Source organism: Mchenga conophoros, linkage group LG22 (assembly GCF_057382185.1).
Source record: "Mchenga conophoros isolate Kocher_MC1m ecotype Shallow Benthic linkage group LG22, M_conophoros_male_GT1.1, whole genome shotgun sequence".
NCBI classification, from domain to species: Eukaryota; Metazoa; Chordata; class Actinopteri; order Cichliformes; family Cichlidae; genus Mchenga; species Mchenga conophoros.
Window position 1 is genome coordinate 10,400,522 of NC_140546.1, and position 287,609 is coordinate 10,688,130.

Sequence of the window (287,609 nt, forward strand, 5' to 3'; positions counted from 1 at the left end):
CTTATGATGTTAAAAAAAACAAAACTTGATGCCTACATAACTTTCCATTATTCTCACCATACCAATGGGACAATTCCTTTAAAAACTATAAAAAGTTAGAGCAGAAATGGACTGAAAAAATTGTGGTACAGTAGAAAACATCTTTTATTGTTAGAAATATCAGCTGGGTCATAAACTACCTCACTGGGTTACTTGAAGGTTAAACATTTCACAGCTGCCCAGCAAATACAGTGGAAAAACTGGACTGTACAGTTTCTGGAGAAATTGCTGTTGCATTGTTGCTACGCACAGAGATCCTTGCTTTGTCTCCTGTAGGTTGAGGTTAAAGTTTGGTAGGGTGTATGTACCCAATAAAATGGCACATACACCCTACCTAAAATGGCTAAAATGGTGTACCTAAAACGTGGCCAGGTACACAAGTGTGCCTAATAAAGTGGCCACGCACAGGTGTACCCAATTAAGTGGCTGACTCCGTTTTTACGCACACGGTGTACCTAATAAAGTGACCACAGGTGTAACTAATAAAGGGGACAGCCATTTAATTAGGCACATAAGTGTACCAAATAAAGCGGTCACAGATGTGCCTAATTAAGTGGCCAGCCACCTTTTCAGGCACACAGGTGTACGTAGTAAAACGGTCAGCATCTTTACAGAGCTCCAGGATGTCACAGCATCGATACCTGACCCACAAAATCACAAACAGCCAGGGACACTAACAGAAAAATAAATAGTAGCTTTATGTGGTAGGACTCGACTTAAGCGGTCAAAGAAGTGCAGGAGACTGATGCTGTCCAGTGTAGCAAGTGATTTATTCACCATTCTGTGGCCCAACAATATTTACAAAGAAACAAATAAGAAACTCAACTCTATAATTAACTCAATTCAAATAAACATAACTGAACTTAAATCAACGGAAATTAAGGTCAAACTGCACACAGCTACACTGACCTGAACCTTTCTTCCAAAACACCTGAGTTCGTCTGCTTAAATAGTCCCCTTAATCAAACACTTTCTCCTCTGGACTATTCCATTCAGTAGGTAGGTGAGATGAACATGATTATATTCATCCTCTACTTTCTCCTCTTGACTGGCAACATAAACTCTGGTGTAATCAATACATATCACAACATTAAATCTATTTCTTTATAAACCCTTTAAAATCAACTTTATTAAATTATAAGAATTCTTCCCCTCCTGCACTTGGTCCCTTCCTGTGACCTCAGATGAACCCAGAAGGTATAAAGCAGGAAGTAGAACTACATTTCCTCCTTTTGCTTCTGGAAGACAGGTAGGTAAAGGTAAGTTCAAACAATACAAATTAACAGTTGAAAGAAATAACATGTTAACTTAACAAACTTGTATGAATTGATTTAAACCAAGATGTTATATTATATAATCTGTAAAAGTGCAGAACATAAACAAACCCGGGATAGTAGATGTTTGCCTATTGCAGATTACATGTGAAATATGGTTAAATCAAAACAAGAATGTTAACTAAGAATGTAGACAAATGGTCTTCTCACCCACTTTGTCACACTTTAAATCAGTTCCTGTGTGAAAATGAAGGTTTAGTTTAAAAATTCTGAAATTTTACATCATATTGGTCTTTGATTAAAAAAAAAAAAAAGGACTTTATTTAGAAATTTGACACACACACACTTAGTCCTTGTCAGGGCCTACGACTGTTGTCTGTTGTCCTTCTGTGTTTGTTTGTGAATGACAGTATTTTCAGTGTATTTTGGAACAAGCAGCATTGTGCTGCAAGTAGTTAACGTATGACATCATGAAAATGTTTGTCCAAGCGGCTTATTTTACTCAATCATTGTCAGTTTTACAGCCTTCTTGCTGACAAAGTCATCGCATATGGCTCGCCATAGCACACTGAAGTAAGGTGGTTCAGCTCAGGAGGCATGCCAGAGAGTTTCTTTGATTTATGACTGTAGTGTTTCTTCACAGTGACAGCGCACTGACTCAGTGTGGAAATATTGTTCTTTACTTTTAAGGTTTTTGTTTTGTAAATGACAGATTTGTTAAATGTTAAAGTTTTCAGATCACACTTGCACGTCTTTAAACTAAAAGAAGGGGAAAATTGGAGGTGTTTTGTAGGTAATTATGCAATGTTTTTACCCACGAGCGAGAATGAGTTTTAAAAGTATATTTTGGGAATGTAGTCAAGCTCATTAATAGGGCGGGATTTCTAAATTACCCACATTATCTAAGAGGTGCAATGTTGAAAGCCACAGGCAGCAGCCGCAGTTTGTAACTCATGAGTGTGTGGAGCCAGCTGCTTCCTTTGATTTACTTTTCATTGAAACCAACAGGATCATAACAATTTTTCTAGTTGAAAATATCTCTCCTGTGAGGGGCTTCAGGGTGGCAGTCTGTTTAGCCCTCCACCACTGGCACTGTGCTCTATAATATCTCTAAAAGAATTGCACTCACTCAGGCTCTGTTTCCTCATATAATCACACAAAGGGATTTTTCTAGAAAATGATCGTAAATCACAGGCTGGATCAATACAGCAAGCCCAGGCTGCACTAGCCTGATAACACAATCAATAGGGGTATTTGGATTTTAATTAATACATGACGGCACCTCAGCCCTGAAACAGTGAAATATGACCCCAAACCCTTTTGAAATACACCCTTCAGAGCATCACATACAACCCTGATATCTGCTACAACTCATCAGTTGTCGATGTGATCTGGTACCTGAGGAGCTGAAGGAACAGAGGGCTGTGGGAAAGAGGGGATGGGGGTGAAAATACAAGTGGACACACAGGATTTGAAAAAGAAGCATGTAAAACAAAAGAAGTCAAGATAGTAGAGACAGGATTCAGGCCAAGTGATTCTTTTAAATGCTAACCATAGCATGACAGTAGATAAATAGGGTAATATGAAGGTAATTACATTACTAATGGCATTTCCCATAGGTTTGCATAGTGTTAGTCTTGTATAGTCTTTGTATAGTCTTTGTATAGTCTGACATTTTTGTCTTTTAGACAAAATCTGTGAAATAGCAGGTACAATGTTCATCACGTTTGCCATCTTAGTATATCTTTAACTAGGTGCCAGACCAGGGGAGGCAACCTTTCTGATGGCGAGTGCCATTTAAAATTTTCTCAGAAGTCAGTGTGCCATATTATGTGCCATATTAGCAATAAATTTAATAATGCTCTATATGAACAATTACACAATATATAGAACCACTTTATAGAATCATATTTGTTTGCAGATGTTGGCAGCTATCAGTGAATAGTTATCAGCTATTTTGAAACAAAAAAAAAGACCAGCTGTCAGCTACTTAGAAACAGATCCTGGTGTTATTTGTCTCTCAGAAACAGTTCATAACTTCCCTTCAACTCATTCCTGTCACCTAAAAGGTAAACCTGTTTCTCCATCACCTGTTCAGCTCTGATGATCCAGTAAGGACATCTCCTGGTTTCATCGTCATGTTTCCCTCTCACCAGATAACCAAACCATATCATGACCAGCAGCTTTTTTGCAGCTGTGGCTTCAGCAAACATCAGCTGATACTAGAAATTAATATTAAATAAATTCTAACAACAGCTGATCAAGCTTAAACGTGCTGCTGTTGTTTAGCGCGACATCCGGCGGTTTCTTCTTTCTGGTGCAAAGTGGGCGATAAACAAACGAGAGAGAAAAGCCGATCAGCTGATCATTGATCAGTTTCATGATTGAAGTAGCAACAGGAGAGAGAGGTGAGAGAATGAGAGGAGAAGAGGCAGCTGTGCAGCGTAACGACAGAATAACTTCAGCTTTGTTTCTTTTTCCATCCTAGACAAACTGCGTCCCCTCTCAGCTCAACACGAAACGCATGATATTTTCTCTGAATGCGGGACGACTCCATCTTTTTACGGGACGGTTGGCAACTCTACTAACTAACCTTATGAATAAAATAAAGTTCACTATCAGTAACATCAAAGCACCCAACCAGCTGTATAGAAACTCCATCATGCTAGCTAGCACACAGTACGAGTTATTGTAACTGACTGTAAAAAGTCAGCACAATGAAAATAAACTCCACCTAAACTTGGTTTATATCTGACCCAGATAGACTGCAGGTCATAACTTCTTACCTGAAGTTCAGTTAGCCTGATACTCGGACCGGTGCTGCCTCGGGGCTGTCCTCCTCCTGCCTCCCCTTCCCTCATCCACCTGCTGGCCTCCACCACTTGCTAATTTTACTGAATCTGAGGAAGCACCGCCACAGCCACCACCAAACAACTTGAGTTATTTTTACACACCGACCAGCATCTGGCTAATCCACCACCTTTCATTGTTCATACCATTACAAAAAAAAAAAAATAAAAAAAAAAAATCATCGGGCCACTGAGCAAATGCCCGATGGCCAGTCCAGCTATGGTCGTGCCATCAGTTAACCCTTCGCGTGCCAAGTGTGGCACGCGTGCCTAGGGTTGCCGACCCCTGTGCTAGACTAAAGGTTGAGCAGAGTATGGAGTTCATCTCTGGTAGATATTTGTTCGTAAACCAAAGTAAACATTTTTTTGACAATGATGATGATGAGGAATTAATTTTTACAATTGATCCCACTTTTTCCAAATGTATGAAAATATGCAATTCTTAGACCTCACCAGGAAATCGTCAGTAATGGTCGAAAGTGGATGAAACCACAGCTGCTCACATTGGAGATCTTTTGTATCATCTAACTCAACTATCTTTCACCTTTATAATCCAGAATATGGAAACGATTGTTGTACACAGAAGGAATTTGTTTCCTAGACATAAACTATATATAAAAGATGGGCTTACAGTAGCTAATTTGACATAACCCATTAGTTTTTATTTTGCATTTTGAATACTCAGCGTTAAGCTTCACCCACACTGGAAGCAACGCGGCGACAGGAGACCACATAAAGTGAATGACATTCAGCAACTTCAAGCAACTACGGATGAAAAAAACTGCACGCGATGGGGAAGTGGGCGGGACCTGAGATAACATTTTCTCAACCTCCCATCCAACAACTAAAGTGACTGCAAATCAGAGCGAAGGATACCACTGACTGACATATGACCTGGCAGCAAATAGATTAGCGGGTTACCAAGGCAACTGGAGCCTTGAATGTCTGCGAGCAAGCAGCCGTCAGCTTCAAAGTGATGCGCAACAAGCGAATTGCGTCCAGTGTTCAACAGCATTTGGCTATATCTCCCTGTGTTGGAATACCCTCGATTCAAATAGCCATGCCTCTTACTCTGTTATCCCAATAAATTGACCCAATGACTATAAATATTAGTTTGTACCTGTAAACATGCTCGTTTTAAGCTGTAAACTTGGGAATCTATGGAAGCTGACTAAAGTTTTAAGGGGTCGCAAAAGGAAGTGCAGAAAATAAAATTCATTTCTGATTATTTTATTCCCTTATTTGTCACTGGAAATTTTTAATTTGTAAATCGTGGCACAATGTAGAGCAACTTAAAGCAGGATATCCTCCAGCCTGTGTTTCCCTGTGGCAGGCCTGATGTACCTCAATTTCTCAGTCATTCGTGAAGTTGGTTTTCTTGGTGCAAAGACAGTGACTCCAGATTGCTGAGGCCACAGTGGTTGTAGCCATCTTTTATATACAGTCTGAGTTTTTAACTTGACTAATATACAACCGATTTTTAAAAACCCAAATCATGCTTTTCCTGAAGTATGTCATTGCATAAATGAACTAAACAGAAAATAAAAGTATTAATGTCAAATTACACAAAAACTATTCTTGGCCCCCATAAACAGAAATTCTACTGAAATATATACAATCATAGATTTATTCCATTAAAATGAATGGTTTACATTGTACTCATGTAACATAATTACATGAAAAATTAACACGTACTCAAAAAACTTAAAGTAACCATTTGTGTATTTTAAATACTTTTGTGTATTTTAAAGTGAAGTCACAGTGGAGTCATTAGCAGTTAGCATGTTCTGGCGTTTATATTCACCTAATTAAACATTTGCCAATCACAAATACTGATTAAACCTAATGGTGACAAGTGAGAAGCTAGCATGCGTATTTACTTTAGATTATGACGCTCAGTTCAGAATTTTATGGCAATCGCCTCAATAGTTCTTGAGATTTTTCAGTTTTTCAGTAAAACTGAATAAAGTCAGACATTCATGTTCCTCTGGGGTCCTCCATGAACGTCTGTGCAAAAGCTTTTTTCAATCCATCCAGTAAATGCTGAGAAATAGTCTTATGGAATGACTAGCCAACACCACCATCTCTAACTGCTAGTTCTGCTTTAAAACAAGAGGCCCGATGACTCCACACGGTCACGTCCCTTAAGAGAAACCAGCAATCGTCAAAGCTGAGATGGAGACTCAGACCCAGACAGTCTCCCCTGCAATAGCCAAAACCTTCACTCAGCAGTTATTGTGGTTGAATGGGATCTGGTTCTTCATCCCAAAACACAAAGCAAACGGAGAATAGACCAAAAAGAAATCAAAAGCGAACAAAGAGGGATTGAACGGAGAGCGCAGAGTGACAGACAGCACCAAGGCAGGGCTGTTAGGTTATGTAGACTGAGGGCTGAGTGTCGGGGAAATTTCTGATCGCTTTAATTCACTACACCTAACTTGGCTCGGCTCTTTCCCCCCTTTCTGCTTTTATCTAACACTGTGTTTCTGTATTGATTTTTTTTCTTTATCTTCAAGGCTGGATAAGAGGACACAGAAGTGCGGGAGTGAGAGTGAATGGAGAACTTTCCTGAAGATTGCTGCTATTCTCCGGCTTATTGCCTCCTGTCCTTCATGGTTTCACATGACGTCCCGGGTGTCAGGATCGCCTTCAAGCTGGAAATGAGGAAAGTGATGATACCAGTGGGCTGGGATCAGAAAAGAGGAAATTGGCTAAGGTAGAAAAAAAATGACAAAATAAAGTTAAAGTGCAGAATGACATAAAATAGGTGTAAATATTTGTAAACTTTTGCTGTATGAGGAAACTCAAAGGGTGCACCCATTTAGAGGAGGATGAGAGAAACAGGGACACAGAATAAAACATCCCCTCAGCTGCTGTTTTCTTACACATAAAAGCTTCATAATTATGTGTTTGGGGCTTTGTTGACATGAAAACCTACATGAAAAGCACCTAACGGCAAAAAAGCTGCAGATTTCAGGAAAAAAAGGAAATCATTCCTTCTTAAAACTTGCATGCAGATTAGAACAAAGGAGGCAATAAAACAGAAGCTAATTACAACCTTCATGCACATAAAATCTAAGGCAGGTAAAAGGAAGACTCAGAGTACAATATGCCTTTCCTTTCCTTGTGTGTTTCCTTAAACACACTGCCCTGTCGTAGGACAGAAAATCTTTTGTGGAATAAATAATTTCTTCGGTGAATTAAAGCTACAAGTGTTTGAATTGAAAGTGAAGAGAAAGGCAAAACCCCTGGGTAATAGATTTCTTAAAAGAAAGAAGAGGAGGACTTAAACGTACCAGCAGGATGCCCTTTTCTTATCTCTGAAACAATTAAGCAACACAGTTGTTTAGAATAAGAATAGATTGTTTCAGATTCAGGTCTTTTCCCAGCTGAGTAACAAAGCAGGCTACCTACAGCTAAGCCTTTTGTTTCACCGAGCATCAGCAGAAATAGATTTTCACATCAGCTCTCTTACAAATAATCCAGTTAGCTCTCTCTTAATCTGAAAAACAAGTAAAGCTGGCCCTGCCCTCACCCCGCTTATTATTCTCCAGCTGAGTTCGAATTTCAGCTCTTGCAGCAATGACGAGTGTGCGGACTCAAATATGGATAAAATAATGCCGAGTAAACTGTAGAAAGTCAGCGACGCCTTTTTCTTTTCACTAAAATGAGGTCAAATGCATTATCCCCTGATGATTTACATTTTTAAACTTGTCCTGGTTACAAAAGAGGCCGACAAGTTAAAGACTGTACATCTAAATTAACTTAAAAAAAACATATTCAAAAACTTTTTGAACTATTTTGCTTCCATAACGTATCTTCTTGCACTAATGGAAAGAATATGTCCAAAATACACATTCCAGTTTCAGAAGTCAGTGTACGTCTAATGAGACTATGCTTCGTTTGCATATCTATACATACACTTTTATAAACTTGGCCCTATAACACAATACAAAAGATCATTCTCATAATGTAAGCAATTCCCTAAACAAGTGTCAGGGTCATCTCTGTTCGAACAGTATTGGAAAAACAATGGAATTTAATAACACACATTAACAGAAGCTTTCTTAAAATGCATTAGTCTCATATTTGGAGCCAGAAATCCTCATTTAAGTAACTCCTAACTCTCCATTTTTCTTCTTGTTTAGGATTTTACACGAGCGTTTGATATATATCACTCCAAACCTGTTTTATAGAAAGATTTAATCCTTAAAACATTACTACTGTAGGACGAATGATGACTGGAAACAAATCAAAATGGAATCAGTTCCGACCTTTTGCTTTAATGCAAAAATGAAAAATGAAGACTTTGCTTTAGTCAGTATTTACAACTGTGTTTTGACAAATATGCAAATAAGCATTAAATTAAAAACATTTGCATTCTAACAAATATGCTAATTTTCAATATGCAGCAATAAAACTTTCAGAAAACCTACAAAATTTAAACTTAGCGTCAAATATTCAGCTGAGGAGGTTTGTTGGAATTTTAACCTGTAGTGTTTCTGCTAAATGTTGTTTAAGAAAAATCCCAAAATCCCTAAAAATATATAAACGGGAAATTCTGAAGATTTTGAAGACACATTCTAATGAGCGCTTTAAAAACCTAAAAATCCCCCCAAGTACTCGTCTGTTTCCTTTTTTCCCGTAGTCTCGGCTCGGTACTTTTACCGAACAGCTACAAGTTACCCAAAGATAGATACAGATAACATACAACCATATGATTAGTTTGTAAAAGTGCGACACACTTGAGAAGTACATGATTTATCTCCGACTTCTTCATCTGCTTTAATATCAGTAACAAAACTGCATTATAAAGGAAGTATTTCAGTATTAGTATCATAACAGTTTTGACTTAAGCTCACTTTCTTAATAAAGCTTTTAATCTAACACTTCTAGACATAATGGAGTACTTTCAGATCGCCGTATCACCTCCTTTTCTGATGTTAAAGATCTAAATACTTGTTCCACTGCTAGCAGAAAAACATACTGAAACAGTAAGAGGAGCCCTGCAGGCGACTTTCACACATTAAAGCAACATATGTGAAGATTTTCTAAGCCTCCTCCTTCAGCGTGTCTCTCAGTGGGAGGCAGACAGTGGACAGAATAATTATTAGGAAACTCAACGTAAAGCACACCAGGAGAAACTCATGACTGTCCTCATAACTTAGACCAATAAATGCTCGTAGCCACAGCCTAAATCTTGCCATGCCACATCATCATTAGAGCACAAAACTGGACAAAAAAAGAAAAAAGAAAAACAGTTTCACATGCACTATTATATCAGCGTCAGAGGACTGCGTCACTGCTCTGAACTGTAATTCCCGTATAAACTAAAATAAATCATTTGACTTCTGTGTAATCGTAAATTAAAAGGTCTGGCTTACTCGTGTCCGTGAAAAGTTGCAGATCCTTGTGAAATGTGAAGGAAAACCTCACAAAGATCCTGCAAGCAAATAAAGGTGTTGTCTCCCACCAAGTCAAACAGTAAAGCTCCTCAGCTCTCTGCACACAATGAAAAGGAGATGAGGAAAAAGAGAAAACTAAACGAAAAGGGCCCAGGCTGATTTTTATGTGAATGTTGACTAAGAATGGTCTCCATCTGTGCAAACCAACTCAAACAGTTACTTCCTGTGAGTCACAGTCTGAAGCCTGGAGCAAATCACTGATATTTATCATGCAAGATGGCACACATTCCCAGGGTTATACTTTCTGCTGCTGGTCTCACAGTCAGGCTCTGGCCTGCTGAGAGAGGCTACTTTTCAATCATGTGAGGAGCTGGTTTTTAAAGTTGCAGGTAAGATTGTCTTTATTGATCAAAGGTAGACTGAACTTCTGTGACTTACTTCAGACGTTGTAGGGAACCGTTTTGGGTCTTAAGTATTGCGTAGCACCCGATTAGCAAAAAAGTTCCTGAACTCAGCTCAAGATGCTCGACCAGTAATGCTTTAGCGGCTGTTAGATGCCGTCGTATATAGAAATCAGGCAAGTTAATCAATTTTGTGGCGAGGAGCCAAAAATTGGGAAAATCCACAAATATCAACACATTGTTCACTTTTGAAGTCAAGCTTGTGCTACACCTGTTAGCAACATGCTAATGAAAGGAAGTAAGTATAAATATGAGCTATGCACACTAAAATTTCTCAATGATTTTTGGACATATCGTTTGCTGTATACTTATCATGATATTTAGCAGGTTGCACACATGGAGGAGCAGGTTTTGATGGCCATCCAATGATAACAAAACTGAACTGAAGTGATTTTTAGCTAATGTGAATCTGTACTGGATAGTCCTTCTTTGCAATTACAATAATATTATATGATATTAATATTCATTAGTATACCCCCTGCACAGATTTTGTAGACACACTGCGTAAAACAATATTTGTGCCCACTATTCACATTTTAATTGTGGAAATTTAGAACCCAGTAAAAACTTTCCACGAGTCTTTTCTTATGAGAAACACAAAATGCTTCCTTTGTTTCCCAAAGTAGCACTTTATGACGTTCTTCTGCAGTTATTATCGTCCTTAATTCTACCCAAACATACTCAAGAGGTAGCACTGAGGGTACAGCAGATATAAGCAAAAGGTAGCTGCCCTCCACTGATGTGAACTTTTTAGATTCCAAGGTTATTCTTTTGTCTTAGTTCCTTTAAAACTGTCTCGGTATGAAAACCACAGTTGAGCTCAAACATAAGGTCGATGGGAAACTTGTGATTTGTTTGCATTATTTTTGGTTTCCTCTGTTAAAGCTCTGACTTGCTCTTGTTTTGTTGCATTTCGGCACGTTTCATGTAAACCGCTCCATGCTGGGATTTTTCAGAGTTGCTGTCACCCTCAGTCGTCGACCAAACTCCCCCCAACTTTAATGATGCAATAAAAGGCAGGACATAAGTTACGGATAATTGCAAAAGTCATGCTCCGTGGGGCTGGTGTGGTTTATTTGATTAACCTATAGTGACAGGTCAGATGCTGGGAATATGTTTTTCAGGCACATGATCATGGGTCATTTATGACCTCCTGCTGAAGGATAATCAATCGCTGGACAGACAGACAGCCAGGCAGCTGACAAAGTCTGTCATTAGGGTGATGTTTGTGTTATGTCTGCTCCTGAGGCAAAGTAACGGGCAATATCAAGACGCTGCAGAGGCTCGTTGACACTTTCTGACGGGGATGGTGTTTATAGAGAAAAGGAAAGGGAGAAAGAGAGTCGAATTTTCTCACAACAGTGGTATTTAAACCCCATAAATGCTTCTGTTTCTATACATGCCACACACCCTTTTTCCTCTCACAGCAAAACCATGTCGCAAAATGGCAGCATGTGCGTCAAACAGCCTTTTCAAAGAGAGAGGCAAGGGGAGGGGACAACAGGAGGAGTGGGGAAAGAGAAAAACAAATGTCATGCAATGCAAACAGTAAAGAGAGCCCAGTCTTTACAACAGTTTTACAGCACATCCTGGGCCGAGCTTCAGCAGCTGCCTGCAGACAAACCTTCCCTGCTCGCTGCAGCCTCTGCAGCTCTCTGCTGTCCTCCCAACAGCAACTCTTTTAGAGCTCCTAGTGGCTGTAAGCAGATGCAATTTTGCATTTCCGGTAGTCTAGACATAACCGAGGCAGAGTGGCAGCACAGCTCATTTTGTCCAATGTGCAATAAAAGTTTTACAACAAATTTAAAAAAAGAAAAAAAAAGAAACAAAAAAGATTAATTACTAAGTTTATGTAAGAGAAGAATGTTGGTTAATTAAATAGTCACAGCAGGTAAAATACACAGAGTGTCTTTACACTTTAGATTACAGACTATATTTAAAGAGAACATGGTAAAAATCTATAAAAAAAATTGTAATCATTCTTTCAAAAAAATACTAAATACATTTAAAAAAAAATGTAAAGATAAAATCAATTTAAAAAAAAAAAAACCTTTAAAATTCTCAATAAAAAATCCCCTTAAGTCTTTAATTTAAAATGAAAATAATTTTAAATAAGACTAGAAAAATTACTTTCTGCAAAACTAAATCAAACAAAACAACAGAACCCCTCCATCCCAAAATATCCTGTCCATCAAAATTATAAACACAAATATCCAACGATACAAAAAAAGGAAACATGCAAGTCCTCAGCAAGGTAAATGCTAATATATTGTACTGTGTGAATCCCAGTAAGTGGACCTCTATTTTGATTTTGTCACACACGTTCTGAGCAGTCAAAGTTTAATGTGCGCACGATTTTATTCTTTCCAACTCTTCTTGTTTTTCAACATAATCCACAATTTACAATCCTTGAAGAGGCAATAATGCATTTTCCAGGCTTGTTTGTGGACAGTGAACGTGTCACGTCTTTGACATGCAGCCTGTGTAAATTATCCCTTTGCTGCCGAGACACCCTGGTCTGTTCTGCTGTGCAGCCAAACGAGAACGAATCAAAGAGCTTTCGCAGAGATGATCATTGATTTAATCACATCATCGACTGCAGCCACTTCAGGGCCAAAGTAGCTAATCCATAACCAGCCAAACAGATTTACGCCAACGCCTGCAATCATAGCTAAATGGGGATCAGAAGGTGTCACGCAGCATATCAGCTTCTATCACACCTCAGATGTGTTATGAAGTGTCTCAGTATTGATCAGGAATAACAACGACACGTCCATCGACCACGTAAGACATAACTGTATCGACATGAGAATTAGAGGGATAATTGTTCCTCTGTCATCTAACTCCAGCATGACTGCGCTTCCCTTTCTGTGTGTGAGCTGCAGTAACAAGAGTGACATTAAGACTTTGTTAAAGGACCAAAACTGAAACGATGCTGCTTTAAAAATCCTGCAAGAAAAGGACATAAAATGAACAAAACAGACAGAAATTATGACAGGAAAACCTGATTTGTATCATTTAGATTGTATAAGGAGGCTTTACTGCTCTAACCACTTTGTATATAGTTTTATAGTTTAAAATGGGAATAATGGTACCTCTGGGGGTACACCGTAGTACTACAGCAAGTGTTTTCCTTTCATTTTTCCTTTTTTGTTTAAGTCAATAAAAACATTTTCAGTCATGGATAATTTCCAAAATAATTAAAATACAACAACCCGGTGCAGTGAAAATGAACTGCATGGCAAAATCTGACATATATCCAGGATATTTAATGTTCACTGTCACGTTTTAATAAAATAAAAAGAAATGCAATTTTGATAAACTTTTTATTCCTGATTGTAATAAGGCTGTAAGCTTTCAACTGCTGTAAAGCCTCATCCCAACACATAACGCACTCATGTTAACTGCAAGTTTCTGATCTTTAAGGCAAAAAAAAAAAAAAAACATCAAAAAAGATTAAATTTAGCAGCAATACAAGTGAAAACGAAATATTCACAGAACAGCGATCCACATATTCAGACTGGAGCACTGATACAGATCGTGCCTGGAAACAGGAGTTTGATCACTGCACAGTCACAAAGATCCCCAGTGAGGCACAAGCCCATGCTTCACATTTAATTTTAAATGCATCTTATCATAAATAGTCAGATCTTAGTTTCAGAAATTAGCGATGGATTATGAAACTTTGAACTTCAGCACTGAAGCCTTTTCCAGCAATATGTTTGTTGTTAACAGATCAGACATTGACGCCTCAGTCCTGCGCTGCAGACGCTTTTCTGCACCGAAAATGTTTTGTTCTGGGGGAGGCACTTGGCTGAAAAGCATCTGAGAACTGCTGTTTTTTTTCTTTGCTTTCATCACAGGGGTCTAATTCTTCAAAGGGGTCATAAGATTGTCTGATAACAGAGATTAAAAGAAGTTACATATGCATTAGTTTTATTTTACTCGGCTCTGCTTTATTTCTTGTGAAAAACTTGATAGGTTTTAGCACTTTTGGCTTTTTCAGCAAAGTTTAAAGGGCAAGTGTCCCTTCAGCGTTGCTATTAACGATTCGGGAAGAGTTTGAGAGGCAAATAAGTGTGTGTGGGGGGGTTTCTGACAATTTGCCATGCTTGTTGTGTGTTTTCTAATTTACGCTCTTGGTTTAAAGATTAATTGTAGTCTTTAAATAAATGTAGTGTAATAAAAAAGTGCAATATTTGCCTTTAAACTGTTGCAAAGCACAAGAAAAGAAGTATCTTTAATTACTGACATGCAGTATTACCTCCGAGCACCACCGTGCTGCTTCCCCAAATCTCATTCTGAGTGTAAAGTGCCAAATATTATTGCTCTCGTTTAATTTCAAATGCTCGCTACTCATTAGTTTCTCAGGACGCCGCACAAAGCAAAATCAGGGAGAAAGAGCGTTTGAAGAGAAAGAATGCTACTTCCTTTTTATCTGATATCTGGTTCAGAAAAGACTTCTTTCGTTCCCCCTCTTGGGTGAAAATACAGCCCTGGGAAAGCTTTGGGTTATTATTGGATGTCCACTCTAAAAGTATTTCCAAACAATCCAATGTTGTGCTCTAATAGAAATCTATGAATGCTTCTCAGGGCCAGAGGACAAAGCTACAGCCGGCCTGTACATCTGTGAGTTTAGAAACAAAGCTTTGTTTGTGAGCCTCAATCACTTGTGCTCATGAAAGCAGACACTTACTTGAAAAACTTTCTTTTTCTTTCAGGGGAGGTGGGGGGGAGAACACTCTAAACCTACATCCTGGTATAAATTTGCAAAACGCAATACAGGCCTGATTGTGTGTGGAGCAGACGCAGGATGCATACAAATAGAATCCCTTCTGAAATGTCCTCTTCCTTGCATGGCTCAGTGGCTAATGTACAATAAATCAACAAAAGGGGGCTTTAATACCAGCAACGGGCAGGTCCAGGGTACTGTTATTTTATCTTTTTACAGTATTTAATTGGAAGTTTTCCCTGAAACATTACACCGCGCTTTCAAATGACTTTGCTCAAATCTAAGAGGAGATTGATAAGAATTTGTCTCCCTCCCTCAGCCCCTCTCCCTCCTCTCTTAAGTTTTTTTTCTTTCTATCCCTTTGCCTTTCAGGAGAGAGCAAGTTTTTGCCGAAGGGAGACTAAAGTTACAAGTGTGTGGCATTTCGTGGAGGGAGAATGAAATTGGAGGCTTGGAGGGACGGATAAGGACAGGCTGGGAAAAAGGGAAGTTGGCAGTGGTAGCGGGTCAACAGCGCGCCTCAGAGCCTTACCCACTGCACCAGGTGTCCACTTAATTCAAATGATACTATTATTCATAGACAGAGGAAGAGTATTGAAACGACCCCCCCTCCAAATCATTTGCAACTGAATACAGATATAATCCTGGAAATATAAGTCTCCATTAAGGCTATCCCATTTAGCAAACAAGGATCCCATTGTGCAACATGTTGTGTGTATAAATCACCATCTGAGAGAGAGAGAAAGAGAAAAAAAAAAAAGGGACGAGGGGGAAAGTAAAACATTTAGTCCAAGACGAGATTTGAGAATGTCAACTAGTCACGCATGACAGCTCGGAGTGTGTTTAACTTTCTGATTTTAGGGTGGCCCTTTCAGTCCCTAATTTATCTCTTGTTTTATACGTTTTCAGAAGCTAGTAGGTAATCTCAGCTTTCTATTAACAGCAAGGAAATTGACAATAAAATGAATAATATATAAACTTGTATCACATGAATTCAACAGGTTCTCTGACTTCTTGCGTTGTAAAACAGATCCGATTACAGCGTTTCGGCACTCGTCGACGCCTTTGGGATGGAACCGTCGCACTCCAAAATATCAATCCTCCATCTCCTCCTGCATCTCATTTCTATATTGTTATCAACACACTTTGAGAAAAAAAAAGCATCCCGTAAAGACGGCTCAAAGAGGTCACACGTGTTGGTTTTGCATTAAAAGCTTCTTAAAGCGCTGTAATAGAGCAGGAAAACCATGTTTTGACCCGTTTCACTCATAGCTGCGCTCCTTCAATATGCAGCTGTTGTTAATTAAATATAATTATTAAACAGATGTCCAAGCTTCATTTTTGTCATTTTTTTAAACTTAATGTGACTTTGTGCAAACATTGAAACTTCCTATTTTTTTCTTTTCTTTTTTTAAATCAACCAGGATGTACTCAGAAATTTGCTACCTTTACTCCGGGCTTCGGGATTAAAATGTCACACAATTAAAATATCATTTGTCCACCGACTTGTCAAATGGGCTTTAAAAATCCCCGCGGGCCAAAGTGTCAGAGTTTGTGCAAACACAAACAGGCCACGAAATTATACAAAAAAATACACATATATACTCGACTTACAGAATATTCTACAATCACTGTGCAATTACACCCGCGTATTTCCTTTCTGGTTCCAAATCCTGCAAGTCCTGCATGCCGACACTGTATTACAGTTATTACAGTTTCCTTTTATTTTATGACATTAGACAGCTACGTGGACTCTTTGTCCTGGGGTCCTTAAAGACTTTTCCAGTTGAATTTCTTTATATTTTAGTGCTAAATTGCATACTGTGGGTTTCTATTAAAATTGCTTTCTTTATATAATTAGATTGTGTACTTATGGAAGAATTTGGTGTTAGGAAAAAATGGTAAATCACTTTTCTCCAGGATCAGATGCAAAGATAAATGCATTGCTGTTGACCTACTTCTGTCTAAAGCAACTTTTTCCTAATTTATGGAAAATGTTGCTTTTTGTGTCATTTTATTTTAACTATTCATTAATCTTCTTCAGAAACTGACCACGTTATTTGGCTTTGCACCCTTGCTCTTGTACATCCACTGTGAGGGTTAAAAAGGTGATAAAAGCAACTTAATGAAAAATAATCACAGAAAAATTGCTTACCCCTGCCCCCAAACCCACTTTACTCTGCCTAAGAAGAGTAATTAATTTCAATTCAGTAGACAAACAAAAAAAGCCCCCACGATCCACTCCACTTTCCTCTTTTCTTTTTTTTGAAATGTTGTTCAGTACAGTACTGACACGAGGAGTTCGCCTCCCACTCAGTGGATCAATCTAATCCTTCAGAGAAACGTGTGATGGACTGGTGCAATCATCCCAGACAATGGCCCCACAGAAGTCTATTCCCTTTGCCCACAAACTCAAAGGTGAAAAGAGAACAATATCGAGCTCCTGATAAACTTTCTTTTCTGATTTCAGGGGCCACAGAAAAAAAGGTTTCACTGATCCAGTTCAATCCGTAACTCAGATGTGAAAATATCCGGTCTTATTTTGACATCTTAAATAAACATACAGACACGCTGGCAGACGACCAGCGTTCGTCCTTGTGGTTTCTCTCAAACGTCTCCTTTACTAAAACTTGAGCTCTGCTTCTAATGACTTGAAATATAACTTCAATTACGCTTGTTTTGATTTGTCGACCTTTGAGCAGTTTTTGCAGGCTTGACTGGAGACTCATACGAGCGAGCTGATCCTCTGGTTTTACTCTTGATTGTATTTTTCTTTTTCTGCAAACAGTGGTGACGTGGCCAGCGTGTACCCTGCCTCTCAGCCTATGAGAGCAGAGATAGGCTCTGGTAGGACTGACCGACAACCACCAGAATACCTCTCACTTTAAGCAATGTGAAAGTGTTTAAACTCTTGAGCTAGCATTCCCAAATACAATATAATACAATATAATGTGTGTGCAGTCAAAAGTCTATTATTTATTAATTATATGGCAAACATCTTGAGATTTAATGGGTGTATGCAAAAATAAATGTGTGAATAAAAGTAGTAATGATATAACATGCATATAAATAACACAATAACATAAACAGGGATACGTATAAGGACTCTCCCACCATTCCACCCCACACTTACTAAGTCTGTTGCATCTGTTTACTCAAACTGAATAAGAAATATATGAAATAAATAGGCCATGAAACATTATGGCTAACACTGAGTCCACTTATATGCTAAAAAAAAAAGGTAAACAAGAAGGTTTTCTACTCAGAATGATCCCCCTGGGTGTGACAAAATCAGTCCACACGCACAAAGACGTCAAGTCCTTCCAGCACAGTCCCCATACAGTTAGAAAAGCTATGAATTGAACAGTTTAAGAAGCTAATTCTTCACAGCTGAAGACTCTCTTGTAGTTTGTCATCAGTTTACAGCCATTCCTCTTGTCTGTCTCTGTGTGGCACTTTTTTATTTTAGAGTTTGGATCATTCAGTAAAACAAAAAGTGACTTTTAATGTCTCTTTCTCTTTTTTCTTTAAATTGATACAACATTAATTAACCAGAGTTTTCACTAACAGATGACTAACCACAAATTATGTGTTTAAATCAGTTGCTGCCAAATTTGTGCTTCTGTGTGTGTGTCTCTATTTTTGAAGTATTTTTAAATACCTTTAAATGTTTAGGTTTTGAATCAAGAAATTGAAACACGTGAGCGTGAAGAAGAAGAAGGTAAATTTCAAATAAGCAGCTGACTGATTTCATTAAAAAATAAAGGGAGAAAAAAGATTGATTGACCTTAAAGCTAAAGGTAATGATGATCAGCCCTTATGCATTTAAGGTGCAATCTTGCTTTGACACTTTCACAGCAAAAACATCAAATTTGGTATAAATTTCAAATGAATATATGGATCCAAAAACTCTTATTTTGAAAATCTCACTTTAACCATTCCTCACTGTAGTGTGTTGTAATTTTTTACAAGTGTTATCTTAAACTGTTATATCCATTGTGATAAAAAAAAGTGTAATATATAAGTAATATGAACGAGAAACAGTGAACTATTAAATGAAAGCTTTGCTTTGTAAAACTTTCTACACATTAAAGTTTTTTGTTACAAATAAAGATTTTAATCACTCCTCCATAAAGACTTTAATCACTCCTCCACCTCAGCTCAGGTTGTGCCCATTTTTTTTAAATTTGCATTTTATAGCAAAATTGGGGCCATTTCTGATTAACATGAAAATGCTTGTCATATGTGAACCATATCTTTACATCCATATGCGTCCTTATAAATTTCTCATTTATTTTAGTCTTTTCATTATCAGGTTTCTCGACCTCTCTGCGTCTCTGTCTCCGTCGCTCTGTCTCGAAGCTGAAGTTCCCATGACCCGTCACAATACAGTGATGATGTATTCAAGCAGTGATGTATGAAATTCGGGCAAATAAAAACCTTTGTCCTCCCACACTGGCTAATTATTTGACAGATTGGAGCCCTGTTGTGTGTGGATACTGTGAAGGAGCCCTCCGTCGCCCATCCCCCACCCAATAAAGAGGCCACTTGCAGAAAAAAATTCCTCTATAGCCTCCCTTTTCTATTCTTTGTTAGAAGATTACATTTTTTCACCACATTTTGGAATGACAAAATGGGGGAGAACTGTGGGTTTTTTGGACCCTGTGGGGACCCTGTGTGCTCAGGCAGTGACAGAGGGGGCCAGGACAGCAGTCAGTGGCCGTTTAAAAAGATTTTCTCAAGCAGAAATATTTAATCTTCTCAGGGAAAATAAAGCAGAGAAAAAACAGAGGACAAAAAGAAGCTAATCATCCACAGGTCTCCCCTCCCCTCCACCTCTTCCCCCACTCCCTCCCTCCCCAGTTATCTGTAAAAAACAAAAAGGGGAAAAAAAGAGAGAAAAAGATTATGTAAGAATGACAGAATAAATCTGCATGTATAATTATGGCGAGTTCCCACATTTGTGTTCTGTTTCGCTGTTTATGAGACAGCTTTTCTGTCAGTTTTACACTGACATGAATTCAGAGAAAACACTCGAGATTAAACTGCCAAGAAAACAATTAATGTATAAAAAGTTTCGTCCGTGTGAAAATAAATAATCATATACACATTAAAACTCCTCGTCCTTGCTCGTTGTGCTGTATTGGTTGCTTTAACCTGACATTTTTCCTCATCTTTTCTCCACAGCGACTACTTTCTGGGCAGAATCCTGTAACTGGCTAATTAGGAAAGCTGGAAACGTCCCATTACTCCCTTAACTGAGATCTGTTGTTACATTTGTATGTGGAGAAGAAGCATAATTATATGCACACGTGCATATCACGTGCAGGTGCAAGACTATTGTAAAGAGCAACTGGTGAGAGGCTCAACACCTGCACTCGGATGCCATGCTACAAATTTAAAGAGGCATTTAAATAGACTTTTTAATATCAGGTCTGCATTCGTCTGTGTGTTTTGACCTTAAAAGATTTAGTGAAATGAGAAAATGTAAATAACTTGGGGGTGAAATTCATTATTATTTGCATATGTATGCTTTTTTGTAAAGTCTGTTCTTTCTGAAAAATGAAACCAATGAATGAACAGTATCCCTCGAAGAGCCACGTGAGGTAAGCTGGAGTCACTGCCCCAGGTTACAGTGGCTCTATGGATAATTTTCCCATCAGTAACAACTCAGCGGGCAAATTAGGTCAAGCGTTTAAGTCACATGAGCGTTCAAAGCTACGCTTAACGAAGGGCTTGTCTACTTTAAGGGACAGGTGGGTGCATTTTATATTGTTCAGCGTATATTTGTTCAGTTTGTCTTTTTTGTTTCAAGCCTCGTTTTGTCACCCAAAGTAACCAAGATATAGGTACCCTTTGCTAGCCAAGCTAGCTATTCAGTGCTAGCATTAGCTTATTACTGCTCCCAGTTTTACTCTTGCTCAGATGTTTGAGAAGTTCAACAAAAAGCTAAACTGAAGATTTAAATTAAAGATAAATTCAAGGAAGCGGTGACTTTTTACCGCTGACTTTGAATATGATGTAGCTTAGCATGTGCTTATTTTATCTGAAGATATTGCTAAAAGCAAAAATGTTCTGCTAAAGCAAAAATACATGTTTTAACATCCATGATAGACTCATGCGAATACTTTAATGTAGGTTTTCAAATGTTAATATAAAAATCAGAGCAAGTATTGTTGTTTAATTTGCTGTTTGAGCTTTTTTCATAATAGCAAATCAAAATCTTTGTAATCTATTTACTAAGTACTCCAAAGTACTCTCTTGTGCTTTTTGTTTCACTGCAGAGGTCACTGTAGTTTTATTACCTAAAGTACATGTATTACAGTGTTAGTCATTTCAGTTGTTTTGCGCTGTGATTCAGATGTTGTTGAGGCAGAACACAATCATACATCATGCCTTCTCTGACTAATATCACAAGCTCGAGATTTGGACACAACCTTGATGTTGTGATACTGGAGTTTATCCTCTCGGCATCTGGCTGCGAGGTAGAGGGGACCGAGAGAAAGCATCTGTGGGGTCTCGTCCTCACCCCCCTTCCCAGAGACGAGCCGAGCACACTTGGCGCTGGCCCAGTGATGAGGTGGTTGGAGTATTAACTCCAACTTCCCCAAAGTGGAAGGTTAAAACCCTTTCACAGTGTCCTCCCTCCCTCCCACTGCAGCAGCAGCACAGAGCATATGGTCAACAACAAAATTTCTGCTCCTTTAAAAATGGAAATACTGAAAACGTTCCTTTTGAAGCAAACTCGGTGGATCTAAAGCTGCTTTAAGAAGTGATTAAAGGATCCGTTACCGGGCTGTAGCGATTTATCATGCACATATTGTCCCAATTAGCACGATTATGGTGATGGCGCAGGGTGCTTGACCTTCTAGCACCATCCTCATTTGTATCATGTCAACTCAAAAACAGCTCCTAAATCACTGCTCCTCACTCCCTGAACAAATTACCTCGCACTATTTAAATCTGCAATCCCAAAGACACCGAAAAGAGACATATTTAGGAGTGAACTTTCCGAAAAGTGATTTTTACCCTGCTACAGAGTAAGTATTGGATAATATGGGGGAGTATTAAGTAAGAAGAAAAATTACTTTGGGTCCTTTAAAATAGCAGCTTTTTTAAGGAAAAAAAATAAAGTATTATAAAGTTTTCCAGTTTATGTAGAATACTTTATGAGATGTGACAATTTTTTTAAAGCAAGTGAAACCTTTTTAATCATAAAAGTACAAGAAAAAGTTTTAAATAAATAGAATATTGAGTACTTTGAAAATGCCTGGAAACATGTGTAGATACAAATTAATAAAACATCCACACATATATTAAGTACAACATGGACACAAAGTAGCAGGAAATTTGAAAATAGATACAAAGTTAATACAGAGAAATTAGAAATTTTATACAAAGTATTTACAAAATGAAGATTAAAGTATCAAATAAATACCAAATCAATAGTAAAGGGCTAAAAGACAATATGATGTATGTCATACACAAAGTAGAACAACTATAAGGTGCATGCACATTAGGAAGTAGATTTAAACTAGAATTAAAAAAGTACATACAGGGTATCTACTTTACCCTGCATATGCTATATATATATATATATATATATATATATATATATATATATATAAAAAAACACCCAGCACGCCCCTGCGGGCGGTTTATCCTTCAAGCTCGGGTCCTCTACCAGAGGCCTGGGAGCTTGAGGGTCCTGCGCAGTATCTTAGCTGTTCCCAGGACTGCGCTCTTCTGGACAGAGATCTCCGATGTTGTTCCCGGGATCTGCTGGAGCCACTCGCCTAGCTTGGGAGTCACCGCACCTAGTGCTCCGATTACCACGGGGACCACCGTTACCTTCACCCTCCACATCCTCTCGAGCTCTTCTCTGAGCCCTTGGTATTTCTCCAGCTTCTCGTGTTCCTTCTTCCTGATATTGCTGTCATTCGGAACCGCAACATCGATCACTACGGCCGTCTTCTTCTGTTTGTCTACCACCACTATGTCCGGTTGGTTAGCCAACACCATTTTGTCCGTCTGTATCTGGAAGTCCCACAGGATCTTAGCTCGGTCATTCTCCACCACCCTTGGGGGCATCTCCCATTTTGACCTCGGGACTTCCAGGTTATACTCGGCACAGATGTTCCTGTACACTATGCCGGCCACTTGGTTATGGCGTTCCATGTATGCCTTGCCTGCTAGCATCTTGCACCCTGCTGTTATGTGCTGGATTGTCTCATCTTTACACAGCCTGCACCTGGGGTCTTGCCTGGTGTGATAGATATCGCCCCCCTGACCTGGCGTCCTGACTCCTCCTTGCCGTAGCATTTGTGTTGTACCTCGTCAATCTCTAGCTGTGAGAGCAGTCCCTTCTTTCGAATGTTGGAACACTGAGCTACTAGTTGTTTCGCCGTCATTGTGGATGTTGGGTATCGAAGAATCCATAGGTCCCTCATCCTATTCATGTAGCCCCTTCCACCGGGGTTACTTGCGTAGTAGCATTCCAACAACGCCCTGTTTTCGTCTCTTGCCTTCTTGTTCCAGTAGCCCACTTTTCGTCAGGGTGCCCTGGTTCCTCAACACCTGACGCGGACCTTGTTGATCCGGGCGACGTCCGAGCCGGCATGCCTTCATATTTATCTGTCTCGCTCTAGCCTTAGGACCCTTACTGGATACAGATGCCCCAGGCAGGAATCGAACTTGCGATCCTCTGTTCCAAAGGCGTGTAGTCTAACCACTACGCTATCCAGCTGCTTTTTATATATATATATATATATATATATATATGAACTGAGTTGAGTTGTTACAGGAAAAAACAAATGACATTTCCAATTTGCGACATTATTTTTTGATGATAAAACAAGTTTAATATCCTCTGTGTGAACAGTAAGTGTGTACAGTACTCTATGTGTTGCTCTGCCCACGCCGTTGTCTGCAGGTGGAGAGCGAGAAGCAGGGACAATGACGCTCTTCAGGCCTGCCCGTGTATTGAGTTGAATCTCTGGATGCTTTGTTTTGGCTCATGGCTGATGTGTCAGCTCGTATGTCTGTGTCACACCACTGGCCAAGGCAACCTCCCAACTGGGTTTTTGGGTGTACGTGTGTTGGTAACAGAGAGTATGGAGAAGCACAGATTCAGGAGGGGTGGAGTCGGGGGGGTCAGTCTTCGAAGGGACCACATGGAAATGAGACCCATTCATCCCTCCACCCCGTAACCCCCCCAATTGGCATATGGCATGGCATTGTCCTTGGCCGCTGAGCCAGAAGTGATGCAATTTGTTGGCATGTCCTGTCATTTCACAAACTACCCATCCCATTGAGGCCTCCAGAAAACAACAACAGAAGACATGGAAGGGCAGCCAACAGCTTCGTTTCCACTGATGCCCTGCCAAACTCAGTCAAGAGGGAAATGAAAAATAACTTGAGTTCAAACACTCAAACATTTACCAATATTAATTTAGGCTTTCATATCGGAATGAACAAAAAATTCAAATGCTGCTGGAAATGAGATGTTTGGAGAAGCTTTGGTATTTGTTACAACAGTAAAGCCATGAAAGCAGGCATTACAGTTACACTTGAATTAAAAAGTACTGAAAATGTCAAAGTACCGGTTAGAAGTTTTAGTTTAAAACAAGTTGAAGAAATTAAATATAGATGTGCTTAAGTGCAGAAAGTCGTTATAGGTTTGGTTGAAGTTCACTGAAGGTGTTGAAGTGTCATAAGAATTCCAGGTGACTGAAGTGGAAGTCATTTTAAGAGCCATTGAAAGTGTGTAAACTAAAAGAAGCTGTTAGTATAAGTGTTGACTGGGATGTAAGGACAAGTAATGAATGTCTACAAGTCAAAGATATGAATGGAAAAATGTATTAGACTATGTAGAATTTTATTTCAATGTATTTTGAATTTACAGATATTCAAAGGTCAAAACCTGACAATTGAAAGGGTTTGAGGTGACAGGTGAAGGCAGTTAAAATGCATCAGAAGTTTCAGCTGTCAGAAACAGTGATTAATATACTAATATACTGCTGGTTTTCCAGTTGAAATATCAGAAATACTTGAAAACTGTTGTGGTTAAAGTATAAAGACTGAAGTATCAGATTAAATAAAAGGGCTGAAAGTGTAAGATTACTGTAAGCAGAAATTCAGAACCTGAGAGGAGTTGAAAGGTCACATAAATTGCAGGGGACGAATTCAGCTTGAATGATCAGCTGACACTGAAGGCCTGAAATAACCAAGTGGGAGTTTCTTGCATAAACTCAAAGGTTAAAGTTCAGCTTCAGGCCATCGAGTTCATGTTGCTATAATAATGATACTGAGCATTTACTTTTGGATATCACAGTAGCACTCAGACGAGTTTAAGGATACGTTCAGAGCTGAAATGTCTGTAGAGGAAAAATAGGTGGATAGGTTCTAAGCTTTTTAAAACATTTACAGTAAATAATTATTTGTTTTTTATTTGGTTTTGTTGTTAGTACACAAAACATCTAGAAGCTGCATTTTATTAAAATAGCTGTAATCGGGCTTTAAAATTACTTAGTGCCTTCTTTTAAATCTCTTTAAGGGATCACTTTTTCTTAAAATAAACAAATGCAAGTCATCCTTAGAGCTCCAGCTGAGCATTGGATGTAGCTTCTTCTTTATAAAGCACGTTGTAACTTTTTCTTTTTTTAATATATGAATTTCAATAACACTGCCATCTTATTGCAAAAAAAAGGGAGAAAAAAATTAAGTAATATTAAGGTGAGATTATGGGATGCTTTTATGGGAAAGTTTTTTTCCTTTTTCCTTTGAGCCTATGCTTGACCCCAAGCTGTCTAATGTTTAATTAACTCTCGCAGACTTGACGAAGGGAGGAGGCAAAATCTTCAAAGAATATGACCAGTGCTTTGTGAAACATTAAATCCAGCTCCAGATCCTTTTGTGCAGAGTTTGCTCATAGTTGACCTCACCTTCTGTTGGGATATCCTGTTGAAAGACGCGGCCGGCTTGGACCGCCCAAACAAAGAGGATTTCCCTCCAGGGGAACTCTGAGCCATCAGTGGGAGATGGTGCTGCTGCCGATGCTCTTGTCATCTGTCTGATCTGTTACTTATAAAGACCCAGGCCTGTAAAGGATCAGCAAAAAGATCTGTTGTTGTTTTTCTGTGATGTGTTTGCTTGCAAATCTGTCAGACTCTTATTGTCGCTGCTGTAATGACACAGATCCTCCCGTTTATTAACTCACATTCGAGTTTGTTGTATTCTGGCAGTAACTGTTTACAGAGTGAAAACATTTCATTTGGATGTTAAAGTCTTTAATCACAAATGGCTTCGTTTCTGATAACCAGTAGATTTTCTTCTTCTGAGCTGGGGGTGAATCTCTGTCTGCTGCCTCTACTGGTGACAAATCCGTCTCACTGGCGGCAGATTTAATCTTGTCGGTGGCAACTGCACAACTGCCCTTCATCTCAGTATCCTGGATCATCTCAGATGTGCAGTGCATTCTTTTCTGTTTATGAGATGTTGGAGCAGGTCCCTGAAAACAGCAGTATGCATTGTTAGAATATTCACTGACAGATGTTCAACAGTAGTAAAATATGCTTTGCAATCGCCAAGACTACAATTATACTGGTGATTTGCTTTGACACTTGTTTGACAAATTGCTGCTGCCTTCAAAGGAGACAGTGAAAATAAATGTGTTACGCTGAACAAAGGAGAAAACTATTCAACTGGAATTGCTGCAATTAACTTTTAACCAGGATATCCTCTCAGTTTAATATCCAGTTTTCGAGGTAGTTTCATCATCATGGCTTTATTCTCTCTGTTAGAATTTAATTCAGTTGTACAGTGTAAAATCTGTAATGCTTGCCAACTTGTCGCCTCAAAAGAAGATTAAATATACAGGAAATCAACTTCAGGGAGGCAATTTTTTTATTTTGAGTTTGCAAAATTTATGAAAGATAAAGTCACGTAACTCCACAGTAAAGGAGCTGCACTTAATTTGAAATGTAATTGAATTTATGCACCCTTAGATACAAGCATTTTTCAGATAATTTGTAAGTGTGCAATATGCCCCACATACCACACATTGAACAACACTTTATACAACTATATACAATCTTATCCCAGTTATAATTAAAATAAAATGTAGGAAAATCGCGTTGAATGTACATACAGGGAGTGCAGAATTATTAGGCAAATTGTATTTTTGAGGAATAATTTTATTATTGAACAACAACCATGTTCTCAATGAACCCAAAAAACTCATTAATATCAAAGCTGAATGTTTTTGGAAGTAGTTTTTAGTTTGTTTTTAGTTTTAGCTATTTTAGGGGGATATCTGTGTGTGCAGGTGACTATTACTGTGCATAATTATTAGGCAACTTAACAAAAAACAAATATATACCCATTTCAATTATTTATTTTTACCAGTGAAACCAATATAACATCTCCACATTCACAAATATACATTTCTGACATTCAAAAACAAATCAGCGACCAATATAGCCACCTTTCTTTGCAAGGACACTCAAAAGCCTGCCATCCATGGATTCTGTCAGTGTTTTGATCTGTTCACCATCAACATTGGGTGCAGCAGCAACCACAGCCTCCCAGACACTGTTCAGAGAGGTGTACTGTTTTCCCGCCTTGTAAATCTCACATTTGATGATGGACCACAGGTTCTCAATGGGGTTCAGATCAGGTGAACAAGGAGGCCATGTCATTAGTTTTTCTTCTTTTATACCCTTTCTTGCCAGCCACGCTGTGGAGTACTTGGACGCGTGTGATGGAGCATTGTCCTGCATGAAAATCATGTTTTTCTTGAAGGATGCAGACTTCTTCCTGTACCACTGCTTGAAGAAGGTGTCTTCCAGAAACTGGCAGTAGGACTGGGAGTTGAGCTTGACTCCATCCTCAACCCGAAAAGGCCCCACAAGCTCATCTTTGATGATACCAGCCCAAACCAGTACTCCACCTCCACCTTGCTGGCATCTGAGTCGGACTGGAGCTCTCTGCCCTTTACCAATCCAGCCACGGGCCCATCCATCTGGCCCATCAAGACTCACTCTCATTTCATCAGTCCATAAAACCTTAGAAAAACCAGTCTTGAGATATTTCTTGGCCCAGTCTTGACGTTTCAGCTTGTGTGTCTTGTTCAGTGGTGGTCGTCTTTCAGCCTTTCTTACCGTGGCCATGTCTCTGAGTATTGCACACCTTGTGCTTTTGGGCACTCCAGTGATGTTGCAGCTCTGAAATATGGCCAAACTGGTGGCAAGTGGCATCTTGGCAGCTGCACGCTTGACTTTTCTCAGTTCATGGGCAGTTATTTTGCACCTTGGTTTTTCCACACGCTTCTTGCGACCCTGTTGACTATTTTGAATGAAACGCTTGATTGTTCGATGATCACGCTTCAGAAGCTTTGCAATTTTGAGACTGCTGCATCCCTCTGCAAGATATCTCACTATTTTTGACTTTTCTGAGCCTGTCAAGTCCTTCTTTTGACCCATTTTGCCAATGGAAAGGAAGTTGCCTAATAATTATGCACACCTGATATAGGGTGTTGATGTCATTAGACCACACCCCTTCTCATTACAGAGATGCACATCACCTAATATGCTTAATTGGTAGTAGGCTTTCGAGCCTATACATCTCTGACAGTAAGACAACATGCATGAAGAGGATGATGTGGACAAAATACTCATTTGCCTAATAATTCTGCACTCCCTGTACAGGGCGTAGTTTGTTTTTAGAAAGTGAAGAGATCTGAGGCGTAACAAGAACACTTTATAACATTTAAACATCAACACTTTATACAACCTTACACGATTACACGAGTTTAGCAAATTTTATGATAAATTAGGAAAATATCACTTTGAATAGCCTGGATTTTTTCATGAAAAAGTCCATAGTAGTGGTTTTTAGCGGAACGAGATACAAATCCCACTGTGATGACCTGTTGTGAAATTCTTCTATCACAGAATTCGACACATTTCTGTGCCCAATACACTGCAAACTGACATCCCCCCCCCCCCAAGATTTTAATAAGAAAGCTTCATACAACCTTAGATGGTCATGTTGTAAAATAAATTAAGAAACTACCACTGTTAGATTTTTTTTTCTCTCCAAAAGATTAGAGGTATCAGTTTATGGCACATTTTTTGTCACTTGTGTAGTGCATGCTTACCCAAATTAATAACAGAATAGTTCATAATATTAAATCAATCCAAATGGATAATTGGATAGAAGTTTGTAGCTTAGGCGTCATCCATCATTTCAGCTGACCAAATAAATAATTCAAAGGTCAAAGAGGCAGAGGGGGGAGGTTTCTTCCCCTCCGATCGTCCAATCGTCAGATTACCGCTGGGTGAAGTTGAGGTGACAGTGTCCCAGCTGGAGATGAATGGTGAGGAGGTGTTCAGGATAAACCAGGAGAGCTGTTCTCCTGACAGCTGGGTCACAGCATGGCTAACAGCTTGTCATTTTTAAGGGTCAGCAGATTTGTATGAGATCCTTCCTTTTCTTTCCTTTCTTTTGTCCCTTCCTGATTCTTCTTTGAATTCCTGTTTCCTGCATTCCTGCCTTTTTTTTCCGAAAACAAATTCCATTATCTTTGTGTTCATTCAGTTTACTTTCATTCTTACTCCAGTTTCATCCTTATTTGATGCTAAACTGCATTGTATTAATTGTTTCCTTTCCTTTCTTGTTTTTACTTCCACTTTCTTGTTCCCTAACTATTACTGTACAGTGCTGTAACTATGTCCAGCTGTGCCCTGGTCTTTCTAATGCTTGTTTCCTTTCCTTTCCTTCCTTTTCTTTTCCTTTCCTTTCCTTTCCTTTCCTTTCCTTTCCTTTCCTTTTGTTCCTAAACTATTAGTGATTAGTACTGTAAGTGTGTCCAGCTGTGTCCCTGGCTTTCTCTTATCCATCCTCTTTCTTCTTTTTTAAAAATTCTTTCCTTTTCCATTCCTTTGATATGCCCTCCCTGCTTTCTCTTTCCGTTGCACTTCACATTAATTTTGAGCTAAATGCATGCCAAATATATGGCTAATCTACTCTCTTTTTTAAACTTGAAAATGCATATTACATTATACCCTTCATTGCTCCCAGTTACTTGGATTTAACAAAATAATTTAAGCTAAGAGACAAAAATAAAATATCACTTCATGTTCCTGCTTACTGTAAAGACTTGTTCTTTTTTGGTCTTTTCTTTATAGTCTGCCGCTTGTCCTTCTTCATTAATTAGGAAATGTGTTGGCATCACAGGAAAAGAGTTGAGTAATGCTGATGATGTCATTGATAAAACCCACCGCTTACAAATCACAACAAAATCATAAATCATCTCACAGATGTCTCCTTCATTCGATTAACACAGTGTCCATATGGTTCGCTGTAGTATATCAATCAGCAGAAGATGCCAGCCGCTCGCTGGCCTCTCCTCAGCCGAGGCAGGTCTTAATGGAGAACACGTAGTAATACATAAAGCTTCTCAGGTTTTACAGTTTTCAAATGTTTGTTGATACCGTTGTAGCCGAGCTGTACCGTGTAGCCTGAGCTGTTAGTTTCCCCATGCAGACTGTCATCTTTTATTGGTGTCAAAGTGTGTGCCAGTTTTTCAACACTTCTTCTATTTTATTTTTATGAGAATCCAATTTGCAGACACAGCCATTTGCATTTCCCATAAAGTGAAGCTCTTAGCGACTGCTCAAAGCCTGATCTTTCAGGACTCTGAAGGTAGCACGAGTTTATGATAATTTCACACACAATAAGGCTGCTGCTGTGAGCTTTGTAACGCTAGCAGGCCTCAGTGCTCCCTCTCTGCATATCAAAAACAAAACCGTTTATGCACCGCAACAGAACTCATCTCATCTCTCATCTGAAGACTCATCCGACCATTATAGTTTTGAAAAAGATCTCAGAAATGATGCAGACAATAATGAAGGGATTTCAGGCTGCAGATATGAGCTCGGTGCACTAATTATCACATTGTTGCAAATGTATTCCAGCGTGTTTCAAGTTCACTCTATTGATTTCAGCGTTGTTCTCTCTTAATAACATTTCTTTTATGTCTGTCAGACCTCATGCATTAGTCTGTGGGTCTCATTTACATTCAGGCCCAAAGCTCCACAAATGACACTATAAAACCTTTGAAGTAAGTGAATATGATTTATTCATTTTAGCTTCTTTTTAGCTGACCTTTTTTTTCTAACCTGTCAGTGCTAATAAATTGAAGAGCATCGTTTTTAGGGGAAATTTGGCCAATGAGCCTCATCTCATACTGCAAGTACCTGGAAGAAAGAAGGTGGCAAAGACAAAGACACAAACAAAGAAAAGCAGATTATGGAGCTACTGGATGGTCACGACATCACGCCTTTCACTTCGCTATTGGTGTGGTCAAAAGAAATCCTGAAAGTGATATTACTGCAATATTTATTGAAATCTATTAAAGCAATCGGTTAAATGAATCAGTATCGTGTTTTGTGTGCTGTTGTTTTCTGCAAATTCGTTGAACTCCTTACACTGAGGTCCTGCACTCTTTCTTGGTTACTGCTGAAAGATTTATCAATATTATTATTAAATTTCATTCTTTCATAAGTTCATAATCGCAGCATTTCCACATTCTCATTTTGCCATAGTCATGACAAAAGCCAATCAGGATTGGCCTGACTAATTAACACCATGCATACATGCGTATCAGTAGGCAACGGACGGCACTTCTATTGAGTTTATACTATTAACAAATCAAAAACAGAGGTACCACTTCTTAGGCATTTAGATGAGATGACATAAACAAGTCAATAAATACAAAGAAATGTAAATTGCCACAGTTCATCAGCGAACATACACAGCGACAGTTATCCAGTAAACTACACACTTGGGGCTAAAAGACAAAGAGACCAGTAGGACTACTGAGTGCAATCAATAACTAATAAAAGTAACCTTCAATATATACAGTACTAACTTAACAGGTCAAATAAAAATAAGCTTTTGTGACTATATGAGCTCTCTTATACTCACACCCCACGATTTCAGGTTAAAGTCTGGACTTTGACTGGTCCTTTGCAACAAATGGTTTGCAGGGGACCATGGTCAACTCAATGACTGCAAGATTCCCAGGTCCTGTGACTGCAGAACAAGGCCAAATCATGAACCCTCCACCACCATGTTTGACAGCTGGTATGGAGCGTTTGTGCTGATATGCTGGGTTTAGTTCTCTCCAAAAATGCCTCTGTGCATTATGACCAACACCTCGACTTTGGCTTTGTTTGTCAAGAAGACATTGTTCCAGATGGAATTTTACGAACTTAAAATATGCTGCCGTGTTCTTTGTATGGAGAAGAGGTTCGCTCCTTTGTGCAGGAACTTCAACATTGAAATTCTAACTGTAAACCCACTGTAAGCCTGTAGAGTCTCAGATGCAACTTGTGGGTTTTTTGACCTTGCTCTGCCTTTAGGGTGCAGAAGGTTGCATCCACTCCTAAGAATATTGTTGCATTGACACACTCCTGAACTGCCAAACCTTCTGGTTTACTAGAGGTGCTGATGACCACTTAATCAAGTGCATTTGATTAGCACATCGGGCTGTTACTTAGCCTTTGATCCCTATGGAAGCAGTAAGGGTGTGCTTATAGTCCTGTCGGAACTTTTTTAGGCCACATGACTGTATAACCACTATATTGCCAAAAGTATTCGCTCATCCAATCATTGAATTCAGGTGTTCCAGTCACTTCCATGGTCCCAGGTGTATAAAATCAAGGTATGCAGACTGCTTCTACAAACATTTGTAACTTTCTGGGGCTCAGTGAATTCCAGAGTGGTAAGTGATGGGATGCCACCTGTGCAACAGTATTGTGTATTCATTATTAACTCACTATTGATATTTATATCTTAAATATAGCTGATAATAAGCTGCTACTGTGTCGCTAGTGCTAAAATTGATGGAAATCACATTTATGTATGTAAGAAAGCAGCAGGGAGATAAGAGACATGAAAAGTAAGCAAATAATTTGAAATGCTTTAAACTGTCAGCTATTGCAAATACAGGAAATACTACTTGTGTATCTTGTATTTGTTAATCTGTAATCTTTGAACTGATAGAACTTTTTTTCAGCCCAATTTCAATTTACAGAAAAATTCACATATTTCAAATAATGGCTTATCTGTGTTGTGAGAAGTATTTTTTTTAACCGTAGTGTAATTTTTAACTGTAGCTTATAGTTTACTTTTTTTTTTACCTTTAATTTGTGAACTCCTGTAGTAAGATTGACCATGTTAGGACCATGTTAGGACCCATTACCATTATTTCGGATTGTGATACAGGAAAACAGGAAGTAAACAGACCAAACCACCAACCATACAATGACATGCATTTCATTTAAAAGTTTTGGCAGAGGAAATTTAAGTAGATCATAGAGTATTGTGATAAACTATTTGCCCACTTCTTGATTTCTTATTATTTTCATATTTGTTAAACTTAAATGTTTGAAATCATCTTGTTCACATCATTGTGGAGGAATTTTTGCCTCTCTTCTTTCCAGAATTCTTTATTTCAAGCATGAACGGCTGTTTAACAGTTGATTGGGAGCAAAGACTCGTCCACAGATTGACTAGGCCACTCCAAAACGTAAGCTAAGGGTGCTTGAGTTTCAGGCCATGAACTGTTCCCTGGACTTTGAGAGCAGAATTCATGATTCCATCATGAACTTAAACTGTCCAGGTCCTGAAGCAGCAAAGCAGCCTCAGACCATCACACTACCACCACCATGCTTGACTGTTGGGATGATGTTCTTTGTAAGAAATGCTTTGTTAGTTTACAGCAGATGTAAAGAGACTCAAACCTCCAAAAATTTTAACCGTTTTGTTCTTTTTGGCCCTGATTTTCTTCCCCATGGATGCTATTTTTTGCCCCGTCTCTTTCTTGTTGATAAATCATGAATTCTGACCTAAACTTTTGACCTCATGGATGAGTTGTTGACGCGCTCTTGGAATAATTTTGGCAGATTGGTCACCCCTGGGAAGGCTCACCACTGTTCCAAATTTACTCCATTGGTGGATAATGGCTCTCACTGTGGTTCACTGGAGTCCCAAAGCCTTAGAAATGGCTTTGTAATCCTTTCCCAACTAACAGTTATCAATGATGTTGCTTCTTAGCTGTTTCTTCAGATCGTGCCATTATGAGATCTTTCATCCTCTTTTGTCAGGCAGGTTCTATTTAAGTGATTTCTTGAATCAGCGCTTCTGGTTAATCACAATCATAGGGAATGTTTGGTTTGAACAAATTAATAAATAAAATCATCATTTGAAAAATGTTTTTTTTTATTCATTTGGTTATCCTTGTCTAATATTAAAGTTTCACAATCTGAAATAGTTACGTATGACAAATGTATAACTAAGAAATCTTGAAGGGGGCTCATGTACAATTATACATTCATTTATACCTTTTTCCTGCTGTTTCATTTGGTTTGCACATCAGCAGAAAGAGAATTCACTTTCCATCTGAATTCACTGGTGGATCCTCACTCATTTTGGATTGAATAGCTCATATATATGCCTCATTGTCAATTGAGTGTTGTCTGGTGGGTACTTGAAAATGCATTAACCTACAAACCTGGGGGAATAAGCCAGAGAGGTTCCATGTAAAACCAGTGAACCCATTAAAAGGGCTGATCAGAGCGTTCTCTTTATGAGTGTCTCCACTTCATCCTAATGTAGCTTTTAGATGATGCTAATAGATCACAGGCCGTTGTGATCAGACAAGGTAATGGACCTTTGTCACAGCTTGCTGAGTATGGCTTCAGGCAAAACACGCACATACACACAGACACACATAGACATGCACACACGTATGCACGTGCACTGACAGACGCACAAACACATCTGCATACAAAGGGAACAGACACATGCATAAACACGGGCATGCAAGTACAAACACACTCCCATCCTCACTCACACACACAGTAGAACAATGACCCTAATTAATAACGATTAGTCCTCTCTTAAACACACTCACAAAATGTGCAAATGGAACAATAAATATAGCTCTTAAACATGGCTTTTACAAGTGAGCTGAAACAATCTCCACTAATCATTAGCAAACATCGCCCCAATTTGTCATTATTACTCTGTGATGCGTGGAAAGGCAGATAAACCGGGGTTCAGGTCTGGCACAGAGCGCGGCTCGTCAAAGTTTAGAGTGAGAATCAAACAGCTCTGAAAGTGCAAATACAAACTCTGATCAGACAGAGAGGAAATTTAGTTTAGTGGTGGAGTTTTAAGTACTGCTCGTAGGGTAGAATTACATACATTTGAACTTTCTCTTTTATGTTTTATACCTCTACCCCACTACATGTCCAGGTACTGTGGAGTTTTACATGTATCTGACAGCTAAAGGTTCAGTTACTTTGTAGCCTTTTAGATTAAGATTTTAAAGAAAAAAATTATATATGAATATCATCTTGCAATCAAATACTTGATGTTTCAACCGCTTGAAGCACATCTGTTTTGGTTAACATTTATAGTATATTAATTTCATTATCATCTTAGTTGAAATTACAGGTCCACTTTGCAGACTCAAAATAGGCACTTTAACTCTGTGATGTCTAAGTCATGGCCTACAATCATAATGACCACCTAACCCTAACCTTGACCCAAACTCTGTATTTGGAGAAAAACCGAACGGGACTGTTTCGTTTAAATAATGTGAGCTGATGAAGATTTTATTAATAATTCATAAAATTATTATTTATTGGCACATTTTTTATTTTGTCAAAATTACATTAAGTGAAAGTCAACTGTTGCAAATAACAGCAACTATAACCCAAAGCCTGAAGTGAGTTCTGGTTAGTTCACCTCTCATTCCACACCAGCATATATTTATTTTTTGTAATTTTAAGACATGTAGCCTTTAGATCTAAAGACATAACTGACATTACTTGAGGCACTGTATCCAAAGTGTCCTTTGATGTGTGTTCTGCACTGGATTATGAGTCACAGTGATTGGTCACTCCCGATGAGCAGGATTACTGTTGATAAAGATAAAATGTTTTAACCCAAACCACAACCTTTTCTTAAGCTTAAGCTTAATTTGTTTTTGTTGCCTAAACCTAACAAAGTACTTTTGATTAACATAATATAACCAAGTGGTTTTCAGGTTGTTGGGTTTTTTTTTCAAAACATTGACCAGACAGACAACAAAAGGTTTGAATTTTTATACACGGGTCTATTTTGAAGCTGCAGTAGGATGAAATCAGGAAAAGGCAAAAGAAGTTCAGCTGTTCTTAGCCCCTCCCACCAGACGATTCGAACACAGACGTTATAAAAGATGGACGTAGCTTTGGATCTGAAAATTGAAACCAACACAGAAATGCCTTGGCCAGCAGGGGGCGACTCCCTCTGTGACATCCAGTACACTTTCCTGATGAGTTTATATCAGCTGAGTCACTTCTTTCAGGTGATACTCAATTAAGCATGAAGTTGATTTTGTGAACTATGGTCAGGACTTCATTAACCACGTGGCGATGTCACATTAACTATGTCCATCTTTATATACAGTCTATGGATTCAAATCTTTTCTCCCATTGTCCATTCAATAAATTACACCAGTGGTCAGAAAGGAATAAATGCAGGAGGGTAGTTAATTTTTAGACCACTTCAATTATAATATGCTGAAAGGCTATTATGAGTTTATTTTGTCAAAAATATGTTGTCAGCACCAGACTCGAGCATATAATTCTGCAAAAAATGGCTTCAGCATTCCTGCAGGCCACTGCTCCTCATTCTCCTGCTCTCTTCCTAGTGAAGACAATAATATCAAAAAAGAATGAGATTATGATTGTGAAAGAATGAGAATAAATTGTGCTGCAGTTTGGTTTTGTTTGTTAGAAAAATTTAAAATGTCATGACCGCAGTCAGTTAATTAAGTGGGTGATATTGCCCTTTGGGTTGACAGTATACTAAATATAAAGGGATAATGGGACTTTTTGGGAGGCATTTAAATCCTCCGTTCATTTATTTCTAAATGTAGTGTCATCCCTGCTTGTTCCAAATGTCTCTTTTGAGACTGCTTTACATGTTTGTTTTTTTTATGAAATGCTAAATGGTTTTCAGCCTTCAGGCCTCTTCTGATCTTTCATAAATGACACAACCTAAACAAAGAAAAGTCTTCTTTGGACCCCACACTCCACATTATGAAACCAAAGACAGAGCATCAAATTCAGTTTCAATTCAGCTCAATTTTATTTATACAGCGCCAGCTCACAACAAGGCGCTTTATATTGCAAGGTAGACCCTACAATAACACTGCTGAAGGTATTAGTTAAAGAAGTAGAGGGTTAAATTGGATCAACATGACTTTCAGGTCAAGCAGTTTTTTTTATAAATGTATTAATTGATCACATTTAGGTTTTTAGACTTTTGGTTGGACAAAACAAGCAACTTGCAGACATCACGTGTTGCCAATTTTTCTAAACTCAGTATATAAATAACCAGTATATTTGTTATTTAAAGTTGTAGTTGTATAAGGGCTGATCTGGTTTTAATGAATGAATGAATTGGATTCATTCATTCATTTATTGTTTCATTGTTTTTAAATAATGAAAATGTGTTTTATCTAAATATAACTGAATGTGCTTGTCTTTCCCCTCAGTATCATTTCCTCCATCAGTGACCCGTCCATCAGAGCATCACTTCTGACAAACAGCTTATTGTTTCAGTCCAGAGAGAGCAGAGATAGTGGTGATAGTGGTTAATAGAGGACATAAAAAATAATGATTAGCCTACTATGTAAATGGCAATTAAAGGACACTAAGTGCTGCAGGCGCTGTCCTTGCATTACGAGGCTGGTTTTGATAGGAACACACACAGCTGCTGAGAGCCGCTGGCCTCTGACACTCATTTGTCAAAATGAGACGGGGGTCGGGGGGGATCTGGCACTATGCGTTAAATCAATTAAGCATAATGGAAAAAAGTGATCAGAGCGATTAGTCCACTCCCTCTGAACCATATGGATAAAAATGCTTTAATGTGTATGGGAAGTGCAAATAGAAGTGAACAACTAAACGAGAATCACTGGAGCTAAACACGTTTTGCTTTCTTACCCAAAAACGAAACATTTGAGCCCATTTCATCAAAATCAAATCATGAATGCCAGAAATGGTGACCAAACTGCTGTGGTGTGCTGCTGAAAATGAGCATCATTAGTTTTACTTTAACTCAAAGAGCTCTCAGTCTAATTGAAGGGGTGGGGGTCTGCGCGAAGGTGCTGCTCTGATGAAGAAGGCGAAGGGGCGAAGGAGCACAAAGGCAGAAGAATCAACTGCATCAAACAGCAACAGATGCACAGAGAGGTGGTGCAAATCCTCACTGATTTATCTCTTCAAACACCGAGTGCAAACACAGCACAGGGAAACTCCAAATGATTTGCATGCATAGAAGTGCACTGCCACCTAGTGAGAGTTTATATGCAAAACAACTGAAATGAGGAGAAATAAGAATAGCATTCATAATTCAGTAATAACTACGATAATAACAAAAACATTTCTCTGTTTGGCAATAAAGTGACTAGTGAAGGTGATAAAAAAGAATAGAAAAAAAGGAACCTTGTCCAACTGGCTTTTAGAAATAAGCTCGTAGTGTGTTGTGGACTTAAAGATCAGGCAGCAGTGATTTTATTGGATAGTCAAAAGTTGCACTTGCAACTAGAAATACAACAAAGTTTTTCAGCTTAAATGCAAAGTGCAAAGCTGTAACTCTGCCTCTCTGACGCTTTCAGTAGTAGCCTGGGAACAATCTACCAGCACTTTACTTGTTGCTACCCTTTCAGTCGGGCCCACTAAAAGAAGATTTTAGTTCTATATACAGTCTTTTATTTTTGGTGGTGTCACTATGTTCCGAGACCTTAATGCCCCTTCACTGCACTTCCATGTGTTTTTAAAGGAAATGGCACAGAGGGGACTAAAGACGAATCAGAATGTTTAATCTGAAATAACATTAGTGAAGCAAGCTTTTATTGGTTAATTGATCATTTTGAGCATATGCATACATATGCACAAAATAGAGCATATATACAGGAAGGAAAATACTATTCTCTAGTACTCCCACCTCTTCACGTATTTGTAACTCAGTCATGTAGCTCTGCAGCTAGTTTCTGCGTATGTTTAATATAAATCACAATTTTCGGGCTCATGTGCAACTCTGTGTCCTATTTGAGATTAGTTATTTAAGTAGTGGTGTTGGCTATGCAAGGATTTAAACATAACACTGTGTGTAGGAGACTTGTTTTGCAAAGAGAAAAGTACCTTTTTCTTCAGTAAAAGTTACAATCCTACTTAAGCAGCTTAATAGTGCACGTAACGTGTATTCAAAAATATTTTTAAAGTACCCAAAGTTGATGTACTTGATGTGGAATGAAACTTTTGAGAATCATATACATTTTATTACAGGGTTGCAAAGCAGCTTGCAGTTGGCCCTGCAAGCTGGGTAAAGAAGCATGAATATATCTTCCCTTCAATGAGATTGTGTGGACGACACCTGCTGACCTGCTGAGGTTGTGGAGAATCCTGAACCTCAAAGCTGAATTAACACTACACTCAGAAAAATTATGGTTCTTAAATGGTTCTTCAGATGTCTTCATGGTTCTTTAAAGAACCATCATACGTCAAAGAACCTTTTTATTTTGTGGATGGTTCTTCAGCTATTACAAATGGTTCTTTAAAGAACAAAAGGTTCTTTATCCTTAGCAATCTAAGTTTGATGGTGTAAATGGCATAAATATTTATTCACTATAATGAGGCTGTGAATTATACTGTGTGTTTTCTTTGTGTGCATGTGTGTGCGAAGGGGAAGGGCGGGATACCTGGCAATTACCCTTTAAGAGAAGATGGTAGGAAACTGAATATTCAAATAAAAGTTAGAAATATTTGCAAACAATAGACACAATACACACATTCAAATACTGTACTTTAGTTTTAAATTTTAATAAAGCATTACTATTTTCTACTCCAAGGCATTACTTTTGAGATTATTATATATTTTTGAAAATATAGCATAATGATAATACTAGTTATTGTAAACTTTACAAACCACCCAGCAGTATGTAAAGTCAAATTATAAAATACAAGTAAATAACAATTGCAGAACAGAATGTCAGTGTAATGAACACACTTCGTTTTGACAAAGCGCACTGCTTAGGTAAATGATCTGAGTAGTTGTTCATCACTGAGCAATTTGTTAATATGTGTTTCGAGCCAAATAAATGACAGGGAGAGAGAGAGTGACGTCAGAACACGTCATACTATAATCTCCCGGGAGCGGACGGAGGGGGTCAGTCGTTGGGATGCGCATGCGCAGACAGAGTGTGCGAGCGGCGGGCCTTGACCTTCGGGAAAAAAAACTCACGGACGGTGACAGCGAAACGGATAACAGTCTTCAGTACCTGCTGGACGTTGAAGCTGTGGATTCTGGGACTGTTAGAAAAGGTAAAACATTTTCATTAAAACCTTATTACGGTTTTATTTTTGTTACTCGTCATTGTAGCTTGCTGTTAATGTTGTGCTAACAGTAGCGATTAGCTAGATACGTTAGCCGTTGAGGTCAACGCAATTTAGTATCCAACGGTTTTCCTAACAAAACCACTGTTATAATTAAGTGAAGCTGCTCCCAGCTAATTTGAACCTTTGGCTTCTAAAATATGTGGTTCAATTGCGTGCTGCGTACATAACCTAATGTCAGCTAGACCGAAATTAAAATGTAATATATTGTTAAAGTCACTAAAATGGCGCCTGAAGCCTGTTGTGACGTGAGCTCTGTGTCTGCTCTAGAAACTCTTGAAATTCTGTAGATCTGAGCCGTACATTAAATACTCACATGAACCTGTACTTTGAATTCTGTATGAGCTGTATAAAATACAGCTATGCATAAGTGTTTTGAATGAATAATTAGATTAGATGACTCTTTGTCTAATCGAATTATATAGAAATGAATAGAAATGTGACATGAGAAGGTGTGTCTTTGACTGTTCCTGCATAACTTAGTTTCGGACTAGTTGACAAGTTATGCTCCGGTCATTTGATGTTTCCAAGGTAGATGTTCTTTTGTAATATAGTTAATTTTTTTGTATATTTCATTTATCCACCATCATACATCATACATACAAGCTAAGAAGAGGTCGTTATACTAACAAGAGGTATCAACGCTGGGCCAAAGTTCAGCACATGGTTAAAGTTTGTAATCCAGCCAGGGTGTAAATATCACTCAGCAGCCAGAGCTGAAGCAGGTAGCATCAACACATAAATCTACTCTACCCGGCTTAAATCACAAGAGCACCTCTGACCAAAAAGCTGTAGATTTTTCTTGTTTGCACAAATTAATCCAGATTCACATTAATTGTGTTCACAGCTCCAACAAAATGAGGAAGAGGAGGGGGAGAAACACAATTAGGTTGAATTACAATTGGATGGAAGGCGAGGACAAGGAGAAGGAAGCTTAGGATGAGGAGGAAGAAAAGCAGCAGGAGCGTCTTTAGGGATCCCTATGATGTCATTGAGGTTGGTTTCATTAATATGGTCCTCTCACAAAGAACGATGACTTGTTTTAGTTCACCTACTTCCTGTATTAAATAGTGATGTGCAAAATGTTGTGAAAAACCATGGAGCAGGTACGTATAGTGCATCTGCAGGTAAATGAACATCAAATCTCTAAGACAGACTGAAATTTGTATATTTATCACCCTTATGATAAAACCCATGTCAGCCATTGGTTTATGGACTTTGTATTTTGAAGCCTCAACATTTGCATTATTACTGTTGCTATGTTGGGACCATATTAGGATGAGGGATCAGAATCTGGAGTCATGCACACTATTGTTTCATTTAGTGTGTATCCATAAGATTCGTACAGCAGATCCAAGTTGTGCCTTGAAAACAGGAAAGTCGTCTGCATAGAGGAGAACTGTAATAGCAGGCTTGTAAAAAGTGAGGCTTTGTGCTCTCGTTTTACTTCTGTCACCCTGTTTTGATGCAGATTTCACTTGAAATCAGGCAAGAACTGGACTTATTTTTTTATGTGTTCTTGTGAATTGATTGTGTATCGCATATGTTTGATTTGACTTTCTGCAAGACAACAGTCGTCCGCTGGCCAAAAAAGTTTTCCAAATACCTCCACGTGATCAAGCCTGGATTTAGAAAAGAATAGCAAAAAAATCTGCACCTCCTGCTTCAGATGCAATTTGTGTTTCTGTGTTCAGAGGCAGCGGCGAGAGGGGAGACCTCGGCTCATCCAGCTGGAGAGCCTGACCAGGAGGAGTGGAACATTAACTCAGCTCTTCCAGGGCACCCTGCAGACTCGGCTGCTGGCATCGGCGAGGGATGACGTGAACGCCAAACTGGAGTCCATCACAGGTCAACTGCAGGTATGCGAGTCAGACCTTCTGAGGAGGGTTTCACTTTTCTCTTCTTTATAATTGACTCTTTTCTCTCTCTTTCAGCTCCTTGTCTCAGAGTGGGAGGGATTTGAAGCACAAAGGGAGGAACTTGTCATTTGGTTGGCTGATATGGATGTGAGGTTGACCAGCTGACAGGAAACACCAGTGAAAAACTGAAACAACTGCAGGTGTGGGCTTGTTTTGATATGACACATACAGGGAGTGCAGAATTATTAGGCAAGTTGTATTTTTGAGGAATAATTTTATTATTGAACAACAACCATGTTCTCAATGAACCCAAAAAACTCATTAATATCAAAGCTGAATGTTTTTGGAAGTAGTTTTTAGTTTGTTTTTAGTTTTAGCTATTTTAGGGGGATATCTGTGTGTGCAGGTGACTATTACTGTGCATAATTATTAGGCAACTTAACAAAAAACAAATATATACCCATTTCAATTATTTATTTTTACCAGCGAAACCAATATAACATCTCCACATTCACAAATATACATTTCTGGCATTCAAAAACAAAACAGAAACAAATCAGCGACCAATATAGCCACCTTTCTTTGCAAGGACACTCAAAAGCCTGCCATCCATGGATTCTGTCAGTGTTTTGATCTGTTCACCATCAACATTGCGTGCAGCAGCAACCACAGCCTCCCAGACACTGTTCAGAGAGGAGTACTGTTTTCCCTCCTTGTAAATCTCACATTTGATGATGGACCACAGGTTCTCAATGGGGTTCAGATCAGGTGAACAAGGAGGCCATGTCATTAGTTTTTCTTCTTTTATACCCTGTCTTGCCAGCCACGCTGTGGAGTACTTGGACGCGTGTGATGGAGCATTGTCCTGCATGGAAATCATGTTTTTCTTGAAGGATGCAGACTTCTTCCTGTACCACTGCTTGAAGAAGGTGTCTTCCAGAAACTGGCAGTAGGACTGGGAGTTGAGCTTGACTCCATCCTCAACCCGAAAAGGCCCCACAAGCTCATCTTTGATGATACCAGCCCAAACCAGTACTCCACCTCCACCTTGCTGGCGTCTGAATCGGACTGGAGCTCTCTGCCCTTTACCAATCCAGCCACGGGCCCATCCATCTGGCCCATCAAGACTCACTCTCATTTCATCAGTCCATAAAACCTTAGAAAAACCAGTCTTGAGATATTTCTTGGCCCAGTCTTGACGTTTCAGCTTGTGTGTCTTGTTCAGTGGTGGTCGTCTTTCAGCCTTTCTTACCTTGGCCATGTCTCTGAGTATTGCACACCTTGTGCTTTTGGGCACTCCAGTGATGTTGCAGCTCTGAAATATGGCCAAACTGGTGGCAAGTGGCATCTTGGCAGCTGCACGCTTGACTTTTCTCAGTTCATGGGCAGTTATTTTGCGCCTTGGTTTTTCCACACGCTTCTTACGACCCTGTTGACTATTTTGAATAAAACGCTTGATTGTTCGATAATCACGCTTCAGAAGCTTTGCAATTTTGAGACTGCTGCATCCCTCTGCAAGATATCTCACTATTTTTGACTTTTCTGAGCCTGTCAAGTCCTTCTTTTGACCCATTTTGCCAAAGGAAAGGACGTTGCCTAATAATTATGCACACCAGATATAGAGTGTTGATGTCATTAGACCACACCCCTTCTGATTACAGCGATGCACATTACCTAATATGCTTAATTGGTAGTAGGCTCTCGAGCCTATACAGCTTGGAGTAAGACAACATGCATGAAGAGGATGATGTGGACAAAATACTCATTTGCCTAATAATTCTGCACTCCCTGTATTTGATATGAAACATACGTCAGAGACATTATCCTAAACTGGACTAACAAAGGACCATGAGTACAACATGAAAAGTACACTACATAGCGTAAGGCTGAAGTTCATTGATCATTTTAATCATAAACTTGTTGTTGAAATATTTTTACTGAACATGCAAACATCTGCTGATGAAAATGTGTTGATTTATTGGTCTGTTATGAAGCTATTGCTATTTCTAATGTGTTTTATCACTTTCTGATGTTTTATTAATTAAACAATACATGTATTGTTGTGTTATCTGTAGCTATAGTATTTATATATATATATATATTTATTTATAGTATAGCAAATATATTTAATTATTACTGTTTAAAACACTAATATGTGACATGTATTAGTAGTGATGTTGTGCTGAGGGTTAAAATGCCTTTTTGTCTTTTGGTAACTACAAAATGACAATAAACCATTAATATATGTCTATGCTGTGCTCGTATTTATTTTACCCTACTCAAATTCAATTTATGATGCATTTTATTTTGAAAGATTTAAAATGTTTTTTTAAAGAACCACTCAAAAAAGGTTCTTTAAAATGGTTCTTTTAAAGAACCATTTGAAGGACCTTTTTAAAAATGGTTCTTTAAAGAACCATTTTTAAAATGGTTCTTTTAAAGAACCATTTGAAGGACCTTTTTAAAAATGGTTCTTTAAAGAACCATTTTTAAAAAGGTTCTTTGAAAAACCATTAAAGGTGCCCCAAAGAACCATTTCTTGATGGTTCTTTGGGGCACCTTTAAAGGTTCTTCAATGAACCACTGAAAGAAATGGTTCTTCAAAGAACCATTGTTTGAAAGGTTCTTCAAAGAACCATTGTTTGAAAGGTTCTTTGTGGCACCAAAAAAGGTTCTTCTATGGCATCAGTCTAAAGAACCACTTTTGGTTCCAGTTGGCACCTTTATTTTTCTGAGTGTATGCTCAGTTTTACACAGCTTTTCCTTCTGTTCATGAAGGGAAACATAGAGTTCTGTTACTCTGTTACATTTTTGACACTTCAGCTTTCATAAATGTGCACATTAAGATTCGGTCAGTTTGAAACTATAGTAAACAGTTGATACCTGGAGCCCCCTGTACTAGCACCACTTTTGAAGGTTTCCAAGCATGACATATTCAATGGAGAGGCCACCGACTAGTACCATGACTGAAATTGATGTATTTACTTTGAATCTATTTTTTGTGTAATCAAATTTAGTTGAGAATTTTTAAAGTGGATTTGATAAAATCGGTGTCACTGAGTCACAGTTTTAAGGCTATTATTTACTTTCTGATTCATAATTTTGATTGGGTAAAACTCAAACTGTCTGTATTCAATTAGATTATTCAATTTGGACTCTGGACTGTTTAAAATGTCTCCTATCCGCAGAGCCGGAGATTATTCAGTTTAGCTTTTCAGGTGAAATTTGGGGATGTTTGGAAGCGTCACAGTAGTCTGATGGATTTAAAGTGATTATTGCTTATTGCTGCTTAAGGCTTTAAACAGACGTATGCTTATGAGACTTCATCACCATATTTCAAAATCAATTCATTTGATTCTCCGAAGGCTCAGAATATCTCAGACTTCAAAAATAGAAACCAGGAAGTGTGTATATGCAGCAATATGGGGGAAAACGGGGATGTACTGCAATAATGATTTTGTTTCATCAGTATAAAACAGAACAGCGTGTTTTTGTTTTCCTGTCTTGGATCCTTACAATCATTCTTCTCTATAATCTGTCTCATATCAACTCCAGCGTAATCAGTAGAAGTGTTTTGTTGTACAGAAACACTGAGTTGATCTAGATTTGGGACAATGTGCCACAGATTCACAAAGGAAAGAGTTTATTAGAGCTCCTCTCTGATGACGTCCTTGTGGACAGGAGCAGCAATCAGGACCTGAAGTCACACTTCATTTTATTTTTCAGCACCGATGAGATCTCAGCTGTTATCTGATGAAACTGAACAACCATTACTAAGCGAATAAAGCCCTTTTGAGTGCCCCCTAACAGAAATCCAGCAGGCCCCTCTCTTTGTCCGCAGTTTTGAATTCATTGGCCCCCTCTCAACAAGATGATAGGAATAATCTCGCCGAGTGAGATTGACAGTTCATTTCAGAAATCAATATTTACAATTTACTTCTTTCAAAGTTCATTCTGGGAGAGGGCTCCATATTATCCACCTCCCAAATAAGCTGATCATATCTCCGCTGGCCCTGGAATGAGTTTCCTCCCCAAAATGTGTAGGTTTTTTTCCCCACCTCTCCTCTTCTCTCCCTCTCAGAAATCAATGTCTGCGTTTGTGCGCTTTAATCTGGCCTCTGATGACAGTAAATCTTTATCTGTTTCTGGGCGAGCAGCAGTGAGCGGCTGACACCATTTCCCATCAGAACAAAGAGCCAGGCCTGTGTGGACTCTGGGAGATACATGGGGCTCTAATGTGACTGGACATGTTTCAGCAGGGCCATTAATCAGAGAGGGTGACAGCCAGGCCTGCCGCGGTCGTCTTCAACCCGGAGCGCCGCATCTTTTCATCGGCCAAAGTGGGAAAACTGAAAAGTCCAGGACAGGTAGATAGAGATCAAACTTCAGGTCTGCCACAGCACTGGATGAGATATTTATATCCTAAAAACTGCTTTCACGAGAAGTTTTTACTCAAATAAACATTTCAGCACCAGATCATAAGACCTTTCAGCAGTGGGGTATTCAATAACAAGGGCAAGCTCTCAGTCTCTTACTCTTAAGGGTTTGAAATACAGCATGCCTGTGTTTTTGCAAGGTGATATTGGTTAATTCAGAGTAATGTAGTTCACAGCTCTGCTGAAAAACATCCACATGCATCTCTACAACACTTCTACACATCATAAAATTAATGTAGAAAGCTACTGGGAGATCAATATAAAAGGAGAGCATCAAATACTAAAAGAAAAACAATTATTTAATACCATGCATTGTGCAATGACTATGTGAAAAGCTCATATTTAATCCTATAATATACAACAAGTGGCAGCTGCCATAGCAACTCTGCGACACTGCATGACAGGTTAACATCTGCAAATGAACCTTTTCCTTAAAAGTAGAATTCACCATCTATGCTTAGCCTTTTAGCATCTGCTGATGAGCATTAAACATAAATACCCAAGAAAATCACAACCGATGTGCAGTTCTTTGGGCAATAGTATTGGTTAAAATGTGTTATAAACACTGGAATACTCAGAGCTACAAACACATAGGCGTTTTAACAAAATGTGGGATATTGGCAGTACATGTCAGTATGACTACGATTTAACATCTTGAGAGTAGCTGCACACCAAATCATACCCAGCTTTTCCCCAGAGATGTGTCTACTCCAGGACTTCAGCGTGCAAGAAGAGGAGTCAGAATGCAGCTTTAAGGCACATTGGTGTTGCTGTCCCCATCTTTTATATACAGTCTATAAACTTAACCACTATACCCACTGTTAGCTTTGGTGTTTTCTGATCTATAGAGTTTATTTTTCCATAGGTACTTACACAGGTTTGCTAATCATTCATCAAGACACATTAAGGCTCTTTTGTACACTGATTAATGTTCTCTCTGGAGCATAATCTTATACAATAAAATGTATCAGTGAGATAAAACAGGACCAAAATCCAGAATTTGAAGCTAACAGGAGTAAAAAATAATAACGATAATTTTAAAAATCCACAAAAACATTTTTTTTTTAAAAGCAGGGAAATGATCACAAATTTTTAAGCTGGAGCCTAAAACCCTCTGGTGAAATCGTGAAATGATTCATATCCTCCTCTGTATTAAAACACCACCTACAGCAGTGAAAGAGCAGACTAAGGCAATATTTATTATTCGGGAGAATTATGACTCCAACTGCGACCCGTACTAAACAAGGCTGTAATGGCCCACCGCCCCATTCACCTGCTCCATGGAGGATTATTTGGAGGTAATCTATTGTTAAACAGCTTTTAGAGTGATGGATGAAAATGCCTGCGACCTATAGACGATCAATTCATATCTAATTAGCCCATATTATTTATGACACATTCAATAGGCTGGGTGGGAGTCTCAGGGGAGGGATAGAGGAGTCAGCTGCCACAGAGGGGAAATGACAAATGGGAGAAGCTTCAGGAAACAGAACTGATTAGCATACACGATCTAGAAATGAATTTCCAACCAGCAGAGAAATTAAAGTTAATTTAGATGGAGGAGAAAGGAGAAAATACAAGTACCCACCAAAATAATCTGATTGATTGAAATTCTTAAATTATTATTTGTTATCCCAAATTTTTTAAATTTGCTCTTTAACAATCCAGAAATATAAACTTTAAACAGTTTAAACATTTAAACTTCTTTTGCAGAAGATGCAAATTAAACAGAGCAGAGAAAGAGAGGCTTGAATATCAACACCTGTGTAAGCCTGACCTCTGCTGTTCAACTGAGGTTAAAACAGCTTTTTAATTAACATCAGGAAAATCGGTTTTCTTACATTTTCCTTTACTAACGTGTCCTTTCATCCTCATATTTTTTAGACCTCAGATGCAGTCATTTTCTTCAGGGCATCAGACTGATATATATATTTTTTTTTTCTTCACATAACTGAGGGACCTGCAGTTAAACCAGCTCTTCATCATCCTCCCTCACTGTGACGTTGCGCCTTTAACTCAGTTTCCAGCTAATGGAAAATAAGATGAGCATCATTTGAGCATATTACATAACATAGTCCATTATGAAAAAAATGATTAAAGTGAAATGAGTCATCAGACAGGATGCTTTGGGTCTGCATACTTTATGTTCTAGGTTATCTTCAGGAATAACACCACAGTAAAGAATATCAAATCATGAAAGAAGGAATAAAATTGATCATTTCGTGTTCGTATTTATGAGAATTACATGGGTAAGTCGCAGTCAGGTGCTGCTAATCAAGTGCTTGATTGAAGATCAGCAAGTGTGACCACCACTAAAAAAGCAGAAGTGTTTGCACTTTGCTGGTCTGAAGCATTCAGCATTAACACAGTCCCGCAATTTAGGTCCAACAAATTCAAGCCAAGGTCAGACCCGCCAATGCTCCGAGATACTGTAAAAAACAAACAAAGTTCATGACAGCACAGTTAGAAAAAGACTGAACCAAAAGTGACTCAGAGTGGAGATCAATTACAGTAAAAGTACCTCAAAATTATAGGAATCAAAAGAATCAAATAGGAAACCTTTTGGTTACCAAGTAAATGTGTTAACGACACCGTGGAGCCACAAAACTGTACAAAAGTAAATGATGTACTAAATACTGATAGCAATGGTTTTTTTTAAAATTTGTAATTATAAAAAGTAATTTTGTATTTATTATTGATCAACCTGCGGTCTGGAGTGTGGGGCCTCCCTGCTGCTGCGGAGTCGGGGCGGTCTGCCTCCCCCCACCGCAGGGAAAAGGGTAACACCACCTGGGTCTGGGTGCAGTTCCCCCCTCCAGGGGCAAGGGTACCTAGACCCGGTTCGTAGAGTACGCTTGGGGAGTGTGATCGTGTGTACAGCGTCTCTTTATGTCTGTCTCCACGTTGGTTGAGTGTGGAGTAAGTGCATATGAGAGCATGAGGGTGGGAATGGATGTTTGTATCTGTGTGTGCCTGTATGTCTGTGTCTATATGTCAGGTTGGGTATCAGACGCCACCTCTCTGGGGACATCTCAGGCCCGCCAAGGTTTGGAGGCCTATCTCCCCCCCCACCACCACTTCCCCTGCCAGTGGCGGACTCCCTCAGACATCGGTGCGTTGGTGGTTCTTTATGTCTGGGGGTGGGCGTCCAGGTACACACCGGCTCACTCCTTGGCGGCCGCTTATCGGGGCCTGGAGCCTGGGGCTCGCTCGGGCCACTTCGGAGGTGGGGTGCCCCCGGCCTCTCGGCCTGGGGCTCGGTCACTCAGGCACAGTTGGCTGCCGGCGGAGCTCACGGGCGCGTCACTGCAACTCCCCCTGGCTTCTGCTCCGCGGCTGCTGAGTGAGCCCTCATCTGGGACTCTCCTCAGCTCTTTCTGGGACAGTGGCGCGGCTGCCCCTCTGTTGGTCTTCCTTGGTCTCTTGTGTTCTGGGGGCCTCTGGATGTCTGGAGTTTTGATCTCCTCCATACCTGCTTCATGCCCTGGAGGACGGGGCAGCGGCTCCCCACACCCTCTAGCAGATCATTACATGAACCAACCTTTTAAAAAAACAAGCGCGTCCATGCTCACAGGTGTACACACGGGTGATCACACCCACAAACTACACCCTTTTTGGCTCCTACCTCAAAGCACACTGTGTTCTGTTGATCTTATGTGCTGCACAATAATGTTTAACATTTAGTATTTACTGTCATATTCCCATATATCATTGTGATGTTGTTTATTCTATTACTCTTGTTCTCTTCTGCTTGTTTTCTTTTTTCTTTCTCAACAGGTGATCCAGGTGATCGATATATGCATTTTTTTCTCTTTTTTTTCTCTTTTTTTTCTTTTTTTCTGCCCATTCTGTTGGTTTTTGTCTTTTGCCCTTCTCCCCCGTCCCTCTTCTCAGCTGTTTCTCTTTCCCTCTTTCTTTTTCCCCTTCTTTCCCCAAGTCAAGTCTGTCCCGTATTCAACAAGTGAAAATAAAATACACAATAAAAGGTGAATCAAATGGACCATTATGGCAAGGCTGGGATGGTCAATTTGGTAAAGTAAATCCGTTGGGCATCTTTCTTTGCCTTTAGACAACAATTCTGATGGCAAAAGAGCCAAACGGGACAGGGAAAAAAAAAATTATTGATCAACCTTATAAAGTGAATGTTTCATTCAGTTGTTTATGGGAGCAGTCGACCACATGATGTTTTTATGAAATGAAATGAAACTGTGTGCATTGTTTGTATTTGTGTGCAAATGCTTTTTATCTCTTTTCTAAGACAGCACTTGAGTCTGCACTGCCCCAGTTTTCAGTGTAATAATGCCTGCAGAGGGCAGACAATACTGCAGAAAGGAGCATGCACAGTTACCTGTTTGCAAAAGTTAATCAAATTCAGCCCAGGGGATAAACAGGAAACAGCATGCAATCTGTGCAATAAAGAAGCCAGGTAAGCAGGCTCAGTGCTGCTCTGGTTATATCAGAGCAAAGTCATAACATCAAACATGTTTCATGCACACATGAGCTATTAAAAAGAGTTTATTGGTTTGTAACATAAATTATTCATGTCTTTGTACAACTTGAACACACATACTGTACACTTACACATTTTGGTTTTAGACATTTCTTTGCTTGCAGTTGGTGCACATAGTTTCCGCACATTCAGTGAAAACGCTTCACACAAAGACACTGCCTTTAAGTTCCCTCTAAACAAAAACAGACTACACAACAGGTAGACAACACACACACACACACACACACACACTGGATAATCCATTCAAAACACACAGGAAGCCACAGATTACAGAGAAACTTAAGGTCTGTGGCAGCTCAGGTGAGACTATATTTAACCTTCACCTTTGATCTTTGAGAGCAGAACGGTTATCTACAATGTGATTTAAATGATGCATTATTGCAATTGCAGTGGCTGTAGCTCAGGCGGTAGAGCAGGTCACCTACTCACCAGAAGGTCGGTGGTTCAATTCCAGTTTCAGTCTACATGCCACATATCCTTCGGCAAGATATTAACCCCATGTTGCCCTCCGATGCATCCATCAGAGTGTGAATGCGAAGTGATTGGGTGAATGCATGAGTTGTATAAAGCACTTTGGGTGCTCAGTGAGAGTAGAAAAGCGCTATACAAGAACCAGTCCATTTACCGTTATCACTTACGCGCATATATCTCTGGTATAGACTGTACAGTATGTACATTCCATTAGGCAGACAGAGTTAAATTGTAAACTAATCATCTAAAGCTGGGCAAAATAACAATTATCACTGGATCTTCCAGCAATATCTAGAAGCTTCTGTCCAACACCTTTTGACTGATCCTGGTAAATATTCACCAGGCAGCCATCTCTGGGGCTGAAAATTAAGCCAATAGGAAGTGCCAAAAACGTAGTTCCTAAATTTGTGGGTGTATCAAAAAGCATCGTTTCATGGTGCTTTAATCTTTGTTCACCAGTAACAATCGAAACACACACTGATAGAAAGAGGAGATTTGTGAGTTTCACACAGTTGCCAGTAGACATCATAACAACAGCAGTGGCTGCAGTGACATCCTCACAAGCGTACGGAACAAGTTTGACTATCAGGACACTTTGGGCACTTGTGAACATTGTAGGTTTGGTATGTAAAACTTTATATTCAACCATGCAAGTTTCTATATCCATTACTTAAAAAAAATATAGCCTTTTGAAATTGAATGATTATTTTAGATACACCCTGTATTATTGATGCTAAGTCCAGAAGTGATTCAGTCCCCATAAACTCCCATGTTCAAAATGTTCAGTGGTAGTAAAGAAAACAAAAGGTTAAAGAGTGGTATGAAATATAGCTTTGATCTCGATAATGTAATGAGAATCTTATTTTATAACTCAGCACATTTAACTTGAATTAAAGCACTTTTAATTATGCAAATAACCAGTCAGAGAAACCCATGCTGCTGTTGTGTTGAGTGAAGTTTTAGTATTATATTTGTATTTTGGTTAATTAGTACCAATTAGCAATAATCATTCTCTGTGCAAATCACCAGTGCATTGATGCTAATCTTGCTAGCGTTACCTGATAACTTCACTCTTCACCATCCTGTACAAACGTATACTCACTTCTGGCATCATAGACACTGACAGTCACGATACTTACAACAAGTCTTCAAAATGAGATTTCACAAATCAGTGGGTGACATTTAGTCATGTTCATATTTTATATACAGACTATATATATTACACAGATTTTTTTTCCTCCTCTTGTAATCTGTTTGAGCAGGAAATGGGTTGATATTTCCTGACATTTAAAATTGTTACTTCTTGTGTATACATGAGATATGCAAATGTGCCACATTGAGGAATGAAGGCCCAAATCAAACATGCTCTTTAAAGTCTTTCAAAATACAAATATCAGTCGATATATGAAACTCTGGATTTGGTTAAACTTTCATATCAGTAGTTTCAGCCTTTAAAAAAATCCATTATCCGGCAGGCTGTACTCAGGATGCACCGCCAGTGTCATCAAAGCATTTTACTGATCTGAGAGTCGTGACCTTTATAAGACACGCTGATATTAGTAGAAGGTGCCGTCTCCATTCTGCTGCGGGGGTCTCTGTTTTCATTCAGAGGACACTCACTGGGCGCCCGGCACCAGAAAACCTGCTTATACGAGTTCCTGAAGTTCTCAGACAGGAAGGCATAGATGATGGGATTAACGGAGGAGTTGCTGTAGGCCAAGCAGTGAGCCACCATCCTGAACACGAAGGAGGCCTGGTTCAGAGGGAAGGAGCCAAACTCCACCCACAGGTGGACGATGTGATGAGGCAGCCAGGACAGACAGAAGACAACAACCACCACGAGGACAGTCTGAGCAGTCTGTGGAAAAGAGATGATCACAGGTCACGTGTCACATAAGGGTATGAACACGTTTCCAAAAAAGTTGGAACATGTGTAAAATGTAAATAAAATATATTTATTAGACATTTAAACCCTGTACTTATTTAAAAGTTTACAAGTGCAACCAATCAAAAGTGCCATTGCTTTTGAAAAACATCTGTTCATTTTAAACTTCATCCTAATCACCTCTTCTTCTAACAACACTCTGTAGAGTTTATATGCTTTACTATATATTGTCAGGTCTTTACTGCAGGCACTTTAAAACCCTAACTCTTATACTCAGAAGAAATTCTGTTGGAATATTCCCAAAACACAGTTTGGCATTTTTTCGCTGAAATAAGGCTTCAGGATGGAAGCTGTTGTCCTAGCGTTGTGTATCATTTAGCAATAATGGTGCCTTCATAGATGTTATCCATGCCATGTGAACTATCAGGAATGCTGTCTTTGAACTCTGACAAGCTGTTTGGTCTCTCTCCTCGTGATGTCCAAAAACTATTTTAAATTTTTATTGGTCAAACCACAAGAAAGTTTTCTAGTTTGCCTCACTGCACATTATGGTGGACCAATACTGCCAAAATCAAACATAAATAAACAAATAACTTAATAAAAATATGTCTTTAAATGCATCAGACAGCAAAGCATCTTTCACCTGCTCCCCTATTCTGGTCATTACAGCAGATGGATCCACACGCTTGATTCTCTTCCTGATGCAATGCTTGCACGGGTTTGCCACTTCTCACAGTCTCAAATTAAGGATCTTTTGCATGTTAGGTGAATGTGGTGACCACTATGGAGCCACCCATTAATTGCATGAGATATAATACCAAATTAAACACAGGCACTGACTAATCTATCAGCTGTGAGACATATCGAGACTTCAGACATATATTTTTTTCTTTATTTTTTCTTTTATATCTTTATTCAATCGTTTTTTTTAAATTTTACATTTTATTGCTAAATTCTTTGGTAGTTCCAGTCTTCCACACATGTTTGTTTCACCAAAAGTGTTGCTGAGCCAATGCAGTAAATTGAATATTTGTGTCAGTTTTTTACTGCAGTGTCATCTAAAGACCAAAAGATTTCTGAATAAATGCAGAAAATTTGCACATTGTTTTATTTAGATTTTATACATTTACTTTTTTTGGAAGCAAGGTGGTATAAATGATTGGAAAAAAATTGTTAGTGGATAGCTCAGTGCCGAGTTTTGAGCCAAATGCAATAAAATGACACTTCACAGCATCACCAGAACCCCACTGGGTAATTTAATCTAGATTTTTATGCTGACATATAAGTGCTGTAAATGGAGTTCAAGAGTGCAGGCATTTTTATCTGCACCTAATGAGCACATTAACCTCTCAGCCAGCGAACTGTTCAATCACGACTCCTAATTTAGTGAGAAATCAGAAGCAAAAGAAAATTGCTTCCACCAACCTTCTTTTTGGAGAGCTCGGATTTTTTTGAGACATTCTTGAGCTTTTTGTGCAGATGATTTAAAACCTGAAAACACAAAACGCACATGTGAATGTTTTCAAGGAGCAGCCAAATTATTTCACGTTTATTTATTTTCAGAAAGACATCTGGGCAGATGTTGAAGGACGACTTAAACCTTTTTTACAAACCAATCCATTGTTGTTAAAATAAATATTTTTTACACTATAAAAGAGAGAAATACGATCTGAATAACAAGTTAACGCATTAATTTCTTCAACACTTTGAAAATTCGTTATTACACTGTATATTCATGGTCACATGTTGACTCTGGTTCGTGCGCGCTCACCTTTGCATAGCACACAGATATCAAAGTGAGAGGCAGAAGGTATCCAACCACAAAGGTGCACATCACGTAGACTTTCCTCTGGTGTTCCGGCCAGACCTCCCAGCAGAAGGTGTTGTTGTTCTCCCTCTCCACGATGCTCTGGTAGTGCGCAACGGGAGCTGCCATGACCACGGACAGTGTCCAGATCAGCACCACTCCGAGCATGGCATGCCTCTCCACCCGGATCGAGGAGGATTTTCTAGCGTGGACGATGGCCACGTAACGGTCCACGGACATTGCTGACAGAGTGAAAATACTGACCAGCATAGACACGGTGAAGAAATAGTGGATAAACTTGCAAATGAACGCTCCGAGCACCCACGTAGGCAGCATGTAGATGGTGGACTGGAAAGGGACGCAGAAGAGGAGGTAGGACAGGTCAGCCACGCTCAGGTTGAGGATGAATATGTTGGTTGTGCTCCTCGGTTGTCCGGGTTTACTGCGCGCCAGCACGGTTATGACCAGTGTGTTCCCAAGCACACCAAGAATGAAAATGAGTCCAAATATTAGAAGAGAAATAAAGTTATCTACTCCCATTTCCAGGATGATTTTAGCTGGCAGCCTCATGGTGTTGGTGGCGAAAGGCTGACTTCGGTTTTCCACCTGTAGCTCCATGATTTTCCAGCAGTGAAGAAAAGTTACATGTTTTTACGAAGGATGGATAACCTCTATGAGGCTCAAGCTGAAGATAGATTTCCTCTAGAGTAAAGACAGGACAGAGCTCATGTATTTGCAGGTTGACCCCCTCCCCACCTGCCTGCCTTCCCGAGAAACGTCACCATACTGTACGCACCAATACCTTTTCACTTTTCAGCGGCATATAGCCAGTGAACCAGAACTAAAAAGAAACCAGGTGACTGCTTTAAGAATTCACGTTAACAAGCCACATCCAGAAGTATTCAGTACCACTTTATTAAACCAGGAAAATCCAAAAATAACACATGCTGGCACATGGAATATGCTATATGAGAGGAAATAGATCATATACATGCATACATAAGTACTTTATTTGTAAATATGGCATGTATTATCTCCCCCAGAAGCTCACTTCAAGCAAAAATAAATGGATTTAGGTATTTTCAGGGACAGATAGCATGACAATTTATTATGCTGCTCTGAGACTTTTTAAGTCTTTTCATAGATTCCTTATTCCTTTTTTCTTTATACTTTTATGAAGTGTCCATTGACAGAAGATAACTCATGTTACAATGTAATAGAAACAGTCAAAAGTAAAAAACAAAATAAAACAGAGGTTTAATTAAATATTTTTGTCATTATCATTTGTAAAATCTTAATAAAGTATCTGATTTGTAATCCTTGCTTATAAGCAGTTGGTATGACTTCAAAAAGGAGATGAATAGTTTATCTATGTTAGCGTGTACTATTTGTAACAGTTTCAGAACATTTACCAAACAGCTTTTTATAGGGATGCAGGATCTGACTTGTCTTTCTTGGAGCTTTACCAGTGCAATGAAGGACATACTGTAGTTAGCTAGCATAGACTGTATGTAAAAGATGGACATATGTGCTGTGACATCATCAATCCACGAATGACACAGCCTCAATATAAGGGGTTTGTTTAGTTTTGTATTTTATTTGTTTTTTCTGGGGCTTGTTTTGTTTTGTTTTGATAGTATCGTTTTGTTTTTTCATAGCCAGAAGTGATTTTGGTGAATAAGATGTCACCTCAGCTTTGATAGCTACCTCATGCATCCATAAACTATACAGGTGTAATGCAAAGTCATGGTGCAAAATTTAAGAATAGAAATCTGACTGTTCCAAACAGCAAGCCATGTTATTTTTCAGATAATCCCATAAACAGTAATCCAGAAAGCACAAACATGGGAAACATGGTAAAAAGGTCCCTTGATGGCAAATGAAGCCTAGCAGAAAGCTATCAGCTGCAGCACAACTGTTAAGTAAAGCTGCACATTAAGATCTACCAGTTAACAAATGGTTGATTTATTTGACCATCTACTAGCAAATAATTGTTGTTGTGAAAGGTAAAGCTATCCAAACTGTTTGTTCTAAGCATGTTTTTTAAAGCACTGAACTTTAGGATTTTACCACTGGAACCAATGGAGATCAGCTCACTTTTGCCATTAGCTATGAAGGCTGTTGGGACATTAATTTAAGCAAGCTGAACACTGTGATAATAAAATGCTCAAAATGTCCAATAGCCAATAACAACCCAACAATGAACAGGACACATATACTCCCAGTGACAGTCCCAAGCCTGGATAAATGGAATCATAAAGAAGATTTCCATAATGGATTGGTAGATGTCAAGGTTAACGACTGGCTCCAGTGCTGCTGGCCAACAGGATGTTGGTACTGTTGGTTGAAGATAATGGAAAATGAAAGGGGGAAGGCATGTTAGGAGGCAGCGAGAGAGAAAAGAAATGCAGGAGTGTGTGGGTGAGAGTGGGGACTTTTTGACCTTATTTTTGTTTTTAAGAAAAATGAGAGCCACATATGAGGATATTCGTTTAAAATTTTGATAGAACAGTAGCAGTATAATGTCCTCGTAAATGGATATTAGGCCCTTGTAGAGCAAAATTGAGTATTTTGGTCTAAATAACCAAAAATGTGATGTCCACATATGTGGACGCCAGGTACTAGGAGGTTAATTTCATCTGTGACGCCATCATAAAGTTGTCAAGATATTGTCAACAATACATAAAATAATCATCATCACTGTATCAAAAGCAGAACACCACGAGAATGTGCACACTGTACGGTGAGACTGACCACCAGAAGAAAAAAAGATCCTCAAATTAATGAAAATTCAACAAATCACTAGTTGGTTTAAGTTTTTTGTTGTTGTTGTTTTTAAATGATGAATAAAAATGTGGAAAAAAAAAACACCGAAAAGAGCACAGACTGCGCTAGAAAAAGGGTTTTCATTGATCGTCGACTGTCTTCACTTATTGATCTACTCTGAGCAGGTCTCCAAGCAGCTTATTATCATTATACAAGCATGTGAGTATCAGCCAAATCTGCTTAGAGGGATACCATCTGGATATGACGACAGAGATGATGCACATGCTATGTAACCTGAGAACAGAGGCTGATGATATCTTATCCTCAGTTGATTGACTGAGGCTGTTATTGTTTACATGTTTGGTTCATTTACTGGTGTTATGTTGCTAAAACACAGAAACTTTACTCCTTTAGTCTCAAACATCTCAGGATTGTTATCGTTGATGGCAGCGATACTGATGTTAATGATGGCGGCAGATGATGAAGATGAAGACAAATGTTTGTGACCAATTCTCCCACTTAGCATTTTCTCACCATCAGTGGTAGTCATTATGTTTTTTTTTATTAAGGGGTTTTATTATACTTTTGGGAGCATGGCAGATGTTTTGTAATTGGTTGCTCAGCTCGTGTCCTGAAGCAGCCCCAAGTTTCCATGGTGACTCCTTACTCCAGCGACTGAGATGTTATCCCTTTCTCTGCTGGGAAAAAGAAAGTGATACTGAAGCCTCGGAAAAGCTGTAAAATGCAAAGCGTGTTGTTACATTCTTCAGTTCATCTCCTGTCAACCTGCAAAGCAAGTCCAGTTTAGATGTCTACTATATCTAAATTGTTTTTACTTTATAAAAATACCAATGGATTTATATAGCACTTTTTAAGGCACCCAAAGCGCTTTACAATGCCACTACTCATTCACACACTGGTGGAGGCAGTGTGTGAATGCACAGCTGCCCTGGGGCAGACTGACAGAAGCGAGGCTGCCATATCGCACCATCGGCCCCTCTGGCCAACACCAGTAGGCGGTAGGGTAAAGTGTCTTGCCCAAGGACACAACGACCAGGACAGAGAGCCCGGGGATCGAACCGGCGACCTTCCAGATTCAGATGCGCTTCCCAACCACCTGAGCCACAGTCACCCAAAAAATACTGTGCATTTAAAACTAAATAAAGTCTTTTAACAATGTTTATAGTTAATGTTTTGTTTTGTTTGTTTTATTAACCTAACCATACAAATAAATCAGGAGAAATAAAAGTTATTATAACATATTTACTTATTAAATTAGATAGTCCAATAAAAGAAAGACAAACATTTACATCATAAGTCTGGGGTCTAATTTTTAAATGAACCGTTCATTCATCTACCTGCTGCCAATTTAGAATCACCAACTAATCTAACATTGATCTAACTCCCAAAGTCATTGGGTTTTGGAAGGAATTTTCTCTATATTAAAAAAAATACAAAGAACTTCCTTTTTCTAAGTGTTTACAAAAACCTCTTTTTAAAACTTCCAGTTGATACCAATAACAAATACTTTTTATTAGTGTTTTCAGTATTGGTAAATTAAGTAAAAATTTAAAGTAGCTGTTTTAACCCTCTGTGATCTAAATTATCACCAGTGAGAAGCTCAACTCTAACTCCAACCATAGGTAATCAGATTACATCATCATCACCTTTATTTACAAAGCACTTTAAAACACCCACAGCTGACACAAAGTGCTGTACATTGGAAGTATATAATAAAAAGATTACATAATGTTTGTACTTATTAAACTCTTCTTCCCAGTCTTTGTAGTCTTGAAACAAAAAATCAATATAATTGATATGCATTATAAACTATCCACATTTTCTTCTAAACATTTGCTTTTTGGCCTTCAAGAAGATAGTTTTTTAGATTTTAAATCCCACATGTGGGAAACTTTGTGGTCCTTTGCATTCAACCCATTCACTCAGTGAAGCGGTGGGCAGCTACCAATCCAGTGTCCAGGGAGCAGTGTGTAGAGACGGTACCTTTCTCAAGGGAACCTCAGGGTAGCCGTTTGGTGGATTCAAACCCCCAACCTTCCGATCATGAGGCGACCATTCTACCTACCTCTGTTTAGGGTTGTCATCAAGAGGGTTAGGGTTAAAATGCCTTTTGTCCAGGGAGAAGACTAACTGAGGGGCTGCACCGAGTACCAGTAAAATTTCTATAAGTTGTATTTTTTAAACTGCGAATGTTTCAAAGCTTCCAGCCCAATCCAAGAACAGAAATACAGTGGTGAAAACTGACCATAATAGGTTCCCTTTAAAGAGGTATTTCATAATGACCCTTAGAGGTAAACACCATTAATATGGTGATGTGATATACCCACTGCTGCACTTTCAATCATCAGCCAAACAGATCCAGAAATCAGCAAAGCCATGACCGTGGCCCTGAGGTGTAAGTCATTGTAGACCTCAGAGGGGTCATAACACATGTGTTCCAAGCACAAAAAGTAACTCTGATTGAGACTTAAACACCACAACAACAAGTCAAGTCAAATTTACTTGTAAGCACATTTATAAACAACACAAAATAATTAAAAAAAAATTGAAAAAAGAAAACATAAAACATGCAAACATGAATAAAGTAGAACTGTTCAAAAGTAACTAAAAGAAAAACTCAGTCTGTTTTAAAAACAAAAAAAAATGTTTTTCAAACTGATTTTAAAAACTGTTCTAATGTTGGGGAGGTCCTGATGTGAAGGAGAAGTTGTTTCAGTCAGTGCAAAAATGCGACCTCCTCTGTTTGTTTGTTTTTTCAAGATAGCTAGCGTTTGTTCAGTAGATCGCAGGGATCGAATGGGAGTGTGCAAAATTCAAAGATCAGAGAGGTAAGAAGATGTGACCACTACAAAACAGCAAGAGAATTTCTTTTAATTACAGTTGGATGGATGTTATAGTTCAGAACAACACATAATCATATTTCCCAAGATGATCAGTCCTCCAAGTGTTACATGGATTGTTTAGGGCAGTGCGGTGAAAAGGAACTGGCACTGTTGCCATAGAGCAAGATGGTTCAAACCCATCAGGGGGCGTTACAGTGTCAAGCTTACATATTCTCCAAGTGCTTAAGAGGCTTTTCTCCAGGTGCTCCAGCTTCTTCCCTCAGATAATATAGCTTGTCTGGTTAACTGATTAATCTTAACTGGCTATAGCTGTGAATGTGAGTGTCTCTCTCTCTGTGTCAGACTCAGTTGACACCCAGCATATTTTCCTTAATGAATAATTATTTGAATAAATAAACATTTGATTTCATATATTTCGGTTGCATTTTGCTCAAAATTATTGCTTTGTGTTTATTGGAGGTGGATTTTTTTGTGTAATGTCTCATATATCCTCAGCTATATTTGAAATAAATTTGTTTTCTTTGAAGTACTGTGACACTAATTTGTGACATTGTGTGAAATCTGTAAAGAAGGGACGTCACAAACAAACCATGTGAGCCTTTGTTTCAGTGCAGGAGTAATGGAGTCCTAAAGGGCACAATCATTAAGGTGTGATGCATGAAGTCCTACTTTCAGCATCTGCCGCAGCTTTATCTCACAGCGATACCATGATCTTATACAACATCGTCTCCCCTCCCACCTCTGTGATTTTCTTTACCAACCTTGTTAGAGACATAAGGAGATAAGCTGCTTTCGACTCTGCTGCTTGCCCTCTCAGGTGGTTAGCCCTTTACCTCAGCTTGGAGTCAGACCTGTTGTTTCCATGACACTGAGCCATGAGAGGAGACCACAGCAACAGCACATCCATTTATACCAATAATTTGAAACAAGCTTACTTCTCCTGCTAACTAGTTGGGAGCCTCAGGTTGTCATTTTGGTGATTTACTTTTCAAAGACCACAGTGTTTGTTGGGTTTTGTTTTGCCTTCATTTTCTTTTCTGGATAATGATAGGTCTTTCTGAGTCCCTGAAGATGCAGAGGATGATGATGTCAAAATGCTAGCCTTCCTCCTCAAACTAACATCAATTTTCAGTAAGATAAGACTGTTTTTTTCTCAGGGAATAAAATAAAAACTCAGCTTTTTTTCTTCAGTACTGATTTTTTCTTCTTCTTGTGGAATGACTAAATAAAGCATCCTCTTATAGAGAAAACTAAACATCCCTCAGATAATGTAGCGCTCAGTTGTGGATACGTGAGAGTACATGTTATCTCCTGTCACATCCGTTTTGTTTTTATTATCTAGTTTCATGCTGTTGTGCATGTGTGCAAATAAAAAACCCTACATAAAGATGATTATGAGCGTAATAAAAAAGACATTAGGTAGTAGAGCTTTAAAGTCTTCAATCAAAGCTTGAGGTCATTCTTTTTAGGTGATGACTATGTCAGCGGATGGTCTGAATGTGTCATATTCTTTTGGATGTCAGAGGTTGAGCATGTATGGGATGGTGAGCTCTAGCTGAATAAATTGAAAAAAGGAGATGTGAGCTATTTTCAAGGCTTTAACAGCAAAAACAAAACAAAACAATCTAAATAGTGGTTTTATATCATGGAAGATGCAACATGTTTTTGTCTCAGTGCAGTTTTGTCAGAAGCCGCCTACATCTCACAATTAAGGGTTTCTTTGACCACGGTCTTTGCAACAAAATGAGGTGCTGAATGAAAACTGCTGAAAACAGTCCTGTTTTAAAGATCCACATTGTCCACATTAAGAGGCTTACATGGTGGTGGTAATAAGGTCCCTAGAATACATCGGGCGAGTGTGTTTGACCTCGATTTTCACTCCTGAATTGGTTCACAGGTTTTTTAATTTCCCTTGCTGGTTACAGTATATTTACCCAACACATGCATCACATAATACAACATAACAGTTGGCCCTTATAATGATCATAATTTACAAAATGAACTACATTTTTATTGGAATGAGTGAATGAGCCCATAAATGCATCAGGAAAGTGTTTACAAAGGCAACTTTCTGTCGGATTTTTATAAGGCCAAAGGTTTTTGCAGTCACAGGTATTGCCCCCTGGTGGGTATTAAAAGGCACTTTTGAGTTTTCAAAACAGTCACAAAAATCATCTGTGCAGCTGTTTTTCTATATGTTATAATACAGCTCCGTATCAATGCGTCCACAGCAAAAAGTCGTGAGTCAGTCACATGCTAAAGCCTCAGTCATGCAGGCGTAAGACCAGAACCACAGTAATTAGATGCTAGAGACAATACTCTGACTGGATGGAAAGTGGCTCGCTGTTGCGAAGAAGTATACAGGACTACACCAAAAACCTCCTTGCCAGTGCATTGGTTTCAAATTTGTGTGGTTGCCCGTAGCTTGTAAAGATGTCAAATCATGACAAAACACTGGCCAACTACTTGCTAAGGGGCAGTGAAACTGTGAAAAATGCAGCATAAACTGGGAACAGAGACCGTTCACCTTCAAAGTAAAAATCGTGCCTTTTGAAATGTCTTGGTTTCAGTGGCAAGGCTCAACTACTACCTTGAAGGTGAACATTCTCAAGAAGATCAAGAAGATGACAAGTGTTTACTGACAAATCAGTGTCTTCCATGCAAACTAAAGATGACAACAATCTGCGAATGATGAGAGCAGGTTTTCAGTGCAGCGACCTCTTTGACTAATTTCATTTAGTGCCAGCCAGCAGCCTCCAGCAACCAATTCAATTGAATTTCATTTATAAAGCGCCAAATCACAACAACAATCACCTCAAGGTGTTTTATATTTTAAGGAAGAACCTACAATAATACACACAGAGGAAAAAAACACCAATCACATGAACACCTATGAGCAAGCACTTTGGCAACAGTGGGAAGGAAAAACTCTTTTTTAAAAGGAAGAAACCTCCGGCAGAACCAGGCTCAGGAAGGGACGGCCATTTGCCTGAAGAACTGAAGAACTGAAGCTTCTCAGATGAGAGGTGAAAGATCTTCAAGCAACAGATGCTTTTCTTTCCAAGGTCCTTAGACTAAAAATCTGATGATGCATGTATAAATTCTTCTGCTGCAAAAAGCAGATTTACCACTGATCGTCTTAAGCAAGGCTCACATACAATGAACTGTTTTTTGCAAAGACTTTTACAAAGTAGCCAATTAATTGATGGTATCTAATTGCTCAGCAGCATATTTTTAAAACCTAATAATGAAAAAAATCCCTGCAGACACCGGCGTCCAGTGCATTTCACAAAACATCTTAATGTACTATACCATCCTAGTTCTGATAAAACAGCATTTGGCACCCTGATCTGGACTCTGTTTTTTCAGTGGTTTACCTTATCCAACCTCATTATTCAGGAAGGAGTGATGAGTACTAAATTTTATATTAGCGATAAAGCAGAATGCAGTGTGGTAGGCTGATATGAGAAAGATATTCTTTAATTCTTTTTTTTTCTTTTTCTTGAGCCTCTGAGAAGGGTCATAGTAAATCTTACCATTTAATTAAATTAACACATTCTGACACTTAAGTAAAGCAAAATAAATATTCATCAGAGTCACAGTTCCTCACACCAGCAGCAGAGGGAGTGATCGAGGTTTGCCTCAGCAATCATGAGTGCCACTGTCAAGTGCAAAGTCAAACAGTCCTGTTGATTTATCTGGAGCCAGAGGAAATGTCTTTTTTAAGCCCTTGTTGGCTCAGATTATTTTGCATCCAGTGTCAGGAACCTGTGCAAATTTAATCACGATCACAGAAACACACCAAGACCCACGTGAGAACCGCTCAGCATGACCACAGCGTGCTGCTTCTGGTCATTGAGATGCACTGCTGGAGTAAACACAGATCAAAGTTGAGCATGCTCATTTCCATAGTGTTTACTGTACATGCAGCACACAGCAGGAAACAACAAGAAGTGTTAAGATAAACTATTAATTGCTGCTGGGAACATGCTGTTTTAAGATCGTGCCATCTGAAGTTACTAGTTCTAAATTTCAAATATGGCTTCAGATGGATGATAAACATGAAGACTTGCAGGTGTGAAGGCACGACTTGTTCTTTAATATGGCTGAGGGTATGGTACTTTGGGAGTTAGATCAGACATAACATGTCTCTTATGTCTGATGTGCACTTGAGCTGTAGGTTTGACCAAATGTCTGAACCACACTTTTCAAATTGGACTTTCATCTGCACAGCACTGTCACAAACAAGTACTGAAGTGAATGAAACAAAGGAAATTCAAAAGTAAATGCATGAAAGTCACAACACCAAAAGAACTTGTATCAGACAAAAGAAAACAAACAAGACACATCTCCAGGGAAGATAAAGCAAAATAAGAGGCACATAGAACTTTTCTTTCAGCTATTGGTAGCTACAAGTTGGAGATGCTGGAACAAGCAGCAGGAGTTCTGCTGTTAAAGGAGGCTGCGAAGATGAAGAGGGAGAAGGATAACAGTTGAAAGTAAAACATGAGGGAAAGCAGCATGGGGATTCACTGAAGGGAGAGAAACCTTCAGAATTGAGAGGTTTCAAAAGTGGTATTAGGTTCACATTATTCCTGCTTGGTTTCAGGAAACAAAACCTTCCCGCAGTCTTTTCAAAAGTAACGACAGGGTTGTGTGTTTTTACTGGCAGTGAATCCAAAACAAAGCAAGTAAAAAATAAAAGAGAAGAGATGCATTCAAATGTGGTGTTGAATCTGTGTTTACTCTGAATTAGGATTCCAGGTAATGCTGAACACAGTAAACAGTTACCCATGTAAGAACCAGAAATGAACAACTTGCTATATTTCAGCATTCAGGAATTCATGGCTGCAGCTGAAGGAAGGATTCCTGCAAAGTCTGTTTGTTCTCTATAGTCTAAAGAGATCCATGTGAATGGTGATTTTAAAGGTGCGAATGGTTGCCTGTCTCTGTGTTAGCCCTGTGACAGACTGCTGAATTGTCCAAGATGACTTTATCAGCTGGGTTTCTTCTCTTCTGTGGCTCAAGCTACAGCTGAGGGTAAGAAAAAGGAGATTTTTCCTGTCTTATTTCTAAACCATGATATTTTTAAATCTATTCACTGAACACCTGAATATGTTTTAGTAAAACCATAAGTCCGTGACAGATGTTAGGATCCTGCAGATGCAGTTTGCATGTTGTTTTGAAATGAATGGAAACAGCAGGCAGCTGGCCCACTTGAGCCATCGCAGGCACAATGAGTGAAATCTGTAAAATCTTTTTTGGCACGGAAGTGGAAAATATTGCCACAGTATTATTATGATAACAACATGGCTGCGCTTCTTTCAGGCCCTGCCAATCTCATGAATGCGTTAAATGGGACAAAAGCAGACCAGTGATAGATTGATCAATTCTGTTGATTACATCAGAAAGATAAAACTGAGAAATGTATTACACAGTTTGCAGTTCGTCCACTCCTGTGAAGTGTCTTGTTGTTTTCAGTGACCTTCGCTGCCTACCAACATGTTTCTGTCACACTCCCACAGAGTGGAGTAAACTGGAATACATCGCTGATGTGTACACAAATGTCAGAGTTTCTTTTATGTGATCAGCATGCAGCACTGAGAGACAGACTCACTGTTTTCATAATGAATGCAAAGATGGAGATTTACTGAAAACCAGCCGAATGGTCACCTGCTCTCTGTGGGGGAAACTAGGTGCATAACAGGCCGTCTTTACCCAGCACAGATGTTTTTAACACATCAGTGGCTCCAATAAATACAAAGCAGTGTGCATGAACTTTATCTGTGTGTGGGGTAAGGCAGAAGGAAGAGAGATGAAATATTGTAAGGCAACACGTAGCAATATTTAAACAAATTTTAGGTGACATAAACATGAAACATTTACTGGGAAAACAGTATCACCAAAAAATAAATAAAGAAATTAAGTGATTATATTTCAATGGCTGCAAAAACAGGGGCTGGCTGTGATATTTAAGACAGAAAACCTGCAAAAGAAACATTTCCAACACAGACTTCTCTTCTGTTTCTACTTTGTCTCTGGTTGCAAAAATCCCCTTCGTGTGCAGCTAGCGGCGGTGGCTCAAAAATATCCTCCAGCCTTCGGTTTGAAACAAGAGAGCACGATATTGTTGAGTCGCTAAACAAATGATCGCTTTATGCTGGAGCCCTGCGCTGTGGCTCCTGCCAAATGTTGATGGAATCATTGGCTTTCAACCACCAAGACATTTGCATTGAGTTGTTTACCAGCCAAAAGGATTGCTGCAAGGACGCACTGCGATGGGGGGGGGAGCATATCTTACAGCTGATCCAATTAGCTCAAACAATAGAAATGTTCAAAGACAGAAAAGAGACAAACTGCCTCAGAAAAATCAGCAAATCATTATTCCTTTAGTGATAATTGACTTAAAGGACTAAATCTTGAATTATGAAACACTAGATGTAAAATGAAACACAATTATATTTACTTTAAAGTGTTTTTTCTTTCTTTTTCAGCCAAGTGTCTGCTAAATGGAGACATCAGCTGCCGAGCCTCAAAGCTATGGTGTCATCTATGTGCATCTACAGGGAAGCCACTCGATACGAAGAGGTCATCTAGGGTGACGAAGAGACGCAGCAGCACAAAGGCTTTTCACTCTCGGGGCTTATTAGTGGATCACAGTTTAAATGAGACAGAGTAACATCTCCTTTCTTCCTTTTTCTACCACAGCTATTGTCTTCCTCAGATTAAAGAGAAATGAAAAGAAAGTAATTTCAGACAAATTTAAATCTTCAAAGACTTATTTGAGGACAGAAATTGTCTGTGAACAAAACATAGATCCATCTCATTTCTAGGATGTCTAATTCTGCCGTTCTGTCAAAGCAGCTGGCATCAGGCAAGACGTGCTTTACAGCAAACATAAGTACCGTGACACAACAGTTTATAGCAACACTAAGGCGGGTCTGTCACTTCCAATTCAATATAAACACTCTTTAAGGAGCGCTTGGGGTTTCATTTAAAGACAGTTCTTAAATGGTGATTTCATTTATTAAGGGAAATATTTATCCAAACCTACCTGACCCTGTGTAAAAAAGTAATTTCAGACCTCTGCAGGAAGTTTGTACACAAGAAGGGACTTAAACTTAAACAGCTTATTTAAGGTCATTCCAAAGGGTTTCAATAAGATTTAAGTTTTGACTTTGACTTGGCCACTCCAAAACCTTACTGTTTTGGGCCAGTGAGGCCTGCAGTTCTTTAGATGTTTCTCTGGTTCCTTTTGTGACCTCCTGGATGAGTCACTGGTGCGCTCTTGAAGTAATTTCGGTATATCGGCCACCCCAGTGAAGGTTCGTTACTGTTTTCTCTATTTGTGGATAATGGCTCTGACTGTGATTTACTGGAGTCGCAAAGCCTTAGAAATGGCTTTGTAATCCTTTCCCAACTGATAGATGTCGGTGACTTTGTTCCCCAGCTGTTTCTTTAATTTATATCATCATGTGTTGCTTTTTGAGATCTTTTAGCCTGCTTCAGTTTTATCAGACAATTTCTATTTAAGTGATTTCTTGATCCAACAAGTCTGCCAGTAAACAGGTGAACTTAGCTTCCCAAAAAATGAGATTAATCCAGTTAATTCATGATTTAACAATAGTGCTAATTACTTTTTCACACAGTCACACCCACAGTAACCCACAATCACATACAGACTCAATACTAAGACCAAGTCCTTTGCATTACTTCCAAAAACTTTGCTCTAAATGTGTGCCTTTCTCATGTTTGTATATATTCATCTAGTCTGTATATATCTATTCTATTCTATTCTATTTACAAAAACATACTAGACCTTAGGGGATATTAGTACCTAGGTTGGCTTTGACCTCAACCATCAATGTTAGTGTCCAGGGTCAAAGCTGACCTTGAGAAACAATTTCACAAAACTATATCAGGTACTCTGTCACATGAAAGGGCACGGAGAGACGACACATTTTATTTTTTATATGTTACAATGATGCCAGGGTTTTGCACAATTACACTGTATTTGTATATCTTAAAGTCTGAAGTTTTAAAAACTTATTAAAGCCAAAGGCTTCAGCCCATTCTGCTCCAATCATATGGTTAAAGATAATAAAATGTGTAATTTTAGTATGTAATCTTTGAAGGACATAGGTCAAAGGTCAAACATCAGTGTGTTGCTATAAAAGCAGGCTGATGACAGCGTGTTGTAATAAAGACATCATAAAACATCAAAGTTTTATATAGCACTTGCCCTTCGGGAAGCGTTGCCCTCTCTGAGTGTTTATATGTGCCTCCACCTGCTTTACTGCCTCTTAATGCAGACATTTTCTGCTCTTCAAAACAATTCAATTCAATTCAATTTTATTTATATAGCGCCAAATCACATCAACGGTCTATTGCAGCCTACGTCTATTGCAGCATAACTAAGGGAGGATTCAGGGTCACCTGGTCCAGCCCTAACTATATGCTTTAGCAAAAAGGAAAGTTTTAAGCCTAATCTTAAAAGTAGAGATAGTGTCTGTCTCCTGAATTCAAACTGGAAGCTGGTTCCACAGAAGAGGGCCCTGAAAACTGAAGGCTCTCCCTCCCATTCTACTTTTAAATACTCTAGGAACAACAAGTAGACCTGCAGTGCGAGAGCGAAGTGCTCTAATAAGGTGATATGGTACTACAAGGTCATTAAGATAAGATGGGGCCTGGTTATTTAAGACCTTGTATGTGAGGAGCAGGATTTTGAATTCCATTCTGGATTTAACAGGAAGCCAATGAAGGGAAGCCAAAACAGGAGAAATATGCTCTCTCTTTCTAGTCCCTGTCAGCACTCTTGCTGCAGCATTTTGGATTAACTGAAGGCTTTTCAGGGAGTTTTTAGGGCATCCTGATAATAATGAATTACAGTAGTCCAGCCTGGAAGTAATAAATGCATGAACTAGTTTTTCAGCATCACTCTGAGACAGGATATTTCTAATTTTAGAGATGTTGCGCAAATGGAAGAAAGCAGTCTTACATATTTGTTTAATATGTGCGTTGAAGGACATGTCTTGGTCAAAAATGACTCCAAGGTTCCTCACAGCGTTACTGGAGGCCAAGGTAATGCCATCCAGAGTAAGAATCTGCTTAGATGCCATATTTCTACGATTTTGAGGGTCGAGTAAAATAACCTCAGTTTTATCTGAATTAAGAAGCAGAAAGTTAGTGGCCATCCAGGTCTTTATGTCTTTAAGACATTCCTGCAGTTTAACTTATTGGTGTGTGTTATCTGGCTTCATAGATAGATAGAGCTGGGTGTCATCTGCATAGCAGTGAAAATGTATGCTATGACTTCTAATGATGCTGCCTAGGGGAAGCATGTATAATGTAAACAGAATTGGTCCTAGCATTGAACCCTGTGGAACTCCATAATTAACCTCAGTGTGTGAAGAGGACTCAACATTTACATGAATAAATTGGAGTCTATTAGATAGATATGATACAAACCACTGCAGCACAGTAACTGTAATACCTACAGCATGTTCTAATCGCTCTAATAGGATATTATGGTCAACAGTATCGAACGCTGCACTAAGGTCTAGCAGGACAAGCACAGAGATGAATTCATAAAAAGATCATTTGTAACCTTCACTAAAGCTGTTTCTGTGCTGTGATGAGCTCTGAAACCTGACTGAAACTCTTCAAATAAACCATTCCTCTGCAGATGATCTATTAGCTGTTTGACAACTACTCTTTCAAGGATTTTTGATATGAAAGGAAGGTTGGAGATTGGCCTATAATTAGCTAAGACTGCTGGGTCTAGAGATGGCTTTTTGAGTAAAGGTTTAACTACAGCCAGCTTGAAGGCCTGTGGTACATAGCCTATTATTAGAGATAGGTTGATCATATTTAAGGTTGAAGCATTAATTAATGGCAGGACTTCTTTGAGCAGTTTTGTAGGAATGGGGTCTAAAAGACATGTTTATGGTTTGGAGGAAGTAATTATTGAAGTTAACTCAGAAAGATCAATTGGAGAAAAAGTGTCTAAATGAACATCAATGGTACTAAAAGTAGCTGTAGATAATATTACATCTGTGATATGATTATTGGTAATTTGTTTCTCTAATGATAAAAATTTTATTTGTGAAGAAGTTCATGAAGTCATTACTAGTTAACGTTAAAGGGATGGTTGGCTCAACAGTACTCTGACCTTTTGTCAGCCTGGCTACAGCGCTGAAGAGAAACCTGGGGTTGTTCTTATTTTCTTCAATCAGTGATGAATAGTAAGATGTTCTGGCTTTGCGGAGGGCTTTCTTATAAAGCAACAAACTATTTCTCCAGGCTAAATGATGATCTTCTAAATTTGTGAAACGGCATTTCGTCTCTTACGAGTCATCTGCTTTAGCTCGTCCACAGAAGGACTGGTAGCTCCCCTTACGATAAGGGTTCAGATCGTGCGAACAGGTGTGAAATGTGTGTGTTTAGTTAGTTTGTTTGTTTGCTTGTTTTAATCAATTTTAAATCATGCTTTTTATTTGTTTTTGTTTCTAATGTCTCTGTAAAGCACTTTGAATCACCTTGTTGTTGAATTGTGCTATACAAATAAATTTGCCTTGCCTTGCCTTGCCTTGCTTTAGGCTACGTGTTTGAGAATTATACCACAGAGTCAGGTACTTCTGATTTGAGGCCTTAGTTTTCACCGGAGCTACAGTATCCAGAGTCGTAGGTAGTGAGGAGGTAAAATTATTAACAAGATGATCAACCTCTGTTGGAGTAGCGTTCAGGTAGCTTGTCTGCTCTATGTTGGTACAGGGCATTGACGACGATAGCAGTGGTTGGATTAAATTCTTAAACTTAGTTACAGCACTTTCAGAAAGACATCTACTGTGATAAAGTAGATGTCTAAGTAGATGTCTAAAACAAGACTGTTATCTCTCAGTTTCAATTTCCAAGGCAACCATCACAACATATAAATATTTATAAGCAATGCAGTGGCATCTTAAAAATGTCAGGATTTGATGCTCTGAGATGAGAATGCATTTATCAAATAAAAATCTTTTGTTTTGTTAATACTGCTTCTTTTTTTTTTTAAACTGTGTGTTTATTGAGTTTTAAACTTTACACTGACACCAAAATTAAACAAACAAACAAACAAATAACCAAAACAACAACAACAACAAACAAAACAACAACAACAATAACATAGCAGAATGAAACAAAACAGACAAAACAAAACAAAGAGACAGGCAACCCGGCTTATGAATACAAAGAAATAAGTGGAAAATCCAGACATTTTGATTGTGAGATACGATTAACAATACATATATGTAAAATAGCAGTGATCTGCTTGCATTATACCAAGGCCCGTGAGAAAATAGCAGAAATATCCAAACCGACATACGCCATAAATGGGTCCCATATTTTATGAAACTTTTTGTCCCTATTATGTAGCTTGCATGTTAGGAAATCTAGTGACACATATTCCAATACTGTCCAATGCCATTGAGTCTTAGATGGGGCCGTGTCCGTGATCCAGTTCAAGAGGACACAAATACTGCCTCTTTTATTAGTGATTGGTTTGATGCTTTTTAAGACTTCAAGAAAATCATATTGCTGACCCCTCTTTTCCCAGTATAATGTACAAGCATAAATGGAAATTAATCACGATCTTATACTGAACCCAATGAACACATCAGCCATACAACAGACCAAGCAACAAAAAAGCACATGGCATTAATAATAGCAGCTTTCTAATAGCATGTTCTTTTAACTAGCATGCTTTCCGAATCACCAGTAAATATCGTTTGTAGTTATAGTTTCCTCACAACATAAACACTTTCCAGGATAAGTTAAATTTTACACTGGTCTCACATTAAACCAGTCTAAAGAAATAATAACGCTTTTCCTTACACGAGCCTCAATGTCCTGGGCTATTTCGTCCTGCTGTTGTTTTTCTTCTGTCCTTACTAAACTGGCCTCCTGTGTCATTTATTCCTACTGCCGATACGCTCTGCACTCTACTGCAGAAGACTCACCTGCACTCACAGAAAGCTAGACAAGGTGCAGCATGATGGTTGTTTCTTCCTCTCCCTCTCCTCACCACCACTAGCATTGGTCTGATTTTACTGTTAATTTGTCATTTTCTTTATTAGTTAACAGTTAACAGCTATCCTGTTTTATTTTGGTTCTGTTTCAATATTTATTAATAATAATATTAAGGCGAGAAGCCTGATCCAGTGGCTCAATGTGTGGGTGGCTCTTTTGTTCTGTTTATTTTTTCAGGAATCCCATCTTTGGATTTGATATTTGTAATTAATTATATTTCCATTATTAAGATTTTCTTGAGTTGTAGCAATGATGAGGCACATTTAATATCTTGGTTAACTTTGAGTCACAGATTTAGACCATCACATTTTTAATTTCACACATCTAGCGTCCATCACCCCAGAAATTGCTGCCCTCAGAATAAGAGGGTTAGTGTCACACTTCAAATACTTTAATACAAATATGGGCTTTTGACATGTTCAGAAGGCGCATCAGCAGCAATAAACATGCCAGATTGTTTCTTTTCTTTAAAAAAAAGACAAACTTCAAGACTAAAACATACAGTGAGCCATTGCTACTGCACAAGGACAAATATACTTGACAAAATTGCAAAAAGTGAACAGAAAACCTGCAAAAATACGGGAGAAAAAAAGTCAGTCTACTTAAAAAATGAGGGGAAACGGTGATGATGGTGTATTTTGTCCACCAGTCTTCAGGCAACTATTTTGCTGAGTACCTTTATAAATCAAAACCCGTTTTTCCAAAATAATATGGTTTCAAGTGTGGTTTCTAATGACTGGGATCTCTGATGTGCCCTCCACTGGAATCTACCTGCAACAACCAATGTACAAAGCAAGCATAAACAGTGTTTATGACCCTGTGATTTGTCTTTTTATGTCTTGAAGAGACTCACAAACAGCAGGATCCCTCTCTGGGTGGCAGGGTTGGTCTTTTCATTAAACTGTGCCAGAAAATAACCAAAATTCAATTTAAGCTCATCTTTACCAAATTATAACTCAAGTGACCTCAAGCCTTTAAAATGGTGACAATGTCAGACTAATTCTGGGAACCTCTCAGGCTGACTCCCGCATCTGCAAGGTTGCAAAAGTCATAAAAACAGTTTTAATTTAATAATGTAAAACAAGGCAGACTTTTTCATGCGTTCTTCTACAGTACATGTGATGGAACAGAGGCCGTCTTTCTTCCTCTCTCCAGTAGCAGATAGATATTTGGCTGCTCGCTCTGAGTGGGTGACTTGGTTTAGATCAGCATTCCTGCTGGGGTTCAAGGATATCTCCCGTGTTTGTGTCCCACAGCTCTCTTCCATGGCTGCTATTGTTTGTCCTCGCTCCGTCCTCAGCCATCCATTCCCAGGAACAAATCCAAGACTCTTCTGGACACGAGAGCACAAGCAGTGTGGTCAGCCCACTCTCTGCATTCCTGCACCCTACCTCTGACAGGCCTGTGGGTGCTGCACTGATATCGTTTTTTGCAGGACAAACAACACAGTGTACAGCTCAGAGTGGACAAACACGTCTCCCATGTCCCCATTTTAGATTCTCTGTACAGGAAACTGGGCAGCCATGTTGCCCGGGCAGTGGTATGTGATATCAGGGCACGTTCACCCACTTATTCGAGATTTCTCAGCGGATGAGTTCAGATAAAGGCCTCACATTTCTACGTTTTTACGAGTCTAGAGATTTCCTGAGTCACCGTTTTAAGTGAATGAGCAACATTTAGAGCTGCAAGAGTTCAAAAGTTTCCACTAGCTTTTATATCAGGAGGAAAACCTGTATGTAAGCGATGAGTGATATTAATGAAAGACATCACATTTTCAACTAATGCGTCATTTTGGATTAGCAAATGTACAAAGCAAGCAACTTCCCAAAAAGTAGTGACTGTTCAGCCAAAATTTAGCTTACATCTGCAGGTTACATTTTACCATGACTAACAGAGTTGACTCAGGGTGACTCACATTAGCCACAAATCCATCTTACACTGGCCAGATGTCAGGTTTATCATGACATTTGATCCACACAACATTTGTGAGAGGCTCAACTGAGCTGTGAGTGCCCAAAACAGCCAACTTTAGCCCTAAATATGGTGGCAGTCTAATCAGATTTATGGATTAAACTGATATCAACAAATAATCTCTCCTCTTTGCACCTTCTGCACATATGTGGCTTAAATTTAAAGTTTGTACTTTAAAAAGGAAAAAAGGATGTACTACACTTACTGAATACATACTGAAAAAAGCCATTTTAACTTTTTCCGTTATTATTCTGACAATCTGTAAACCAAACGGTTTGAGGAGTAAGTGGGTGTATTTAGGATTTCCATTCTTACCGACATCACCAAGACCAAGGAGTAGAAAAATCTTTCTGAAACTGAGAGTTCAGAGCCGTCTGAGCTTTGAGCTCACAGGCTATACTTGTCTACACGCTGATCCCATTATTTTAAATTCGGCCATGCTTAATCTGAGGTATGCATCATTGTAACAATTTATATGTAACAGAAAATGTAAGAAGAAATCATAACAAGTTCACTTTAGAGTTGTGCGATTAGTCGTAAATGATTTTGAAGTTTTGTTTGACAACTGGTGTTTTATTGGACAGTTAGCTGCAAGGGGCTATTCAGCTAGCTTTGCATAATCAACAATAGCAACATCTGCTTTACATTTATTTGTAAATTAATGGCTGACTTGTATTTTGTCCACCTACTGATATTGCCAGATATATGTCATTGTGTGCTACATGTGCTACATGCTAAAACCAAGAACCAGGCTGCTGAAGAACTGTCATTTACACTGATCAATGTAACTAACTGCCTGCCAAATTCATGTTTGCATCTTAATTTCAGCTAAACTGTGTTTTTTTTTTCACGGTCCTGAAATAGTGATTCAGATGTAATTAGTAATAGGGACAAGACTGTCAGTTACTATCATCATCAGTCAGTATCAGGTGATAAATATAAATATTTAGGTATAATAATAGATCCAGAATTTACATTTTTTTTAAAAGTTGTGAATAGTCAAATTTGGTTTGGGAAATTTTAGGCTTGTTGGGAACAATTTAACGACTGAGGCCTCAAAACTTTTCTCTCTTATGACCTTTTGTCTCATTAGTTGGACACAGACAAATGAAACCACATCACAATGAATCGAAAGAATCTGTAAGCAAGCCATGAAAACCTAAAAACCTAAAAACAACCTGCCTGGGACTGCAGATCAAAATTAGCTAGTAGCTAAATCTGACAGATTTACATCATCAATTTAAGGGCTTTATTTTTTGGTTGATTTATTGAGCCATTCACTTTCAACAAAAGTAACAAAATATGACAGTATATGCATCTGCAAACCCTCCAAGAATAGTTCACTTTGTACTCAAAGACCAGCATAACATTTCATTATACCTACAGGTTGACAGGCAGCAATGTTCCCTTCTGCATCTAAAGGTCAAGTCATCATCAAGTGGGCTCCAGACTCTGGATGCCATTGTCAACCTTGTTTTTGCACCATGCTCATCATCGTTATTTGCCAGTTTAGCATTAGTTGGAATGCAACTCGAACTCCACTTGAGACGAGGCTCAGTGAGTTCGGAGCAATAAACATGATTCAAACCCAAAGGTAAACAATTAAAAATGAAACTCACATTCTAAAAAAAAAGGGGGGGAAAAACAATAATGAAGTTTGAAATGTATCTTTCATTTTTTCAAACTTTGGTTTGATTTGAATAAAAAACTTTCAATGGTCACTGACAAGATCCATGTCACATATGATGCAATCAACAAGATCCAAACCTGAACATTCATGTCAGAGTTAAATTATTATTGTTAAATAAACTTTAATTTTCAGATATATAAGATATGCAAAATATAGTCAAATTTCAAGTGTTGGTATTTAACTTTCATGCTTACTTTCAATTCTCTTTATTTCAATGTGTTTATTTTAGTTTTATAAGCTGAAAGACCCCAGAAACAGCTACCTAGGATGTAGCTAATATAGGGTCAATAAAAGAATAAAAATGTTCAAATACAACAAACTCAGCAAGTCATAAATCTTGCTGGAATAGTTACAAATGTGTTACTTGCTAAAGAAAATGTTACTTAATTTGATTTTCTGTCTACGCTTTCCCTTCACCCCAAAACCAGTTTCGACCAGTGGTTGCCTCTCCGTGATCCTGACTCTGCTGGAGGTTTGTTCCTGTCAAAAGGGAGTTCTTCCTCCCAACGTTTGCCAAGTGTTGCTCATAGGGGATTGTCAGATTTCTCAAGTTCTTTCTTATATATACATGATAACCGTCAGTCTGCTGCAAAACAGGGACTGAGATGAAAGATAAATAAATAGAAATACTGCTGTAAGGCTGAAACTTTCATGATTAGATTTTTTGAATTTGGGTGAAAGCAGGAAAAGAAAACAAGCCCTAACATCCCAGACTGAAACTGTCTGCAGACATTCAGCCTCTGATGTCAGCAGGAAAGAGAAATGAGTCCCAAAACAAATTATCCTGTAATGATTCACAACAATATGACAGCACGAGTGAGGAGAAACAGTTCAGAGCTTGTTTGTTTCAAAATTATATGCCCATCAAGCAGAACAAAATTTTTTTTAATCTTATTTCCACGTTTAGCACACCGCGTACACATATTACTTAAAAGTAAAACCAAAAAGTGCGCAAGCCAGGCAGCTCACAACAGTCAACACTAAATAGACCATTATGTACCACAAATATATATTTGTGGTACATAATATTTAGAGTTTAGTCAATAAGTAAAATATAAATACTAAAAACGTGTTAACTAAAATTTGTGATCACATGATAAAGAAAAGCTAAAAATAAGACTGTTGGTGGAAACTGAGAAGCCAGCAGGATCTCTTCATTATCAGGCCACATGACAGCTCACCCACTCATCAAGCTCGGCCATTCATTCAACATCCAAGTTATTTAGAGGCCTGCCTCTGCAACCCACTGGATATGCAACTGGCTTGGTTTGTCATTGGTATCCACAGATGCACTATGTACATGTCTTTTTATCTGTGATTACCATAATAGAGGTTTTTATTGAAATATACAAATGTTTGTTGTGTGCAAGTGATCTGCAGATGGTGGTTTTGATTAGATTGTAGATGATTGAAAAGGCAGGAACCAATAGCCTATAGATCTCAGCTGCTGAGGTGAATGTGTGATTTACCTGCATGCGTGTATCAGCCAATGGGGCTCCCAAGGTTGGCACATGAATTACTCTGAAAATTAGTTCAGAGTTTAAAAATGGGTGGCATGGTGTTGCAGCGGTTAGATGGCTCTGGGTTTGAACCTGCTTCTTTGTGAAGTTTGCATGTTTGCATACCAGTTTCCTCCCACAGTGGTATGTTAGACATGCATGTCATTGGTGGTTCAATCATTAGCCATATGTGTGTGTTATTTGCATCTCTGGCTTAGTATCTGAATCTGAATTGGATACAAAGTTTAGAAAATGTTCAGAAGCTTGAAAGAATGTCTTACTATTTATATTAAAACACTAAAACATTGTTATTAAAAATATGGAGACTGTTCCTATAAAACTTCCACTTCAGTAACGTGGCCAAAACCCCCACTTTTCACTTGCTTTATGTTGTGCGATATGAACACATATGAATTTAAGCCATGTTTTTCCAGTTTAACCTGTTTGTTTGAAATAAGAAACAATCAACAACAAAAAGACATCTGTTGCAAAATATTAATATTCTGATGCTGCATGGGTGTTTTCTAACACAGCTCGCTGCTCAACAGATCGTGCTTTGTCTGCCGACCGCCGCAGCCGCTCTGGGTGAAACAACACATGCAGGACTCCTTGTAATGTTGTTAAGTGGTACAATGAGAAAATAAATTTACACTCTACACTGCTAAACAGCCATGGATCGTTCTGTGAAACACTGACGGCTAACAAAAATATTCACTCCAAGGTCTTCAGGAGCAAATGCAGTTTGCTCAATCATCAATAAGCTGCAGATGCTTTCAAGGCAGCTACCTTTTATTTATTTTTTTGCAGATTTAAACTTGGTGCATTTGTACTTTTATTGGCATTAAAGCATAAAGCTGCAGTTTTCAAGTCCATGGCACAGATCTTGTTCTCCTGTTAGTCATAAACTGAAATAACTGGAGCTCTTCAATGGCTTTGGCTTAAAGACACCGAAACGGAGCAAATGCAATGTGCAAAGTCACCTCAAGTTTATTTTATTACTGTGCAGACAGATAATTGGCCTGTGTTCACAGGTTTTTGTCTCTTTCACACCATAGTCTTTCCTTTTCTTAATCTGGTGACTGTACATCCAATTCAAACACAATGCATGAAGAAGATATATGGGGCCGATGCAACAATGGCCCCACAGTGCTTCGGGCTGCTTTGCATCAGGGTGTGAGTTCAGACTCAGAGATAACCCTTGTTGTCCCTGCGGCCGGGGTGAGGCAGATGGGGAGAGGAACAATGGCCGGGCCCATGCGGAGGGCGGCAGTGACTGACACAGCCACTGAAGCTCCAAAGAATGCCTGGAGCTGAGCCAGAACCATGGACATCACCAATGCAAACCCCCCCACCCTCACCAACCTGACCCTCAGTATGTCCCATGGTGCCCTTGGGCCAAGGGGATGACACCTTCAAAGACAGCCCCTGAGCGTCAGATGGGCTGCAAACCACCCTGAAGGAGCAGCAGAGACGGGTTTTGGCACTGTGAGCTTTGGAATAGCTTGGAAGAGGACTACTGAGTAAACAGAGAGGTCAACGCCACCAACAGCAGCAGCAGCTAGCATGGCTACAGCGAGCACCTCAGGGCAGAGCGCTTTCGGGCTCGGGAGGAAAAAGAAGAACCCCGGTCTGATGGATCAGATTAGCAAATTCTTTGGAGGAAACAAAAAGAAGAGGAGCAAGGTGAGCATCCATCCATTTAAAAGGACAGTTTCATCCTCAGCTTAACCCAGTTTTAAACTTTTACTTAGTTAATTAGATACTTTGTGCCAAGCTGTGGTCTGTAAGCCAATTCATGCATATATTAATTTTTACATATAAATAATAATGTGGTTACAATAATAATGCAATTAATATGATTAATAACTTGTGTTTTTATCTTAAAAAGTGAAATATTAAAAAGAAATGTCCTCATAAACTAAAGTGAGACTTTGTGGATGATTAGAGGTTAGGGGAGGTGATAATTCACTTCTGCAGTTTATATTATGACAGTTTGCTTTTAAATATTTAAGCAATTTTGAATTTTCTTGAGCAGAGTTGAGATTTCTTTGGTTTTACTGCTTGTACTTCACATTCACCTGCAGACCTTATCTGTTAATTAAAATCCACTTATTTAAGCGTCAGTGTCCTAAAGCACTGAGGTTGTTTTGTATGTCAGACACCATCTCTGTGATGTTTCACTGAGTACTGCACTATGTAAAAGCTCACACTCAAAATTACTGTATGTACTGTGGGCTGTGGATTTTTTTTTGCCTCCCATCTTCAGCTTTTAAAAAAAAAAAATATATATATATTTTTTTGGAGGGTATGAGTAACTCAAAAATCCATCCAGTTGCTTTGGTAGCTTTGCCCCGATGCACTGTTTTATTTTGTTTTTCTTGTTATCTTGCAAAATGCTGCAAAGAATCTAATATAAAGGCTCTAATACAGTCCCATTGAGATCTTGTGAAGGAAAAAACAGGCCTCAATGTGGATGCATGTAAATTTAGTCAGTAATATCTGTCTGACCATGAGCTGCAGCAGATAGAAAACATCAGACAAAACCCCTTTCAGATTTCAAGATTCAACAGTATGTGATGGGAGGGGCCCTTCTGCTGCTTTCAAACTGCTTTCATCTGCTATCTGAGGCTGTTATTCTGAGTAGGCAGAGCGCAAGGACGCCAGATCTCAGAGATTTCTTGAATTTTATTGTTTGTGTGTTTCACTCTTGTATTTCAGCCTTTCTGTGACTCATTTGCAAGACAGACAGAAAACAACAGAAAGCAAAAAGATGCGTGCCTGCACATATCTCGCTTCTTTATTCGGACTTCTTTGTATTCATTAAATATAAGACCAAGTAAAAAAAAATACAATAACTGTCATAGAGGCAGAAACCTTCCTCTGATTGGCTTCCCACATAAACAGAGGCTTACAGCAATATGTAGGGGTTGCTTCTGATCTCACAGCTCGCCTTAGATGACCATCAGGGATACATCTCCTCTCATTGTCTTCATTGCTTTTGCCTTTAAAACTTTAAAGTCTTTAATTCCCAGAACACTCAATTTTTTTCTAAAAGGAGTGTTTATTGAACCCTTGAACCTTGAACATTTACAAAATCATTAAAAATTGATTTGCATATATGAGGTTTAATCTGTATCATCAGTCTTAAAAACATCATCTTGATAATTTCCTCTCTGTCACTGAGATCTGACAACAATTAGGAAATATCAAAGCTATAATTCTGCAGCTGCATGGTGCTGACTTTCATCAGAGAAAGTGAGCTCATCCCAATCTGTTCTATCATGAAGACACTGCAGAAAAATGAATGTTTCATACAGTCAGGTGAACATGTGTTAAACAAATATATGCAGTTACTTGACCTCTGCTTATCTTCTCAGGGGTCTTTCCGGGGTCATCTGGCCGCCTCACCCCAGCAGTCCTCTTCCCGCCGTCGGACTAATGAAAATGCTGTTGTGCATTTCTTCAGGAGCTTTGTAAGTTCCACTTGCACGCACACGTTATTCATGCCATTCCATACATGTTTTACTTACCTTTATAAAAGCTATTTTTTGTTGCTGGGTCACGCTAACCCCGCCGAGCGTCATTCAGTTAAATTTGTTTGATGTAATCCCCTGAAATTGCCAAAAACTGCATAACTCATAATGCGGAAAAAACAAATTTCCTCCAGTATTTTCTTTGGCTTTAACTCTTGGCATCAACAGTGTGGCAATGTTTGTTTGTTTGTTTTTAAAAACAGCTGGTTAAATTGTTTTTCCTCGCCTATCTCAGTGATTAGCGCGCGCATGACTCCTTCATTTGCATATTGTTAAAAAAGATTTTGGGGAAATTTCAATCAGCAGCTCAGCACTTTTTGTTTATTTCATATCTGAGTTTGTTGCTCTGTTTTTGTTTTGGTTTTTTTTGCTCTGAACAATCAGTCACTCTCTTGTTGTTGTTGTTGCTGTTGTTGTTGCTTGGTGTTCCTCAGGTTTCCTCTCCTCGTCCTAAATCCAGGGTGAGTCCCACTTTACCCATATCTGTTTTTAATTATTCCAAAGGTTTAACCACAGGATGAAGATAAAGTGTTTTTGCAGCAATCAAAGGTTAAAATAATCACTCTTTATCATTTCAGGTTTAAATTCAATTTTGTTGATGAAGTGCCAAAACAAAGTCAAAACAATCACCTCACCTTTTTATAGTTAAATAGAGATCCAATCATTTTAAAGAGGAAAGCCTAACAGTCAGATGAACCCCTGTGAGCAAGCGCTTGGCATCAGTGGGAAGAAAGAACTGCCATTTAACAGGAAGAGGACTCCAGCAGAGCCAGGCTCAGGGAGGAGCAGCCATATGCTGCAGTCTTTAGGGGGGTGAAGTGAAGGAGAAGAAAGAGAAGGGATCAATATAGAGACAAAGACATTATATAGTAAGATAAACTGAATGTTACAAAAGCCCCTCAGTTCATTCCTCTGTCTTAAGCTGTTTAAGCTCATTTCCCTCTAAGGCCACACCTTTTTTTTTTTAATCAAAACCTCTTCTGATTGGTTGTCACTTAGATAGGAAGCTACATTCATGTTTTATGCTAACCTCAAAAGGGGAAGTACCTAAAACTTGCATTCTATCCGAAGACCACAAGATGGCGACAGTTGTAGAAGCAAAAACGATTCAGGTCCTATACAAGTTTATATGAAAACTCCCTTTTTGACCTCTGCAAACACTTTCCTCCTGAGTCTATGGACTCAGTCACTTATTTTGGGTAATATTTAATCCAAAATTGAGTTTATTTCAGAAATCTTGTTAATACTATCTTAAAAAGTGGAGATACAAAACCGCAAGCTAAAATTAGCCAATTTAGCAGATTTTACTGTTGGATATTACATCAAGAATTTTGCACTTTGCAGGCATCGATTATGCTTACTGTCAGTCTGCTAGGGTCTGCTCAGGCCTGAGAGATACAAATTTTAGTGTTAGATAATGAAGGTCTATGAGGACATCTACAGTCCTGACTTTATTTTTATTTTTTAACGTAATTCATTTTTTGTGTCTTGAATGCACCAACTGCACATGCACCCAGACTTCAAAGAAGTAAAACTGAAATCAATACTCAACTGTTGCCGATATAAATACACTCTGCTATAAAAGCAGCAGAATCAAAGTTCTTTATTTAGAGAAGCCTAAAAATGAGATTTGGATATTTGACCTAAAATCTGTCTCAGTGGTTACTTTACTGATACTGTCATGACTGCAAATTTCCCACCACAATTTCTGCTAATTGCATCTCACATCTTATTGTGGAAATTCACTTTACTCATTTTCAGCATTTTGCTGAAGGTGCCTTCATGTAATGGTTACAAAATCACTGGAGAGCCATGAAGTGTCCTGTGGATCTAAATGTGCACTGTGGGTCTTTCACCCATAAACAAATGGATGAAACAGAGTTCACCTGTGTTCACAGAGATTATCTAAATGTCCTACAAAGGAAAAAGCTGATATAATCACAGACAGCACTATAAGCCATAAATAAGAAAATATCAGATAATAAGATCATAATAGATAGAGACCTCTGCATCACCAGCGAGATTTTCTTTAACCGTAACCCACTTATTGTTTTTCTTTTTCAAACTGCCAGCAATAAACTGCACAAAAATGATATTTAATGTATTTTTTAATATTTGTCAGAAGGGTTCATAAACACGGTTTGGGCTTTGAAGGGTTAATGAAAGCTAAAATGTAATGTGTACCTAATTTCACACATCACCATGGTTGCTATCCTGGTGTTATCATGGTAACATAAACTAAAGCTGAGGTTGATTTTAGTGAGACAAATAGATAATTGGTTATAACTGAGCAAACCAAGACTGTGACCTGATGATGGTGCCATTATGTAATATTAAGGTTATAGTTCATACGTTTATTGAATGAATATCTGGGAAAAAAATATCATAGCAAGTCATCTTATTTATGCTGATGTTTACTAGATTATTAGTAATCCTCTGTGTGGGGATCTATCTGTATTCTTATATTTGTCTTATTATTGCAAAGCAATTTCTTTATAAGGGTCACATATTCCTCTAAAATGCAGATTCCCACTCTGGTACTGGATAAATACATTATCAAGGATCATGAGATAACTGGACAGGAAACGAAACCTTTTCTCTTTTTTTTATATGTGCATCCATTTTCAGTTTCTTCGTGTTTTTTTTTAGGAACCTTTACCGAAACATTTTTAAAAGCTAGATCATAGCAGTGGAGATCATGGAGGGACTGGATAAAATCAGAGTTTTCACATCGACTTGTCTGCTACCACAAAGCTAATCTGAGACCAGTGCAGGTGGCATCATAATCTTACTGTTGCTCATCTCACCATGTCGTTATCTGTTTCTTTTTCATGTCCAGTGGAGAGACGTCTTGGGTTTGGTACGTCACTCGATCCATCTCAAATTATACAAAAGCCCCACTGCTGACTGCGCCGCTCTGTGCGTCTGCAATCATCCCATTTAAATCTGTCTGTCAACCTCTTCTTTGCAACATGTCCTTTGTCTGCAGTGCACCTGTTTCCTAACCTACTTTGTGTTTCACTGCTTTCCTCCCTGAAGAGAAATACATTTTATACCGGAGCGCGATGAATCAAGTCGCATTCACGTCCTGATTCACCAGCATTCACACACAAGGCCTGAAAGGCACAGTTACAGCAGATCAGCCTGGATGAATGCCACAGAAAATCGATTTCATTCATTGACTTGCTGCTTGGAAATTATTGATACAGTTATTGACTTATTGATAAGTTCATTACACTTCAATTTCCCTCCCTTCTTTGCTTCAATCCAGAGCGACTCACTGCTTCTGGATGACTTTGAAATCGCTCAACTATTTATGAACCACAGCCGGTAAACGCTTTTTTCTTAGGACCTCTCCCCCCCCTCTCCTCTTTCACACCTCTAGTTCTCTGTAACACCTTCATCAACTTCTCCAGAGATGACTCACCGATCCATCTGTTCTGGTCTGCCACCTCCTTTGTGTCTTCTTATCTGTCCAGCCACTGTGGACAACTCTTTGTGTGTCATTTGATCAGCCACTTACACCCTTTGTGTCAGTGTCTCTTCTCATGGACCCCATCTTCTCCTTGTCATCCATCTTCTTTCCCCTAAAGGTTACTGTTAGGTGAAATCTGGTCCAGTCACACATTCATATTTCTCTCCTTTCATGTCTACTCACAATAACAGATCAAAGACAACTTTCTTCTTTGCTGTTGCAGAGAAACCACATACCTGCACTTTGTTATTTTGCACACCAATTCACTTTAAATATCAAAGAAGGAAATTCAACTCATAGCCAAACACAATGAAAGCACAAACCCAAATACCAAGGAGTCCATCCTAATGCATTTAAAGAGGATGGAGATCATTAAAAAGAAGGTTTGCAGTCATATTACGGGTGGTTATGTGTTTTTTGTGCAGCAACAGCAAAAACGGCGCCCTTTGTAACAAAATGTTAAGTAGTTTTTTTGTGTGTTTGGCATTTTGTTGAAGTAGGTTGATATCTCTGATTGTCTGGGGGAAAATATCTTTAATCTCATGGAGAGGAAAAGGCCGTCCATGTAAAATGAATTGCTTAAAGGTTATGCAGTGAGGCAATGCTGGATTCTGGAGCTGGTTCCAGTTCTCCACCTGTGCTTATAAGGCATCTTTTTCTAGGCCACGTCACCGCGTGCCGAGAGCACAAAGTCACCAGTCAGAAGGCGCAGAGACCAAAGCACGCTGTCCAGACTCTTCAACCTGGTGAGCTCGCAGAACGTTTGCCTCTTTGCGTTACCCAGAATTCCCCCTTTCTGCCTGTAAACCTGGATTTCACGATCACTGCTTCCTGTTTGTGTTTGCTCAAATGCAACAGTGATGTTCTCGTCAGAGATCAGTGAGTAGGATGTAAATACGATCATTTCATCATCATGCTTTTACTGCAGCCTGTCATCATAATAAACTAACAAGCTTTAGAGCCACATTTTCACTTTTACATGTAAGCCCAAATTCATCCAATGCCATCTACCTCGATGTTTTTGAGGCTTTATTTTCAGTGTGGATCAGCGCCACTAAATGCAACGTTTTTTTTGACAATCACCTCGTTCATGAACTTTCAACACTGTTTTAACCAAATATCTTCCCAGATTGCTCTTATCTGTGGCTGCGGCAGGAAAACTAATGTTTTTCTCAACCTCCTCATGTCCACTTCTTCTTCTCTCCAGGGAGAAGGCAAGTCCCGTGCACCCTCTAAACGCTGGAGCACCATCTTCTAAGCTCTCCACTGAGGACCAAACCGCAGATCCGACACTGACGAGACCAAAAGAAGAGACAGATACGCCTGCGGCAGACTCACGACCTCAAGAGATGTTAACAAACTAACACGATCCTCCTTTATCTTTAGACAGAGACACAACATTAGTGTAAAAATCCTCTTTTTATTTTTAATCCTACTTCTGAGGAATTATTTAGCTGTTTGTAAGAGGTTCAGTCATGCTTTTAGTAAAGTCTCCTACCATAAAAATCATTGTTTGATGGTGCTAGTGTCTGCTGTCTGAGGTTTGTTCATGGCAGGTGTTTGTTTCTTCTATGTCTGCTGTCGTCTGCATTTTGTACACGATTGATGCTTTATGGATCTCGCTGCTTCCTAGAAACACACAGCTCACACGACACACAAGCCAAACAAACTTTCACATGTGAAATCGTGACAGAGGGTGGTCCCGTTTCTGCTTGAGCATGTCACAAAGCCACACGTTTGTAAAATGCAACTGGAAACCTATAGAAGTAGTGGACTCTAATATTGTTTTTAACACCACTGCATAAGTTTTCTTTGCCTCAGTGTAATTAATCACCATGTATGATATTGATGCTTCCCAACTCTATCAAAACAAGATAAAAATGCCCTTTCGAATGCACTGTTTCACACCTGAGAAATGTGCTAAAACTATTCTGTTGTCTCTTCTGTAGCTTTTGCCTCATTTAGTGATTTTCTTTATCTGTTCTGTCGTCATTTAAGTTTTATGGTGATTTGTGTTTTTCCAGAGGATGGCTGACATGTTTTATAGCTGATGGTTAATTTGCAAGTGGTTCAAAAGGTTTAAGGATGAAGCAGCAAGTTGGCACGAGGAGCACAGTACTGTAGGACAGGATGTTGGATTCATGTGTTCTGACAAATATTTTGTGATTTATTTTTTTTTTGTTTGTAATAAATTACACTGCCACTCTTATTTCTACTTGATGTTTGTATGTTCACTTTAACTGAATGGTCAAAAGCACTGTAAAGATGAGATGGCTAATGTGTGGTGGTGCTACGGGAATAGGAACTGATACTTAAATAAGTGTTGTGTTTCCTCTTAATGTAAATTTCCTGTTTGTAATGTACAGCCTAACTTGCAATAAACACCTTTACTTTTTTCACATTTAAGAGTTATTAAATGTTTTAAAATCAGATCATTCCCTTGTCTTTGCTGCATTTTAATTGTTATGATTTACCAAACATATGATTCAAATGAGCTCTGAGCAAAAAATGTGACAACGAATGTGCACGCTAGCGTTCCTGCTGAACGTTAACCAGATAATAACACTTTCACGTCTGTGGTAAGGGGACAGTCTGCTAGGCTTAAAATGCCTGAAAACAAGTGGACACAACTAGTCGAATGCATAGACTGTATGTAAAAGATGGACTTTAGTCATAAAGATCAAGCCAGAAGTCCTTAAAACTGTTTTTTCTTTTCCTTTTAATAAGGTTTGATTTCATAGAAAGTGATGAGAAAATGGTTTTTAGATTATTTTGAACTCAGTTAAAAACTTTCCCGATGAGCTTCTTCTCAGTCAGTAGTTTCAAATATATGTGAAATATAGTCTCTGCTAGAGTTTAGGAGGAGGATAAAACACAAGACGCTTTAGAGCAGGGGTGTTCAACTCCAGGCCTCGAGGGCCGGTGTCCTGCAAGTTTTAGATGTATCCTTAGTGCAACACAGCTGATTTCAATGGCTAAATTACCTCCTGAAGTTGTCTTGAAGCTCTCCAGAGGCCTATAATGAACTAATCATTTGATTCAGGTGTGATGACCCAGGGTGAGATCTAAAACCTGCAGGACACCGGCCCTTGAGGCCTGGAGTTCCCCACCCCTGCTTTAAGGCATGTTTACCTTATGCATGATAAGTCGCTGGTGTATGAGAGTATCTGCTGTTTATTGGTGTCTCAGTCAGACCGAGCTCTCACTCCTCATGAAGTTAGGAACAGCAACAAATTCTCAGAACAGGGCCTCACATTAGGACTATAATAACCATATGTTTTATTGTTTTATTATTTGCTTCGAGCCCTGTGTACAGGAGCTGCATGCAAAAGGATCTTTTGTTAAAAGGCTTGGCGTAATAAGCAAATGCTTCAGCCAATACCTTTTGATTAGCCTTGTCTCATGCTTTCTTGCTTTGTGGTAGATCTTTGTTCTGTCTTCACTGAGATATTTAAATGCTAATCAATCAAATCAAATCAAATCATATGATGATGTCACGGTGGTTACGTTCTTGAAGAAAAACATAACCACCTATATACAGTCTATATTCTTAAGTTTGAACAGACCATAAAAATAGCTGCACTTCTAAAGCTTTATGCCTTTTTCCATTTAAGTAATGCAAAAAACAGTATAAAATATTGTATAGTGTCATGTTTCGCTGTGTGGCAGGCAGGATGAGGACCCAAATCCAGGACTTGGCACACGGAAAAGTAAAATTAAAACGGCAGCTCTATTTCCCGGAAAAACTCTACACTGAATACAAGAAAACGAAACCAGAAACATAAAACCTAGGGAAGTACACTACAACAGAGAACTTGGAGAATACTAGGAGCGCCGAAGACTCACACACAGCACTTAGCACTGACAGTATGACGTGACAACAAACAGGGGAAGACTGAGGGCTAAAATACACAGGCAGGATAACGAGACGACGGGGAACAGGTGGAAACACAGCTGGAACTAATCAGACATAAAGAGACAAGGGGACGCAAAACTAGATACACTGACATGAGACAAGGACTATCAAAATAAAACACAAAGCATGAGACATAAGCAATTTGACACAGAGACGTGGAAAATGACAGGCTCAGAACAGAAATGACTGTTTTAGTACCATTGGCATGCTTGCTGCTGCATTCGCTGTAAGTTATCGTGCCTCACATCACACATATTAAATTAATCATTAGTTTAATGTAAACAAACAACACAATAGTTCACACAGACACACTACACAAAGATAATGTACACAAAGTGTCCCTAATAATAATGTAGAAAATGAGCTGTTCATTGGTTCCGTTCCAATTTATCATGCTTACTTCCTATTTTGTTTCTATTTTGTCCTTGAGCACATGAATGTATGAAATATAGTGTGCTCTGTATGTGTATGTGTTGTATGTGTGTTGATGCTGAGGTACATTTGCAAGTATGCATAGAGGCATTGTGCAATTGTGAAATACCTTATGTTAAACTATTCATTTGTACAAAGGGCAGGCTTATAAGATTTCTTCTTGCACCGCTTCCCGTTATTATGAAGTTATATATTCTAACGTCTTAAATAAACTCAAATAAATAAAGAAATATAAATTTCTAGTACTATGAAAGAAAAAGAAAATTACATTTCTGCTCATTTAAGCTCATTTAAGGTAAGTAATAGCCTTCTACTGGAAGATTTGTAACCATACTTCATAAATTTTCAATATTTTACCCATTAAGAGTCTTTGTTGAATTGCCAAATTGTTTTAAAAAATTACAAAATTTGACCCTGTTACCTTCTTGCAGCTTAGAAGGCTTATAGTTTGACCTAGCAGCTCAAAAACTGAGAGGAAAAAAATGTAAACTGATAAGCCCCTGTTGTAACTCAGCGATGATCCATGCCATAAAAAGCTCCCAAACACTGCTGAAATATTCTCTCGAGGCCAGTCGTCTACGTCAGACGATAATCCCAATATCAAAGTCTTTTGCAGAGTGAAAAAAACAAGATCTCAACTACATCAAGCAGGACACTCTGTCCTACATTTAATTAAACACTAAACAAGGATGAGTCATCCTCGTTAGACTCCCTTGTCAATACTGAGAAGTGGGAAAAACAGTGTTTCTCATCATTAGAAATAACGGTGAGATAGAACTTTTCATGGACTACTGCCTCTAAAAGCAGAATAATCACTGAGCTGCTTATTCTCTGAATAATTCAACAATTGGCTCAGAGGTCTATAATCCATGTTACGTCACGCACATTTGAGCACTCATATAAAGAGCAAACTGTACACTCAGCCAGTTCATCTTCACAGTTAATCCAGCCATACAAGTGTCTAATGTGACAAAACATTACTATAAAATGATTTTTAACTGTACTGCAGTAACATTTCTCTCTAAGCTATAGGGCTCTGCAAGCCAAAAATGTGTATTTTCTGTGTTATGTCATTTCTTTCTTTGATGGTCAGGACCTCATGTTTGCTATTTCTATAGACTATCCCTTCTGAAAACACCCAAATATATTAATCAGCAGTCCCATTCACTGGCATCTCTAGATCATGTTATCACAGATAGTGTAGTTTTTGACTAGAATGGCTTGATGCAGTGTTGAGCTACAGAGACCTCTTGTGCCCCGTCATTGTGCTGCAAGGCAGCATTCTAAATGTGTTCTAATGGGGCAAATACTATATCCAAAAGCAGCACCTGTTTACTGAAATTTGAATTTCAGAATTTCTCCACTATAAAAAAAGCAATATGTTCTTATGCACACAACTCAGCAGGTGACTAAGAGCCAACAAACAGTTATTGAGACTGTTATGAGAATGACCATAAATGACCCAGGTTTTAAGATGAGCCTAAAGCTCGATTTAGACTTCTGCAGGAAAGCTGCATCCTAACTTACGTCGTAATCAGAAACTCCTTTTAGCCGTCCACCACATTTCCATGCCATTGAAGTCGAGGCAGCCTGCATCAGCCCGATGTGTAGTTATATTTTTCAGGAGGTGCACATCAGGCTACATGGAAGGTTACAGTGAAGGGTTAACATTGTAGATTTCCCAATGAAGCATTATTCATGCATTAGTCTTCTACAATTAGCTACAATGAAAAACTAGTGTTCAATAAACTTGTAGCATTGTTAAAAAAAAAAACATTCTAGTATGTTTCAGATCAGCCTCAGTGTTCTAGAATGTTTCTAAAATGTTTCTAAAGTGTTCTAGAATGACCATCAATGTTTAGAATGTTGCACACTGTTGTTCTAGAATGATCACCAATATACACAGCACTTCAGCATTGTTTAAAACATACATTCTAGAACAGGGGTGTCCAACTCCGGGCCTCAAGGCCTCAAGTTCGACACCTGTGTTCTAGAATGTGCCGTGCTCTAGTAAGTTTAGAATCAGTCTCAGAGTTCTAGAATGTTTCACATTAGCATCTGTGTTCTAGAATGGCCATGAATGCTTAAAAATCAACTTCTGCATTCTGGAATGTTGCACACCGTTGTTCTAGAATGGCCACCACTATCTACACACTAGTGCTCTACGACAATCTCAGCATTGTTTAAAACATGAATTCCAGATTGTTTCAAATCAGCCTAAGGGTTCTAAAATTATCTGCAATGTTTCTTTAAACCTCAGTGTTTTATGTCCTCCAAAAACACACAGCAGTGTGGAATGTTGCTTAAAAATCTTTTAATATTGACCAGTGGGAAAATGCCGCATATACAGTACTTTTCAAATACTTTTAGATAAGAGGCTATTCATCTAAAAACATTTCTAACTCCTCAAAAATGTAAGATTTGTTTATGTTGGTCAAATTTCCACTAGGAAGGGATTTTTCTTAACCGATGAAAGAAACTGCAAGAATTTAGTTGTGGATTTATTGGTGTTTACTGCATTCTTTCGTTTTAGAAAAGTACCAAACAGTCGACTGGTCACTCCTAAAATAATGTCTCCCTCTGGTGTTCACTTTGTTTTTTTTAAGTCTAATCATAGCTTCCTTCACTTACATCAACATCTAAGGACCTCATACTGATAGCAAAAATAAATGGTTCCCAAATACAACAGAAGAAATTAACAAAATCGACTCCAGTCACCGGAATTACTTTTTTTTTTTAAGTCAACTGCCTTTCCCAGTTATATATTGCTTTTGTTGAACCACTTGAATTTAAACTGATAGTCTCCACCTCAATCATATCTTAATAGCTTGATTTAAAATCCACTGTGTTAGCCTAAAATGGAAAAATTATAAATCAGTGTTCACACCCTGCAAGCCTAAATGTAACTGGTAGAGCTCGTCTCACAGGGAAGACGATCACACTTATCTACTAGAAACCCAAAGTCACCTGTTTCAACCTGGAAAAGATGCTAAACTTCATATAAATCTAACAAGCTATTCGGGAGCCCAGTGTTAGCCTCTCAGGTGCCAATACACTGACTGGCTTTGTCAGCAACTGCTAGATAAAGCTGTAATCTCATCACCATTGATTTTAAGTTTCTTTCTTGAGAAGTCATTTAACAAAATATTTAAAAATGGCCTCAGTGCTCTAAAATAACACACAATATTAAAATGAGCCTCAGTGACATGTTTTAAAATGATCACAGATCACCAAAACCAGGAAACAAAACTACTTTTATTACCATGATTTTTTTTTCTTCACATAAGTGACATCAGCATGGCACGGGAAAAAAGCATTTTTATCCTTGTGTTAAAGGTCAATGGCAAATAATTTATGTGCAAAATGCGAGAAATACATTCACAACACTGCTTGGTAGAGTTTTAAGCATCACTAAACAAAAACTGAGCCTATGTGACGCTGCAAAATGAAAAAGGATCACTTGAAATTAGAATTTTTTTTTTCTCATGTTTTTCAAAATAACCATGGCCTGTAAATAATGCACATGTAATGGACAAAACTGAAGCAGTGGCTCAAAGATTTGTTGCGTTATACATTTCCATCTTTTAAAGGGTTTATGTACATACAGCAGAAAGCTGACAAATCCTTTGGGATCACCAACACTTTAACTGATTACTAATTATCTGATCAAACTCGGAAAATATCAGTTTTACTTTTCATGTCTTTATTGAACACATTGAGTAATCCCACAGTGTTTATTCTAAAACGGTAAGTAAACTATTGAATTTATTTAGTTGGACAAACATTAACAGCATTGAGGCCAATAATATTTCCTGTTTTACTGCATCTTCCCAAACTCTTCTAAGCATCAGATTTAGAACTGCCGCTATAAACGTATTTACTCTCTCAATGCCTGCAAAGCATCCAGTTGGTGGATGGTAAGACTGACTTTTGTCTCAACTGTGCTCAGAAAATTATTACAGAACTGTTTTGGAACATCCATCTGGTCTTTTGCAAACTTATTTACTTAGCAAAATCCTTCCATTAACACTATTTGTTATTCAAAAGTTTTCTGTATATCTTTTAATTATTTTAGTAAGTGTAGATATATTGTTTGCAGATATATTGTGGTCTCTGTGGCCTTTGGAAAAAAAGAGTAGTGCCTGTCCTATATTTCCACTTTATATAAATTTCAGAAAAGGCTTTGTAAGTAATCAGACTGTGTACACATTTGTTTATAGGGATAAGTGCCTCTACATCCCACAAGTCAAATCTCATTGCCTTAATTGGAACACCTGACTCCAAGCAGCTTTTCTGAGAACTCATTAGCACAAAGGTTCGCTTATTCTTTCCATCCAGCACTGAGTGATTGCTCAATGTTTCATAAATAAAAGAATGAAAAGTATAACTGCTTGTGTTCTTCGTTTATTCAGATTGTGTGAAGATCGGATGACATTTCATGGCAATTTAAGCAAAATCCTTCTTCAAACTTTACAGTAAGTGCTTTAAATCACCGTTTTCCACATAAACGTTTAATTTCAGGTAAAGCTCTCGCTGGCCTCCTCTTTAAAAACGTGACTGCCAGGGTCCAAGTTTTGCGTCTGGGTTCTTAGCTCAGCAACTATCCCAGAAACACTACCCAAAAGCCCACCCATCCCATCCTCTATCTCCTTATGAAAATCCACTTCCTCAACTTTCACCTGTCCTCCAGTGGGGAGAAAGGCTTCCCCTTCATCAAATCCATAACTGTAGCCATCATCCATATCTGCTGCTGCGCTTGCACTGTTGCTGTTCGCCGAGGAGCTGGAAGCAAGTCTCTCACATCGGGCCTGATGTCTCAGGAAGCTGTCTCTCCAAATGACTTTCTTCCCACAGAGGCTGCATTCATAGGGCCGCAGCCCTCCGTGGGTTTTAAGGTGCTTAGTGAGATGGTGCTTCATTTTGAAGGACTTTGTGCAAACAGGACACCCAAAGGGCCGTAAATTGAGGTGCTGCATCTTCACATGCCGGTCACGCATACTCTTCAGGGTGTAGGCTTTCCCACAGTGGCAGAAGTGTACTTTGCCCGTGTAGGGCGCAGCAGCGAGGGACACTGAGGATGATGAAGATGGGGTTGGAGGTGAAGGGGGCGGTGGAAATGCAGCAGAAGATGAGGACAAATGGCGACTGGAGGTAGGGGTCAAAGAGCCACCCTGCCAATTCACCTCCGCGCCCGCCACTGTAAAGTCAGGAGACACGGGGACCAAAGGCCGCTGGGAAACCTGTCCTGTGCCATCTTCAATCTCATCGTAAGTGCCTCTCCTATAGGTCGCTTCTGTGAAACATTCAAAATCTACATCCTCCTCTTCATCATCCTCATCTTTACTGCAGCTGCCGCCCTCTCCTTCCTGAGGCCTCTGCTCTTGCTGAGACCAGGCACCTGTTTGCCACTGAAGCCTCGCTGAGGACGGGCAGGAAGGGTCTGGAACTGCGTCACCTGTTTGGCAACCATGAAGACTGGGCAGGTCTGTGGCTGGATCGCTTCCTACCAAATCTCTTTGCTTCATCACGTCTGCACTCTGCTTCCCTGCAACATGTCCAGCTTCGTCATTTTCATTTGAAACTGAGTGAAAGTCTGCTGAAGACAAGAAGGAACAAAAGCACAGTTTATTAAATTCACTGGGAAAATGCACAAAGAGAAAGAATATATGACCCAGCTATCTGGTCAGATTCAACATTATTTATATTTATATCCACTGCTGACGTAAATCAGAATTTCACTAAATTGAAACCAATAAATAAAATATTTAAATTCTTGTATTTATTTTATAATATATAAACATATTAACTTTCAGTAACATTTACAGTAAATGTCAGGGCACTGCTGTCAGTCCAAATCATCCCCACAAAAGCTGCAAATTTCTTTATATTTGGAAAAAAACTGCTGTTCAAGAAAAGTAAAAATCCTAATAACAAATAGTGTCTAAAAAGGATTCTTTAATGCTGTTCATATTTGTCCATCTTACCACAGTGTCCCATTTGTGCAAAGCCTTCCTTCTTCCCCGTCTCTTCTCCTACTCCTTCATCCGCCTCAATCTCTCTTCTCTCACTCCTCCTCTTATCCTGCGTCTCATCACCATCCCCACTCTCTCTATTCTTATCGAGTGGTCGATCAGAGGTCTGTGGTGCCCCCCGCTGTTGAAATCTGACTTTCTGCTTTAAAGCCTCAGCACCCAAAAACCCCCCATGGTGCCGGGCATTGTGTCCAGGTCCGTCATGAGTAAAGTGACTCGTCTTAGCATTGCACGATACCCATGTCTCCTCGCAGCTGGTGTAATCAGTCTCCACATAGCCAGGAAGGCTGTCCAGCTGTGAATCAGCCAAGTGCTGGGCTGACGAGGGTCGAGGGCGTCCCCATCTTGAGAACTGCTGTGGGCGTCTCCATGTAGCCAAAGGAGGCAGTGAATCTGGCTTCTTCTCCCTCCTCCTTCCCTCCCTTTCTGCATACAGGCACTCCGTGCTGCTCGGGGACTGCTGGCGAGATGCAGAGCCGGGGTGAGCTGCGGCGGCAGCCTCCCCAGAGGCGCCCTCTGCTAAGGACCGAGGCCTCTTCAGGATCTCGGTGCATTTGTCCACGATGTGCCACATCTGGAGGAAACTGGCCACGGTGACATAGTTGACGATATCGTCATGCACGATGCTCAGCTGGCCAGTGTACGCAGAACTCAGGACGCTCTCAAAGGCAACTGGGTCCATGACTGAGGGCAGGGAGACAGTTGTAACATTTTTCAGTAACACCTGTGAAGAGACAGAAACAAAGACACACTTTGACATCTGGACTAAAATATACACATAAACAGGTTTTCTGCCAGTGTTTTACAAACCCAGTGCCTTTACAAAAACAAACTGTTGCTCAGTTTGTTATCCATTTTAAACATAGAAAAACAGCTAAAGAAACTATAAGGGAGGCTTAAGACACCTGCTTTTTATACAAAAGCTAGGTTTCCGCTAACTGGAGTCACTGATGTGGACATTTCCACCATGTTTGTGCTGTTTGATGAAATTATCTGAGCTACTGTGAGGTACAGACTACCCAAGGATTTTCTGCTTCAGTTTTGGCGAGTGAAATTCAAGTATTTTATCATAACCATCAGCTTATGTTACTACGTATTAATTAGCAGGTATCTTTTTCAGTGGATTGCACTCCAACAGTTAATAATACAGCTTTTAAACATGTTTGCCAGCTGTGGCCAAAATGTAAATATTAAAGCTCAAAATGTGGAGTAGAAAACATGTGGGTGATATGCTCATAAAGGCTGTGAAGTGGTGTCTCTCCCTTCGTCTCTTGTCACCCACTCTACATGCAGAGATGATTTTAGGTATTCTAATAGTGCTATATTACTGGAGTGCAACATCAGACAGTAAACCCCAACAACTTCAACCCTGCATTAATATGCTCTGCCCTACCTGATCATGAAAGTAAGGTGAGGATGCAGCGAGGACACAGCGGTGAGCCCTGAACACTTGACCTTGCACCTGGATGGAGAGATCGCACAGCCTGCCTTCCTCCCGCTGCCGGTTCAGATTGTCCAAAACAGCTGCTCTGGCGCCTGGGAAGCACACCTGGACCGTCAAACCGGCCGGAGCCACAGACCCACTGCAGGTCGGATCCATGGTCAGAGAAACCTAGAGGAAAGGCACAAAAGTTGTCAGTTGTTTTCTCATATTTTACTACACATGTAGTTATTATTTTTCTAATCCACACTTATACATATAATGCATTATAGACTAATATATGTTTTGTTACGCCATTAAAATATGCAATAACACTGTCTGGTTTCCACAAAAGAAGGCTGATAACATTCACCGCAGAAAAGATCAGCTGGTACATTAATCTATTATCCTCTGATTGATCTTTAATTGCTTACGAGTAATTTCATGAAGACCAATTTTACCTCATCATTTTACCTCAAATGTCAGGTAAAACGCTGCTAATATCAGTGTTATGGAAAATATGCTGTTTGGTTCCTGTACCGAAGAACTCAACACTATCAGGGCTTAACAACTATTGACTAGCTCCCTCACACCAGAGACTTGCCTGGGCCCACCGGTGAAGTAGTCTAGGAGGAATTGTCTACCTCTGAATGTGAATAAGACCACAGTTACGGTGACTAACTTCAGAAGGAAGAGGGCAGCTACATAGCCAAGACCTATCCTGGGACAAGGTGTTGAAGTAGAGGGCTACTCCAGGCATCCAAATCAGGAAAACCAACACAGATTGTATACAAGAAGGGTAATAGGAGACTATTTCCTAAAGAAACTGAGATCCTTCAAAGCATCCAACAAAATGCTGCAGATCACCCAATTTTAGACTTTGCTGAAGTCTGCTGGGGAGCTGGTGACTCCAACATACTGAATAAACTGATCAGACAGGCTGGCTCTGTGACTGGCTGCACACACGACACTTATGAAAGAGCTGTGGTCGAGACGAGGCCACTGAACAGTCTGCTATCCATCATAGATAATCTTGACCACCCTCTGCAACACTTACTAAACAGACAGCAGAGCCTGCCTCAGATACACTGCCACAAGGAGAGATATACAAAATCTTCCCTTCCACATGCCATCACACTCTATAATTCAATACATCCGCCTACCAGAAAGCCATCTGCCAGATAATCCGGGTGTTATCTTTAATGTTCAATTTAAGTGCTGTAACGATAGCATTTCCCGAATATGGGATAAATAGGGCTGATTTATTAATAACCACCTGTGTTCATCCCGAATAATTTACCACCTGGTGATTACTGCTCACGTCGATGCTCTACTATTTCACCATCTACTTTTAAAGGCGGCACTCACACGATGAAGGGCTGAAGACATTCGCTCCTTAGTTTTTGGTTCATTGTTTATATTCCCTGGGTTAAGCTAGCTTTTAGCTACATTAGCCAGTCAACAGTTAGCCCAGTAAACGTTAGTTTAATGACTTTACCTTCGATGAGCCGAGATTTTGTTGTTTTACATGGAGCCTCGCTGACTATTTGCAGCAAAACGTCACTGGTAAACTCCACATGCTAACCGCCATCTCAAAAAAAATCACGCTAATAAAACGAGACTAACGGCAGCCTGCCCGCAGGCGCAGCTGCTGCTTATAGCCAGTTGACTAAGCAGCATCCTCATACGGTGTGAGTGGGTGTTTAGTGTAAACGTCGGTTAGAACTGTCACGAAACGCCATCACACGTTAACCTGTTGATTCACCTGCCGCTGAATAAACAATAGCTGCATGGACAATTATTAAACGTTACTGACAGACCCATTGTTACATGTATTGACAGAGCCCAATCCCCGAGAAACTGGCTGCAATCCAGCTGGAGGCCCAGCAGGGGGCGCTCCGGAGATATTCAATTAGCTGACAGTGCAACACGGATAAAACAACAGCTTCTAGACAAAACGGTCAATGTGTAATTTAATTTTCGCATATCTCATCGATAATGGGCCTGTACTGAAATAAAACGATGTTCCTGTCCTTTAGTTAGTCCTCACAGAGAAGCTTATGCTGCCCAAAAGCTAGCATTTTGCTAAGACACACGTTTCTACAAGCGTTAAATAAACAGTGGAAGAAAAGTTAAACCGCAACAGAAAACAACATGTGTGATGGTTGTGGTGGTTGAACGGGACGCTGCCAGGAGGTTAGTTGCTAGAAATTCTCAGCTACTGGTGGATTCATGCCCAAAAGTAAAATGGCGGATGCAGTAAAGCGGCTCATAGTGCTGTGAAAATAAATAAAACCGCCAACGTTTATCTCCAAACAAAATATCATAAAAATTTCAAATTTTCCTCAATGAAGTTTACACTTTTAAAAATGCAAAAGATAAAATGAAAATGAAATACCCCCACCCACCCCTTGCACCTAAATAAAGTTCAAGGTTCAAGGTTCTTTATTTGTCACATGCATAGTTATACAAGTATAACACACAGTGAAATGTAGCCTGACATTGGGGGGGTGTAGAGGAAGAACATTTTATGTATACATATATATATATATATATATATATATATATATATATATATATATATATATATATATATATATATATATATATATATATATATATATATAGTATATACACTGGGTGAATGTGCAGTAGTAGCAGCAAGCAGGTGAATTCTGTACATTAATATGAATAGACATCTGACTATTTTACAGGATAGACAATATAAACATTAAAATTAAAGGAATTTGGAATGTACATTGTGCCTTGGTTTAGAGTGTCTGGAAGAGAGTCCTGTCTCAGTCAATTATAGATGATGTGAGAGGGCGGGTGTGTGTGTTTAGGGCACGGATGGCTTGGGGATAGAAGCTCCTCTTGAGTCTCTCTGTCCTTGCCCGGAAGATGCGGAACCTTCTACCAGATTGCAGAAGTTGGAACAGTTTGTTGCCAGGATGGGACGGGTCCTTCAGTATCTGCGCTGCTCTAGTCCGGCATCTCCTGGTGTGTCCTGAAGCAGGGGGAGAGCAATCCTGCAGCAGCGTTCTGCTGTACGGATCACTCTCTGGAGAGCTTTTTGGTCCTTCACACAGCTGTTCCCGAACCACGGTGTCATGTTCTGTGTGAGGATGCTCTCCACAGCGCCTGTATAGAAAATCCTGAGGATCTTTGGAGAGACCCTGAACTTCCTCAGTTGTCGTAGGTGATACAGGCGCTGCCTAGCCTTTTTGGTCTGGACCTGAATGTGGGCAGCCCATGTCAGGTCTGAGGAGATGTGGACACCAAGATACTTGAAGGACTGCACCCTCTCCACTGGAGCTCCATTGATGATAATGGGCTTGTAGTCTCTGTGCTGACCCCTTCTGAAGTCCACCACCAGCTCCTTGGTCTTGCAGACGTTCAGCTGGAGGTGGTTGTCCTGGCACCACGATGCCAGATTCTTCACTTCATCCATGTAGGCCGCCTCATCGTTGTTGGAGATGGCACCCAACACCACTGTGTCGTCAGCAAACTTCACAATGGTGTTGGAGCCATGGGTGGCCACACAGTCTGAAGTGTAGAGGGAGTAGAGCAGTGGCGAGAGGACACATCCCTGAGGTGCTCCTGTGTTGATGGTGATGCTGTTGGAGAAGCACCTGCCCACCCTCACCACCTGAGTTCTGCCAGTGAGGAAGTCAAACACCCATGCACACAGACGGCTGTTAAGTCCCAGATCCCTGAGCTTTGTGAACAGTCTGCAGGGCACTATTGCGTTAAACGCTGAACTGTAATCAACAAACAGCATTCGCACATAGTTACCCTGTTTCTTGTCCACGTGGCTGAGAGTGGTGTGTAGGACGTGGGCGATGGCATCCTCTGTGGATCTGTTGGATCTGTAGGCGAACTGCAGCGGATCTGTGGTGTCTGGGATGGAGGAGGAGATGATGTTCTTCAGCAGCCTCTCAAACACCTTCATTACTACCGAGGTCAGTGCAACTGGCCGGTAATCGTTCAGGGATGAGGGTTTGCTGTTCTTGGGCACAGGGATGATGGTGGATCTTTTGAAGCATGTGGGGACCACAGACATCAAACATCAAAATTATTATAATTTTTTTAAGTTTCCACAAATATCTAATGGTAAAACTCAATGTGTAATAAACACTGGGAAATACATTAAAATAATTTCACGAAAAATTCCTTCACTGTAGCCTACTGTAATTTTAACTGGATTTTTTGAGTCACCTCCCATTAGCGCCCCCTATAAAACAAGAAGTCCAGAAAGTGGAAGCTCTCTGATGCCCTGTATGAATCAACATGGAGTTAAATTAAAGGGCCATCTCGCCCTGTTCTCGTTTTCTTATTTATCATTTTCCATTTAATTTGCTTCCAACGCACACCGGGATCCCTGCAGCAGGTTTGAGGCAGGGTTAAATGAGCATCAGTTTAAAAAACCGTACAGAAGAGGCTCAAACAGCTGTCACATGCAGCACCTGCCCTGTCTCACACACGCTTGGCTGTTTTTACCGCAGTGCATCTGCAGCAACAGCCTCTCAACAGAGGTGCCGCTGTGGCGCAGGAAAAAACACCGTTAACTGAGCACTGGACGGATTTATTTGAGGGTTGTGTGTATGTTTTTTTTAATTGCGTGTCTGGCTTATATGCCTGCGTGTGCGCTCACGCAGTTTGACCTGCAATGCCAACGCGAACGAAACATCTTTTCTCCGAGCACGGGGTCATTAGATAGCTGAAATTATACAAAAAAAATATATAGCTGCCATCGCAGGAGAGGACAGTATTTTTCTATATTTTTTCCAGGAGAGACGACTCTGCTCGAGGAGAGGAGGCCTGATCAGGACAGTGGCTCTGATTTCATTGATCCGATTAAGGATAATTACCATTAGACCATTAGACTGGTCTCTATTAAATACTGGTAGCGTGTACCCTGTAAAAGGTAGCCATTTGTTTCCTGCCGTAGAGCATGCAAATTGATTATAAATGCACTGGCATGTAAATGTATTGTTGACGTTTATTCAGTAGCTGGCATGTTGCACTCTTGAACACATTCATTTTAACCTCGTAAGCGTCTATACTCTCTGTAATTTTCCAACATTTAGAGCGGAGCATGCCCCAGGGAGGTCTACTGATTGCTCTCTGCATCTCATATTAAAAGGACCTCAGGAAAAAAAAATCATAACCTCAGGGTGCGGATCTGGGGAGCACTGTGAGTTAACAGATATCTGGATCGTTTCATAAGCTATTTGATTATTGATAGCAGAAAAGGTCACCGCGTGGATGCGGGAGGCCAGTGGGTGTGTAAATTGGGGGAACTGTCTCAAAAGGAGCAATAATTTGTGGCAATAAATTCTGCAACCAGAATTCTGGAAACTGTTGCCGGCTTGAGCCAAAGACCTGAGTGGTTCCACGGGACATTACATTTACGCGTATACGGTTTGCACTTTACAATGCATGTTTAGCTGCTAGTTGTCACCAACACATGACATCAGCCTGCACTTAAAAAAAAAAACAATACAGATAAGCTTCCTGAAATCTACAAGAAAACATTTGCAAATATCCATCCTGCTATTGCAAACTCGGAGGTGCTCAGTGCGTGAGTGTCACTAGGCTCCGTGAAAGCTTCAAGAACCATTTTAGGGTTGTACTTTTTGAGGCCCCTCCTTCGATAAAACATCTGGAGTTATGGCACTACTACGTTTTCTGCTATTTTCCTTCCTCTGCACGCTGTTTGGTGAGTGGGCGGGATTCCTGGCAGTGTTTTGCTATGACACCTTGTTAACCCAGGCTGATGACATCTCTTCTTTTCTTGTAAACAGTGTACCAGTGTCACGGGGCCTGTGCAGAGGTGGACTCGGACACTGAAGCTGTAGCAGGCAAGGGTTTTAAACTGGGCTGCATCTCCTGCAAAAGAAGGAGTGAGGTGAGAGGTGAAGCCAGCGTCGAATGGTACTTCAGGCCAAAAGGGGAGGCTGACTTTTTTCTGGTGAGTGTTTCCATGAAGTGGGATTTATGGCCCTGCAGATCTGGGTTTCCCCCCATCTTTTTTAAAAAAAAAAAAAACATTTATTAGAAGAAGGAACAAAGTATAAAAGTAACTTGCTGCTTTATTTATATAAAATAAACACTGTTCAATATATTTTCAGGGGAGACGACAGTAGGAATATGATTGTGGAACTGCATTCGTTTTCAGTTTAGAAACTTACATTTGTGAATCTGAAATTTGGCACAGAATTAAAAAAAATCAGATTAATCTGAAATTCACAAGAGTTTGCGTTATTGTCTTCATGGAGTCCAAATAAAATATCTTTCCAAACCAATCGGGAATCACTTACATAAACGTAAACATGCTGTTTCAGTAGGCAGGAGTAGAGGTAAAGCTAAAATAACTGAAAGACAAACTCATGTAAGATTACATAATGTCAGGTTTGAGTCTTTTTAAGGACACTTTCGGTAGGATAAAACCAGTGGAGCACTTTAAAGGATGCTTCTTTCACCTTGTTAATAAAGTAGAAGAAAATAACTGCAAAAGCCAGAGCTTCTTCCAGTTACTATCACACAAAACGATTTCAGTACATTTGAAGGAGAAGCAATATCCTTCAGGAAAAGAGCTCTCATTTCCTAATTGCAGTTTTGATGATGGAGATTAAAACAAATTTTAGTCTTCCAAGATCCTCACTGTGCATCGCTGAACTGGATGACATACACGTCAAGAAGTGGGCCGGTGTTGCACCAAAAAGATTTCTGATGTTTCTGATGTATGTATGTGTAATAGCTCCTCGTGTTGGTAAATTAACTGGATTTATGAAGAGGTTATCTATAAAATAATACCTAAATTCTAATCAACCCAATCCTTTTTGGCCAATTTAATAATATCTTTACAGAACTATGGTGCTATTTATGCTTGTTGCAATTTCTGCAAAATCCCTTGAAAAATACATTTATGTCAATGACACACAGCGAAGCCGCTACCTCTGCTGGACCTTAAATTCTGCTTTGTACACAACAAGCAGCACTGCTGACTATATGGGAGGTTTGGAGCAGGAAGTCTTAGTCATGCAAGCATCCATAAAATCAAACTTGTGGGCTACTTCTCTCAGGATTTGAGCTATTTATATATGCACTTATATATAGTGCACACCAAAGCTCTCCTCCTTCCTGTCGCTCTCACTTACTCGCACATAGACACCTACAGTACGGTCCTCAGTCACATAATAGCACCCAGTGATGAGACCGTCATGAGCTTCAGATGGGAATCAATTGGAACATTTTACTCCACTGAAGTCATCAAAGTGTCAGAGAGAGCTCTGCTGACCTTGTGCTGGATTCTCTGTTTGATGCCGCAGTGCATGCTGTGTTAATGTAGCCGTGGATGTATTTCAGTATAGTATTGTCTGAACGGTCGTTTTATAATTTACAAAAATATGCCTGAACAGTTTCAGGGGAAAGTGTGTTTCATATGGGGTGACTGGGGGTGTAGACAAATTTAAATCGGAGGCAACACATCCATCTACAATATGTAACGAGGTATTTTCCTCTCACATGATATCCATTTGGAGCTGTCAAGTGTGTTTACTTAACCAATTAACTGAAAATCTAAAAAATGGAGTATGTTTTTTACTCATGAACCTGGACATATTTTTTTCATTGTTGCTTCCAATTTGAAATCAAACAATCAGGGTACAGCTGAAGTGTAGACTTTTTGCTCTAATTCAAGGGTTTAACAAACATTTAGCAATAAATGTTTACGAGTTACTGACAGTTTTTACACTAAATCCTTGATTTTCAAGAGATATGAAACACATTTCCAAAATAATAATAATAATAATAATACATCGTAGCCTAAATAACATAATAGCTCATTGGTGGATGTTCATATTAGACACCGCCAAAGTTTCAGCGTTTTTAAAAGTAACACCTGTGAGCCAAATGCTCTGTTTCTGACAGTTTCTTCTACCCTTGGCTCTGTGTGATGTCATGGAGTGTGTATATCCCAATAGAGTCATCTCAGACACCTGGTATTAGCTGTGAGAACAGAAGCTCCACCCACAACTGTTCCGATCTTCTGTTTAGGGGGGGACAGCCAATCAGAAATAAGTTCTCTTTAAGGGGGGAAACAAACTGAGCGGCTACACCAAGGCCCAGAATAACATAAATAATGAAAGATTAATTTTAACCGTCACTCATGCAAAGGTGTTGCATAAGAATATATAACTGGTAATGAACACAACCTTAAATGATCTCTGTGTCGTCCAGATGTACACCTACAATGAGGATGGCCCCACCATTGAGAGTGACCAGTTTGAGGCTCGTGTCGACTGGAACGGAAGCAAAAGGAGCAGAGACATTCAAGATGCATCCATATACCTGTTAAATGTCACCTTCAATGACTCGGGCACTTACCGGTGCTTTTTCAACCGCATCCTCTCCTACGAAAACTACGAGTACAACGACGTTGTCAGCAAAGTGGTGCACCTCAGTGTGGTGGGGAAAGGTACGACTTTATACAGGTCATTAGTATCTGAGCAAGTAGACTTAAAGACATCTGAAGACAGTTAACAAGAAAAAGCTAATTTATTGCTAAATGTTAAAATATATTATGCATATTGAAATAAGGTTGAAAAGTGTGGTTTGAGCAGTCAGATTTAGATTTTTTGAATTTTTTTGAATGAATTTATCTTACGTGTAAATGTGGCGATCAATGGTGGAGATGGCTGAGCATTTTCAGGCCTTAATTAGACTTAAGCAGACTCTGTCATTGCAGAAGCATTTCACAAACTGATTCACACTCACACAATACAGACCGTCACTCTTTTAAATCTCACTGTGAGTGCAGTGTGCATTCCTATTAACCTGGAGGTCCCTGAACAACAACGGAGCTTTAATATTATGAGAATGCAGCCTGCCTCCATTTTCAGAGGTTGAAGATTCTGGCACTGTCAATAAAGCAGCCTCCTAGTCTCTGTTATGATTAAAATGGAAGCAACATTCATTTTGTTTCACTTCTATTTCATCAGTGGCTGATATTTACTCTCTACAGTTTTCAATAGATGGAAGAAACATGTCTAATCGTGGATACTGACACGCTGCCAGTTCAGCAGCTTAGCTGAATTATTTAATGTTTCCTGATAAATGCATTACTATCAGGCAGCATAACAGTAAGCATATATAACTGTGCGCTCTTTGGTTCAGTCTCCCAGACACGGATCAAGTCTAGTCTTAGACTTTGCGGCGATCTTAATTTAATTTCCCTTTGAATCTAGGACTAGGCTTTAAATACGTCTGGAAAACTGTCTCTTAACTGTAACTTTGGAACAAATTATGATTAATTAATAGATATTTTGCAAATATTTAGACTCTTAAGAGAGCTTTGCATAAACGAATGCCTGCAAATTGTAATGAACCGAAGCAATGTTGTGAAGTGGTCCAAAATTCCTCTGCAAGAACATGAGAGACTGTTAAAGTCATTTTATTATATATTATATATTTTGATTAAACTCAGTAGTGTCTCACAGGCAGACTGCACAATGTCACAAAAGTGATTCTTCTGCAAGAAAAACTAAGACTATTCAAGCACAGAATTCTTTATTTCGATGCGTGTGGCTCTTGTGGTTGAAAACAAAAGATTTTAGATAGAACAGATGTTTCCTCTTTAGGTTTTAGGTGGTTTCAGCTTTTTCTCGACCCCGTCAGGTCACCTTTGTTTTGTTTGTTTGTCTCGTCTTTCCTGGTTTCCTGTATGCAGCCACCAGAGGTACAGCTTCCATCGTGTCAGAGGTCATGATGTACGTGTCCATCATCGGCCTGCAGCTCTGGCTCCTCATAGAGATGATATACTGTTACAGAAAGATAGCAGCAGCTGGAGAAGAAGCATTACGAGAAGCGGCGTAAGTATTTTTCTCTTACACCTAAATGCATGCTGACTTAATGCATGTCAGAATCTTGTATATACAGTTGAGCCTTTTCATTTCAAGATTCAGCTTGAAAAGATATACAAGATGTGCTTATATGTTAAAGGCTTATAAAAGTGTTTCTGAGTGCAGTTATGAACTGGATGCAGATATGTTGGCCAATATTAGTTTGTAGCTCAAAATAAAATGAGTCACGCGTTGCTATTGTGGACCAAGATGTGTAATTAAGTCATTTTACAGTTGAAAAGGAAACAAACATATCTGAGACTCCTTATTTTCTGGCACTTATTGGCATGCATATTTGTAGATATTGATGAAAGACAAATTTGGGTTAAGGCCCGGTCACACCAGCATTATAAACTCACTCAGAGGTGCAAATGAAAGAAAATTTTAGGTCTCCAGCTGAAGGAAGTAAACACTGTGTGAGTGTAAGCTAGGGATTCCAGAATTTTGTGTCTGCAGGTTGGGTAAAAACATTTTAGGTGTTCCAATTAGGCAAAAATTAAATTAAAATAATTGTAGTTCACACTAACAGTCACCTCAAGGTGCTTTAAATGTCACAGATTTCAGGCCGAACCAAATACAGCTTTTAGAGATGGACTAATTAAACAGAAAAAAACCTAAAACATTATTGAGACAATGTGGAAAATTAAAGAAACAGAAACATGACATAAAGCTAAAGAGGGCAGCAGGGTTAGAGTGTAACTGAACAAAAAACTGATAGAAACTGAGGCATTAAATGGGCACAGGAAGCAATCAGGAAAAGTGGAAACACTAGATTAACAGGGCACAGCTGAAACTAATTAAGACAATAAGAAAGGAAATAATATTAATGATAATGTACAAGAGACCGAAAAGCAACAAAATAAAACAGGAAGTACCCAAATGGGGAAACCAAGGAAAAGAGAAACACTTGACAACAAAATTCAAGAAGACATCAGAGAGACCAGACCAAACCAAATCAAATCAAGTATAGGGGTATTCTAAACGTTGAAGAAAAACTGATTTCAAAAGTAAGAAGAACTAAAACACTAAATGAGAATCTTGAGATGAAATAGAACCTAGAAGTAATCAACACATCCGTTACATTTTTGCTATAATTACAAAAAACCTCAACGATAAACTAAGAAATCCTTACCGAAGGAAAAACCCAACAAAATCCACAGATTATGTTATTTTATTGCAAGGTAAAGACTGCACATCGTTATAGAGAGAACCCACAAAAAATCAGAGGATCCACTGTGAGTAAGAACTACCTTTTAACAAGAAGAACCTTCCGGCAGAACCAAACTGTGGGAGGGCAGCAACCTGGCCTGAATGGTTGAGAGATGAGGGTAAAAGGAAGAAAGGAAAGGAAAGCAGAGAGAGACCACGAGCAGACACAAAGTATGGGAGGAAGTAGACAAAGGTTGCAGTAGTTGCATATAAGCACATCCAGGAGAGTGGGAAGAACTGCTCAGTGCCTCATGGGAAGTGTCCCAGCAGCCTGAAGCAGCATACCTAAGGGATCATTCAGTCACCTGATCCAGCCCTAACTATAAGCTTTATAAAATAAATGAGAGCATTCTTTGGAGTTGAGAGGGTATTTGTCTCCTGAATCCAAACAGGAGAAAATGACATCATAAAAAGGTGGATGTTAACCCAACCCAAACTCAACCCTAAATGCTCATTTTAACTCATGACCTGTTGCATGTTAAGAAGTTAACTTTCCTCGGTGTGCAAAAGGAGAAGAATCACAGAAGAGGGATATGGTTTGGCAGACTGCCAAAGAGACAAATTTATATGCAGAAATGATAAGAGATATGTGAAAGCAGTTGCGGTTTCCTTCTCATTGATACTTGTTTATTAGGTGTTATTTTGGCTTACAGTGTTTGACGTGAATGGTACTTTCCTCAAAAACAAATTTGGTGTGAGTCGGAAGTTGTGAAAAGTGTGTATTTCCCCATGAGTCATGTCATTGTTTATTGTCCTGCTATAATCACACCTATAATTTTAACTTTTGCCTTTGCCTGCTATATCATTGTTTCCTTTACTATAAGACTGTCGCTGTCTCCATCGTGTTTGTGTGCGTTCACTTGTGTGTCTTTGTCCCGTTCCCTCTTGTCGCCTTGTCGTGTTTTCATCCTGCCATCCTCCTCCCTAGTCAAAACCAAAACCTTCCTCCTGTAAGTCGAAAAGAAAATCAAACCTGTATCTTTTTATTTTTGCATTTTTTAACCCATGTCATTGTGATAAAAGAAAACATTGCAGATGATTACTGAAAATGATTTTCTTTTTTTCCTTTCCAGAAATGCTGAATATTTAGCGATAGCCTCGGAAAGTAAAGATAACTGTGCAGGGGTACAAGTCGGAGAATAGCACAGGTACGTTGTGATCATTTAATGAAAATGGATGTCATCTTTCCATAAAAGATACCTACTGTTACAATGTATTTTAGAATGATTAGAAACACTACATAAATGTCATTAAACCCTGTCAGCTGACCACTCCTAACCACGGCTTTGTTTCAAACATCATGTTTGATCTATGTAAACTGTGTCCCTGTAGCAACAATAACGACGTCAAGTATAAAATATAAAAGAAAAAATTGCTCTTTACTTATTATCTAGTCTAGCAATTTTCTGATTGTATTATTATGGTGAAAGTTTTGTTATTTCTAGACTGTGTACTTTTATTGAAAACATTATGTAAAGGTCATTAAGGGTCATTTTTGCACTTTTCTATGGATATAGCAAAATTGTTCTATGGATGTCCATGAAGCTAAGCTAGGCTATTAGGCTGCTAACTTAACATTTACTAGAAAGTGCAAAATAAACTTTGTAGATTTAAATACTGAGTTCTTGCACTAAAGTATATTTTTGAGGGAAATTAATGACAGGTTAGAAAGGTGGATCCCTTGAATTTCTGCTCAACTATATTTTTTCACAGCTAAAGTGTTAAAGTGGGACCAGCTTTGCTAATTGTGTGATACAAATACTGTACCTTCAGTTAGGTGAAAATGTGTGGGTTTTAGACGTCAGACTAACACCCACACAATACATGTGTGTGCAAGGGGGGGGACACAGTTGGAGAGGTGAACATGCAAGGGGCAAAGGTAGTGAAAGTAGATGAATTTAAATACCTGGGCTCAACCATCCAAAGCAAAAGACAATGTACAAGAGAGATGAAGAAGCGAGTGTAGGCAGGATGGAGTGGGTGGAGGCAAGTGTTAGGGGTGATTTCTGGCAGAAGGATAGAAGCAAGAGTGAAAGAGAAAATGTACAAGATGGTAGTGAGACCTGCTGTGATGCATGTTTTGGAGATGGTGGTACTAACAAAAAGAAGATGCTAACGTTTTCACTGGTAGTGACCAGAATAGACAGGATTAGAGACCACTGCATCAGAGGGACAGCTCAGGTAGGGCAGTTTGGAGCCAAAGTTAGAAAGGAAAGGCTGACATATGCAGAGGAGGGAAGGTGGATATATCTGACAAAGGATGTTGAAGATGCAAGTCAGGAAGAAAAGAGGAAGACTGCAGAGAAGATTCATGATGTAGTGAAGGAGGACATGCAGAGGGTTGTTGTGACAGAGGAGGAGATGGATGCAGATGATCTACCCCTAAGGACACGATAATAAACCTTTGTGAAATATTAGGAATTAAGTATTATTGGAGTCCAAAAGGCTACACCACCATGTACTCCAAACCTCATTACTAAATATAAAACTGATTTGTTTTCTCTAATAAAGTGTAAAAGCATTATTTATGGCACCATCTAACACAGATATGTTGTCACTGATTAGGTGTGCAAAGCTGAAACTAATGGAAAACAGCTGTGAGATCATTTTAATTATTTAAATGTGGCTGTAGAGGTTGGATTAGTTAGAGATAAACTGGATTTTCTACAAGCTCAGTCGCTTTGATTCTGCGCCAGCACTTCCATTTACGTGAGCCGTCTTTGTCCTCAGGCTTTCTTCATGGACTGAAAACATCCTTCCACTTAACGACCTGCACGATGACAACCTGAGGGAAAAACTCTTCGTCTCAAACCTCTATTTTACCTTCTTAACAAACCGAACAAAGGACAACACACTAGGAGAGCATGGTACCAGCACTGTATATAGTACCCTGTGCACAAAAAGCATGTTCTGCACTTATATGAGAAACCATTATGCATTAATGAACCACATTGTCTGAAGCATATACTGTACGTTCAGTATTTGTCTTTAAGTATATGTAGTCATGCATTTAATATGAGTGGTGTTGTGGAGAGTCCATGAGGCTAATTGTCCAAGAAAGCTTTTTACTAAATCATCACCACATAATGTATAAAAAACACCATATGTGTAAGTGATTTCTAAAATAGAATGTGATGGGCTACAATAGACTGTATTTCTAAATTAACTGCTAGTTATAGATTCAGTCAATAATAAAGATGTATTAATAAAAATGGAGAAAACGTGGTTGAAAATTGTCGTGCTTGGATATTATGATTGATGATTATGATGAAGATTTCAAGTGAGGTCTGCTCAGCTCCAGCTCCATTTTTAATGTTCAAAACAACTTTTTTTTTTTTTTATTCTTCTACTGGACCTGTCTAATATGAGCGTCCACTTTTGTAACCATATTTAGAAACCAGTGATTTATTTTGAAAGTTACTGGTGCCAGGGGGAGCAGTGTAAGTAGTTCATAAACTGCTGATATACTGGAATTTTCCCCCACACAAACATCTCTTGGATTTGCAGTCTGAAAATTGTCCAAATAAGAGAAAATACCCAGTGAGCAGCAGTTCTCTGGCTGAAAACGCCTTGTTGATTCCAGTAGCAGCACACCACACTATATGACACTCACCTTTAAGAAAAACAAGATGAGGACAAATATAAAGCAGAGATGTGTTTCTGTTAGAGGAGTTAACCTGTGGAATAGTTATGACAGTGATTTAAAAAGGTGTAGTTCATTTTCCTTGTTTAAAAACATGTTTAAAAATAGAGTATTAGAAAAATATATAAATCAAGAATGAAAAGAGCAAAAAGGAGAAAAAAAAAACAACCTCTTGATTCTTTTGCTTTGATGTAGTTACTTATCTAAGGTGGAAAGTTTTTTTTTTCTTTGTTTTTGTTTGTTTGTTTGTTTGGTTTTTGCTTTGTTTTATTATTTTCTTCAAGCCCTGTGTACAGGAGCTGCATACAAAAAGATATTTTGTGAAAAGGGTTGGAGTAATAAGCAAATGCTTCTGCCAATACCTTTTGATTAGCCTTGTCTCATGCTTTCTTTCTTTATGGTAGATTTTTGTTCTGTTTTCACTGTTTGTTTGTTTTTTCACTGTTTTCACTGAGATATGAATTTGAATGCTAATCAATCAAATCAAATCAAAAAACCTAAGAACAGGAAACCGAGGCTACAATTAGAAAAACATGGTCTGATCTGATGCGTCTCAGTTTCTGCTGCAACATTTGGATGACAGGGTCAGAATTTGGCATAAACATGAAAGTATGGACCCATCCTGCCTCGTGAGTGGTTAAGCTGCTGGTGATGGTGTAACGGTGCAGGGGATATTTTCTCGGTACGCTTTGGCCTCCTTAATACCAACTGAGCATTGCTTAATTGCTGCTGACCATGGCTATCCCTTTATGACCACAGTGTGTCCATCTTCTGATGTCTGCTTCCAGGGGGATGATACTCCACGTCACACAGTTTAAATAATCTCCAGCTTGTTTCTTAGATGATACTGAATTCAGTCCACTCAAATTACCTCCAGTCACCAGATCTAGGAGCAGTACGGCAGATTGTTTCATGTCAATGCACCAAAATCTCTGAGGGATGTTTCCAGCACCTTTTTGAGTCTATGCCACAGAGAATTGAAGCAGTTCTGAAGGTAAAGAGGGCCTAACCCATTATTAGCATGCTGTACCTAATGAAATGACTGGTGAGTGTACGTATATGCATCCAGCCATCCATTTTCTTCCGCTTATCCGGGGCTGGGTTGCGAGGGCAGCAGCCCAAGCAGAGAAGCCCAGACCTCCCTCTCCCCAGCCACCTCCTCCAGCTTATCCAGGGGAACACCAAGGCGTTCCAGGCCGGCCAAGATATAATCTCTCCAGCGTGTCCTGGGTCTGCCCCGGGCCTCCTCCTGGTGAAACATGCCCAGAAAACCTTACCCAGGAGGCGCCCAGTGAGCATCCTTGTCAGATGCCCGAACCACCTCAGCTGGCTCCTTTCGATGTGGAGGAGCAGCGGCTCTACTCTGAGCCCCTCCCGGATGGCCGAACTTCTCACCCCATCTCTAAGGGAGAGGCCAGCCACCCTTTGGAGGAAGCTCATTTCCACCGCTTGTATTCGCAATCTCGTTCTTTCGGTCACTACCCACAGCTCGTGACCATAGGTGAGGGTAGGGACGTAGATCGACCGGTAGATTGAAAGCTTCGCTTTTACACTCAGCTCTGTCTTCACCACAACAGACCGGTACAGCGTCCGCATCACTGCAGCCGCTGCACCAATCAGTCTGTCGATCTCCCGCTCCCTTCTCCCATCACGTATATACGTGTACGTATATGTAAAAAAAAAAATTTGGGAAAAGCAGAATATATGAACTTTAAAAAGTTTGTCAGTTTGTCAGAGAAAGAATTTTTTTATTTTCATATTTACTTTAGCTGATGCTGCCATTGTGCTGCAGGTGTGATGACAGCATACGATTATGTCACATAAGCTCTCTTAAAATCAACAAACAAGACGTGTTAATGAGTGAACGGATGTCACGCTGCTGGCTGTTTCACCCAGTTTACAGCCTTTATGCTGAGCTAAGCTGATTGCTTTATAACGCCAGTGACAGCTTATTTCCCTTCAGTGATGGCCCACATCTCTTAGAGTTGCAAAACACAGTCTGTGCTGGGGTACTGGGGCAGGTTGAGTTGATATTTCTTCTCCAAGCCAGGTGGCACAAATCTGCCTCCCAAGAAGTGATATCGTCCTTTAAACAGGGAGGCGGATTTCTTTGGTGCAGTGAGAGAGATGAGCATGTCAGGCTGGAGTCCATCTGTGCTACCCTGCTCCACATCCCAACCTTTAACATGAAAACAAACAAAAAAAGGCTGTCACTAACCAGCTGGAATTTCTGTTTCCTGAGATAATCTGCAGTATGTCTGTTAGCGACAGTTGTTAGACCCAAATCAATATCCTCTGTTTGGGAGCGCGGACATGCAGCAGGCTTCATGCAGTTATTGATTATAATCATTCCAGACTGTTGACAGATGCACTGCAGTTTAATAAATCCTCACTGACAATAAGCAGAACTCCACAACATTGCTGGCAAGCCGTACTGCAGCGAGGAGGACTGCAAAACCACATGTTTTTCAGCTAAAAGCTGGCTATACATTGGGTTTAGTTTAAGAGGTAATGCTAGCAAAAGTTAATACATCCATTTTTATAAGAGACATTTCAATTCAAGGTTGTGGCGACATGGAGCTTTCCCCAGCTGCCATGAGCTGGGAGGCGGGTTATATCGTTGAAGGGTTAGCAGTCTGTCAGCATGGCTAACAAAGAAAAACAGCACTTCACATTCACATCTTCATGGTGATGTGCTAACCCCTGCCCCACTATACTGGTGCATGCCTTATTGATTACTTTTTAATGGCAGTAATTTTGTATTGTAACCAGTTACTTCACAAAGTAATGTCACCCAAGGACTGGTGAGGACTGACCTGAGGGGATGTCGATGCTGGCTGTGGGCACTGTGGACTTTTTCAGTGTGTCCAAGATGGAGCCAAAGGGCTCTCGCACAGCTCCCTTGAAGCTGAAGCCAAAGATGGCGTCTATCACCAGGTTGTATGCTTCATCAATCGCTTTGGCCTGAGGAGACAGTTTTACCCAGATAAGTTAGTTTCAAAGGAATTAATCAATAGCTTGAAAGCACATTTATTTCAGTGAGTAAATCCATCAACTAAAGCTCCTCTTAGCTACCAATGAAATTATTCACTATCTAGTTTGCTGTAATAAAAACAGAGCTATTATCCCCTCAGTATCATTTAGACAGCTAATTTAAACTGGAGCCTAATTACATTAGCTCTGTTCATGTGTAACAGAGCATTTGTACAGCTTCATACAAAATGCACAGTCAGAAAACAATAAGCAGTGTGTCTGTGTGTTTACATTGGATAAAGCTGCAGCTACATATTTTATTAACACCAAACCTCAGGCATCTCAGTCAGGAAGGGGATCTCCATTTTCTGGCACTGTGTGGTTAGGCCTTGGAACAGCGGCTTGTTTGGCCTCTTTGGGTACAGGATGGTCGGCTCGTAACCCTGAAATCAGACACACAAAGTACTAACGAGGAAAAAGGAATTTAGGATTTTAAGGCTGAACGAGGATGTGAAAATAAATGGTTTACTTTCCTCTTCTGTGAAATTGAGAGACACTCACAAAGAGTTTCAGATGCCGGGCACAGACCAGGCCATCGCCCCCGTTGTTACCTGGTCCACAAATCACTAGCAGAGAAGGTCTGGCTTTCACCAGAGAAGTAAGTGGATATGCCTGAAGGAAAAGAAGAAAGCAAAATAAACTTTGATATATTTAACCTCCTAGGACCTGGCGTCCACATATGTGGACATCACATTTTGGGTTGTTTAGACCAAAATCCTAAATTTTGCTCTACAAGGGCCTGATATCCACTTACGAGGACATTATACTGCCACTGTTCTATCGAAATTTTAGACAAATATCCTCATATGTGGCTCTAATTTTTCTCAGAAACAAAAATCAGGTAAAAAATATGGCAATTCTTTGTTTTTACATTCATTGGGTCACAATCAGCCCAAATATCAAAGAGAAATTAAAAATGCATGTCATGGAAGAGTTTGGGTCTTAGGAGGTTAAGGGCCCGTTCTGTGTTAGTTACGCAAACCAAGTAAAGCTTCTTCCTGCACCTTCGAGCAAAATGCAGTTGTATCAAGTGCATCTCAATTCCACAACAGCAAACTTAAAAGTGCAGTTGAAAATATTTCAGACTTTGATTGTGCAAAAAGACGAATGTTTCAACATTACTATAACGTCATCAAGTGCAATGTTACTTTAGTCTGACTACAGAAAAATAAAGGCTGACGAGTAAGATTAGACCAGAGTTTTGGGGGAAATTCATCACACGATTTTTGCGTAACTGGTTGGTAGCTGTCTATTTACATCAATGTTTAAACTTTTATTTTTGTAACTGGATTAAGTGGCTCAACCATAGAATAGAAGAAAAAAGTGAAAATATTTCTACACCCCACTTTCGACCCTTGTTTCTTTCTTCAAACCCTAAAGACACCAAACTCATTTTTGAGCAGCTGGAATAGGTAGAGGTCTCACATTAGTTCCTGAAATAATTATTTTACATTATAAAAGAGTTTGTTGCCAGTCCAGTGACTAATATTCCTCCCGTTAGATTTGCATTTCAAAAATAAGAGCCCACGGTGACGCTCACCCGTGTGACGGCTGTGGCACAGCTGAGTCCAGCCAGCTCCATCAGTTGATCCACACTGAAGCCGTACTCACTGAAGAGCTCCTCGTCGATGTGCTGGGCCTCCTCCTGCCTGTGAAGTATTTACAGGTCAGTCTAGACTCATGAAGTCTGGTTTTACTCTTATGTGTGAAAAGGTTAAAACCTTCACCCGAGATATTTGATGGCCTGGGCCATGGTGGACGCTGGTGTGCTCCTGAAACAGTCCTTTCTGTGGCTGTTAGCTGCAGCGGGCAACGGGCATGTCCCTGCCTGAGCGAGGGCTGTCGCGGCTCGTGAGGTCACCAGGAAGCCGATCCCAAACAGAGCTCGAACGCTCAACATCCAGATGATACAAGCTCCTGAGGAAATTTAAGAAAAGACCACAGTGAGCAATGTTCAGTCTGCTGATGACGCAGGTTTCACTCCTTTCGCTGTTTCCTTGCTTTTATTTGCTCACACCTGCAGACTGCAAACTTAGAATCAGTCATTCCCTTCGTCTGCGTTGCTGCTTAGTATGCGTTAAAGAAAGAGGTGAGACACCCCACTCTCACACAGTCTGTGCAACACCAGAACATGGTTGATTAAAACTAAATAAAAAAACCCATACTAGGCATTTAAAAAACAAAATTCCACAACAAAAATGAACTAAAATGATACTGTGTTATTACAAAACTAATACAGTAAAGATAAACTGAGTGTATTTTCTGTGTAACCATCAAAACAAAAAAATAATCTAAGTGCAGTAATATTTACAGATCTGACTGCTTTATTTCCTCCCACAGGAGAAAATCATCTTGAATTAGACCACTGCAGCATTAAAAAAATAAGAATAACAATAATAAAAACAAATGTAAATAGATTACAAGTAACTTATTTTATGTAAATACACTAATAATCAATACAGAGAAAACTATTATCTGTATCGCTAAAATTATGTGAAAAGGAACATTATCACAGGAATCTCTGCAATCCTGTGAAAAACTAATTACAGCCCATGATTCAGCAGCTTGTAGCACCACCTTTAGCAGCAATCATTTCCTGTATGAGTTTATCAGCCTCTAACATCACTAAGGGGGAATTTTGTCCTACTCTTCTTTATAACATTGCTTCGGTTCCTTGAGGTTTGCAGGTATTTATTAATGCACAGCTTTCTTAAGAGCCTGCTGCATTTTAATCATGCTGAGGTCTTTCACCTGGCCATTGTAACACCTTGATTCTTTTCTTTTTCACAAATTTGCTGCTGTGCTAGACATCACTGTCCTGTTGCATGACTGAATTTGGGTCAGGCTTTAGCTGTCAGACAGATTAAAGAACAGTTGAATCAAATATGAACTGGTGCAGACAGTCAACCTGGTGACTGTAAGGTGACCACATCCTGTGTCTGAAAAACACTCCTTCCAAACGAGCCAGACTTGTTTAATCTTTCTCTAACAGTTCATTGCACAGATCGATCTTTTGGTGAATTTGCTGGGAAGTTTGTGGTACTGTGTTGACACACCTGAATGTTGCAGACCAGCAAAAGTGCCTAAACTTGTGCTTTTACAGAGGTGCTCATGATCAATTAATCGTGATTAGCAGCACCTTACTGCTACATACCCTCTTAATTACAATGAAAGCAGTCAGGGTTTACTTATTAATCCACATGACTGCACAGAAATAAAAAGTGTCTGAACTATGAACACTGAAGTGAAACAGATTTCACTTGCTAACATCCAGTTCGATTTATGTTCAGATCAACGCGACTAATATTTGTAAATGTTTATTAGCATTTGTATTTTTTTTTTTATTTTTTATCTGCATTACACGGTTATGTGGATATTACTGTGTACACATTAATGTCGCAGGGCTACAGTAGGAGCACTCTCATGTCCACTTCACTGTTATCTAGCTCTGACTTGCTAGCTAACGTTTAGCATTTGCTCCACTTCGTGTCAAAACATTAGCGACACTCACCAAATTTTAACACCCTTTTTCTTGCAGACAGCTTCACATGCAGTTTTGTCCTTTTAAACCACAGAGCTCTTAGTTTTGGAACTTTGACGCTGTGCAAGAGCAACACTTGCACTCTGACCTTGTAGGCTACTTCCGGGTTTGAAAGCGACCTGAAAACCAGGATTCCAAAATAAAAGCCTGCTCTCAGTCGGAGAGACTGCAGTAAAAGACACACTTTTCTAATTAAAATGAGAAAATATGCGTAACCCTTACTATATATAAATGAAGTAGAATCCCTATATGCCAGCTATATAGAATCAGACCCATGTGACACACGATATAAGCCCATTTTATACATTCTTTTTTATATCCTTAATTTAACTATAACTAGTAAAGCACAAATGTTCAAAAACATTTCCATTAAAGATATTCCAGTAAATAATTCTTTATAAAAACAGAAGGTCTATGAGCAGAAATTTCATTTATGATTTGGAATGTTCATTATATATATGAACGATTTGATTTTGAAAATATTTTTATTTATTTTTTGTAATTTCAAGAAGCAGGAATTCCTTCTAAATAGCGGAGAAAAGGTACAAAAAATATAAATGAAATACTCAAGTAAAGTTCAAGAGGTGGTGAAATAAATGCACCTATAGTTTTATAATACCGTGGACGAGTATGAATACTGAACAGTTATAATCTGTTCTTTTATATTATTGTTATCATGTAATTGTGAGCCTGAATACAAATGTCATATTTTTCTTCATTTGAATGAAACTTTTTTTTTTAAATTATTGATTTTTATTAAATCAATAAAACTCTTGGCCTCGTTCAAACAGATGAACTATATAGCAACACCTGACTGTGTCCTAATAGAGGAATTATTAGAGGCTGGAATTGCCCACCCCTGTATTAGATTCTATGGTGAGGCAGTAAATATTGTAAGAAACTGAGTAAATAGAAAGACACAGAAAAAAGGCAGGTTTCTGAAAACACGTTTATTCATTTTAATAAAAAAAAAACCCGACAATATTCTGTAGATCTGTAGCAAGGTTGGGTTCATTTTACCTTCACCATGTAAGAAGATTTAATGAGAAAAAAAAAGTTTTCAATTTTGGTAAAATTGTAGGGGAGACCGGGGATAGTTGTAACATTTTTGACATTTCTGTCTGTAAATTGGAGCTCGTTTAAGGTAGTGGATTCAAAATGTAATGCAAAGTATTTACATGTCTCAGCTATTAAATAGTGCAGCTATTTTCTCTGCAGCACAATTACCCATTGCATGGTATGGCCTCAAACACAAAGAGTGAAATGTTACAATTGACCCCATAGTCTGGGTTAGTTGTAACATATCCTGGGGTGAAATGTAACACAATGAAATAAGGGTACTAACAAAACATTTACATGTAATCTTTGTTTATTCAACACATGAATGCACTTACATCCATTTATGTAGCTATGTGTGTGTGTGACAGAATGCAGACGTCTAGCTTTTGAACATATTCCAACCCCCCAAAAAAGACAAGTTATGGAATTTTCTGCAACTGAATATTTAATTAATTTTGGTTGGTCTTCCTTGAGTTTGGCCTCATTGGCTCAGTGGGCATTATAACCTACAACTCTTGCACCAATTTTGAACATAACAATGAAGCTGAAAAAATGTAGTTGTTCACCAGCATCGCAATTCCATTACTTTTTATCATGGTTTACCTTGGTGAGGTTTGCAAAGTGCTTCAGAAAGATGAGGAAATCTGTTTCTTGCACCCATCCTGATTTATTTCCACTACCAGTACTTCCTACTGGTCCATCTCTGACACAGTGGTCTGCATAATGTATGTGTGGGAACACAAACAGTGGAGGAATTGTGTTGCCAATGGCATTAACCGCATATACAAAAGCAACCAGTGAACCTCTCTCGCTGATGTCGCTGCCCCAACTTGTTTAATATAAGTTAAAGTAATAGTGTGGTAAGTTGTAACATCTGCATTATTGTTACAACTAACCCAGACTGTTGCTGTTACAACTGACCCAGACTCCTATAGCCATGAACTAGCTAACATTACAGCCAATGGCTAAAACATTAGCACTAAAGACTTACACAGAATATATCCCCATAGACATACAAATAACATAATTTAAGTTTGATGAGTTTAACTGCAAAGCAGATAATGCTATTACAAATTGAAATAAAGTAGAAAAACTTACTTTTTGGCATACAAATTACTTTTTTTCATGTTAAATTGTCTGTGTTTGGCAAAATGTGCTGATTTTTCACATGTGATAGCAGAACTGAGTTGGGCATGCACAGGATGAGTCACATCATTTGAAACTTAGCCCTGATTGGAGAAATTGGAAGTGTTACAACTGACCCACGTTACAACTGTCTCCCCTAAACTGATCACAACCCCGCTGTGTCAGAGTGTCTATAGAGTATAATGAAATTAATTTGAATTAAGTTTTTAAAACGAATGAATGTTAAAGTAACTGTTTTACATTTTCCAACCTTAAATGTCCCTAATATAAAAAAACAAACAAAGCTAACCCCAATTAACCTTTAGGCTCTGGAAAATTATTCTTATTCATGCATATGTACATTATAAAAAGCAGTATAAAATTTTCTGGCATTCAATAACTTGAAATTAAATTGAAAGTACATAAACTGAACTAAAAACTATACCAGATAACTCAACAACTGATACCTAAGAAGCTATAGAAAATGTAGTGTAGTGGCCCCAGGGCTTCACATGATTGGACAGCTCTCCATTCTGCCTCCAGTCTAGGAAGAAATTTTAACAAAATTAGAATTATCACACATGCATATTAATAGACAAAAAAGAGGTAATCTTTGCATGAAAGGGAAGTCATATATCTCCTGTATGAGCTGCGGTACTCACCTTGCGAGGTGTGCTCGTGCTGAACACGTAGGAGTGGGGCAGTAAACCCTCGGAGATGCCTCCGCTGCGGAAGGAGCGGGAAGCAGAGGACACGGAGCAGTTGCTGGATTTATCTGAAGGAAGTCCGCATGAGCCGCACACGACCGTCCGGCTCCGCAGGTTGTACTCGCCGTCCCCACAGGTGCTGTGAGCCACCTGCTGAGGCACAGACACAGCTTTTAATTAGTGTGTGTTAAAAAAACAAACAAACCCTGCAGTGGTAATAAAGGTCAAGTATGTGTCGTGGTGTCTGTGCTTATTTAATTTTCATTCCTTCTCACTGATATTTTCCTAATGTTTTGGTCTCTGTTTTGTCTTTCTTGTTTCCATTTCCTGTCTTATTTTGGTATGTGATTTTCTTTGTGTCTCTTGGGATTGACTTCCTGTCTTTGTCTCTTCCCCCCCACCTCTGACACTCCTTTGTGACTGCCTGCCCCACCCTTATTTGTTTAATGAGCATCTACTCAGTCCTGTGTGTGTAAATAGTCTGTATCTATGGGAGGACTGGTTTTGTAACAGCTTTTGTTATTAAACCGCCTTTGTCTCCTGTATTTTTGTAGCCCTGATACAATGAACAAGAGCCTAAAAACAATAAGTGAACTGTTTTTTTGTTTTTTTTAAATTGTCTCTTTTAACAGTTAACATTGAGTTGCGTAAACAGTTGATGAAATATGTGTGTTTGCAACTATTCTTCACTACTGATAATCATTTTTCTAGTAAGAATGTAAAAATATCCATTGGGAGCTGCAACTGTGTGAGATTTTGCTGTATTTCTTCATTTGCACACGCACATGTGTCCTTGCTTCACCTAACTAAAAACACATATATCCTTTTAAATATCTTTATTTTACTTACCAACCATCACCTTATCATGCAACACGTAATGCTCAGTTTCAATGTTACCGCCCCCACACAGTGATACGGATCCATTTGAAATGTTAATATCTGAATTAATGTGATTCTTATTTTAATTCAATGCAAAACCAGTGGATGCTGCTAATTGGATTCTGGTCCTGCACATGATCTCATTATGCACATGCTAGGAAAACTATCATTTCTCTCACCATGTCATCATCTTCTTCTTCAAGGTGAGTGCGGGTGACCTTCCTCATTGCCATTTCCTGAAAGAAAAGTGTTGTAGTTCTTATTTATTCATTCAGTTTCGGTATATTTTAAATATACTGGCCATGAGTTTTGATGTCTTGACACTTTAGGTCTGAATGAAATGTCTATCAAGCCCAATAAGCTGATTTAATTCAAAATACCTCTCCATTAGTGCTGATCAAAGTAGTCTGGAAGAGGTCTCCGGTGCCCCAGGAGGGCTGATTCTTCCACACCAGGTCAGATGGAGGATTATGAGTTCCACCAGAATTAGAGGCCCAGATCTGACCACATGGACAGTACAGAGTAAATCATCTGTGCTAATCAGGTGTTGATTGGTGATTCTGATTGCTGAATAAAGACGCTACTAACCGTCACCCTCTGACCAGCCTTCAAGGTGAATTTAGCTGGGAACTTGAAGGCGATGGGAGTGCCAGATCCCACCTGCCGCTTCACCTGCCAGTTCCCCAGATTCTGATCCTACAAGAGCAAGAGGGTAGTTGGGTAAAAACGTCAGAGTTCAAAGTCACTACATTACAAATAGTAATGTAGTCAGTCCACCTCCAACTTCTCCATCTCACCTCATCAGCTTTGTTGCTGAGTCTGACATATTTCCCATCCAGATCCACCTCGTCCACAGTGACACGTCCACTGGCCGAAGCCTGCTGGGTGATGCGAGTGCGGGAAACGGCTCCACCGGCGAAGCTGGAGGCCTCGCTGTCGGTGTCGTTAGGGCGACGTCTCTTAGCAGGGGAGTTCTGAGCGCTGTGGTGGATAGATCGAGAGAGAGCTCCAGAAGTAGAGGATCGACTTCCCGCCGCCCTGGTAGGAGGAGGGCTGGGCGAAAGACGCAGTCTGCAGAGAGAAACATGTTGATGACGATGATGAGATAAATGAAAAAGTTTATGAACCACACAGAGGAAACGATGAGCGTCGTTACACATACCTTTGCTCTTCTCCCTCCAGCAACTTCCTGTAGGCGCATATCTCCATGTCCAGGGCCAGCTTAACGTCGAGGAGTTCCTGATACTCATCGAGCTGCTGCTGCATCTGGTGCCTCATCTCTGCCATCTCTCGATCCTTCTCACCCAGAAGGCGACGCGTGCTGTCCCGCTCCCGCGACAGAGCATCCTCGAGGTCCCTGATCTTTGCCTCACGAGCTGCCAGCTGGATCAAACCAAAGAGTCACAAAGTTACTGCCTGATAGGATCAAACAAGCAAGTCTGGAGACCTCAAGAGCAATCAAGGAGTGAGTTAATAATTGAGCTCAAAAAACAAAGGAAATCTAGAGAAACCATGAAAAACTGAACTTTTAAACAAATAAATGGAGTTTACAGCCAGCATCAATTTGAAGAGCCTAATTCATGTGAATCTATAAAAACAACTTCTGTTTTAAATTAAATTGATTTCTGTTGGGGTCTGTTTTTACTTTAAAACATGGATGTCAAACTGATTTTACATAGTGAGTCACATACACCCCACTTTGATCTTAGGTGATATTGAATTGGCCGGACCAGTGAAACTACATGATAAATACGCAAAACTACAGAATAATTTATGTTACTTCTTTCCACAGACTGTTCTGAAATGATAAAATATAAAGTTTTTGTTGTTCTTTTTACTATGGACTCAATATTTGAAAAACAAACTTTCTTGTCATTTAGTTGCTTAATTACTTTGATTTAGCATGAAAGTGGGCAATCTTTATTATCAGGAACATCTGTAAAACCTATGAAACTGCAGTTAAAAATTCAAAATCTATGCGCTTCTTTACATTTTCTACAGCTTTGGCGGGTCGATTGTGTCTTATGTTTTGCACCCCTGCTCTGAAATATGAAAAATATCACCCTTTTCTTTAAGTGATGTATGCTTGCAGATAAGTGTGTGCTGATTATTTGTAAGAACCTGTTTCTGTAGCTGGCTGAGCTGAGTCGACGTGGACTCCAGGCGTACTCGGATCTGCTGGAGCTCCTCGTGTGCTGCCCCAACCAGGTGGCTGCTCCTGTCTGCTGACTGACGAGCACTCTCCAGCTGATGGAGGGAGATAAAACATGGACTGTAACCAAATTATACAAGACATTTGTGAAACTGCGAAAGCCCAACAACTCGGAACTACACAGCCATGTCACGATGTTTTAACTGGATATTTCTGCTGCGCAATTATTCAGTGCAGCTTTCTTTCACCACTGAGGACCAAAACAGAAGACATAAATGCTGCAAAGTAAACCTTTAGTAACAGTAACTTGATGGTCTACCTTGGTGTTGTAGGTCTTCTCGATCTCATCCTTGTACATTTTAATCTGCAGCTCATGCTGGTTGCGCATATCCGCCAGTGCCTCGGCCAGTTTGCATTCAAACTCCTGCTGGTGGCCATTATCCAGTTCAACCATGCGGGACTCATGACGCCTCTTTATCTCCCGCAGCTCCTATTGAAAATTTACCAGCAATGATTATCAGTAAAGTCCAGCATGGGTACTTTTTAAAATGATTAACTAATGATAAGAACATATGCAAAAAGCGCTCAGACCTCAGAGTGGAGGTTCTTCTGAAATTCCAGCTCCTCTTTCAGAGTCTGGATGCGATTCTCTCCATCCACCCTCCTCAGCATCTCATCCTGCAGCTGCTTCTTGGCATCGGCCAAGCTGGTATCCAACTAAAAAAGAAGCACAAAATGGGCCGAGTATGAGTACAAAGTAATGCTGCGGAGTGGAAAATAAGCAGTCAGTGGAGTATGCGGGCAGGAAAACATGCAGAGAGGCTGTCCTTCAACCCCTGCTGAAATCTGAATTAGCTGACATTTACTAACAAAACTTGGAAGAAAGAGAGGAGGACTATGAAGGACAAACAGAGAGGTTCTGAGCTTGTAGACTGACTGCAGAAAGATTGAGCCCAGATGTGTTTCTATTGAGTTTTAAATTGAGCGTGGGTTTGACTTTACCTTGGCAACCTGCGCCTTCAGGTCCCTGTTTTCCACCTCGAGGTTACGCTTTTCTCCAAGAGCCGTAGTCAAGGAAGCATCCTTCGAATTAAGCAGAGCCTCCAGGTCTTTGAGCCTCTGCAAGGCTCCCCCCAGTTCTGACTCTTTTTTAGTGTTCCTATGAAAACAAAAATGGGGACTAAGTTCCACTTTAAGTTCTCAAAGTGCAGCTTTTGTTCATTTTTAGTGCAAGCATGAATGAAAGAATGCACTACTTTACATTTTCTATGACAGCTTTGAGTGAGATCAAGGGAGGATTTCTCATTCATGTTTATCTCCATTAGTCACCATAGCAACAATACTTGAACAAAACCTTAAACTACTATTACAAATGCCACTGAGACTTTCAATGTGTACATTTTCTCTCGTTTTACTCAAATGACACTCAATTCATTCAAGCTTTGAGAATCCATAGTTTAAGAGTTTAAGCATCTTACTGCATTTGTTTTAGTGACCTAAGACCTAAAACTGAATTACTATAGTTTCCTTTACACACTCTAATCAAACAAATATGAGCTATTTTTGAATGAGGATGTCTACAAGAAGCAGAAGCAGGGGAAAGACCTCGGTGCATATGAGTCATAGACCACAGTGATTTTCATCAAGTCCCGTGGATCTGGTAGCCACAAGCCACAGCCGTTGGTTTTTAGCTGAGATATTGCCATGGCAACGGTATGGCTTTGCCAAACACACTGTGGCCGTCGTTTTATTATTTACGGAAAAATAATCCAGGCAAGAGTGGAGCTCTTTAAACACTGCCACGTATTGTGTATAATGATGACTTTGGTGAAGGAGGAGAAGCTGGGGAAAGAGTTAGTCATCAGCCTCTGGATGTGGAAGCATGGGAAAGAGCTGGAGTCCCACTCCAGCTCTTGCCCAGTGAGCAATGAGGAGAATATGTTACAGTTATAGGGAGTGTTTCCAGCGGCAGGGTAACACAACTCTCAGTGCATCACCAAGTTAAAACATCAGTTATTAAAAGATTATGAGTAACTGCTGCTTAATATGTATCAACACTGAAGTCCAAACCCTTTCACATTTGTATTAAGGGACAAATAGATGCCTTCAATTGAAAGGGTTTGTTTGAAAAGGGGGATTTTAGATGCCTCGCAGCAGCGAGACATCTCATGATCACCAGACACTCTGCAGCAGAGTTCTTTCTGAGAAGAGTTTGGCAATCCCGACTTCAAAAGCTGTATCGTATAACTTTAGCTGAACAGCAGACACTGTGGGACAGGTGATAATTATGGGATAATAGTAACTGCTAATGTAAATATAACACAAACAGAAATGAGTTATGAAGTCAGCAGAATGACAAGAAACTCCTAAGACTTGCTGAAATTAGATACTGGAAGCTAAAGGTCAAACCACATTAAATCGTGCCGTGACAGCCCCTGAGTGTAAGGAATGAGTAAGGGTGAATTCTGCAGCTCATGATTTCATCTTGTTGTTACTATTTTGTCTTTTAAAGTTACACACTCCCACTATAGCTATAAAAAAACAACAAAAAAAACCCCACCCACATCGATCAAACACACAGGGGTGAGTTTAAGGAATTTGGGGACCCAAGATGAGAGGGCACAAACCCAAAGTAATCAATCTTTTTTCTCAGCAGCTCCTGCAGACACGTGCAAAGACAGTAAACATTATACCTGGCTTTCAGCTCCTTGTGGTCCTCTCGCAGCTTGCCCAGCTCCAGCTGCAGCCGTGCTCGCTCTTTGGCCACCGAGTCCAGTGTCTGGCGGGCATCTGCCAGCTCCGTCTCATAGGCAGCCTTCAGACCCGTCAGCTCCCGGCTGACCTCTGTCTCCGACTCGGTGATGCGCAGACGCAGCCCGGCGTTCTCAACCTCCAGAGAGCGGACCTTGTCGATGTAGACGGCCAGTCGATCGTTGAGGTTGCAGAGGTCCTCCTTTTCCTGGAGACGGGTGATCCGGTTGGGAGAAAGTGGTGTGTTTGCACCTCGTGGAGTGTTTTTGGGTGTCGCCATTGTAACTTTCTTATTTTGCTGTCAAAACAGATATGATTATATTCATTTGAGTCTAAAGAGTCAATTTGAGCAGGTTTTATTCAAGTGCAAATGCACACCATTCAGTTTGATCCGACAGTCGACGTGGAACATGTGTCACAAATAAGATGAAAGAAATATGCCCAAGAAATATTCATTGAAACACACAAAAATGAGGCAACTTTTTGGCTCAAAGTTCAAAGTTAAAAAGAAAACAAAGCTTAATTCACTGGAACATATTGATTACTTCCAAATACATCCGGCTCTTTTTAATCCCCTAACATTAAGCACACAAACGACAAAGCACAATTAATCAAAAGACATGGGTGGGGTTAACAACTCCACCCAAAAATTAAAGTGATGTCCTTGCCCAAAAGATACTAACTTATAAAATTCGATTTACCTTTTTAAAGTTTGTTAGAGGATGAGAAATCTCTGGAGATCTTTGCAGAGTAGTTTGACGATTTCCTTACGTGATCCCAGTGTTCGTCTTGGTTCTCTCTTCAGTCTGCAAACTGAGCTGTCTGCAAACCCATCAGAGTGCCCATGTAGGAAAGAATGAGATGGGAGGAGAGGTTGGCCTCAAGTTTGGCACTTGTTAGGTGGCTGTTCCTCCCTCCCTCTGTCTCTCTCTCTCTGTCTCACTGTAATGGGTGTACAGTCTGAATAAATGAGTCACCCTCTGCACAAAGCCACGCACAAAGCCATGTGATGCCTATAAGGGATAATTTTAAGCAGATCTGTTGGCTGAGACTTGAATTGTAGTCGTTTTGTAAAAGCTCTGCAAAAGTTTTAACTCCAGAAGAACCCCACAGAGCTGGAGTCTTCACATCCTGTAAGGATGCATTTACGCAACATCTTTTCTTAAGCTCTTACACAAATTTCCTACTTAGCCTTTGGTTTAAATACCTAAATGGCCAGAAATGTATTTCTTTGGACAGCCTTAACTAAGAGATTCCGAGTCATAAAACAAAAACAGCACCAAAAGTGTGCTCTGGCAGACTGGTTTTCTTTTGTAGACCTTTAATTATTCTGATTGTAGCCCACTAAACATCACTAAACATCATACATATAATATGTATGAGAAGATACAAGATACAGTGTTACAGATACAGATGATACAGTGTCTTTACATTTCAGTGGCAGGATGAGAGGACTACGCAGTGGTGCAGATGTTAGCACTCACCTCCTGGTCGGCTGGAGTGTTTCTCTGTGGAGTTTACAGGTTCTCCCTGTGTGCTCCAGTCTCCTCCCACACTCGGAACCACAGACATGCTCCTCTATAGGCGCTTCCATCTCGCCTCTCTTATATCAGCCAGGTCAGTCTGCCTTGCTTGAGAGCAAAATTTGACTAGGAAAATGAATGGCTGGACAGCTGGAGTGACTACAAAGACACTGAGGCTGAAGCATTTTACTAAATCTCATAAACTGATGAACAAGCTGATGGAGATTATATGCTAACTGGTCATTTTATTAGGGACACTTGTTTGACTGCTTGTTAATGCAAATTTCTTATCAGCCAATGGCATGATGAAAACTCAGTGCATTTAAGCAATGTGAAACAACTTACTGAAGTTCAAACTGAGCATCAGAATGGGCAACAAATGTTTCTCTTTTTCTTTGGACGCCCTTACAGTGCAAACCTGGTCTGAGTATTCTAGAAACTACTGATCTATTTGGATTTTACTGCACAACCATGGGGTTTTTAGAAAACTGAAAATATCCCGTGAGCAGTATTTTTCTCTGGGAGAAAATGTCTTCAGATTGCTGGTGATGGTGTAATTGCGTGGTGGATATTTTCTGGGCACGCTTTGGCCGCTTGGCACCAATTAAGCATTTTTAAATGCACAATCTTCCTATGTTCAGCCTTTTATAACCAGTGTGTACCAATCTTAGGATGACAGCCTCCAGCAGCATAACATAACCTCCACAGTCACCAGATCTTACTCCAGTACAGCACCTTTTGGGATGTGGGAGATGGATGAATGTGCTGCTGACAAATGTGCAGAAACTGTGATGCTATCATGTCAATATGGAGCCACATCTCTGAGGAACGTTTTCAGCACCTTGTTGACTTTATGCCATGAAGACTTAAGGCAGTTCTGGAGGAAAAAGGGGGTCCAACCCAGTACTAACTAGATATACTTAATAAAGTGGCCGATGAGTATGTATGTGGGGTTTTTTTTTTCATATGCACTTTTATCCCATTTATAACCTGTAACACAAGCTAGAAGTGGTTCATTTTAATAGTGGACTTTAAAGGGTTAAAGCTATGCTTGCAAAAATTCATTTTCCCCTTTGTGCTGGCTCTAAAAACTGACATGTAATAAATGGCAGACAGTTTTATTAAACACTATGAATTATGACTTTTGGACACACTGTTAAAGCCTTTATACAAGTAAATTAAACGGCAATGAATATTGTTTCAATCAAAGGATTTATGGATATCTGGTGTAAAATTACCAAGTATTTAAAAAACAAACAAACAAACAGGGGCCTAATGTGTAAAACATGTTCTTAAATAAATGTTATGTGCTTTGTGAGGCCTTACAAGCTTCAGTATGTTCGTGCTTTATTTTATAGACAGCTTCTGAGATTCTGTGTATGATAAAGGTGCATTTATTTGTGAATTAAATAGACTGTAAAAGAAAATCTGCTGATCTCAGTTGCGCAGATCAGCTGTGGAAGACGTCGTGCCTCCTGCCGCTGACACTCAGCATCGCCTCCTACTGTCAGAAATTGATGGGAAGGTTGGCTGTAAAGAAACAAGAACCCGTTTTATTTGTCTTTTTCACTCATTTAGCAGCTCAGCGATGTACAAACTGGGTCTGAATTTCAAGTAAAATGGTCACCATAGCTGCCCGATGTGTTAAAACCATGCGAGCTTCGGCTGTGCCTTGTTATGTAGACAGTTTTTGTCATGTGGTTTGAGAGAAAACCCGTATTGGATCTCTGTGGTCACCTGGGCAAAAGAGACCCGAAAAAAAAATCCCATCGAGGAACTGATTGATTGGGAGAGAAAAACGAGCACAAAAAATGACTCTCAGTGACAATATTTACCGCGCTATTAAATCCAAAGTCAAATAATTCGCGAGTAAATCGTTTTTAATAGAGAATTAACCAAACAAATCCCATGAAAATCCGTCTCTAACCAAACTGTTTGCACACCAGGAGTCACGTGAATACAAGCTCTCCAAATCTTACAAAGACAAAGCGACATTTAGAGCAAAAAAGACGCATTTCCTTCTGTCAAAAAACGAACAAACTAATCCACTCCGTGTCTTCTGGAGCGCATGTCGCAGCCGCTTTGCGCGGACAAACAGCAGCTGTGCGCAAACAGAGGACACGGAGGACATAAAGAAACCAATTTAACCGCAAACCAGCCTCAATCCGTGCATTCCGATCCGAATTTATAACACAATAACGATCATAATCCAGGACTCAGCCTCCCTCCACCGCCTCGGCACCGCTGCGGAAACACCCGGACTCTTTTTTTTTTTCTTTTTTTTCTACTTTTCCGCACAGACGCAGACAGCTCCGTCCTGCTCCTCAGCGGCCTCCATTTTAGCTCCTTGCCCGGTCGGCGCCTCACGTGTCCTGGACTGTCTTCCTCACATGACCCGTGTGTTTGTCCCCGTGATCAGCGCTTCCATCTCCGTAATTCGGTGTCGTTGAATATCGGCGTTTTACACCCGCAAAAGCTTCATGGATATGCTGGAGCAAAGTCTGGACAGCTCGGCGAGGTGAGAAGCTGCTGCCCGCTTCCTGCTCAGACATGGCTCCACCACGGCCTATAAACCCCTCTGTTTCCCCCCTGCTCCCTGCAGCGCAGTGCAGTTAATAACCTGCCTTCTCAGTGTACTTTTAATATTTGTTTCGTGTTGTCCCGCACTGTCTGCGCACTTTTCTCAGAGGATTTCTGCACACATTAGCTGTGCGCCCGTTTCCAAATCTGTGCGCTTGTTTTATCCAATGCACAATAAAAACAAGTGCACAGCTGCAGTTTGTGACTGTTTTTAGGCTAACAAGTAAACGCACTTCACTGCTACTGTAACTGATGCAGCATCTCTAAGGTTTCAAACTCTTAAATCCAACTACATTAGGGCGTTGTTTGGAGTATTATGTATATTTGTGAAGTTTGCCTTTCCATGCGCAACTGGTCAGAGCAGTTAGACTAGACTTCTAGGTCTTAAATAATTCTCATTTCCCCCTTTTAGTGCAGATGAACTGATTTTAAGTCTTAGACGCCAGTAATGTTTCATTTTATTTATATCTTAATGATTATTCCCTTATATAACCACCCGGGGGCGCCGTATTTCCTCAGTTGGTTCAGGAGAGCTGGGTTTTTGTTCAGAAAACGTTAATGATCTTATTTCAGAGAAATACTTGAAATTGACTCAGCTCTGCTCTGTTTTTGTTTTTAGTCACGACAAACAGGAAACAGAGGAGGTGGTGCAGCTACAGGAAGGTAGGAGCATCTGTTCTTGTAATCCACACGACTGAAACAAAACACACTTAAAAGTGAGACTTTATAGAGTTTTTCCAGGTTCAGAATGCATTTTTTGGACTCTCCACACAAGGAAGATTGAGTTGGATATAGTTAATTCAACAAAACAGTGGATATTTTTTTGTTATTTCTTGGCATTTAGTGACTAAAAATGAATTTTATGGTAGTGAGGACATGAGTACTGTGAGTACACGAAGCTCCACTTGGAAAGTAACATGTCAATAGTTCAGACGAGGCCAAAACCTGTTTGGACAGTGGCAGATTTTTGCCCATGCAAACAAAACAGGCTTGCTGTTAAGCCAAAAGGCGTGCACCTGCGTTACACGGCCCTGCGCTTGTTTAGTGTTCGAGGTCTGAAACGTGGTGGTGTGTGTGTTGCAGGGGAAGCTGTGGGGACGGACGAGCAGACTGCAGTGACCATCACCGGTGTCCCTCAGACTGCATTTGCTGACCACAATGTGCAGTACCAATTTCGTACAGACAACAGCGGCGGACAGGTGAGCTGCAGGCAGCATTTCCTCTGTTGCTGATTTGCCATTCAGATATTTTCTAGTTGGAATGCAACAATAGAGCTTCAGATACTGGTAACCACGGTAACTGATAGCAGCAGTTGTGCCCTGGTTCAATGTTCAGGATCTGTTGATCAGGAGCTGAAAAACTTTCAAAGGATGTCAGCTCATTTTTATATAAGGAAGAATTATTTGTTTACCTCAACCAAAGGAGAAAAATGTAAAAAACTCTTTGGCGTCAGCTATCAGACAAATTGTTATTTTAAACATGAAAAATCTGTAGATCAGCCCAGAATTTCACAGTGGGAGTATAACAGTCTTATACAAGGGAGACGGACACAACAGCAAGACACAGAGCCATATTTCTAAAGGTAGCAGTCCATCAGCAGCAGGAGCGTCTGTCTACTGTTGGTGAAAAATTTACTCCTGTTCTGAGCTGTGACAACAGATTTTAGTATCCTGGGATCAGGCGTCATAGTTTTACACAAAGGATGTGAGGATATCTTTACAACAAAGCCAGACAGACCTTAGTAATAAATATGTGGAGAGTGGGCAGTTGTGATATAGTTGCTCTGTCAGTGATTTTTTTTTTTCTTCAGTTGACATATTTATTGTGGATCTTATTTTCTTTCTATCCCAGTTATGTTTCTTTAAAAGCGAGGCTGTAGCCACAGATTCAACTTTGGCAGCGATCGAATCGAAATCCGGGCGTCACGCCGCCTGAGGTCATTGAACGTGGGTGTCACTGTTGGTCTGTGGGGTGAAAGTGTAATTGACTTGATTGATAAGCACATGCAAAATTAGCAACGACTGTTGTTTTCACTCCAGACGGTCACTGACACCTTTGAACAAAATCTATTTTTTAAAATTTTGACCCAAATATTTGAAAGTGAACTTGAGAAGTTTCAGAACCAAAAAAACTCACGAAATATGGTAACAAAGAGTTTCTGATCAGAGAGTTTATGAGAGGCTGTGAACAGTGATGGTGGCTGTCCCAGCAGCGCTGTGATTGGATCATTGCTGTCATCTTCAGAATACATATTGTGATATGATAAGATGAACGATAAGATGAAACGTCTGCGTGACGGCTACTCGATGAATGTGCATCACCAGGCTTGTGTGAGGTCGACTCGTACCAAAAACAAATTTCAAACACCCCCATAATGGTCACTGACTTCATGCCCTCCTCTGTCTGCAGGTGACCTATCGCGTGGTTCAGGTGACAGATGACCAACTAGAAGCGGCAGCTGATGGGACGGGAGCCGTCAGCGTCGTCTCCACTGCAGCATTTGCTGGAGCCCCTCAGGCAGTAGCGCAGGTCAGTTAACCCTGCAAGATGATCAGGATGCACAAAAGGCTCTATAAATAAAAACAGACTGCAGTCAAGACGCAGCAGCCATCAGTCTGTACAGGAAGCCACAGATACACCCGCTTCCTTATCTGACTAATCTATCAGCTCGTGGCTGACAGGAAGGCTGAGGGGCATGCAAATAGGGGATTGGATCACCATGACGTCAACCTCTTCTACGTGAAATTTCACACGGGCTGTAATTATTTAGAGAAGTGTATATGGTTCGGTCTGGAAACGTTTGGGTAGTGACCCTATTTTAAGATTTATTTTTGGCTTTTACCATGAACACCTGTGACATTTTAAAAACACAGTCTGTGAAAAAGTGCATGACAAGGACGTGACCGGATGACACAGAGTCAGTCTGTATATCAAACATGGGTTAAGGAGTTATGGAGCTCTTATTCTGAAAACTGTATTTCAGCATTTTGGTTTTCCAGTGGCAAAAGTAATCGAATTTGTATTTGAGATGATTCCAGCTGTACAAACTTTCTGTCTCCGACTTTGCAGGCCGTCATCCAGAATCCTTTCAGCAACGGGGGAAGTCCTGGCGGGGAGACGGTGGGAGGAGAGACACGCTTCGCTTATTTCCCTGCAGCCACAGTCAGCGATGGAACAGCCACGGCCGTGTCGGTGCAGGCCACCGCCGACCCAACAATTACACAAGCGGGAGGTGAGAAGCACTTCTTTAACCGTCAAATAAAACAGGCTCGTGTTGTCGATCTAACGCCTCGTGGTGTTTCGTCAAATCCAGGTCAGTTTTACGTGATGATGAGCCCACCTGAGGTGCTGCAGACGGCGACCCAACGTACCATAGCGCCACGCACACACACCTACACTGCGTGAGTACAACTTAAAGCTTCGTCGCACATTGATGCTACTTCCCAAAAAATCTCAGAATGACCAAATCACCATAATCCCTCTGCACATCTGTTTGGCCGACATCTCACCTTTTTCCTCCCAATCTGCACTGGACTGGGTGTACTCTGCCTCTTGCTTTCCTTCTTGGCGTGATCCGTCTTGTCATTGTGTGTAAAACAATAAATATATACTAAAAAAAAAAGAAAAACCATCATTTAAATCATTTAAAACATCCAACATACTATGTCCTACTTACCTGCCATCCCCAGAGACCTTGGTGAAAGCGAGATGTTGCAGCATGGCAGTTCAGACTGGTGAGAAGAACTTTCACTTACGCCCCCCACCCTGCCCCCATCATGTGTCGTAGAATCAGACGTTTGGTGGCTGCTTAAGATACGAGGATTAAACTGGATTTTGGTCTGCCTGTGGCTTTGGTTAATAGCTGCAGGTTTAGTTCAGGCATCAGTGTTTCCCACAGATTTAGATTTCAGACCCAGTTTTCCACCTCTTTGCAGTTTCAGTCTGTGATGGTGAGGTTGGACTACATTGAGCCACTGAAGGACATCTTCATCTGAATGACTAATGAGCAGCACACGCCTGCGAGCCACCTACTAGCCACTGCTAACGCAGGACTAGTGGTGTAGCGGTGATGAGACTTTCAAAATAAAAGTGAGGAGGATAAGATTAACTGCAAAAAATGCTAAAATGAAAGGCTAACTATAATAAGGGCCCATTACTATACTTGGGCAGCCCTCCCAGGTAATAAGTGTGTGGGAACCACTGAGCTTTGGTGTTTAGTTTGTCACTGATTCTCCTTCAGAGAGGGCAACAGCAAACCATACTCATGTTTTTTTTTTTTTTGAGGGGGGGGGGTTAGAGCCTGAATCCTTCAAAGGGTTGAGCTCAAAGAGCGTGCCCTTCAGAGGACTTAAAGGATCTGGGTCTGTTCTTCGGAGGTGAAAGTCTAGTTAACACAGACTCTAGCAGTTGGTATATTTGTGGGGTTCTTTACAGCTCATTAAACCTAAATAAAGATAATTTTCTACTAAAACCAGATGGGTTTTGGTTAACATGCTTTCCTTTATATCAATACTTTTTGTTGTTAACAGACTTTTGGGTCACAGTTTTGGCACATCAGCATTCAGTGTGGTGTCTTAGCATTTTTTTTTCAATGTTAATTTACAATTGTTGTGTTTTTTCTTTGTGCCTTTACAGGAAAGTAGATGGTCCACGGGCGCCCAGGGATGAGAGGCGAAGAGCACAGCACAATGAAGGTGCGTGATCGCCAAGGTTACGGATATTTCAGGGCTGTCACATCTATCACTCCTTTTTAACTTCAAGTTCCTAAGGAAAGACCAGATTTAATTTGAATAGTGAAGGAAGGATCTAAACTTAAATGAAAGTTTGAAAGCGATTTTATTTTAATTGCTCTTTAATCACAGACATGAATGGCAGTAACATGTCAAAGTGCACATTTCCAGCAGCATTTTTTTTTCCAGCTCGTGTGTATCTCCACAGGTTAGCCACAACATTAAATGAATCTTATGTGGGCTCTTGTGTAGAGCCTCTGTGTTCTGGGAATACACTCTTTGGGTTCTTCTGGTGTCCCTCATGTGGTTTCTGAGCAGTTTTTGTTGCATGGGATGGTGTAATGTCGTGCTGTGGGAGTCTGCTGCTGTTCACACACAGAAACTACCAAACACAAAGGTCACTGAGAGTCGGAAGCAGGCGAAGCTGCTTCTTCTATTTCCTTTCCTTTTTTTTTTTTATTGACGGTTGGCAAACGAATTGGTGCATTACCGCCACCAACTGGCATGGAGTCTGGACCAGAATGTCACTTAAGGATTAGAGCAGGCACAGCTGGCGAGGGAGCTGCGCTTTTGTAACGATCACTGGCGAGTGATTGGCCTCATGTGCTCAGATCAGCCAATAGACATGTACCGATTAACTTTGAATGGGCCAATAGGCGGAGGCTTTATACCTGGAAAAAGAAGAGCAACAGAAGAAGAACAGAAACAGTTTCACTTATCGTGCATGTAACAAGAAGGGTAGCACATATCGAAGTAAGATCTGCGTGGCAGGAGCTGAGGTTTCCCAGCAGATGTTCAGTGTTGTTGACGTCACCAGTCGGTGGTTTTAATGTTGGGGCTGATCGGTGTGTGAAACCACAGCTTGCGAGAGCTAAAACTGAGCATCCTTTTTATTTTCTTTACAGTGGAGAGAAGAAGAAGAGACAAGATTAATAACTGGATTGTCACGCTGTCAAAAATCATTCCTGACTGCAGCATCGACAGCAGAACCGGAGCGGTGAGCGTTGTATTAAAAAAAACCCTCTGACGTTCACTGAAAACTCGTGTATATTTTGCATGACCGTGTAAGTGCTGACAGATGGTTACAGAAGCTCCTGCTAGTTAGATTAGCTCAGTATGTAACGTGACTTCATTTAGTCTGAAAGCAGCTGTTTCATGTCACTGATCTTTTTAAATTTGCCTCTGTCAGGCCTTCATTCACTTCCTGTTCACCCTGTTCTTTGACTTCATTCATGCCTTCACCAGGCTTTACTACAGCCAGGGGCGTGTGACAGTGTTTACTTTATTTATTTTATTTTTAGCTCAGCAGGTAACAAAGTGTTTATATGGAAGGAATTTCAAAGTGTGTCAGCCGCTGGAGAAAAGTCAGCTCACAGTGGGAATGAAAGACTAGAAAGAAAAATATTATATTATTTGTTTGTTCCTCAGAGTAAAGGAGGCATCCTGTCCAAAGCGTGCGACTACATCCGCGAGTTGCGTCAGAATAACCAGCGGCTGCAGGACAGTTACAAAGAGGTGGAGCGAGTCGAGATGGACAACGAGCTGCTTAGACAACAGGTTAACTTCCCATCATTGTGCACACATCTCATATTTTGATTTGCTACTCTTTGCAAACATAGGTGGAGGGGGCTTTGGGTCCTCACAGACAAAGCGGTGCAGTGCCAAGAGTAGAGAAAAACGTTGAACTCGAGTGTCTCGATCAGTCTGAACGTTGTGAGCGCACTGTAACATGACAGAAAATAAACACTGCAGAGGACTGCACCAATAAGCTGAATTAAATTCTGCTCAATATGAGTTTTGTCTGTTATTTCTGACTAATAGTGGAGGTAGAGTACTGAGGTTCCACTTTCTTTGCCTCAACACCAAAGCGGGGGCAACAGAAAAGCGGTGGTTCAGTCCTGGCTCCTCCGGCCTGCATGTTGGGCAAGATACAGAACACGGATTTGTTTCCAGTTCATGCATTCGATTGTGACCATTAGGTTAAAATTGGGCATAGAAAATAACACTTACATGAATGTGAGAGAGAAAAGCACCGCCGCTCTACTGTTTGCACCTAAAACACCATAAACGTGGCATGAATCAAGAAAGTTAGGGGCATAAAAAGTCTTTGAAGGATCAAGGATGAATGAAATTAAATACTCTGTCTTACGTTTTCAGATTGAGGAATTAAAGAATGACAACGCACTGCTTCGAGCACAGCTGCAGCAGCACGGTATAGAAGTCAACGGAGATGCAACACCTCAGTGACTGTGGACTGGACAAGTGCAGGATCACAAACACAGAGTCGCGTCCTCCCACACAGCTGAACGACACCAGGAGAGGAGCAAAAAAAAAAAGAAAAGAAGAAATAACAGGAGACAATTTCTGTCTGAAATTGGACCAGAGAAACACGCAAAAGGCTCACGAAGAACACCGAAGGACTGCAAAGTGAACACGTCTCCTCCTCCTGCAGCTCCATGAAAAGCTTGAACGCTCTGAAATCCGTTAACTGAGTAGCTAACTGAACCTCTCACTTCTGCTTCAAGGAAATCGACCTCTGCACTCCACCGCCACGCTGCCGCCAAACTCTTCTTTTTACTTTAAATTATGAACCTGCCACACAAAGTTTATTTTTAGCGTCTTTACGTTTTTATCATCACACAAACTTTTTCCTTTGGGTTTGTTTATTTTATTTTTTGGACATGCTTTGTTTGAAGCTACTAAATGGTCCCATTTTGTTTTAATTTATTAGTCTTTAAACAATGTGTACACAGAAGTTTAAAAAAATAGAAGCTGAAATCATCTCCAGAAATGAACAAATAATGAGCAAATCAGTTGTTTTGATCCTGCTCAGCACTGTTACTAAGAATACTTTTACCGTCAGTGGATTTTTTTTGTTTATTTTAAATTTCTTCCTCTCGACACTGGTACTCCACACACCAGACGGAGCTCACACACATCGTCCATCGTCAGTGAATTCAAAACTATAATTTCTGTAGAGTCAAAGTGGGAGTGGCTTTGACATCACGGGCATGGAGGTTTTTCTTTTTAGTGTAAGGCCTTAATAGATGCCTACTGGAGAATATAGGTGTTAACATAGCTCAGGTAATTGGGATTATGCACTGGCAAGCGGTTCCCACGTTCAATGACGTCCTTATATAAAGAATTTAGAGCTCATATGTGTCCCCCGTTAGGTGCAATGTACAGATAAAGTAACACTGAGATGATTTTCAAGGCGAATCGTCTCTGTCGGGCATTAAACCATGGTTTGGTTGTGTATCTGCTTAATAGGTCACTGGAATACAGGTGTGAGGTCCTGGTTGGAGACCGGCCTCGGTTTTGGCCCACCGGTCCTGCTGCGTTTTGGTGACTTTTTATTTTCCCTATATTACTATTTACACCTTGGGAACCATTGCTGCTGATTCATGACCATAAAACAGCCATGGTCAGGGAGGGGATACGAGTTATGATGATGATGATGATGATGATTATACCTAACTAGATTTTTTTTTTTTTTTTTTTTGTCTACACTGAAAGTCACCACAGCATGGAAATATAACCACTGGCATGACTAATTCTGATACTACAATAAATGAGTGTTTATACCCGAGTGGTGTTTATTATCGAGGTTACGAGGAAAAGCGTTTTGGGGCTGGAATGAAACTTCTGGTACAATATTTTGGTTGTTTTTTTTGTTTTTTGTTTTTGTTAGATTTTAACTACAATATAATAGATCACAACAGAAATCGGTGCTTGTCAAAATAGTCCAGCTTTAATAATAAACAGAATAAATAAAAAAGATGTGTGTGTATATATATTTATACACATGTAGATACTTACACGTGCATATATGTATAGATACACAGATGCTTTCCCTCCCCAAAAATATGTAAATAAAATTTTTTGAATTGTTTTCTTTAATATATTTCCAACCTTCAAAGTGTTATATGACCCTATTTTTTTTTTTCAGTTTTGCTACGCTATGATCTCAAATTGGTCACATTATTCAGATAATTTGATTATTTTTATTCATATTACATCATAACTTTAATATTTAGCTTTACTATTTTAGCTTTTTATCCTTCATAGTTATGCGACAGGAAGGGTGTGTAAAGGTGTCAGTTTGGTGCTACTACCACAGTAGTACATTTGAAATAAATTATGCGGATTTATCCGATTGTGTTTAGATAAGTACTGAGCCTTTTCTCTTTCCCGAAGCAGAATAAGTCTATTAAACTTAAGTCTGCTTCTACAAGTCTAAAAGGAATTTTCCCCGGCTGTCATTTAGGCAAAGTGGATTTAAGTTGCTCGTGTTCCCTGATGATTATTTCCTGGTAATCTGACTCAAAACTAAACGTAATGAAGGTATTTTAATTATTAAAGCCTTTTAGGCGCAAGTTGTGTGTACTTGTTGCCTAGAGACGGTCGCCACGGATAACAAACCCCGGAAAAACCAGCTCAGCTCAGAAGGTACCAGAATTCCGGTGAGTAAGATCGAAGTGACGAAACATTTCAGCTAAATTTAAACATTACAATATTTTTCAGATTTAGATCTAGAAAACATAAAAGGGGGTATCCAGATTCAGAGGGGGAAAACAATAAATATTCAAATGAGCTGGTCAATGTTGGTATTTTCGAACATTGAAGTACATTTAATCAAGGGCAGCACTTCGTTCCACATTTTGGCTATTTTAGCCTACTTGACTGTTTTTATCTTGTTGCATTTTCTGATTCCGCTCTATTGCGTTTAATGCTGTACTCGTTCATTAATAACTCGTACAGTGCTCAAGAAACTACCTGGTACCAGACCCACCTGGCCTTTTTGACGGCCACGTCTGGCCCATGTACCTGAAACATAAAATCAGTTAATTACAGATAAATCGGGGAGACAGCTGGTAGAAAGTTTTGGTTCATTTTTGATCCTTTATTCATGCACGTACATAATAAAAAGTCAAATATGATCTTCCTTTGAACTTGTTTCTACTTTTTGCTAAAATGTTATTTGGAAAAAGAATTGCAAAGGTAGTTTGTACTTTGATTTATTTATATTTTTTGCATGTTTTCCCGCTTTAAATAATAATAATTTATTTTCTTATATTTTTAATCTATCCTTTATTTATACAGGTAGTCCCACTGAGACTCAATGTCTCATTTACAAGAGAGACCTGTTTGAGAATAACAATAAAATTACAACCATAAAAGAAATAATTGTACGTGGTGGTGTAACCTTTTAGACTCCAATAATTACTTAATTCCTAATATTTCACAAAGGTGTGTCATCTTGTTCTTTCAGCTGCTCCCTTTAACAGTAGATCATCTGTGTCCATCTCATCAACTCCCTAATATCCTCCTCTGTCACACCAACCCTCTGCATTTCCTCCTTTACTCCACCCATGAATCTTCTCTGTTGTCTTCCTCTTTTCTTCCTGCCTGGCCTGAATTATTTTGATTGCACAATCCAAATTATTTATAATAATTAAATTAAAAAGGTCCTTGATATTCTTACATGTTTTTGCAGTTGCTAAGAGGTGATGTAACTTTGAAAGGAGTATTTACACAGTGTAGTATCTGTTTATTTTCGTGCTTTTATCACTGATGTTTTATTAATGTTTCTGTTTCTGGCAGCCCGTTAAATCTCAAATCTGCATTTAGTGTTATTAAATACACAGGGATGGTTTGTTTGTGAGTATGGTTTATTAACACAAAGCACACTCATTCAAATATATATTGTAATAACATCTATCAGTTTACTTTGTCAGCATTTCATAATGATATTATAACTAACGCTCCAGATGGCGCACTTATATAATTAATACACTATTGGGTTTATTGTGTGCAGTTTTGATAGAGTCATAAAATCTAAAGTAGTTGATTAACTGCAATATAGTCACTGACACAAAACAGAGTAACAAACAATGCAATATTTACCTTGGATCAAAGCAAATTACTATTGTGATATTTAATAAAATGGAAACATTCAAAATAAAGAGCAAAATTTTGATGAGTTTTTATGATCGTTCAGATTTTTCAGGGGATATAATGCCATTATTTTGTAATAATATCAGTTTGTAATTGCTACTCATAACTGCACTTTTTTCTGGTAGTACCTTTGCACTGGTAATATATGTGTTGGTGTTTGATCTTCACAGAGACATAGAAAAAGATCCCCCACATTTAGCTGTACGTGAAAGATCCAGTGAATCTGGGCCTTGTTTCAGCAGAAATATGATGCCTTCACTAAATGCAAAGCCTGGCCTGCACCGCAGTGTGTCAGAGTGGACCAGCAACAATCAGCAGCTGTCTGCCACAGCTCAACACGAACGACACATTTCGAATGTCATCAGACAGGAAGGGAGGACACTACGCAACGAGACTAACTTTAAGGTGGGGTCTTGTTTTGTTGGCAGAGCTCAAAGGACACTGTCCACTGGACCATCCAACAATGTCCTTTCTTTCTCCACACGTTGTTAATAAAGCACCTTTTCTCCATAGACACGCTGGGATGAGACTGATACGTGTCGTAGGCTGAGTGACCGTGTTTGGGATGTTGCTCGGTGGAAGGAAGTGTTGGAAACTTGTGCTCAGAAAGTAGATGAAGAGATGGAGACTCTGACACTGGTGATTTATTCAGACTTTTTAAAAGCAGAGGTTGAATCTGTAGACTGTATAAGAAACACGGAAATACGGTAGCTGATATACTTCTTTGTCTAAAAAGTAAAGCCAACATTTCAGTGCCTTAAACCTGTTTTCTTTCTAATGACCAGCAGGTGGTGACACCATCTGGATGTGATAAAATCTCCTGACTCTTTATTTGGTTTAATAACTCAGCAAACATGTTCCTAATATGTTTAAGATCTCAGTCCCTGGTTTAAAGTCTTGTTTAACACAGCCTGATTTGCATTTTGTAAATGAAGCTCTCGTTTGGAGACAATAAATTGGGATGTGCAGAGCCTGAGTAGACTGTGCCCTATAGTGGAAATGTCAGCTTGCCTCTCGCTAATCTTTGATTTCAAAATCCAAGATGGCCCCAGTATGACTGAGAGGTGCCTTTGTCCATTTTGTACATGTGCACATGTGTCATACTTAAAGAAACATCTAGGTGTTTCTTTGTCAAGTGCTCATAAAATCTTTACTCCTGGTCTCTGAGATAACTTTCATTTATGTGGGCTTCACGCTGGTGTCAGTCCAAAGAGCACACCGAGCAAGCTTTGGCTGCCACTGCTGTTCCTCTGGAGGTCACCACTGAATGCCTGACACTGAGGGAGGGACGGCAAGGGCACGAGCTGGTAACGGACCCCGTGGACGAACAGCTGAAGAAAGAGGTGGAGCTGATTGAAAGAGTGCAGCAAGTTCTGCAGCAGCACACTAGCAGGGCCTTTGAGCAGCTATGGTACGTTTCTGTTTTCCACTGCTGAAAATGCATGTTGACTTTAGCCAACTTCTAAGCTCCTCCCTTTTTCCTGGTTGCTAAGCATTCTGCAGGAGGTGCGGCACCAGCTGACTGCTGATCTCCAGAACAAGATGGATGCTCTGGATATTGACATGTCCTGTCTGTCACTTACGATAAAATCGCCCCACATCTCCCTAAAGACCAACCCGACTCGCATACCATCAGGGTAATCTTCAGATGAGGGTGTGCATGAAATATGAAGTATGCAGATCATAAAATGCTAGTGTATGATATAATTATTATCATAATTAAAAGATTGGTTGAATATTACTCCTCATTTGCTAAACTATGGAAATTCAATTCAACTTCAGTTACATAGAGCCAAATCACAACAAGGTGTTAGAACTTTTCATAAAGCTTTTGTAATATATACTTTTTTACATGAAATTTATATACAAAATTTGTTCTTTTACACACAAAAACCATAACTACTGAGTGTCACTGTAATATTGTGTATTATGCATTTTTGTGATGCTTGGTTACCGCTGTCTATTTAAACCGTATCATTCATAGCAGCTACTACTGTTATAACTGCTGTCTTTGGTGTAGCTCCTCCACCCCCCAGGAGTGGGTCCAGTTCAGCCAGCATAATGTGGCTCGTGCCCATGAGGCGATGCAGGTTTCCCAGCAAATAAGGGAGGATATGAACCTCACCCGAGCACAGGTAGGTGGTTTGCAACTAGTAGGAGTTCTTGAATATGACTTATTATACGACCAAGTACTATTCAAGTATTTTATTTAATTAAAAAAAATTAAAAAATGATAACCACCTAATGACTTTAATGTTCATTAAACTGTGCACAAATATTGGTGCAACCCTCTCTCTGTGCTCAGTCTGTGTTCTCCAGATTTGACAAATGTTTATTTAATGATTAAAAGCTTTTTATGCACACATCATAGATCCATGTTTAAAAGCTTAAATTAAAGAGGAGATATGTAGTTACCACATTTATTAATCACAAAGATGCGCTTTGTGTATTAAATGTGTGTATTATATTTTTATTTTGTTAAAAAAAATCTTCTGATGTCACATTTAATTTAAAAATCATTGATATTCTAGGCAGTTTTAATCTATGGGATAAAGGTTTTACTTACATGTTAATAAGAACATTGTTTCACATGTCGGTGTTTGAACACCCGGGGGCGCTGCAGATGGTTAAAGGATTTCTTTAATTTGATTAATTTATTTTTATTTTGGTTTTCTTATATTGTCCACTAATCTTGCTTAGAGTAGGTGGGGCATATTTGCTGTTAATTTCTTTCTTTCTTTTTATTTCGTAGCTGCAGAATGAGTTGGAGACTCAACGCAGAGCCACAGAGTTTGCTCTCCGCAAACGTAATCACCTTGAAGAGCAGGCCCGACATGAGCTGGAGTGGCAAATAAAAACTGTAAGATCTTATAAATAATAGCTGTTAGCAGCAGGGTGAGGGAGTATAGTTTGTCATCGCATGTTCCCACTGCCTGTACATCCGTCTGTAGACTGAGGAGGAAATGGCAGAAATGGAAATTGACATCCACGGGCTGGATGCAGATCTGCAGGCGAAGACAGCCAACCTGAAGCTTGCTCACACCAGACTGGAGACCAGGACCAACAGGCCTAACGTGGACCTGTGCAGAGATGAGGTATATATCAGTTATATAGCAGCAGATGTGTCCCTGATTGCATTAGAAGTCTTTTCTCCTTTTATCGTGATGGTTTGCAGGTGCAGCACGGCCTCGTTAATGAAGTCCAGCAACTGGAGGCCACGATCGCAGCTCTGAAGCAGAAGCTCTCTGAAGCTCAGTGAGTCTTCATTTTTATTTGTGTGGCCAAACTAAGTAGTATTAACAATAATAATAATATATAAGTATTGTATATATTACACAAAACATATATGTGTTTGTGTAATATACTCTCAACCCTGTTTGGGAGTGTTGAAGCATCAGGGTAAGAATAGAGGTGGATGAAGTGATGCACTCATCAAGCCTGGTGCCTACTGCATAACCCTGTAAAGGAAGTGTTATGACTGGAGGTTGCTTCAGTTCAGCAGGTTGTAACTGAATGACGTTAAATGCCCGAAAAATTAGGTCAGCTTACTATTTTTCCACCAATTTCTTCCCTGATGGCACAGGTAAATTCCAAGATGACAATGTCCAGACCTTGAGAATCAGAGGGATGTGCTGGAGACAGAAGGGTCTGACTCTCCCATCACCAATATGAGATCTTATTGAAATCATACTATGTGTGGCATCATCACATCTCAAGCTTGTCCAGTTAAATAAATATTAGGTCCAATTATAGAATATGTATTCTATATATAATATAGAATATTAGATTGGGAAGTGTATAAACAATCTAATGGAAGAGAAACAGACAAGTTATAGAGTTACCGCTGAAATAACATAGGACTATAAAAATATATCTGTCACTCTTACAATCTTGAATATAAAGAGAAATACATTTTATGGATTTGTGATGTTTTAAAGTAATGATAAACCATAAAACCAAATTCAGAAGAACTTCTCGAGCATGCATGCCACCGGAGCTGATATTCATCCCTGCTCGCTGCTGTAATCCTCTCTCAGGCACTCTCTGCAGAAAATGAAGCTGCATCACTCCCGCATGCTGCAGGATCTTTCCAGAAAACAGGAAGCTCTGTCTCTGGAACAACGAAGCCTGAACACCCGCGCTCGCCTCACAGCAACCTCCAGCACCGACAATAAAAACTCGGCGCTCGTGGTCCCGCTGGCAAACTCCAGTGGGAGGAGCAACCTGCAGCTGCTGGCTCAGTGAGAAGATGGTCTGAATGTTTTTGAGGGAAAAAAATCGAATAGTTATTTTAAGTTTAATTTGTTTAACCCTGCAGTCATAAACAAGCAATGGACACACAAAAATCTACTCACACTCTCAGTAAAAGTCTGGGCACAGTTCGCTTCACAAAGTAGTCCCGAAGAAAAAAAACAAACTTACTCCAGCTGCAACTTTTCTCCTCTTGTAAAATTATTATCCTGACCTCTGTTTTGTGTAGTTAATTTGCATTTTTGTGTATCATAATCCAGCAAGAAATGATTGATTTATCATCTCTAAATTGTGGATTAAACAGTCTTTTGAGTAAAATAAAAATTCACTCTTCAAACTATATCCGGCATCATATAATTATCCAAAATTCACACGTGAAAGTGCACGTTTTCATGTCTGTTTGGTTCTTTTATGCTTTAATGGCTTTGTTTAGTTTTGCCACACTGTTTGATCAACTGACGCTGCTGGCAGCTTAAAAGCTGCAATAATGAGGGGAACTTTGACTCTGATAAAATAACCTGGTAAACAGCCTGCCTAAAATAATAAACCTCACCCGGCGCTGTAGTAAAGTCTTCAGATGGATGTGTTTGTGTCATTCACTGACTTTTTATGAGTCACCAGATGATCTCGGGTGAGCTGTTTTTAACAGATGTTTGGTGAGTAAGATGTGCTCAGATAAGAGAAAAAATTGTATGAAAATAACACTAAAAAACCAAAAAACCCTCCCATGTGAGACAAAAAAGAAGTTACTTTCTAGGACACGATTACTGCACCAGGTGCAAATTACACAGAAATAGTTCTTTCTGTGAAAGAAAGGTTCATTTTAAACACAGATAAACTGTTTACTGGTTAGCTTTTCAGTGCTTAACTCTCCATTTTTGCACAGCTGTGTTAAATTTCCCATTTCTTAATGTAGACATGATCTGTGATGCCCCTGTTTTCCCAATAATTGGAACCATTTTAAGCTGTTCTTTCCAGGAAATATCTCAGAAAAACATCAGAGCATAACTGAAGTATTTTAAATTTGTCAAGCAGTTAATTTTGGCAACACAACTACAACATAGTGAGCATTCGAATAGGTAATGGTGCTGCATTAATACCAATAACAGAAATGGAAGCGCTACCGGAGAAAATGACGCAAGACAGTGCAAACAGAAACGGCCTGAAAGGAAAAACAAAATCAGACTGGTAAATAAAAGCTGTGCTACTGTCACGTTCATTTAACAATACAGGAAAAGTGTCGTCAGTTCATTGCAAACATTCAGATCAAATATCCGAAGACTGGACGCTGTAGACGTTGGTTTTAAAGACTGGATCAATAGACTGATCAAACACCTAATAGCTGTGTTTTGAATGGCGGCAGCTCCATTCTTAGAAAAAAAAAATTGTCGAGTGAATTTTCTGCTCCATTTTCTTCACCAGCAGCCTCCCGCATGACACAACCACCTCGCCTAACACACTTTCCCATATGCACACACAGAACACCCACAATAAGGAAAACACCGTCCACCATAAAACTGTTCAAAGTGCCTTCATGTCACAAACAAATCACCATTTCCCAAAGCCCAACCCATCCTCTGCTCGCACTAACCATCGGTTTTCAGCACATTTATGACTTTACTGCCTGGCCCTCCAGTTCATTTACACAGCCTTGAATTTAAGAGGATGGGCATGTGCTTCCTGACAGGTTGAATTATTCTGAATCATTTCACTTAAGGGCCCAGATGCTAACTGTCTGTTGCCCTTCACTGAGAAGGCAATTAAGGTGGCCTGGTGCCGGCTAAATGCCCCCCAGCTTCTGCATGGGTGAGTACGTCTTGTTATCTGCATCTCTGTCATGATGTCGTATGAACCTCGTCCCCCTGTGTGCCCATACACATCCTCCCATTTGTGGCCACCACCTCTTTTTTTTTTTTGGCATCACCTGTCTCTGTGCCTCAGACCTGCTTGTGCACATGATGGCGAGAGAAACCCGGCTCTTCTGCAGCCACTTTACCGCCTCGGAAAACATTCCAAACGGAGACTTTGCTGTTTTAAAGACATTGTAGATAAACGGAGAGGACAAAAGGTCAGCAGTGTGCATATTTCCAGGCAGGACTTTTCTTCAACCTTCAAACTATGTCATGGTAAACTGGAGGCGGTGCTACCAGTTTAGTGAACTCATCTGAAGAGATGCAGCTGGCTGTCAAGGACTGCATTGCTCTCATCATCTACATCTTGACCTTTCTGCTCGGCCTTCCTGCCAACCTGCTCGTCTTCTTTGTGTACATGCGCAAGGCTCGTAAACATGGTGCCACACCCAACGTGGTCTACGCCCTCAACTTGTGTCTGGCCAACTTGGGGCTGTTAGTCTGGCTGCCTGTCAAGACTCTGGAGACTTTGCTTCAGGACTGGAGGCTGCCTGCTCCCGTGTGTCTTGTCTACAACTTCTTCCTCTTCTCGTCCCTGTATGGCAGCTGTCTGTTCATTACTGCTGTAACAGCGGGTCGTTACTTCAGCATAGCATTCCCGATTGTCTACAAGAGATGGCGCTGTGCTCGTAACTCCTGCATCATCAGCGCTGTCTTGTGGCTGTTGGTGGTGCTACACCTCAGCCCTGGCGTGATGGTCGAAGAAGGGGGTTTTTTTGTTTCCACAGGTAATAACTCCTCAGTTTGCTATGAAGTTTTTAGTGCGTCCCAGCTGGCCGTGCTGCTGCCACTCCGCCTGGAGATGGCCATCACCCTGTTTCTTTTGCCTCTGATTGTGTCAACTTTTTGCACGATGCGCTGCGTCACGCTGGTGTGGCGCTCGAAATTGTCCCCCATGGGAAAAAGAAGAGTGCTGGCTGTTGCGCTGTCCACGCTCGCTGTGTTTGTGGTTTGCTACGCACCCTACAACGCCTCACACGTCGTGGGGTTTGTGATGGGGGAGAACGTGAAGTGGAGGACGTACGCTATGCTGACGAGCACCTGTAACGTATTCCTGGACCCTGTGGTCATGCTGATGCTATCTCCAGTCATGTCAAGAGGCATCTTGGGAAGAATCTGTGGACGGCAAAGCCAGTTCAGCCACAGGGGGGGTTCTCGGTACCGGTGTAAAGCCGTCAGTGAAGCTTCAAAAGTTAGACCACCAACTGTCCCATCTGAGGGGAGCAAACCTGGGGCTTAGATGACCTGAGAGTGTCACAAGGAGACTGTGCAACAAATTCAAAAGAAGAAATGGTGCAAAAACATTTAGTCTGATATGACCACTCTTCATGTACCAGTAACCTCTGCAAACAGACCCAGTAAACCTCCTCCACACTGACTGTCCAGCTACATGAAGTCTGTTAATTCAGAGCTGACTGACTTCTTCAAAGCTTTGTGTCGTCAGGCGTTAACGACCTGTTTAGACCAAATGTTTCTAAAGAAAAGAGATGATGTAAAAGCCTATTTTGCAGACTGAATACAGCTGTAAGGTACTGCTGTGTCACATGTAATGTTTTGCTGATTCTTGTAACATCCTTGTTTTGGATTAAAATGATGTGTGGATAGTATGTGAAATCATTGTTTTTGACCAGGCACACTGTGTATGTTTAAACATTTTATTTCAGATTTCATGAGGAATGTTTATCGGCTGATTTTAAATGGCTCCATCTGGTGTCTCAAGCTGTAAAAGCTCACTTTAAAATCTGTCATGTTTTGGAAAGTGTTCAGTATTATAAGACATTTCTCACAGGTGAAGCTAATCACAACACAGCTGCCTTGATTTTCAGTGGCAGAATTATCAGCACGGCAACATGAAACAAATCTTTAATGTTATTAGTTACACCTGTGTGTGTGTACATGTTTAGATATCCTTTTGAGGACAGAATATGCCTTTTTCCCAATAAGTGACTATTAGTCCCCACAAGTAGTGGGGACTAATAGTCACTTATTGGGAAAAAGTGCCCTTCCCCTCAAGTTTGAAGGCACTTTTGAGGCTCAAAATGTGTTTTTAGTGTCAGGGTTACAATTAAATTATGGTTAGGTTTAGTCTAAGGGTCAAGGTTAGGGTAAGTGTCTGGGGAAAGCATTATGTTAAAAACATGTCCTCACTAAGATATGAAAACGAGTTTGTGTGTGTGTGGCGTGTGTGTGTGTGTGGCGTGTGTGATGTGTGTTCTGTGTGTGTGTTTTAAACAGCTTTTTGATAAACTTTAATTATCAAAAATATGATGTCTGAAATTAATTACATTTAAATGAACATCATAAATTTTTTGTTTGTGCATAAATTGATCAGTTCCTGAAAAGTTGAGTCTCTTGACTAATAAAGCAGTGTGTTTACAAATGTGTTGTGTTGTTTGTCTTTTCAGAAAATTTAAAATAATAAATCTGACTTGTGATCAATCACGGGTGACTTTAATGCAAAGTTGGAGATGAGAGGTAAGTCTTGGATCAAGAAATAAAAGCGGTCAGCATCTTATTGGACAGATAAAGCAAAATCACTATATCATTGGAAATAGATGACATTGCCTTCAGTGAAAGCTTGTAAAGTGTATCCGGGGGCAGACTCTTGTAGTGATCGTAGTCCATTTCGCTTTAAGAAAACAAAGAAAGTCCTAGATGCCTACAATACCTGTCCTCATGTAAGTATGGATATTAAACAAGAAACCTATGAACACCATCAGTTCAGCAGAGATGTGAGTCATCGTGCACTGACAGACTGACTAATGAAGACGTCTTAAAAAGAGCAAAACAACTTTGTAAAAATATAATGATTGAATAAAGATTCCCATTATAATAGATATGTTTCATCACAGGACACATATCCCTCTAATGGGATAACTACACTCCTCACAGCAGAACAGTGTTAGGGTCAAGTTTTCTCTTTAGTTTGTCACCTTTGTGAGACCCTGTGTCCTCATCCTGAACCTTATACTTCCTCCTGGTCAATAAAGTAATAATAATAATAATAATAATAATGGATTGCATTCATATAGCGCTTTTCGAGACCCTCAAAGCGCTTTTACAATTCCACTATTCATTCACTCTCACATTCACACACTGGTGGAGGCAAGCTACACTTTAGCCTCAGGGCAGCTGTGGCTAAAGTGTGCTATACTTTGGTGACTTTATTGTCTGATGCTGTAAATAAACCCGTTGTCTTCATATGAGGACATTAAAAATTACTAATGTTATTAACGTTCAAAAAAGATGCTTAGAGTTACACCAATCAGGTAACACTAATCCCAAATAGCTAGTAGAAATTAAAGATCCTTCCTAAACAATAGCTTGGGTCTCAGGAAACACCTGTTTTGTTATAGCATGCTAAAAGAACATAGACTGTTTAAGTAAATACACTACACACATATGATAATACTTAAATAAAGAGATATGTAATACATACATATCTCAGTTATAAATTATGCTGTACTTTTGTGTTTAATAAATAAAAAATAATAAATTAACAGACTTCCAACCAATATGTATTAAGTAAAATAAATAAATACAAACAATGCAAAGTAAAAATAAAAAATTATAACACACAGACTAAAACACAATTAAAACACACGTGTTGATAAGCTTCTGTGTTCCTCTTGGATAACCTGCATGCAAAGGTTTTAGTGGAAAATTTCCAAATAAACACTCGGACTCTTGGCTCGCGTTCAGCGCTACTGTATACGAGCCACCGCATGATAAACACATCTGGTCTTAATGTGCCTATAATGTTCAGCTTCCACTTATGCACATCAGACTGGGGTCATCTGACGCTGTCCTGCACATAAATCCTTGTTGTTTAGAGATTTGATGTGCTCTGAAGTGATATAAAAAGAGAGGCTGGTGGGAGGGGTTGAGACACAAACACACCCAGTGTTAGAGCACAGCGGAGCTGAAGGACTAAGTGGGCAGCAGACTGATCACATCACGTCAGGTAAACCAAACCATCTGTGTCTTTATCATGTTTATTTAATCCCTATTATTGAATTTTTGGTGCCGTATATGACATCAAAAATGACTCAAAGTCATACTTTCAGGTAAATCTGGAAATGAATAGAAAAGTGAGGATTTAGAAACATTTTAAAAAGTGTAACCAGCTTACAGCCGTTGTTCATGTATTATATGCGTTTCATATTTTTGTTTTTAACTTTGCTGAAGTTATAAGTGAAATGCAATCAGGAATGTGACTGACAAGCTTCATGTTAGGCAACAGTAACAAGGCTCTTCATATTTTTAGAAAAAAATATTTTTCATTATTTTTAATAAACCCACCTTATTATATTTTACATTGCAAGCAGAGCTGGTTCTGCTACACTCCAGGTGTTAAACGTGGCCCAAAACTGGCCCACCTCACTGGATTGCTGAAAAATCATTAATTAACTCCAACGTTATCAGATCAGATCGAAATTTGTTGTATCCCAAGTTGCTTCATTAAGAATTCAATTCCATCGTCATTACTGGAGTCTGTACATGTTTTTTAATGTACATGTAATTGTCACAGACCCCACAGTTAATCCCTGTTCTCTGTTTGGTTTGTAGTTTTATTGATGGTTCAGGGTTTGTTTATCATTTATTCCAGAGCATCATGGGTCTTCAGTGTGTTTGTGGACTCATTATATACCTCTCTGTGTCACCTCTTCTGTTACAGTGGGGCAAAAAAGTATTTAGTCAGCCACCGATTGTGCAAGTTCCCCCACTTAAAATGATGACAGAGGTCAGTAATTTGCACCACAGGTACACTTCAACTGTGAGAGACAGAATGTGAAAAAAAAATCCATGAATTCACATGGTAGGATTTGTAAAGAATTTATTGGTAAATCAGGGTGGAAAATAAGTATTTGGTCACCTCAAACAAGGAAAATCTCTGGCTCTCACAGACCTGTAACGTCCTCTGTAAGAAGCTTTTCTGTCCCCCACTCGTTACCTGTATGAATGGCACCTGTTTGAACTCATCATCTGTATAAAAGACACCTGTCCACAGCCTCAAACAGTCAGACTCCAAACTCCGCCATGGCCAAGACCAAAGAGCTTTCGAAGGACACCAGGAAAAGTCTTGTAGACCTGCACCAGACTGGGAAGAGTGAATCTACAATAGGCAAGCAGCTTGGTGTGAAAAAATCAACTGTGGGAGCAATCATCAGAAAATGGAAGACATACAAGACCACTGATAATCTCCCTCGATCTGGGGCTCCACGCAAGATCTCATCCCGTGGGGTCAAAATGATCATGAGAACGGTGAGCAAAGATCCCAGAACCACACGGGGGGACCTGGTGAATGACCTGCAGAGAGCTGCGACCAGAGTAACAAAGGTCACCATCAGTAACACACTACAACGGCAGGGAATCAAATCCCGCAGTGCCAGACGTGTTCCGCTGCTGAAGCCAGTGCATGTCCAGGCCCGTCTGAAGTTTGCCAGAGAGCACATGGATGATACAGCAGAGGATTGGGAGAATGTCATGTGGTCAGATGAAACCAAAGTAGAACTTTTTGGTATAAACTCAACTCGTCGTGTTTGGAGGACGAAGAATACTGAGTTGCATCCCAAGAACACCATACCTACTGTGAAGCATGGGGGTGGAAACATCATGCTATGGGGCTGTTTTTCTGCCAAGGGGACAGGACGACTGATCCGTGTTAAGGACAGAATGAATGGGGCCATGTATCGTGAGATTTTGAGCCAAAACCTCCTTCCATCAGTGAGAACTTTGAAGATGAAACGAGGCTGGGTCTTCCAACATGACAATGATCCAAAACACACTGCCCGGGCAACAAAGGAGTGGCTCCGTAAGAAGCATTTGAAAGTCCTGGAGTGGCCTAGCCAGTCTCCAGACCTCAACCCCATAGAAAATCTGTGGCGGGAGTTGAAAGTCCGTGTTGCTCGGCGACAGCCCCAAAACATCACTGCTCTCGAGAAGATCTGCATGGAGGAATGGGCCAAAATACCAGCTACTGTGTGTGCAAACCTGGTAAAGACCTATAGTAAACGTTTGACCTCTGTTATTGCCAACAAAGGTTATGTTACAAAGTATTGAGTTGTATTTTTGTTATTGACCAAATACTTATTTTCCACCCTGATTTACGAATAAATTCTTTACAAATCCTACCATGTGGATTCATGGATTTTTTTTTCACATTCTGTCTCTCACAGTTGAAGTGTACCTCTGGTGCAAATTACTGACCTCTGTCATCATTTTAGGTGGGGGAACTTGCACAATCGGTGGCTGACTAAATACTTTTTTGCCCCACTGTATGTTCATGCATGTTATATGTTTGTCCTTATTTCAGTGCAGCTCTTATTGATCCCCTGCTTTGTTTTGATAGTGTTTATCTCTTGTGCCCCTTCTTCCTGCATGATTACCCTGAAATATGTCTCATTTCTTTCCTGATATTTCCACTCCTCTGATTAGCAGTCTGTGTATAAATAGTCCTCCCCCCATCCTTTGTAGAGTTGTCTGCTGTTCTGCTGTGTATGTGTTCTTGTGTGGATTTTATTTGTCTTGCTTTTAGACTTCTACTTGGACTCTACTATTTTGTTTATTGGACTTTTAAATGGCTAGCTTTTGTTTATTGGAACTGCTCCTCTCTGTTTTGGGGTCCTCTCACTAAAGCCCCTGTGAGAGTAATGACAACAGACTAAATCTGGAAAAGACCTTGTTGAAATAGTGCTGCTTTATCTTAATCATGTATTTGTAAATGTTTGCTTGCTTTTACTTGTCACAAAAGCAGCTGGGATAACAGTTGTGAGTTTGGACAGTCATCGTGCCATAAAATGGAAATACGATGTACAAAATTTGGATTCATCACTCTATCGCACTTGCTTCAACTGATTTTCAGACCAGTTGTTGTGTAATTTGGCACACCTGTGCTTTTTCTCCCCTTTTCCCTCCTTTAAGACTGGCAGCCTAAGAGCTGAGACTATTTCTGATGGGGGTTTGGCAAAGAGTAAATGGATCAGCGCTCCCTAGTGAAACAATTAAAAACTAGTTGTGTAAACACAACACTGGTTCATCTCCTGAATTTGGTGCCTTCTTCTGCTTGAATGACTCATAGGTCAGTGTTAAAAGAAAACAAGAGAACAAAACACAAATAAACTAAACACTCCTCCCTCTGAAAATGGTTAGGCACAAGGACTGGACTGAAAGAAAAACTTTGAAAGATAAAACTTGAAGAAAACTTAAAGAAATCAGGGGTGGCTCAAAAAGAAGCACTTTTACGGCTTCTTTTTAATTTTGACTTGGATTTCAAAATTAGGTATCTTGTAGTTTAATGCACTTACAGATCTTTTTGTGGGATCTGACAACGAAAAAAAGAAGAAAAGGAAAGTGTAGCTTCCTCTGCAAAACTGCAGCATTTTGCCAAAATGTGTTGATATAGAAAAAAAAAATTTGCTTTTTAAAAAAAGGTAAATTCTCTTCTCTGGTCGCAGCAGAGCAGAGAGAGGAAACAATCTTCCTCCTCTCTTTGTTAGTGCCTTGGCCTTTTACACGAGAAGTTCTGATTAATCATTTCCACCTACGCTGCGCCGAGCTTCTCAGCGGTTGCTGGGAGATGATGTTTGGAGAATGGTGAGAACGAAATGTCCAGAAGTTTATTAAATTTCCGCTGGCGAAGGAGAGACTGTAGGCGCAGAAGGATGACAATATTAGGGGCAGTCTTGTGATGTGATCAAACAGTCTGTTTCCAAGAGGTGAAGAGAGCTGCAGCACTACAGAGCACTCTGTGATGGAGAGGCTGGATTTCAAAGCCTGAGTGAGGTGAGTTTATCTCCAGCTAACTTCGGACGGGGCGTATTTTATTTCTGGATGTCTTTATATGCAGAAATTTTGTCCCACTTTCTCCATTTCTTTGACAATAAGATGTTGCAGGTAAATCTGAGCCAAATGGACTCAGATGTTTGTTACTTTTTAACAGTCAGCTTTAAAAGTCTGTGTGGTTAGAAAGTTTGGGGGAGTTTCTTTCTGATTGCAAAGAAGAATAAAAAGTATTTTATTCCTCTGTAGCAGAGAGCTCACCAGTTGCTCCAGTTCCTTTTTTTTTTTGTTTCCCAGAAAAAACGTTGACACTTCATAAACCACACTAATTCTGAAGTTCTACTTTTAAATAAGAAAAAACAAATTTGTGCATCTTTAAATTTAAATGTTTTCTAGATGGTAAGGTAGCAATCAACTGATGTGTTAGAATATTCCACTGTGGATTTTTTTCTTTTCTTTTACGGAAATTATTATTTGCAAATGTTTGAATCTGATGTCAAAGAGCGTGTGAAGCTTTAGAGAAGATAATGTGCTGTTGTGACCGCTGCTTGATTTGTTCTGTGTTTAAAGCCAAAGTTCAGTGCCTTTACCTGGTAGTGGCAAGGAAAGAGCAGGCTGATGACTTTCTGAAAAACCTTCTTTTGTGTATTTTTTAAACATTTTAGCTTAAAAAACAAACAAACAAACAAATGCAAAAGACAAGAACTGGTTTCCTTTGCAAACAAGATAAACTGACTTATTAATATTGATGCATGGAGTTATATAAACATTCACATCTCTATGGCAGATGAAATATATTAGCTGTTTTTCTATTAAGCTTTCTTTCTTTCTGATGTAAAGTTAAGAAAAATGTAAGTATGAGCTGTTTCTGAGTCTTTGGTGCTACTTGATCACAACTTGCTTTCTTCCTCCCTGCAGTGTCTGTGAGAGTGTGTCCCTAAGAAGACACCATGGCATACAATCTGTTGCTTTCTGTCTACATTATCACCTTCCTCATGGGAGTTCCCGCCAACATCCTGGCATTTGGTACCTTCTGCCGCAAGGTGTATCGCAAGCCAACCCCGATAGACATCCTCCTCCTCAACCTGACCATCTCCGACCTGATTCTCCTGGCTTTGCTGCCTTTTAAAATGAAGGAGGCCTTTGATGACATGGAGTGGTTGCTGCCCTACTCCCTCTGTCCCTTCACTGGGTTTCTCTTCTATGTCACCATCTACAACAGCACCCTGCTGCTCACCGCCGTGAGTGTGGAGCGTTACCTAGGGGTCGCCCACCCCATCAGGCATTCCCTCCATCGGCGGCCTCGTTATGCTTTGTTGGCCTGTGTCATGTTCTGGTTGCTAACGTCTCTGAACCTCATCGTCGTCTACATCATGCCTTACCTCCAGTGGAGACACACCAATGGCAGCACTCCCGCCACACCTCCACCTAGCTGCTACCTGAATTTCTCCGACAAAGAGCTTGCAATCCTGCTGCCGTTCCGCCTCGAGCTCTTCCTCGTCCTCTTCTGCATCCCCTTCATCATCTGCTGCTTCTGCTACGTCAACCTAATCCTTATCCTGTCCCGTCTCCCAAATATCAGCAGGCGGCGGAGACTGCGATGCATTGGTCTGGCTCTTGGCACACTGATCGTATTCTGCGTCTGTTTTGGTCCTTACAACATCTCCCATGTGGTAGGCTTTGTCAATAAGGAGAATCAGGAGTGGAGGACTGTGGCGTTGCTTTCCAGCACCTTAAATGCCTGCCTGGATCCATTTATCTTCTACTTGTCCTCGTCAGCCGTTAGAAGCATGTTAAAGCACTGCTTCAGGAACATCACAGCAAAGCTGCACATCCTGCGGTGTGAAGAGACTCAACACCGTCCTCAACAGAAACCAGAAACTGAAAAATACAAGAAAGCGGAACCTTCTTGAAATAGAACTTTCAAGAAGGTTCCGCTTTCTTGTATTTTTCAGTTTCTGAAATTCTGAACGTATTTATTTTATACAAAAGATATGGACAAAATGAAAAGCCAGGAAATGTTATTCCACTGTGAGACTGAGTCAGTTCCTGTTGGTGTCAGTGGTTTAATTTATTTAAGGTAAAATATTTAAAGCTGAGTTTGAGTGATATGAATTAATTTCTGTATTGTCATGTGTGTTAACTGTGTTACTGTTGATTTTATAAACTGATGTCATAAATGACCATAGTATTTCGTTACCAACTTAAATAGGACTTTAAATAAGAACTAAAGAAAAATCTGGTTTAGTAGATTAGTTTTATCTCCTAAAAATACAGTAATTATTATTTTTCCCCCTGAATCAGGTCTTATTGTGATTAAGATCTGAGAAAATGAAAACAATTAGATATAAACACAGTCTGCAAACCAAACTAGTAGAACTACACAACCAAAGAAATAAGAAGCTATGAAAACAAACTCTGATAAATGTTTCAAAACTCTCCAAAGGAGGATAATGTATTTTAAATGAAGTTTTGTCTTTTTTTAGGTGGATAAAATGCTGAAAAATTGAGTAGGAGAAATAACTTATTAGAAAAATGCAAAAATAAGTGCGCCAAGGACGGAGCCCTGTGGAAGCCCATTTTGGATTGGTTGAGATCTGTGGACCAGCTTTTGAAAATGAAAGTTATTATTTTAATGATGAAAAAGAACACTTCTTTATCATTACACTTTAAATACAGTAATAGCTAAAAAGGTGTTTTGTTTGTTTTTAGTTATTTGCTCAGGTGGAATGGTAATCTATGGAGGTCCAGACTGTTATAAAGTTAAAGCTTATTATCTTTTTGTTTATCTTTACTCAGAGGCTAAAGGTGCACTCCGTCTGTCTTTTGGCTATAAATGTAGCAGGAAACGGGCCCTTCAGAGCACCTGCTGTATACACTGTGCTGTACTCATGTCACTCAGAGTTCAACAAGGACACAGTTTAATTAAAGATAAGTGTTTTATAGAGATAAAGCAATTAAAAAACCCACGTTAGACCATATAGGCAGGAAGCGGAGAGACTGTACATTGCTGAGCTAATATGAAGTTATGAGCACAGACGGCCCGGAAGTGTAGACACAGATTAAACATGGATGTAGTGACACAGTTATAAAGTGTGTGTATTTGTGCTCTGCAGAGACTTCAGACAGTAACTGATAACCGACTTCAGGCCATTTCCTGTCAATAATAATGAACACCGCACTCGTGCGCAGGTGCAGAGATGCACACAGCTCATAGCCCTTTATCGTATCCAAGTATACACTGCACTCAGTGTGCACAAACAGTTTATTTTGAGCCGTCAGGCTGAATGCTGGAAGCAGGTGTGTTCGAGTACTACTTACATGGTTTTTGCATGGATGTAGAAATACCTCAAACACGAATAATGCACTGTAAAAATACTAACGTGTTTAAAAGAAAACTGGAAATACATTTTGAAAACATTTGCTCTGGACTGCTTTTATTACTACTTAATTACTTGCGTAGTAAGATACTAGTGCATACCAAGAGCTCAGCTAGTTTATTAGTTTAGCTAGGACTGCAGCTAATGGGATTTATTTTACAGCAGCATTTTTCGATATCACAATAACAACAACATAGTATTTGTAATGTTTCTGCAAAGAGCAACACCTTGATTTACAAAGAAAGGGCAAGTCCATCCATATTTGGATGCAACAGCACTTTGTGTTTCACTGATGACCGAGGGCTCCCTTCAGTTTTTAGTCTAGCAGTCAGGTGGTGGAAGTAAAGCCATTATTGGAGAATCAGCCTCAGCTTAAAGCTAAGAAGGACAGAAGTAGCTCTCCTTAGACTCATGCGTCTCAGATTTTGCAAAAAGCCTCAGTGTGATGTTTGGAAACAAAGACTGGATGTGACACTTTCTTCAAATCACGACAGCAACACGACTTTTATACATAGAGTATTTATTCCAAAAATTAAATATGACAAATTAAAAAAAAAAGAAAAAAAAAGAAAAAAGGCTCAACTTAGGACCAGGATCAGGTGAGTGTTAAGACAAACTTTAAAAGTCCTTTAACATACAGTTGTACTTATTAATATCATAAATTAAGAAAAAAAAAAAAAAAACATTTTCAAACTCAAATTTTTTTTTCCTTCAAGAATGATATGCAGCCAACCTTCAGAGGCATCTAAAGATTCATTCATTTTGTGGGGAATCCCTTAACATGGGAGACGGGCACTCGTGGAGAAACAAAAGCTCTTTGTCCAAGTCTGTAAACGTCTGAACTTCGCATTCGAAAACAAAATGAAGTTTTCATACAGAGACACGCAAACACGGAGAAAAAGGAAGGCCGGCCAAACCGATTGCACAGAAATTTTACAGCTGCTTCATTATTGCTGTCCATTTAAGAATGAACACACAAAACGCCAACCGAGGACAACATGCAGTACGCCTCACAGAAATAAATAAATATGCTACATCATGTCTACACTGAGATATTCGTTACCTACGAGTCATGAGTGCTTCTTACCCAACCCACTCGCCCAAGTTATGATTTGTATTACTGAAAAATGTTTGGTTTTAGGTTGTGCTCGAGTGCCCGTTCAATAAACCAATCCCTGCAGGCCTTTTGGTCCTGTCAGCTCAAAACGGATAAATTCTGCATATTTTTGTGTTCTTGGCATACATGTCAGAGGTATCCACACACATTACAGTATTTCCAGGTATTAATATATACGTATTAATGTAGACTCTGGGCTCAGCACACTTTGAACATTTTTTTTCCAGCACCATCAGAAAAAGGCACAGTCTGTAACGGACAGGAAAACAACCCCCCAAAAATAAAGCCTCCTCTCATTAATATGCAAAATAAAAGGTTTAGTATATGAATAAAAATCAATGTCCTAAAGCTTCTCAGATGAGCTTTTGAGATGATAACACAAACAGAGTGTGCGGAGGGCTGAGGATTCATCTGATCGCTCTATGACAAGACAAACCTCGATCACATACATAAACCTAAATTTGGAAAGTTATCGCAGACCTCTACGTTATTAGTTATTAGGCTTCTGCTTTAAATAGGACTTTGTTAGAAAAATAAGCAATACATATATTTCATTATTAAATGTAAATATAAATATGTTTTTTTTTTTCTTTAAAAGGGGGGAAAAAAAAAAGGCATCTGAAGTCCTGTGGCATCACTAGTGGAGAAGGGGGTTCCTGTAATAAGGCTGTCTAAAGGTCAACTTACAGAGACGACCAGAGCACCAGCAAACAACGTTAAATATGCCCGCCATTACTTTTGCTATTGTTCAAGTAAAAAGCAAACAACCCCCCCAAAACAAAAACAACTAAAAGAAATGCTGGTAATGTCTGACATTAAGAAACAGCCTCGGCCAAACATAAAGAAACCTAACGAGCACTTCTCTCCCCCGTGAATTTCTGTTAAGTGCAGTAAAATATCCTTTTTGCTTTTTGTGTATAAATATACAGTATTTATGTTTATCTGCTGAAATATTAAATAAAACTCCTCTTATAGCAGCTGATTCTGGTGACACGTGGCAAGGAGAGCGTCAGCACTCACCCCGACCAGGCACATGGGTTTGGTCCAAGGGATGAAACCTGAAGGCTTCATGTGTGTTAAAGTAAACTGAAGGTTTGAGATGAGCAACAGCCTGCGTGGGGCTGGGTGTCCAACAATAACAGCAGTGCAGAGACGTCAATGACGGACTAAAAGTTGAAAAATAAACAAAGATGTCAACATCACCACCTGCAAATCCAAATAGAGGAAAAACCCTCCAGGGGGAAAAAACAAAACGTAAAGATAACTCTGCTTTTGAGAAAAGTGTCATCTTGGCACTCAAACTGCAACGATTAGTCGATTTTCGGGGCCAATTTATATCAACTTGTCAGATACTGGTTTTTGTTGTCATTATTTCTTCTTCTTTTAAATAAAGCTCTTTCCATAAATTTTTCATGTCTGGCTAGCTCAAAATGGATGGGATGCACCAGATAAATACTGGCCCTGCATCAGTGATTATAGCTGCTGAGATCAGTCAGCAGGGCCAATAGCAGCTGATGCATTGTGCTTTTTTTTTTATTTAATTTCATTATATTTCAAGGAAAACACGTTACCGTTCTTCATCATACATGATAATGAACCACACATATTTAGATTTTAGACTCTTGGGGGCCAACAAAAGAAATTTGATGCATCGCCCTCAGAGTTTACAGACTTCTGATTTATTTTTTTTTTTAAACATGCAAATGACTGAAAATAAGGCCTTTGTAGCTGCACTAATCCAAATTTGTTTGTGAAAACAAATGAGACAGAAACCAGCAATAAAAAGCTGAATTTCAAAGGCTGGGACAGCGAATCCTTCTCAAACACAAAATTTATAATCTCGTTTGAGATTGTTAAATACATTTACCAAAAAAAGGGAAAAATAAATAAGAATCAAAGCTGCTGCCTTGAGTTTGATCATTTCATCATCGGGAAAACCAGGTTGGTGAACAGTGAGTGTATTTTTGATGTTTTTAGCCGATGTAAAGGTTTTCTTTAGTAAATAAACCAAATGAAATGCATTTAGAGGTCTGGAACCAGGAGACCAAAAGCACCATTTAGAAAACATCATGACCAAGGAGAGCGGTCAAGTATAATTACTGTTCAAATCATCTATGTGCCGAAAAAAAAGAAAAAAAAAAAAAAAGATTAGCTGTAAAAATCATGAAAACAATTTTTTCTGGTTAACATGATGAGTCTGTAGGACCTCAAACATTTTTCATATTCAGATCTGTGATTTAGAAAAACAAAAAACGCAGCAAACATTAGCAATCACACTTGGCTGGCGGTAGGATCATCTACAATCCAGTGTGCTGTGTGTGTTGTTAACAAATCGACTGTTTTGAGGCACCCAAACTGTTTCAAAAAGACCTTCCATCCCACCAATTGTTCAATTTCTAAACATATCAGGCACTTTAACAACACAAACCTCCTCAAACACAATCAGACCTCATCACGACCGAGCCTCACGTCTGAGGCATCAGTCCTACACGGTCACCAGAATGTCAAATACTGCACATTCCTGATTCCATCTTCATTGTCACTTCCCAGATCTCATTAAGAACAACACAAATACTCATGAAAACACACCTGCGCTCTCCATTTTAACACGTTATTGCACTGAAGGAGTTCTTCACAACTGAATCGGTCAGTTTTTTTTCCCCTCTCTTTAAAAGTAAAAACTGGGAAAAGTCCAAAGGTTTGTGGTCATCTACACACTATTGCTGTAAATTATTCTTAATTTAAGTTGAAAAAGAAAAATCATAAATAGTCAGACAAACAAGAACAAAGTCCATTTCATGGCAATGACTTTGAATCTTATATAGTTCTGTTTATGCACCTCGCCTCACAATAAGGCGACAAAGCCTCAAAACGGCTGTACGTGGCTCTGCTTAGAAAAATGAAGATTTCATTCAGTGTCTGTGTTGGTAGAGTGCAAAGTTATGCTGCTTACTGTCTGGCTGACAGACTGAGGAACCACACAGAACTGGCTTAAAGGGAGACAGAAGAGAAACCACTAAGGCAGCCCGCCCATTTACAAAAGGTGCCAAAGCTAACATGCTGCCACGTCGATCACACATTTGCTCAGAGAAAACAACACAGACAGGCTCTAGAAAGCCAAAGAACAAACATGAACATTAGGCTCAACATGAGGTTACAAAGCAGGTCAGGTCCTCTGTGATTCTACCACCAATGCACCAAAAATAATATATTTTTTTTGATTACTGGCTGCTCCACCATCCTTTAAAACCCCAAATAATCCCATAAAAATAAAACTGAGTGTCTGTAAAATGCAGAAGGCGAGGACACGGCTCACGGGGAGAATGAGATGGAGGTCCGGAGCACCTTGGCTGGTTTCAGATTACATAACATGGCTGGACTCCTCTAGGACATTCCTACACAGCCGTCGTCGTTGTTTGGCTTCAGCAAAGCTGCGCCAGCACAGAGTCACTCCGGATCAGGAGGAAGTTGGGCACTAAGACTGGCTGAGTAACTGGGAGGTGGAGTGAAGTGGAGGGGTGTTTAGGCGAAGTACATGGTCCTCAGTGTGTCGTGGTGGATCTGAACAGCCTTGGCCAGAGCCTGGGGGTCCCTGCCGTTACTCTGCCCTGAGACATGGCTGCCCTCCGCACTATGACAAAAAAAAAAAAAAGTTATTAAAAAAAATAAGTACAAGGATAACAAAGGTATACAGAGATACCTGAAATGGTTAGCCCCCAGAAAACCTATGGTACTATGATTATTTAACCCTCACTGATGCTGTTGTATTAAAAGTCATACTATTGGCCTACATCAAGCTACAAAAACTACTACAGAGATAACAGCAAAATATTAATGCTAATTTGGATTGACTGAAACAAAAAGGTGATCATATGAAACTGTTGTTTTCGAAGGGTACAGGCAATATTAGTCATTAGAAGTTCAAGTCCTCTGGGGTTTCATGAAAAACACAAATACAAACATTAAAATATTCGGGCCCCACCTGTCATGCTCCTTGTCGACCAGGTGGTAGCGAGCGCGGAAGGCTACAAGGTGAGCATAGTAGGCAGGTGCTGGGATGGACACGGAGCGTGTGCAGCGGACGTAGGTGTGGCACAACTGGTAAGTGAGGAGCTGGAAATCGTCAGCGGTGAAACAGTTGTCATCCCATAGTACGTGGTAGTGAGAAGGACGACTGGTACCCTGGAGGGAGGAAAGCGGAGTTAATCGCACCCAGGAGAGAAAGCAGCTCCAGCGAGAGGCAGCAAACAATGAGCGGCTAAAATTAGGTGAAGCTGGTAGGCCTGTGTGTTTGACAGTAACAGGGTTCCCTTCTCCAACAGCTGCTGAGGTCTCAGTTACGCAGTAGAGTGAGAGGTGTAGTTCTTAGGGAAATGCTTCAAACATGAACATGAGTGAAAGAGGCAGATTCCAGGTTTAACTGACAGGTGGCAGAAAGGGAAATTAATTCTGGTAATTAACAAGTAATGATTGATCAACACGTCACAAGCCAAATAATTTATTTTTTTCACAAATGAGAGACGTGCTCCAAGATTGTTTCAGCTTCACTTTAAGGCAAAGTCACCTGAAAGTTTGCGTCTGTCCTTAAAATCTTACCTGGATTCCAGCGTGACTGCAGAGGTAAAAGTCAAACTCGTATGGGTGGGTGATGTCTGTGTCCACTGTGGTGCCAGCAGGAATGTTTCCACTTCGTCCCACCTTATAAGAAGAAACAACGTAAAAATATACTGGTTGAAAATAATTTGAGTTTATTTATTACAAAAGCAAGTCTTTTTCAAATATGCATTGACTGGTGTCCAATTACATCTTTTAATCTTATCTTTTAAAGATCCCAAATCTATTTCAAGAGTACATATGATCAATTTGTACATTTCATCATCCCTCCTCCTCACTCCTCCTCCTCCTCACTCCTCCTCCTCCTCAAGCCTGATCTCCTGAACTGAAGTGAGGGCTCTAATAACCAAAAACGTGCATAAACATTCCTATTTCTTTCCAGTATTATCACAATTACTTATTGCCAGCAGATTAAACATGCAACCCTCCTGTCTCCAGACACCTTACAGTGATTTGACTAAACATCATCAGCTGGTTACACACTGTACCTTTAACTTAAAGTTACAGGTTGTTTTTCCATCCAGCTTTCCATTAACCATTACAGGCCATTGTTTCCAGATTTTAACCACATTATACAAAAACAGTAAGTTTCTAATATGACTAACTAATTAACTCCTCGGAGGAATGGGACAATTGGGAGAAGTGGTAGTTTATTTCTCACCCGCTCAGTGCGATCTGCGCAGAACAGGCGTGTGTGATGGCGTTTCTGCACGACGATGTAGGTTATCCCGGGCTGGTATTCCTTCTCGAGACTGATGCATGCCTCCCTGATGGCCAGCAGCTCATAGTACAGCACCTAAACACAAAATAATACAGTACACATTCAAAAAGTAGATTTTAGAAAATCTTATTACAATACAAGTGGGGAAAAATTACTTATTCTTCGTATCTGATGTGCACATTACCTGTTACTAATTTTAGTTAAACATTCATGGTATAACAAATAAACAGCATTTCTTTGGTGTTATTTACCAAATAATAAACAACTTCGTGTACAAGTTAAATTGGTGTTTATGTGGTGCCTGAAAGAGTTTCCACCCAAAGGAAAACTAACAATAAGCCTTGAACAATGTTTTTTTTTTTTAAAGTACCTGTCTGAACTGGCCCTCTGACACTCCATCCCTGTAGAAAATGATCCTTGTTGGCTTGTAGCGGGTCGACTTGTAGAACTGGATTAAGAGCTCTCTCACCATAGAGGCCAAATCCTGGATGACCTCCTGTCTAGGCCTCTGGACCCGCACTGTAGCACAGTACCTGCAGGGGTGGGCATCCATACTGCCTACCACCTATAGGAGTGTAGACAATTGCAAAAATCATACAAAAAACAAAACCCTGCCATCATTTTCTGTTAAAAATTCAAAAGTAATACTTTAACCTAGCCAATTAAATAGTATCAACAGTGCAAATAATCTTCAACAACATTTCTATTTATCCGATACATTTCGGCCTGTTTTGTGACTCATCACTGCAAACATGAGCCCGAGAACAAGTACTCAAACCACTATTAACAACAACAACAACAACAACAACGATTAATTGCTTTTTAAAAGGTCCCCACAGTCAGCTGACTGTAGTCGCAGCTTGACCTCACAAATCTTAAATCTTGTAAGAGGAACTAACACTCTGAGCCTGTGAAATGCTCTTTAGTGCTCTGTATTCAAGTACAGGAATTTTAAAATAAATCCAAAGATCTACTGAGTCAATATTAAAAATAAAAAATAGGAATAATGTGAGCTTGCTTAATAGAGTGAGTTAATATCCTGGCTGCAGCCTTTTGTACAGCCTAAAAAGATTTATCCAAGCCGGTAATCAGGGCATTACAGTAATCCAAGCACGATGACACCAATACATGAATAATTTTCTCCAGTTCAGCTAAGGAGGGAATATGTTGCAATTTATAAGTGTTTCTTAAACGAAAGAAACCAGAACAGGAAAAAGATGTTTCCTGACGAGACGACTCACCGCTGCAATAGATGGCTTCTTTCCATCTCCTGCAGGAGGATGAGTGACATCAGCCCCAAGGAAGATGATAGGTTGCTGAAACACAGTGGGTCTGGAAGTAAGAGAAAAGAAAAAAAAATTATCTACCAACCAATGTGTCATGAAATGACACAGATCAAACGATTTTTGGCAAACAAACCTCAAGGAGAAAAACAGAGGAGAAAAAGCGCCAACTGTTTTCATAGTTTTAAACTTTGAAACAAATAAACATTGTAAATCATTTATTTCACAGCTTTTTCTAGCTCATAATGTCATAAGCAGTGTTGGGAAGGTTACTTTTAAAATGTATTCCATTACAGAATACATGCCCCAGAATGTATTCTGTAACGTATTTCGTTACGTTACTCAATGAGAGTAACGCATTCTGAATACTTTGGATTGCTTATTATATTTTCATGCATTTTTACAACTACGTGAACTATTGCTGTGTGATTTATTACTATTACTGGAGGTAAAGGGACCTCTGGCTAATAGGTCGGTTCGTGTCGGGCTCGTAGCCGAAAAATAGCTTTACTTTGTTGTGTGGGTCAACTTTTCTTGCGAGAGAGAGAGAGAGAGAGAGACCTTGAAAGGCTGCTGCAACAGAACTTATTGTTTCGGAGGAAAACACGAACACAGCGTACAGTCGAGTCTTAATAGCTTACTTACAACTGGGCTCGTCAGGCACTCTTCTTGGCTGCAGTGGTTATTATTACATTTACATGCTTCCAGCTCCCGTTTTTGCTCGATGACAACTCTACTTTTTGACTCTCCTTTTTCTCCCACCTCGCGCTCACAGACACATAACGAGTATGGCAGTCCATTCTCCCTGCAGCACGGACTACACTGCCCATGAGGCTACATTCTTTAGAGCAGGGGTGCCCAATCCCAATCCTCGAGAGCTACCGTCCTGCAGCTTTTAGACGCATCCTTCTTCTGACACACCTGAATCAACTGAATGGCTTGTTATCAGGCCTTTGCCAAACCTGATGGCATGCTGAAGAGGTAATCACACCATTTGATTCAGCTGTGTTGGAGTAGGGATGCATCTAAAAGCTGCAGGATAGTAGATCTCAAGGACTGGGATTGGGCACCCCTGCTTTAGAGCGATACCTGTAGCATTCTGCCTATTAGCTTAGCACAACAACAACAAAAAGGCGCTCTCTCACCCAGGAAACACGCAGAGCGAGAGCGTCACCCTGTAACGATGGCAACCGCAACGCTGCCGCCTGGAACTACTGTCAAACAAAACCGAAATGGTCCTGACCGCCACAATATGAAACAGGAAAGTACCGCCGTGTAATCCATTTATTTCAACAAAGTAACTGTATTCTAAATACCACCTTTTTTAAACGGTACCTGAAACGCAATACAGTTACTCATATTTTGTATTTTAAATACGTAACGGCGGTACATGTATTCCGTTACTCCCCAACACTGCATATAAGCACTTCAGTGAGAATGTGTTTAAAAAAAACCAAACAAAAAACCATCAAAGTCTGTTAATTTCAGTTTGAAGTTTTGTGAGCTTACCGCTGATGTGGAACCAGAATGTTGTTGATGCCTCCCAGTTTGACATTGATCTTGAGGCAGAGGTTAGAGAGGGTCTGAGGGGACGTTTTTACTACGTTCTTCACCTGGACGCATTGGGTGGCCATGCCGAGGAGGGTGTCACCCACCCGCTTCACCTCAGCTGTGGGTAATCAGAAATATTAGTCATCCTTTTACTCTATGCAGGCATGCTTGATAATCATATGTCAGACATATAAAGCCATTTTCTGCTTCGATAGAGTTTAACTTCAAAATCTTTCTTTTTTTTTTTAGAACACAAAGATATTATTGTTAAACAACACTTGGTTTAGAAATTAAAAGATCTTTGTACCATAGACTGGTGTTTTGCCAGGTAGGATCACGATGATGAGCTGTAGTCCAGCGTAGGTGTTCTTCAGGTGTCTAAACATGGGCTCCACGCTGTCAGCTCCCTGGGCATATTTACAGAAACAGGGCTGGCCTTGGATAGGCATCCCAGCATCCTTTGAGATTTTCCGCAGCTGGTCAGTGAAGCTCCTGAAAGAAGAAGGGGGGGGGGGGAATTAAAGTTTAATGAGCAGTATGGTTCTGAAGATTAACAATCCGTACTTAACTTATACCTCCATAGAACAAATCAAATACCTTAAATAACCAATGAAACTTTGTTTCAGTTTACTTTTTGAAACTACAACAAATTGTTACTAAATTAACTTCTAAAGCAAGTCTAACATATGTATATCCACTAAGTGCTGTTTCACAGTTTAACCACTTTGTAAATAAATAACCAAACCAAGCTCACTTGAGGATCTCTTCTCTGCACTGCCTCTGGGTGGCAAAGCAGGCGATGGCCCACATCTTGATCTCCACTCCAGTGTGAAACTGCTTCCCTCTCATGTCCCAAACCCCGTGACTGGGTGTGGCCACTGTGCGGTTCTGCAATGACAGTGTAGGGTTGATCCGCTGGGGCTGGCAGTCACACAAACAAATATAATACATGGACAATGACAATGTATGGATTCATAAAACGTAAGCAGCTAGTGGGAGCTCAGCTGGTTTTCTTAATCGGCTGAGTGACTGATTGGCTCATTATTTAGTACGGTAATATTTTTGCTGCTTTTATTCTTTCTTTCGTCATGCACATGCAAAGGGAAAAAAATTAATTTTATGATTGACATGCAAAACAGAGCCACTAAAAATAAATCAACATTATCTGTGTAGATGATCTCCCTAAACAGCATTCATGAGTTAAGGTGTAATTAAACAGAAATCACAAACATGTTCAGAAAGATGAGAAAATGTTAGCTGAATTAGTTTGTAGTCGAACAGTGGAAGCAAATTAAAGATGATTTCTCCTCCCAGGGTTTTCTCCACAGGAAAACTAGCTAATTCATTTACTTAATGAAATTAGTAAATTAAATTCATTTACTTTTGTGTTGCACATCTCCACCTGCTAGCATCTCCTCCTTTTCACACAATTTTGGTGTCAAGAGCCACAGATTTCTGGATATTTTGGAAAGTATTGTGCTTTGTTAAGGATGGATGATAACTTCTTTTTTTTTTAACATCATGTAAACATTTAGAGTTGTATTATTGTGGATGATGTGGTACGGCATAGCCGTTCTGAAGTGAAATTCACCTGCTTTATAAATGTTTTTCATGTAATAATTCTGACTATGCGGCACACTGACCTTTGAGAGAGAGTTGCATAACTGCACATTTTTAATCATAAGAACAAATCTTTTTAACATGAAAAAATATACACAATTTGCAAAAAACAATCACCAACACCTTCACATATATGAAATCTCATGGCTGAAATACATGTTGGGGAACGCTTTCTGTCAGTCAGCTCCTTTCTTCATCCTCAATTTAGGTTTATTTAACTTGAAAGTAGCACAAAGGTGTGCTAAAGGGGGCAATTTTGCTTCATTTCTGGTTTTGCTACTTCTGTGTTGGACTCTGCATAGATAGGGTTCAAACAGCTGATCCCAAGTGCAGCAAAAGGAAACCAGGTGAAGCAGAGGCTAACAGGTGCCACAAAGATTGTACCCCATTTGTGATTGTCAGTGGAATCAGGACGATCCCAGGATGCCACTTGGTTTTCTCAAAGCAACGGCAAGGACTTTTTTTGGCTGAACCTCATCTCTGCTGATATTTCCTGGTGCAAATTTGCCTCATTACACATACTTTCTGCAACTGCGCTGAAGGAAAACTGTGCTTCTAGTTTGTTGCAAACACGTCATAAGACCATACGGTTTTGGTTGTGTAGGTTGTTTCTCCCCCTCAGATTTCAGGCCCCTCTTCTACGAAAGCAGCGTCCAGTTTGGATTCAGGAGACAGACACACTCTACTTTTAAGATTAGATTTAACTTTTTTTTGATAAAACATATAGTTAGGGCTGGATCAGGTGACCCTGAATCCTCAGTTATGCTGCAATAGGTGTAGGCTGCTGGGGGATTCCCATGGTCCATTGAGTATTTCTTATTCAGTCATCCTTTTCCCAACTCACAATGTGTTAATACACCTCTCTGCATTTAATCATTGGTTCTTATTAATCTCTGTCTCTCTTCCACAGGATGTCTTTTGTCCCGTCTTCCTCCTCTCACCCCAAACCGGTCGAATCAGCAAGTCGCCCCTCCCTAAGCCTGGTTCCTCTGAAGTTTTGTTCCTGTTAAATTTGAGTTTTTCATTCCTACTGTCACTAAAGCTCTTGCTCATAGGGGCTCATTTAATTGTTGGAGTTTTTTAATAATATAAATCACCTTGAGGCGACTGTTATGGTTTGACGCTGTATCAATAAAACTGAAAAAAAAAAAAAACAAACAAACCCAAAAAACCCCCAAAAACTCTTCCTGTGGCTAAGTGGAGGAAATCCTGTTGTCTGCAACACACACAGAGACATGTAGAAGGACACACACATGCGTATGAAGCGTGATTTAAAGGGGAAGGTACCATAAAGGGTTCAGAGCTCACCCTGCCACCATACTGCAGCATGGGGGCTGGCAGGACTCGACCCGTCACCTGAGCCATCTCATCTCGCACACGGAACTGAAACTCCTGGACAAACGGGTCGGCGTCATAGTTTGCACTCCGCACCTAAGAAGGGGACAAAAGTCTATTTATTCAAAGACACCAAAAAACTAAATCTCCCATGCTGCATTACTTTTGGCCTACAGGACACTCACCAGCCTGCTAATCTCCTCTTGTCTGTCTGGTGCAGAGCGGGCTGTGGCTTTGATCATGGTTGATGTTTGGTTGTCTGTTAGCTTTTTAATACAGCGCTGTCCTGCTACAATGTTGCACACCTGAAAGTAAAAACAAAAGTGTGGAAGCGGTGAATCAACTGCATTTCTCAGGAAGGTATTGAACCCAAACGAGTCACTGACAAAATGGAAACTACAGTAGACCGACTGCAGTGGAGTTACATATCTCACATTTATATCTTTTCTGTGAAATTTTAATCAACTTGTAAAGCTATATTTTACATTTTCATGTATTTAACAAGCCAACTACCTACTCAAAAGAACCGCTTTCTAAACTTCCATTAGTTGGAGAAAACAAACAGCATCACAAGATGGATATAATGGTAAGAACAACAAAAAAAACCAAAACACAACCCCCCCCCCCCCAAACAAACAAACAAACAAACAAAAAAAACCAACAAAAAAAACAAACCCTCCTAATTAATCCTGTATTTGGGAAATTCTTTCAGTTAAAATGATGTGTCCTGACTTATTACAAGTTTTGAGTTTTCCTGTATGATCTTAATCATCAAGAAACCGTTCTCAAACCAGGGTAGTTTACACAAAAGAGAAGGCCCAATGCTGCTTAACACCATCCATCCTTCTCAAAGGAGACAGTGGAGCTTGTTGAAGCTGTGGCTTGAGCCACAGTGTCATAGACCAAACTTATTCAAGGATTCTGGTATTATAATACTAAAGGCTTGAAACGTTAAACATGAAGGTAGGCTACCCAAGATGAGGTAGGTTAATTTTTTTTTTTTTTAATATGACCTACCTATTGAGTAGTAACATGCAAACTGAGCCCAGGTTCAATAAATCAAAAACAAGTAGGCCAGATGAGGACATGGCAGTGTTTCACTGGTAGTGCGCTGCTCTGAGTGTTAAAAATAATGTGTCAGTGCCATTTAAAAACAAACAAAAACAAAACAAAAAAACCCCATTAATGTAGTGCGTTTCTTGTTATGAATCCAACACAATCATTGTGAGCTTACTGGCCAAACAGTCGACCCTATGACCCTAGATGCGAAAAAAAGCTCATTTTCTAAAACCTTTATTTAACCAGGAAGTGAAACTTGAGATTAACAATCTGTGTTCATAGGGTGTCGTCATCCAACATAGGCAGCATTAACCTAACATTCTTAGATGCCAACTTCATGGAAACTCCATAGAAGGGCCCTGCCAGGTTTAAACCTCGCAGTCCCAAGAATTCATGTCACAAAATTCATTTAGACCTCAGGAATCAACGTGTGTCGACTGTCTTTTGTAGAGCGAGAAATGCACATTGTTCTCAATCCCAGTAGCAAGTAACCTCTAATGATTTAAAATCCAGAGACTGTTCTTTTAGGGTTTTAGGGCAAACTCCTACGATCAACATTAGTTCTTACCTCTAGAGGCAAGTAGGTGTGTTTCTGTTCCTGTCCCACCTGCAGACAAGGCAGGTGGGGATATTTCAGCTGCAGATTGTACTTCTCTCTGAAGTACTGAGCCACTGTGCGCTCAACTGTTTGACCGTTCTCAAGCTGCAATGGAAATCTGAGGATTTGAAAGTAACAAGAATGTGTTATTGTAAGCCAGCAACAGCTTTGAGTGCGAGTTAACATCTACTGGGGGAGCAATATGGAAACGTACGTTTGGAGGCTGGCAGGGCGCCGTGTTACATTGCAGACTCTGTACTTCCTACGCATGGTTCCACAGTGTGTCACTTCCACTTTAAGACCTGTAAAGATTTAAATGATAAGCAGTTAGCTCCCCCCCAACAGTGGAACTACTGATACCTCAATTACATACACGATCTTAAATTATCTGCAGCAATAAACAAAATGTTATTACTGTGACACTGTGATAAAAAAACAAGCAGAGGCTGTCACTCCTCTGTGATGTACCTTTGATCTCTTTGGTGAACTTGACCCTGTGGGAGTCTGTGAGAGGGCGTGGCTGCTCGTCAATGTTGTGAATGTCCAGAACCTCACACATGAACTGAATGACTGGCTGGGCTTTGTAGAAAGCTGTGGCTGACACTGAGAAAACACAAGATGAGTTAGGACAGTCAAAATGGTAGGCCAGAAAGATTCATTTTCAGTCACATAACCAAAAGTTACTTTTGGGAAAATCTAATTGTTGCAACTTTGACCAGTGCCACAACAACAAATCAGATCAATATAAGAATGGTGAAGCCTTATGTAGACAGCCAAGACATGCCGAATTGGTTTAGAGGCTTTGATTAAGACAAAAAGGGAAATCTGAATTTGATTATAAGTCATTAAACAGCTGGACACCAAGAGCTGTAGCACATTCTGGATTTTGTTGTGACAAAACAGTAACAAATACTGAAATGTCTGCTTTTCCCAAAATTTCCTAATGATATTAAAAGTTACAGTTTTGTGCTTTTACTATCGTGCCAAAAAAAGAATTATAATACGTAAGTTAATGTGCATACACTCAGAAGACCTTTCCAAATGTAATGAAATGTAACACAAAACATCCAAAGCTTACCAATTAACATGAAGAATTCAACTAGAAGAATTAAAATCAAACTGAAGTTTACAGGAATTTGCAAACCTGCTTATAAGTCAAACAGGTCTAGAGACCAGTCAGTGTGGCCTTTCAACGTGGCAGGGATCACTGACTGGTTATGGATAGGTGACTAAGGGGAAGGCAGAATTAATTCCCTGACTGGCGAGTGGTTGCTGGCAGTCTCCGAAATCATTTGCAGAGAGAGTACAGCAGCAAAAACCTTCTTGTGATGGCTTTGGTTGCTAGCAGATTGCTCTGGTTGCCCACCGAATGCATGAAGACACCAATTTGCTTGCCAACACTCACGAACTACCCACACTGTGATAAATTCCTGAAAGTGTGACGGAAACTGAAAACAGAACATTTGTCATCAAAGCAATAGACATACCTTTTGAAATAATTCAGCAATAAGATGCAACTTTTACTCTGAAGGCAAACATTCTTAGCCTCTGTCACATTATGAGGTTCCACTACTGCACTGCAGTGAAACTTCCAAACGCGTTGGTCCATAAATTGCATCCTCCACGCAAACTATGGGCAACCGCAGCAATCTGCTGGTGACCAAAGTAATCATAAAGCAACTAGTTTCATCTAATGACTGCCTGCACCATTTAGCGCCCACTCACAACCAATCAGGAATCATATTTTCTTTGAGTAACTGGTTGGCAGCCATTCCCCAACCTGCTAATCTGTCTCCAAGTCTGTGTGACTAAAAAGAAGACAGCTGAAAAAACTCAGAAAAGAGAAAAATGGTAAAACTTGTAAAAATTTTAAGACCTTTACTTTTGTACAGATTAACTAGTAGTAGTTAAGTTTAGTGCACACACAGTAACAATCATGTCATCCTAATCTGGGCAAGAAAGCATATGCGTATTCACTACATGCATTCCTTTTAAATGTTCCTGCTTTCACCATCCTTACCATCAATATTTAGCATCATCTTCCACATGGCTGGCCGTACTGACTGATGGAAGCCGAACCAAACTTCTCTTCCTCCACCTAGTGGATGGTCATAGTCCTTTGGGGAGGAGAAGAAGGATCTTCCAACAGGGGTGTACCTGGTGACGATGTAGAGGACACGCAGAGGTAAGCAGGGAACAGAAATTACACTTACTGTGATAGGAAGCGACATTCCCTGTGGAGTTCACTGGGTACAGCAAAACAAGCCATGAGTTTCATGTCTCAAACCACAGGAGGCTCAGAGGGTTTGTGTTCATGTTACTGAAAGTTATTTTGGTTAATGGATTCACCAAATGACACATCCCAAGGTAGATTACATAAAAAGATGCTTTTAATCCATCTCTGCATGTCAAATTCAAATCCCAGTGGGGTCATCTACTAATCTAAAAATACATCTACCTGAGGTATTGTAGATGAAATGCAATACATGAAATGTGCAACTCTGTTGTGGTTGAAATGCTGCATAATAAATTAAGGGAGCTGTATATCTCCAGGATGCGAGCATCTTTGGATCATATTTCCTGACTTGAGAATTAACTAACAAAGACACTACTCACATGTTTAATTCAGATTACATTATTTAGCCTTTACAGTTTTTAATCACTTAAATGTAAAATGCAACAGAGTAATGGCAAACAAGAAGCAAAGACATTCTGACAGAAATACGACAAATGAACGAAATCTATGATTAAATTATGCAATAAGATGGCAAATGAACAGCCCTAAGAGCCAATCAGCTAGGGCTGCACGATTAATCGTTAGAAGATCGCGATCTTGATTCATACTTATGTGCGATCTCATTTCCAAATGACAACGATTTAAAAAAAAAAAAAAAAAAGACGACGACACCGCATTTTGACCCGGGACGTAATCTGCATGAAAACAAGCGCTCACTCTTCCTTGTGACGTGTGATGCTAAAATTAGCAGGGAAAAAACGACGGAGAACACGTCAGGGATGACGAGAAAGTGACAGGAGAAAATCCGTCCCGGTCAACCACCCAAACATCAATAACGGGAACCTTATACAGCGCTTCCCCCGTCGAACTCCCGCAGGCACAAAGAAATTACGGAGGCCATCACTTATCACCTGACCAAAGATATGGCTCCCATCAACAATGTGCAAAATGAGGGATTTAGGAAAATGATCAACACCCTAGACAAACGCTACACAGTGCCGTCCCGCAACTATTTTTCTATTGTTGCACTACCTGCTCTATACACGCAGTGTCGAGCAACGGTGGAGACGGAATTTCAAGCAGTACAACATTTTGCGGCAACAACAAAACGTAAGACATTTGTTGTTTTTATGTTTATTGTTTTTATGTTCAGTTTCAACTGTTACGAAGTTGATGTGCAGTTAATAAGTGCAATAAATATTTATACTGGAAAAGAGAATCGAGAGAATCGTGATCTCAATTCTAAGCCAAAAAAAAAATCGTGCAGCCCTACAATCAGCAAGGTCAATGGGAAAAAAGTACATTGTTAGGACATGAGTACACAGCTGAGCTTCGCAGCAGTTTCAGCTGTGAGGTTGCAGGTAAATCTACTTGTTTTCATAAGAGCTTGGTAAGTGTACTTATTCTTATTGTATTCAGAATGTAATTTAGCATTTCATTTGCTCAAGTGCTTTGGTGGAATTAACCAAAGATGGCGAGGACAGCATGATGGATTGAGCAATTTATGATGCTATAACCTTATATATGTAAACTGCAGAATAGTTTAGAGATAATCTGCTGGATTTTTAAACCAGATCATCCTTCAGAAATTAAATAGAACAATTCAGACAAAGGCTTCAACTTAATATCCAGGAAGTTTCCAATTGAATGTTTCCAATTGAAGACACTTGCTAAACAGTAGACATCAATGCCAGTTATTTTGAAATAACATTAAATAATTCGAACAAATGTTTCATATAATTTTCTAGTTCAGTTTAGAAAGGTGTTTATCAGCAAAACAAACCTTCACACATGTGCAAGACAAGAAACTCACTTCATGGAGGGCAGATGCCGAAGGACAACATCCACAGCATGAACAGGGTTAGTGCTCAGAGGTTTATCCAGGTCCATTGGCCCTGGTGCTCCGCGTCCTGTCAAGACTTCATGTAGCATGTGCCAGCTGACTAATGACACAAATTTAATTGAGACTTTAAAAGGTCGGTCCTTCCCACCTTCACCTGGCAGGGTGACATCCAGATCAACCTGTTTAAGAAAAGAGAAAAAAAAATGATACAGGGGTTATACTTAATCAGTGGTACCAAGTGTTGAGTTCTCATTTCTCAATTAAAAGACAAAAACTTCTAGGACTCTACAAAATATGACTTATTTATGATGATCAAACTTTTTGCCCTTAATTTGTGTGTGTGAATAAAAACTATCTGTACAATCATGTCACATTGGAGCACTTTATGAATTTCATCAAAAGTGGGCCTAAGCATAAAAGTGAACATGATGTGCTTATTCGACAACATTAAATCCAATAGCAGGCTAAAACCAATCAGATAACATCTGAGTCAGGCGTCATATTTAACTGACATCGCTTTATGCAAGCAAGTTTCAATTTGACTTCTTTTCCGTGCTTTCTCTGCACATCTCTTTGGTGGGAGGGACCAAGACTTGAGTGGAGGTGAACAAGATTAGAAATGAAGAGGGGAATTTATTTCTAAACTGTTAAACAGCTTTATACTTTGATATAACCCCATGTCCAGGGTAAAAGGTTGCTGGAGTTAACTAAACCTAAACTTGTGTATTTAAAACTAGCTCAAATTTAACCCTTTCATCAAAGTGGTCACATTTGTGTACACTGCCTACTTTGATGCTGGGAGTACAATTTATTTGCATTCCAATTTCTGTAATTCCAATTTGTTACATTTTGCTTCTGATAATGCCTACATTAATTAATAAATAAAAGACTCAAGCTCACATCAATAAAAGTGAAAACTGAACTAAAACTCTGGTTACCAAAAATAAGAACCACCTGAGCAGGTGAGTTTTAGACATACAAATGCGTACTGACAAGTTCAACTCTCGGGCACTAGAAATCAATATCATAGATAAGAAGCTGCTGACAGGTGCAACCTAAACAAACCAACACCACACAGAGGATCTAGTTTCTTACCCCACCAGTGGCCACAGGAAGTGGGCTCACAGTGTAGAGGCTCTTCTTCCCATCATAAACTGGCAGCCGGTCACCAAAGATGGTCACCTTAAAATGCTGCACCATGGAGTCCACTACCTCCCTGCAAATGATCACACTGCAGCGTCACTATTAATGTCTGCATAAAAGTGTAGGTGTAAAATGCAAAGGAAAAGTAAATAATGTCCTGTTAGTTCTTCTGTAAAAATCTACACAGACAGTAATGTTAAATATGAGCCAAATTACCAAATAAGTTTGGGGATTTTCCCTTACCTATTGACCCGCCGCGGGCATTTATCAGGCTTAATGTCCACCTCATACAGGTAGACATCAATCTTGGGGATTTCCACCTGAAAACAGTTGGCCAGAAGCTTGATGGATTTTCCAAGGGTGCCATAGCCCGGTCGCCGTGGCAATGTGAACAGCGCTTGGGCTTCAACGGCTCCTAAAGCAGTGACAATAAAATTATAATTATTGTTTTATTCCAAAATTAAAGTAGCCAAGAGGCCACAACCTTGGGCAGTTAATATAATGAATCATTACAAGACAACTGAAATAAAACCATCAAGATGCTATTTCAATTTGACAGCGGTGTCTGTCCAAAAGAGACACACCCTTCCTTTGCAGTAACCCCCAAGTCACTCCCAAGCTGCAGGATTACTTTAGTCTACATTTATCTATATTTGTTTATTTTGTTAATTATATTTTCAGCAGAAAAAGCTCAAAGGAATGGAAACAGTTTTATGGACATGTTAAACAACAGCAGAGTTTTAGCTTTTACCGACTAGTATTTACTGTAAATCTAATCTCACTTCTCAATTTTTGCTCTTATACACAAATGTATTCAGTGTACGGTAAATTCATACAGCACTTATTCTTTGTACGAAAGCACATAATCTATGTTGCATTCACACCTACGGCTAGTGTGGAATCACCGATTACCCAGATGTGCATGTCTTTAGACTGTGGGAGGATGCTGGAGTACACCGAGGGGGAGGAAAGGCCCCCACCTACCAGGAGGTTCAAAACAACCTTCCTTCTTGCTATGAGGCAACAGTGCCAACCACTGCACCACAGTACCACCGAGTGTAGAGCACCCTTACAGAGAGAAAGGCAAACTGAAGGAAGGAAGTGGTTAATAAGGAGGAAAAGTGCAGACAGTGTAAGCCGGTTCTGATGGTCAGGGATGTTAAGCATTGCCTCATTTTAAACCGACAAAACTGAAAGACACAGACGAACACTGCGATTCCCACATCAATCTGATAATGGCCGTAGGAAAGGTTACAGAGTTGGGTGACATTTTAAAATAAAGACCAGCTTGGCGGTCACAGATTTCTGACTGACATGGCCTTTGCCAGACAGGAGAAGGCGGCGAGTGACACCACGCTTATTTGACATCAATTTTCATAAAATACCAAACTGGAAAATACACATTGAAAGAAAAAAGAAAATGAAAATGACATCACACAACCACACAATTTCCACGAAAGTGACTCAGAGGATCCGCAAGACAATGTTTGCGCATACATACACAGCTGAAGCTGTAAAGGCACCAAGACTTTGAGCACTTGGTTGCTGCTGAAATGAAAGTGTGAATCAGAGAAAAGAAATTCTACAACAGTGATGAAGTGAGGACTATGGCTATGAAATCAGTGCAACTGAGAAACTGGGGGTTGAAAAAGTTAAACTGTTTCAGGTTCTGAACTCTCATCTGGATCTGAATGTGTGATAAGGAGGCATTATTGACTAAAACAATACACTTTCTGCATGATGGTTACCCCAGGTTGTTTTATTCCCTTGTGCCATTCCCATGGTGACGGCACCCATGCTGCCATAATTCTCCATGGTAACTACAACCGTGCCGACAGGAGGAGGGAAGAGCAGGCCAACATGGATTTACCTTATTTATCACTGAGCTGCAATGAAGAAGGAGAAAAAAAAAAAAAAAGAAAAAAAAAAAAGGTTCTTCCTGAGAGATATGATAGCTCAGGCAGGTAACAGGGTGCCCATTATCTATTTAAGAGCCATCAGTATAGCAAAATAAAAGATCAAAAATGTCAAAATCATGTATTCTATTTAAGCTTTTATAAAAACACTAGTTGGGTATATGTCTATTCAACACAAGGATAAGGATTACTACACTTAACCGAAACTAGATGTGAAAAATTAAAAACAAAAAAATAACCAAAAAAAAACCCCCCCAAAAAAGGGGGGGGTGAATTTAAATATGTGCCGTTTTAAAAAAAAAAAATGAATGCAATTTCTTTTCGTCTTCAGTGTGAGTATATGACCCGGGTTTTTCCTGCTTTCAAATAAATTTCCAGCATCTATCAAAGAGGTTTTTCGTCTTTGACTAAAGAAAATCACAATTACGAAATATTTTAAGATCCCCCCCCCCCCCCCACCAGTCTGGTTTAATCAACTGAAATTCTAGTTCAGCTAAAGGCAAAAACTAAAAATAATAATTATAATTAGACTTCTATTCAGATATCGGACTCTTCTATCACTTTCCATGGTTTTTATATGTAGTTTATTGGACTAATAAGTTTTTACATGCAGTCGCCTCTCCAAAAAGCTCCATTCTGAGTTAGGAATTACCCAGAAACTTTCAGCCCAACAAGCTTCGGAGTATGGATTTTGTAACCGAAGTGCTGACATTTAGCTCCATGAGTATTTGGACAATGTCACAATCTTTGTAATTGTTGCCCCTTTGATTTTGAAGCGCACTGTGATGGTATAAACTAACAACATATCATTAATGTACAGCTTTAATTCAAGGGGTTTAATAAAAGCATCTTTAGGATTTAATTATCTTAATACAGTCCCTCATTTTCAGAAACTTGAAAGTAACTAGACAATTGACTGACAAGTTTTGTTTTGTTCCCTTGCATTCTTATGAAAAATTAAGGCAAATAAGAGATCTGGAGTTGATTTCAAGTGTTGAACTGAAATGTCCATTACTGGCACTTCCAGAGGACAGGCAGCAGCTACTGCACCAGTAATGTCCCAAAAAGACAAAGGCTCACTTTAGCCTGAGCAACAATGGAGAGATTAATAACCACTTATCAGGCTGCTTCAATGTACAAATGCACCACACAACCAGCAGCCACCCACACATGGCTGTAGTTAACCCACATATTTTAAAAGAACTCCACTGATGAGATACTGTACAGCCACCACAGCACCAACACTGGAAGCTAAAAGTTTTAAAGTGCATCCTGGAATAATAAAGCAAGTGTTGGTTTAATCTCCTTAACTTTATAGGACACAAGTGTTTAAATAGTTGTGGTGTGAATATAATCTGCTTAATTAAGCAGGCAAAGTATGATCATCAAGTAGAATTTAATAGGCAAAGCTGAGTCAATCCTCACGTGCAGAAAAAATAAAATCTGAAGATGAACTCTTTTTAATGTCTCATTCTCAAGTTAATAAATAGGTATGAATTGTTCAAACATCTTATTACCATCACACTCAACATCACAGCTCTAATGAGGGGAAAACTGAAAGCAGGATTACCGCAGGATAACTTCAGCCTCAGTTTTTATTGTTACAAATACATTGGCATGGTTACCAGCTCTGCAAATATAACCCTGCACCAGAGCAGATTATGTTAAAGATTAGAGATCAGTGCGTGACAAATTACCAACTACTGGCCAATCAATTCTATGAAAAGTAGCATCACCATTAAGACCTCTTCTGAGGGAATGCAAGGGAGTCAAACATTTCTTTATAGAGCATCTAAAGTTTGTCATTTTCCTGATGAGCCTTGGTAAGAAATACATTCTCTGAAGCAACATTATTCTGTGATTTTCATACTAGCTGCAAACAATTAAAATTTTATTATTCTAAAACCCTTAATATACACACTCCCAAGAGAAGCAGATGAAAGACTAGGACTTAACAGTATTGCAAACTTTTAAACAGAAATTCAATGCCATATGAATAATTCTGTCTTAAAAATGGAGCTGCGACACTCAAATCTGTTGACAAAAGATCTTGCCATTTTTTCTTAAAATACACTTCAATTAGACCAATATAGTAGCACTTTTTCAGACTAAAGTGAATTTCATGTTGCCATGCTTCTGTTTGCATAGCATATGCAGAGTGAAGGATTTGGGATACGCAACCTATAAAGACGTGCATGCATGCAGTCAGTCATGCAGTTGATATTCACCTTTGTGTGATCATTTATCTTGACTGCTTATGTTTGGTTAAGCAAAGTCAAAACAAAGATCCTGGGTATAATAAAATTTGCATTGTATTACAGAGCCTTGCTTACTGAAGGAAATAAACAGATACTTCCTGTGTTTAACTTATTAAAAAAAAAAAAACAAAAAAAAAAAAAACAAACTTTCCAGAATGAAGTCTAAACAGGATATGAGAGAACCACAATAACTTCACTTCCAAAATATCTGTGTACTGCATTACAAAAATTAATAAATAAATAGAAAAATTATAAACTGAAGCTGAGCTGGGGTTGTGCCGCTTACAGCTTAAGGTGCTGTATAAAGTCAATGACATTTATCAGTCTTTGAGACTCCAGTGAACCACTCCATTAACTGCAAATAGGTTCACAATGGTTCCAGGTTTTCTCTGTTTTAAGAGCACATCAATGACTCACCCAGGAGGTCACAGATCCCAGAACAACAAAAACAACCACCAACCACAACAACCAACAACAAAATACTGGGCAAAAATGGCATCCATGGGAGAGTTCTAAGAAAAGAACCACTGCTGAGCTCGTCTTACATTTACCACCCTTTACTACCATTGCTACTTCAGGACTTTGATGACTTGCCATAATTGAATTCTGAATCCATTAATTCTGCTCTAACAAAATGCTGAAGGAGAATGTGCAAAGTACACCAGCAAATCCAACACTGAAAGACTCTACAAAAAAAACAAAAACAAACACCAACCACAAACATGAAGGTTTTGGAGTGACCTTAAAGTCAGAGTTCGTGCTTAAATCTGATCGACATGCACTGGCATGAACTTAAAAACAGGCATTCATTCTTAGAAGCCCTGCAATCATGAGTTAAGACAACCCCGTAAAGAAGAATGAGTCAAATTTTGAAAGAGTCATTGCCAGTTATGGAAAATACATGATTGCAGTTCTCACTGCCAAGGGTGGCACAGCCCATTACTCTGTGGTAATGGATGGTTTTACTTTAATAAATTCAATAATTTCAAACCTGCAATTTATCTTTACTCGGGTTCTCTTAATCTAATATCAGAATTTGTTTGATGAGTTGAAACACCCAAACCTGAAAACATGACCAAAAAAAATATGAAATCATTAAGGGAACAAATACTTTTTCACAGCAGTGTATTTACAATGGTGCCCTGGCAAAAGAGAAAAAAGTAGTGCCGGTATGTCTGAAAACAGACAGACACGCTGAAGTGAAAAAGTTTATTGTTAAAACTTTTCAGGCTTGAAAAAGGCCCAAATCTGAAACGGGTAAAGGGGATGGAGAAAGTATGGGTCAGCTTCAATGAACCAGTCAACATCTATACCTCGTCCCTCCCAGTCCACCACTGGACTTTTCCCAACACAATCATTAACACAGAAACTGCTACCCCTGGCAAAAAGTAAATTGATTTATGACCCTCCATGCCTATCTGATTCATAATTAACAAAGACAGCAGTTAACTAAACATTATTCAGTAGGCTGAGTAACTATGGCAGCAGTGTGGGTGGGTGGATGGATGGATGGGACATACCCCCTCCCTCCCAGTCTTCAAGCACACCTGGTGGCATCACCACCTGCTTTTGACAACCTACACAGTCAAAAAAGAAACCCGTGAGACTGGTTTGGGGCAAACACGCAAATACTAAGGGGCTAAGTTTGCCTTTAAGGGTTTGTTAATACAACATTTTTCAGGCTTAGGCAACAGCAACCCCTTGGTTATGCTTGGGGTTCAAACCCAGTCTAAGAAAAACTGGTAGAAAACCACGAGGTCAAATGTCTCCCTTGTGCAAGGCGCTCAACTGACCGGTAATCTCTGGGAACAGACACCACTGAGCTTTTTTTCTGTATGATAACCTGAACACTTTAAAAACAAAAAAAACAAACAAAAACGTATGACACCAAATTGATTAAAGGAAAACTCCTAATTCAAAAACCTGTAATGTTAAATGTATGAGAAGTACCACATACGGGCTCAAAATAACTCGGCAGCACCTGAACACCACATTAGCACATTTAGGCACGGTGGTTAGTTAGTCCGGGATCCCACCTGTTGTTCCGATTTCCATTCATGGGGGTGTCTGTCCGGATGAACCGGCACTTTATGATCAATAATCCTCGTAGATTAAAATGTTCAGTGTGGTTCCGCTGGCCCCGCACGCATCAGCCAAGCTCCGCCGTTCGTGATATCTTCTCCCCGGCTTCGTTCGGTGAAGTCGAACCGGGCCGCTTCGCTGTCCCGTCGGTTAGAAGTCTTCTTGTCTCCCCACTACACCTGACCTACATAAACTGGCAGATTAAAGTTGAATGAAATGTCTTAACTCCGGACTTTGGCGTTGTAACTGAAATAAGAGCAGAATTATTATCGGTGTTAAGCTTTTTTTTAAGACACGAAGTTGGTGAAATGTCTACGGTAGCGTTAGCAACTGTGTGTAAGCTAACGACGTTAGTTAGCTTTAGCCAGCGACAACTAACAGCTAAATGGCAACCCGAGATTGACATTAATATTTACCTGCTCGACTGCTGAGTTTACTGTCAAGTCTGTTTAACGTGACAATCCCGATTTCAACTTTTTTCAAACAAATATAAGAGGCTCTCTACCTCGGCGTCCTCCTCAGCGTCGGCGATAAACCGGTCTGAAATCTGCTCTTACGCCGCCCTCTGTCATACTTAAGGGAACGCTAACGGGTACGAGACATAGCAACTTCCGGGATATTCTTTCAAAACAAAATACTTATTCAAGTCTTCTTCCTCCTCTTCTTATTTGTATTATGTGTTACAAACATTGGGACTCATTCTTTAAAAAAAAAAACATACACACAGGCTAAAATTCATGAAACTCATGTTACAGAAACTTACACAAGTAATATACGTAAAAACACTCAGTTTAAAACTTTTCAAAATTACTTCTCAAAAAACTGCTGAGTCCAGAAGGTCTGTGTATTGCGTTAACCAACTGAGGCTGAACTAGGGTCAGGCTACACCTTCACATAATGCTTATATCACATGATGGTGCAGTGAGTCAGTCTTAACTCTATTTAATCAGGTAGTCATTAAGAACACATTCTTTTCAACAGTGTCGCCCAAAAGACCTGTATTATTGCCAGTTTTGATGTGTCTAATATTGACTAGCTGAGACCTAATTAAGGAAGGCACAAAGGGCACAGGTGCAGGGAATTAGAGACAGGAAGAAGTGACAGTTTTTCAACAGTGTGTAGTTGTTGGTTCTTTTGAGAAAGTGGTGCTAACTGAAAAGCTATATCAAAACTTAAAACACAAAGTAACATTTTTTTTCTGTATTGTACGTTGAATAGCATTTTCATTTTCTGCAATTTTCTGCTTCTAATCCACTATATATCACATCTTACTATCCTTTATTGAACATTTGATCCACCACATAGATTGTAGGGCATAGCTAGTGCATGTTAACAATATGATTAGCACCTTCAAATTAAGTTTCAAATATCACTAGTGTTCAAAGAGAAACTTTTAGTTTCCTTTGTTTTTTGTCTGCTAAAATGGTATATTTTTAAAAAAGACAAACAAGATGAAAAGATGCCTTTCCTCTCTAAAGACATACCATCAGTTTGCTAAGTTGCACCTAAACAAAGCACAAGACCTCTGGAACAACCTCATACCAACTATTAAGCATGGTGGTGGAAGGTTGAGGATTTGGCCTTGTTCTGCAGCCATAGAACCTGTCAACCATAAACTGTATACAAAAGTATTTTACATGAGGCCATCTGTCCTCCACACAACAGCAAATCTGCAGCAGAATAACTGAAACAGAAAGGAAAGGTGTTGCAATAAGCAAATTGCTGTGATCAGATCTTAAGAGAGTTGTGCAGAAATGAATGCCTGCAAACCTCAATGAGCTGAAGCAACATTGTAATGAAGAGTGGTAAAAATTCTACCTGTCGTGATTGTTAATATATATTTTTAACATTATACTTTAACAGTAAGCTAGAATTTTGAACCATATAAAGCAAACAGGATAATTTGTAGGATTTCCACTGTTTCATTGAGTCTAACTTGACAAAGCTCTTAGTCCCTCCTCTCCTCCTCCACTGAGGGAAATCCATCAGGAAATACCATCTGTAGGCAGTAACGTCACATCCGTGAAACTTTTTTCTAAAGTATGTACGTCAGGTTTATAAGTAAGACGTATTCTATTTGCATTTTAGCTGTCGTAATTTTCCGTGGCTTGACCTGTTTGCTCAGGTATTGTAACAGTCAGAGCAAGTCAAAGACACAGTGACACACCTCATGCAAGTTGCTTACTCCGTACTGTAGATGTCCCCAGAAACCATTCATATAATTTTACATCTGCCTCAATCATAAACCTGGGAAATACAGACTGAATGCACAGGCAGATAGAGGAAATTCTATTATGAAGGCAAATACAAGTAAGAATAGGAAAGAAGTGAGCCCTTTATGATAAACAACTTGTTTATGGATAAAGATGAGAGTGACTTTTCACTTTCTGCAATAATGAAAAGAGGAAGAAATTTAGAGTTTCTGTGAAAAAGCTAGAGCAATTAATCAGAAAAGTACTGAATAATGAGTCTGTAGTGAATGGCTATACATTAGTTAAATTCTATCAAACACTAGGCTCTAAAAGAAAACAGATCAACAACACTGACCCTAACAGACAGTGGTGTGCATATCCACAGTGTAGCATTTAAAAAAATAAATTGACTGAAGAAAAGAAGCCTTCTCGTGCCCGTATTACCTCAGAAGGGCTTTCTACTGTCGCGCTTCACTACGTTGTCTGCGACTTTGTGTCCTCAGTCCTGACACAGTCTGTGGTCAGCAGTGACTTCAGAAAGGCTAGAAATCCTGGACTGAGCCTTTTATATGTATACTACTCCTCTTTGAGTAAGGTCATGTATGAGTGTGCGGTTGAAGAATTAAAGAAGGAGTAAAGGATGTCATTCAGTGACATTTTAAACATTCACTGGTCATTGCTGCGTTTGTAGTTTCCAGTCCATTTGTTCCAGTTTGTCATGGTATTGTTAGGGTTGTTGAATGAATACGTTTAGTTTAGGAACATTTCCACCAACCTTAGTAATGATTGACAGGTTGATTATCTTGTAAATAAATTGACCTGTTTATGACTCGGGATACTGTAGCTTATACCTGGGAGTACTTGACTCCCAGGTATAACTCTCAAACGCACACCTTAAGGCAGATAATGTGTAAGCTGGAGAAGAAAAGGCGTTTCACATATTTAGAAGATCATCATTTATCCTGGAGAAATAGTTTGGTACTTAAAAAGCCTTCTTTAATGCTAGTACATCTTACTGTTCATCACTGATTGAAGAAAGTAAGAACAAGGTTTCTCTTCAGCGCTGTAGCCAGGCTGACAAAAAGTCAGAGTACTGTTGAGCCCATCATTCCTTTAACGTTAACTGGTAATGACTTCATGAACTTCTTCACAAATAAAAATTTAACTAGTAGAAATAATTAGTCATAATCATCTCACAGATGTAAAATTATCTACAGCTACTTTCAGCACCAGTAATCTTTCTGAGTTAACTCCAGTAATTTCTCCAAACCATCAACGTGTCTTTTAGACCCCATTTCTACAAGACTGCTGAAAGAAGTTCTACCATTAATTAATGCTTCAGTCTTAAATATGATCAACCTATCTCTAATAATCGACTATGTACCACAGGGCTTCAAGCTGGCGTAGTTAAACGTCTTAGCTGTCTTAGCTAATTATTGCCCAATCTCCAAACTTCCTTTCAGCTCAAAAATCCTTGAAAGAGTAGTTGTCAAACATCTGCAGAGGAATGGCTTATTTGAAGAGTTTCAGTCAGGTTTCAGAGCTCATCACAGCACAGAAACAGCTTTAGTGAAGGTTACAAATGCTCTTCTTATGGCCTCTGAGAGTGGACTCATCTCTGTGCTTGTCCTGCTAGACCTCAGTGCAGCGTTCGATACTGTCGACCATAATATTCTATTAGCACGATTAAAGCAATCCTGTAGGTATTACAGGTACTGTGCTGCAGTGGTTTGTATCATATCAATCTAACAGACTCCAATTTGTTCATGTAAATGAAGAGTTCTCTTCACACACTAAGGTTAATTATAGAGTTTCACAGGCTTCAGTGCTAGGACCAATTCTGTTTACATTATAGATGCTTCCCTTAAGCAGTATCGTTAGAAGGCATAACATACATTTTCACTGCTATGCAGATGACACCCAACTTTCTACCAAATCTATCCATGAAGTCAGATATAGCACGCCAATTAGTTAAACTGCAGGAATGTCTTAAAGACGTGAAGACCTGGATGTACCTCCAACTTTCTGCTTCTAAATTCAGATCAAATTGAGATTGTTGTACTTGGCCCTAAAATTCCTAGAAATATGGTATCTAACCAGATTCTTACTCTGATACTTACCCAGGAACAACATCTGAGGTCTCTGTCCAGAAGCGCATGTGAGTGTGTCGAGAGCATTTACTTCAGGTTCTAAAGTCTCCCCCACCCCCCCCCCCCCAAATAAAACCACAGAACCCCCCAAAATCCTAAAAAGATTTTTTAAAAAGCGGTATCGCTATGCTAAGAATCTGAACTGTGCTATGGATCTTGAGATGAGTGCATTGAATCTGTGCAAATGTTTAAATAGTTCCCACTGCAGTGTGTTTGCCTCACAGTTAGATCTAAAGAAATGTTCTAAGGCTGACATGGAAATCAAAATCAAAGCCATATTTCTTGTTTGCACGTATGCAAGTGCTACATCCATATATGGTTAACATACATCAAATGCAGTAAGTATATACATGCTTCATATAAATATAGTCTACAACTTTCTTCTTATCTTTAGCCCACATAATTAAACATGCAATAAAACATGTGAATTTTGATTGTATATACTGTATAGCCTATATAATAAGTATGTAGCCCAATAAGTACAAAATCCAGAAAGCTACTCAAAATGGGATGGTTCATTTACAAACACAATTCTAACTTAAGTTTCAAACTTTTTTTTATTAGAAATGTTAAAATTGTTTCATGCTTAAATTTAAACAAAATGACAGAAATCTGCACTTTCATGAACACACTTTTGACCAAAAATTTAAACCTAATTTTTCATATTTTACTTGGTTAACCCTCTAAGGCCCACAATTTAATTGGCCATTTTTGATTACTTTTGATTTGACCTTTATATTTACCTAGATTAGCCTTGCTTGGTATCGTCCTTTTCAGCACAATTTCACATGTTGAAATTTATAGTTATTTTTTTTTATTGACATACTGTATTAACACAGTTTATCTGAAATCACACAAAAAAAAACAAACATAAAATCCTAGTAGGAAAATCTTATATAATTTTTAATGTAATAACCACAAATATTTTTAGTGAATTATTTTCATAACTTGAAATGCAAATATAAACTTTAAAATGTTTTGTGCAAAATTTTTAAACAATAAAGTTGTACCTAAAAATGCCGCCAATGCCTCAGGTGTTTTTGTACAACCATTCAAAAATACTACTAAAATTGAAATTACAAAGCAATCAGGTGTCTGAATAAGAAGCCACACACAACACACAAAACAACAACTACACTACACTGAGTACACAAGACAAGACAACGCACGAACTACACACTCCAAACACGCTAAACGTCACAAATCTCTCACATCTCATAACTCACTTTTTCTCACTGCAATCACTCCCCAAACGTTCCCCTCTTACTTAACAACCAAATAAAAAAACAAAAACAAAAAAATACCAATAACCCCAGAGGGTTAAGAACACTCACCTTCACTCCAATTCCAGAGTGTAACAATCCATGTCCATGGTGTTCATTCAAAATGTGCTCTGGCACAATCATAGGTTGATTGCTACTGACAACAAGAATTAAAGCTGGGCACCACTATGGGATGAACCATTTTTTAAGGGTGAAGTGTGTGTGGGGTGGGGGTTGGCGGTAACACTATGCAATAAATTCAGTTTTAGAATTCATATTCAGTTTATATTCAGCTGTGCTCAAAGTGTTAATGCTAGCTTTTTTTTTTTTATATAAACAAAACCATCGCATGCAAAACTAGGGCTGCACTATAGGGATGGCAAGAGATTATTTTTATTTTTAAAAAATAAAAATAATAAAAAGTATTTTATTTGACCCCATGCCCCCTTGTAGATCCACCCATGTGTGAAAGTTGATGCCACATACTGTGGAACCATCCTTACGCCTACTCGAAAGCTTACAAAGATCCTGCGTGATGAATGGAAGATGTGAACATCCATGTGCATCATTGACCTATGCAGGATTTTATTATGCTAGTAATAGTATGTCTCACATTGACAGGGAAAATAGTGCCCCCTGGTGGTGAAAGCTTTCGTTGTATTGTGCAATACGAATCTATGGATTATAGATTCACAAACTATTTTAAATCACTCTATTTAAACCCTGTTGTTATTATTGCTATATAGAGAAAATCCACATCATTTGAAACGTTTTGGCATCATATTAAGATATTTTTAAAAATCCTTAAATAATGGTTTTCAATGGCAGATTCACTACAAACCACAGATTATATGAGGGTGTTCAACATATCTTTTATGTTGAACATGAAGGATTTGTTTCAGTGCAGTTTTTCTTTGTCAAGTGAAGGCTGAACCTAAAAACAGCAGGGGTTGTTTGAAGAGCACAGAGATTTGAAACTGTGTATGTTCTGTGTAGAAACACAGAAGCTAAACACAGCTACGGAAAAGAAAACATTTCCTTGTCAATATGAGAGTAGATGTCTGAGGTTTGTTTTATGTCTTTGTCCCAGGTTCAAGTGAGACAGAACAGGGTGTTGGGATTGGGATCCAGTTACATGTGGCTACTGGGAGGTGAAGGAGGAGGATGTGTTGGTGGCAGCGGCAATTGATCATTGTTCATCTGCTTTGTGTCAGTGGAGCGAGTGCTGACACGAAGAAGCCCCAGGTGGCGCATTTCCATCGGTGATGTGGGCGGGCTTGCCTGGGCTCGCAGTGACGGAGCCACCATGCTGCTGTCGAGCTCACCCTCTGCCAGCCAAGGAGGGATCTGCAATGACTCCGTGGGGTACAAATCTGACACAAAGGCTGAGTTCTCAATCCCACCTTGATGAAAGAAAAAAACTGAATTAGTACCTCAGGGTTCAATATTGGAGACATTGCTGTTCTCTGCATTATTATTATTATTTTTATACAAGTGACACTATTATTGGCTGCTCCTTTTTATTAATGCACCTGAGCAGTACTTCATATTTTATTAGATTACCTCTGTTCTCTAGATGCTAAATCTATATAACTCTTTATGTCTGCAGATTTTCATTGTGCTTGGTCCTTCTTGTCTGTGTACATAAATCAAACTCAACACGACTCAGTGCTGTCAAAATGTTTTATAAGTGTTCGCTTGCAGAGTGAGAACAGAATTAGGCAATTCTATAATAATCCTATGATAATGTGTTGTTTTCACACATGTACTTCACCTTTTTTAAATGTATTGCATATGCACTGTCTATTTAGTTCCCTCTGTTATATGTTGTAATCTTTGTGTTTATAGTAAAAGCATTTTCTGCTCTTAATTATTTCTGAAAAATATGTTTTCTCTCATTTTCATACGGGATGTAGAAAGTGGATTATTTTACCTCCTGGTTTGGAATCTCTCATGGGGAAAGAAGGGTATGGCAAGTCATAGCCAGAGGCGCTATCTCCCTCTGAGAACCCAAAATCTATAAATGAAAATGAGAAAATTTGTTTTAAATCTATAAAACAACAACAACAACAACAACAAAAGCAGACGTACAAACCTTCATCACCCGAATAGGAGAGTTTAGTCTGGCTTATTGACTTTCCTTTTGGCATCTGTAAGAGGAGGAAGAGTCATTTGATCACACGCTATGTTTCAAAAAACATGGAAGGTGAAGTAAAAAAAGAGACAAGACCAATGGCCTTCAACTATGCTACCAATGTTGCTGTTACATATTTTGTCTAGCAGAGGGCACTCTGCAACTTCCCTGATGGCAACAAGCATGTTTGCAACACTACAAACAACAACCAGCTGAATTGAGGAAATAATTAGACATCACAAATGTATCATGTCTACTAGTGTTTCATGTATCTGAAAAGAAAAAGGTATAAAGGAATATTTAACTTTTTAAAAATATCTGTGTAGGTATCGGTCTTAAAGTTCTATATGAGCTCTGGTAATAAACCAATATGATACATTTATTACACAATACTTTAAATATATTTGAATATTGTTCTCTGCAGCAGTATGAAGCAGAGATTGGCACTGTTATGGTCGGTGATGAGCACAGTTGCCTCCCAGCAAGAAGGTCCTCTCAAGACATTCTGTTGGTAGGGTTAGGTTAACTCTATTTTGCCCATAGGTGTGAATATGAGTGGGAATAGTTTGGTGTCTCTGCGTGTTAGCTCTGCGACAGACTGACAACCTGTCCAGTCCTACAGTAGCTGAGATAGGCTTCAAGCCCCCCGTTACCCTGACAAGGACAAGAGGAAGAGATTGGATGGAATCATTCAGCCCTGCATAACATGATAAAAAACAGAAGCACTTAAATATCAATTTATGTCTGCTAAAATGGTATAATCCCAGTAAAAAAACAGCAACACCTTGATTTTATTCACAATAAATCAGAAATAATTTGCCATTTTAAGAACAATATTAGCTCATGTTGAATTGGATGACAGCAACACAAAAAGACTTGGAGCAGGACAATTAAAAGCTGGAAAACTATAAAAACAATAAGAAAAGCTTGGAGGAACATTTTTCAGCTTTTTAGGTTAAGTGGCATCAGGTCAGTAATGACTGGAAGGAAAAAGAGCACCTTAAATAAGTCTCAGTGTCTCAGAAGCAAAGATGGGCACAAATCTGCAAAAATCTGGGTCTACAAATTGTGCGATAACTTCACACTAATTCCTAGTTCCTTAATGTAAAATTGTGAAGACACTGAATATCTCAGCATCTATAGTACATAATATCAACAAGAAATGTAAAGGATCTGCAAAAGGGGCAATGTTAAAAATCAATATTGGATTTAGGTAATTTTCTGGCTCTCAGGCAGCACGGCATTAAAAACACAATTCTGCCATGGAAATCACTGCATGGGCTCATTAACAAGTTAATCAAGTTAATCAACAAATGCAGGTCAGAGCTCTGTCCTCCAAAGAAGAAGCCATTTGTGAACATGATCCGGACACTTCTATCTTCTTTGGGCTAAAGTGTCATGGTCCTGAGTTTTGGACTGACCAGACAACATATTTTTCAGGGAATGTCGGGAAGTTTATGGGCTGTTCTGTGTGCTGGCACACAGTGGTAAACATGGAGATGTCCTAACTCTTTTGAGATGTATTGCTGCCATCAAATTCAAAATAAATATCTTTCTTAAAAATTGACATCTTCTGAGTTTAATTTCTCAGTTTAAACATATGATATGTTTTATGATTCTATTTTGCTCTATTTTGAATCAAATATAGATTTGTGAGATGTACAAATCATTGGAATTTTGTAGTAATTATATATAGAATAATAATATATTTTAAACAACTTCCTTTTTTTTGGAATTGAAACTGTACCAAACAGACAAAAGAAAAATTAAAAAAAAAAGATTGATTTTACTTAAATTTTACTTCAAGAAGCAAAATCCAATATTTTTGTCCACTTTCACACATGGAAGAGAGTTTATGAATATTATTTCAAGGAAGTTTAATAAAGGCTCAATAGGGAATTATTTACTATTTTGTACAACAAAAAACAGAACTGAAAATAAAGAATCAGTAAGGGCCGTATTTGCAAAAGACACTTTTCTTCTTCACTGAACCTCACAAAGACATAATCAGCTCTTTGCTCTTTGTGGTAAACTCATTCCCTCTCTTTCTCTTTACCTTCTGCTGGTGTTCCTTCTTTGTGTGCTTGATGACCGTCTTTGGTGAAACGCCCGTCTTTGCAGGCTGGAATGACTCCATTCGGTTCTTCATGGTTCTCTTGAAGATCTCCTGGACTTCTTTCTCATCTTTGTTGATTATGAATTTGCTGCGACTGAACCTGTGGCGATGCTATGAACAAGAAAAGAAAACTCACTGATAAAAACAAACCATGAAGACCATGAAGTCAAGCTCAGCCACAGTCCAGGCAATTCAGCTGGTCTCAGTGCTGATATACAAATATACAAATTCTACAAATATAAATCTCAGGCAGCTGGATTTGAGGTGCATGAAACTGCTCACAGTTGCATCTGTAACTGCTGTGCCTGACTTGATCATTTGCATCTGTTGATGCTGATTCCTGGAAATATCTTTCTACCGTGGTCCTGACTGATATATATATATATTTTATTAGTTTTATTAGTGTCACCTTTAAGGAGAACAGTAGAATAACCTTTCATATCTTTTCATGGGAATTGAGTGACTGGCATGAGCAGGACATAAGAAAAGTGTTACATATGCATTTTTTGTTTTGATTTTACTTTGATTTTGTGTGTGTGTGTGTGTGTGTGTGTGTGTGTGTGTGTGTGTATGTGTGTGTGTGCATGTGTATGTGTGTGTACATGTATGTGCGAGCATCTATGTGTGTGTGTGTGTGTGCATACATGTGCGAGCATCTGTGTGTGTGTGTGTGTGTGTGTGTGAATGTGTATGTGTGTGTGCATGTATGTGCAAGCATCTGTGTGTGTGTGTGCATGTGCAAGAATGTGTGTGTGCACGTGTGTGTGTTTGTGTTAGGGTGTGCATTTGTGTGACCTCCTGCACACAAAAAGGATCATCTACCCTGTATATGGCTTAACCCCTCCAATGGTCTCAACATACACAAACACAGGTGAGGTCAAAAAGGCAGGAAGTAAAACATCCTCACTAAATAAGAAACAGAACGCTAACCGTAGGATGTGCCCATAATAAAACACTACAGCCTCCCCCACCAACAGGCTGGGGAGGTCAGAAACAAAGGAATGTCTTTGATCATGGTGCTTGAACTAAGACTTACAAATTTAAGTAACACAATGACAACATTTAACATTTTGTCTCCAATGAAATGAAAGTGCAGCACTAAGCTGCTTTAGTAAGCCCTCCATGTGATGACTGAATGTGCTCATTACCTGCTTCCTGCTCTTGTAAAGATGCTGATCCAGAAGGTTGTGAGCGTTAACTGCCTCAGCTTCGTTCTTAGCCTTCATGGCGTGCTCGTGCATTTCCACGCTTACTGATGGAATAGGGTCTCTAGTACAGAGGAAGACAATCGTGTCAGTGATTTAAAGTAATACTAGAATATTAAAAGGGCTATGTTCCCTCTGGTTTATATTTTAAAATATGGTTGTGAAATGAGCTGTTTTCAGGCACTGAATAGTTGCAGTGCTCCTAGTTAGCTAGTTAGATTTTTCTTCAAATTAAAATAATTTTTTGTGGCCTCTGATTCATCACCACCCAATTATATAATGGCTTGTAAGTCTGCTTTTAGCTCTCCTCTTAAAAATCCAGATTGCTTACCTCGTAGTGGGCTTTGCACAGTGACCATTTGACATGTTCGCCCTCATGCCAGGCATGTCCTCTGAGTGTTCACTTTCAAACTTTTTCCTGAAATCAATAGCAACACTTTCTTTACGGATAAATTCCAGTGAGCCTCTACGCTCGCCCTGCAACAGAAGAAGACAGAGCTTTCTTTACATGCGGCAAACTTATTAGTTTTCCAAAATGAGCATTTCAGCAAAATATACTTAAAATGTACAAATGATGCTCACTTCAGTCACATATTCCATAGCATCCTTGAGGTTCAGCTGATGGAAGACATCAAAGACTTGGTCTTGTTTCTTCCTTGCAGACGGCTTCATCAAAATCCTCGACATCCACTTCTCCTCAAAATACTTCCACCTTAGCAAAAAGAAAACAGATCACTGTAGCCTATTTTAAAATGAAAAGGCATTTTGAATTTATGTATCAAGTCTTTTCATACTTGCTCCTCTGACAGTTGTGTCCTATTTGTCCTGATATGTCTTCTATGGCGACCAGAGTGTGATTAAACATCTAAAGAAAGGAGAAGGACTCTAATAACTGGACAGAAAATTGTTGTGTAGGTGAAACATGAGATGTTTTTTAAGATTTACCTTGTTTGTCATTTTTTCTAGGAGTGTGAGCTCTTTCACTTCAGCTCTCTTTACTTTCAGCCACGTGACCAGAGGTTTCATCGTCATTCCCTGCAACAATGTGAAGCAGTAATGTGCAAACCTTTAGCTCTAATGCGGACTGTGTAAGAAGAAAGAAAATAATGTATACATTTAATAACAAAAACCAAACTTTCACTACCTGCCAGATGACAGTGAAGTAAACCACAATGAGTGTAGTGCAGACCATCAGGTTTTTCTCTTTTATCTTGTTTTCATCCAGCATCACAGCCAGGCCATACGCAACAGCCCCTCGTAGGCCACCGTAGCTCATAATCACCTGATCTATGAATTCCAGCGGGACCAGCCTGTACCTGTTAAGGATCCAGGTGAGGAAAAACACACCTGCAGTACAAACACAGAAAATTTCTTTGTATAACACACAAACCTTTAAATCACAATGTGTGCATGTGATAGCAAAAGGACCAAATCTCACCAATGAATCTGTACACAAAGACGAAGAAGACTGTGAGGAGGATGAAGCCCGTGTTCCAAACCCAGATAACCTTATCGATGGCCGAGATACCGAGGAAAACAAAGATGATGGTTTCTGATCCATTGGCGAAAACCTTCATGGCATATTTGACAGTTTGGACTGAATGCTCATGCATGTTTGCTCTGACGTACTTCTGACATAACACACCGCAGAATGTAGTCCTACAGAAGGAAACACAAATATAAATTGTGTGCATCTAAATATGTTTACTACATTTTTACATATAGAAAATGGATAAGACACAACAAAATAAATGATATTTCAATTGTGAAATACTCACGAAAGGATAGCAGACAGAGAAAGCATCTCAGCAGTCAGGTAGGAAAGGTATCCCATGACAAAGATGAAGCCTGGCTCGATGATCTTGACATTTTTTGTGCATCTAGTCAGAAGTGAAATTAGTAGGCCGAATGCTATGCCCACAAGGGAACCACCAAATGCAACCACAAAGAAGGAAACTGTGGAGAGAGAGTCCCAAAAAGTAAATTCTGTTCATCTGGACAAATCATTTTCAGTGGAAGAAATGTTTTGTGATTCACGCAAGTGACTTCATCACTCAGCCCTAGTTTATAAGGTTGTGGAAACATGCAGTCAGCTGCATGCACTGATAAATTCTCTATTAACAGCTTAATAAATGTCATGTCTTACCTATTCCTTTAGCAATTTCTGCAGCATCAATTTGGGATCCTCCCAGTGACACAAATGCATCAAACACATTGAAGAGCACCTAAGAGATGAAAGAAAAATTGGATGGAAGAAAAATTAATGACTGGTCATCTGGTAAAAATGTTTTCCAGACTTGTCCATTCTAGCTTGTACCATTCAACAGGAGAAAAACTTCTATCACATTCTCAACATGGCAACGCCTTATGATTTAGGTGAGGGTGCTGAGCATGCGGGAGTTTGTAGAGTGGTGTAACAGCTCCAAACTTGAACTGAACGTGAGCAAAACCAAAGAGATGGTGGTGACCATCTCCAGTAGGCAGAGGGATCTGGCTGCTTCAGTCACCACCACCATCCATGGGAAGCCAGTGGAGGTAGTTGAGGTATACAAATACCTGGGAACCATCTCTGACAACCTCCTGAAATTCTCTGCCAACACAGAGGTGCCACCAATGGCTATATGTCTGTGAAGGTTCTCAGTCGCTTTTCTTTGCAAGCTCCTTTGACTACCAATGGCTATACCTCCTTAGGAAACTCAACTACTTTGGAGTCAGCACACCCATCATGATGACTTTTTACTATGCCTTCCTGGAAGGCATCATGACCTTCTCCATCTCCTGCTGGCTCCACTCCCTCAGCCTTCAGAACAGGAACAGACTGCAGCACACTGCATCAGTGTGCTCTAAAATCATTGGCCTGCCTGTCAGAACTGTTGAACAGGTTTTTCAGCCAACAGGCCCTTAGACAGGCAGCCAAAATTATTAATGACCCCTCTCACATTCTTCACGCCGCATTTCAACGGCTCCCTCTCTGGGCGGCGCCTCCACTGCATTTTCTGCAGGAGGAGAAAATGCAGCGAGCCACCTTTGTCTGAAAGCCACTCTGCTTTTTAACTCCAGCCAATAAGCCCATTTCCCACACCATAAACATAAACTACTCTACACTCTTTTTATACTGCCGACAGTTTATTCACTTTTAGTCACCTACAGTTTTTTATTCACTTATTCAGTGACTTTAATTTTAAAACTGTGTATATACTGTGTATTTTAAGTATTTTTTTTCTCATTCGTTTTGCCTGTTTACGCCCCGTCCTTGTTTTTAACATCATGCTGCTCTGTTGTATCTTAATTGCCCCTTGGGGATAAATTAAGTCTCTCTGATTCTGATTCTGATTTTTCCAAGAGTTCAGTAACAACTCAACCAAGAGGTCACAAAAGAACCCAGAACAACATCCAAATAACTGCAGGCCTAACTTGCCTCAGTCCTGGTCAGAGTTCATGACTCCATCATAAGTTAGACACTGGGCAGAAATGGCCTGCATGGCAGAGCAAACACTTTTTCACACCACTGTACATAAATAATTCTGTCTTCTTCTTAGTCCTTGTCAGACTGTCTCTTTACTCCCAGTGTGTTCCCTAGTGTTACTCCAGCTGCTTTTGTTAATGTTATGTTGTTGCTGGACATTTTAACCAATAAAGGTGTATTTTCTGTTTATTTCTTCTTTTTCTGCATATCTGCATCTTGGTCTTCAACTTAACACTCCAAATGGGTCTGCAAGCGCTGCAAACTCATGACACCTCTGGTTTGATTCACCTAATTTTGAGACTATTAAGGACCAGATATTATTTACTATGTCCTGATACGTAAAAGAGCTTTTTTCTTTTCACCACGACTGTACATTTACAGAGACGAAGGAAGGAGGAAAGAATTCAGCTGGTCAGATTTTGTTTCACTGTCCTTATGCAGTACAACATGCTATAGTTACATAAATGCATTTTGTTACCAAACTGACCTTTCATAGTTTCCTTTTACAAATTGCACATTGCATGTGCAATTTGTAAAACTCTTACACTAGAGGGCCCAAGTGTTTACTTACTCTACTACATTGCTATGATGGGTGTCTCAGCAAACTCACAAACTGTTATGCTACTTAAGTAACGCTAAACAAAGCAATGATGCATACGAACCACTGTTACACCATCGTTGAGCAGCGACTCTCCAAACACTATGATAAAGAGGACGTCGTTAACGTGGACCTGCTCAAACACAGCGATGACGGCCACGGGGTCCACAGCAGCCATCAGACTGCCAAAAAGAAGGTACTGCAGCAGACTGATGTCCAGGTCACCTGTACAGATACAAAGAGCAGGAAATATATTCAGTTTTGCTCAATTGTACTGTAACTATGATCAATCTGGCACTTTGCTGCAAACTGAAATGCTGGAATGAAATGCTGTGTCATTTGGTAAAACATTCTCATTTATTGGTAGGAAAAGTCCATGTCAAATCTCTCTCCAGTCTCATCCAGTGCACTGGTTTGGCAGTGGTCAGACTCAGTATTCTTCACCCAAAGGTTTAAGGCAGGGGTCCCCAATCCCAGTCCATGAGGGCCGGTGTCCCTGCAGGTTTTAGATCTCACCCTGGGTCCACAAACCTGAATCACGTGATTAGTTCATTACCAGGCCTCTGGAGAACTTGAAGACATGTTGAGAAGGCAATTTATCCTTTTAAATCAGCTGTGATGGATCAAGGACACATCTAAAACCTGCAGGGACACCGGCCCTCGTGGACTTGGATTGGGGGCTCCTGGTATAAAGTCTCAGACAAACCTGGAGCTGTAATGAACTAAAAATCCACTTAAATCTTATTTTCATTTGTCTGCATTTTGATGAAGTGTTAAAAGGAAGTCAAATTAGCTGTTAGTGATGTCGATGTTTAATGTATCCAAACAAAGAGTAAAAGGAATGTTTTAAAGGATTGGTTTTATACTAAAGAAAACTCTTCTCAGGCAGCTTTCCTGAGTCACCACGGATGTAGAAATATCATTTGTGTGACGTGTCTTTGTTTCCAGAACAAATTTCAAGGCAAAAAAACAAAGCCAAGGCTGAAGTACTACAAACTGCAGTTCCTCTAGTGGCCACTTGATGCTCGTTCCAAAGGCAAATTAATCTCTATAGACTCCCACTTAGAGCATTAAAAGTGCCATGATCCAGTGAGTGTTGGTCTTCCTGGAGTAGTTTTCCACTTCTCTCCCGAGATCCTGACTCCACTCATGCTGGCTCATTGACCGCAATCAGTGCACAGTATTTAAGACCAACTCTGACCTGCACTCTCCACCAGATCATCAGCTAAAACCTTGTGTGACCTCTCGGTCTTTGTGTTTTCAGCTTAGGCCTTGGATCAACATTTACTCGTCTCAGGCAAGAACCAGAAAAACCAGAAAAAATTTATTTCCCATCACATAAAAAGAAACAAGAAAACAAAAATATTCAGAAATGATAAAAAAACAAAAAATCACTAGAAGAAGCCTACGTGTCCCACCAAGATCAGGAAACATTGAACAAAATACGCAAAACAAAACTAGATTTAAATGAGATGATTGATTAAAAAAAATTCTTAGTACAAAGACTACGCTTACAAAATTATGAACATGGTAATAAATCCGGTCAATTTCTAGCAAACCAGCTAAAAATGAATTAAGAAAAAACAACTATATGTGCTGTTCAAGATTCATCTAGGAACACAATATGTGACCCGAAACAAATAAACAACATTTTCAGGGATTTCTATAAGACGTTGTATTCACCACAAATAAACCCATCTAAAAAGGAAATTGATCAGTTTTTGGACAACATAACTCTTCCAAAATTATTAGACACTCAAGCAATGGCACTGGATTCGCCACTGACATCAGGTGAACTCCAGGAAGCCCTGATAAGCATGCCCAATAATAAGGCTCCAGGTCCAGATGGCTTTCCTGCAGAATTTTACAAAGAATTCTGGACGATTTTAGCACCAGTTTTTTACAGAACGTCGTTGGAAATCAAAGAAGACGGCAGATTTCCATCAAATATGAATTCTGCAAATATTAATCTCTTGCTAAAACCAGGAAAAGACCCTTTATTTCCCTCAAGCTATCGTCCAATATCCCTTATAAATGTAGACCTTAAAATAATCTGCAAAGCTCTCTCAAAGAGACTAGAGAAAATAACCCCCCTCTTAATTCATCCTGACCAAACTGGTTTCATAAAAGGTAGGCACTCATCAACAAACGCACGTAGATTATTTAATTTAATAGACTACTCATACAGTAAAAACATCAAAACTACAATATTTTCTTTAGATGCAGAAAAAGCATTTGACAGAGTTAACTGGAAATTTCTTGACCTTTTTTTTTTTTACCTTTGACCTGTCTCTGCTTCCCCCACCAAGATCCCAATTCCAGCCAGCATAGTGTCCTCTCACACTTCATGTTATTTGCAACCTTCCCTTAGTCTCACAGTTCATGTTCATAGTCCCTGCTCAGTTCACAACCTTAGCTCTGTTCACCTTGTGCATCACGCCATTGTTAGATAAAGTTCTTTTGTTTATCACTTTCTTGAGTCTCAGGTTGAATCTGCGTTTGAGTCCATCTCTCGTCTCGGGCCGCTGAGCTTTGACATCACTTCCTCTATGTGAGCCGTGGTAGCAGGTTTGCTGAAATGAAACAAAATAAAAATCCTCTCTTACCCATGAATCCTCCCATGTGACACCCCCACAGCGACAGCCCCAAACTGGCAGCATTCCAGCAGGTCCCAATGACAGCATAGACCAAGATGGCACCCAGGTTGGTGAAGAACAGTTTGTTTGGCATGTGGTAGCCTGCGTCCAGAATGACTTGAGGCAACAGGAAATAGAAGAAGACTGTCGGGGTCAGCCTGAAGGTCTGCATCTTGTCTGCACCCCAAATCATGCCACCCAAAACAAAACCGAAGCAGATGAGCAGGACGCTCTCGGGTATGACGTTGGTGACATGGTGGTTGGACTCAATGACTGAGAGGAGAAAAAAAAGATCAAGACAAGAACCATTAATCAATACTATCAACCTTTGTAACAACCTTTGATTTTAAGCCAGTCTGCTTGTAGTCAGGTAGGAGCTGGCAAACATTCAAACCTTCACTGCACTTTAAGTAAAACCATATACATAAAACTCCATTTGATCATTTGCAACTGTTGCAATATTTTATTTATATTTAGGGACTGTGGACAGATATATAGCAGGTAAGATAAGTCACCAGTTTTCTAAGCAAATATATTTCTAAAGGTGCTATTGAAATGATATTCTCACCAGATCTTGGTAACAACCCATCCAATTCACATATGCAATGAAATAAAACTATAGATGTTCAGAAATTAAGTCATGTGTAATAATGAGGAATGACATGGGGGGAAAATAATTGAAGAGGTGGAGAATGTGAGTTCCAATAAGCCATGAAAAGTCATGTCACCAGCTGTAATTTATCAGTAATTACAATATAAGCAATATAATATCACCTTATTCAGTCCTACCTGATGGCTTAATAAAAATTGTCTCATTAGGTCAACAATGTTAAGTTATAACATTTTGCTAACTGTCAAAGATGTGCCTTAATGCAGATTAGTCATAAGCTGGAGAGGAAATGGCGTATCACTAATTTTGAAGATCATCATTTAGCCTCTAAAAAGTGTTTGCGACTGCTGGGAAGCTGGAACATCTTCATCAATCATGTTCATCACTGATTAAAGAAATTAAGAAAAACCCTACGTTTCTCTTTAGCCTTGTTTCCAGGCGAACAAAAAGTAAGAACTCTGTTGAACAAGCCATTCATTTAATGTTAACTGGTACTGACTAGTGCTGTCAGCGTTAATCTCGTTAAAATGATGTTAACGCCATAACTGCATTAACGCGGCAAATCTCCATTAGCGAGTTAGCGCAGTGTGCGGGGCTGCACGGCGTAAAAGCGTTAGAGCGGTTTTAACGAGATTAACGCTGACAGCACTGGTACTGACTTCATGAATTTCTTCACGAATGAAAATTTAACCATTAAAGAAAAATTACTCATAATCATTTCACAGATGTAACCACTTTCTGTACCACTGATATTCATTTAGTCTTTTTCTCAAATTGATCTTTCTGAGTTAACTTAACTTATTGCTTCCTCCAAACTATCAACATGTCTTTTAGACCCCATTCCTATAAGACTGCTCAAAGAAGTCCTACCATTAATTAATATTTCAATCCTGATTATGATCAACATGCTTCCTTTAGGCAATATCATTAAAAGGCATACCTTACATTGTCCCTGCTATGCACATGAAACACAACTTTATCTATCCATAAAGCCAGATAACACAAACTGCAGAAAGGTCTTAAAGATAAAGACTTGGTTGACCTCCAATTTTCTGCTTCTAAATTCAAAGAAAAATTCGGTTATTGTACTTGGCCATAAAATCATAGAAATATGGTATCTAACCAGATGCTTACTCTGGATGACATTAGCTTGGCCACCAAACTTGGGGTAATTTTTAACATTCTGTCTCACAGTGACGCTGAAAAACTAGTTCATGCATTTATTACTTCCAGGCTGGACTACTGTAATTCATTATTATCTGGATGTCCTAAAAACTCCCTGAAAAGCCTTCAGTTAATCCAAAATGCTGCAGCAAGAATACTGACAGGGACTAGAAAGAGAGAGCATATTTCTCCTGTTTTGGCTTCTCTTGATTGGCTCCCTGTTAAATCCAGAATTGAATTCAAAAACCTGCTCCTCACTTACAAAGTCTTAAATAATCAGGCCCCGTCTTATCTTAATAACTTTATAGTACCATATAACCCCATTAGAACACTCTGCTCTCAGACAGTGGGCTTACTTGTGGTTCCTAGATTATTTAAAAATAGAATGGGAGGGAGAGCCTGTAGCAAACCATGTCTGCTTTTAAGATTAGGCTTAAAACTTTCCGTTTTGCTAAGCATACTGTTAGGCCTGGATCAGATGACCCTGAATCCTCCCTTGTGATATAAGATTTGGCCCTATTTGAATATAAGTGAACTTACACACTCTTTTTTTATAACTATTTTTATTTATTTTGTGAGCACTTCCTTGAGAAATAATTAAAACAATTAAGAAATTGACCCAGTGACAAAAATAGATGATCAGAATAACCCTAAACTACATACATATTTAAAAATTACAAAATTTCTTGGGTGCAGAGGAGTTTATAATGCCGGAAGAAGAGCACTTCCATCAATTTGGCTTTGCAAGACTTACTGAGTTTGCAGAGCCAGGCAACCAGGATCCACAGGGCCACCAGGTACTGTGTGGTGACGTGATGCCACTTCCAGGTCACAATAGGCAGTGTAGTGATGGGCACCGCTCCATGACCACCCTCTTCAGTTGCGTTAGAGTTTGAGCCCGTCCCAGTGTCTGTTTGAGAATTTCGGGGTTCTGCTTCTTCACTAGCCAGGCTCAAGCCTCCACACGCCATCAGCAGCATGCACAGAATAAGTGTAAATTGCCAAGAAGTTGCCATTCTTGGATACAATGCCTTAAAAATTGTAATCAAACTGTTATTTAGACCGTTAATACAAATGCTCAGGTCAGCCTCAGACTGTAGCTTAAAGTCTCATTCCCTTTGCTGTGCCTTCTTCTCACTCAGATCACTCTCATTGTCCTCCAACATCTACTTTCTGGATAAGGATACAGCTTTTCACAGCAGGTGAAGCTCAGCCCATTATGATGTTGGTCTTTCTCCTCCCACTCGTGTACCCAGACCAGTAAGTGTGGCCACATCATTCAGTGGTATAATTAAAGTCCGTGAATCCCTTTATTACCAAGTTTTCACTAATATTTAAATTCTCTGATGGAGTTGATTAAAATATTTTTGGAAGAAACATCTTATTTACAAACTTATGAAGCTCTTTTTAATCCTATTGTAAATAACACATGTTAATATGAGCTTGTTTGAAGCATGTGTATGTGAACTTATCAATTCAAAAGAAAGAAAATACTGTAACTTTGGCCACCAAACATATTTTCTTTCCTAGGTTCACACTTAGTATGGTGTTATGACAGGAACATTTACAACAATGAGTCCCAAAAATGTCTGTTCCTTTAAGACTATTCATAAAAACTATAATAGCTATATTATCACTACTTCTTGTGTTGATCTTTTTATCAACCTAAGTTGTTATGGACATTACAGTTTTTGAACATATGTTTGTACTTTATGCCCTGTATGTGTCAATATTCTGACTTTATATGCTTTGAATTCGGGTTATAAAAGGGATCATTTCAGGATTATTTTGACTATAAGCAATAATCGGATAAAATATAGGATCCTGTTGATCACAGACCACTTTGGGTCAAAGTTACCAAGAACATTTGTTTTGATACATTTTTAAATTTTTATGCAGTCATATAAAGTAACACCTGTTTTAACTGAGAATATTTTATTTGTGTACAGAGGAAATTATCCCCAAAGTACACGTGTCTGACACAGCTTCTTACTAAGACTTCAGGTGATGAAGAAATTATCATCTTATGTCCATTCAGACCTCCAATCGATCTCCAGAACTACAAACCTCACTTGATTCTTTTCAGGAACACTGTCTGCAGGTTTCCCCGTGTAAACCTGTATATTCCAGCTATAACTTGGCCCTGCAGCACAAGTTGCCCATATCTTTATGCAATATTTAGACTGCTTACTTGACATATACTGCTTAAAAGGTCAACATCCCCCAAAGGAACCGGATACTCATTAAGAGTAAAGTTTGGAATTCGAGTAAATATGGGCTGGCTGGCGCTCCACACACTTGTCTCAAACTTCTCTGATCGCTGCAAATTTGTCTTGTTAGTGACGGCCAACCAGCCGGTGGAGTCAGAACTTTCTTGCTGTGAAGCAACAGTGCAAACCACTCCACCACCGTACTGCCTGATTACAATCGATTATTTGCAAAGTTTAAACAAAGACATAATTAAAGTTGACATATTATGCTCATTTACAGCCACAGAAGTTATTCTTGGACTGGATTAGCGTTCCATTATTCACGTTGTCTTAATAATCCTAATTTTATCTTCTGCAGAAATATTAAAGAGAAAAATATAAGATATATGTAATCTATAATGTTTATAAATGTTTTATAGTAATAAAAATAACAGAAAAAATATGATAATTTATTGAGCACTTTTTAAAATTCACCCTGCAAAGTCTTTCACAAGGGCAACGAATCAAACACAGCATGAAAAATCAGTTCTGAAAGAAGTATCATGAGTGTAGTGTAGACGTGCCGAGGACTCATGAACAAATGAACGGCAAACACATCTCTTATTAGGCTGATCCAATGTCCAATAAATCCACCAAACCCAATAAATCTATAATAAAACATACTTGGAACGAGTGCAAGGAGGCTTAAGCCTGTCGGGTAAACGGGCACTTGAAAGATCTGCCTCAATGATATGTCTTAATGTTTCTTGGAAAAGACTTTGAACGGCCTTCCTGGAAAATGCAATAAATAAATTGTGTAGTAAGATAAGTATTAGTCCCAGAGATAAGATATTCACATTATTGCATAAGCAAAACACACAGGTCAGCAATAAAAAAATTAATTCAGCATATCTAACAACAATAACAACATGCAAACATAGAAGAAAACAAATATTGTTGCCAGTGTACTGCATGAGCCCACACAATTTGCAAACCGATAGTGTGATATGAAGTGCTACTATGTAATTAAGATAGTGATCTCTTTTAAAGCACTTACACAACCATTATGAGCGTTCTATGGAAGCTGAAAAAAAACTGTTTTGCCATCCATAACTCAAAATTTCAAGATGTGTGTTTCAAATTTTGAGTTAAGAAGTCGAGATTTCTTTGAAAAAACTTGAAATTTCAAGTTACCTCTGCCAATCAGGAAGCTCGGTGAAGGTACGTAAGTAAGTTAATAGTAATAGTCTTGTTACCATGACGCAGAACGTGGAAGGCATCAGCTATCAACGCTACTGATAAGCTACCAATCTTACAGCTAATGGTTATGAATGAGTAAACTACTGAGTACTGCATGGTCAGCACGGTTTCATAGATGACATAGCTACATTAATCCTACCGTAAAACAATAAGACAAGGTACGACCTCTCCCATGCTCCTAGGATGTGGGGGTGAACACTCTAGAATGTTACAGACCTCCTAGGATGAGACATTCTTTCAATATGCCACCAACTATATACTTCTACACACAAATGATTACATGCAGCATTCTACCATATGCAAACTTATATCATTAAAAGATTATACTGATTACTAAGTACAATTTTCCTATTAACATATATATTCCTAGCTCACTGATGCTATCACTACCTGATTTTGAGTGTGTCTGTGTCCACCCGTCTGTTTCCAAGTAACAAGAAAATTAAGCCATTCAGAGTAGCAACAGGAGAGGGAGGGAGAGAGAATGAGGGGAGAAGAGGCAGCTGTGCAACGTAAAGACAGAATAACTTCAGCTTTGTGCCTTTTTTTCCATTCTAGCTAAAGTACGGGACTAATCGCGTGATGATCATTGGAGCTTCTCTTCCCTCCATCACGGACACTGGTTGTGACACCTTCATACATGTCACAACCAAGCACTTATCTGCAGTTTCTCACACATGCTCACACACACACACACCTTCAGACACCAAGTTACTTTTTGCACAATACTCAGTTTTGTGCATATTTCCATTGCACTGTCTTGTGCCTGTATCGTCCTGGTCTGTCTAGTGTTGCACTGTTTTGTCTTGTGTATTTGCAATTTTTACACATTGCACTTTACGTAGTCCTGTGTTTGTCTGTTATATGTCATATGTAGCACCAGTACTGTACCACTGTACATGTTTGAAGTGACAATAAAAGCCACTTGACTTGATTGGCAGCATTAACTCGAAGCTTCGACTTACTACCTTAACATTTAGAGAAACTAACTTCAAATGTTGACTTATTAACTCGAAATTTTGAGTTATTTTCACAATAAAAAATTAAATTTTGAGTTATGGCTGACAAGCAAGCTTTTATAGCTTTCTGATTTTAAAGTACTTGAAACTAAAGAAATATTTGTTAGATTACACTAGACTACTGTTAAAAAAATGTCTTCTAGCAGCTCAATCATTGTCTCATATGTGTCTCATGTGCATAAATGTTGACTATTTTCCAACAGCAGCGATGGAGCAGATCAGGAGGCCGCCCACGACGGTGATGATATCCAGCCAGCGGCCCAGAAAGTGGCCAAGAATGAAGACTCACAAGTGGCTTGGCTGGTGGTCGACGGCAGCGTGGCCATGGAAAAACAGCCTTGTTGGTTTTCCATAGACATGGATTGGCGGGCGCCGGACCAGGCTTGGCGAGCGCCGGACCAGGTGTGCGACGTCCTCGGGCTGAGGCGTGGCAGGACCAGGCGTGGCAGGACCAGGCGTGGCAGGCGAGACGAGCAGGCGAGACGAGCAGAGGCGTGGCGTCGACCTCTGGCTGGGTCGTGGCAGGGCCAGGCGAGGCTGAAGCTGAAGCCGGACCAGGCGAAGCCGAAGCCGGACCAGGCGAAGCCGAAGCCGGACCAGGCGAAGCCGAAGCCGGACCAGGCAAGGCGAAGGCAAAGCTGAAGCGGCTGCTGCAGGTGAAACTGAAGCTGACGAGGCAGCTAACGAGGCAGCTGCAGGCGACGCTGATGGCTTGACGGGCTCCTCCCGGAAACTGTGGTTGTGGAGGCTGGTGCCGTTACAGCTGAGAGGAATGTAGCGCTTGAAGCAGCCACTGGTTGTATTGAGGAAAACACAGCACTTGTCTGCTGCTGTGGTGACACAGGCGAGAGCCTGAAGCCAGCATGTTCAATGAGAGCAGGTTGAGGCAGTAACAAAGTTCTTTAAAACCCTCAGGCAAAAAATCCAGAAACCTTGGGTTAGCCGTGGCTATCTGGGTCATCTGAGCCCGAGTAGCCTCCTTCTCCTCCTCCTGTTTGCCTGCAGAGGAAATAATCCAAAGTGCGTGAAGAATCGTAACACGAATCTTTAATTCAAAAAAGTCTGTGAAATAAATGTCCGCTGGGTCCATCACGGTCAGGTCGTTCTGTCACAGTCTGGCGAAGGCAGACTGTATGAATTGATGAGAAGGACCCAAAACGCAGACCCCAAGGAACAGGGAACAAAACTTAAATGTTAACAAAAAGCGAGCCGTTTAATGAGGCTGGTAAAAGGTACAAACAAAAGGCAAGGAAAACTGAAGCAAAATGAACACAAACCTAAACTGGGAAATCTAAACAACAATATGAAACAACCTGGACATGAAACCTGGTGTAAAGAACATGGCGTGACAGCAGACAGCCTGACGAGGAATGAAGAGAAACACACAAACTAATTACACACAAGGGTGATTAGGGGAAGTGGAAACACATGGAGAAGCAGCTGACACTAGTCTGACATAACGAGACAAAGGAAGCAAAGCTGACTACACTGACATAGGACACAGACCTTCAAAATATAACAGGAAACGTGACGAAGACAAGACAATATAAATTTGACAACATAAGACACGCAGCATGAAACACATAAAGGCAAAGGGAGAGGGAAACTTAAATACAGCAGTAGAAAACACAAAGGGAAACTAATAAACAACTTAGCTACCCTAAAGAACTCAATCATATAATCCAAATAAACTAAAACTCAAAACGCTGGGTCAACAGACCCAGGAACGTGACAGCTTGATGCACTGGCATGGGTTTCAGTTCAACCCATGGTCTTTTATTAATGGACCAAATCCATTAATATTATTTTTACATAAGAGCTAAAGGACAACATAAAGACAGCACAATTATCGTTACATTTTAATTCTCTTATGACACATGTTTTGTTCTCTTTAATGGACTTCAGGGAAGTCTGAAGTGTTTCCCAACAACTTACCATTTATGAGTAAACTAGTTGCCTTAGTTGTTACGTTGGCTCGAGATAGGTCTGAGACCTTTATCCAAGGTTGCTGGTCATCACAGGGTTTCTGTAACAGTTTAACATTTGACCATTGCTTGAAAATACCAGAGCAGCTCAAGGCTGAGACAGTAATGAAATAACTAATAATTTGATATTACCAGAACTGCCTTTATGTGAGTAACTTACACAATAACAATGAGGGATAATTGGAAAACTTTAAGGGAAACCCCTGTCTTGTTAGGAGTGACTGTATCCATCCCACTTTAGATGGAGCACTTCTCATTTTTAGAAATCCTTTTTAGAAAGCTGGCCACTTATTCGACTCTCCCAAAACGTGACTATCCAGAGTTGGGACCAGGAAGCAGGAAGCTTTCTAAGTTCCTGTTTATACATTATTAATAATTTACCAACAAATTGATTCACTCTTCCTTCCAGTAAACCATTTGTAGCACAACTACAAACGGGAGGGGTGGAGCAGTGGGATCAGGGTGTGGTGTCAAGGAAGGCTGACCCACATAGCTGACCTCCATCACCTAATCACGTCTACCCATTTAAGTAGGCCACCATGATATGATGAGCTGTGTGTGGTATGGCGTTATATTTCTTCCACTATTCTGAGCGCACGTAAAAAAAAAATTGAGCGCGCGTAAAAAAAGTTTGCAGGTACAAGTGTTGTATTTTGAGGAGAAATTTATTTTGAGCGAAGAAAAGCTGAATTTGAGTGAGCAAAATTCATTCCTACATGCAAAAAATGTATTTCAGTGTTTGCTATTATCCATACACACACACAATAGCAGCCCCTGTCGCTCAGTTTTTGCATTTGCGCTCACTCGCAATGTGTTGCTCGCGCTCTCAACATTTCTGCCCGTGCGCACTCAACTCTTTCTCTACACCGTCATAGTTGTGCCACAAAACCAGCCAATCACAGACTTGGATACAAAAAAATCTGATTGGCTGTTCTGGTCTCCAATCAGCTCGAAATGACGAAATGCAATATCCCAGAATCCATTTCTTCCAAAACTCAAACGAAGCAGTGGCAGAGTTTGAAATATTACTCTTTCTGGGTCACAAAATAAACTTTTAAGATATTTTCATGCGAGAATGGTGCTGTGTAAACTTCTAATAGCTGCTCGATTCATCAAGACATTACATATTTGCATAAGTGCTCTAATGTTTTCGGTGATGCCTGTTACCCACCAGCTGACCGGGTGGTCACTCAGGTTAAACATAATATATAAAGCTGAAGTGACAAAAAAATCACCGACTACACCACCAGGTATTATAGGAAAAACCATAAAGCCTTTGAACTAAAACAAATGCTGTTGTAACAGTGATGTACACTGTCTTGTTGGTATATATGTATGATTTGTATCACCTTCATGTTTCCAAACCGATCTCATGAGCAGCAGCTTTTACAGCTGTGGCTCCAGCAAACATCAGCTGATAATAGAAATTAATTTTAAATAAAATATAACAACAGCTTATCAAGCTTGAACGTGCCGCTGTTGTTGTTTAGCGCAACATCCGCTGGTTACCTGTTTCTGGCGCAAAGTGGGAGACAAACAAACAAGAGAGACGATCAGCTGATCATTGATCAGTTTCATGATTGAAGTAGCCACAGGAGAGGGAGGGAGAGAGAATGAGGGGAGAAGAGGCAGCTGTGCAACGTAAAGACAGAATAACTTCAGCTTTGTGTCTTCTTTTTCATTCTAGCTAAAGTACGGGACTAATCGCGTGATGATCATTGGAGCCTCTCTTCCCTCCATCATGGACACTGGTTGTGACACCTTCATACATGTCACAACCAAGCACTTATCTGCAGTTTCTCACACATGCTCACACACACACACACCTTCAGACACCAAGTTACTTTTTGCACAATACTCAGTTTTGTGCATATTTCCATTGCACTGTCTTGTGCCTGTATCGTCCTGGTCTGTCTAGTGTTGCACTGTTTTGTCTTGTGTATTTGCAATTTTTACACATTGCACTTTACGTAGTCCTGTGTTTGTCTGTTATATGTCATATGTAGCACCAGTACTGTACCACTGTACATGTTTGAAGTGACAATAAAAGCCACTTGACTTGATTGGCAGCATTAACTCGAAGCTTCGACTTACTACCTTAACATTTAGAGAAACTAACTTCAAATGTTGACTTATTAACTCGAAATTTTGAGTTATTTTCACCATAAAAAATTAAATTTTGAGTTATGGATGACAAGCAAGCTTTTATAGCTTTCTGATTTTAAAGTACTTGAAACTAAAGAAATATTTGTTAGATTACACTAGACTACTGTTAAAAAAATGTCTTCTAGCAGCTCAATCATTGTCTCCAGGACGTCTTTAAGCTGATGTTAGCAGAAAGCTGAAAACTTTGTGATAAACAGTTCAGAATTAGCCATGAATCTAGCACCAAATTTTGCTTGCTGTTATCAGAGAATGTTAAGATTAACTAAAAAAAAACTGTGCATAAATGTTGACTATTTTATTCAGGTTTGGATATAAGTATTTGTTAAATAGTTTCACTTGTTTAAATTGCTTTGAAATGTGTAGATTGCAGCTCATATTTGTGAGTCCTCAAAGAGTTACACATAAATCCCTGTACACATCTGCAAATCTTAGTTTACATTTTTGTATCATATTACATGCATTTGTAAAATTTTTAATGGAAATTTTAGCTTGTAGGTTTACCATCCCAAGCAAAAGAAAGCATGATATATAGCATAATAGGTACCTTTTAATGTCAATTCAAGAGCAGCACAAAGGAGATTAAGTTTATCACGATCAGTGGACTGGTGTCCAAAGCGGCTGGAATTAAGTTTTGATCTTAAATCCTCCGACTTAGATGTATTTTTCCGTATGAAAGCCTTTGTAGCACAAGTTTAACTCACATTAACTTTACAACACTTTGTTTGCATACGCAGCCTATTGCGGACACAGCGGATTTTGATATGGGCGACGTGGGCAGTTGCCCAGGAGGGCATCGTGGTGGGGACGGCATCATGGCATTGACAAAAAAAAAGTTGCTAGCACCCTTGCTGCCCCAACATCATGCCAACGCATTTTGGGAATTGTGCTGGTTTTCAGTTTTCCATTGCCCATTTGTGATGAGTAAGGGCGCCCTCTACTTACGAGGTGTGCCTGCTGCTTGCTGAACAGGGAGGAGAGGGGCGGGACGGCGAGGGATTCTCTGGCTGGAGTGGCATCGAACAACTAGCTCGCAAAATACACATAGCCTGAGGGTAGATGCTCCTCTTGAGCCTCTCTGTTCTTGCCCGGATGATGCGGAACCTTCTACCTGATTGCAGAAGTTGGAACACTTTATTGCTGGGGTGGAGCAGGTCCTTCAGCTGCTCTGGTCCAGTAAATCTAAAAAACACCTAGTTTTTTCTTAAGTAACTGAAGCTGTGTAGACGCTGTACTGTCATTCCACCCTGGAAAAAGAACAATTAAAAAAATTAAAAGCCTAAAATTACCATGATATTCATACTAATTATGATCTTAGGTCTCTGTTTAGCTCACCTAGTTGAGCAGATGACCATATGTCACAAGGCTTGATGCACTGGCATGTGTTTCATTTCATCCCATGGTCTTTTATTAATGGACCAAATCCATTAATATTATTTTTACATAAGAGCTAAAGGACAACATAAAGACAGCACAATTATCGTTACATTTCAATTCTCTTATGACACACGTTTTGTTCTCTTTAATGGACTTCAGGGAAGTCTGAAGTGTTTCCCAACAACTTACCATTTATGAGTAAACTAGTTGCCTTAGTTGTTACGTTGGCTCGAGATAGGTCTGAGACCTTTATCCAAGGTTGCTGGTCATCACAGGGTTTCTGTAACAGTTTAACATTTGACCATTGCTTGAAAATACCAGAGCAGCTCAAGGCTGAGACAGTAATGAAATAACTAATAATTTGATATTACCAGAACTGCCTTTATGTGAGTAACTTACACAATAACAATGAGGGATAATTGGAAAACTTTAAGGGAAACCCCTGTCTTGTTAGGAGTGACTGTATCCATCCCACTTTAGATGGAGCACTTCTCATTTTCAGAAATCCTTTTTAGAAAGCTGGCCACTTATTCGACTCTCCCAAAACGTGACTATCCAGAGTTGGGACCAGGAAGCAGGAAGCTTTCTAAGTTCCTGTTTATACATTATTAATAATTTACCAACAAATTGATTCACTCTTCCTTCCAGTAAACCATTTGTAGCACAACTACAAACGGGAGGGGTGGAGCAGTGGGATCAGGGTGTGGTGTCAAGGAAGGCTGACCCACATAGCTGACCTCCATCACCTAATCACGTCTACCCATTTAAGTAGGCCACCATGATCCGAGGAGCTGTGCGTGGTGTGCAGCAGGAGGCAGTTGAAAAGCTGCTGCAAAGAGAGATTTAGCAAATAAACGGGCATCCATTGTGCAACGTTGTGTGTTGGGTCCTTTGTCTTATCATGTTTTTTTTTTAAATCAACAGACGCTGCCAAGTCATAATTGAAAACCCAGTTTTATTAGTTGTTATCTATTGGCATTACTCAGAGCTTCTGTCTAATTTCTCAGACTTTTTATCTGATGAAATAATTATTGTGGGTGATTTTAACATCCATGTAGATGCTAAAAATGACAGCCTCAACATGGCATTTGATCTGCTATTAGACTCAATTGGCTTCTCTCAAAATGTAAAAGAACCCACCCACCCCTTTAATCACACTTTAATCTTGTTGTAACATATGGAATAGAAACTAAACATTTAACAGTGTTTCCTGAAAACCCTCTCTCGTCTGATCATTTCCTAATAATATATGCATTAACAATAATGGATTACACAGTCGTGGGGAGTAGTTTACATCATGGTACATGCCTTTTTTGAAAGTGCTGTAACTAAGTTTAAGAATATGTTTCATCCACTGTTACCTTCTCTAATACCATGTAATAACTCAGAGTGGAGCAGCTACCTGAACTCCCACAGTTATCTTGTTAACAATTGTACATCTTCCTCGCGTTGCGAGTCTGGATACTGTAGCACCTCTGAAAAAGAAAGCTTCAAATCAGACGTACTCGACTCCCTGGTACAACTCTCAAAAACTCACCACGAAGCAGATAATTCACAAGCTGGAGAGGAAAGGGCATATCACAAATTTAGAAGATCATCATCAGAATTTCAATTCTGTTTACATTATAAATGCTTCCTTTAAACAGTATTATTTGAAGGTATAGCCTACATTTTCACGGAAGTGAGATAGCACACACAAATTAGTTAAACTGTAGGAATTTCTTAAAGATATAAAGACCTGGATGACCACTAATTTTCTTCTTCTAAATTCAGATAAAACTGACACTTACACTTGGCGCAAAAATCTTAGAAATATGGTATCTAACCAGATGCTTACTCTGGATGACATTACCTTGGGCTCCAATAACACATTTTTGACCAGGATATGTCATTAAATGCACATACAATCCCAATTCCAATGAAGCTGGGTCATTGTTTCAATAGTAAATAAAAGCAGAATACAATGATCTGCAAATCCTTTCAACCTACATTCAATTGATTACACTACAAAGACAAGCTATCTAATGTTAGAACTGATAAACTTTGTCATTTTCTAAATCTTCACTCATTTTGAATTTGATGCCTGCAACATGTTCCAAAAAACCTGGGACGGGCATGTTTACCACTGTTTTATTTCTGCTTTCCTTTTAACAACACTCTCTTTATTGTATATAATTAACACACATGATTAAAAACTGGAACCATGAGCCACGGACGTGCAATCTAATAACTGGACTCTTGGTTGTTCTTTTATTGTTGTTTGGTGTGCAGCCAGGGTACAAAATTGCAGCACAAGACTGTGGGGTGAGGGTTCAATCAGAAGAGTGCGATGTGGAACTGGGTGTGTTGTTAACAGTCAGCAAAACTTGCAAAAATAATGGCTGTTTAGAGTGAAGAGACAGTTTGATGAAGCTGGACTCTTGTTTTTTGTGGTCCTCGTTGTGGTTGCAGCATTGGTTAAAGAGACATTTTTAGAAATGTGCATAAAATAAAAGGGCAAGTGTAAGTCTTGCTAGAGCAGCAGTGAGGTGCAGCAGCGGATTGATCCTACTGCCATGCAAAGTTTCCGAGTAAATGACTGATATAAATAAACAAAACAAAAATTGAAAAAAGAATTTCTCTGAATCAATGTTTAACTCCTACATTTAACCTGTACATAATGTTTTATCATGGGGCCACAAGGCAGCAAATCGCCACAAGGCAAAAGTGGGTCAATTAGATGTAAAACAAAACACAACTTTTCTAGGAAAACAATGAAAAAATTATTAAACAAATCAGAATATCAGAATACTTTATTAATTCCCAGTATATTGCACAAATTACATATTGACACAGGTTGGCAATGAAGTACCCCTCTTACCATACTGTGCTTTGTTATTTTCCCTGTCGAGGATGTGCAAATAGTAAGGGTCTTGTCATGATTCGAGTTTTGAGGAGAAGACAAACGACTGCATGGTCTCAGTAGATGCCAGAATAGTGATCTTTATTACACACTTCTCAGACAGAAGCATGGGAAGACAAGCGTACAGCCACAGATCTCCGCCGGGCGGCGGCTCTCCATATCTTTTATATTATTCATGATGACGTCACACAGACCTTACTGGAAATGATATCAAGTCCCCACAATCCCAAAAGTTCCTTATATAGACATCAGATGATACCTTTAGAGAAAACAAGTGTGTGATCTGTTGTGCATTTTGTGAAACTGTGAGTCCAACTAGAGGAGATGTCCTGAGACGACCTCCCTTTGTTAATATGTGTGTATGTGAGGGAACGTGCGTGTGTTACATAAGTCTGTGTATATGTGCACGTTAGTGAGGCTTGACTACGTGCAAACTGAATGTAACAGTCCAGCTGGACCCACCAGTTCGAGTGGTGATGGTGCAACAGTTTAAGCAGAGAGAAAGTAAGCTGGTGGAGAATTACCTTGTAGCCGATTTACTAAGAAACTAAGAAACTGATAAACTGATGCAGACTAATGAAGTAATAATGAACCTACAACAGTGCATGTAAATGATATCAGTGAGATTAAAATAACATCCATTATCCTAACAACTCCTTTGAAACAATGTAAGACATTCAACATAATACAGGTCAATCCAACAGATCTAATGATTTTCACACTCTTCTAAGTCAGAGGTCTAATGCAAACTAAAACTACATACCATATTATAATGCAACTACTTTGATCTCATATATAAGGTAACATATGATAACAAATTAATCTCCACAGTCTGCAACTGTTGCAGTGTGTTTTGATAAATGAAAATCCTGTGCATTGTCCCACAGATTTAAAAAGACCTCAGCCGCCTTAGAAAATAGAGACGGCTCCGGCCCTTCCTGTAGAATACAGTGGAATTTTTAACCCAGTCCAGTTTATTGTCCATGTGTGCTTCGAGGTATTTATAGTCTCCCACTATGCCCACATAAACCCCCTGGACTGAAACAGGGGTCACTGGTTTTCTGAACATCCTAATGTCCAAAATCCATTCCTTTATCTTTGTCACATTAAGCTGCAGATGATTCTGCTCCCACCACTTGATGAAGAGTACGCCATTTCATCACCCTCAGTGATGCATCTAAGCACCACAGAGTCATCAGAAAACCTCTGAAGAGGGCAGGTCTCTGTGCAGCAGCTGAAGTCTGTGGTATAGAAGGTGAACATGAAAGAGGATAGAATGGTCCCTTGTGATGTCCTGGTGTCAGACACAATGCTGAAGATGCACATTTTGTGGTCTTCCTGCCAGGTAATCAACAATCCAGGATAATATGAGAGAGGCATCCACCTGCATCACTGTCAGCTTATCACTGAGGAGGGTCGGCCTGATGGCATCAAATGCACTAGAGAAATAAAAAACACATGACCCTCAGAGTGCTCGCCAGCTGATTTTGGTGTGTCTAGACATGACTGAGCAGATAGATGATGGCATCCTCAGAGGCAGGTCTGGTAAGTGAACTGAAGGGGGACCAGATGTAGCCCGACCATAGGTCAGAGCTGATCAAGGATGAGTCTTTCCAGAAACAAATACAAAAAACAGGAGTTTCTCTTTATTGTATATAATAAATACGCATTACTGTAATGTAGTCAGACTCGAACATCAAGGAAGATGGTAAGGAAGCAGACTCAACAGACATTTCGTGTTTCCAGAGGTGAGCAATTTATTTACAGTGAACCCCATCCTATGTGAAACTTACAAAACTTCCCCCCCCAAAGTAACTTAATTAACAAAATTCAAAGTACATGGATGCAGTAACACAGCTCACCTTTCCTCTCTCATCTGAATCTGGATTAGACTGGCTATATATAGGGCCATCAATTTCCCTTCAATTAGTCCGGCCAGCACCCCTCACTTGAGCTGAGGGACCTAAAACTCTACACAGATGACTAAAAATGACAAAAAACCTCCTCACACTTCTGATTAGCACATTTACACAACTAAACAGCTCTATTTACGAAAAAAAAAAAAGATTCAACAAATCACATCTGACGTCATCAGCACTTTTTGAGGAAATGCTAGGCGGGCCTTTCCCCACACCTGACCTACATGAAGGCTGAAAAGAAAGAACAAAGTAAGTATGAACAAATGACTTAATCTGTAAGATAATAAAATATAAAGAAACATGTAACTGAGTATTTGCCTTAATTTGCAGAATGGTTTTTTTTTTCCCGGCAACAGAATGCTTATACAAACAAACCCAGGATAGTTAGTGCAGCAATGTTACTTTGACAAATATCAAATCATAGCAAATAAATACAGAGACAGAATAATGTGCATAATGTGCAAAAAAAGGTCAACACGTTTGGGTCAAGTGGAGAGCATCAAAACTGCTCACTTTGTCACAATTACAATTAAGTTTTTTCCTATTTGGCATCACTGCAGTTTGCACACTGTAGATAAAACAACCTAAGAGATAGACCCTGTATTAGGTTGTATGCAATACTACCTAATACAGGGTCTCCAGCTCCAGTCCTCGAGAGCTACTGTGCTGTAACTTTTAGATGCATCCCTACTCCAATACAGTTCAATCAAATGGTTGAATTACCTGTTCAGTATCCCATTGAGTTTGGCAAAGGCCTGGTAACAAGCCATTCATTTGATTCAAGCTGCAAGTTTGCTGTTAGTAATAGTAGTGCTCTAATTTAGATACCTAGACAGATTAGGTCAGATTAGTTGTATATTATTTGCTGAGTTGTCATAACTACCACATATATACAGTAAGATAGTTGTGATACTTTGAGCCCTGTGACAGGCTAATAACCTTTCCATGGTGTACCCTGCCTCTTGCCCTATAACAGCTGGGATAGACTCTAGCACAATCACTCCCAGTACCATAATTTTACATAACAAAATGTTGTCATTTTATATTCACTCCAAAGGTCAAGCAGTAAGTTATTTTCACCTCTTTGGCAGTTCTAGTCTGAACAGTAGTATGTTTAGATTGTACAGTGGCTTATGTTTTGGTTTAACCCTCTCAGGCTCAAATTAAACGTTTTGTTGCTAATGCAAGGCAAGGCAAGGCAAGGCAAGTTTATTTGTATAGCACAATTCAACAACAAGGTGATTCAAAGTGCTTTACAGAGACATTAGAAACAAGAACAAATAAAAAGCATGATTTAAAATTAATGCACAACTAAGTCCTGCAGTGGTACTTCTGAGTAAAAAAAACCTCATAAAATATGTATGTGGGGTAATCAGGTTGTTAGTTTTTAACTGTTGCAAATCAGCAACGCCTGCCTTGAGAGGGTTAATATGGGTCACAGCATTTTATCCTGCACACCGACAGTCTTTTCACAAGGAAACACAAGGAACAGGCTAGTACTTTGTTACATTAAGAATAATGATGATACAGGTCATAACTTATGTTTAAACATTTTAACATGATTGAAGAGTGTGTCGAGAGAGGTGGGAAAGACAGAGAGAGATTGAAGTCCCCCCGGCTTACCTGTGATCACATCTGAGCAGTGCTGGTCAAGTTACTTGAAAAAGTAATTAGTAACTAATTACTGATTATTCCCCCCAAAGGTAATCTCATTACTTTACTGATTACTTATTTTCAAAAGTAATTAGTTACTTAGTTACTTTTTAGAAACAAGATTCTGGTCCTCATATTCTGCAAAAACATGCAGTTTCCTGTCAGCCTGTGACCTAGTCAAGGCTGGGCCTCTCATAAAACAATCTAATCAGCAAATAAGCATTAAGAATATATATTTATTTCTTAACGCTAGTTTTAATCTTTTAACTTTATGCATCAAGCAAACATTAAATTATATTCTCTGACTGGAAGAAATTTGTTTAAAATTTAAACCTATTTTCTGCACATTCTTGCACATAAAATAAAATAAAATAAAATAGGTGTGGTGGGGCGTGGTCTGCGGTGCCGTGCGGACGCACCTCCACGGCATCCGCAATCACGCCCGCCATGTTAAAACACGGGGACTCAGGGGTTGGTGTGGGGTTGTGGTGGTGTGATGCAAATGTTAAATAAAGATGGCTCAAAACATGGATCTGTGGTCCCATCGTGTTTTACTTCCACCACAATAGGTTTTTGTGTTTACACTCAGTCTTTCAAATAGATGCAAGTAAAACAAGGCAGAAAATAAATAAAATCAAAGACTAGCGGTCCTTTGGCTCTATTTTCACCTGTAAAGCAGGAGTGGGGTAGGCGGAGGTTTGCCCTGGTGTAGGTGTGCCGCAGCGGTCAGTGGAAGAATCCACGAGTTTTTCTGTGAATTTCCCATTACGTCATAGCGTACTTGGTGCTTGCTTGGAAGTTTTTCGCTGTAAAAAGAAGTTTTCTTCCTACGCAGTGAACAGCGGACGCTAATGTTTTTGTCACTTTTTACGGAATTAAACTCAAAGTAAGGTCAGTACTTCCACGCTTTAAACGCTGCACGCTCGTACTTTCTCTGCACTCAATATATTATCCATTGTTGATCTGCACACAGCTGTTGCCACCAACATCGCACTCGCTTACGTCATTGTCATGAGACACTCTCGCAAAAAAATCACGGTTTTAGTAACGCAGTAACGCAGCGTTCCTACGGGAAAGTAACGGTAATCTAATTACCTTTTTTGCAATCGTAATCCCTTACTTTACTCGTTACTTGGAAAAAGTAATCGGATTACAGTAATGGTTACTTGTAACGCATTACTGCCCATCTCTGCATCTGAAGGGGTAAAAGGTATAAGTATCCAGACTAAAATGGATGTTATGTAGGAATAAGGTCATGATAGAGTTAATTGAAGGAAAATTACATAAAAATGTCAAAGATGAAGTGAAGTATATTCATGAATATTGCGAATGCTGATTTGTAATGGAATTTTCTGCTAATAACAGAAATGAAAATGTAATGAAGTGATTCTAAATTTAAATGTTTTAAATCATGTATTTGGAGAAGTCAGCGAGACAATGATAAGGTGGTGGTCGACATCAGGGGATTAGATGTCAATAACATGATTGAATGTCACATTAGAGGGGTGAGGAAGGGCGATCTGTCACAGTCCGGGTTGAGAGTCTAGTGTTTTCACGTATTTTTCCATTATATCTCTAGTTCTGCTTCCTGCATCTGTAACCGCAACTGGAAACCATCAGAGGTAATCAGTGGATTGGGATTTAAGACCAACTCAGACTTCTGCACTCTGCCAGATAATCTACTAACCCATGGTGGTAAATCTGCCTTCATGTTTGGTTCTCACTTAGCTGTTCCTTGTGTTAACCTCTCATGTCCTTGTGTCTCCAGTTACCTCTGCCTTCAAACATCGTCGTTCTTCTGGTTTTACTGACGCCAGTCTATCCTGCCATCACGCAACTGCTCAATATTCACCTGCCTGCTCTCCTCCTCGCAGCTTACTTCCAGATCACTGCAAAAGAGAGAAAAGTCCAGACATCATGGTTTACTGACTTCACTTCATGCCTTGACACTCACCTGGGTACCCACACCCCAGAGCTCCCTGTTGTTTTCCTGAGATTTTCATTTCCTGCCACACTTTCATGATTAAGATTCTCATGTCTCATGTTCTTGTGAAAATGTTTGCCTATTGAGTCTGCTTTTGGGTCCACCCTTCGTACTGGCCTTTGGGCCTTCTGACGTGATCCAGTATAAATCTTAGGTGAAGAAGAGATACGGGGTTCTTCTCTTTGTCTTCTGCAAGATAAGCAGTACAGAAGATTGGACCTTACAGTAAAAAATTCCAGCAGAGACACCAGAGGGATCAACCACTGCCCAAACTGACCACAAATTGGTGTTATATTTTTTGATGTTAGTTTTGTTTCTTTATTTTCCCATAATGACAGCATTTTCCAATCTACATTCTCCTGATAGAAAAATGTGTTTTAAACCTATTTAAAGAGACCCTCTTATTCATAAATAATAATACTGTGAAGATAAAGTTTATATATACTGCCAAGCACTGATACCTTAAGCACTTTTTCTGTAGCTAAGTGGAGGAAATCCTGTTGTCTCAAACACACACAGAGACACGCAGAAGGACACAAACACATGAAGCGTGATTTAAAGGGGAAGGTACCATAAAGGGTTCGGTGATCTATCAATAAGTATTGCTGCTACTATACAAATGAACAGCACAGCGACCCGTCACCTGAGCCATCTCATCTCGCACACGGAACTGAAACTCCTAGACAAACATAGTTTGCACTCCGCACCTAAGAAGGGGACAAAAGTCTATTTATTCAAAGATACCAAAAAACTAAATCTCCCATGCTGCATTACTTTTGGCCTACAGGACACTCACCAGCCTGCTAATCTCCTCTTGTCTGTCGGGTGCAGAGTGGGCTGTGGCTTTGATCATGGTTGATGTTTGGTATTTGGATAACTTTTAATACTGCATCATTCACTAAATTGCAGAATATGATCAACTGGAACTAAAAAAAACATTTTGCTATATGAATCACAATACACAGGACTTGGAATATGAAATAGAAGAGAAGAAGCTGGTGCGGTGATCTATCAATAAGTATTGCTGCTACTATACAAATGAACAGCACAGCGAGTGGATTAATAAATTATCAGTCATCCACTTGAACTGTGGAAGTCTATGTGCAAATTTTAATCACACAAAGGAATATCTAAACCAGTTTTCATATCCATTCAATGTCATTGCCATATCTGAAACTTGGATTAATATGGATACTATTAGATAATGGACATATAATATGGACTTTGAACAGCAAGGTTATGATTCAGGTACATATTTTGGCAAAACAAAGATGGAGGTGGAATATCTAAACCAGACAAATATTTGAAATGTAAATGGCCTGTATTTGTATAGCGCTTTTCTAGTCCCTAAGGACCCCAAAGCGCTTTACACAACCTGTCATCCACCCATTCACACACTGGTGATGGCAAGCTACATTGTAGCCACAGCCACCCTGGGGCGCACTGACAGAGGCGAGGCTGCCGGACACTGGCGCCACCAGGCCCTCTGACCACCACCAGTAGGCAACGGGTGAAGTGTCATGCCCAAGGACACAACGACCAAGACTGTCCAAGCCGGGGCTCGAACCGGCAACCTTCCGATTACAAGGCGAACTCCCAACTCTTGCACCACGATCGCCCCGTAGGTAGTGAATCAGAATCAGAATCAGAATCAGAATACTTTATTGATCCCTGGGGGAAATTATTTTTTTGTTACAGTGCTCCATTAAAAATTTTTTTAAACCAACATTAAGACAAGACAGACAATACACTAACTAAGAATAGTACAATATATACATATATATACATACATACATACATACATAAGTCACTTATGATAATGGTGATTAATATTGTCTTGGAATTTACAACAGTTGAAATCTATAAAGACAAAAGTAGAAAAATTTTTTTAGTTGTACATACAGAGCTTCAGGTATTGGTATTGAGGCCTTTAAAGACTGGATGGAGGAAACATTTACAGAAATAGGTCACAAACAAAATTTCATTTGTGGAGATTTTACTATTGATTTGCTTAACCCAAATAAACATTAAATAACATTAACACAATGACTGTATGAACCTATTCCCTAAAATTACCAGACCTAACAGAGACGCATTACATTGTGTCACTCTCATAGACATTTTTTTCAAATTACATTGAACATAAGACAGTAAGTAGACTTCTGAGTAATGATATCAGAGACCATCTTCCAGTTTTTATACTCTATGACAGGAATACAAGATTAATAATTTGGACAGGGGAAAAAACAGACGAGTAAGAACAGAGGAATCAAATGCCTTTTAAAACAATTTAATGAAACAGAACTGGTGCCAAATATATCAGAAACATGACAAAGGTGTGTATGGCGAATTCCTTAGAATATTTATGTCCAAAGGGTTAAAATTACACAGTTTGCTGATGAAAAACATTTTCTCTACAAACACAGCTCTGGTCATGATCTGCAACATTTATTGGATGAGATAACTAAAGCACAAAATAAACAGTGTTGATATTGAACGAGTCCATAGAAATTCTTAAAAGTTCTTACGGTAGTAATAGATGATAGATGAGAGACTTAACTGGAGAGCACACATAAGATATATTAACTCCAAAGTATCAAGAAACATTTCAGCTGTGGCTGTGGCAAAATGGTAGGCTTCAAAGATTTACTTTCAGCCACATATAACCAAATGCTACTTTCAGGAAAATCTAACTGTTGTAACTCTGAACAGCGCCTTAACAACAATTCAGATCAATATAAGAATGGTGACGCCTTATGTAGACTCCCAAGACGTTCTCAGTTGGTTTAGAGGCTTTGATTAAGACAAAAGGAATATTTTAATTTGATTTACTCCATCAGGAAATACCATCTGAAGGCAGTAACGTCACATCTGTGAAACTTTTTTCTAAAGTATGTACGTCAGGTTTGTAAGTAAGACGTATTCTATTTGCATTTTAGCTGTCGTAATTTTCTGTGGCTTGACCTGTTTGCTCAGGTATTGTAACAGTCAAAGCAAGTCAAAGACACAGTGACACACCTCATGCAAGTTGCTTACTCCGTACTGTAGATGTCCCCAGAAACCATTCATATAATTTTACATCTGCCTCAATCATAAACCTGGGAAATACAGACTGAATGCACAGGTAGATAGAGGAAATTCTATTATGAAGGCAAATACAAGTAAGAATAGGAAAGAAGTGAGCCCTTTATGATAAACAATTTGTTTAAGGATAGTGAGAGTGACTTTTCACATTTTGCAATAATGAAGAGAGGAAGAAAGTTTTTGTGAAAAGGCCAGAGCAATTATTCAGATAAGTACTGGATTATGAGTCTGCAGTGAATGGTTATGCATTAGTTAAATTCTAACAAACACTAGGCTCTAAGACTTGTACATGTTCAATTAAAACAACAGGGACAGCAGTATTATAAGCAGAAATTAGAAAAATAACATAACTACTGGGCATATTTACAAGGCCACAGACAGATTTCTTCATACTTGAACCTTCCCAGAAAAAGAGAATTAAAGAGCTCTGGAATGATAGAAACAGAATTTATAATAGTGAAATGATTATTCGATCCCTGTTGAATTTGTAAGTTTGCTCACTTTTAAAGAAAAGAATCGAATTTTTATGGTAGTTTCATAAAAATGAGACTCATTTTATAGGAAGGAGACAGAATGTCAACCAAAAATTCAGAAAACAAACACATTACATAAAAGTTCTAAGTTGATTTGCACCTCATTGAGTGAAATAAAATTTGATCCCATAAAGTCCAGCCAGAATTCCAGCTCCCACAGATTGGCTGTGTACCCATGTGGCACGCAGAGTACAATCAGCTACAGATATTCCTGCACTCAACTCGTTATGTTCCTGAAACACACCTCTCTTCGATTCCAGCCTCTCCACCAATATGGGCAAGACCAAAGAACTGTACAAGGCTGGAATGGGTTACAAGACCATCAACAAGAAGCTTGGTGAGATGGTGGCAACTCTTGGTTGCAGTTGGGACCACAGTCACCTAGAACACTACTGGTAACACACTACATCATTGATTGAAATCTTGCAGCAGCGGCAAGGTTCTCCTGCTCAAGAGGACACGAGTCCAGGCCCATCTTAAGTTTGCCAGTGAACTTCAGAGATGATTCAGAGAAGGTTTGGAAGAAAGAGCGGTGGTAAGATGAAACCAAAATCAAACTCTTTGGCATCAGCTCGACCTGCAGCGTTGGGATGAAGAGAAATGCAGACTACGAGCTGCAGAATATCATCCCCACAGTTAAGTATAGGGGAAATATTATGATTTGGGGTGATCCTGGCTCAAGAGTTGGGAGTTCGCCTTGCAATTGGAAGGTTGCCGGTTCGAGCCCCAGGGCTGTTTTTCTGCTAAGTATAAAGGATGACATCACCGGACTGAGGGGCCAATGGACGAGGCCAAAACGTACCACCAAGAAAACAGAGGAGTGGCTAAAGAAGAAGCACATTAAGACATTAAGATTCAAGTTCAGTTTTACTTCCTCATTTATTTATTTCATTTTGGCAGTCCTGGCCCTAGGGTTCAGGACTGCCAAAATGAATTAATTAAATACACCATTAAATAATTAATGAAATGTATCAATAATTAATATGGCAATAAATAATTAATTAAATATGCCATAAATATGTATTTAATTACGTTCCATTTTATTTAATTAATGACACATTTAATTAATTATTTAATTGGTGTATTTAATTAATTCATTTTGGCAGTCCTGGCATCCCATATATTATAGCTATTGTGGAAAAGAGGTAACACGATTTATTTATACTGAAATATGAAGATCAGAGAAAGCAGCTGGCCCAACGCCTAGGGGAAAATGAAAGTCAACCTGGCTATTACTGATACACTTCAAAAGAACTCAGAAAGTGAAAGTTGCTTGGTGGGATTCATCAGGTACATTCAGCTGCTTCCTGTAACCTGTGCCTTTACCTGCACCTCCCTGGAATTGTTACAGGCGATTTAAATTTTCTGTGTCGACGCTGTCGTTTCCTGTCTGTGCATTTCCGGCTACCTTATCTGCAAAGATTCACTGCAGAAATTAATCAACTGTTATTCTCCACGAGATCGCATGTTTGATTTTTCCCACTGAGCACCGGTTGGTGGCGGTATTGCACCAGTTCGCCGTGTGCTAGGCGCCAGTGAATTCATCATGAAGAAGAAGCCAATAAGGAAACGTTACACTGAACTCTTCCCAGGATTTTCCTAGAAGAAGTTAATGGAGCAGACAGCAAGTAATAGGTAGATTTTTTAAAATAACCTCTTGTTTTAACACAAGTGCAAATAAATCTCTGGTCATAATGTTCTTGTTCTCCTTAATCAGCATGGACAAGGTGGTAAACTGTTTCAAGAAAAGACCAGATGCTGTGGCCAGACTGATCTGCTTCCCCTGGGCAGGTGGAGGGTCCATACACTACGCTCGCTGGGGAAATGTCCTCAGCAGCTCTGTTGAAGGTGAGGTGCCCAGAAAGCATTTCACGTGTACGTGCTTGCACGTTGTAACGAAAGCTCCAGGAAGCAAGTGGAAAAGAAATGTGGTGGTCTGGTATAACTAGTCTTCTCGTCTGTGTTTATGACTAAAGGACAGCTGGACTAAAGATTTTTGGAGCACAGAATAAATTCTTGGCTCTTGACTAAATTTTGTTATCTGCAAAAGAGTTGAGGGGGAAAAAACACCTTAGAAAAAAAGTTTTGCCATAATTATATATCAAGATTACCTTTTAACTTTTAAATGTATAATTTTTAAAATCCTTCTCCTCACATACAAAATAATCAATAATCAGGCCCCATCGTATCTTAAAGACTTCATAGTACCTTAATATCTCAGCAGAGGACTTTGCTGTTTAAGATCAGCCTTAAAACTTTCTTTTTAATTAAAGTTTATAAGCCAGAGCTGGATCAGGTGACCCTGAACTGTCCCCCAATCATGCTGCAATACATTTAGTCTGCTGGAGGGCTTCCCATGATTAGTGTGTCTTCTCAGTCTTTGCATGTTTACACACCTATTTGCATTTGATCATTAGTTTTTCCTGAACTCTGTCTCTCTCCTGTAGTTTGCTTTTATTCTTGCTGTCTCTGCGTTCGTGTCTTTGTCTCGTGTCTACAGGTGGTGGAATTAGCGCTGTTCCCTCACACCAAGAAGGTCCTGGGTTCGAATTCGCAACTCTGGCCGGGACCTTTCTGTTAGCATGCGCTCTAGCACATTGCGGCTTCTATCCAGATACTCCAGCATATTCCCACAGTTAAATCACTTGCAGTTATTGGGGTTCGGTTAATTGGTGATTCTAAATTGCACATAGATGTGAATGTGTGTGTGTGTGTGTTCGTCCTGTGAAAGAGTGGCGACCAACTCTGGCGTGTACTGCGCCTCATGCCCTATGACAGCTGGGATAAGCTCCAGTGGTAGTGTAGTAGAGGAGTAGTAGTTCTCCTCTGAGTCCCGAATGACTGAACTCCTGACCCTGTCTATAAGGGACAAGCCAGCCACCCTTCAGAGAAAGCTGTTTTCCACGGCTTGTATCTGCAACCTCGTGCCAGTTATGAACAGAATTGCCAGCACTCTAGTCCGTCACTTAAAAACCTGGCATTTAAAAACAATCAATCATCAGAATTACGTTTCTACACATGCCTCAGAGGACTTTTATGCTTTGAATTATTTATGGTTACTCACTCATTTACTCTGAATCAAAGGAAGACAAATACTCAGAAGAAACATCACCTCATGTCTTTACACTGTTTTTCTTTCTTTCTTTCTTCCTTTTTTTTTTTTGTAGTGTTGGCTGTCAAACTTCCCGGCAGAGAGAGTCGAGCTAAAGAGCCATTCTTCGAAAACATGCAGCAGATCGTGGATGAAGTGATTAGTGTGTTGTTGCCGCTGCTAAAGGAGAAGCCATTCGCTCTGTTTGGCCACAGGTATGGCGAGAATAAATGATCCCTGAATAAAAACAAGGCTGTCGTCATAAACAGAACACTGCATGGTTTTAATCCCTGCAACATAAAGAAAAAATTCTAATCTGTTTCAGTTTCGGTGCCTTCACAAGCTTCGCTGTTGCAGACGCGCTGAAGAAAATTCACAACGTGGAGCCAGTTCACATCTTTCTGTCTGGTGCTTCTGCACCTTATGTAAGTAAAACTACTGGATGACCTGGAAAACTTCTTATTACTTAAGTCTTTTTTTTGCTTGGAATACGCTTTTTAAGTATTTTTTCTTTCATTGCTTGTGATATTTATTAGTTCCACGAAGCAAAAAAAGACAAACATAACCCTGTTTTTTGGGGCTGTGGACTTCAAATCTAGTAATAAGTGATGCAGTGACACACGTGAAAATCCTCTCTGTGCTGTTATGTCACCACTTCATGCTTTAATCTACATTTCTGTGCTTCTGCCACATAATTTTTACCCAAAACTCGGATCACCAAAGAGATTAAAATTCTTTCATTGAAATTATATTCACTATAAGCTAATCACGTATTTTAAAATCGATTTAAATTAATTAGACTTAATCTGTACACACATAACTGCCATGAAAACCCTGATCTATGAATCCTGATGTTCATATTCAACAAACATCAGTGATAACATTTGGAAAAGCTAAACGTTTGTAATTTGGCCTCTTTAACGTAAGAAAAGAGTTGGGTGTTGTTGATATGACACGACACTGTACTGTGTTGTTCTTTGTCTTTAAGTCAGAGACTCGCATTAAAACCCCAAAGAGAAGCGACTTGTCTGATGAAGATTTTCTTAAGTGGTTAATTTCGATTGGAGGAACTCCTCCTGAGCTGCTGGCGAACCCTGAAATCCTCAAGCTCTTCCTTCCCGCCCTGAAGGCTGACCTGCACGTAGTGGAGAACTACAGGTGGGCGGACAGCTGTCTGTTACTTAATCTGCTCTTAACATTTCTAAAACCAAGCGTAGATGTTGTCAGTGATGGGAGTTGCTGACCTCTCTGCAGATGTAACAAGGCGAGCAGCCCGCTTTTCTCCTGCCCGGTCACGTGTTTTGACGGGAAGGATGACATTCCTCATGATTTACAAGGTCAGTGCTCTAACAGGCCAAGAAGGGGCTGTACGTTACTCTTATGGTTATTACATTGACTTAAATGCCAATTGCTACTTTGTGCTTCTCCCTTCTTTGTTTTGCCCTCAGCAGAGCAGTGTTTACGTAACCCTAACAATCCGTCTCCTTCTACTGAACTCTGACTTCAGTATCTTGCAGTTTGTTCATCGGAGTGTGAAAGTTAGATCGAAAGCACCCAGCCATAGAAACAGCCTCTTGTATGTATGAGTGGGTGAATGAGCCTTGTAGCACAAAGCGCTCAAGCAGAGTAGTAAATAAATTTAAAAGCATACATTAATAATTACATAATTAGACACAAGTTAAGAATCAAATTAAAATGTACACACCGAAAGCCCCGTTTCACAGTGAGTGGATGGCGTTTCTTATGTTGTGAAAACCACCTTTAAAAAAATGTCAGGTGGAGTTAGCTTTGGTTAGTAAATGATGATCTACCTGGTTTATGGCTTCACCTGGTCCAGGGATGTCTGCGGCCTTCGGGCTGAGTAAATCTTTTGCTGGGCAGTGTTAACTAATGCTAACTGTTTCTTATTAGAGAGCACGGGATCTGAACCAGAGGCAGCAAGAATGTGTGACTGAGTACGTGAAAGATTTACAGGTGATCAAGTGAAATTTGTGTGTGTGTGTGTGTGTGTGTGTGTGTGTGTGTGTGTGTGTGTGTGTGTGTGTGTGTGTGTGTGTGTGTGTGTGTGTGTGTGTGTGTGTGTGTGTGTGTGTGTGTTTTATTAACAGCTTGGAAAGACATCACATCAGGAGATTTCACCATAAAGATGTTCCACGGATCTCATTTCTACCTGAAGGACTCTGGAAACGAAAAAATAATTTTGGATTACGTCACAAAACATTTGGAAACCTCAGAAATGGATTATTTATAAACAAAACGACTTTTGTAATTTTTCTACTAGTTTATGGTGATATTTAATTGTGTCACCAGTGTAACTTGTTATGTTTTGACCACCCCAGTCCCACGAGTACAGTGAATTCAGTAACTAAGCTAAAAGTTTTGAGACCTAAAATAAATATCCTATTCCTGTTAATGACTGATTTTAATTATCTAGAGTTTGTGATTTAGAAAGAGTTGATTAAATATCTCTGGATGCATCTTTTTCTGCTTTAATTTGGATTATTATTTTTTTGACTGACTCCACAGAAACAAAACAAATACAGTTTCTCTTTTTAAATCCATATTTAAATGATTAGTGTAGTACAATATATTCAAGATGCACTAGATTCACAAATAAATATATTGCCTCGTCATATATGTGACATTTCTACAACTGTTTTATTATTCAAGTTTATTATTTAACCTCAGTTGCAATTCTGAGGAAAAACACAAGCATGTCTATATATTATTGACTCAGAATCAATTTTCAGTCATTATTATTTTAAATCCTATTTTTTATTATTGAGACCTAAACAAAAATATATATTTGGGATTTTTTTTTTTTTTTTTTTTGCTTCTGTTTGTTGCATCACATTTAAGGGAAAACAACCTTAAGTAATGATTTGCAATTGCATGTTAATATTGAGCCACAGGACAATATTTAACGGTGTTCTATGTGCCCTGTGAATAACATGCTTTGCTCTAAGTGCAGTTTTCTTTTGCCCAGGGAAGCGTGAACCTAAAACAAAAACAGGAGCAATCTAAAGAACATGCAGGTCATGAAACTGTCAGTGTTTTGTGTAGAAACACAGGAGTTAAGGTTATCACATAAATGGAAAAGAATATATTTCCTAGTCAATATTCTTAGAGTACACAGTTAAACGTTCTGAGTTTAGTTTTGTTTCTTTGGCAGCCAGATTCAAGTGAGGCAGAGTTGAGTGTTTGGGTTGGGGATCCAGCTACACGTAGCCATCGTCTCTGGGAGGACGAGGAGGAGGAGGGGGCGGCTGCAATTGATCGCTGTCCATCTGCTGTGTGTCAGGAATGTTCTCCAGTGTGAAGGAGTCAGTGGAGCGAGTGCTGATACGAAGAGGGGCCAGGCGGCGCAGGTTGCTTGGGGTCCTTGGCAAATCCACCTGGGCTCGATGTGACAGAGCCACCATGCTGCTGTCGAGCTCACTCTCCCCAAGCCAAGGCGGAATCTGCAACAAATCCATGGGGTCCAGGTCCGGCATGAAGGCTGGGTTCTCAATCCCAGCTGGATGAACAAAAGAAACTGAATTAGGACCTCAGGTTTCTATATTATGGCTTCTGTTGTTCTCAACGATTTGCAAACAATAATTTATAATAGAACGTATCAGGTTTAAAATGACAAAAAGAAAAAAATAAGGCAATTTCAATGGTCGTAGGAACATGTCTGAAGTTTGGAGAGAGTAATGTTTCCAACAGTCTAGCTTCCACTTTTCTTCCATAGGCATTAATATACCCCCATACCATTAGAGATGCAATCTTTTGAAGTGAGTGCTAATAACAGTGCAGTGTCCATGTGTCCCATCCAGTTCATTTCAAGTGAGCTGCGTTTCTGCATGTCGTGGTTAACTTTGTTCACAGACAACATGTGGAGGTGTTTCTGAGCCCGTGCTGTGATTTCCTAAACGGTGTCATGACAGTTTTTAATGCAGTTTTTAATCCAAACATCACAGGAATCTGTTGAGGATCTTTGGCCATGTTTTTTTGCACAGAGATTTCTCCAGATTTTCTGAGTCTTGTGATGAAATAATCAAAGTCTTTGCCGTTTTATTTTGAGGAACATTTTTCTAAAATTGTTCCTTGATCTGTATACAACATTTTGCAGATTGATGAACTTCTACCCATGTTTCGTTCTGATAAACTCTGCCTCTCAAAGATAATCTTTTTAGACATAGTCATGTTACTGTTCTGTTACCAGTTAAACTAGAAAAATGTTCTTCCAGCTAATTCTTTTTAGTACCACCTAATTTCCAACCGTCTTAACTTTTTACGATTACTGCTAACATCAAATTCAACATAAGATAATCTTTTTCACAAAACAGTAAAATGTGTACTTTTACGAGCTATATGGATTTATGAGATTTGACACTGTGTGCTTGATGCTTCTCGTCTGTGTACATAAATTAAATTCAACACAGCTTCAGTTCTCTGGAAATTTTTTACAGATGTTTGTGGAGTCGGAGCAGAATTAGGCAATTCTACGATAATGAGCTGTCTTCACACATGCACTGCAGCCATAAACTGTTCCCAACAGGTTAGAAGGAAAACGTTCAAAAGAAATGAATCGAACATTAGCCAGGCTTTAACCTGCCAGTCCACTAGTACAAAGTCCATATGATGTATGACAGTTGGGTACTTTTACCCTGCAGCTCACCCTTACATAAACCACATACGGTATTTCCAGTAGTGCGAGCCTGAGGATGACTATTTCCTGCTGTGTGCTGCACAGAAAGGTGCAGCACACAAACAGAAAGACTGAAAACTGAGAATTTTATTTTAAAGATTAAATTTTTAAAATGGTACTTAAGTAAATTTTGCACTGAAGGGGGTTTGTTTCATATTGTATCTATTTTGACCTTAATTGCATTTAAAGTATGGTTCTGTAATATTTGTGTTTATAGTTACTATAGTGACCAGTTATAGTGACCAGCTACTCTCTTGGTCACTCTTGAAAAATATATGTTTGCTCTTAGATACAGGATTTACAGACTTGTTTTACCTCCTGCTCTGTACGTGGCTCTCATGTATGATTGGTCATAGCCAGAAGCGCTGTCTCCCTCTGAGCCTAAAAATGAACGTGACAAGATTTTCATTGGCTCTCTAAGTGCTTACCTATTTTAAATCTGAAGAAAAAAAAACACCCAACAATCATACAAACCCTCATCACCAGAATAGCTGGTTTTAGCCTTGTCCATTGACTTTCCATTAGGCATCTGTAACAGGAAGACGAGTCATTAGATTATTAGCTGTGGTTCAAAAAGTGAAATTCTAAGTCATATTCATTTGTTCTCATGTTGTTCTTCAATTTTCGAATAAAAGATTAGTAAAGCCCAACAATTTTATGAGTAGGCCAATATTATAGGAATATATTAGCTATTTGATGGCTGATTGGTATCGGCATTTATAGCAGCTGACAAATGAAAGTGAATAAAGTAACAAGAAACGTGATAGTTTGTCCACCAGAGGGAACTCTGTAACTTCACTGTTAGCGATACACTTGCTTGGACCCTCACAAACACAACAACCAGCTGGTCCAAGCAGAGTTATGTAGAGCGTAAACAACCAATTAAATAAATGCACATAAAAACTGTTTGAGAGATTTGTTCATGTTTCATGTGTCTGAAAGAAAAAATTATGTGATGCCCAAATTTGAGTCGAAACACTGGATCTTTCTGAGAAATGAGATATTAATGAAGCATAAAATTCAACCACTTAAACAAATTTATCTTCAGGAATGCCAATAACTGTAATTTGGCATCTTCGCCAAAAACCATAATGCTCTTTATTATTTTTTCTTCTTTTTGTAAAACATTTGAGAATTCGTGGATAATAAGAATAATTATGTTTCAGAATTAAAAATATGACTTTCAACCAAATGTGTAAGCATACTGGTGGATTATCAACTACAGAAAAATAAAAATGATTTCTGTAATTGCTAATACTTTTAATTTAGGGCAGCTGTGCTATAAATCTTGCACCGGTTGGTGGTCTATTAAATTTGTTAACCACCATCAAATATTGGTATCAGTATCCAACTTAAAAATCAGTTCTATTGATTTTTTGGGAAAATGGCAAATGGCCTTTATTTGTATAGAACTTTACTAGTCCCTAAGGACCCCAAAGCACTTTACACAACCAGTCATCCACCCATTCACACACACATTCACACACTGGTGATGGAAAGCTACATTGTAGCCACAGACATGATAAAAAAAAATCTAAATACTGAAAATGTTGATTATGTCTAAAAATGAGATAAAGATAGTATAAAACATTTTTAAAATGTTTTGAAAAGTGGTATTTTACTTCAGGAAGAAAATAAATATAGAAATGAAGTTATGACCTTCTGCTGCTGTTCTTTTTGTGTGTGCTTGACAATCGTCTTTGGTGGTTTGACGCCCATTTTTGCAGACGTGAACGACTTCAGTCGATTCCTCATGGTTCTCTGGAAGATCTCCTGGACTTCTTTTTCATCTCTGTTGATATCGAAATGGCTGCGACTGAATCTGTGCCGATGCTGTAAACAAGAGGACGAGAAGACAGCTTAATACTCCTTCACAAAATCAAAAACAGCTTAGGCTTAGGTTCAGCTCTGTGTTAATAGACTAGAAGATCTGTTGAGCTCATGCTCACAGTTCCTGCACATCTGCAAGCCACTTTGGAATGCATCTACCACAGTGCTTCCTTTATATACTACACTATATGGCCAAAAGTATTTGGTTGTCTGCCTTCACACATGTGAACTTGAGTGACATCCTATTCTTAATCCTTTGGGTTTAATATGATCTCAGCTCACCCTTTGCAGCTATAACAGCTTCAACTCTTCTGGGAAGGCTTTCCGTGGGTTTAGGTGTGTTTATGGGAATTTATTAGTGAACTCAGACACTGATGTTGGACAGGATGTCCTGACTTGCAGTCTCCGGTCTAATTCGTCCCAAAGATGTTCTGGTATTTTGAGATCAGGACTCTGTGCAGGCCAGTTCTTCGACACTGAACTTGCTCATCTATGTCTTTATAAACTTTACTTCATGCACTGGTGCACGGTCATGTTGGAAGGGGCCATCCTCAAACTGTTCCCACAAAGTTAAGAGCTTAAAATTGGTCAAAATGTCTTGGTATGCTGAAGCATAGTTCTCACTGATGCCTGGAAATATTCTTCTTTTGATAACAAGTTAAATTGTACTAATTATATAGAAGCGCGGCACTAAGGTGCTTTAGTAAGCCCTTGATGTAATGACTCAATGTGCTCATTACCTGTTTTCTGCTCTTGTAGAGATGCTGATCCAGAAGGTGGTGAGCGTTAATTGCCTCAGCTTCCCTCACAGCCTTCATGATCTGCTCATGCATTTCCAGGCTCACTGATGGAATGGGATCTCTACTAAGAAGCAAACCAAATCATGTCAGCGGTATAAAGTAATATAACAATATTAAAGTAGTACATTAACTCTGGTTTCCATTTTACAGCACAGTGGCAAATTGAAGCTTCAGGCATAGAAGATGTTTGTTAATCTAATCTAACTAATAGTTGCAGTGCATTTGATTTCACAACATGATCCTATACTGACTTTTAAGTCTGCTTTTTGCTCTTCTCCTATTGTCATAAAAATCTAGATTGCTCACCTTGTAGTGGACATTGCACCATGATCATTTGACATATTTGCATTGTTGATATCGAAGGATTCACTTTCAGACTTTTTCTTGAAGTCAATAATGGAATTTTCATTACGGACAAACTCCAGAGAGCCCCTCCGCTCACCCTGGAACAGAAGAAGACCATGCTTTCTTTCCATGTGGCAGTTTTATCAGTTTTCTTTAATGAGTACTTTAGCAAAATGATGCTCACTTCAGTCACATATTCCATAGCATCCTTGAGGTTCAGCTGATGGAAGACATCAAAGACTTGGTCTTGTTTCTTCCTTGCAGACGGCTTCATCAAAATCCATGACATCCAGTTTTCCTCAAAATACTTCCACCTTTGCAAAAAGGAAACGAAATTCTTATTTTAAAGTTTATTTTAAAATGAGAAGATATTTTCAAATTACGTGTCAAGTCTTGTACATACTTGCTCCTCATGTAGTTGTGTCCTATTTGTCCTGATATGTCTTCTATGGCAACCAGAGTGTGATTAAACATCTAAAGAAAGGAGAAGGACTCAGCAATAACTGGATAGAAAATGGTTGTGTAGGTGAAACGAGAGGTTTTTCGTTTTAGATTTACCTTGTTTGTTAATTTCTCTAGGAGCGAAACCTCAGTCACTGCAGCTCTCTTTACTTTAAGCCACATGACCAGAGGTTTCATTGTTATTCCCTGCAACAATGTCAAGCAGGAATGCAATAGTGTTAGGGGGGGTGGTAAGTTCATGAGCTTTAACAGAGACCGGGTAGAGGACAGGGTTCTCTGTATCTTAGCTGTTCCTAGGACTACTTTGTTTTGGAGAGAGACCTCTGATGTTGTGCCTGGAATTTGTTTGGGAGTGACAGCTCCTAATGCTTTTATTGGTGATTTTTATTGGTACTTCTTTACTTTCATGTCAGAAGGGGCCCAGAGGCCAGTACAAGGAAGTGGACCCAAGGGCAGACACAAAAACAAACAGCAATAAGGTTTTACAGGCTTTACTGTAAACACAGAAATGAGAAATGACATGATGTGGGTTCATGTGAGAGCACTATAGTTAGACCTGTAAGTAATACCTGTAATACAAGGGCGTGAAAGCAATATTGATTCTGTGGGCTTACTTGCAGGCCATTCCAAGGAATAGATTTCAGAGAGGTGCAGAGAATCTTGCCATGGAGGCCAACGTCCAGGTAACCGAGCTGCATGTGAGCTGCAAGCTCCTCTTTTCATTGCTCATTGAGCCTCCAGAAGCTGGACTTTGGTTCAGCTGTCTTATTATCACTATACTTACCTACATTAGCATTAGGAGCCGAGACCCTAAACTTTGAAGAGTGACTCCAGCAGATTCCAGACACAACATCAAATGTCCAAAGGAGTGCAGTCCCAGGAACAGCTAAGCTACTGCCAGAAGCCTTTTTTTTTCTTCGAAAAAGATAGTTAACTAATTAAGAAAAAGTGACAAATTCACCTGCAAGATGACAGTGAAGTACACCACAATGAGTGTAGTGCAGACCATCAGGTTTTTCTCTTTTATCTTATTCTCATCCAGCATCACAGCCAGGCCATATGCAACAGCTCCTCGTAGGCCACCGTAGCTCATAATCACCTGATCTACAAACTCCAAGGGCACCAGCCTGTACCTGTTGAGGATCCAGGTGAGGAAAAACACACCTGCAGTACGAACACAAACACACAGTCTTATATAAAGACTCACAAAATATCTCCAAATGAATCTTCATGAGTTTTGAATGCATTTTAGTGTTTCAGTCTATCTAAATGTATTTGCATAACAAACAACCTTTTTACATCACAGTGATGCTTTGACACAAAACTGAGCCCAAAAAGACAAAATCTCACCAATGAATCTGTACACCAAGACGAAGAGGAGTGTGAGTAGGATGAAGCCCGTGTTCCAAACCCAGATAACCTTATCGATGGCCGAGATGCCGAGGAAAACAAAGATGATGGTTTCTGATCCGTTGGCAAAAGCCTTCATGGCGTATCTGACTGTTTGGACCGAATTCTCATCCATGTTTGCGTTGATGTACTTCTGACAGCACATTCCACAGAAGACAATCCTACAGAAAGGAAACACAAAAGTAGACTTCCATCTAAATATGTTCACAAAATATGCAAAATAGATGCAGAAATAATAAAACAAATTCAGTTGTAAAACACTCACGAAAGGATAGCAGACAGCGAAAGCATCTCGGCAGTCAGGTAGGAAAGATATCCCAAAACAAAGATGAAGCCTGGTTCGATGATCTGGATGTTTTTTGTGCATCTGGTCAGAAGTGAAATTAGTAGGCCAAAAACAAGGCCCACAAGGGAACCGCCAAATGCAACCACAAAAAAGGAAACTGTAGAGAAAGGGGGAAATGTGTAAAAATCTACTTTTAGGCTTTGTTATGTTTTTTATTGCATCTGTTTACATGCCTCTACTCCCTACTGATCGAATTTCCCAGAGGAACCCACCCGAGGGATTAATAAAGTTCTATCTTATCTTATCTTATCTTATCTTACTGTCCTAACTGGCTTCTGCTAAAAAAAAGAGTAAATAAAGGCATCTCCAAAAGTTGATTCTTTTCATCTGGATGTAGTGTTTTCAGTGGGAGACACGTTTCATCACTCATCCAAGTGACTTCTTCAGTCTGAGCTGACTGCAGGTTTCCCCAATCTTATAAACAGTACATTTGCATAACAACTGAAACTAGCACCACTGAAGGAACTGGGAGGTCAGTTCCCAGCCAATGCCAATAAAAGCATCGTGGTGGCTTGAAATGGTCAATGCATTTTGATGAAGAAGCTCATAATACTGAACAAAAAAATGCTGTAAAAAGAAACAAAAAAACAATTTCTGCTTAGCCAGACGTGACTGTAAGTGCTTATAACCCATACACAGGCAAATCCTCTATTAACAGCTTAATAAATGTCATATCTTACCTATTCCTTTGATAATTTCTGCAGCATCAATTTTAGGTCCTCCCAGTGACACAAATGCATCAAACACATTGAAGAGCACCTAAGAGATGAAGAAGAAAAAATAATGTTTGGTCATTTAGCAGTAAAGAAGGACCCATGACAAAGGGTGCAATTCCCCTGTAATTAAATGGAATTTCGACGTATTTTATTTGAAATTGCAAAGTAATTATATTTACCTACAAGTACTACACACTAGAGTAAGGGGGTAACAGGTTTTTGTTGTGCAAAAACAAACAGTATTACATTGTAGCTACACTGTCCTTTTGGGGGTATGGGCAGTTTTACAGAGTAGATTGATACTGCCTTTTTACGACTTTATTTAATCATCGTTGTGTTAATGTGCATTGATGGAAGCCCTGTGGATGTGATAAGTACCAAGCGTACCAAGTTACAAAAAATAAATGAATACCACCAAATGTGTAGGCCTTTGTGACCTTATAATGATGGAGCCACATCTAACTTAATTTTTTTTTCTGTCACAGTCACAACACGTGTATTAGAACAGAACGTCTCCTTTCCTATGAAATACCTGGAAGTTAAGCAAGGTAAGTCCCTCCATAATAAGACCTGATGTTGGGAAATATTTCATTGTTTTTCCACGAATTACCACTTAATAAGGATCTATTAAAATAATTTATACACTACTTAAAACACTTGCAGTGTAATTATTTCTTAGTTCCTTTAAAGCACATGAAGTCATGCAAAACTAAAAATTTCCAACTACTATTTAAAATTACTTACATAGTACTTAAATTTACTTATAGTATAATTATTTTTCTTGTTTCCTGTAAAAAGTAGTGTGCTTACCTTAAGTATAGCTCAAGTATTTGTGGGTAAATATAACCTCTTAAGCCCCAAAGGGGTTTCTGAGCTTCCTGCTCGAAAATGCAATGCCCAAATTAATTGATTATTTCTCTGCAATTACAAACTCTGTCCTTACAATCTTGGTATCAAAATAAAGCTAACACTTGTGAAATTTCATCAGAGGTGTAAATATTGAAGCAGATATTACTGTGTCAAAGTTACTGAGACTGGAACACAGAAAAAGTCAATAGAATTTATCCTCACCTAATTTTTTTTTTTAGCATATAACCCTTTTAAAATATGCCTCAGTTCACATTTCATTACAGAAATTCAGTAACCAACATATAAACATCATCTGTGCAAGGATTTATGTTTGTAAAGTGAAACAGTGAAAAATTACAGCACTGTCAATACATGAATATCCACATGTTGTACAAAAATGTCTAATTTTGGCACACAATTGGACACCATGCCAGTTGAATTTTTTAGGTATTTAAGAGCAGAAATAATTGATTTTATTAACAGGCCTAAAAATGCTTTTTTTTAATATATATATATATTTTTTTGAAGATTTAACGACACATCTACATGGTAATGGCCCTTTTCTGCCGTGTGCATGGAGCATTTAATTGGTCTCTGGCCCTTTAAACTCTGAGGAGCTGTAACTTTGGTCTCTTTTGTTCAATTTGCATGATTGGCATCTTTTTTTAATTGTTTGAGCCAATAGAATCACAGTAACAATGCCACGTTCACGTTATTTCAACCAATCAGACCTTGCAAGGCTAAAACCCACGTGGGCCCAGATTTACTGCATGTGGTGTCTGTCCAGTCACGTGTCTGTAGGTGGGTCTATAACGGAGGATGGAAAATGACTCTGATGTGGCTAGGTAGGCGTGGTAACTGCTGATAATCACATGGCTATTTCATATAAATGAAATGAAAATAAATTCCATTAAATTGAAGGGGACTTACATTAGTGATGGGTAAATTTGATTATTTTTACTGAATCGAGTTTTAATGACTCACTCACCAAAGTAAATCGGGTTTTTTGAGTCATTTGATTCACTGAGTCAGTTGACCAGAGAGTGCAAAAAATGTACATTTTCACTCAAACTTAATTTGTTTCTCTTTTCATGTAAATCCTACTGCTAAGATGAATGATTCTAAAAGAAAACAACTATTTTATAGAGAAAAAAAAGAGCAAAAACATTTCTAAAATGAAGCAATTTCCTATCAAAATTGCTAAATAAACATTTTTTTTATTTTATTAGTATTTTCCTTAAATGTGTTAAATATATATTTTCTCATCTAAATGTCCACTGAAATGTGAGCCAGGGGGCGGTAATGTGCCTTAACATTGGTTGCCAACCAAGAAGAAGAAGAAGCTGTGAGCCAGGAGGGAGGGGGTGAGTGAGTGATTCGTTTGCTCTATGATTCAGCACAGGAGGGAGGGGGTGAGCGAGTCCTGAGTGATTCGCTTACGCCAGGGGTGTCGAACTCCAGGCCTCGAGGGCTGGTGTCCTGCAGGTTTTAGATATCACTGTGGGTCAACACACCTGAATGAAATGATTAGTTCATTACCAGGCTTCTGGAGAACTTCAAGACATGTTGAGGAGGTCATTTAGCCATTTAAATCAGCTGTGTTGGATCAAGGACACATCTAAAACCTGCAGGACATCGGCCCTCGAGCCCTGGAGTTCGACACCTGTGGCTTACACCTACGATTCAGCACAGGAGGGAGGGGCAGAGGTGGGACCAAGTCATTGTTTTGCAAGTCTCAAGTAAGTCTCAAGTCTTTATCCTCAAGTCTCAAGTCAAGTCTCAAGTAATGTCAGGCAAGTCAGAGTCGAGTCTCAAGTCACTGGTGTAAAAGTCCGAGTCAAGTCACAAGTCTGAAACTTTGAATTTCAAGTCCTTTCGAGTCTTTAAAAAAAAAACAACGAAAAAATAATGTTGCAGTTATATGCTAAATGTAAATATTAGACCATGTAATTTTAAAATCTGTGTTTTTCTCAACACATGACAAAATAGTGAACTTAGAAAATATACACAAATTGTGAAATTGCACCTCTTTAAAATGCAGCTCAATTAAACCTAGCTCCAAGAATAATTTTCACCGACAGTTCTGAGATAAGCTGCATGTTATTCTTGGATGCGGTTGTAGGACCAGCTTTAAAATCGCATGACAAAAATATCATACATATTAAAAAAAACTGCATCACCAACGTAGCCTGGACAACATTTGCTAGTTAGATGAAGTCAGCTATCTCATCGTAGCATATTTATATGCATATTTATAATTATACGGTTCTTGGAGTGAGTGCATACACTCATGAAGTTTAGTAACTTCAGGTCACTGCAACAAGCCCAGGTACAGTTTACCGACAGATGGGTGCAGGACCTTGAAACGCACCGTGTAGAACGAAAGACCATCGTACGTATCATAAGTTTACCAGTCTCACAAACTGTCGTCATAAATACACATTCCTTAACCGTTTATTAATAGGACCTTTGAGCTCAACGGTAATTAATTAGTAGTGGAAATCATTTCTGGTAGCATCACAGAAATGTAGCAGTGACAATAATATTGTATGCTGTAATCGTACTGGGCAATTAGTGATACAAAAACCCTGTTTTATCCTGTGAATAAAAGTATATGTTTTTGTCAATGTACCATAATAACAGAAGCGAAACGCAATATTGTGTCAGGACAATTCACTATTTATGCACAATAAATAAAGGAGCATAGCGCGACAATTTCTGTTCAGCGCCAGACTTGCTTGTAACCTATATCACCAATTATGTAATGAAAATGACGTATTAACTACTAAAAAACACTGACCTTCGTGTAAATGCTTGGAGCAGACTAACCTGTGAGCTGGAGTGTTCTGGGACGTTATATTTGGTCTTTGAATGGCTGCAATCCAGTCGCCTCTTTGTTACTTCGGAAACATGGCTGAACAATTTCTCTTCAACGACGTAATCCGATAACAACCGATCTCTTTACTCGTCGGCTTCCCGTGGCTGTCATGCGACCGGCTATTGCAGTTAATAATACAACAGCTTCTTGACATTTTTGTGTTTCTTTTTATCGCTGTATAACTGATTTTAATTGAAAGCCTGCGTGCGCTAGTACCGCTTGCCACGAGTTCCCAGAATCCTTTGCGGTTCTACCCGTGAATGACGTCACATTTTCAATCTCTATATAATATGCATGTTAAATTTTATATTTGGGGTAAAATATCAAGTCTTTTCAAGTAAACCGGTTCAAGTCCAATTCAAGTCCCAAGTCATTGGTGTAAAAGTCCAAGTCAAGTCACAAGTCTTAGAACATTTTTTCAAGTCAAGTCTAAAGTCATAAAATTAATGACTCGAGTCTGACTCGAGTCCAAGTCATGTGACTCGAGTCCACACCTCTGGGGAGGGGGTTAGTGAGTCTTGAGTGATTCGTTCGCTCTATGATTCAGCACAGGAGGGAGGGAGAGAGTGAGTCCTGAGTGATTCACTTACGCCACAGGTGTTGAACTCCAATTACAGATTATATCAATACAATAAAGGGCCAGAAATAAAGTAAATACATTGCCAGTATACCAATACTGATAATGATACTTTTAACCTATAAAGGCATCTTATATAAGGGAGAGCATTGTGTCTTGATTTATGAGATGAATTATCTCTGATTGACAAATTCTGTCCACATTTAATTAATTAGTTCATTTTTATTTTACTTTCAATTTTAAGCTTAATTCAGTTCTCTAAGACATGTATTCAGTTTTATAGTACACCTCTCCTTTAAGGAGCAATATGATATAGCACTTATGCTTCTGAGAAGGTCACACTTCTAACGATAAAGTCACGGGTTTCTAACATTGTAATTTTAAAAGGTGTGCAAACTTTCAAGTTTCAGCAGTGAATGGGGTGGAACTTCATGATTCGTATCAAATGAACTCCAGACTGTTCAGAAACACCTATATTGACCAGAGAAGCTCAGATAAGATGGCAAGACATCAGCTAGAGTAAAACCACTTAAACTGTTTACTTTCTTTACACTTCATGTCTTCAAAGTGGACATGCCTATGACAGATGTCTCACCAAACTCACAGGTTATGTTACTTAAGTAATGCTAAAGACAGCAATGATGCATACGAACCACTGTTACACCGTCGTTGAGCAGCGACTCTCCAAACACCATGATGAAGAGGACGTCGTTAACGTGCACCTGCTCAAACACAGCAATGACGGCCACGGGGTCCACAGCAGCCATCAGACTGCCGAAAAGAAGGTACTGCAGCAGACCGATGTCCAGGTCACCTGTACAGGAAATGCCTTGATGCTCAATCATCCAGGTAAGTAAATCCCAAAAGGTTGATTCTGTACATCTGTACATCCCCAATCTTATAAACAGTACATTTGAATAATAATGGAAACTAGCCAACTGAATGAACAATGGGCTGGGAGGTCAAGTCCTTGATCATTAATGTGCAAATTGTCATGACCATTGATCAAAGACCATTGATCAATGCCTATGAGTACCATTCACAGAAAGTTGGGGAATGGCGGCAATCACAGCATTGTGAGACACAGCCCCCTCCTTGATTCACAGACACATTTTTTCTAAACACAACACCTCAGTGGCTTTAAACCCCAAAACACACTGCGCCAAAAAACGGTCCACCCCAATGATCGGATCCCCCGACACAAACAGAGTAATGTAGAGTGCGCTAAGTGCCAGGAGGATTGCCATGATTTAGACACTGAGGAAACCAAACAACCTCTTGTGAAGCGGATGGCACAACACAGAAGGAAGTCTATTTCCACCTACAGGCAAATGGACAGTCTTTCAATGATGAGGATTTACACATTCTGGACAGGGAGGAGCGCTGGTTTGAGCGCGGAGTCAAGGAGGCCATTTATGTGAAAAGGGAAAGACCATCTCTGAATCAAATAACATTGTTTCAGTTATTGTGCAAATGTACTGTTTGGGTTAGGAAAACCTGTAGTCAGCTGAGACTGAAGAAGTCACTTGGATGAGTGTCAAAATGTTTCTCCCACTGAATTTCCAGATGAACAGAATCAACCTTTTGTGATGTACAGGAATCATATTAGATCTCTCTCTGGTGCATTCACGAAGAAATTACAAAGCCCCTCTTACCCATGGCTCCTCCCATTTGGCACCCCCACAGCGACAGCCCCAAGCTGGCAGCATTCCAGCAGGTCCCAATGACAGCATGGACCAAGATTCCGCCCAGGTTGGTGAAGAAGAGCTTGTTTGGCATGTGGTAGCCTGCATCCAGAATGACTTGAGGCAGCAGGTAGAAGAAGAAGACTGTCGGGGTCAGCCTGAAGGTTTGCACCTTGTCTGCAGCCCAAATCATGCCACCCAAAATGAAGCCAAAACAGATGAGCAGAGCGCTCTCAGGTATAACGCTGGTGACATGATGGTTGGCCTCAATGACTGAGAAGAGAAAACAAGATTTAAAAAAAAAAAAAAAAGATAAAAGCCATGAATCAATAGTAATAACCTTTGATTTTACATTAATCCGCTTGTAGTCAGGTTGGAGCTGGCAAACATTCAAACCTTTGGTTCACTTTACTGAACCACAAATGTAAAACGCTTGTGAGGTTGTAACATTTGCAAATGATTAACTGTAGTGCTCATCTAAAATAAAACACGAAAGCACATGATTAACCAGCGTGGCGGATGAATGAAACCCCACTGCATAACTAAAGATAGCCTCATGATTAATGGGCAGAGGAAGTGCCATTAAAGTTTATTTAACAATAAACCCTACTGTCCCACAGCGGTAAACCAATTTCCACCTCACGGGGTTACACTTCTGTTCTGCATGTTTATATTTACCCTCTTAAATCCTGGTATATCATGTTTGATATGTGCAGTTTTTTTATGAGTTTTTGAGACTTCTCCTTTATCAGTGAAAAACCTAAAGAAATTTTATTCAAGATACATTCTTCAGCATTTTTTAAATGCCAGATGTAGCAAATATGATACAAATCAAAAGTCATCTATGGAAATTAAAATGTTATATATTTGTTATATTGGCTCAACAAATTCTCAATTTTGAATTCATTTCATATTTTAGGCTTTAAGAGGTTAAATGTAATTAAAGATTAAATTACAGAAACTTGTATCAAGTATACAATTTTTCACCTCTGTGTTTTTATCTGTATATTTATATTTTATAAGCCTGAGCTATTCATTTAGAGGATTTCAGCTACCAAAAGTGAAAGCTTGCTCCACATTACCTTCTCTGTTTGCAAGAGGCAAACTATACTTCTTCTTTTCTTTTATCATCTCGTGTAATAAACAGAGCATATAAATTTTTTTTATCATATTTATATTCTACAATATGTATTACATACCCAGTTTGCCCAAAAATGACACCAGTACCCAAAAAGCCACTAAATAAGGGGTCTCCACGTGGTGCCACTTAAAGCTAATGATGGGTATTCCTGTGATATTGGAGCTGTGGCCATGTTGAGACTCATTCGAGTGACTGGATTCGGACAGCTTCAGGTGGGACCCCTCACGTGTTACCACAGCTTCACCCTTCACTGATGACACAACGCAGATCAACAACACTGACTCCAACAGCCAGAAGAGTGCATATCCACAGCGTAGCATTTGAAAAAAATAAACTGACTGAAGAAAAGAAGCCTTCTCGTGCCTGTATTACCTCAAGAGGTAAAAATAAATAAACAACACCTCTGCCAATGGCTTCCTACCCTCACAATATTCAACACTCTGTCTGCGACTTTGTGTCCTCAGTCCTGACACAGTCTGTATCAGGACTGGACTCAGCCTTTTTATAAGTTCACTACTCCTCTATGAGTAAGGTCATGTATGAGTGTGTGGTTGAAGAGTTTAAGAAGGAGCAAAGGATGTCATTCGGTTATTCAGTGACATCTGAAACATTCTCCGGTCATTGCTACATTTGTACTTTCCGGTCCCGTCCACTCCAGTTTGTCATGATATTGTTAGTGTTGTTGAATGAATACCTTTAGTTTAGGAACATTTCCACCAGTTTCACTCCTTAGTAATGATTGACACCGACCTTACGCAGTCTTAGTTAAAGACTCCCTTGAAATGACATAGCACCTTTCTCCTCTGTTAAGCACTCAAAGTGCTTCCTACTACTAATCTAAGTCTCCCAATCACACACATGTGAATGCAGTGTTCACTGTCTTGGCCAAGTACCCTCTGATCAGTAGATGATCTGCTCTACCACCTGAAACACAGCTGACCCTAACGAAGAAGAAATAACAAAGGTGTCGTAAAGCAGTCCCTAAATAAGCTCCTATCATTACATATTGGAGCAGTGACTTCAGAAGGGCACAAAACACTCCTGACTCAGTTAAGAAGCTTAATCATTTGTTTTGTCTTTACATTACTAAGTGATGCTGCAGGGGGATTTTTGTGCCAAAACAAAAAAACGTATGACTTTGTCCAACTTACAAGGCGAATGCAATGTCAGAGACTGTAATTTCAAATATATAATGTAAATTAAATGAAACAGAGAGTTAACGAAGCCAAAATCCACCTGTATTGGCATACACTGTGACAATATTGTAACAGGAGTGTGGCGTTGGCTCAACTCCAGCTGCTGCAAGCTTCACACACAGTGCTGCTCGTGTGGGGAGAATGATTTAGCCTACAATTACAGACTCCTGGGGACAGACAGAAGGTGAACAGTGTTAATTCATAACAGTTGGCTGGTTTTAATGTACTTTAGTTCTACTAACTCCACGGTCTCAAATCTGAGACTCTTTTACCCATTACCAGCGGCTCACCGCTGCTTTGGCAAAAAACAAAAAGCAAAAAAAAACCTATATTAAAATAAATGTATAAATGGAAACATGGTTATTTCTTTTTATATTTAATTTGTGTTTATCATTACCAAATGTGATTCTGATGGCTGCAGAGCAAGTCACTGGCAGGTTGCTGAAAAAAGTGCCTTCATATTCAAGGAATTTTTTTTAACATTTGTTCTTTTTATTAGTGATGTGCGATACCACTGATTTTCTTTCCGATCCGATACCAAGTAATATTCAGGGTGGTATCGACGATACTGATTCGATAAACTTATTTTATTTATTGTATCTCAAATTATAGTGTCAAAATGATTACAGGACATCAGATTACTTGTTCTTATCACTTAATAATGCAGAGTTCATCATATAGAAATAAAAAAACTGAAGTTGTGCGCTATTTGAACATCTTGCCTGCCTGCAGCACTAAAGGACTCAGTGAGAAACGTCTGTCTCGCCCTAGCAGCACCTGACTCTCTCATCCTCTTCAGTTCGCCTCAACATACGCTCGTCATATTCTGTGATATGATTTACTCTGAGGTGTTTGACAAGGTTAGTGATGTTGCCACAACCATACATGACCCTCCCGATTTTTCCGGGAGAATACCGAATTTCAGTGCCCCTCCCGAAAATCCCGATTTTCCACCCGGACAACAAAATTGAAAAACCATATTGCAGAATTCATAGCGCGGCCCAGCCAATTCCAGTTTCCAACAATGGCGGCAGCTGCTTAGTTTTAATATTACTCTTATTTCTCTTTCTGGGTCGCAAAAAAACTTTTAACATATTTTCAGGTGAGAATGTAGCTGTGTAAACTTCAAATATCTAAGCCGACTGACACATCGTCTTCAAACCCCCGCGGTCTTTCGCTACTCGGGTTAAACGTGATATATAAGTCACTTTGATAACTTAAAAATCTTATTGTTTTTTTTTTCAGTGTTTTATTTGTTGGTGACTAAATCGGTTTGGTTGAGATTAAAGTTCTTAGATTAGATTAAATTAAATTTAACTTTATTAATCCCTCGGGAGGGTTTTCACAAAGCTGAATAAACGTCAAACAGAAAATAATTAAACAGAAGAGTTTACGTCAGTGCCCGGTGATATATTAGATAGCAAGGAGCAGACGGCAGAGTTTCACTCCACAGAGGGAGCTCGTGACGTAGGCCGGGTCCTCAGGTGGAAGGATAGGGACAATAGCCTCATTGGTTAGATGACTTGTTGGCACAGGTGTGAGTGGGGGTGAGTGTGAAAGCCTTGCATAAGAAACTAAAAAAAAAAAGTTTCTCTGTCATAAATCTGTACTGTATTTTTATACAATAAAAATGACCACTCGGTTACCTGCTATCTACTAGTGTGTGTGTGTGTGTGCTTTAAGAACATTTAGCTGCACAGTCGAGCGTGAACTCCCCTCCCATTATTAAGAAATGATAATGTCACTGAGTAGTGACTTGACTTTTCAGTCATTCTGACCGCAGGTCTCCACCACAGCAAGCACTCAGACGATGGTCAGATGAAGGTTGTTTTCAGTGTGGGAGGAACAGTAGCTACACTTCAAGACTGTTGTGTGGTATTTTTCATCTCAGGCTCTGTGCTCAACAAAATTTGTCATTTGTGGTCCCAACGCTTAAGGATTAAATGTTGTTAAACAACACAATAAACTAAATTAATAAATTTCAGATAAATAAGTTTCAGTGTTAGCAAAATTATGCATTATATTATAGAATATTAGAGATTTAAGATTTTTATTATAAATTAGACTGACAGTAAGTGTCTGAAATGTTGTCCTTGAATTGGAGCTGTTTCAGTAACCCTGCCAGGGTCACTCTATATCATTTACACCTATATAAACTGTAAACATTTCTCCATGCCCAGGATGGTTTTCTCCAGACACTGTGGTTAAACTGCATGCTGAGGTCCATGAGCTTTTTCAAGAACCCTATTTTACATAAAATTAATTGTTTCAGCAGGTGAGGGATTTGGGTTGATCACTTGGTATCTGAGACATAACCGAGTTAGGAGTCAAGTATAAGTTACTATAATGATGAGGATGAAGAGTTGATCATTAAAGTATAACATACAGATAAACCTTCTATATATCAGTCTGTGCAGTTAGGAAGCAGGATCCATTTCACCTGCTTTGGTGCACATAACAGTGATAACCCGTGCACCGACAACAGGAAGACAACCTCCAAAAATTAGAAAGAAAGTACTTAGACATAAAAGGTGCTTGTACAAATTTGTGTGTGACTGAGACTCAAATTTAAAATCTCTTTATTGATTTTCTATTATTTCCTGATTGTTTTTTCTCTAGTTTTGCTTTTTGCAAGTATCTCTGTCACTCATGGTGAGATTAGTGACATTCTAGCTGCACTGATTGGAGGTTGTCTTCTCGTTGCCACTGCAGTGCAACATTGTCACTTTCGTTTGCACCAAAGAAGGTGAAATCCATTAACGCTGGTCTTTTGCTTGCTAGCTGAATAGATTGTGTTATACTCCGATGGCTATAAAGAAGCTTTTTCTTGAAAAAGCACAAATAGTTGACCCTGCATTTATTGTCCATTGTACTTCAGTTAGTACCAAGCATGCTGGAAGAAAGACAGCACTGTTAATCTGTAAAGAGGAAATAGGTTCTTGAGAAACTGCCTTCCCTGTGTCCTTGTGTTTTGTTGTCTGTTGTGTTTTCATGTCTGTTCTTTCCCGGACTCGTCTGTGTCGTGTCTATCTGGGTCTGGTCTGTGTGTGTGTGTGTGTGTGTTCCTGTTACTTCCCGTTTTAATTTGGTTGTCTCCTGTCTGTGTGCGCCATGTTCTGCTTTTGCCTCTCTTACTTTGAAGGTACCTCGTCTCATGTGTTATATTAGGCTTTTCATCATCTGTCTCGTTGTGCGCAATTAGCCCCAGTTGTGTTCGTCGCGTTTCCTGTGCACTCGTCATTCCTTGTGTATTTAACCCCTTTGTTTTCTTCCATCCAGTGTCATGTCCTGTCTGTCTGCCTTTTTAGCTTCACGAGTGTTTCCAGTTTAGTTAGTTTTCTGTTTTTCTGATTTCCAGCAGTAAAGCTGAGTTTTGAGTTTACCTTTTGCATCCTGGAGTCTTCATACTGGGTCCTCCATTCCTGCCTGCCGCACACAACCCCTGTTCATATTTTTACATTGTCCACAGTTCCATGGCCCATTTCCCTTAAACTTAAACCCAGTAATCACTGAGAGCAAATGATCAAATTCATCAGTTAGAAAACACTCATTAAAATAAAAGTTCATCCAGTGACACCGCCCATCCCTATCAGTTCTAGACAGCAGCAGCTCAAGTTGCCGGAGTAATTGTGCAAAACTTTGGGTCGATTCTCTGAATCCTCTGAAATGCTTTTGTCTAAAACTCATCCGTAACTCATCTCAGTTAGGTTAGATGATACTCCTGTACAAATTTTTCTGAAATGAATGCCAACCAACAGATCAAGATCATAACTTGATCTAGTAAAGGTTTTCCATGAATGTGTGTCCCTCTTTTCTATAGGAAATTTGCTCTCAGTAAGATTTTGTGGTCCTGCAATTAAAAATTAGGTCACCGAAGCAGTTTAGAACAAAAGCCCAAACCTAGTTTTGTCTAAGAACCCTCAGTCAAAATAAAAGCAATGCCAAGTGTGAGTACATTCTTAAATAGTATGAGCAAATAATCAATCCATTCATTTGAATGTAGGTAGTTTCCTGTTTTTGTGTTTATTTGTTTTGTTTGTTTTGTTTTGTTTAAAAGCCTGACGCTAAAGTGTACATCATTGTCCAACAGTACAAGTAATGGTGGTCTTTTATTTTGAAAATTTGACACTAGATTTTTCCTGTCAGTCAGATTTGCATAGGAAGGTTTCTAATTGAGTGAAGTGATCCAGTAGTATGTGCTTGGAAGCTATAACAAGAGCTGCCTGATTACTGTATGTCCAAACTGGGAAACTGAAACAGGAGAGAAAACAGTGTTTTTTTTTATGTGTGGTACTTGATTACAAGCAGAGCTCTTATGTAAGATTTAACCATTTTTCTTAGAGAGAAACAAGATTTAACTACCAAAAGAGCTCAGATGTATCCATTAATCAGATAGAGATACTGATGTAATCTGCTTATAAAATGAACTAATTCACATGGGTCAAATCTCAGCCACTGATCCCACTTTTCTCCTCCTGTTTGGCGTAAACTGCAGCTAAAGTTGCCCTTGTAGTGACATTCTAAGTACCTGTGAATTAAATTTCTCTGAAATGCTTTGTTCAAAAATCGTCATCTAGGGTAGCTGTAACTCAAATTCCACCTAGAACAAAGAGTATAAAGTCTGCTGGCTTTGAGAGTAATACTGAAACAGAGAGGAAATTTGTATTAAGTTTTGGTGATTAAATAATGCAGGCGCGGGGTAGACAATTAAAAAAAAGAAAAAAGAAAAATTACAATAGTATTTTAGAATCTCTACAGTTACAAACTCTGTGTTAACAATTTTTGGTATCAAAATAAAGCTAACACTTGTGGGGCTTAATCATCCAGTTATTATTTCTGATGTCATTAGCCGTTTCTGGGTCCAAACTCCACTTCAGGTCCCTAAATAGTAAATGGTAAATGCCTGTATTGTATAGCGCTTTACTTAGTCCCTAAGGACCCCAAAGCGCTTTACATATATAGTCATCCACACATTCACACACTGGTGATGGCAAGCTACATTGTAGCCACAGCCGCCCCGGGGCGCACTGAGAGAGGCGAGGCTGCCGGACACTGGCACCACCGGGTCCTCTGACCACCATCTAAAATGAAGATAACACTGTATATATTGTTTTTTACCTTTATGCTTTGTGTGAACAACTACAGTGTGTTTCTTATGAAATCCATGAAGTGCTATAGAGAAAATTACATTTTATTTATGTAATTAACACATTTTGAACATCCAGGCATCCATGAAAACAGGATTTATCAAATTTAACGGAGTTCAAAGTTAGCAAGGAGTTAGCTCGCTAGTTTCCACCTAAACATAATATACCATGTTCTGAATGAGGGATTTTTGAAAATGTACAGCTCTACTATCACTTCAGACATTAATGAACCTAGAACACTAAACAGTAGTGACATTTGTAAGGTTGCTAAAGTTGGGCTAGCTGGTTTTTAATGATGTTCTACGTGGTGGCTAGCTACACAGCTATGGTAGCTAGCCACATGCAGTGTTGCCAACTTAGCAACTTTGTCACTATATTTAGCGAGTTTTCAGACCCCCTTAGCGACCTTTTTTTGTAAAAAGCGACTAGCGACTAATCTGGCAACTTTCTCTGGTGTTATTGGAGACTTATTTATGACAACTTTTTGACGTAAAAGTGTGTATCGTTCTTACTCTCAACAAGCAGCGGGTGCTGCGGTGGGCACCTCGCCCGCAGTGTTGCCAACTCCTCAGTAAGGAAAATCGCTATTGGTTGTCCTACAAGTCGCTAGAAGTCACTAAATGACGTCATCGCCTAATTTGCATAATTGGTCATGCTAATAACATCGTGGAAGAGACATAAAATGAGTAAAAAACGTCCTAAATGCATTTAGAGTTTATTTAGAACTACAAATTAAATTTCTTTTAGCAATTATTGTTTTTTTTTTAATGTCACAATTCCAACCCTGCTCCTTTACCCGGGCTTGGACCGGCAAAAGTGACCCAAAATAGGCACTCTGGTGGAGTAAACTGTAAACGCACCAAACTTAAGTCAGGAGAACAACTGAGATAGATAATCTATCAACAATACGAGGTTAGTCATTAATATACTGCTGCATGGGCTGGACCTTAGTTACATTGTTAGGTTTTTAAAACTGAGCTTTAAAAAGAACAGTGGTAATAAAAACTGAGAGAGGCCAACAGTGATCACTGCCTTTTTTAAGAGTGTATTTTGTTGCCTTTTATAGCATATAACGACTCAAATGTGCTGCAGTAGACCAAAAACTGAAGAAAGCATTGATCAACATATAGACATCAACTGTAGAAAGAATTGTGCCGCTGAAGTGAAACAGAGCAAATTTACAGAGGTTTTATTAGAGACATAGCTAAGTATTTTACAATTTGGCACCATCTGTAAAAGTCAAAATTTCTTAGGTATTGAATAGAAGAAATTAACTTTCTTGTCAGAGGTCATTTTTGCAAAAAAAATGGTGCATAATGCATCTTTGCAAGAAAATAAGGCAGAAAATAGCGGTATATGATGGGAAGATGCTCTTGAAGCCCACATGGGAGATGCAGCTATGCAGGAAAAGTGGCTGGATTGCAGTGCTGGTTCATTGAATGTTGGTTGGAACATGACAGATCTTGCAGTTTTGGAATCTGTGAGATCTGTGTTTCCAGCAGAGACATTGTTTGTTTGTGTCGATGCCATCAGGAGAACATGGGGATCCGCAAATTGTGTCTCTTTAATTCCTTGTTGTTTTAGTTGTTTTTAGTGATCATGGAAATTGTTTTGTGCACTTTTAGCTGAGATTCTGACATTTCTTTGGATACTGTACATGTCTATATTTGAATAACAGACCTGGCGGTACAGCCCGTGTTCCCTATTTGCACCAGGGGTAATGGGGTTCAACGGGTTAATCTCCGGCTCTCTTCTATAATGTGTCTATTGGCCTGTCTTCCTCCCCATTTTTTCCCTTTCCATTGTCCACAAGTGCTTCCTCAAAGGAGATAATCAGATTTTTGTGATTTTCTCTATATTATCGTACGGTCTTTACCTTATAATCTAAAATGCTCCGAGGCGACTGTTGTGATTTGGCGCTATAAAAGTAAATTGAGTTAAATTGAATGTTGGGTTGGTGTAGAGCAGCGATAGTGTTCATGGTCAGTCTAAGAGGTTTACACTGTCTAGGAGTGGGAAATCAGTTACGGTAGTTCATGTTACATCTGCTTATATAAGTGGAAGACAATGGATGGATGGAATCTACAAAGAGTAGCAGCACAGCTCTGCTGCTCACAGACTGCAGGCAAAGAAATCTGGAAATTATTGGGACCTACTTCTATGTTCTACAATTATTTTCTTTTCTGCACTGCTATAACATCCCACCTACTGAATCCCACTTTAACCCCTAAGGTGTGGAGACAAAATCACCAATTAACAATGTAGATAGCAGCAAATAGTTAAATTTTTTTTAAATTCTCATTATTTTTCTATCTGTGTTCTACACAATAGATATTCAAATTGAGTGTAAAATTCTAGCTAAAATAGGTTTTAATAGCTTTGTGCAAAAATAGCTTTTCCAGGGTTTCTGGTTGATGAGGGGAGAGCGGAGCCTTGCAGAAACAGGACTTTGCAGGACTCACCAAGTTTGCAGAGCCAGGAAACCAGGATCCACAGGGCCACCAGGTACGGGGTGGTGACATGATGCCACTTCCAGGACACAATAGGCAGTGTAGTGATGGGCTCCACTGCATGGCCACCTTCTCCAGTTGTTCCATGGTTTGAGCTCAGTGCATTGTCTATTTCTGGATTAAGGGCTTTTACTTGACCACTGCTTGATAAGGTTTGATCTGGATCTTCATCCGCAAGGCTCAAGCCTCTACACACCATCAGCAGCACGCAGAGAAAAAGTGTAAATCCCCAAGAAGCTGCCATTTTTGGATAAAATCCTTTATAAACCATCAGCAAACTATTGTGTAGATTGTTGACATAAATGTTCCACATACATCCACCTCTTCTTCTGACCAGAGCATAGTATCCACTCTCTGCTCTCCTGTATATCAAGGATACAGCTTTTCACAGCTCGTGAAACACAGCCCATTATGATGCTGGTCTGGCTCAACCCACTTTTGTACCCAGACCAGCAAGTTTGGTCACTTTACTCAGAGGTATAATTTAAGCCTGTGAATGGCTTTATTAGCAGCTTCTCACCAATATTAAACTTCTCAGATGGAGTTGATTAAAAATATTTTTTTACATCCTTTTAACCTCTTAAGCCCCAAGCCTAACTGATCTCCTGCCTTTAGCCCCCGTATCAGGGGGCATTGGGGCTTAAGAGGTTAAAGTTCTTTTTCATGCGATTTTCGATAATACACTTAATCAGTTCATCTCTCCATTTTCTTCCATTTATCCAATTCAGGGTTGTGAAGGGTGCTGGGGAGGGTACACCCTAAGAAAGTCGCCAGAGCTAACACAGAAAGACAGAGAAACAGTCACACCTATTCTATTTATTAGAAAATTAAAACAATACAAGAAATTAAAATGGGCACATCAAACTCATTTACACCTGCAGATTTTGATTCTCAGACAAGAGTAGCTTTGCATTATTCATGGTTCATAATAATCCTCATTTATACCCTCATTTATCTTCTACTGGCCCTTAATGAATACCTCTTAGTTCATCATCTGCCTTTAAACCAACTTTTTCCTAATTGTTTGACCCACTGAAACGGAAGGTGGGTGGAGCATCTGAGATGACCATATTTGGGATGTCCTCTCTTCCTTCCGTTGCAAGAGTCAAAAGTCAAAAAAACAGAGAGCTTTCAGAGCAGGCTGGAGCCTCACTAAATAATACTAAGAATCTGCATTATATATGCTGCAAATGTTTAAATGCATCCCACTAAAATGTGTTTGCATCATTGACCTATGTAGCATTTTATTTGTTAGTAATATTTCATCTTTCACACAAAATAGTGCCCCAAGTGGTGAAAGTTGTTGTGGTATTCTGCAATACGAATGTATGGATTATAGATTCAGAAAGTATTTTAAATCACTGTTTTTATAATTGATATCTACACGTCATTTGAAAGGTTTTTACATAATATTAAGATGTTTTGAAAAAAAAAACCCTTAAATAATAATTTTCAATAGCATGTTTACTACAAACCACAGACTATATGACAATGTTCAACATATATCTAATGTTGAACATAAAGGATTTGTTTCAGTGCAGTTTTTCTTTTGCCAAGTGAAGGGTGAACCTAAAAACAGCAGGGGTTGTTTAAAGAGGTTATGTAAATGTTTTGTGTAGAAACACAGGAGCTAACCATAGTCATGGAAAAATAAACATTTTCTTGTCAGTATGAGAGTAGATGGTTAATTAGTCTGAGGTTTGTTTTGTGTCTTTGTTCCAGGTTCAAGTGAGACAGAACAGGGTGTCTGCATTGGGATACAGTTACATTTGGCCACTGGGAGGAGGAGGGGGAGGAGGAGATGTTGGTGGAGGGGGCAACTGATCATTGTTCATCTGCTTTGTGTCAGTAGAGCGAGTGCTGGCACGAAGAAGCCCCAGGCGGCGCATTTCCATAGGTGAATTGGGAAGATTCGCCTGGGCTCGCAATGACGGAGCCACCATGCTGCTGTCGGGTTCACTCTCTGCCAGCCAAGGAGGGATCTCCTGCAACAAATCCGCGGGGTACAGATCTGGCACGAAGGCTGGGTTCTCAATCCCACCTTAATGAAAGAAAAAACTGAATCAGTACCTCAGGGTTCAATATTAGGGCCACTGTTGTTCTCTGCATTACATTTTCATACAAGTGAAACCATTATTGGCTGCTCATCCCTTGCGCTTGTGGTCTATCCACTTTAATTCAGCTTAAACGTTTAAACTCAAATACACTCGCTGTTCTGGAGTTGTTGTTTTTTTTTATTTGACATTTATACATAAACTCAACTGTGAAAGTGTTTTATAGGTGTTTGCTTGCAGAGTCAGAACAGTATTAGGAAATTCGAAATAAATTCTATGATAATGACCTGCTTTCATATTTGCACTGTAGCCCTAAACTGTTCCCAACAGGTAAGAATGGAAATATTCAACACAGACGGATCGAACATTTGCTGATTTTAAACCTGTCAGCCCACTAGTACAAAGTCCTCGTGTTGTATGACAGTCTGGTGCCTTTACCCTGCAGCTCACCCTTACATAACCCTTACATACTTTTTGTTGTGTGGTGTGGTTTGTGGCTCATCTGCAGCTCTGTAGAGACCTTTCTACCACACTTTTACATTTCACCTTTTTTGGGGGTTTTTATTGCACACAAACTGTCTATTTAGTTCCCTCTGTTGTATGTTTCCCTAATCTCTGTGTTTATAATAACAGCATCTGCTACTCTCTTAATCATTCTCAAAAATATATGTTTGGTTTCATACAGGATGTAGAAAGTGCATTGATCTCACCTCCTGGTCTGTACGTGGCTCTCATGGAGAAAGAAGGGTATGACGAGTCATAGCCAGAGGCGCTATCTCCTTCTGAGAACTCAAAGTCTAAAAATGAAAATGAGAAAATTAGTTTGCTAAGACTTTAAATCTGAAAAAAACAAAAACACAAAAACCCCACAAGCAGACAAACCTTCATCACCAGAATGGCAGAGTTTAGTCTTGCTCACTGACTTTCCATTTGGGGTCTGTAGAACGAAGGAGATTTATTTAATCACATATGATGTTTAAAAAAAACTGAAGGTAAAGTAAAAGAGACAAGATCAACGCCCTCAGCCATGTCCAACCCATAGCGATGTTTCCTAGTTTGTCTAGCAGAGGGCACTCTGCAATCACTTATCAACAACAATCAATTATTATTTATTCTTGTTTGCCACATTTCTGCATATCTCAAGTCCTAGTTCCTTGTTTGAGTTTCTGATTATTTTGAAAAGTGTCTGACTTGGGTTTATTTTGTATCGTTTATTATTGCTGATTATTGTTTTCTTAGTCTTTCCTTTGTGCCCCATTGTGTTTAGCTCCTATCTTTCCTTTGGCATCTTGTTGTCACCTGTGCTTTGTATTGAATCTAATTCCCTTGTCTCGGTCTCCTTGATTTGTATTAATGTCTCAGTGTCCCATTGTCCTTTGGCAATTCGCGCACAAATCTGTGCACTTCCAAGTATTGTTTAATGCTTCCTTTTGTTTTCACTCCATGTCTAAATATCCCTTATGGCCATTGTTGTGTTGGCTGTCTTTATTGTCTTATTGTATTACTTTTTCTCTTTTATATTTTTATTTCTGCACATTTTAATTGTTTTAGTTGCATTTTAGTTTTTAAAGACTTTGTGCAGCATGAGCTCTGGGAAATGCGTTATATAAATAAACTTGACCTAGATAAATGACGCACATGAACAAGAGGAGCCTATAGAGAATTTATAGAGCTGATCTTGGAAAGATCCAAGTTTGTTTGGCATAACAGTACATTCAGATCATGGTTCTGACTGATAAAGCTTCCAGGCAGGATTTAAAAATTAATAAAATTAAATGTTTCTTGACATCAAAGACAAAAGAAGAAATATAACACAACGTGCCTTTAAAAAATCATAAAAACAAAGAAACTGAGGCAACATGAAAAAACTGTTCCATGGTCAGATGAATTAAAATGTGAAATTCTTTTTGCAAGACATGGACACCACATTCTCAAGACTAACGGGGAGAGGGACTCTCTGGATTGTTACCAGCACTCAGTTCAAAAGGCTGCATCTTGGATGGTATGGAGATGCATATGGAAGTGGTTGCTTGCATATTTGGAAAGGCACCATCAGTGCTAAAAGGTATGTATAAAGGTCAACATACAGTATGCTCCCATCCAGATTACATGTTTTTCAGGGAAGGCTTTGCTAATTTGCAGATTGCTATCACAGCAGCATGACTTCATAGAAGAGTCTGGGTGCTGAACCAGCCTGCCTGCAGTCCAGAACTTTTACCAACTAAAAACATTTGGAGCATCATGAAACAGAAAACCATAAAAAGATGACGTAGGTCTATTGAGCCACGCAATATTTAAAAAGAAAAGGACAACATTTCTCTCTCAAAAGTCCAGCAGCTGGTTTTCAGTTTCCAGACCACTGTCTTGTACCAAGGATTTTCAGTACTACACTGAAGTCAAATGGAAAAAAAAAACTAAAAATGAAGCTTTGGGGAAGGACCGTATTTCCTCTTCACTGGACTTCAGAAGAGACATAATCAACTCTGCAAACAGTGGTAGGGTGTGCTTATTCCCTCTTTTTGTCTTTACCTTCTCCTGCTGTTCTTTCTTTGAGTACTTGACAATTGTCTTTGGAGGTGAAACACCCATCTTTGCAGACTTGAATGACTCCAACCGGTTCCTCATGGTTCTCTGGAAGATCTCCTGGACTTCTTTCTCATCTCTGTTGATTTTGAAATCACTGCGACTGAACCCGTGGCGATACTATAAACAACAGAATGAGAAGTCAGTTTGTTACTGCTTTATAAAACAGAAACCAACAATAGTTCAGGAAGGACACAAAGTCAAGCTCAGCCACAGTTCAAGCAAATAAGCTGAGGATTTGCATATATACATAAAATATACATTTGTCTATAGCCAGCCATAAATAACAGTTTGTTGTTTTTAGTTCACATACACCTCAGTAATTTAATGGTTAAATGGACATGTATTACTAGGATGCTTTAGTAAGTCCCTCATGCAATGACTGAATTTGCTCATTACCTGTTTTCTGCTCTTGTAGAGATGCTGATCAAGAAGGTGGTGAACATCAACTGCCTCAGCTCCCCTCATAGCCTTCATGGTCTGCTCGTGCATTTCCAGGCTCACTGATGGAATATGGTCTCTACTGCAGAGGAAGCCAATCATGTCACTGACTTAAAGCAATACAACAATATCAAAAGAGTCTGGTTTCATTTTTAAAATATGGTGGTGAACGGAAGCTGTTTGAAGGCACTGAATAGTTGCAGTAAGTTGTGTCTATTAAGTAGGTATAAAAAGTATTGAATGCATCAAATCAGTACACAAATTTTCTAATTAAATATATTTCTAAAGGTGCTATTAATATCAAATTCTCACAACATATCTGGAACAACCCATCCAATCCACACATACAAAGACATCAAACTATGCATGTCCAGAAATTAACTTATGTATAAAATGAAAAATGACACAAAGAAAAAGCATTGAACACATGAAGAAAGGGAGATGCAAAAAGCCATGAAAAGTCATGACACCAGCAATTAGAACGCAATCCAGCCACTCAGTGCAAATTAACTTCAGCTTGTTCAGTCCCAATTGATGGGTTATAAACTGGTGTCTCATTATCAAGGTGCCACACGGCAAGCATCTCATGATCAGTGAAACCAGTGAGCTCTCGCAACACCGTCAGAGCATAATTGTTGCAAAACACACTGATAGCATTGATTAGAGAAGATATTTTGAAATTAGTGAAGGTTGCAGTGAGCACTGCTGGGGCCACAATCCAGAAGTGGAAGGAACATCATTTCAGCATAAACTACCCATGACCAGATGCGCCTGGCAATGCATGTGACTAGTTTCTTGAAACCACGAAGACTTTTGTACAAAGCATTAAAAAGAAATCCAGTAAGCACTTTATCCCTGTGTCATTTCTCATTATTATACATAACTGAATTTATGGACATCTATAGTTTGATTTCTTTGCATGTGTGGATTGGATGGGTTGTTACTGACATCTGGTGAGAGTTTTATTTCAACAACACCTTTAGAAATATATTCACTTAAAATCGGTGACGTGTTTAATACTTATTTTACCCTCTGTATATATTTTCACACTGTCATAAAAATCCAGATTGCTCACCCCATAGTGAACATTGCACCATGATCATTTATCATGTAAGGTGGGATGTCAGGCATGACCTCTGTGTATTCACTTTCCAACTTTTTCTTGAAATCAAGAATGGCGCTGTCATTACGGACAAACTCCAGAGAGCCTCTACGCTCGCCCTGCAACAGAAGACACCAGCAGTAATCTTCTCAGTTTCATTTAATTTGTACTTGAGCAAAACATACTTGAATTTGCACAAATGATTCTCACTTCAGTCACATATTCCATGGCATCCTTGAGGTTCAGCTGATGGAAGACATCAAACACGTCATCTTGTTTCTTCCTTGCAGATGGCTTCATCAAAAATGGCGTCATCCACTTCTCCTCAAAATGCCTCCACCTTTACAAAAAGAAATATCACTGTTGCTTACTTTAAAATTAAAAGGCATTTTGGAATTATGTATTAAGTCTTGTACATACTTGCCCCTGAAGTAGTTATCTCCTATTTGTCCTGATATGTCTTCGATGGCAACCAGAGTGTGATTAAACATCTAAAGAAAGGAGAAGGACTTTGTAGAAACTGGGCGGGAAACGTTTTTGTCGGTGAAACATGACGTGTTTTATTAGATTTACCTTGTTTGTAATTTTCTCTAGGAGTGAGACCTCAGTTACTGCAGCTCTCTTTACTTTAAGCCACATGACCAGAGGTTTCATCGTTATTCCCTGTAACAATGTCAAGCACAAATGTGCCAACAAAATTAAGCTCTAACACAGACTGTGTAATTAACAAGCAAACTAATGTACACATATTTTAGCGAATTATCAACTCCAAAAATTCACTACCTGCAAGATGACAGTGAAGTACACCACAATGAGAGTAGTGCAGATCATCAGGTTTTTCTCCTTTATCTTTTTCTCATCCAGCAACACAGCCAGGCCATACGCAACAGCCCCTCGTAGGCCACCGTAGCTCATGATCACCATATCTATTAATTCAACTGGGACCAGCCTGTACCTGTTAAGGATCCACTGCAGGAAAAACACACCTGGAATAGACATACAAACACACACAGTTATTTAAAGACTTCACACATCGGTGGTGCTTTTTGCTGGATTGTTGAATTACGCTTTTAGTAAAGCTCAGCACTCAAGTCTAGTGTTTTCTTTGCCTCATACTAATCTCATTGTTGTCCCTCTTGTGTACAGACCTTTCCTGGATTTTCCCTGCCGCACAGTGTTTTTAGAGACAGCCTGAGCAGAGTAAATGAGAAGACATTGTTTGGCTGCCCCTTCCCCTGGATTCCTGGAGCCCCTATTTTCCCTTATCACTACCTGTATGTATCACTCTGGTGTTTTCATTGTAAATAAGCTCACTAAACTTGAATACTGTGAAACCTGCCTCTGAGTCCAGTCGCTCAGTGTTCTTGACACACGTATTCTTGTAAATGTGTGTCATTTGATCTTTGTGCTGCAGCAGCAGAAGATTTCTTTGCATAACACACCAAGTTTTTACCCCACAATGTGTGTGATGCTTTGACTCAACAGTGATAGCCAAACAACAAAATCTCACCAATGAATCTATACACAAAGACGAAGAAGACTGTGAGGAGGATGAAGCCCGTGTTCCAAACCCAGATAACCTTATCGATGGCCGAGATACCGAGGAAAACAAAGATGATGGTTTCTGATCCGTTGGCGAAAACCTTCATGGCATATTTGACTGTTTGGACGGAACTCTCATCCATGTTTGCTCTGACGTACTTCTGACATAACACACCGCAGAATGTAGTCCTACAGAAGGAACCGCAAAGTAAACTCCAAATATGTTTACCTCATTTTTACATATATAAAATGGATACAGACATAATAAAACAAATTATATTTCAGTTGTGAAATACTCACGAAAGGATAGCAGACAGAGAAAGCATCTCAGCAGTCAGGTAGGAAAGGTATCCCATGACAAAGATGAAGCCTGGCTCGATGATCTGGATGTTTTTTGTGCATCTGGTCAGAAGTGAAATTAGTATGCCGAATGCTATGCCCACAAGGGAACCACCAAATGCAACCACAAAGAAGGAAACTGTGGAGAGAGAGGAAACATATAAAAATCTATTTTTTAGTGCTATTGTTTACTCCCCTCTAAAACATACTAGCCTTACAGGGCAGTGATAGCATAAAAAGTGTTTAATTTATTTTGTGTCCACACCCGACAAATCAAAATGGTCAACACATTTGTGTGTTGCAGCAGGGACACTCTACACTGTCTATTTTGCCAGACTTGACTGTGAGCAATTACACTGCATGAACAAATACATTTTCTTTTACCAGATAAATGTTATAGCTTACCTATTCCTTTAATAATTTCTGCTGCATTAATTCGGCCTCCTCCCAGCGATACAAATGCATCAAACACATTAAAAAGCACCTAAGAGAAAAAAAAGAAAACTTATTGAGTGATCAGTATATATATAAAAGAAACAAACAAAAACTGTCAGCGTTTGGACAGTCAGACTGGAATGTTTTCAGACTTTTCTTTTCTAGTATGTAGCACTCAACAGGAGATAAACTTCCATCATATTCTCACTGCTGGACCTAACATCAAAACGGGAGGTGAGAGACTCCTGTGCCATGGTTCTGATTGAGACATGGCTGAACCCTGTTCCTGATTATGTAGTTAGTCTGCATGGGGTTAATCACAATGTGGCTACACAGGAGCCAAACATTTTGTGGTAAATTCTGTGGAGGTGGGTTTTGTATTTACACAAGCAACAGATGAAGTACAAACACAGCAGCGGTCTTAAGTCAGTGTTCTCCTGAAACAGAGCTGCTCACTGTTAATGGCAGACTGTGTGACCTGCCCAGAGAATTTACCACTATGAATATTATGGCTGTAAACATCCCCTCCAGTGCAAACACAAAATAGACCCTGAGTGATCTTTAAGACCTTCACTGAGTTTCAAGCCACTTTGCCAGAGGGCGTTTGTATTGTAGTAGGAGAATTCAATCAGGCAAACAGGCCTCGTTCCCAAGCCCACTGCTGTTGACAATGCTGACACATGACTGCAGTGCTGCACTTGCTTCTAATCACATCATTAAGTATGCAGATGACACAGCAGTGGTGAAGATAGTTGGCAGCATCATGTTTCTGGGAGTATAGATAACTGATAGCCTGGGCTGGTCACTTAATACAGCATCAGTAGTTAAACGGGCTCGGAAGCACCTGCATCGCTGTGCCGGATGAGGAGAGCACACCTTCCCCTCCCCATTCGCTCCACTTACTAATGAGGCACCTTGAAAACTTGCTGAGTAGCTCTATCTCCATCTTATTCTGCAGCTCCAGTGTCTCAGAAAAGAAATTGCTGCAGAGCTCATCAGAGCCTGCAACATCATCAAAGATTACCATACTACTTGGTACACCAACTTTCTCTGCTCCACATCCCTGCCAACCTGAGGAGGGGCATCAAACAGGCCAAGGAGGCTTTCAGGTGAATGATAGAGGGCTTCCTCACTTCCTCAGGTGTGGAGGGGCATCCAAACGCTCACCAACTACAAAGGCCAGAGCCCCCCAATCCACAACAGCAGCATCCAACTTGCAGAGGATCTCACACCTTTGCCCAATATGATCACTACTACAGCTCATTCAGCACCATAAGTCCAGACATCCTAATCACCAAAGGTCCAGTTTCTTCAGGACATAGGTAGAGACTTCAAGAGGCATAGACGGGTCCTCTCCCCTCTTATAGGAGGAGAACAGATGGAATCTGTCTCAATCTTTAATTTGTTGGGCACCCACATCTCCAATGGTCTTATGTTAATGTTGGATCCATAACACCAACACCCTCGTAAAGAAGGCTCGGCAGGTCCCATTTTAGGTCCCATTTTAGAAACTGCAATGTTTTAAAGTTTACCTGCACACAAAATATGTAACATAATAATAATAATAATAATAATAATAATAATAAAACAATTAAACCCTTTAAATGTATTAAATGTAATGTGATTTTTTTAAAGAAAAAATTTCTTAAATGCAAGAGTATAAAAATGATGTCAAGTACAGTCAAAGGTCAAAGTCAAATGAATTGCAATGTATACGCAATTTTTATTCTGTCTTGTTATGTCAAGCTTTCTGACATTATTAGGAGGCAGGTTTTTGGATGTTAGACATTAATATTAATACTGAGTCAGTGTCCAGCCTAACAAAGTTAACCAGGTGCTCTGTTAAAGGACTCTGGCTTGCTTTTTCACAGTAAAGGTTTTAATAGTCATTAAAGGAACAGGCGCTGCTGTTTTAGATTCTAGAAACCTGAGCTCCCCGTCTCGGTAAGGTCTCGGCCTCATTGCTCTTTGCGGTGTGTAAGCAGACTCCACGTTTTGGTTTGGTGAAAAGCTTGCGTTTACAGAGTTTATCATACTAACCACTGTCACACCGTCGTTGAGCAGCGACTCTCCAAACACTATGATGAAGAGGACTTCGTTAACGTGGACCTGATCAAACACAGCTAAGACAGCCACGGGGTCCACAGCAGCCATCAGACTTCCGAAAAGAAGATACTGCAGCAGACCGATGTCCAGGTCACCTGTACAGATACAGAGGGCCGGAAATACAATAAACCTAGCTCATATTTTCTGTAGCTGAGAATTACAAAGTAAGCATTCTAATTCATTAATAGAATAAATCGTGTCAAATCTCTCTCCAGTCTCGTCCAGTGCAGTGGACAAGGCCTAAGCATAAAATAAACTTATTAAGTCTGCATTTGGAGAAAGTTTGGGAATTAAACCAAATTAGCAGCTACTGATGCTGTTGTTTAATGTATTCAAACAAAGAATAAAAGTAAAGTATTAAAGGATTTCTGTAATACTAAAGAAAGCTCTTTTCAGGCAGCTTGCTTAAGTCATGTGACTGTACAACTTTCATTTGTTCCTCATGTCTTTGTTCCAGAACAATCACAGCCTTCAGGGGTAAAATATAAAGCCAGGTTTGAAGTGCTTATGTTTGTGTCATTTGTGTCACAACAATGTGTGTGTGTTATGATGGTCTGTCTCGCTTCCATTGTTAATTGCCTTTTTTCCCACTATTTGTCTGCTACACGTTGAGAAACATGAATTTGTATTTTAGTTTTTTGTTATATAAATAAAGTTTTTTTTTTCTCTGTTTTGTGCAGCCAGCAAGATTTACTGTGCATGTTTTATGCACAGTTCAATTATTAAGATGCAGAGTTTGTGCAAAACGTTTTGTGAGTTAAATGTGAATATTTAAAAAGAAAATAGCTCTAATTAGCCTCCAGTTTATGCACACAGCTTAATAACCAAGCTTTCTATCAGTAGCTGATAATGTAGAAATCCACCCTTTTTTCCAAATTTGGCCCCTTCTGGATTATAATAACCAACATGCTGCCGACCAAATCTTTATCAGTCAAGCCTCAAAATGTGGATTGTTAGTTCCAACGAAGTAACTAACTGATATTTTTAAATGTCTCCTTCTTTTACTTAGATTTTTAATAATCCTTTAGTATGCTAAGCAACACTACAAATATCACAAATCGTAGCTATCAGTCTAAACATCTCAGAATGGATCGCTTCCTCTGTGTGAGTCGCAGCAGCAGGTGTGCTGAAATGGAATAAATCAAAGATCCTCTCTTACCCATGGCTCCTCCCATGTGACACCCCCATAGCGACAACCCCAAACTGGCAGCATTCCAGCAGGTCCCAATGACGGCATGGATCAAAATAGCACCCAGGTTTGTGAAGAAGAGCTTGTTTGGCATGTGGTAGCCTGAATCCAGAATGATTTGAGGCAACAGGAAATAGAAGAAGACTGTTGGGCTCAGTGAGAAGGTCTGCACCTTGTCTGCACCCCAAATCATGCCACCCAAAATGAAACCAGAGCAGATGAGGAGGGCACTCTCAGGTATGTAGTTGGTGACATTATGGTTGGCCTCAATGACTGAGAGGAGAAAAAAGATCAAGACAAAGACAAGAACCATCAATCAATTGTAACAACCTTTGATTTTAAGCCGCTCTTCTTCCTGTCAGGTAGGAGCTGGCAAATGTTCAAAGCTCAGTTCACTTCAGTTCACTTAAATATAAAACTCTAGTTGACCATTTGCAACTTCTGCAAATGATCAACTTTTGCTCATCTAAAAAAAAGCATCTGGGGATATGAGCAACACGTGAGGTGGTTGGATCGTGTGTGAAACCTGTCTGCATAACCAAAGATAACCACATGTCTAATGAGCTCATAAAGTGTCACTAAAATTTATTTAACAATAAAAACTACTGAACCACAGTGTACACCTGTTCTTACCCCACAGGGTTGCACTTATGTTGTGCACATTTGTATTTAAAATTAGTTGAAGATTAAATTCCAAAAACTATAGTCCCCAATACAGCTTACATTTGTGCAAGCACAGAATCAAAATGAATATTTTTGCTAATATCTACTTCAGTGAGGATGAAAAATGAGAATTTTTGCTTTCAGGTTTTTGAGTTAATGTACAAATTTGTGTGTCATTCCACACATATAGAAAGCAGCTAAAACAATCATAAAGCTTCCAATTTTATATATATGTAAGACTCATATCACAGTAAAAGTGAATATATTCTCCCATTACTAAAACATATTCACTCAAGGACCTCCAACAAGTTAAAGATTCTCTCCACACCATGCAAAGGTTAATCACTTTTTTAAATTTAACTCAAAGGAACCTCTTGTAAAAAAAATAAAAATACTGGAAATCTATAAACAAACAAAAAATAATGAGGTAACCAAAACACTTACATTTTTAAACTCTCACTTTTGATCACTAACTTGACTCCTTATAAAACCACATCTGTGCAGTCTCTCGTGAAGTAGATCAGCTGAGATTTTGAGGAGTTAGCTTTACGTTTAAAAAGGTTTAACTCAAGAAAAGGATGACCAAACAGACCAGCAACAAGAGCCAGACATGCAATTATCTAGTGACCAGCTCTAAATTAAAAACCAGTAGACTATAGGCCGACTGACCATACGCAAGATTGCAGTGTGTGACTGTCTGGTTTAGTTGTTGCTTTGACAATTTATTGCTTTGTTTGTATTTTCTGGGCACGTCCATGGGGATTTGTGACACAGTCAGTGATGGAACAGAGGTCATTGGATACCTGTTAAATTTGTGGGTTTAGGAGCATTTTCACCAGCTTTCCTTTAAAAAAGAAATACATTCAAACATATACTGTAAATGAGATGGAGCCAAAATCCATCTGTGTATACCGTATAATGTGTGGAAAAGTTGCAACAGGTGTGTGGTGTCACGGTCACTGAGTTTTGTTGTGTAGACTTCTTATCGAGTCTGTAATTAATAACCTAATTTGGTTTTATCTTATTTTTTCCTCTATTCTAGGTTTGTTTATTTTCTCTTGATTTCTGTCTCTTCCATAGTAGTCCAGGGGTTTTGAATTCCATTGAGTTTTTTTAACTCCATCAGGTTTCCTGTCACCCTCTGTGTTACGATTCTTAGTCCCCAGTTCTTATTACTTTGGAATTTACATTGTTATTTATATTTACTTTATTGTGTTTTGGTTCAGTTTAGCCGTGCCTTTTTGTATCTTCTTGTCAAATTCCTGCCTCTGTGTAACGTATTTTCCTGTTGAGTCATTTGAGGTTTCATTTTGTTACAGTAGTTTCTGGTCTCCTGTGTGCTGTGTTTAGTTTTACCTCCTTGATTAGTTTCTGTCATTCCTGACCTTCCTGCATATATAACCATGTCCTTGTCTTTGTTATTTGTTATTGTGTGTATTTACCCTGCCTTGTGTGTTTCTCCTTTATTGCTCCATGTCAGAGTTTTCATTTGACTGTCAGGCAACTTTGTATTTTAATTGTTATGCCCTGAACTAGCAGGACATAACCCCTTTGGACTTTGTCACTTTCTGCCTTTCAGCTATAGCAAAACTGCTTCCTGCTCAAACCTGGACAGTTTCATTCTGACTACTGGAAACATAAATAACAATGCTGTTGGTATTGGGAGAATTCAGATTCAGACTATAATTAGGGTCTGTGGACAGATACAAGGTTTTAATGTACTAACTCAAGGGTCTTGAATGTGAGAGCTTCATGCATCCCATGGATTGTGAAAAAAATGTATGTATAAATATGGAATTAAACCTTTTTTTTTTTTCATTTAATTGCATTTGTCATAGTTCTAAGTGATTTTTTTGGTTTGTTTTTTTCTTTTTACATTTTACAAATTTAAATGTGTCCCCAGTGACCCCAGTAACCTATATTTCACAACAGCAAAACAAAACTGGAAATTCTGTTTTAGATATGAGTTCTTTGGGGGAGTCTGAGGTCACCATTTCTACGGCAGAGAATCAAGGGTCCTTCTGTGGGAGACTAGCTGCAGTGGCATTGACGAGCTGGCCAAAGGTTTTCGTTAACCCACCCTGATCAGCAGAGCTTCAGGCAGAGGAGGCTGCTGCAGTGATGAGGCTTTGTCCAGCTGTCCACATATCCATCAGTATTCAGTAGTGTGGACTTGGACGGCCGATGTTGGAACGGCGATGATGAGATCAACATTTCCTCCTAGATGAAGTAGTTGGTTGGGCTAGAGAAAGCTCCTCGCCCTCAGCCAACATATTCATCAGGCTGGAAGCTGTGCCAGCTGTCAGAGAGCCAGAAGGGCTGGATGGATATGTGGACAGCTGGACAAACTATTTTTAAGATCATCTCGTCCATGTCTGCTTCTAATCACCAGTACTGCAACCTCTCCTCAACCATCCACGCTGCTCTGCCTTAGTCTGCAGCTTCACATCCTCAGCTCTGTACCTCAGGATCAAAAAAACAGTCTGATTTGGCTGCTATGCTCTGAATTTCACTTTTTATTTGATTGAAATAATTCTCTACACTCTGGACGCACTGCACAGACAGTGTTGTGCTGAAAAGTGATTTCTTGTATTTGCCAAAAAGTGATTTTCCATATTTAAATTACTTTTAATGGCTTGTTGGCCTATGATATGTGAAACATATGTCAAATGTATCCCTCATGTCCATCCATCCATCCATCCATTCGCTTCTTCTTATCCTTTTCAGGATTGTGGGGGGCGCTGGAGGCTATGCCAGCTGTCAAAGGGTGAGAGGCAGGGTACACCACACTCACTTCCACATTCACACCTATGGGCAATTTAGATTGATCAATGAATCTACCCCCACTAACTATCCCTCATCCTCGAGCTACAAACAACATTCTTGTCACAAGGTAGAAGCCACAATTTTTTGGCAAAGTGATTTTTAAATATCCTTCTTTTATCCAGTTAAATTGACAATGACATTACTTTTTTTAAAAGAGAGAGAGACCTGGCCAAGAGGGCAGCAGAAATTGCAAGAAGTATAACAATAGTTCTGTAAAGATATTTCAACTGGCTATAAAGGACTGGATTAGTTATATTGTAGGTAAAATAACCCAGTGGGTAAAATACTTGCAAAATAAGTCATTTCTTTAGTTTATAAGTAACCCCTTTGTAAATCCTATTCGCTAAAGTCTATTTTCTCTATTTATTTAGTCTATTTATAAGTAAAGGTATTACAAAAAAAAAAATTACACACGTTGGAAATCACTTTTTGGAAGACAAAAAAGAGTGGTGTATACCAAAAAGTGCCTACCCATTTATAAACTGCTATAAATAACTTGTTGGCCTATAATATGTCAAAACAAATGTCCCCGTATCCTGGGACACGAAAACTTATGATGTCATGTCATCTGGAGCCCCAAACAACATTCCAGTCACAAGGAAAAAGTTATAATCAGTTTTTTTTTAAAAGTGAGTTTAACATCACCTTTATTTATCCAGTTAAAAAGTCTCATTGACGTTGAACATTTCTTTTTAAAGGGTAATCTGGCCAAGAGGCTTACAGGAACTGCAAAAAATATAACAATAGTACTATAAAGATATTTTAAGTGGCAAATATAATTGGATTGGTTGTAATGTAGGTGCAATAACACGGGGTCATAAAGATGAAAAAAGGGCATGTTATATATAACCCCTTTGTAAAGCCTGTTCATCAAACTCTATGTAAACAATATAGATAAGGACATTACACACGAAAACTCTGCAAGTCACTTTTTTTTGCAGGCGCTCACTTTTTGGCAGATATTCCGCGAGTTCTGTCTGATCGAGTATCCTGCCAAAAAGGGATCGTCTGCCAAAAAAAAAAAAGTGATTTCCTATGTTTTTATGTGTTTTTAACGGCCAATATTTTTACTTATATTTGTAAATAGACTCTCCGCAGACTTGGCTCGTGTTAGAGCGGCCATTAAGTAAAAGTCAGCTTAAACAATAAGTGTTGCTAAGCAACGCGGCATGCCGGGTTGCCGATATTTCACATTGATTTCTATGAGGTTCAAATATCGTCCAATCGTCCATATCGTCCGTCACACATCCAAAAATTATACATAACAAAATTTCAAGAAGTGTCTCAATCTTGAGTAAAGTAAAACACATTCTGGACCACAAATCACTCCACATTCTCTATTGTTCCCTGATTGCACCGTATTTGAATTACTGTGCAGAGGTTTGGGGCAATACTTACAAATGTTCGCTATCATCAATCTTTATATTACAAAAAAGGGCCATAAGGATAATCCATGAAACTGGTTACAGAGATCATACAAATCCACTATTCTTAAAATCAAAAATTCTAAAATTCACAGATCTGGTTCATTTTCTCACAGCACAAATTATATATAAAGCAATAAATAACCTGCTTCCTGACAATATTCTAAAAATGTTTTCTAAAAGGGAACAGGGATACAATTTGAGGGGGGAATTAAATTTAAAACATCCTCGTATCCGTACAACATTAAAAAGTTTTTGCATCTCTGTGTGTGGAGTGAAGCTGTGGAACAGCAGTTTAAAAAGCGGTTTAAGGATATGGTTTTTACAGGGTACAGGGAAAAGGTAGAGATTTGATAGGGTGTTCCTGTCTAATATTTTCATGTGTGTGCGCATGCACGGGTTTGTTGGTATGGGTATATATGTATGTGTATATGTATGTATGTATGTATGTATATATATATATGTGTATATGTATATGTATGTATGTGTATGTATATATATATGTATATATATATGTATATGTATATATATGTGTATATGTGTGTATGTATGTATATATATATATATATATATATATATTAAATATATATAAAATTGTAGGTTGTGTATCCTTCAGGTGTTAATGGGGTTATTGAAAATGTGTATATGTGCGTATGTGTGTATATACGTAGGTATGGATAGATAGAAACATATATGTGTATATATTAAAAAAAAAAAAAAATTACACATAACATATAATGTAATTACAAGGAGGTATTTCTGTAGTCTATTGATACTAGATAGTGGAAAAGGGGTGGGATTAAATAAGCTTATGCTTCTTCCTGCTCCTTTTTGAACATGGACGTTATTTGGAGTTGTGGTTGCTCGTTTTCCTTTTGTTTGCTTTGTTCATTTGTCTCTTTTAATTCTATTTTTTTTTTTATACTTTTTCAACATGTTCAAAATAAAGATTCAATCAATCAATCAATCAAAAAAATTCACTATATGATGAGTAAGCTCAGGAAAAGCCGTGAAATATAAGATGATGGGGTTTTAATTAAACAGAATTGCATGATTTTTTAAAATTCTAGTTGTGGGGTTAATCTTAGATTGCAAAGTGCCCTGAGAGGACATATGTTTGGCTCTATTTAAATATCACTAAAGTGTATAAGCACACACGTTTTTATACATTTAAGAGCTCTTACCTGAGAAATAATAAAAAATAATAATAATAATTGCACCAGTGACAAAAATACATGTTGTGCATAACCCTAAACTAGAAACAAATTATTACTACTTCAAAAAAAAAAATTTTTTTTAATATCTTGGGTGCAGAGGATTATTTTTAATAGATTTCAGAAAAGGAGAGCACTTCCATGAATTGGACTTACGGAGTTTGCAGAGCCAGCAAACCAAAACCCACAGGGCCACCAGGTACTGTACGCTGATGTGATCCCACTTCCAGGTCACAATAGGCAGTGTAGTGATGGGCGGCCCTCCATGACCACCTTCTCCAGTTGTGTTAGAGCTTGAGGCCGTCCCAGTTTCTGTTTGTGTATTTCGGGTTTTTGCTTCTTCACTAGCCAGGCTCAAGCCTCCACACGCCATCAGCAGCATGCAGAGAAAAAGTGTAAATCGCCAAAGAGTTGCCATTATTGGATAAAATATCTTAAAACTTTAATCAAACTGCTATTTAGACTGTTGATGAAAATGCTCGAGTCAGCCTCAGACTGCAGCTCAAAGTCTCATTTCCTTTTTCTGCGCCTTCTTCTTCTCACTCAGATCTCTGTCACTCTCTTCACATATGTATCCATATCCTCATCTGACCAGAGCATGGTATCCACTTTCTGCTCTCCTCTCTGTCAAGGATACAGCTTTTACAGCAGGTGAAGCTCAGCCCATTATGATGCTGGTCTTTCTCCACCCACTTTTGTACCCAGACCAGCAAGTTTAGTCACGTTACTCAGTGAATTCTATGAATGTCTGTATTAGCAAGTTTTCATAAAATTTCTACTTCTCAGATGGAGTTGATGGAAATATTTTGGAAGAAACTCCTTATACATACTTATGAAGCTCTTTTTTGAAGCAGGTGTATGTGTACTTTGATTTTATTATGTCATAAGTTGAGATGATTCATGTTTTAGTGCCATTTAGCATATGGTCATCCAATCACCCTGTGGGCTAAAGCGGCACCCGGAAGACCTGCCTTAATCATATCTTTTAAGGTTTCTTGTAAGCACTTTAAACTGCCTTCTAGAAAATGCAGCATAAAACTTCTGTATTGCCGACAATAGCTGAAGATTTAATTTATATATCTATCTTAAATCTTACATAAGACTTTGGTTGGTCCCTGTTACTTATTCTAAGAAAATATAACAGAGAATAGTGGGGAATATGGATTAAGCTTCACTACTGAACAATTAAACCCTTCTTTTTGAGCAATGTCCTGTGACGGAGTTGAAAACCATTTCTCTACTACATACAAACTCACAATTGAAAATATTCAGCTGTGTGTTGAAGAGCTTATGTACGAAACACATTCACTCTTCCTGTGATGTGTTTCAATAAAGCCTGTGGAAAAAGGAGAAAAGTGATGAAACTTCATGCAAAATAAAATTCAACAGTAGTTGGCACGCAGAGGAAGCAAACACAGATATTCTTTTGATAAGATAGATATTTGTGCAGGTTTGCAGAGACTGATAGTCTGAACCGTGAAGGGAGACTGGGAGGACAGTTAATGGTTTACAGTGGCACAAACCACTGAGCCTCCATAAAAATGTTATTTCCTTTTTGAGCCAGCACAATTTGTAATTATAAAGCAATAGTTTCATAAAGTGTTAATAGGTAATAAAGTTACTGAACTATTTTAAACCGCTTGCACTTGGGGGGGAGGGGGAGGTCACGCTGTCAAGAGAACATGAGGAACAGTCAGATTTGGCATGGTTTAGTCCAAGTTCATTAAAAAAAACACAAAAATTAAAAAAAATGCTGGTTAAAATAGAAGCAGGATTTAAAACAGCAGACAGATGATTTTATTACTGTATACTTGTTGAATAAACTAAATACACATCCTAAAGCTGACTAAATCTAAACCTACCAGCCATTCAGAATTAGCTTGCTTTGACTGTTTTTATTACACGTATCAGAAAAGAAAACACCTGTAAATATATTGCATGTCGTTACCATAATGCCATCTTTTTGATTTTATGTGTTTTTGTATCAGGTGTGTGTGTGTGTGTGTGTGTGTGTGTGTGTGTGTGTGTGTGTGTGTGTGTGTGTGTGTGTGTGTGTGTGTGTCTGTGACACAAGTGATAAAAGGGCCGAGAGGTGATTTGACTCATCGACTCATCACCTGTGCTCCCATCACCCCCTCTTCTCCTATACTTAACAAAAGTTGTGTTGAGCCTTCATTGCCACTATACAGGCGTGTTTAGGTGACAGAGGTTTATAAATGAACCGTGGTTTAGATGCGGCGATTCTTTTTCCGACTTCTTAATAAAGGCTTGCCTTTCAACCAATAAATCACCCATATCAGCTCCTATTTTCATTGGAGTTAACGTTTGAATACCTTTGATACCAGGATCAGGAATCAATTAGGAATTTTCTAGAAACGTTTTCAGCACAAAGGTAAAAAAAAAAAAAAAAAGAAAGAAAAAACTAAAAGTGGTTAACGCCTTTCTTTGTTTCTTTGTAACTGTAGTTTCCCAAAGAGGGACATGGACAAGCCCTTCCGGTGATATAAAATAAACAAGTGATGTTAAAGGTTTTACAATGTCTTTTAACTTGACAAGGCTGAAGCCCATAACTTCATGTTAGTGATAATGATTGACTATAACCAGTAGTTTCTCTTTGGCACCGTAAAAAGGATTTGTTTAACAACCAATCCTCAGAACAATTGCAAAGTCAAAGGAACGGGAAGACCTGAGGAGAATTCTTGTGAAGGGTCAACACTAGGATGGACTCCACCTTGGGAGTTGAGATAAAATTTTCAACAGGTTTGGTTACAAGCAAGCAGGGGCGGTCCTAGCCTGTTTGGTGCCCTAGGCGAACACTCCCTCTGCCCCCCGCCCCCCCAACACACACACACAACAACACAACCTCAGGTCCCGGCACGTCTTATGCAGTGGAGGCGTGATGAACTGATGGAGCTCCGCTGTGTCAGCCTCACCTGCAGCCGTGCACAAATCAAAGTGAAGTAAGAAAAACCGGAACAAACGCACACTAATCATGAAGCTACAGAGCCCCTTTACTCACATGGGTAAGGAAAATTTTCATTGCATGTCCACATGTTGATGTGGCAACAAGACATATACAGCAGGTTACCCCACAGTCAGACGCCTGCCATCTACCAGCTAACTGTGTGAAGAGGAAAAAATGCTATAAATGTCTGTTTTTTTGTTGATACGCCTGCTCAGTTTATGGTAGCAGCAACTTAATCCAGTGCTAAGCACAGTGAGACTGATTACGTGGACATTCGTAGAAACCTTCTTGTCTGGGAGGAGGGATGGCAGACTCAGTCACTGCTGACAATAATTTTAACCTGTTACATTCTTTAGAAAAGATGATCCAGTGAAAGAGCCTTTGAAAAGGGGTCTCTTCACATGTAAACAACAATTATTTAATACAGATTTAATAATTAAAGCCTCTCATTTTCCACCTCATTTACCCTTTAATTTACGACTGATATGTTGAAATGGTTTGACACACAGTGAAATGTTTTAATGCACAGCAGAAAGTGCATATTAACTGTGACTGCAAGTAAGTCACAGAAAGGTTATGCAACTTTGCACTGGGCTGAACAAGATTTAGAATGATTCTCATTTGCCTCAGGCCTGACAGGTCTTAGGGCAATTCTAAAATAGTTTCTGAAATACATTTCATAACTGGACATTTTTGGAAGATAATCAAACCTGCAGAGTAGATGGGTGCCATGCCGTAGGTAAGCCAGGCGCTTGCTTCGTTCTTGTGTCGTCAATAGAGCTGCACGGGCCGCCATCAAAGGCTGACAACAGTGGGAGAGGTGATGCTGCTCAGAAGGAGCTGCAAAACAAACCTTCTTGGATGGGAATAGAAGTGGCTGTTGTACCAGGGATACCTCTAACTCTAAGGCCCTTGATTCCAAATGGTTTCCGGTAGGATGAAGCAAAAATACATGACGAGTTAGAAGCTGAGCACTTTCTATAGTTGTGGGCAGTTTTTGCAGAGCCACAAAGTGAGCACCTTTGGAAAACTGGTCAATTATTGACACTGATGAGGTTCAGGGAAATGTGGGAGCATGGCCATCCAGGAACAGATAGAGGTCTAAGCGGTCCCATGAACAGTAAACTGGAGGACTTGTTTTGGACAGAAGATGCAGTACATTCACATACATCTTTAATTACATGACTGTAAAGGTTTACAAACCCCAAGAAATGCTGGAGATTTCTCATCATTGCCAAAACTGTCTACTCCACCATTTGAACCTAAGCTGGGTGTCATTTTACCTGTACTTAGTAATAAATCCCCAAAGTGCCACAAAATCAACACGCAATATAAATCCTTGTCCTTTGACATGCAGTTCATTTTCCAATAAGCATTCCAGTACCTGGAGGGTGTGATTTTGATGCTTGGAAATGGTCTTGGAGAGGATGAAAATATTATCCAAGCAGACAAAGGTGAAGTCAGCACATTGTTACCCATGGCTTGGAGCACAGCTGGAGCAGTGGTATGCATAAAAGGGATCCCAAAATACTTGAAGTATCTTTTATCCACACCCTGTGGTAAGCGTTACTGAGATACAACTTTGAAAAAATGGTGGCACCCTGCAAGAGTTCAAATGCGGAAGACAACAGAGGCAACAGATACTTGTTTTTAACAGAGATTTGATTCAAATGCGGATGCATGGTTTGAGATTCTCACCCTTCTTCTCCAGAAAGAAAAAGCCCAAACAGAGTGGATATGACAAAGGCATGATGATGCCCACTGCCAGGGAACCCATGATGTACATTTCCAAAAGATGTACATTTACACTTTAATTATTGCTTCCTGCAATAATTAAAGTGTAAATGTCTACAGCCCATTCATACAATCGCTGTGCTGGAAGAGAGAAAGCCACATTCATTAGAAACACCTCCTCCAAATCATATTTCCTGGATACCGAGAACAGGTCAGTGACAGACAGAACTGGTGACAGAATGAACTTTAGTCAGTTATTGTATTCCAAGACTGGTCAATGCCTGCATTATGGATTTTTAGCCTCTGTACCAGGGTGTGCTAGGTATGTCAAAGATAAACAGACTGAGAAACTCAGTGAGGTTTTTTGAGTGATACTGGCAAGATAAGTACTTTTTCGAGCTGAAACCTGAAGAGGCTCTGGCAGGTTCTCCAACAGAATCCCTGGCTGATAAGTAAACATGGTGTTAAGAAAGCTCTATTCGGCACTAAAGTCCACTAAAGTCAACTGAAAGTAGAGTTTTCCAGCCAAAATATCGACACAGAAACGTGTTGATGGCTACCAACGTATCTGGTCAAGATGCAACTTGCTAAGGGGCATTTAACAAATAAATTACTGGCGGTGTATGCATACTTTTGAGCCTTGGTGGATTAGAGAAAATTCTAAATATATTCAAACAAAGTCATTAAAGTTGTATGTGCTGCAAAGTCATTTAATCCTGGAAAAATAAAAGTCCACAAAATTAATTTAAAGCCTGAAATTACTACGAAATTCATGCCCATGGTGATGCCCATGGTAGTGATGTGCGATACCACTGATTTCCTTTCCGATCCGATACCAAGTAAAATAGTCAGATGTCTATTCATATTAATGTACAGAATTCACCTGCTAGCTGCTACTACTGCACATTCACCCAGTGTATATACTATATGTATGTATATATATATATATAATGTTCTTCCTCTACACCCCCCCCCCCCCCCCAATTTTTGCACATGTCGAGGAGCGTGTCAGGCTACATTTCACTGTGTGTTATACTTGTATAACTATGCATGTGACAAATAAAGAACCTTGAACCTTGAACCTTGAACTTCAGGGTGGTATCGACGATACTGATCCGATACCGATACTTTGTACAAAAACGTATTTCAGTTATTGTATCTCAAATTATAGCTTCATAATGATTACAGGACATCAGATTACTTGTTCTTATCGCTTAATAATGCACAGTTATCATATAGAAATAAAAAAAACTGAAGTTGTGCACTATTTGAACACGTTGCCTGCCTGCAGCACTAAAGGACTCCGTGAGAGACGTCTGTCTCACCCTTGCAGCACCTGTCCCTGTCCCTGTCCTCCTCTTCAGTTCACCTCAACATAAGCTCGTCATATTCTGTGATATGATTTACTCTGAAGTGCTTGATGAGGTTAGCAGTGTTGCCACAACACCTCCCTTTCTTGCCACATGTATTGCAAACTACGTCTCAACCATTTGTGGAAGTAAAATACTTCTGCACATGACTCCATTTATGCTCAGCCATTGTTGTGAGTGTGCACAACAAGGGGCTGGACACATTTATACAAACGTACGTCACACATGACTATGACAGGCAGAAGACTAAGTAGTTCCTTCCAATGTAGACAATCCAAATGATATAGTTTATTTGCACTTTGTTCCTGTTAATGATAACTACAAATTTACCCTAAATTACTAAAATATCGATATTTTAATATGAGTATCGATTCTAGAACATAAATGACTGGTACCGGAGGAATCGATATTTCAGTATCGATCCGCACATCACTAGTTCATGGTGATGTTCATGGTGATGTTCAGGTCTCTTTAGTTGAGCGGATAGTTGAGCAGATGGCCATATGCCACAAGGCTCAATGCATTGATCTGGGCTTGATTTCAACCCAGGGCCTCTTGCTGCATGTGGATTACCCCGTCTCTCTCCCCACACTTCAATCCTAAAAAGTTCACTCTTCAATCAAATAAAGGCAAAATGCCAACAAATTATGTTCTCATTTAAAATTGCTTAAGGTTTGAACATAAGCAAATCCAGAAAGGTCAGGGACCAAAAACACAGCCTATTAAAAATAATCCATTAATATTAATTTACATAAGAGCTGAAGGAAAGCATAATTATTTCTATATTTCTATATATCTCTTTAATTCACCCCTCAAAAAACATACAAAAAACATACTGAGTCAGTTTTATGTTCTCTTTACTGAGGCCGGCATGAACTTCACGGAAGTCCGAGGTGTTTGCTCAACAACTTACAGTTTATGGGTAAACTAGCTGCGTTAGTTGTTAGACTAACTAAAGATAGGTCTGAGACATTTATCCAAGGTTACTGGTTATCACATGGTTTCTGTGATGCTTTAGCCTTTAGCTTTTGCTTGAAAAACAAAACGGTAGCAACAGACTGACACAGAAATTGAAGACCTAAAAATGATATTATCCAATCTGAATTCATGTGAGTAACAGAAACCAACATGAATTTGAACATGGAGAGCAGTTTTCATTATCTAACAATTCCTCTAAAAGCTACTAAAAGCTTTAAATGTATTACCTAAAACTACAAATTTTAGATTAGTGGTGCTCGGAAGTAAATATCATTGCCAACTCTAAGAAGCTGACACTCTCAGTTGATTCATACATAATTCTCAGCAACTATAAGATGGTAGTTATACTTTGAGCCTCATGATAGCTTGGCAACCTGTCAAAGGGTGTAACCTTTCTGTGCACTCATGAGAGCTGGCTTCCAGCATCCACTATAACCATTGGATACGTGGAAGACAATAGATGGATGGGATGGTTTTCTGTTTACTGGGAATCTGTTTTATCTGTCCCTGTGTTGGCCCAGGGGCGTCCAACTCCAGGCCTCAAGGGCCGGTGTCCTGCAGGTTTTAGATAGCACCCTGGTTCAGCACACCTGAATCAAATTATTATTAGGCCTCTGAAGAACTTCAAGGCATGTTGAGGAGGTAATTTTGCCATTTAAATCAGCTGTGTAGGATCAAGGACACATCTAAAACCTGCAGGACACCTGCCCTCGATGCCTGGAGTTGGATACCGCTGTGTTGACCTGTATTTGTATATGTCATGCGCTGGCCCATACTACGAGGAATGATGACTAGTGCTCAAAATATTTCCTAAATCCCTGCCAATTTATGTTTTTAAGCTCTCAAATGTGTATTACTCTTCAAATGTCAGATTTACACACCGCAAGCCCAGACTCATAATTATCTCTTTTATCACCTCCACAGGTGTGTCCCACATCTTTATTTTCCTTTTAGTCTGGAAGCATATGGAAAATCACATATTATATATCACAACCCAAAAGATAAATCCTAAATGTATGATATTTCATAACAGTCTAAGCATAACATGAAAACTAAAAACTTTCAAAAATGCTGAGTCGTAATGTTACATAATAAAATGTTATGGTCATTTCAGATGCACTCTAAGTGTCACGGCACTGGGTCTGGTGACCCATTGTTTGTCTTTTGGGTTTAAGTTATACTCTTTGAATTATGGTTTTCTGTTTACATTTATAGTTCCTGGTATCTAGGTTTCTGTTCTGTTTCTGTGCCGTCGCTGTGTTCTCGATGAAGGTTTAATTCTGTTGTATGCTTAGTCTTGATTTTCTGTCTTTACGTCTTCCCTGTGTTCCTCATCTAGTTACTTTTGTCTGTGCTTCATGTTACAGAGTCTGTCATGGTTTCCACATCTCTGTATCAAGTCTGCGTCTTTGCTAATGTCTCGTGCTTCCTGTTTTACTTTGGTTGTCCTTGTCCTATGTCAGTGTATTCTGCTTAGCTTCCTTTGTCTTGTTATGTCTCATTTGTCCCAGCTGTTTTCCCACTCATTGCCCAGCCTTTCATTGTCCTGCCTGTGTATTTTAGCCCTGTGTCTTCCTCTATTTGTTGCTGGTTCATCTACTTGTCATCCCTAAATTTTCACCTGCGTTTCAAGTTTTTCTAGTTCCTTGCCTCAGATTGCATGCTTCTTGTTAATTTTGTCAGTTTAGGCTTTTCTTAGTTTGAGTTTCTGCCATTCTCTGCTTTTGTTCGTATTTTGCCTCCCACTGTGAATAAAGTTCACGCTCAGTAAGTCGGTTGTCAGTGTCTGCTCTTGAATCCACATCTTTCACCAGTGATCTCCTCATGCTCTGCCTTGCGGATCGTGACAAAAAGTATAGTTGTGTTCACTATAGTGTTTTTGTTTTGTGGATAGTACTCTGCTGTAGCTGCAGCAAACCTGGTTTGAATCATTTTCACAGTCCTTTATCCTGCAACCGACCATAAGCCAGTAAAAAACAGTGTTTTCAGGAGGAACAAGGCAGCACAGAGTATTTCATAAATAAAAAATAATAATAGAAACTATAAATACTGTTTAAGCATTCCAGCATGAGCGATTTTAAATTCTGGTATAAAGATTTTTTTTTTTTTTATCTGTTTCACTGCAGTTTGCAGACAATAGATATTATAACCCAAGAGATAGACCTACATGAATGGTATCTGATACTATCTAATACAAATAAATATATCATTATTATTATTGTTGTTGTTGTTGTTGTTAAGTTTAGTGTAATTATGACAGATTTTTAATCCTTTTTATCTATTTTAGAGTTTCAGTAGCCAATTGACTGTTTATCAAGCAAGTGTGCTGGAAATAGTAATAGTAGTGGTCTAATCTAAATATCAAGACCAACTGTCATAAGCTGAAGCTCTAAATTGTCGATTACAACTTTTCCGAGTTGTCATAACTACCACATATATAAGATACTTGTTATACTTTGAGCCCTTTAACAGGCTGGTGACCTTGCCTGGGCGTACCCTGCCTCTTACCCTATCACAGTTTGGAGAGGCTCCAGAACACATGCAACCCTGAGTCATAATTTTACATGATAAAATGTTGGATTTTTGCACTCCAAAGGTTAAATAGAAAGTTATGTTCACTTCTTAGGCGGTTCTACTTTGAACAGTAGCACACAGAGATTGGACAGTGGCTTGTGTTTTGGTTTAATATGGTTCACCGCATTTTATCCTGCACCCCAGAAGTCTTTTCAACAGTATAGTGCTTTGCTAAATTAAGAGCAACAAAGATACAAGTTGTGTTAAATCATGTTAACAATTTTGTTAACATGTTAAAAATGTAAACGTAATTTAAGTGTGATGCAAAAGTCTGTAGGAGAAAATGCTGAGTGGTAGAGCGGAAGAATTAAGTCAAAGCAAAGTGATGATTTACAAGCTCAAACTTAGAAGACATAAAATATACCAGTATTTTTCCCGCTACTGAAAGTATCTGTTTAAGCACAGTCATTACATGTTTATGTCTTATAAAATCTGTTTATGGTATGAAACTGCAGAGGAAAGGATGTTAAATAAGAGCACCTGCATGAATATCAGTAGACGTGTGACCTGTTTGACAGTTCAGGGAAGTAGCACCGAATGTTGAATAAACACACTGTGACTGTGATGACCTTACCTATGTCCCTGAATCGGCTACTTATAAGTGCTATATGGAGGATCACACAGCCACACGCATCAAAATAAAGAATTATGTGCTTAATAATGAATTGTACAATAAAATATACATTTGTAAATTCATTTACAAATTCATTTTTAATTTTATTTATTCAAACACTACTAAAGTAATTTAATATTATTTAATAATTTAATGAAAAATAAAAACACTGTTTTTAAATCAATATTTTAAAATGAATTATTCATCCATCCCAATCCCAGCTGTCATAGGGCGAGAGGCAGGGTACACCCTGGACAGGTCGCCAGTCTGTCGCAGGGCTAACACACAAGGACAGACAACCATTCGCGCTCACATTCACTCACACATTCACACCTAGTGGCAATTTGGATTATCCAATTAACCTATCCCCACAAGCTGCATGTCTTTGGACGGTGGGAGGAAGCCGGAGTACCCGGAGGGAACCCACGCAAACACGGGGAGAACATGCAAACTCCACACAGAAAGACTCCGGCCTGATGGTGGAATTGAACTCAGGACCTTCTTGCTGTGCGGCAACAGTGCTAACCACCGTGCCACCGTGCTGCCATATTTGAATTATTCATCTATTAATAAATACTTTAAATCAAAAATAAGGCTCACAAAAAAGAATTAAACTCTCAATCAAACCCTCATTTCAAAAAAAAAAAGTGAATTCCAAAATTAAAAAACAGATTTTGAAAATTGTTTTAAAAACACAATTTTAAAAAGACAAATAAGTAAATGGATTAAAAAATCAAAGATTTTCAACAAATATATTTCTGACATTTTAAATGGCAATTCCACAACTCATTCGAAAGTGGTTTAGCTAACAGATTAACTACTGGATTATATCCTGGATTAGTTGACAGATTAATTATTGGATTAGCTATCTGATTTCTGAAATCCCAAAGCAATACATATTAGCTTTGCAACAGTGTAAGGAGCTCCCTGATTGGTTGGACATACGCATGCACTGCTAAGAAGTGTGTGTGCTTGCACAAGGGCCATTCAGCCTCCAGAGTGACACTCTGCCCGACACGGATATGTGAAGAATGAAGGGACCCTGCAGTTCTATCTCTACTTTTAAGATTAGGCTTAAAACTTTCCTTTTTGCTAAAGCATATAGTTAGGGCTGGACCAGGTGACCCTGAATCCTCCCTTAGTTATGCTGCAATAGACGTAGGCTGCCGGGGATTCCCATGATGCATTGAGTTTTTCCTTTCCAGTCACCTTTCTCACTCACTATGTATTAATAGACCTCTCTGCATTGAATCATATCTGTTATTAACCTCTGTCTCTCTTCCACAGCATGTCTTTTATCCTGTCTTCCTTCTCTCACCCCAACCGGTCGCAGCAGATGGCCGCCCCTCCCTGAGCCTGGTTCTGCTGGAGGTTTCTTCCTGTTAAAAGGGAGTTTTTCCTTCCCACTGTCGCCAAAGTGCTTGCTCATAGGGGGTCATATGATTGTTGGGTTTTTCTCTGTATCTATGAAGCGCCTTGAGGCGACTTTTGTTGTGATTTGGCGCTATATAAATAAAATTGAATTGAATTGAATTGCAGTGAAACAGAGAGCTGAACCTCCACGTGTGTGCCTGCGGACTGAGCTGATAAAACAAGTAAAAGTACAAATGTGTACAAGTTACAGACGTCATTCTTAATAAAGCTACACAACACTTTTGGTGTGACTTTATATTGTGTGTTAAAGGGGATAATGGTTAGGAGGTAAAGTAGAGGATGCAGAGACAATCATCACTGAGGCAGTCTCTCCTGCATGAAGTCCAGTTGGTGGTTTTCCTGTGTGTGTGTGTGTGTGTGTGTGTGTGTGTGTGTCTGATGCCGCAAAGCTGACTATGAGCTGTAACATCCTCCATGACTGTGGTATGGAACAGATGTGGGTGTGTCCTCATCTCACGGAGGAGTCCAAGTTGTCATCAAACAAACCTTCACTCAGAAACAAAATATAAACAAATAAAATTACAGCAGTGATTTAATTACTTTATGACCTCTGTTAAAATTATTTCTACATCATTTGCTCAATATATCACAGCATTCAGGGCCATTATAAGCACAGAACGTACAGAGAAAGGTACTAAACTGAATCAATTTCAGCTTTTGTGCGTGCTTACACTTATTAGCAACACAAAGTTATGAGCACAAACAGCAGTGTAGAAAAATCCAGGCAGCTAATCCTGTTTAATCTCAGAGCTAATCAATATGCTAATATAAATGCTCATCTGTGAACTAACAGGAAAGGGAAATAGATTTTCATATGAGTTGTGGAATCACCAGTTTAAATGTCAAAAATTAATCTCTGAATTTTGAATCCATATACTTATTTCTCTTTTTGAATTGTGCTTTAAAAAACGATTTTGAACATCTGTTTTTTTTTTAATTTTGGAATTAAAAAATGTTTAAAATTTGGTTTTGAATGAGAGTTTAATTCTTTTTTGGGAAATTCATTTTCGATTTGAAGTATCTATTAATAGATTAATAATTCATTTTGAAATATTGGTTAAAAAATAATGTTTTTATTTTAAATTTAAATATTAAAAAAAAACTTTAGTCATGTTTGAATTAATAAACGAATTAAAAATTAATTTGTAAATGAATTTACAAATGTATATTTTAATATCAATATTGTACAATTCATAATTTAAGCACAGAATTCTTTATTTAAATGGCTTTCTTTGTCTTTTTTATACATCTACTAATCTGCGGGGTGTTTTTAAACTCTTCATTCAGTATTTATTCAACATTAAGATTTATATATATATATATATATATATATATATATATATATATATATATATATATATATATATATATATATATATATATATATTTCTTTACCCAAGACGAATCATTTAAAATCTTCTTAAAATATAATTAGTTATGTTTTTCTATTGTAAGTTGAGCTAACCTTGACAAAATTGGGTAGTTACTTAACTTTAATCAACTAGTTGTACAACTGCATTATTGGACATTACAGGCTTTTTCTTGCAATTGCATTACAGCCTTTTATTCCCTACAGTGTCTCAAATATGACATTGCTTCCTGCGAAATATATGTTATTGTTTTCTGTAATAAATATCAGAAAATTACAATTACAGACCACTGTGTTTTAAACTCTTAAAATCTTGCATATTGTCCGTTTTTTAAATTCTAGTAAATATTCTGTACACTGTTGATGTCCTGATAGCTGCAACTAATCTGATGGCCACTAGAGACTCCCATGGAGTGAATGTTTTAACTGTAGTACATAAGCAACCTGTCTCTGAATCTTTTTTTGATTGTTTCACTGTTTGATTCTTTTGTTTTATAATTATTATTATGACAAAAATGTTCTTCTTAAATTTGACTGTTAACAGTTTTCAGAGATTCTGAATGTTTGCAAACAAAATTACTATTAGTAGATAAACAATCATAAAAAACAACTTCTGGATTCCGCATTAAATTCCTCCTTCGATGCAATATGATTACTTTCTAACAAACATATGATTAAACAAAATCGTAACTCAATGTTTGTATATTTCTTGTTTTAATCATACTGTGTGATTCCGTACTATTCATGGTTCTTAGTTGTTTTCTGCTTATGTTATATTTATAGTTTCTAGTCTAGTGCCTTCCCTTGTTTCACTAAACTAAACGTGGAACACAGGGAAGGCACTCATGTCCTGAATGTTTCCAACACATTGATAGCATGGTTGCTTTGCTCCTGTGTCTTTTTAGGTCCCTTCCAGCTTTTTATTTTGTTATTACCCTCTTGTCTGGTCTGTCTTTCATGGGCACACTTTCTTC

General features: G+C 39.3%; 16 protein-coding genes across 33 annotated transcripts; 8 read left to right on the top strand and 8 right to left on the bottom strand.

Annotated features, from left to right (window-relative positions):
* The first annotated feature begins 40,063 nt into the window (after positions 1–40,063).
* Positions 40,064–44,387, top strand: LOC146548830 (uncharacterized). The gene is made up of 4 exons (XM_085263166.1): positions 40,064–40,205; positions 41,125–41,273; positions 41,972–42,136; positions 42,212–44,387. Exons 2-4 carry the CDS (start codon positions 41,217–41,219, stop codon positions 42,299–42,301), a joined length of 312 nt encoding a protein of 103 aa, XP_085119292.1. The 5' UTR covers positions 40,064–40,205; positions 41,125–41,216; the 3' UTR covers positions 42,302–44,387.
* A 6,856-nt stretch (positions 44,388–51,243) lies between these two features.
* Positions 51,244–55,901, bottom strand: galr1a (galanin receptor 1a). Its single transcript, XM_085261884.1, has 3 exons — positions 55,210–55,901; positions 54,864–54,929; positions 51,244–53,411 (listed from the first exon to the last, which is right to left on the bottom strand). Exons 1-3 carry the CDS (start codon positions 55,861–55,863, stop codon positions 53,058–53,060), a joined length of 1,074 nt encoding a protein of 357 aa, XP_085118010.1. The 5' UTR covers positions 55,864–55,901; the 3' UTR covers positions 51,244–53,057.
* A 23,598-nt stretch (positions 55,902–79,499) lies between these two features.
* On the top strand, positions 79,500–87,539 carry mbpa (myelin basic protein a). 3 transcript variants are annotated; one of them, XM_085262309.1, is made up of 8 exons: positions 79,500–79,784; positions 81,479–81,574; positions 82,069–82,095; positions 84,474–84,494; positions 84,906–84,964; positions 85,772–85,855; positions 85,968–85,988; positions 86,317–87,539. In XM_085262309.1, the coding sequence occupies exons 1-8, from the start codon at positions 79,665–79,667 to the stop codon at positions 86,471–86,473; spliced, it is 585 nt and encodes a 194-aa protein (XP_085118435.1). In that variant the 5' UTR covers positions 79,500–79,664; the 3' UTR covers positions 86,474–87,539. The 3 variants fall into 3 exon arrangements, with proteins under 3 accessions (XP_085118435.1, XP_085118436.1, XP_085118437.1); XM_085262310.1 differs by lacking the exon at positions 85,968–85,988; XM_085262311.1 differs by lacking the exons at positions 84,906–84,964; positions 85,968–85,988 and having other exon boundaries at positions 79,501–79,784.
* A 5,153-nt stretch (positions 87,540–92,692) lies between these two features.
* On the bottom strand, positions 92,693–99,015 carry zbtb22a (zinc finger and BTB domain containing 22a). Of its 4 annotated transcripts, none has more exons than XM_085262070.1 (4): positions 98,408–99,015; positions 96,883–97,101; positions 95,442–96,213; positions 92,693–95,053 (listed from the first exon to the last, which is right to left on the bottom strand). In XM_085262070.1, the coding sequence occupies exons 2-4, from the start codon at positions 97,087–97,089 to the stop codon at positions 93,975–93,977; spliced, it is 2,058 nt and encodes a 685-aa protein (XP_085118196.1). In that variant the 5' UTR covers positions 97,090–97,101; positions 98,408–99,015; the 3' UTR covers positions 92,693–93,974. The 4 variants fall into 4 exon arrangements, with proteins under 4 accessions (XP_085118196.1, XP_085118195.1, XP_085118193.1 ...); XM_085262069.1 differs by lacking the exon at positions 98,408–99,015 and adding an exon at positions 98,278–98,402 and having other exon boundaries at positions 92,693–95,050; XM_085262067.1 differs by lacking the exon at positions 98,408–99,015 and adding an exon at positions 98,278–98,402.
* Positions 99,016–101,433: 2,418 nt separating this feature from the next.
* scn1bb (sodium channel, voltage-gated, type I, beta b) lies at positions 101,434–111,256 on the top strand. The gene is made up of 6 exons (XM_085262092.1): positions 101,434–102,631; positions 102,717–102,883; positions 105,154–105,391; positions 106,643–106,784; positions 109,097–109,171; positions 110,754–111,256. Exons 1-5 carry the CDS (start codon positions 102,583–102,585, stop codon positions 109,164–109,166), a joined length of 666 nt encoding a protein of 221 aa, XP_085118218.1. The 5' UTR covers positions 101,434–102,582; the 3' UTR covers positions 109,167–109,171; positions 110,754–111,256.
* Positions 111,257–113,385: 2,129 nt separating this feature from the next.
* Positions 113,386–118,356, bottom strand: naxe (NAD(P)HX epimerase). Its single transcript, XM_085263116.1, has 7 exons — positions 118,211–118,356; positions 116,427–116,616; positions 116,240–116,348; positions 115,201–115,311; positions 114,972–115,082; positions 114,483–114,630; positions 113,386–113,845 (listed from the first exon to the last, which is right to left on the bottom strand). Exons 2-7 carry the CDS (start codon positions 116,597–116,599, stop codon positions 113,646–113,648), a joined length of 852 nt encoding a protein of 283 aa, XP_085119242.1. The 5' UTR covers positions 116,600–116,616; positions 118,211–118,356; the 3' UTR covers positions 113,386–113,645.
* Positions 118,357–119,171: 815 nt separating this feature from the next.
* LOC146548836 (lamin-A-like) lies at positions 119,172–130,202 on the bottom strand. 3 transcript variants are annotated; one of them, XM_085262074.1, is made up of 15 exons: positions 130,064–130,202; positions 128,398–129,966; positions 127,615–127,735; positions 126,856–127,211; positions 125,165–125,321; positions 124,754–124,879; positions 124,482–124,652; positions 124,132–124,257; positions 123,173–123,393; positions 122,808–123,081; positions 122,599–122,706; positions 122,391–122,510; positions 122,190–122,246; positions 121,087–121,281; positions 119,172–120,968 (listed from the first exon to the last, which is right to left on the bottom strand). In XM_085262074.1, the coding sequence occupies exons 4-15, from the start codon at positions 127,191–127,193 to the stop codon at positions 120,933–120,935; spliced, it is 1,929 nt and encodes a 642-aa protein (XP_085118200.1). In that variant the 5' UTR covers positions 127,194–127,211; positions 127,615–127,735; positions 128,398–129,966; positions 130,064–130,202; the 3' UTR covers positions 119,172–120,932. The 3 variants fall into 3 exon arrangements, with proteins under 3 accessions (XP_085118200.1, XP_085118198.1, XP_085118199.1); XM_085262072.1 differs by having other exon boundaries at positions 121,087–121,284; XM_085262073.1 differs by lacking the exons at positions 128,398–129,966; positions 130,064–130,202 and having other exon boundaries at positions 121,087–121,284; positions 127,615–127,987.
* Positions 130,203–130,813: 611 nt separating this feature from the next.
* usf2 (upstream transcription factor 2, c-fos interacting) lies at positions 130,814–139,330 on the top strand. 2 transcript variants are annotated; one of them, XM_085262083.1, is made up of 11 exons: positions 130,814–130,954; positions 131,636–131,679; positions 132,100–132,215; positions 133,426–133,545; positions 134,086–134,248; positions 134,330–134,417; positions 134,706–134,750; positions 135,652–135,710; positions 136,652–136,743; positions 137,175–137,303; positions 137,904–139,330. In XM_085262083.1, exons 1-11 carry the CDS (start codon positions 130,917–130,919, stop codon positions 137,991–137,993), a joined length of 984 nt encoding a protein of 327 aa, XP_085118209.1. In that variant the 5' UTR covers positions 130,814–130,916; the 3' UTR covers positions 137,994–139,330. The 2 variants fall into 2 exon arrangements, with proteins under 2 accessions (XP_085118209.1, XP_085118210.1); XM_085262084.1 differs by lacking the exon at positions 134,706–134,750.
* A 522-nt stretch (positions 139,331–139,852) lies between these two features.
* On the top strand, positions 139,853–146,292 carry tekt2 (tektin 2 (testicular)). Of its 3 annotated transcripts, none has more exons than XM_085262078.1 (10): positions 139,853–140,209; positions 141,947–142,109; positions 142,218–142,343; positions 142,910–143,115; positions 143,198–143,341; positions 143,725–143,839; positions 144,457–144,564; positions 144,656–144,799; positions 144,880–144,959; positions 145,742–146,292. In XM_085262078.1, exons 2-10 carry the CDS (start codon positions 141,951–141,953, stop codon positions 145,947–145,949), a joined length of 1,290 nt encoding a protein of 429 aa, XP_085118204.1. In that variant the 5' UTR covers positions 139,853–140,209; positions 141,947–141,950; the 3' UTR covers positions 145,950–146,292. The 3 variants fall into 3 exon arrangements, with proteins under 3 accessions (XP_085118204.1, XP_085118205.1, XP_085118203.1); XM_085262079.1 differs by lacking the exon at positions 145,742–146,292 and adding an exon at positions 145,288–145,632 and having other exon boundaries at positions 139,854–140,209; positions 141,875–142,109; XM_085262077.1 differs by having other exon boundaries at positions 139,855–140,209; positions 141,875–142,109.
* A 154-nt stretch (positions 146,293–146,446) lies between these two features.
* LOC146548839 (free fatty acid receptor 3) lies at positions 146,447–149,712 on the top strand. Its single transcript, XM_085262085.1, has one exon. The coding sequence runs from the start codon at positions 148,128–148,130 to the stop codon at positions 149,103–149,105; it is 978 nt and encodes a 325-aa protein (XP_085118211.1). The 5' UTR covers positions 146,447–148,127; the 3' UTR covers positions 149,106–149,712.
* A 5,868-nt stretch (positions 149,713–155,580) lies between these two features.
* Positions 155,581–157,560, top strand: LOC146548840 (free fatty acid receptor 3-like). Its single transcript, XM_085262086.1, has 2 exons — positions 155,581–155,650; positions 156,566–157,560. Exon 2 carries the CDS (start codon positions 156,598–156,600, stop codon positions 157,558–157,560), a length of 963 nt encoding a protein of 320 aa, XP_085118212.1. The 5' UTR covers positions 155,581–155,650; positions 156,566–156,597.
* Positions 157,561–161,822: 4,262 nt separating this feature from the next.
* On the bottom strand, positions 161,823–185,341 carry ago3b (argonaute RISC catalytic component 3b). Of its 4 annotated transcripts, none has more exons than XM_085262059.1 (20): positions 184,820–185,341; positions 184,358–184,596; positions 178,391–178,562; positions 178,100–178,220; positions 176,975–177,183; positions 174,946–175,082; positions 173,394–173,528; positions 173,140–173,227; positions 172,896–173,043; positions 171,454–171,573; positions 171,242–171,364; positions 169,068–169,201; positions 168,621–168,805; positions 168,272–168,431; positions 166,721–166,811; positions 165,850–166,044; positions 165,420–165,554; positions 164,741–164,842; positions 164,127–164,326; positions 161,823–163,775 (listed from the first exon to the last, which is right to left on the bottom strand). In XM_085262059.1, exons 2-20 carry the CDS (start codon positions 184,374–184,376, stop codon positions 163,667–163,669), a joined length of 2,583 nt encoding a protein of 860 aa, XP_085118185.1. In that variant the 5' UTR covers positions 184,377–184,596; positions 184,820–185,341; the 3' UTR covers positions 161,823–163,666. The 4 variants fall into 4 exon arrangements, with proteins under 4 accessions (XP_085118185.1, XP_085118184.1, XP_085118182.1 ...); XM_085262058.1 differs by having other exon boundaries at positions 171,221–171,364; positions 184,909–185,340; XM_085262056.1 differs by having other exon boundaries at positions 171,221–171,364; positions 184,820–185,340.
* A 3,796-nt stretch (positions 185,342–189,137) lies between these two features.
* On the bottom strand, positions 189,138–205,089 carry LOC146548842 (sodium/hydrogen exchanger 3-like). Of its 2 annotated transcripts, XM_085262061.1 has the most exons (16): positions 204,691–205,089; positions 202,133–202,435; positions 199,591–199,751; positions 197,609–197,687; positions 197,241–197,418; positions 196,901–197,121; positions 196,607–196,809; positions 196,408–196,497; positions 196,257–196,327; positions 196,045–196,174; positions 195,794–195,939; positions 195,406–195,526; positions 194,198–194,368; positions 192,103–192,157; positions 191,941–192,024; positions 189,138–191,410 (listed from the first exon to the last, which is right to left on the bottom strand). In XM_085262061.1, the coding sequence occupies exons 1-16, from the start codon at positions 204,950–204,952 to the stop codon at positions 191,139–191,141; spliced, it is 2,547 nt and encodes an 848-aa protein (XP_085118187.1). In that variant the 5' UTR covers positions 204,953–205,089; the 3' UTR covers positions 189,138–191,138. The 2 variants fall into 2 exon arrangements, with proteins under 2 accessions (XP_085118187.1, XP_085118188.1); XM_085262062.1 differs by lacking the exon at positions 204,691–205,089 and having other exon boundaries at positions 201,806–202,259.
* Positions 205,090–227,500: 22,411 nt separating this feature from the next.
* On the top strand, positions 227,501–232,539 carry olah (oleoyl-ACP hydrolase). 3 transcript variants are annotated; one of them, XM_085262090.1, is made up of 7 exons: positions 227,501–227,639; positions 227,722–227,852; positions 229,172–229,310; positions 229,421–229,520; positions 230,084–230,253; positions 230,350–230,432; positions 232,268–232,539. In XM_085262090.1, exons 1-7 carry the CDS (start codon positions 227,617–227,619, stop codon positions 232,279–232,281), a joined length of 660 nt encoding a protein of 219 aa, XP_085118216.1. In that variant the 5' UTR covers positions 227,501–227,616; the 3' UTR covers positions 232,282–232,539. The 3 variants fall into 3 exon arrangements, with proteins under 3 accessions (XP_085118216.1, XP_085118214.1, XP_085118215.1); XM_085262088.1 differs by lacking the exon at positions 232,268–232,539 and adding an exon at positions 231,204–231,573; XM_085262089.1 differs by lacking the exon at positions 232,268–232,539 and adding an exon at positions 231,007–231,065.
* On the bottom strand, positions 231,992–255,924 carry slc9a3.1 (solute carrier family 9 member A3, tandem duplicate 1). Of its 2 annotated transcripts, none has more exons than XM_085262063.1 (16): positions 255,633–255,924; positions 245,657–245,959; positions 244,655–244,815; positions 239,662–239,740; positions 238,901–239,078; positions 238,576–238,796; positions 238,187–238,389; positions 237,322–237,411; positions 237,167–237,237; positions 236,948–237,077; positions 236,725–236,861; positions 236,359–236,482; positions 235,448–235,621; positions 234,251–234,317; positions 234,104–234,169; positions 231,992–232,612 (listed from the first exon to the last, which is right to left on the bottom strand). In XM_085262063.1, exons 1-16 carry the CDS (start codon positions 255,922–255,924, stop codon positions 232,314–232,316), a joined length of 2,595 nt encoding a protein of 864 aa, XP_085118189.1. In that variant the 3' UTR covers positions 231,992–232,313. The 2 variants fall into 2 exon arrangements, with proteins under 2 accessions (XP_085118189.1, XP_085118190.1); XM_085262064.1 differs by lacking the exon at positions 255,633–255,924 and adding an exon at positions 246,886–247,267 and having other exon boundaries at positions 234,263–234,317.
* Positions 255,925–256,489: 565 nt separating this feature from the next.
* On the bottom strand, positions 256,490–274,224 carry LOC146548845 (sodium/hydrogen exchanger 3-like). Its single transcript, XM_085262060.1, has 16 exons — positions 273,755–274,224; positions 267,442–267,744; positions 266,217–266,377; positions 264,147–264,225; positions 263,703–263,880; positions 263,371–263,591; positions 262,644–262,846; positions 262,434–262,523; positions 262,281–262,351; positions 262,071–262,200; positions 261,834–261,979; positions 260,717–260,840; positions 260,264–260,437; positions 258,617–258,671; positions 258,445–258,531; positions 256,490–257,721 (listed from the first exon to the last, which is right to left on the bottom strand). The coding sequence occupies exons 1-16, from the start codon at positions 274,014–274,016 to the stop codon at positions 257,444–257,446; spliced, it is 2,562 nt and encodes an 853-aa protein (XP_085118186.1). The 5' UTR covers positions 274,017–274,224; the 3' UTR covers positions 256,490–257,443.
* Between the last annotated feature and the right edge of the window lie 13,385 nt (positions 274,225–287,609).

Coding starts and splice junctions, on each gene's coding strand:
- LOC146548839 (XM_085262085.1), top strand. CDS start 148,128: ATGCAGCTGGCTGTCAAGGACTGCATTGCTCTCATCATCTACATCTTG.
- LOC146548830 (XM_085263166.1), top strand. CDS start 41,217: ATGAGGAGGAAGAAAAGCAGCAGGAGCGTCTTTAGGGATCCCTATGAT. Junction 41,274..41,971: donor ATCCCTATGATGTCATTGAG/GTTGGTTTCATT, acceptor TTCTGTGTTCAG/AGGCAGCGGCGAGAGGGGAG. Junction 42,137..42,211: donor CCATCACAGGTCAACTGCAG/GTATGCGAGTCA, acceptor TCTCTCTTTCAG/CTCCTTGTCTCAGAGTGGGA.
- zbtb22a (XM_085262067.1), bottom strand. CDS start 98,298: ATGTCTTCAGCCCTTCATCGT. Junction 97,102..98,277: donor TGTCTTCAGCCCTTCATCGT/GTGAGTGCCGCC, acceptor CCTTTCCTCTAG/GTTTCTCTGACCATGGATCC. Junction 95,054..95,441: donor TGCACAAATGGGACACTGTG/GTAAGATGGACA, acceptor TCTTGTCTTCAG/CAGACTTTCACTCAGTTTCA.
- ago3b (XM_085262058.1), bottom strand. Junction 177,184..178,099: donor TTCCTGTGGCCACTGGTGGG/GTAAGAAACTAG, acceptor TTTCTTAAACAG/GTTGATCTGGATGTCACCCT. Junction 165,555..165,849: donor CAGAGGGCCAGTTCAGACAG/GTACTTTAAAAA, acceptor TTTTGTGTTTAG/GTGCTGTACTATGAGCTGCT.
- LOC146548842 (XM_085262061.1), bottom strand. CDS start 204,952: ATGGCAACTTCTTGGCAATTTACACTTATTCTGTGCATGCTGCTGATG. Junction 202,436..204,690: donor TGCCTGGCTCTGCAAACTCA/GTAAGTCTTGCA, acceptor TTCTCCTCTCAG/TCATTGAGTCCAACCACCAT. Junction 196,175..196,256: donor CACAACTGTCAGAGGAGCAA/GTATGAAAAGAC, acceptor CTTTTTGCTAAG/GTGGAAGTATTTTGAGGAGA.
- naxe (XM_085263116.1), bottom strand. CDS start 116,599: ATGTTGAGCGTTCGAGCTCTGTTTGGGATCGGCTTCCTGGTGACCTCA. Junction 116,349..116,426: donor CAGGCCATCAAATATCTCGG/GTGAAGGTTTTA, acceptor AATACTTCACAG/GCAGGAGGAGGCCCAGCACA. Junction 115,083..115,200: donor CCCGGCATCTGAAACTCTTT/GTGAGTGTCTCT, acceptor GTCTGATTTCAG/GGTTACGAGCCGACCATCCT.
- LOC146548836 (XM_085262072.1), bottom strand. CDS start 127,193: ATGGCGACACCCAAAAACACTCCACGAGGTGCAAACACACCACTTTCT. Junction 124,653..124,753: donor AGAAGAACCTCCACTCTGAG/GTCTGAGCGCTT, acceptor AATTTTCAATAG/GAGCTGCGGGAGATAAAGAG. Junction 123,082..123,172: donor CTGGAGGGAGAAGAGCAAAG/GTATGTGTAACG, acceptor TTCTCTCTGCAG/ACTGCGTCTTTCGCCCAGCC.
- galr1a (XM_085261884.1), bottom strand. CDS start 55,863: ATGGAGCTACAGGTGGAAAACCGAAGTCAGCCTTTCGCCACCAACACC. Junction 54,930..55,209: donor TATCTGTGTGCTATGCAAAG/GTGAGCGCGCAC, acceptor TTGTGTTTTCAG/GTTTTAAATCATCTGCACAA. Junction 53,412..54,863: donor CCGAGCTCTCCAAAAAGAAG/GTTGGTGGAAGC, acceptor TCTTTTCCACAG/ACTGCTCAGACTGTCCTCGT.
- LOC146548840 (XM_085262086.1), top strand. CDS start 156,598: ATGGCATACAATCTGTTGCTTTCTGTCTACATTATCACCTTCCTCATG.
- slc9a3.1 (XM_085262063.1), bottom strand. CDS start 255,924: ATGGCAGCTTCTTGGGGATTTACACTTTTTCTCTGCGTGCTGCTGATG. Junction 245,960..255,632: donor TTCCTGGCTCTGCAAACTTG/GTGAGTCCTGCA, acceptor TTCTCTTCTCAG/TCATTGAGGCCAACCATCAT. Junction 234,170..234,250: donor TGATGAGGGTTTGTATGATT/GTTGGGTGTTTT, acceptor GTTCATTTTTAG/GCTCAGAGGGAGACAGCGCT.
- olah (XM_085262088.1), top strand. CDS start 227,617: ATGGAGCAGACAGCAAGTAATAG. Junction 227,853..229,171: donor CCTCAGCAGCTCTGTTGAAG/GTGAGGTGCCCA, acceptor TTTTTTTTGTAG/TGTTGGCTGTCAAACTTCCC. Junction 230,433..231,203: donor CATTCCTCATGATTTACAAG/GTCAGTGCTCTA, acceptor TTTTATTAACAG/CTTGGAAAGACATCACATCA.
- tekt2 (XM_085262078.1), top strand. CDS start 141,951: ATGATGCCTTCACTAAATGCAAAGCCTGGCCTGCACCGCAGTGTGTCA. Junction 142,110..142,217: donor GCAACGAGACTAACTTTAAG/GTGGGGTCTTGT, acceptor TTTTCTCCATAG/ACACGCTGGGATGAGACTGA. Junction 143,840..144,456: donor TGAACCTCACCCGAGCACAG/GTAGGTGGTTTG, acceptor TTTATTTCGTAG/CTGCAGAATGAGTTGGAGAC.
- usf2 (XM_085262083.1), top strand. CDS start 130,917: ATGGATATGCTGGAGCAAAGTCTGGACAGCTCGGCGAG. Junction 134,418..134,705: donor CGCACACACACCTACACTGC/GTGAGTACAACT, acceptor TGCCATCCCCAG/AGACCTTGGTGAAAGCGAGA. Junction 134,751..135,651: donor CAGCATGGCAGTTCAGACTG/GTGAGAAGAACT, acceptor GTGCCTTTACAG/GAAAGTAGATGGTCCACGGG.
- mbpa (XM_085262309.1), top strand. CDS start 79,665: ATGGCTACAGCGAGCACCTCAGGGCAGAGCGCTTTCGGGCTCGGGAGG. Junction 84,495..84,905: donor GGAGAGACGTCTTGGGTTTG/GTACGTCACTCG, acceptor GCTTCAATCCAG/AGCGACTCACTGCTTCTGGA. Junction 85,989..86,316: donor GATGTTCTCGTCAGAGATCA/GTGAGTAGGATG, acceptor TCTTCTCTCCAG/GGAGAAGGCAAGTCCCGTGC.
- scn1bb (XM_085262092.1), top strand. CDS start 102,583: ATGGCACTACTACGTTTTCTGCTATTTTCCTTCCTCTGCACGCTGTTT. Junction 102,632..102,716: donor CTTCCTCTGCACGCTGTTTG/GTGAGTGGGCGG, acceptor TCTTGTAAACAG/TGTACCAGTGTCACGGGGCC. Junction 102,884..105,153: donor GGGAGGCTGACTTTTTTCTG/GTGAGTGTTTCC, acceptor TGTGTCGTCCAG/ATGTACACCTACAATGAGGA.
- LOC146548845 (XM_085262060.1), bottom strand. CDS start 274,016: ATGGCAACTCTTTGGCGATTTACACTTTTTCTCTGCATGCTGCTGATG. Junction 263,881..264,146: donor AGAAATTATTAAAGGAATAG/GTAAGCTATAAC, acceptor CTCTCTCCACAG/TTTCCTTCTTTGTGGTTGCA. Junction 262,352..262,433: donor TAGAGAAAATTACAAACAAG/GTAAATCTAATA, acceptor TCCTTTCTTTAG/ATGTTTAATCACACTCTGGT.